A 239,094-nucleotide genomic window follows, 5' to 3' on the forward strand; every position below is an offset into this window, starting at 1 on the left:
AAGCTTTAAGGACTTCCTTTGCCAACCAAGGTCCGTCTAGTCAAGGCTATGGTTTTTCCCGTGGTCATGTATGGATGTGAGAGTTGGACTGTGAAGAAAGCTTATCACCGAAGAATTGATGCTTTTGAACTGTGGTGCTGGAAAAGACTCTTGAGAGTCCCTTGGACTGCAAGGAGATCCAACCAGTCCATTCTAAAGATCAATCCTGGGTGTTCATTGGAAGGACTGATGCTAAAACTGAAACTCCAATACTTTGGCCACCTCATGGGAAGAGCTGACTCACTGGAAAAGACTCTGATGCTGGGAGGGATTGGGGGCAGGAGGAGACGGGGACGACAGAGAATGAGATGGCTGGATGGCATCACCGACTCGATGGACATGAGTTTGAGTGAACTCCGGGAGTTGGTGATGGACAGGGAGGCCTGGCGTGCTGTGATTCACAGGGTCGCAAAGAGTCGGACACAACTGAGCGACTGAACTGAACTGAACTGAACTGGTGATACAGTGGATAAGGCAGGTAGATACCTGCCAATGCAGGAGTTCAATCCCTAGTTCGGGAAGATTCTGTATGCCGAGGAGCAACTAAGCCCATGCACCGCAACTACTGAGCCAGTGTGCCTAGAGCCTGTGCTCAGCAACAAGAGAAGCCACCTCACTGAGAAGCCTTCACTCCTCAACAAAGAGTAGCCTTGGTTCGCCGCAACTAGAGAAAGCCCGCACAGCAACAAAGCACACTAAAAATAAATAAATGAATAATGAGAAAATGCTCTAAGTGATAATAGGTGAAGAAGAGACAGCCAGCTCCTATAAGACTCACCAGTATTACTGAATACTAAAGTAGCTTTAAAAATAAATGAAAAAGATGTTCATCAGAAGTGGGGTCAATCAACTTGGGAAATGGGAGAAGGAAGAGAAAAATACTGACAGTGTTCACTCATACATGCCCTGGAGCAGAGGAGGGGTCTTGGCTGTCTGTGAAGTAGCCCCACAGGCTGCCCCAGCCTGAGGCTGTCAAACATTTCAGATCGCAGTTCCCCAGCTCTGATCCTGGCTCTCCACCGTCCTTTGGCAGGTAGCCGGCTTCCCTGGAGAAGTGCGTGAAAGGAAGGAATGAGGCAGCCATGAAGCTCAGGACAAGAAGCCTCGATCAGGGCTGAGCTGGTCTCTCCTGACTCCTGATTGGAGAGAGAGAGAGGGTGAGTATCACATATGACTGTGAGGATGGATCCTGGAGCCAGACTTTCTGAATTCACATCTTGGCTCACTGCTTACTAACTTGAGCAAGTTCCCTCGACCTCTCTGTGCCTTAGTTTTGACACCTGTAAAATGTTCCCCATGGGATTTGTTGAAAGATCAGATGAGTCAATATGCCAAGTGCTTAGGACAGTTGGCATGTAATGAACACTCAGAAATGGTATTTGTGTTATTATCATTCCTGGTGGTTACAGCGGACACACCCCTGTCTCAAAATGTGGTGGGAAGGCAGGTAGGGTTTCACTGTCACCTGTGATGCTGGCTGATACTTCGTCATAGTGTGTGCATTAGCCAGCAATGCTTTCAGCTGCAGAAATTCCAGACACAACAGCTTAAACAAATAAAGCTTGGTTTTACCTCAGTTTACAAGAGGCCTGCAAGTTGACAGCTGCTGGGTCAGCAGCTCAGCCATGTCAAGGCCTGTCTCCATAAGGGCTTTGCCTCTTTTTCATGTGTTCTGCCTCAGTGTTACAACATGACTGCCACAACTCCTGGCCTCACATTCACCTGCAAGGCAGGAAGAAGGGAAATGGAGAGAAAATTAGAAATATCAGCCACCTATGGCTCTTTAATCAAGAAAACAAGTCTTCTCAGAATCCCCCAGCTGACTGTCAATTATATCTCATTTACCAGAACTGTACTGTTTGACCACACTTAGTTCAAGACAGGCTGGGAATTTAATTAGCTTTTCAGCCTCAATTAGTGCAGATCATAAGGGAAAGGAAGGTAAGAATGACCTTGCCGAGTCTGCCACTATTTTCTTTATCCCTTGAAAGGAAAATCCGTGACCATGTTCAGTGAATCAGGAGTGGGTGGTAAAGTTCACCAAACGTTTTCTCAGCAGAACCCTCTCCGGCTCTTGGGGTCCATCTAAATAGAAGCCCACCTGTTGTGAAACAAGAGGCAAATATCGAGCCATGGGGACCACCTGGGAGCCCACATTTTCTTGAGACTTAGCAAAGCTGAGAACCGTGCAGACCAGGATCCGAGGTTTCCAAAGAACCCCTTTCCAACTTCCAGACCCAGACACCCTTCTGCCAGAAATGGCCATCACTACCAGCCTCAGGCTGGTGAGGAAGCCAGAAGCCATCAGGTTGCTGAACCAAGCCCTTGGCAGCAAAGGCATCTCTGCTCATTTCCTCCTGGACTTGTTAACCTGTTTTCCTTCTTCCGGGCTCTCAGGAGCACTGGGCGGGCCAGCCGGAGAGTAGGCAGCTCCCATGTGTGACCGCCCTAGATTTCCTTCATGTCCTCTGGGCAGGCCAGGCTGATGCTATCTAGTTCCTGAGACCCTGCAGTGAACTTAGCCCTCAGATACAGCCTCTTGATAACAGCTTCACCTTTTCTATCTCTTTTAACAAATACCAATTCCTGGCCAAAGCCCAAACTTCTGGCTGAAGACCAACTGCTGGCTGACAGCTCCTTGCTCCTTACTAGAAGCAAACCTGGTCTGAGATGGCCTGGAGAGTGGGGTAGGGAGAAGCCGGCCAGGTGCCCAGGACTCCCTGCCTGCCCCAGGCAGCTCAGTGCCTTCTCTGGGCCTGGTTCCCCACAGCAAAAGGGGTGCATTAGATGCTTCCTGGGTCGCTGCTCTCTTCATGCCTTCTGCAGGCTCCCCTGGCTCGCCCATCATGGCACCTGGACTCTGCTCCCATGCTAGCCACAGACTCTGTGACCAGCCACGGGCCCCCTTCAGCAAGAGGGTCCTTGCATGGTCCCAGGCCTCAGCGGAAAAGTGCCTTGTTATTTCTGAGTCTGTGAAAAGTGCACTCTGAACACATTTGCATCAATGGAGGACACAATATCTCTCCCAGGAGGCCAGAAAAGAAGGAAAATCCAATTTGTCAAGACATCCAGCCCTCGGGTTCTGCTCTCACTACCTGCTTTCTTGGCCCCTGAGAGGCAGCAAATCCTCCTGGGCCCAGATGAAGAGGAAGGGAAGCAGATGCTGCTTCAGACAGCAGTTTTCCTCAGTTCAGTGGCAGGTTTATACTTTCACATATATGATTGTGCACCCCCTGCCCCCCGCATCACTCAGAGCAACACTGTGACTCTCCGGGGCACTCTCCCCGCTGCCACCGCTGGTGCCACCTGGGTCCCTCTCCCAGAAGGACACAGGGTCACTGCCCACCTCCTGCTCCTGCTCCACAGCCTGTGGGGTGCTGTTCCCAGTCACTCCATTTGTCTGAGGGAGAAACTGGGGCTTGGGAAGTCCAGCCCCACAGCGGGTGCCTGACTGGGGCTGTTCTTGCAGCTTGGCACACTCAGAATCCCCGCTGCACCCTCAGCTCAGACCCACGCCCCCTGAGTCTCCGTCCACCCCTCACTGCCACCTTGGAGCTCACTTAAAACGTCTTGGGTCAGTCTCTCCTCCCCTCTGTGAAGCTTATCAGCCCGTTTCTTTTTTCCCCCCAGCTTCTCACAAACCACATGAGACAAGGCCGTAGGTGCAACATGAGATTAAAGGCTGAGCCTCACCCAGGTCAGGAAATTCCGAAGGCAGTCGCCCAGTTCGTCCCCAGCCCCGCTGACACCCCCAGGGTCACTCGTCTGCCAGTGAGGTGGGGGCCGGTGGGCAGGCACAAGCTGCAGGGGCACCCGGGTCCTCGGAACTTCCCGAGGACCAGACGCCCTGACTCCCCACCAGCTCCGAGGGCTATTGCCCTCTCCCTGTCTTGGGCCTGGTTCCCTTGATGCTGTGTCCCGAGTGTGTCCCTCTCCAGCTGGACTGTTCCCACCAGGTCCAAATATACTGTTATTTCCCTGTCCTTGAGACAGGCCTCTGCTGGACTCGTTCTGCACTGACCGTCCCAGTTGCTGAGTCAGTGCTCTGCCTCAGCTCTCGGCAGCCCAGCACTCTGGTCCCGTGCTGTCCCCAGCTGGACTAGACTCCCTGCCTCACTCTCACCCCTCGGGCCCCTCCTCACTCCCCCCGCACTCAGGCCTGTCCTGTGGCCCTGAACACCGTACACACCGCCTGACCCAGCTGCCTGCTCAGCCCTCCGCCTCAAGCTCAGACAGGCGTCTCGGGCCCCAACCGCCAGGTTTCCCCAAATCTGCCCCTATGCCCGCCCTTAGATGCAGGAACTCTTCCCTCACACCCTACATCTATTATTATGATCACCTTTCAAGTAAACTGGGGACCTGACACCTCTGGCCATCTCCCTGCTACCCCCCCACCTTCCCTTAAACCTATCGCCCACCTGGACCCTGTTGAAATGTGCATTTGCTCAAAGTCTTAAAAGCCCCCTTTCCCCAAGTTCAGGGTGAAAAAAAATGCTAGCGTGACATCCTGCCATCCCTCTCTTTCCTGCCCCTCTCGCTCTATTCCAGCCACCCGTGTAACTGCCATCCAGAATCCAGCTCTGCCCCTGGAATCCCGAGGCTCAGTCTCCCCTTCTTCAAGTCTTCTCAAATAATTCCTTCCCTCCTATCCTATTTTAAATTGCATCCCCTCCCCTGGCACTCTCTGTTCCCCTTTATGTGAGTTAGCTACTGCTGTGTAACAAGTTAGCCCAAAACGTAGAGGCTTAAAGACAGTATTTGCATGTTTATCTTACAGTTTCCATGGGTCAGGAATATGGGTGTGGCCTTGCTATTCCTCTGGGTCTCTCATAACTTCAAGCAAGCTAGGCTGGGGTCCTTTCAGGGCTGTTTCTGCATAAGGCTGTCTTATGAGACTGTGGGCAGCAATTGTCTCCTCCCAGACTGCCCTCAGTCCCTGGCACATGGGCCCTCCTATTGCTGCTGCTGCTGTTGCTAAGTCACTTTAGTCATGTCTGACTCTGTGCAACCCCATAGATGGCAGCCCACCAGGCTCCCCCATCCCTGGGATTCTCCTGGCAAGAACACTGGAGTGGGTTGCCATTTCCTTCACAATGCATGAAAGTGAAAAGTGAAAGTGAAGTCACTCAGTCGTGTCTGACTCTGTGTGACCCCATGGACGGAGGAGCCTGGTAGGCTGCAGTCCATGGGGTTTTCCAGGCAAGAGCACTGGAGTGGGGTGCCATCGCCTTCTCCATGGGTCCTCCTAGTGCTGCTGAAAACATCAAGGTGAGCAAGGGGAAAGGGAGGGTGTGCCAGTGAGACAGACTCACAGATGTTTCTTTTGTTTTTTAATTAAGTAATCTGACTGTGCCAAATCTTTAGTTGCAGCATGTGGGATCTAGTTCCCCAATCAGAGATCGAACCTGAGCCCCTTGCATTGGGAGTGCAGAGTCTTGGCCACTGGACCACCAGGGAAGTCCCCTCACAGGCATTTGTAACCTAGTCTTGGAAGTGCCAGCCCATCACTCTGCCTTTCCTAGTCATTAAAAGCAAGTCCCAGGTCCAGTCCAAATTTGGAGGGAGGGAACTGCACAAGAGTGTGAGAACCTAGAGGTGTGAACACCTGAAGCCACTTGTGAACCTGGCAACCACACAGTTTCTGCCGGTTTGGCTTTCTCATAGTCTTCCTTCCCATCTGACGTACTCTTCTGTTCATCATCTGTCTCCTCGAGTGCCCTGCAAGCTCTTTGAGGGCCAGGCTGTTCTGTGTTGTTGAAGGCTGTGTCCACACCGTTGCAGCGTGTAGCCAGCACTGAATAGATCCTTACTGGGCTGGTGCTTCAGGAAGTTCCTGACAACGCAGAATAATAACAGCCCTCCACCCTCAGTGACTGTCCTTTAGTTTTCCCCAAAGTCAGCCAGTGACAGACACAAGGCTGACTTCTGTAAGAGTGAAAGAGGCTGGGGTGTGGGACACCAGTGCTGGAGCGTGCCGGTTACTATGGCCACGGCCAAGGAATGACAGTCCCTGTGCCCTCCCTGAGACTCAGCCTCGCCCTTGTGAAATGACACTCAGTCCCAGAGCCTGATCTCAGTTCCAAGCGCTCTTTAAAGGAGTGAGGCTAATTCATTCTTTGACATATGGATTTTCAAATATTTTAAAAATTCAAAAATCATAGTTTGGTAAAAAATACTCTTGGGTGACAATTTAGCATTATCTACCAAAGCTTTAAATGCACACACTCCTTGATCCAGCAAGTGCAGAGCCTGGAATTATTGATTTTTCACTATATTCACAGATAAATGCAAAGACAGGTGTACAAAGATGTGCAATGCAACTTTGTTTATTGTAGCGAAGGAATAAGAATGCTAAATGTCCTCAAGTGAGGGGCCAGCTAATGAAACCTGGGTGTGTCCACCTGTGGAATAGCACACAGCTGGTGGGAAGACCCGGAAAGCCACATGTCCTGATGTGGATGCAACATCATCTCATTTACTGAGTTAATCAACAGCTATTTCTTGAGCATCTACTATGTTCCAAGTATTATTCTAGGTGCCAGGGACACAAAAGAGCAAACTCCCTGTTCTTGGAAGCTTACATTCATGTAAACCCACACATGCATGTGCAAAGCACACCAACAAATAGAACCATGCAAACATAACAGGATTCTAAAGAAAGCCCAGTGGAGCAGGGAGAGCATGGGAGACTGCTTCTTAGAGCATGGCCACTGAGGAACATCTGAGCCGACATCCGGGCAAAATGAAGGAGAGGTCAAGAGCAAGTATCTCCCAGATATAAGGGACAGCCAGTGCAGAGCCCCCAGTACCAACAGGCTTGCTGTATTTAAAGAAGAGCAGTCCCAGGGCGGGCGGGGCGCTTCCCAAGTGGCTCAGTGGTAAAGACTCCATTTGCCAACGCAGGAGACACGGGAGACAAGGGCTCCATTGCTGAGAGGGGAAGATCCCCTGGAGGAGGAAATGGCAACCAACTCAAGAGTTCTGGCCTGGAGAATCCCCATGGACAAAGGAGCCTGGTGGGCTGAAGTCCATGGGGTCGCAAAGAGTTGGACATGACTGAGCGATTGAGCACACACCTACAGCAGGCTGGAGAAGCCCAAGTGGAGTGAGGAGGAGGAGAGGGAGGGGAGCGGGAGGCAGAGGGAGGCGGAGGTCAGGCAGGTGGGCCAGCGGAGGTGGGTGGGTGAGCGTCAGATAGGTGACGCCCACCCATCTGAGCGGGCTGTGGACCACTTACCCTTCAGGCTGCAGGCTCAGGGGCAGGTGAGCCGGTGCAGCTGCTGAGACTCCGCCCCTGGCAGGGTTGGGACCTCAGCTGCCTGCTCCATGCGATGGGCTGAGTTTTCCCCCAGCGTCCCTCTGGGACTGTGAGAAGGGAATGAGGACAATGGCTGGAGCCCGAGAAGGAGGCCACTGCGACAGCCTGGAGAGGACGCAGCTTGGACCAACGCAGGTGGACGAGATTCTGAGTATGTTCTGGAGACCCAGCGGAACATGCTGTTGGGTCAGATTCAACGTATGAAAGAGACAAGGGATCACTTGTAACTCTTCGGTCTTTGTCCTGAGAAACTGAGTGAATATGGCCCCTTTTACTAAGACGGGAATAAATGAAGGACAAGCAAGATCTGGGGGTGGGAAAAGTGAAAATTAAGAGTTTGTTTTGGGGATTCCCTGGTAGTCTCGTGGTTAAGACACCATCCTTTCAATGTGAGGTCACTGGTTCAATCCCAGTTTGGGGAACTAAGATCCTGCAAACCACATCACACACACACACACACAGAGTTTGTTTTTGATGCATTAAACCTGGACCCCCTCTGGGGGTCGTGCAGAGGGTCCATGGAGGGCAGGTGTCTTTGGACTTCAGTGGGGAGGAGAGGCTGAGAGTAGGTGGGGGACGGAGGGGAGTGTTGGGGGTGGGGTGGACTGGGTCTCAAGCTGGGTCTGGATGAGGTCACTGAGGAGTCAGTGTGGGCTGAACTGATGGCCCAGGTTGGGGATCCTTTGTGAACACATCCATGTTTCGTAATGGAGACGAGGAAGGCACACGGATGAAGAAGAGGAGGCGGTGTGTCTGGGAAGCCAAGTGAGGAGAGGTCCAGGGGTGGGACGCGCAGGCAGGGGGATGAACAGTCCAGTGCTGCCAGGAGCTGAGGGCACGTGGACAGCAGAGCGTCACTTCTGGCCCATTGGGTGGAGGTCCTTCAGCTTTCAGGCTTAGACAAAGCCAGAGTCAGAGCAGGGCGGGGACCACAGGGGTTGCAGGGGGCTGCAGGGACCACAAGGGCCAGGAGGGGAGGAGGTTACAAAGATAACACCTGTCAAGAGAGCCGAGGGAATTCCCTGGCAGTCCAGTGGTTAGAACATGCTTCCACTGCAGGAGATACAGGTTCGATCCCTGGTTGGGGAACAAAGATCCCGCGAGCCATGAGGCCCCTCCTCCCCTCCCAAAAAAGAGCCAAGGAATAAGGGACAGGCACAAGGTCTTGGAGTTGGGTTTGAAGATGAGGAGCATTCCAGCATGTTCTGGAGGGAATGATCCAGGAAGCCTGAGAAGTGGTTCAAGCTGCAGCAAGACGCTGCACAAGGTTCGGGAGCTGTGACTGAGTGCAAGGTGCGGATGGACTGGCAAAGGCTGAGCTGGTCCCTCCAAGAGAGCCGGAGGCCCAGGGAGGCGGGCGTGAGGGCTGGGGAGGCCCAGAAGACAGGGAGCGAGCGACCAGGGTGGCTGAGACTGTTGTTGGGGGAGAGGGCCCTGAACACAGGCAGCTCCCTCACCTCCTCCAGCCAGGAGGAGGGCTCAGGAGAGGCAGACAGCTGGGCCACCCGAGGTCGAGCTTCGCCGGGTGAATAGGAGCACTGGGGGGCAGTGCTGGGGGGAAGAGGAGAGACGTACGTGGGTTGTCCTTGTCACCCTCAGTTCCTGGAGCCCGTGCCCATACCCTGTCCTGTTGCACCCCCACCCTGGGGCAGGCACCAGTTTGAACCCTTTCTGCACTGACAACGGGACTTTGCAGCTGAGGAAGGGCTCAGTAAATGGACATATCTCTGGGAGGGGCCATGGGTATTAGTGTCAGGGAGAGAAATGTGGGGGTCAGACCAGGAGTGGAAGAGGCTCCAAGGAGTCCTCTCCTCACTTTCCGAGGACGCAAGTGCTCCCTTTCCTTCCATTGACCTTGGAGATGGCTTCAGTCCCTTCTGAGTCTCAGATCCAATAGTTCCAGCCAGAATATGGACATTTGGAGGGAACTCCAACCAGGGGTAGGAACGAGCAGCCCTGCCCAGCATCACAGCCACAGCCCACTCCACCCCATCTCAGAGACCCTGAGGCCCATGTCTTCCTTGACCTATTCAGAGAATGAGCAGGAGGCCACAGGACCCCGTGTGTGCCCAGCACTGTGCTAGGCCTCACGGGGAGAGAAGGGGAAGGAGGAGAGGGTGTGCCCCTGGCATCCAGCACTCCCGGGCGGAGCCCTTTGACGCCTGTCGCTGCCAGGTGGGTGTCACCTGTGCACAGGTGCACAGGCCTCAGGTGAGTCTCACCTGTGCACAGGTGAGGGAAGAGGCCTCAGGTAAGTGTCACCTGTGCACAGGTGCACAGGCCTCAGGGGACGATGCACACTCACCCACACCAGGCAGTGGAAGACGGGAGCTTGCCCTGGGTCCTGGGTGCAGACAGCTGTCTTAGCAGCCTGGCCAGTGCCTCCCTTGTGTTGGGGTCCAGGGGAGCCCAGCTCAGGGTCGTTCTGTCCCTCACACAGGTGTCACAAGTGCAGAGTGCAAGCTTGAGCCTGCAGCCCCCACCCCACGATATCTTGGCTGGGAGGAACTGACCACCCAGGGTCCCCCTCAGGTAGGTGGGAGGAGGTAGCCATGGCTCGGGTCACCCGTCCCTCCCATGTGCCCTTGATCCAAGCATCTGCCCTGGCAGCATCACCTCATGCTGGCAATGTTGTTCCTAATGGAATCACAGCTTGCCAGAGGAAGCAACAAGATTCATAAAACGCCCCAGGCATGACAAATCTTCCCTTGGAATGGGTCATTTGCTGAAGGAGATGCCACTGATGACTCATTCCATAGATCAGAGAGTCCTGGCATCACAGACAGCCAAAGATGAGGAGTCTTGAGAGAGGATTATTGCTGGTCTTTGTGCCAATGTGCCCATGGGGCCAAAGGGGACACAGGTGTGGCCTGTTCAGTGTGAGCTCAGACTCACTTCAAGAGCAGTAGGGAGGCATTTTTGGACTGTTTCCCTAACTCCTGATGGTGAACCACGTTGGGAACCTGCCCCCTTGACCCAGACTCCCCAGTGTGACCGCTGGACCAGGATGTGGCAGGCTGCGAATGACCACAGCAATATTTCTGTTCTACATGCTCTTCCAGAATCCTGCCCCCACCACCCCCATCCAGAGATGGATTCTGTTTCCCCTCTCCTAGAAATTGCGCTGGACTTCATGACTGCTATGATGAATAGAATGTGGCAGAGGGATGCAGGGGCCTTTGGAGGCGAGGATACAGAAGGCGATGCGACTGTGACCGCCATATTGTAAGGAAGCCCAGCTGCTACAGGGCTGTATGTCTGTGTCCTGGTGGACAGTTCCAGTAAAGGCAGAGGGTCTGGGCTGGCAACCATCACCACACACGGTCACGTGAGGAAGCCCGTGTGATTCTACACTACACAAGTCATGTGATTCCAGTCCTGGCTGTGGGCCACCCTAAGCTAAGTGGAGTGCAGCAGAGACAAGGCATGCCTCCTGAGGCCTGCCCATGTTGCAGACTCATGAGCAAAAGAAATAACGGTGTTGTTTTAAGACAGTTTGGGGATGGTTTGTTATTGAATGTAATAGATGGTGAGAACACTGCCCTCGGTGATCTCTTGGCCTTCCCCGAATTCCTCTGACCCAGGGACGCAGCACACACTCTGTGGATGACCAACTGAGAACAGGGGTGGGCACAGGGTTCCTTGTCCTGGGGGAGCTCCAGTTGGTTTGGGTCAGTGAGAGCTACTCCAGAGGGTCTGCCATATGTGGGAGGGGAAGTGTCTCATGCCTGGAAGTGGTTTCTATTTTTTTTTTTTAAGATTTTTTGATATGGACCATTTAAAAAGTCTTTATTGAATTTGTTACAACATTGAAAGTGGAAATGCTAGTCACTCAGTTGTGTCCGACTCTTTGCAACCCCAGGGACTGTAGCCCTCCAGGCTCCTCTGTCCATAGAATTCTCCAGGCAAGAATACTGGGGTGGGTTGCCATTTCCTTCTCCAGGGGATCTTCCTAACCCAGGGATCAAACCCAGGTCTCCTGCATTGCAGGCAGATCCTTTACTGTCTGGAGCCACCAGGAAAGTTCATATTTACAACATTGCTTATGTTTTATTTATTTATCTTGCTTCAAGGCATGTGGGAATCTTAACTCCCTGACCAGGGATCAAACCCACACTCCCTACACTGGAAGGTGAAGTTGTAACCGCTGGACCACCAGGGAAGTCCCTGGGGGTTTCTATTTAATGGGACATGTTTTCTTGGTAGCAAAATGTTAGGTATTAGTTTTCAGAATAAGATATTTGGTCATTTTCCCAAAGGTTGTGAGGTCTGTGAATCCCTCCTGTGATCTTACAGCAAGCTGAGCTCCGACCTGCAGAGAAATTGCTTTTTTTAAGCCTCCACTGAAACCCAGTAGTGACAGGGCTGCTGTGAGAGCAAAAATGCACTGAGCAGGGTGAGTCAACGGGGTATCAACAATTCACTGAAATCCCCTGGAATAAGTTTCACCGAGTAGGGGGTCTGTGATTTTGTTGAGAATTCATATTGTGTGATTATGCCTACAGCAGTAATTCCCACAAAGTCCTTTTCATTAGAACAACACTGACCTGTTATTATGTGAAAGGACAAGCAAGCACTCAGTAGTCCATCGTTTCCATCTCTTTGGCTGGATGGAGGTGCCCTGTATGGGTCACCATGGGGTTCCTGATCAAGGTCATTGCCATCAGTGGGGACAGAAAACATCACTAAGGCAGCAGGAGATGTGGGCTGTAGCGTCCTCATCCACTCCACACCTCAGTGGCCCACCCACATATCCAGCAATTCTCTGCCATCTGTCCCAGCAACCTGGATACCCACCTCCCAGGAGGGCCTCGGCCCCTAGAATGCACTGAGCAGACTTCCTCATCAGCACCCTCTCCTGAGTCTCTGACTGTTGATAAATACACCTCAATTTGTGGATTCATAATAAAAACTAAAAGCATACAAATAATTGGAAACTGGAGAAGGAAATGGCAACCCACTCCAGTATGACTGCCTGGAAAATCCCATGGACAGAAGAACCTGCAGGCTACCGTCCATGGGGTCACAAAGAGTCAGACATGACTTAGTGACCAAACAACAGCAAAATCTGAAACACCAACAGCACCCCCCCAAAAAAAACAATAAAACCAACATTAACAGTGCTCGTCTATGGGGTCACACAGAGTCGGACACGACTGAAGTGACAGCAGCAGCAGCAGCAGCAGCAGCAAGTTCGTTACCAGGACCTTCTTTCCAGTCTGCACCAGTTTCCGCTGACTGCGTGGCTTGAACAGCAGACATGTTATTATCTCACAGTTCTGGAGGCTGGAAGTCTGAAATCAGGGCTGGTCCCTTTGAGGGCTGTGATGGGAGGATCTTTTGGCAGCCTCTCTCCTCAGCTTGTATCTTTTCACCTCACCTTCCCTCTGGGCCCGACTCTGGCCAAATTCCCTCTTTTTATAAGGACACCAGTGATATTGGATTGGGGCCCACCCCAGTAACCTCATTTTAACCTGATTACTTCTGTAAAGACCCTGTTTCTGAATCAGGTCGCTTTCTGAGTTACAGAGAGTTCAGACTCCAATATATGTATCTTGGGGGATACCATTCAACTCCTGATACAGTGAAAATAATATTTGAGTTTATGTTTCTCCCTTTAGTAGGATTGAGGATGACTGCACGGTAGCCTGGACCAGCATCATGGGTGATTTGGCAGGCAGAGGGCAGAGGGCACTGCCCTGGGGCCAGGAGGCCGGCTTTACCCTGTGACCTTGGCCAGTCTTGGGAACCTCAGTGTTTCCGTGATGAGGCTTAGACCGAGTGGTCCCTTTGGGCCTTTCTGTCCCGGAGATTGCTCAGGGTCACCTGTCCATGGCTTTAGGTTCCATGAGGCATGGAGGCCTGTGCTGGGCCCACTCAGTGTGGGTGTGAACAGAAGTGTGGGGGCCCCCGGGGCACTCAGCCAGGCTGCTCAGGGTGGGCACACAAAGGTGACACCAGTAGGCCTCCCCTGGAAAGGCCAGGTTCTTGTGGCATCAAGAACAAGGAACCCGAGTTTCCCTTTCTCCCAGACTTTCCTCACTGCCAGCCCTACAGGAGTTTCCCTTGGGGGCTATATGATCAGAGAAGCAGATGACACTCCTGAAGGGCAATGACGAGGGCTTAACGCTAGAGCAGAGGGCTGGGCAGGGCATGACCAGAGGCTGGTGCCCCTTCCGCCGACAGCTGCCGAACTCCAGAGTAGAGCGTGTGGCTGAGGGACCGTGGGAGGCTTGGCAGGGAGGGGCTGAGGAGTAAACGCTTTGTCTTCCCTGCTTTGGCCTCTTCCTGGGCCTCCACATCGAGAGCCAGATGACAGGCTATTCCTCTGCCCACCCCTCCACCCGCAGGAGCAGCCTGGCTGGCCCCAACACTGGCTGGTCCAACCCACTGCCCAGCCCCCACCAAGTGTGGCTGGTGCACACTGAGGCACAGCTGAGCAGTCACAGCCCTCACCGTGGAGGGATGGGGTAACTCCCAGCTCACCTTCACAGCAGGGAAGAGAGCCCTGCAGCTGTGGCCTGTCTGCTTCCAGGCACGAGCCCCAGCCTGAAGCTCCCTGCAGAGAAGCGCCCCAGGAATGCCCAACAAGAGCTTAGATCCAACAGCAGATCCTAAGTCTGCGACAGTGGGAGTAAATAGTTGCTTAGGCAAGTTTCACCCTAAACCAAGACTTGGGGACAGTAATTCTTGCAGAGCAAAGATGGCTGTGTGATTGCTTACTGTCAGGAGGTTCACCCAGGCTTCCAGGGTTGGGGTACGGGTCCCACTGCTCTGTTCTTGAGCAGCACCTGGCTCAGCCTGTCCTACCCTCCTCTCCCTAGACCACCTCCTGTATGCCTGGAGGAGTTGGGCACAGGGGTAAGGACCAGTGTGATTATGCCATAGCCCAGGCTTCCAGAAACACGTGGGCCACCAACCTGGAGCTCACCAGGGAGGCAGAGAAAGGGGAAGAAGGGGCGGGCTGCTCAGATGGGCTGTTGCTCCCAGCAGCCTGCAGGGATGCCCTGTGCCCCCTCAGTTCCCCTCCCCAGCCCTGCGGGCAGGCACGGCCAGGTGGCCCCATTTCTCATCCCTATCGATTATGCCTGCAGAGCCCTGCAGCACAGAATGTAAATCATCGTCCCTGGGGTATTTAACCCAGTGAGGGTTAGCTGGAGGTGGCATCCCTTATAAGTCCTGCATCTGATGTTTTTATATTAATTCCTATAGCAGCCAGATTAATTTTTATTCCACTGACTATTATCTCTTCTTCATTGACTAGGAGACATTTCTGAGCAGTGCATATCTTGTGGAGTATCAGTCATTTAGTGGGGTGCTTCCTCTGGCTGCAAGTTTTTCATTAATGTAGAAGGAATGAAAATTCCTTTGCTTCAAAGACGCAGTCTTTGGAAATAACAATGCACAGGCTAACCAGAGTCACTGATGCCAGCACCACCACTGCCATGTATGTGCACTGTCTGGAGGGGTCTGTGAGCCCCTGACTAAGGGTGCAGAGTCCCCTGGCCTCCTGTCTTTCCTCAGCATCCCCAGCCCTGCTTGGCCATGCACAGGACCTGAATCAGTCTCTGTCAAGTGACCATGGCTTGGCAGAGACTGGGTCCCTGAGAGCCAAGCACGTGGTCATCAGGATGATTGCAATAATAACAGTCTTGCTCTGAGGACCCAGTTGAAGACACCGGTGTTGGAGGAAGAAAGCTGTCTGCAAATGCAGGTGGGTCCCTGCAGAGGACTGGAGCAGGTGTGTTCTGGGTGATGGCGACAGCCCACTTGCTCTGCAAATGAGAGAATCATGCTTGCTGGAGACTCTCTGAAGCTCCACCTTGTGCAAGAGTTGGAAGGCAGTAGAATCCAGCCCAGCCAAAGAGATGACCACCCTTTACCTGCATAAGTGTGCTGGATCGCCCAGTGGACTCCACTGGGTCTGAGTCTCCCATGAGGTACCCAGATGAAAAAACGGGTGTTAGGAGAGACAGCTGTCTGCAAACACAGGTGGGTCCCTGCAGAGGAGCGGAGAAGGTGTGTTCTGGGTGGGCTCCCAGCAAAGAGGGGGCCATGGGCATAAACCGGGGGCAGATGGAGCCGTGGACAGGGAGGAGACACAGAGGAGGGAAGGCTCGCTGGGAACAGGGCGTGCTGGCCGCAGAGTGAAGCAGGCACCTTCCATTTTGAGGTCCTCACCTGTGTCTCTTCCAACGCATGCTCTGGGGCAGCTGATCCCCACCGAGCGGGTCAGGTACCAGCAGCATCAGCAGCCCCTGGGATCTAGTCCCAAGGACAGCCTTTCACTCCACTCCCAGAGTTAGAACCTGGGGGCGGGCTCACAGTGTGTTTGACCAGCCTCGCACTAGAATTTGGAAACGGGGAGCTCAGTGAAGTGAGGGCAAGAAGCCCAGAGAAGGGACAGCTGGGTTTGCACCTCAGCGATCTGCCTGGAAAAATGGGGCACTGCCCCACCCAGGCGGGTGTTGTGACTCTGAATGAGTCAGAAGCTCCAGTCCAGGGCTGCCCCCACGTAGGTTCTCCACAGCCATGAGCCATTCCCACTCGTGCCCACTCAAGGCCTGCCTCCTCTTCTAGGAGAGATGATTCGGGCCTCAAAGCTTTGCCCCCCAGGGAAACCTCACTCAGCTTTTCTTCTAGGGGTTAGACATGCATAATTCAACCTTTAGGATTTTGAAATTGCTGATAAATTACAGATATAAATGGGTAACCAGGCAAAGCCCCTCTGCAGCCTGGGTATCCACCTGGGAAATAAAACAGAGGTTGTTCCCTCCTGCCGCCTGCCACAGGCAAGGTCACAGGAGCCCCCAAAGACGACACATAGTTTATGGGCTGCTTTCATTTGTGGGCAGCTGCTTCCAAGAGAACCGTGAAGAAAACAAAAAAAAGGTTGTGAATGGTGTTAGAGAATCAGCCGTATCCAAGCGTCTGGATCCTGTAAGGAAACAATTCTGAGGCAGGAGCGAAGCTTTAGAAGATCTTATGTGCTTCATCCAAACTCTTCCATCCCTGAGGTGGACTCCTGATGAGGGTCTGGGCAAGTCCCAGGAGCAGAGGAGGTAAGCTTGGGGGCCTGAGGCGGGGGTGAGGGGAGAGAGCGGTCACCCAGGTCCCTGCTCAGTCCTGGCCTCTCTGCATCATTCTCCCTGTTCACTCACTGCCTGACACAGCCCTGGATGAAATGACCAGGACAGGGAGTGATCTGGTCATTTAAATAAATACATCTTTGTGGACCAGCCATCAGGTTCCTGTGGGTGGGAGGGGGGACTGGGGAGGGGAAGGAGAGTTGCTGTGAGTTAGGAGGATTCTTCTAAGCTTCTGAATCGGCTTTCTGTGAGACCCCAGGGGTCCAGGGCAAGGAGAGAGTCTGAGACAGGCCTCTGAGGGCCAGGGCTAGGGGCTGGGAGATGGAGGGGCGGAGTGGCAGGGCAGAATTATCCACAGACGTGGAAAAACCGAGGTTGGGTTTCTCAGTTACAGCGGTTTCATAGTTACAGGAGTAGTTGAAAATGTGGTTCCAGGTGTCCTCAGAAGTCACCTATGGGAAACAAAGGGCCCTCCCTGAAATCAGTGTGGAGTCTTGGTGTATTGATTGATTAGAACCTTTCTCCTGCCCCTGGGAGATGTCCTGTGTGGAGAACAGCACAGACACAGCGGTCCCTTCTCTCCCATCCCCCACCACCGCAGTGCTCATCGCACAGCTGTACTAGGAGGTGGCCTGCTGTGCCCACGAATCTCACATGGGCTTCCTTTCAGTTCCATTCATGTGCTTTCTGTGAGCCAGGTCGTGGGCCTCCCTGTGTGCCCCAGTCCATTCACACCCACGTGTGGTGGGAAGACAAGCCCGAGTTCTGCCTGGCTCAGCCAGGGGGCCTCCCCGTGTGGCCCAGAGTCACAGCACAGACCATCTGCGGTGAGTTCTTCCATGCTGGCCTCGTCCAAGGACGGGTTGCAATTCGCGGAGGTTGCAACTGCGTCCACCCCCTCACAATGCAGCCCCTGTCTTGGGGGGCAGGGCAAGGGCTGAGCAGCACACACAGGGTAGTAGAAGCAGCCCCACCAGTGGCTGCTTGGTGTCCGGGCTGGAGCTGGGCAGAGGGCAGCCGCAGGGCTCCCGGGAGGTCCTGGGGCAGAGCCCAGGATGGGCAGGTGGGGGCCTGTCTCTAAGCCGGAAGGGAGAAGCTTCCAGACATGATTGCATCTGACCTTCTCCTCATGTCTCCTCTCTCTGGCATAGGGCCTGCAGTGAGCTCAGCTCCTTCATACTCCTGGGCTTCAGCGTGGGGGAACTTTGTAAAGTTTCCAACCCACAGAAAATTGCCAACCTCTGGAGGCTTGAGGGGGACCCACGACCTCCACATAGAGCCCTTCTCATCCCTGTGGACCTCTGTGGGAGGGAGGAATTGGGGGTGGGGTGGGAGAGTTGCTCTGAGTGAAGAGGGTGCTTCTAAGCTTCTAAATCAGCTTCCCAAGAGACCCCCCAACCCCCCCACCCTGCTGGCCTGGAGCACCGAGGTCTTCAGAACCTTCCAGAACATTCCTCAGTTGAGCAATCCCGGCTCAGAGCCAATCCCCAGGGAACCTGGAGAAAGAGAAGCTCCCCTTGCTGAGGATCCCTGTATCCTTCTGTTTAAAGGGCCAGAGGAAGGAGAAGGATTCTGAGCTTTTAAGAGAAGGTCTCTCAACAAAACACTTTCTGATGCTTGTCTGACACTAAAAACCTATTAAAGTCATAAACTTCTCCTGCAGAACACGTCTCAAAAATGTATTTATCTAAAGGGCATCTGTGTTTGGTCTCAAACTCAAACGCTCCAAATGTCAGGCCCCGAATGATTTATTTGGGGCATCTTGTTCCCTCCCTGTGAATTGTCTTCCGGCTCCAGCCCTGCTCCTGTCGCCCCTTCCGCTGATGTTTACAGACTCAACAGGCTTCTGTTCACACCAAGGAGGCAGCCCAGGGGAGAAGGGGCGCAGAGGGGTGTGAGTGTGCTCCGGTGAGAACTGCCGCTGCCACGGCAGACGGCCCTGCCCCACCTCCTGCCTCCTGAGTGCACCTTGTGCCTCTGCCTAGGCTGTCTTCTTAGCTTCCAGGGCCAATCCTCACAGCAGGTCATCCGACTAGCACCCTGAGTTGTCACCACGTCCCCACGGAGAGGGCCGGGAGATAAATCCAGCACAGTTAAACCAGGAAGCAGGACTTCCCTGGTTGTGCAGTGGTTGAGCATCCCCATGCTCCCGATGCAGAGGACATGGGTTTGATCCCTGGTTGGGGAACTAAGATTGCACATGCTGCAGGGAGTGGCCAAAACAACAAAAACAAAAAATCCCAGGAAGCACACTGCGTGCGTGTGTGTGTGTGTGTGTGCTCAGTTGCTTCAGTCATGTCCAACTCTTTGCAACCCCATGGACTGTAGCCCTCCAGTCTGCTCTGTCTGTGAGATTCTCCAGGCAAGAATACTGGGGTGGGTTGCCATATCCTCCTCCAAAGATCTTCCCAACCCAGGGATCAAACCCACGTCTCCTGTGACTGCTGCAATGCAGGCAGATTCTTTACCACTGAGCCACCAGGGAAACCCAGGAAGCATACTGGGTTCCCTTCAAATTGTTTAGATGGAGCATCTGAGTATCAGCTGGGGAGAGGGGTATCTTGGAGCCCAGACTTCTGAGTGACAATTAAGAGTTGAACAACAGAGGGGGCCAGGAGCAGGCAGGAAGGGCTTTCTAGACAGAGGGAATAGCCAGTGGAGGTCAGTGACCAGAGAACACGTGGGGAGTCTGAGGCCATTGGGGGCGGGGTGGCTTGGGAGCAGAGGGATGAGGGCCCTGGAGAAGTGCTAGATGCTGAGCTCCCAGCCCCAGCGAGCAGGCCCTTGGGTCTCAGGCTGCTGCACAGAGTCCCCTGACGGCCCTTCATCACCGCATATTAATATGCACGAGCTCATCAGCCCCTTTCCAAAGAGGCCCCTGAGAACAGGGCCCTCCAGCGCCCACTCTGCCTACAGGAGGCAGGGGTTTCAGGAGACGTGGTCGGGCTTGGTGCTGGGTCTGGAGGGGAACAGAAGATTCCCCAGGATGAAAGAGAGTGTGCCCAGGGGGAACACCAGCAAGACTGCTGCTGGTGGGGGTGGGGGTGGGGGGCTCTGGAACTTTCAATCCACCAGGAAACAGAGTGGAAGCTGCTGGATCAGAGCGCCCACTGGGATTCAGCAGGCTCTGGTTTCTCTGCTCTCCCCACAGCGGGGGAGGTTTGGGCTAGGAGCCTGCCCAGCCCCCCAGGAGCCCCAGGGAGAGGCTGGAAAGGTGTTTCTTAGAGCATCAGTGCCCAATAAGTACACTAGCCATGTATGACTACTTAATTTTACATTATTACAAATTCAGTTCCTGAGTCGCACCATCCACATCTCAAGTGTTCCACAGCCACACTTGGCTAGTGGCCATCACATTGGGTGGAACAGAGGAGGAAGTTACCACCATCACAGAACATTCTCTGGACAGCACTGGGGATGAAGGCCAGGCTGGCCAGCTTCTCAGCAAACAGGGGTGCTGAGGGGTGCCCACCCAGGCTGGGTAAGGGGTCTACAGCAGGGCTGGGAGCTGCCCCCCGCCATGCACCTAGGTTCAGATAGCCATCTTTAGGAAGGTGTTGGAGAGGAAGCAATGCGGGCACCCTAGATCTACCCGAGACAGCGCCCCCCCCACCACGTGGGGCTGCTGCCATCGCTGAACAAGGTCTTTAGGAGCACTTTCTGGATTGGGGTGGGGAAACCGGAGGTCAGTCAGTGCCCTGCTGCTCGTGGGCCTGTCTGTAAGCACAGGGGGCTGGAGAAGCCACACAGGTTGTGCCCTCCCACAGGCAGGTGGCCGGCCCCCCTACCCCGCTTCCAGGGACAGCGGCACACCCCCACACACTGCCACAGCACCCGCAGGCCTGAGATGGATGTAGAAGCACACACCGTGCCTGGAGCTGCACCCACCCCATCCTGGGCAAGGAGGCCTCGGAAGCCACTTACAGGACATTAAGTTTATGGACTTCCTATTTGTCAGCACACCAAGAACACGGCAGGCTTTTTCCGCTCCGAAAGACTGCCTGGGTCAGAGCACTCACTCTGCCAATCCTGCAGGCTGTAACCCTCCCAGAGACCAGAGCTGCACCTTCTAGAGGGTGAGGTGAGCCTGCCGAGGAGGTGCTTCGCAGGGAAACAAAGACCCCTTATCCCTGCTGGGGCAGCAGAGGAAAGCCCAAGGCCCACCCTGTCACCTCCCCACTCCCTGTGGGCAGCACCCACAGCTTTGTCTTCTTTGACCAAAGTCAACTCCCTGGGACATCTGCCCTGACAGACACCCTCCCCGTGTCCCTCCCCATTTGGGGTCATTTATGAATGCCCTGTGTGTCTGTGTCTTACCTGTTGGCAATTGTCCTTGAGAAGTACCCCAAAGGTAGGGTCTTGGCTTAGCTCACTGTAGTTTGAAAAGGGTGCTGGGAAAACAGTCAGTGCCTGGCAAATATTTATTAAATAGATGAACTTTTCAGGAAGAGTAAATGGTAAATGTGCAGATCGGGTGATATACAGACTCAGATATGAATTTTTGAGCAAAAACAAGGCTCAACTTCATGCTTGTTGATCATTTTAGGTTACACGACGAGGGAGGGACATCCAAGGCTCCTCCCTGTGGACCCTGGCTAAGCAACCCTGCCACAAGGCAGACCTCCCTGGCTTTGTGATTCTGCCCTCCCGAAGCACATGCTACCTGTCACCAGCTTTGTTTTGTTTTTCCACTGTGGGCCACAGACCAAATCGAGAAGCATCATCCATCTTACCTGAAGGTTTTGCCATTTCAGTTTGGAAACTGGAGAAATCATAAATAGGTTTTGCGATGGTAAAGGTAAGCTTAATTTTTCATTCACCTCTAGCTAATAACTGATGGGGAGGTTCGCCTTCGCTTCTAGAAGCAAAAGGGAAAAGAAAAGGCTTCCCAGTGACAGGATAATTTGTCAGAAAGTTATGAGTGAGCACAAGCAGGGCTGTATAGGAAGTGTGTATTGAATGATATGACATACTGGCTTCTAATTGCTGCTGCCTTTCTGATCAATAATACATGTTTTCAAAAAGCCTTCTGTTTGCATTTACACAATGGACTGTAACTACTGCAAAGGATCCATTAAGACCTATTTTAAAAAGTGCATTCGTAAAAACTTGTCTAAATCTGCATTACGAGGCAGATTATGAAACTGCCCTGGGAGATGTTTCTTTCTAAAGAGCATTCAGGCCATATCTGTCGGATTGGCCAGTTTGAGCTCCCTGTTACTGCTATGGCTTGCTTGTAAGCTAGGACAGGCCTTCTCCTTGGTGTCCTTGAGGCAAGAGGCGGGCACTGCCAGGCCTGAGGCCCCATCAGGTTCCAGCGGTCTCCGGCCAGTGGTACCCTTGGGCTGGGGACTTGATGTGAGCAAAGCCCCCAAAGCCCGGGTGAGGTATGAGCATAAATCAACCCACCACTCCCGAATGTGTAATTACACGCTCAGATAAGTGCTGCGGTGGCAAAGAGGACTCTGGGGTTCTAGGGCTCTCTCTCCGTCCACTGAGAAAGCTGTAGGTCCTGTGGGGAGGACTAGAGACAGGCATTGGCTCCTGCAGGCTAGTATCTTTGGCTGCCATCCCCATACAGGTGTGACTTGTTACCTGGACAGGTGGGAAGCCAGAGCTGAGGGCAGCGGACAGCTCGTTTTAGGGGACACCTTTGTTCTGTGCTACCTGAGCAAGATCCACTGACCACTCTGGCCTCGGCCTCAGCTTCCACAGCTGATGGGAATCAGTGATAATAAGGACAGCTCCTGCCCATTGCTGTGGATTCACCCATCCTCAGGCACCTTATTGGAGGGAACTCTGCTTTCCTGAGGCCCGGAGATGTTGCAAACATGCTGAGGTCACACAGACCAGAGAGAGATGGCTGGGATACAACTCAGAGCCCACCTGCAACCTTCACACCAGGTCACCCCAGCCTACCACCCAGACAGCACCTTGGACTTTAGAGGACCCCTGGAAGAAGAACAAAAAATTTTAAAAAAAGCTCGTTTTCTAGAAAGCCAGAAACAGTGCTGACTCTGTCAAAGCTTCATTCAGGTTCAGCCTCACAGCACTGCCAGGTAGTTACTGTATTATTACTTCTATGTTCTAGCACATGATGAAGACCCTGAGGCCCCAGTGATGCAGCTAGCCTGGTTCTTGTGCTGCGGGGAGGAATGGAGAAGAGATTCTTCCAGAGAAGGGGGAGGGAAGCAGGTGAGGGGGGAAAAGGAAGAACAGAGGAAAGAAGGGAAAAGAGCAAGGTGGGGCCAGAAATTCAGAGGAGAAAAACAACTCCATTGGGGTGGCCCATGGAAGGGTGACTGGGGCAAAGAGTTGACGTCAGGCCTTCTGGTGGAGATGGGCCTTGTCTGGATCTCATGGGGGTCTCACGGATATGCAGGACCCAAAACGCTTCACCTCTGCCCTCTCCTGGATGATTATCTGGTCAGGTTTCTGGGCATACACATGGGGGAGACTGTGCATCCGTGTCCCTGTACATGACACAGGTATATGCTCATGCAGACACGTGTACATACACAGGTGGGGACAGAACTACACATAAGAGGCTCCCCCGACTTTTTTCTAAGAAGAAGGCAATACCCCCACCATAGCGTCAGATGTCCTCTCAAGACCCCTAGGGTGGTGGTGGAGAGGGAGTGGAAGGGACCAGGCAGGAGTACAGTGTCCAATGGGCCCTTGAGGTGGTCACCCAGAGCACGACTGGACATCCGGCCTGACCGGTGTCAGCCAAGGCTTGGCCGGGGTAGTTCCAAAAGGGTGGGGCCAGTTGGAAGCATGAGCCAGGCCAGCCCTCTTCCTTTTGCATCCTCCTGCCACAGAAGCCTGTGTGTAACAAAGAAGTCTCTCTTGGGATCTCCCTTCCTCACTCAGGTCCCTTTGCTGTGCACAGGCCTGAGCGCTCAGCCTGGGTGGTTATTATTAGCACCAGAGGCAGGGCGGGTCCACACCCAGGGGAGTCCCCGACGGCCAACTCCAGCCCCAGAGGTCCAAGGGCCTGAGGCCCTGGGAGGGTGAGGTAGGCAACACGAGGTCCGGTGGCCGCAGGGTGGCTCCCCTGAGCTGGCAGCACTGTGCCCTGGCCTTTTGCCAACAGATCGGCTTGGACATCTCGGCTGGCAGAGCCCCCAGCCAGCCTGTCTTGGCAGCTCCTCCTCCTGGCGGCGAGTGACTTCACTTTGACTTCATATCTGCAGTGATGTGCATAGCTCTTACTCAGCCCTGAGCTCAACCAGGCAGGAGGGCGCGGCTCTGTGCACAGCAGGAAGAAAAGACCCTGAAATAGGGGCACCTCAGGCCTAGAGACCTGGGATCCTCCCAACCGCAAGGTCCCATGTGCTTCCCATTCCTCTGTGCCTCGGTGAGGGCCAGACCTCAAAAGGCGGCTGGGAGGCGGGAGGAGAACAGTGGACTTTTCCTACAGGAGCCTAGCACTCACCTCCCACCTCACGCCGGGACCTCCCACGTTAGGGATCCAGAGTCTTCCCTCTTTAGTATCAGATGTGTTTATGGGCATCATTTCTTGGGGCAAAAATTAAATTCTTTTGGGCTCCAGTTATTCCTTGCTACTTGCTCTGCTACCCAGTCAGTCCCACATCCTAAGAATTCTAATGCGTGGTGGGGGAGAAAGCATCCCGTTAAAGCCAGCTCCCCGTCTCCTTGAAAGGTGTGCCCAGTCTGATTCTGCTTTTCATTGGCTGGACCAGTCCTAAAGAGGGGTTCACAAACTAACGCGAGGACACCCCCGGAGGGGCTTCGGAAGCCACGCGCCAGGCGCACCCCTGGAGCGCGTCCCTCGCGGGGGCTCTTCCCCTCCTCCCGCCTCCGGCCCCCAGAGAGGCCGCGCTCCCACCGCACCTCCCCCTCCGAGAAATGGCGGAGGATGCGCGCCGCGCCCGGAGCCTGGAGGCGGGGCGCCCGCCTCGTCTGCGCGTCCGCTCCGGCGCATCCCCAGCCAGTCCGCCCGGACCCCGCATCCCCGCCCGGTTCCCCTGCCCTCTCGGGGCGACAGGGACGTTAGCAGCGCAGAGATAGCGAGAGGGCGCAGAGGCTGAGGAAGAGCGACTGTGCGCGCGGGGCTGCGCGGCTCGGGGCTGCGGCTGCCAGGCCGGTGCCCGGGTCCCGCACCTCGCCGCTCCTCGAGCCCCGCCCGGCCGGCACCCCGCGTCCGGCTCTGGTCTCGTAGCCCTCGGCCCGGGGGAACCGCAGCAGGCATCGCCCGGGGTGCTCCCCGCGCCCCGCCCTCACCCCCGCACCCCGGCCGCGCCCGCCCCGCCCCCGGCCCGCCCCCCTCGCCGCCCGCCCCGCCCCTGCCCTGGGCTCCGGGGCCGCCGCGCGCTCCCCGCCTCAGTCCCGCGCCCCGAGCCCGGCGCACGGCTGCGCCCAGTGCCCGGAGCCCGCGCCCCGACGCTCGGCGGCCGCAGCGCTCGCCGCGTCCTCCGCTCCGGGACGGGCATGGGGCGGCCCGGCTGAGCGCCGCACCCCGCCGCTGAGCCCCCCAGCCCGAGGAAGCGCCCCACTCGCCGCGGCCGCAGCGCGCACCGGCGATGGCGAAGGCGACGGCCCGCGCCGTGGGGCTGCGGTTGCTGCTGCTGCTGCTGCCGCTGCTCGGCGAAGGTGAGTTCTGTCGGGGACTGGCGCCCGCGGCGGCCGGGGCGAAGTTGGCGCCGCGCGGTGGAGTGGACGCGGTCGAAAACGCCCTTCTGTTTGCGGCGGGCAGCGGGCCACGCGGTTCCTGGGCGCCTGGGCTCCTCTGGGAGCGGGGTGGTGTGGCGGGCAGCGCGCCTCGGGCCCCGGGCTGGGCGGGTCTCGGGCCGGGCGGCCAGGGTCGGTGCCCAGGGCCCGAGTCGCAGCCGCGCTTGCCTGCCTGGTAGCGCCTCGCGCCGCAGCGGCGTCTCGGGGCGAACCGAGTGGGTCTTGTCGGCGTTTCGGGGCAGGTGCGGGAGGACGGGTAAGGTAGCCCTAGAAAGCCCGCCACGAGCAGGAGTTGTGTTTCTGGAAACGATTGCTCCGTCTTGTTTTCCATTTCGCACTCCACGTCGGTGCGTTTCTCCTCCAGCTCTGACATCCTCTCTCAGGTGAGAGCGGAGAAGATTTGCTCTTTTAGAAACGGTTGCCTTTGCCTTGTGCATTCTTGCCACCCTACTCCTTAAAAAATCCCCCAAGCCTGTGGCATCCAGGGAGGCAGCCCTCGAGGGCCCGCTCGGGATGGCCCAGAGCCGCCGGCCCTGGCTCCAGTCCCACCAGCGTTTTAGAGTCCCCTGCTGCTGCCCCGCAGGGGCACCTGAAGGTGCGGCCTTTGGCACCATTTGACGGTGCGGGGCCAACCTGCACCAAGCGCTTTGATCATCCTGGAGTGGAGTAGGGCTGTGTGTCGTCAGCATCGGTGCTGGGAGGATTCGAAGTGGCTTTGCAAAGGCTACTCACTGCCTCCACCTCCAAAACTCTTGACAAGATGAATGAACCCCAAGGCTGTGGAATCTTTGCTCCTTACCAGCTGTGGCCACGAATTTTAGTTTCTCTCAAACTGTCCCCGATTTCTCTTTCTTAAATACTTATATGTATGCACCAGATTTCCCACTGAGAGTAGCCCCCGCCAACCTCCCCCACCTTTCCCTGCGGCCTTTGGGAATACAAAAGGTACTGGTTCCCTCCTTCTGACCCTTGGTCCTGCAGAGACCGTGGGTTCACAGGCCTGCCCAAGGTTTCATTTGTGACTGGATCCTAAGCTCAAGAAGCAGATACTTAAACTAGGATGGGCGCCCAGCCCATCACAGAAAAGGCAGGGGAGAAATCTTCTTCATGCCCTGGGGAAGCATGGGAGTCTGGTGTCAAGGTGCTGTGAGGGGGAAAGAGGCAGGAAAAGGCTGAAGACAGCAGAAGTAAACACAGACAAGGTGTTCAGAAGATCTCTTGTAACTCTGCTTTGCAACTTTGTAGTGATGGGCGGGTGATCAGGTGAGAGCCGGAAGCCAGGGTGGGCTGGGCGGCCTCAGAACCTTGCAGAGGACTTCCCATGCCTTTGCTATGCTTAGTCAGGATGTCCAGCTGAGGCTAGGAGGACTGGACTGGAAGCGGGGCAGCTGGCATGGACCTGTGACACTTGGTAGGAATGCAAGTGACTTTTTCACAGCCTGGACTCACGGAGTTTGGTGGTGGGAGAAAGGCGCTCCAATCCAGGGAAAGCAAGTCTCCTGCCCCACCCACTCTTCCAACGGGATGAGTAAGAAACCATGATTGGTGACACTGAGAGTGGAGAGGTGGCCCCGCGGTACCCAGGAGGAGACAGCGGGGCGTTTGGAGAGGCCTGCGGGCACTTTACTCAGAGTGGCAGCCCTGGAGCTCTCGGTGTGGTGCTCCTGGCTGCCACTAGTGAGCCGGGGCCGCTGCTCCGGGACTCGCCCAGGCTGGGAGTAGCCCGGCCTCGGGGCGCCCCCTTGTGGATGCAGCGCTTCAGTGGCCGTGCCTGTTCCCTGGGGGATGGGCTGGGTCTCTAGAGGATAAAAGCCTTCCCTGCTGGCCTAGACCTACCTCCCCAAGACCGGAAGCTCTCTTCTGTGCTGGACGGCTGGTGAGAGAGAGGGTAGGGAGGCAACCAGATGGAGTGGCAGCGGCCTGGACCCGAGTGTTGGGGAAGGAAAGCACTGCCTCAGGGCTGGCAGGGATGGGCTAGAGGGCTCGGGGTGCTCAGAGCAAGGTCATAGGACATCCCCAGACCCCTAGAGTCCCCCCTCCACGTGTACACACTCTCATTGTGTAAGAATGCGCACGCCTTCAGAAAAAGGTGCCATCCCAGACACTGACTCCGAGAGTAGGACAGGCTGCTCACCCACACTCTGGAATCTGTGTGAGGGCACACACACGCGCTCTTGAATCCATGCTCACACCCTCTCGTACTCACTCTTGGCGATCACTGAGACACCACTGCTCTTTCCCAAGGATACGTGATCATGAGGCCTGTGGACACACTCACGCCCATGCTCAGCCCCTCACACTACATCCTCATCTGGGAAACCCAGCCCCCCTCCCTGCCACTCCCACACACTGGACCCCCGCATGTATACACAGGGACACCTGCTCCTCCCTACTCACACTCAGGGGGCACAGCCCGTCCACCTGGGGCATCCTGGATCCAGAGCTAAAGAACTCCCATCTAGAAGTTGTTCTCAGAAGAGTGTGTGGCGTTTGGCTGCTCCAGTGCAGGTACAGGCGTCCCTGTGGCGTGGATGAAGAAACTGAGTCCCAGCTTCCAGGGCTCGTCCTGAATGCCTCAGGCTGACCGCTCACCCAGCAGCTTCTCCCTGACCCCCTGCTCTTCCTCACTAGGCCTCGCACCTCCCATCTTCCTGGCCTGGCATCTGGGGTCCCATTTTGCTCAGCACCTCTGCCCACAAGGAGAGACCTGCCCTCCAAACTGCAGGCCCTACCCTTCTGCAGTTGGACCTGGGTGTGCCACTTCTGCCCAGACCAGCGGGTGCCAGCACAGCCCCTCAGCCAGGAAGCCTGCTCTGCCGCCCTCTTTGTTTCTCTTTCCACCCCTTCCCTTTCTGGCCAGGGATGAGTGATGCTGTGCTTCACCAGGCTTACCTGGGTCCAGCCTCCTTTCTCCTCCACCACAGCCCCCTAAGCCCTTCTGGCCTCAGGAGCTGCCTGTCCTGACTGTCCTAGGCGCTAGCGGAGTCCAGCCTTCTGAGGGAGCAAGGGGCTGGGTCAGCTGGTAGGCTCCTAAGGGTGGGGTCTGCGAGCAGAGAGCAAATGGGAAAGTTTATTGAGACCATTGCAAAATTGCCTTTATTCTGCAGAATTGCATTAGGGACGGCTAAGTAAATCACTGTTTCCTTCGTGGTGTGAAGAAAATGGGATTCTTTCACCTAATGGGGTGCTAATGGCCTTTTAGCCAGGGGAGGAGAAAGCAAATTAAAAATTATGGTATCTGTTAAACTGGAGTATGGGGTGCCAAGGGGAAGCAGGGTGGGGGCAGGAAACTGCTGCCTTGCCTGAGGCCTTCTCTCCCTGTGACCTGAGAGAGGTGTCCTCTGCCCATTGGTCTTAACTGGATAAGGTGATGCCAGCAACAGCCACCCCATGGCCTGATGATCCTATGCTCGGCACCGCCTGTCTACTACTCACGGTATCCTCCCGAAACCTTGAGGGTTGTGGCCTTGTTTTCCCATTTCATAGGTAAGGAAACTGAGGCTCCACGGCCTGTGTGCCTGAGCCCATGAAGAGGACTTCATGACTCTGCGCCCCTGGTCCTCTGGTTTTCAGCAAGCCCCTCCTCTGGGCCAGTGGCGGTGGGGACCTGCAGCAGTGCTCAGGAGGGGTCCTGGGCGGGGGGGAGTGGCCCTGAGCCTGCTTACTCACTGGTCACCCCCTGGTGGGGAGCTCCGGGGGCCCGAGGGACAGCCTGGCCTGGGTCTGGGAGGGAAGTGTGCTGCCATGCTCCCCAACACCTGAGTCAGGAGCCCCCAGGACTCTGGCTGATTCTCAGGTGGGACTGCTACTGTAGCTGATGTCTGGGAGTCCTACCGATCCAGGAACCGCCTCCAGGAGGGGTCCTGTCATAACTGGCCCCAGGGGAGGGGGTGTGCTAGTGGTGTAGGCAGAGAGTGTGACACTTGCACCCACCTCTGCCTGGGGACCTAGGACCTGACAGAAGCCAAGATGCTGAGGAGTGGGGGCAGGGGCTGGGCTTCAGGTCACATGGGTACGACTGTGTCTCCTTACCTGCACTCCAGGACACGCTGGGAGAAGAAAGTGCTCACTGGGCACCCCAGGAAAGAGGCAGAGCTGGAGAAGTGCCCCCCACAACAGCATCGCTTCCTTCTATCCTGAAGAAGTGGCTAGTTTCCAGTGTGGAGACCCTGGGGGAGGACACTTCCTCCTGTGGGGGTTGTCTTCGGGCTCCTGTCCCCCCTCTCCTCCTCCACTTCATTTCTTTCTCTTCTTCCTCCTGGTTTCTGCAATTGTTTTTCTGAGAGAGTGTGACTTAATAGTAACAATAACACTACTGGTGAGCAGCCCACAAACACCCTCCGAGGGACCACCTGCTGCCCAGGGAGCTTCTCCAGGACTAGGGGTGCACCCGGGGAGAACGCAGAAGGTGACTCTGACCTCAGAGAAATGGGCAGTGAAGGAAGCGCCAGTGACTTATCTCAGATGTGTGTGTGTGATTTCAAATGGAAGTGCGTGGCGGAAGGCAGGCTGGGGGGCCGGGTGGGAGGGGCGATGGTGGGCTGCCAGGCAGGAAAGGGGCCCTCCTGGGCTTGGGCCCCAGGGTGTGATGGCATGGAGGTCATCCCCCTCCCTCCCTCTCACTTGCTTGCCCTGGGTCCTCAAGGGCTGAGTGCTGTGCTTTATGGGTGGACGCGCGTCAGCTCCGCTTCAGCTCCCGGAAGGCTGGGGGGTCGGTGTGAAGAGAGATCAGCTCAGGATGCCCCTCTGAGGGCCATGACCTGGGTGGTCTCAGGGGGGCCTGAAGGGGTGTGAAGACTCAGGCCTCCAGAGCCCACGTGGCTTTTCCTCCCTGCCCCAGAGTAGTGGGGTGGGAGCCCCAGCGCCCCCTCCCCAACCCCCGTGTTTCCATGCTCAAGGGAGGCTGTGGCTCCCAAGACAGAGCTCCACCACACCTCAGAGGACCTTAGAGTATTGTCCCCTTCGGACTGAAGCCCTGGGAGCCCCTGTGGACGGGGCCCACCTCCTGCCTGGCCTTGCCTCCCAATCCTCTCACCATCTGCCTTCCCTGAGCACTGGGCCAGACGAGACCTGGGCTTCCATCAAGCTCTGGCCTCACAGCTGGATAATTGTGGGAGCCCCTGGCGCCTGTCCCTGAGGCTGGAGGCTGTAAGTCAGTGGCCCTATGAGCTGTCCACTCTGAGACCCTGGGCAAGGTGGGGTGGGGCAAGAGAGAGCAGGGAGGTAGAACTGATGCCCCCTAGAAAGCGTGGTTGTGGGGGTGATGATGCCAGCAGGACCTTGGGGAAGGCAGTTCAGGCACCATCTGGGCCCTCAAGGAGAGCAGGTGGCCAGCCCTGAGCAAACACCTCTGTTTGCTTTTGCCTGGAGAGTGGCTCCACAAAGTACAGCAGCCAAGGCACTGCTGTAGAAAGGTCACCTGTGCACCTGGACAGCTGTGTGCCCACCTGTTGGTCCGGCCGCTGCAGGCTCTCCCTGACATCAGTGATACCTCCTGGGGCTGGGGGCCTCTGTGGCAGGCAGGGCCCAGTTCTGGGACCCGCTCAGGAGAGACACCCCTGCCCCTGCAGACCCAGGTCCTGGGGGCTCCAGCCCACCACCCCCAGATTCAGGTACTGTGACTTGACTTTATCCCCGTCTTAAGCCTTCGCTCTTCTGACCTGGGAGCTACTGTCTGGGCTCCACAGGGCCCCTGAGCTCCAGAGAAGCGCCCAAGGGGCAGGGTGGCCAGGAGAGGGAGGCAGAGCTCCGAGCTGTGCCCTGAGTACCAGCTCTGACTGCCCTGTGATTGGAGAAAGGATTCTGCTTCTGAAACAATCAGAACCTCCCTGGTAAGACAATGGACATAAGAACTGGTTCTAGTCCCACATTCCCGCCTATGGGATTGCCAGAAATTTCCAGTGGTTCTTAGTCTTAGCAAAGGGGGAAAAGACACCATGTAAGTTCCTAAGCTTTAATTAACAAAAAGAGGAAAAGAGAAAGTGTAAGTTCCTAAGCTTTAACTAACGGCCTGGAAAATGCTCGGGAAGATACGCGATCTATGTGCCAGACCCCGAGAGTGAGACAGGTGTGGGGGCAGGAGTGATCTGGGGGTGCACAGCGTGGTGCTAGGAGTCCGGGTGGAGGGAAGGAGTTTATGGAGTTTCTTCCTCGGGTTTTTCTGCCCCTGAAATAGTCAAAGACACAGATACAGTGAAACAGGGAAAGACCCAGAAGCTAGGGGACTGGTCCTGTGTGGGCTTTCTCCTTGCCGCCTCCCCCATCCTGCCCTTCCAGCATTGCCCGGGGTGCATCCTCTGCTGTCTCTTTTTTTCTTTCTGGGAAGGAGGAAGGATGGAATCAGGGCTCCATTCTGCCACCTCTTAACCCTGATGTGGGCACGAGGTTACCATGCACTCTGTGCTGTGAGCACATATGCTTTGCTCCTGGGTTGAGCCTCCCCTTCAGATTGGCACCTGCAGGGGATCCTTACAGGAGACCACATGTGTGATCCACAGATCTTTGAGGAGTCTCCCCTGGGACCCTCTTGACTCTGCTTCTGCAGCCTCCTATGCCCTGTACCTATGTGAGCGGGAAAGATTGTGAACTTGGGGGTGACAGAAACCCCCAGTCTCAACCCTGTTCGTTTGTCTCCTGCTCCTGCCCCCCCAACCTTGGCAGTCGCTCCACACCTGACTGTGTGCACGGGAGGGGCCCAGAGCCCTGAGGAGTCAGGCCTGTAGGGCCCCGGGCTCTTTGCATGTCCACAGGCTGGAATCCCATCACAGTGTCCTTCTCTCCGCAAGAGAAGCCGGTGTGCAGAGGAGAGCATGGTGGTTAGGTGGGATGCATTCTGGGGCACCTGTGCAGACTCCTGGGGCCCCCTCTGGACTCATGCCCCTGCCTCTTCCGGGGTGGGTCTCCTGCAGAGATAGGGGGAGGAATGGGGTGGTAAACAATTAAAATTCACATAACAAAATTAAAGGGAACAATTCAGTGGGATTTAGTACATTCACAGCATTGCATATTGATCACCCCAGTGTAGTTCCAGAACGTTATTGTCATCCCCCCAAAGGAAACCCCATACCCATTAGGCAGTGCACCTAGCCCCTGGTAACTCCCACTCCACCTATCTCTACGGACGTGTCTATTTTGGATGTTTAATATAAACTGACCTTTCGTTTGTATCAGGCTCCTTTTACTTGGTTGGAGGTACATCCACATTGTAGCATGCATTGGTATTTCACTCCTTTTTAAGTGTAATATTCCACTGCATGCATTGGGTTGGCCAAGAAGTTTGTTTGGGTTTATGAACTTTTGGGCCAGTGCAGCATGTATCACATTTATTTATTCATTCTTCTCGGTGGACATTTGGGTTGTTTACACCTTTTGGCTTCTGTGAACAATGCTGCTGTGAACATTTATGTGTGAGTGTCTGTCTGAATCCCTGCTTTCAGTTCTCTTACGTGTTTACTTTGGAGTAGAATTGCTGGATCACCCGATAATTTCAACTTTCTTTTTTGAGAAACTGCCAAGCTATTTTCTGATAACAGCTGAAACATTTTACAATTTTACCAGCTGTGTTTGAGGGTTCTAGTTTTACCACATCCTCACCAACACTTGTTACTTTCTGTTTATACTTTTAAATTGTATCCATCTTCTTGGCTACAGAGCAATGTCCTTACCTATGGTTTTGATTTGCTTTTTCTTAATTATTGGTGATGCCGAGAGTCTTTTCACTTGCTTCTTGGCCATTTGTATCTTTTTTGGAGAAGTAACTATTTTTCCCGTTTTAATTGGGTGGACCTTCTTTTGTTGTTGAGTTTACTTTGCTTTATCAAATTTCCTCCAGGTGTTGCTAAGAAGCTGTTTTTGGCCAGAGACATTTCAGTGTCTGAACCCAGGTCCCTTTTGAGGAGCACATGGGTTCATCCAGTGTCCTTGTGTGGGGTTGAGTCACTGGGACCCTAAGGATAGTCTCAGAAGACACAGACCCTAAAGCCACATTGAGCTCAGATGTTCCAGAAGCAATGGTGTCCCTTATATGTGAGATGCCAGTGGCCGAAGACCATCCTGCAGAAGATCTGGGGCTGGAGGTGGGGGGTTCTGGGGACCAGTGACCTACCCAGCCCACTTGACAAGGAAGGACTGAGCAGTAGGAGAACCCAGGGCCGTCCTGTCTTACTAAACCTCAATCCAGACTCCAAAAATAACCCGGCAGATCTGGGGTAAGTTGATTACTGTAATTGCAGCTGTGTGATGTCGTGCTGCCAGTCCCTTGAAGCTGTTTTCCTGGGACAGCAGAATGTATCACAGCAGTGTGCCCCACCCTCTCACCCAGAAGCTGCGTGAGCTGGGACCCTGCTAAAGGTGGGAAGGCCTGACCAGGGTTAGCAGGAAGCCTTTGTGGGCCCAGGGAGGTCTCATTCAGGAGTCAGGGAGGAGGCAGCTTCTTGCCAGGTTGTCCCTTGGATGCTTCTGGGACTTTGTATGCTTCCCTTTTTCTTCCTCTTCCCACACAGTATCTGGGAGATTTTTGCTCTTTATTCAGACTCCTGGTTATTTATTGCAGGTTGGCAAGTGCTTGATTTGGAAATGAAGGGTAAGGCTGGAAAGGAGGAAGCAGGTTGGAGACGTGGTCTTCCTAACCTTCCAGAGTCAGTCAGCATCCTCTCTCCCTGCCTCTGGGGCCTTCCTGGTTTTCCAGGAGGTCCTGGCTGGGGACCTCTGAGCTCTGAGCTCTGTAATAGAACTGGGAGTAAGGGAGAACTAGGGTGTAAAGACCCCCGTATGGGGCAGAAACATACCTCCTCCCAGCAGCCCGGCTCACGCTCATCCCACAGCTTGTCTGCTGGTGGTCAGCCCCTGCGTGATCGCTTCACAGCCTGAGGCTGGGACCGCAGCCTGTGACCCAGCAGACACGGACCAGGACCCCAGTGCATCTCTCTTGCCTGTCTCTCCACCTTCCTCTTTCCGGGGACCGTCCTACTTGAATCACTGCATCTGATTTGCCTCAGTGGCAGACCTGGGTCCAGTGCCCTCTCCTTGACCTTGTGATGAAGGTCAGAAGAGCACAGGGACTATACCCAGGTTAGATTGAGCTCCCCCAATGCAAGGGTCTGCCCTTGGCAGTTCCCCCTCCCGAGACTCTCAAGGGAGGTGCCAAGAGACCCCGAGACTCCAAGGCTTCCTCCTTGGGAAGCTATCCCTAGGACTCTGGACACTGGGCTGAATGAATTCAGTCAATCTCACTCCAAGGGTCAGAATGTTAGTCTGCTTTTATTTTTTCATCTGTTTTGTTCTTTGAATAAATGCTGCTGACGATAAGTTGTCTTTAATAAACCACATGTTCTTTGCAAAAAAAAAAGGAGGGAGGGAGAAAGGAGGAGAAGTGGCTCTGGCTCCCAGCAGTAGGTGCTTGGCCCCAGCAGCCTTCCAGGGAGGGTCCCTGTCCCTGTTCACAGCTGGGAACAGACGCAGAGAGGCTGAGCACTGCGCTGGCCGTGCAGCAAGGCAGAGAAGGAGCGTGGGCCTGGCTCTGCGCTTGTCTCTGTGCTTTCACGAGTCACGCTGAAACCTCCCCTTTGTATCTAGACTCACTTCTCAAGGTTAAATGTGTGTGTGTGTGTGTACGTGTGTGTGCACGCACACATGCTCAGTTGTATCCTACTCTTTGCAACCACGTGGACTCTAGCCCGCCAGGCTCCTCTGTCCATGGGATTCTCCAGGCAAGAATACTGGAGTGGGTTGCCATTTCCTCCTCCAGGGGATCTTCGCGAGCCAGGGATTGAACCCGTGTCTCCTGTGTCTCCTGCGTTGCCGGCAGATTCTTGACCTGATGAGCCTTCGGGGAAGCCCTTGCTGGTTAATGTTTAAACCTGGCCTGGGGGAGAACAGTGCCGGGGGGAGGGGCAGAAGCGGGCAGGACCATGGCTGTTCAGGGAGGTCCAGCGAGGTGACAGATTTGTTGAGGTCTGAGTCATAGTGCCCTGCTGGGTGTGAGGGGGACAGAGGCAAAGCCTGGGATGTCCTGACCTGTCGCCCCCCAGGTTGGGGCTGACACACCTGCCATTGGCTGGGGTCACAGTGCACAGGAACCGCAGAACCAAGGGAGCCTGGTGACCTGCACACAGTCATCCGCAGGCCACTTGGGTGGCCAGTCTTTTTCCAGCCAGGCCTTGCCCTGGGTAAAGAAATTAATTGTAACCTAATTGGCAGTTTCCTTTGCATAGAACCCGGAAGGAACTGCCAGTGAGGCTGGTGATTAACTCAGCGGCAGCTGGGAAATCACATTTGGGCAGGAGTGTCCATCATCTGAGTGAGGCTGTTGCAGCTGGTGCGGGCGGGTGGGGACGTGGGTGGTGGCTGTGGGCACTTGCTGGGTGCAGCCTGGCCCCCAGGCCTCTGGGAGCAGAAGGCTGGGGCCTGGGCACGAGAGAGGAGTTCGGGCTGCTGGCTCCATGCAGCTGGGCTGCAGACCTCGTGTGCACACCTCACTACCCCAGACTTCAGCCACACCCTGGCCCTTCCCTCCCATCAGCAGAGGACTACGTGGATGGCATGGCGGAGGAGGGGGTTGTCAGGAGACCTAGGCCTGGTTGCAGTTTCATTCTGAGAGCAAGAGGTGAATTCTCTTCCCCAGAGTTGGGAAACAGACGGGGAGAGTGAGGTCACCAGTGAGAGCTTGGGCAAGGTGGGCACGTCAGAGCTTTTCACGTGTGGAGGCAGGTGCCAGTACGCACAGGTCTGCGGTGCCTCTGACGCAGGGCCTGGTCCTCGGCTCTCTCCTCTCCACCTGCTCTTCCAGGCCACCAGCCACCCTGTCAAGGCAGAGCCCAGGCAGACAGGTGTGTGGGGAGACACAGTACCCCTGCATGGGGTCGCCTGCCCTGCCCACCGTGGACCACACGGTGAGGCTCAGTCTGATGGAGGGAAGGCCTGCAGAGCTGGGCTGTGTGTGAAACCCCTGACCAGACAGGCAGGCGGGAGCCTGGGCTCTGTGCTGGACAGAATCCTCAGGAGTATGGAGAGCCCCGGGCACCCAGGGTGTGCCAGGGTGGCTGCTCACTCCTTCTTGTGTGCCAGGCTATCCAGCTGGCCCTTGTTGGTTGCCCAGGCCAGACCCGGAAGGCCACTCAGCCCTGTGGCCACAGTGGCACACAGGCTGCCTACTGAGGGCTGCTGGTAGCTTTTGGGAAGAGGGAATTTAAGGCTGGAATTGAGGCTGCACTCATGGCAACTAGTGTCCTCGCTGGGCACCAGGTAAAGTAGCTAGCCCTGGCCTTTATTCCCCACCCACGTATGCATTTAGCTGTCTAGCTTTGGGTACAGCCGCACAGGCCAGAGTTTTCTCAATGATTTTGTAGACAGAAGCTTCAGTTCCCAGTATCAGGACTGGGACAAGCTGTCATATTCCCTGCAATGAAGTGCTGGCTTGTGACCACTCAGCTGAGCCCAGGACCCGTGAACAGAGGTGGCTGGCTCTCAAAGTGAGGTGTCCGTGAACCATCAAATTACTGAAGCCCACCCAGGCCTTTCCTTCTCACCTGCTCTGTGCTGGGCATCAGGCAAGGTTCTGGGAGCACAGCAGTGAGCAGGACAGGCCCAGGGCTGGCCTGGTGGGTCTTTGCAGTCCAGCTTTCTTCCCACATCTTATGTGGGTCGAACCTGGCAAAGCTGCTTCATTTGCAGCCTCTGGATGCTTGGCAGAGTAACGATGGTGGCGATGGTTGGAGGGTGAGTGATGGGGGCTGGTGATGGTGCAGGCATGGTCAGCGGTGGGGGTGAAGGTGTGCGGTGATGGCTGTGGGGAGGGTGGTGATGTGTCAGTGGTGGTTAGGGTGTGGGGATGATAATATAGTGGGGGCTGAGTTCAGGTGAAGTTAGTGATGGTGGTGGTGATGCTGTGTAGGTGGGGGGTGAAGGTGATGGTGGTTGTGGGGAGAGTGGTGATCACACTAGTGGTGATGGTATAGCTGGGAGTGGTGATTGGGGTTGGGTAGTGGTGGTGATGGTTTTATGGCCACACGCAGGAGGAACTGAGCATCCCATCAGCCCCACTTACGGCTACAGTGGGGCTGGCCTGCGGGGCCCTCTCTGCGCTCATAGGCACAGGCTCTCCTGATCTGTGCTCTTTTCCTAAAAAGCAGAAATTACATTACCATCCCTTGCAAAACCACCCTCCGCCTGGGACAAAACATGGAGGCTGTAGGGTGTGTAGCACATCCTACAGGGTGACGCTGCCTGTGAGTGCACACGTGTGTGTGTCCATGTGTGTGCTGTTCTGCCTGACGTCTCCCGGCTGGCAGTGTTCCTCAGTTACCGGTTCGTCATTTCCTGAGCGGTGGTCAGTGACTGCGTTCTTCGCTGTCCTCAGGGCTTGTTTGCTCAATGCCAGCTCTGGCCTCACCCAGGCAGGTCGTGCACTAGAGGGCGCTGCGTGCCCCACACGAGCCTCAGGAACATGTGGGAGGGAACGGGCATCCGCGAGGCTCCCTCGGGCTCATCCTGCCACTGACCACCCACCTGTGGCTCCCAGTGCCTCTCAGACCAAGCCAGGGGTTCTTGGCCAAGGTGATCTCACCTACCTCGCTGATCCCCTACCCTGTCTCCTATCCCAAATTCTCACTGTTCTCGAAATGTGCCCAGCCATTACCCACCCCCCACTCTCTCCATGAAACCATTTATGTATTAGTTTGTAGCTTCCTGGATTCAGTTGTTGTTTCACTCACTAGTTTGTTCTTTCAGACAGATTGTGACCTGATCTGACTGACCCTGGCTGCTCTGGGGCAAGGGGCCTATGGGGTCAAGAGTGGTCTCAAGGAGGGACTTCCCTGGTGGTCCAGTGACTAAGATTCTGTGCTTCCAAAGCAGGGGGCCTGGCTTCAGTCCTGGTCGGGGAACTTAAATCTTGCATGCCACAACTAAGATCCAGTACAGCCAAAAAAAAGAGAGGGCTCGGGGAGGCTGGGTGGTCCCCTGAGCTGAACTGAGAGGAGGAATAGGATGGAGCAAGTTGGTAGGGATGTCTCTGGTCCTCGGGAGGAGGTCAGGGCTGGTGAACGTGGCAGTCCTTGGCCCAGAGGCAGCCATTTGAGCTGTGGGACTGGCTGCCGTGTGCTTAAGGAGACTCTGGAGAGAACACCTAGAAGATAAGTTGAGACGGAGAAAACCCACGTGGGGGTGAGCAGGCAGGCTCATCAGAGCGAAATAGGAGAGCACCAAACACAGGAGGTCCTGTAGCAACCAGAGAGAAGAGAGAACCAAGAAGGGACCATTAGAACGAGTACAGAGCTCTCAGAAGCAGGACAGCGGAATCATGCTTTTGAAGGACAGAATAACTGTCCTGTAGAAGTCTCGGGGCTTCCCAAGATGGCTTCCCAGTTGGCGCAGTTGGTAAAGGATCTGCCTGCCAATGCAGGAGATGCAGGTTCGATCCCTGGGTTGGGAAGATCCCCTGGAGGAGGAAATGGCAACTCACTCCGGATATTCTTGCGTGGACAGAGGAGCCTGACAGGCTACAGTCCATGGGGTCACAGTAGAGTTGGACATGACTGAGCACTCATGCACACACAGAATTCTCTGCCCAGAAGAAGTGCCTTTCAAGAATGAGGTAAAAGTGTTTTAAAAAGAAGGGCAAGGAAAACACAGACCCAGATTCATGTTTGCTGTGAGTGGATGAGGTGGAAGTGGGGTGTGGGATGGGCAGCACTGTTGCTAAACATCCAGTTAAGTGGGCCGGGGTTCATGAGTGTCTGTTGCAGAATACTATTTTGACATAAATGTTCTGCGAAATATACTGTTTGTACGTATCAAATATTCAACTAGAGTAAAGAGAAAACGTGAGCAGGATATGAGAGGAGGGCCTTGGGGTGGACGAGGAGAGGGTATCAGTGCCAAAAGTTGTCTGGGCAGTGGGGCTGGGGGGACCCCCCACAGGGACAGCTGGCCCTCAGGGAGAGGGGCCGTCCCTGGGGAGGAGTCCATGAAGTCTGCTTCCTGTTCCCAGCGAAGATGATGGCATTAGGAAACCGTCTGTTAAGGAGATTGTGCTGGGCCATAATAAAGCTGTCATCTGCAGGATCTGGTGCTCGTCACAGGCAGGAGCAGGGTTGCCCGGTGAGTTGATTCTGCGGGCAGGTACTGCTTCGCACACAGATGCAGGCACTGTTGTCACCCCTCTCAGTTCTTAGATCAGACCATCTTACCATGTGTTTTTTTCTTGAGAGCCCAAATTCTGGCCTTGACATTGCAGTCCCAGGGCATCTGTTGTCCAGGGACTTGTGTGCAGTCAAGGGCATCCAGTTAGGAAGCACCTGCCTGGATCTGGGCTGGTATGGTCATACTGGCAGCACATCCTCTGTCGAGGGTAGCAAGGAGGTCGAAGGAGCCTCAGGGAAGCTGTGCATGGCCCCTCATGGCCAGGGCTGACCAGGGGGCACTCGTGAGGTGAGCCTGCAGCCAGGGCTGGGAAGGCTCGGTCCGTCTCACTAAATGAGCAAGAGGATGGGGGAGGTGGCAGGGGAGTCTGCAACAGTGTGAGAGAATGTGTAAGAGTGTAAGCAGACGTGTGTATCAGTCTGGGTCCAATCCAGAGACACCCACACCGCAACTGGACCAGAGGAGGTTAACGTGAGAGTTGATCGGCAGTGATGAGTGCAGGAGAGCTCTGTGAGCCACCCCGAGGCGGAGGGCGGGAGCTCGGGAAGGGGCTCCCTCCCCGGAGTGGGGTCACAGCTCACTGCAAGTTGAGAAGTTGGCTGGGTTGCAGGGGCCAGAACTGGTCTGCAGCCTCGGGGCCCGCGGGAGGTGACCCTCCGGTACACGGGGGAGCTGAGGCTGGTGCGCAGAGGCTGGCAGTCGGTGCATCTGGGGGCTACGGGAGGTGATCGCGGGCAAGGGCGTGGGCTACGCTGGCGCCAAACGCTGGCTGCATGCGTTTGGCATGGACTGAGGCAGAGCATGCAGGTGTCCCCACACCCTGTGCTGCGGAAGTGAGGGATGACACCCAGAAACCCTCCCCACCTGCATGGTCCTCCGCCGCACAGGAGGGCTCACAGCGTCTGTGTGGGTCTGAAGATGTGTACGAGTGTGACCGGTGTGGGTAGGAGTCCCCCTGTGAGTGTTCACACGGGGCTGAGCTTGTGGATGGTTGAATGAGTGGAAGTGAAGTGGAGACTTGGGCCTGCTCTCTGCATACAAATGTTGCTAATGACACATGCAGCCAGGTGTGGAACATTGCAGACCGCCTTTCCAGGACACTGAATGGCTGGTGACTGCGTGTGCTGAATGAGGCCATCCATGCCTGGTGGCTCTGCTTGTAAAGATGCTGGAGGAGGCCCTGCTGGGAGCAGGACAGCCCGCTGTCCCCACTGAGTGTTAGCTGCATACCTTCTCCGGCAGGGGTGGGGCAGGGTGGGAGCATACGGGGTCTTGGGCCCACGTGCCTGTCTCTCTTCCCACCTGCTGCATACCTGTGCGTACACACTCACGCACATACACACACAGGCCATGCAGGGGGCCTGGGGTCTCTGCAAATGCGAGCCGCAGCCTGGGCCTTTGGCAGGTATGTCATGAGCAGTGTGGGACCCCACCCCGCTCCTGTGAGAGCAAAGCCCAGCTCCTCACCCGCTGGTGTGATGCCAGGGCAACTTGAGGGGCCAGAACCCCAGGTGGTGCTGGCCACACCTGTCGAGGCAGAAATGTGAGACTAGGTGTTGGGGGGAAGACCCCATCACCCAGCGGCATTCAGCAGTGGAAGGCGTGGGTGGAACAGGTTTTGCAAGTCCTGCTGTGTCAACCTGCCCCAAGTTCCAGGGGAGACTCTCATCAGAGGTGGGTCAAGAAGTCCTTCCAGGCAAAACGATGGCAGCAGCAAGGGGTGGTCAGCCGGCAGGGCCTGGGGCTTCCCGGCGGGGCTGACGTCTGCCCTGGGCCTGAGTCCCATCGCCGCTTTGTTAGTCATCGTACCAAACCCCAAGATGCCCAACCTCCAGCTGTCTGACCACAGGATGGCTTCTCACCTCCCAGCCTCTGTGTTCTTACCTGTTTAGTGGGGCAGTGAAGAGGTTTGCCCAGTGATTGTAAATCAGAAGTGAGAACTTCATACGCGTGTACCTGTGCAAAGCTGAGGCCTATCTGCACCTGCCCCAGCTCCTCTCCCCAGCCTGCCCCTCTCTGTTCACAGGCGGAGAAAGCGAGGCCCAGAGGAGGCCAGAACTCCACAGAGGCTGCACAGCCCAGGAAACTGGATACCTCTGATGGCCCATTCGGGGCTCTCCTCCTTCACCCCCTGGGGTTGGCCCCATCATTTGTGGGGCCACGTGTAGCGTGCAGATTGTTCTAGAATTATGAATTATTTCAGGACAGTGACAGGAGAGCATTAAACCAAGCATGGGGACCTGTGGTCTCCCCAGGCTACACCCCCTGAGGCCAGCCCAGCACCCACACCCTCGTTCCCTGCCTTGGACCATGTGTTTTTCCAGCTAAAAGTGTTTGTGACAAGGAGGAGCATTAAGGCGGCCATGCCCTGAGCAGAGACCACCTGGGAAGCATTTTAAGTGCATTTAAGACTGTTTCTGCTCACAATCATCGCCCAACCCACAAATCCCTTTTGGCAGCAACAGACCAGGCCCCACAAGGATCCCGTAGGACCTGGCTCAGAGATGAGAGCAGGCAGTGCTCTCATCCTGCACGTGAGGTCTGTGTGCTGGGGACTGGACCAGCTCGGAGGTGGGGGCTCCCTGGAGCTCAGGCACCTCCCAGCCCCCCAACCATTGAAAGTACATGTGCTCAAGGGGCCCCAGGGGAGAAGCCCCATTCTGGATATGCTCCTTGCTACCTGGCAGGTGGAGTGAGCATCTCACCCCCCTTAGAAGACCCATCTGCAAGCCCGCCCCCCACGGGTGGCTCCCAGGGCCGCCGGCTCTTGCACAGCTGACCAAGGCCACAGGGATTACATCCTGAGAGAATGAGGAGGCAGAAGTCGAATACTCTGCTGATGTGGGTGCAGGCATCCCACAGCATCCTTGCCAGTACTCTGGGGACCAGAATGCAGATCTCACTTCTCCACGGAGAGCTCTGGCACACCAAGGAGAGCTGGTGGCCAGGCAGGCTGGCAGACACAGGCTGCCTTCGGCTGCGGGCCATCTGGGGGACCCACGCACACCCACCCTGGGCTTCCCCCTTCCCACCAGCCGAGTCTCCTGTGGCTCTGGGGTTGGGGCCCTGCAGGCAGCATCTCAGATCGCTAGCGCTTGGTGCTCACCTTTCTGCCAGGATCAGGGCGAGGCTGGCGGCACCGGCCCCAGCAGAGACCCCTTCCCACCCAGCATGGTGTCCCAAGCCTGGACTGCCACCAGGCCACCACCCTGTCAAGCCACTGGGAAATTGCTCATTCTCTTTGTGGCCAGAAAGTCAAGCTTCCCGAGAGATGGTGCGCCCTCAGGGACTGCTTTCTACTGCAGGCCAGCGTCCCTGACTTGCGGTCACCGCTCAGGGCTTGGAGTGGGGGTGGAGGGTGAGCACAGTAACCGTGGGTTCCAGACCGTGTGACCTGGGGCTGAGCAGGCCGGTGAGGTCTGTGCCACTGGAAAGACGGCCCCCCAAATCCCAATCCCTTGGCTGGCTGTGCGTGTGCCCTCGAGCATACAAACAACTTTCTTCCTGTCCTGCCCCAGTGTCTGCTTGCAAAGCAGTGGTCCCATCAGCAGCTCCATCTGGGGCTGCAAAGAAAATAGAGGGTCACCATGTGAACAGGGCCTGACCTCATGCTGTGTGGGTCCACCTGGCCGCGCTCACCCCTCTCTGCACCTTTGAGAGGCGGGGTGGGCGGATGCGGTGGGCCAGGCCCCCTGGAGAAGGTGGCAGTGGAGGGAAAAGCAAGTCGCTTCTCTTCCTGTCCACTGGGCCGAGAGCATCAGCTTACCTGCCCCTTCCCCAGCCCCCCATAGCCCACCCCAGAGCTCCCCCTAGACCCTCTGACTTGCAACCTTCATGGAGTGTTGGAGGGAAAGGAAGCCGGGCTGCTGCTTATGAATCAGGCACTTGTCTTGGGGCAGCAGGGCTGTGTCTGGTGTTCATCCCCACTTTGAGTCTGCCTTCCCAGACCCAGCCTTACTGGGGCGGGACAGGGGGCCGCCGTGGGCTGGGAGCCCTTCTGATTTCTGTGAGGAGGGCGGACCCAGGGTTATTACCCTGCCAGGAAGTGCAGTGGGGCTCCAGTGCAGTACAGGTGGGGAGCAGCAGCCAAGCCCCACTGGGGAGCCCCTCTGCGGCTGCCCCTTCCCTCCCGTTGGCTGAGGAAGCACCACAGGGGCACTCCTGCCTTTGTCACGAGAGCAGTGATGAGCAGTGCTGTAGGGTCCTCTGTGGGACCCCAAACTATGTGCTTCCCAGGAAGCGAGAGCCAGTGGAGTGCATCCTGGCTGTGCAGGAGGATCTGTCAGCTGCAGCTCATCACTCTGCCCAGCCTGCGTAAGGCCTGCTCCGAGCTGGAGCCATTAGCTGCCCTTTCACAGAAGCCGGGACAAGGCCAGTCTCGAGGCCATTTAGGGCTGACACAGTTCTCTGAGCTGCCAGCCATCCCTGCTAGGGTTGGCTACTAAATCCCAAAGAAATGAGCACCCTGAGTGCATCTGACAGGCAACCCGTGTCCTCGGGGCCAGCTGGGAGGCTGTGGGACAGGAGGGGGGCACCCAGCCATGTGTGGGCAGCTCCTGTCGTGGGCTCTACCAGTGAGACCCCCGGCAAGGGAAGTCGGGTCTCAGCGCTCCCTCCCCAGAGTTCCTCAGGGTGACTTCTTCCTGGGGCTCATGGAGCTGCCACCCCCTTGGATGGCAGGCGGCATGATGCTCTGGGTGGATCCCCTCCCGCGAGAGGTGGCGGGGCAGGAAGGTCACAGCACAGAGCCTGATTGGGCACAGGGCCAGCTCCTTGGAGTGCAGCTGCCCTTCCCAGTTCCTCACCTGCAGAGGCGCAGTGATTCTGGGTCCCACTCCAGGGAGAGCACTCCTAGGGAGCAGTTTTCCAAAGGTCTAATAGACCAGCGCCGTGCCTGCAGCCCCCTCCTGCCGCCTGTCTTTAGTGCCGGCTGTGCAGGGCCAGGCCTTTGACTGCTGGCCAGAGCATCTCTCCCCTCCATCCTCCTCCTTACTCCTTACCCTCCTTTGCCTTTTCCCGCCTTCCCTCTCTCTCCGTCTGTTTCTCTTCCTGTTCCCTCCCTCTCCTGCTGGCTCGTGGTCCAGGCCTGTCTGGCAGGGCAGCACCCACACTGGGTGGGCGGGACCCACTCAATGCACACTTTCCTGCAAGTTGGCATTCCCAGCCGGGCTGCCTTTGAAGTCATCCTTGGGAAACCTGGCACAGTGCTGGCGACCTTCCAGTTTTCTTACTGTTTCACCACTTTGGGATCCAAAAGGTCTTAACCTGTTCTCCTCACCTGACTCCACTTGGCACTTGATTGTTTCCCACACACAAGTGTGTCTTCAAGGATCCAGGCAGCCCCAGGGCGTCTTCCACTGTGCGGAGCGGACCAACCACTCACCCTGGTGGCTGCAAGAGAAGCAGAATGTAGGTGGAAACAAACTGGTTGAAAAGAGAAATCGCTTATACACAAGTACACTGTTTCTCACGTTTGCTTTGTGCGTTAGTATTTTTTGTGCTTTGTAAAGCATATTGGCAGGTTTTCAATGGTTTTTTTAAGCATCGCCTGCCCATTTATCCATCTTTTTAAAACTTCCTACTGTTTAAAAATAACTTTTTATGATGCAAAATGTTGAACATACACCAAATCAAGAGAGTAGTAGGCTGAGCACCCATGGGTTCACCCAGCGTGGCCATGGTCAGAATCCCTCTTCCTCATGGCATTTACAGCTCTACCCACAGCCCCTCAGTGATAAATTTAGGCCACATTTACATAGGTTGAAACGCAGAAATCTTGGCTGTATGTTGTTAACAAATGGATGTGCCTGTGTGACCCCCTCAGGATATGAAACCTGTATATTTCCCAAAATGTGCCTCCTGCTTTTCTAGTCTGTTGCCTGCCCCACCCCAACCGGTACCCAGTCTGATTTCTGTCACCTAAAATCAGTCTGGAACGGTGCCGTGTGATTCCTTTGTGCTGCTCCTTCCCCTTGGCAGGATGTCTGTGAGATGTGCCCAGGCTGTCGTGTGTTTCAATAGTTTGCGCCCCATCCTGACTGCATAGGGTTCCGTGGTGTGATGGACCGAGGTTTGTTATCTGATCACCTGCTGGAGCACATCTGGGTTCTTTCCAGTTCTTAGCTCTGTGAATAACCCCAGCATTTGTGAACAAGTCACTTGACAGGCATATGTTTTCATTTTTCTCAGATAAATGGAGTGGAATTTTTTGGTACTATGGTGGAAGCGTGTTTGACTTTAGATGAAGATTTTGTTACTTATAGGGGCTTCCCAGGTGGCACAAGTGGTAAAGAACCCACCTGCCAATGCAGGAGGTGTAAGCGACGCAGATTTGATCCCTGGGTCAGTAAGATCTCTTAGAGGAGGGTGTGGCAACCCACTCCAGTATTCTTGCCTGGAGAATTCCAAGGACAGAGGAGCCTGGAGGGCTATAGTGCATAGGGTTACAAAGAGTCAGACACCGAAGCGACTTAGCACGCACGCACATTGTTACTTATACAGTGCTCTAGTTCATCTTTGGGGACCCCTGCCTGCTCTGCTTGTCTGGCAGAGTCTTTTACACTTGAAAACTGGCTCCAGGTGATTTGCTCAGAAGCCTGGCTGAAAGCCGAGTGGTTTGCATGCTCATCTGTCTCAGGTAATTGAGGCTGATATTGCAACTGTTTATGCTTCCTCACTTCCTCCTTTTTCTGTTTTAAAGCAGTGTGTTTGTAGCTAGTGTTTAGCCATACAGATAACTGTGTGTTGATGTTCTTAGGACTGCAGAGGAGAAAGGCCTACTACTTAGATCAGAATTTTAAATTAGTGAAGTTTGCTTTTTTGGCCCACAGGGAAGCTATTACTAAAATGTGAAGTCAAGCCGCTGGGAAAGCTGATCTGCCTGGGAGGGCTGCTGGGCGCTGCCGTCACGGCCACCGTGGTTGTCCCTCCCTCCCTCACGTGTTTCCCTGCCTCCCACAGCCCCGCTGGGACTCTACTTCTCCAGGGACGCCTACTGGGAGAAGCTGTACGTGGACCAGCCGGCCGGCACACCCCTGCTCTATGTCCACGCCCTGCGGGACGTGCCGGAGGAGGCGCCCAGCTTCCGCCTGGGCCAGCACCTCTACGGCGCCTACCGCACGCGGCTGCACGAGAACGAGTGGGTCCGCATCCAGGAGGACACCGGGCTTCTCTACCTTAATCAGAGCCTGGACCACAGCTCCTGGGAGAAGCTCAACCTCCGCAGTAAGGGCGGCCCTGACCCCACCCCCACACCCCACCCCGCCCTCGCCTTGTCCTTCCCTAGCGCCCATCACACAGCTCCTAGACTCCTGCTGTGTGAGAGTGGAGGGAGTGAGGTGGGGCTGGCCTGCCTCTCTGACCAGCCCGTGAGGGAGCCAGGATGAGCTTGAGGACGACTGATGGGATTTTGGAGAACTTATGGGTAGTACTTGGGAGGCTCTTTCCATGCTGGCTCCAAATGTCTTTTCCATTTGGATTAACAGAGATGTGGGGTTGTAAGAGAAGAATTAAGAAAGGCTAGAAAAATCCCAAGATCTTGATTTAGCGGATGATCTGGAACTTGGTGGAGAAGCAACTGTTTGCACGGAAAGCCCACCTTACCATCAGCAGCAGGCTGCCCTTGGCACCTGGTGAGGACTGGGGCCTGGTGCCAGGTAGGAAAGTGGAGCAGGAGGAAGGCCTGGCCGGCTCCTCAGAGAGGGGTCCAAGCTGGAGTGAAGGCCACGTGTGACCCTGGTACTGGGAGGAGGGTGTTTGTGGAGCAGAGTTCTGCCTTGTGGCACCAAGTGGTGATCACAGCCCCACCTCCTGCTCCATAGACAGGGCCTCCCTGGACCCCCACGCCAGCCCTGAGCTCCTGTGAGTGCTGAGAGGCAGGCACTGTACTGTGAATGTACTGCCAGAGTGGAATTTGCCGAGGGTCTGAGTTTCATAGGGGTCGTGATCTGTTCATAACTAGAGAGCGGCCTCATGCACCTGCCAGCTCTAGTCAGGAGAGAAATCATGGTAACTGGAACAGAGAAAGTTTATGTGGAGAATTATTAACTGCAGCAAGGGACTGGAACAACAGAGGACACGCTAGGAAGAAGCAGAGAACTGATGAATATGGGAGGAGCAGATGTGAGAGGGGGACACTTCCCTAGGGCTGAGTAGAAGGCCCAGGAAGAGCCCCCGCCCCAGCTGAGATCCAGACGGGTTGGAGGGGGGTTGCTATGGTGCCTCCATGATGGAACTTGCCAGAAATCCGTCTCTAGGTGCTGGGGAAGTCTGTGTCTCTGCAGGGGAGGCATGGAATTCCCTGGTGGTCCAGAGGTTAGGACTCTGAGCTTTCATTGTTGAGGTCCTGGGTTCAGTCCCTGGTCGGGGAACTAAGATCCTACAAGCAGCAACACGGGCAAAAATAGAATAGAATAAGTGTTTTATTTTTATTTATTTTTAATTGAGGGATAATTCCAATATTGTTTTGGCTTCTGTCCTATTTCACAATGAATCAGCCATAGGTATACATATGTCCCCTCCCTCTTGAACCTCTCTCCCACCTCCCACCCAGTCCCACCCCTGTAGTGTTTTTAAAAGTGAGAAAGTGCCTGGGGCAGTGGGTGAGGGAGGGAAGGGAGGTCTCCTGGGGTGCCAAGAGCCCGCCTTGGGGAAGCACTCCATCTTAGACCCAGGGCTCAGGGCACCTCTCTGAGGAAGGGTATTTGAACTGAGACTTGGAATAACCAGAGAGGTGGGCCTGCGAGGTACCCCCAGGATGAGGGAGCAGAGCCACAGGGCCCTGAGGCTACCGGATCCCAAGTCCAGGGCCGTAGAGGGCAAGCAGGAGGTGGGGGCCAGGGCGGGGTGCCCAGCAGAGCCCTGCGGGCCGTGGTGAGGACTAGGCTTTGCACCAGCCCCGAGCTGCTGCCCTCTCCTCATTCAGGTCCCAGCTGGGCAGGTATGGCTGACGCCCCGCTGGGGCCTGACTTGTCTCTCTGCAGACGGCGGCTTCCCGCTGCTTACCGTCTACCTCCGGGTCTTCCTGTCACCCACGTCCCTTCGTGAGGGCGAGTGCCAGTGGCCGGGCTGTGCCCGAGTGTACTTCTCCGTCATCAATGCCTCCTTTCCAGCTTGCGGCGCCCTCAAACCCCGGGAACTCTGCTTCCCTGAGTCAGGCCTGTCCTTCCGCATCCGGGAGAACAGGCCCCCCGGCACCTTCCACCAGTTCCGCCTGCTACCCGTGCACTTCTTCTGCCCCAACGTCAGCGTGGCCTACAGGCTCCTGGGAGGTGAGTGCCAGCCGCATGGAGCCTTCCTCAGTGCCTGCCGAGTGCCAGGCACAGTGCTGCGGTTCCTCTGCATGAGCTGTCCAGGCTGACTCTGCACCACCCCATCATCCATTCTTTCAGAGGTCCGTGTGTATTTCATGTATGCAGGCCACAGGCCAGGCATGGTTCTAGGGACCGAGGATGAAACAGTGAACAATTCAGGCCCCGATCCCGCCTGTTGGACCTTCCACACCTGTGGCAGATGAAGACCACACAGGCGCTAAGGACGTTGGGTGGCCTCTGAAGGGACTAGGTGGGAGGTAAAGCTGAGAGGGCATAGAGTGGTGGAGACCACTGTCCCAAGTCAGGTGGCTGGAGCAAGGTAAAGGAGGGTGCCCAGCAAGCAGGGCGAGCTCCTTCGAAAGTGCCAAGGGGGAAGTGTAGCTGGAGGGGACGGCAGAAGCTGCTGAGGGCAGAAAAACTCAAGGGAGGGGGCAGGACTTCGTGGTGAGGGGACTAGGGAGCCACAGAAGGTATTTGCAGGGGTCGGGGGGGAGGGTGTCATTGACAGGATAAAACTTCCTTTTAAAAGGTTAGTCTGGCTGATGTGTTAGAAATGATTTGGGGTGAGTGGTTTGGAGAAAGCAGGAAAACAATTAAGAGGCAGGAGAAATCCTTGAGTGAGAGGATGAGGACTGGGGTTGAGGCTGGAAGCCTTTAGGCCACAAGAAGCAGGTAGGTTCTGGGCATGTTTTTGCAGGAAGACCCAGCAAGATTTCCTGGGGAGTTGAATGTGGGGTGTTGAGAGATTCACAAGGGGATCAAGCATGGTTCCAGGATTCCGCCTGAGCCACTGTAAGGACAGTGGACCTTGTCACAAGATAGTCCTAACATACAGTGGCCCTGAGGAGGCCACATGGATATGGGGTAGGGGAAGGGCACTGGATTCGAGTGGAGATGAGAGAAGGCAACTGAGCCACCGTGTGTGAGGTGCCATTAGACAGCTTAAAGGGGACTTAGAGGGGACGCTTACTATGCTGGACGGCTAGGAAATGAAGCCCGGATTCCCACCAGGTTGATGGCACCCACACATGGTCATAATGTTAGAGGAAACCTCAGTAGTGTAAGGAAAGTAGTCACTCACACTCCCAGCGTCCTTTCGTTTGTCCTGCAACAGGGATGGATGTCTTTGTACAAAATTGTCCCCAAAGCTTATGGTTTAGTGTGCTGCCTTTTTCACTGAAAAATAAAAGCTGTTTTTGTAACCATAAGTAATAGAGGGAAACATGTAATTCACATGTAATATGTGGCTTTGATGTGATTTTTCCACCACGTGGAGTTGACAGCCCTCCTGAGGTTGGCTATGGGGTGGTCACTGTTGACCTTCAAGCCTTCAGCTTTTCCCCCTTTCTGGGTCATTTCTGGAGGATGAATTCCAGGACAGGCTTGGGTTGAAGAGTATGTTGTTATTACTGGTCCTCCCTCACCAGGTTGCGATGAGTCATTGAAGTTACAGCAGTGTCTGGCGATGAACACACACAGCATCTCATCTTCTGGGGATTCCCTGTGGCTCAGCTGATAGAGAATCTGCCTGCAGTGCGGGAACCCTGGGTTCGATCCCTGGGTTGGAAAGACCCCCCCAGGAGAAGGGAACGGCTATCCACTCCAATATTCTGGCCTGGAGAATTCCATGGACTGTATAGTCCATGGGGTCGCAAAGAGTCAGACACGGCTGAGCAACTTTCACTTCACTTCATCTTCTGGCCAGGAAACTGAAGCACAAAGAGACAGAACCATCAGCCTCAGGCCACGCAGCCTGTAGGTGTATAGGGCAGGGATCCAAACCAGGCAGTCAGAAATACTTGTGTGTTAACAGGAAATCATACCAAATGTCCTCCATGTTGGTTTTCGAGTGGAATTGTGGCTTTTTTCTCATATTCTCTAAAATGAACATGTCTTGCTTCTATAGTAGAGAAAACTCCTAACAGTTTTTTGGAAAACCAGCAAACGCTAGGAGCTGGGTCTCCGGGCCTGCAGCCTGACTGGTGCCAGCCCTCGCCACAGAGGAGGCATGCAGGTTGTGTGAAGGGGCGTGCCCCTCCTAGGTGATCAGGTTGAGGACCTACCGGAGGCAGACCTCCTGGTCCCGGCTCTTCCCTATCAGCACCAGGGCAGGCTGCAGGCACAGCGAAGCTCAGAGCATCGTCTTCACTGCAAACTGTGCTTGGAGGCTGTGCTCCACTGTAGAGCTGCCGAGGGGCCGCGGCCCAGGGCCAGCATAAACCCCAGCTCTGTCTCCTCCTGCGCACTGCTCCCTGTGGGCCCCTGAGGAAGGCAGCTGGCCCTCCCCGCAGCTCGGGGTCACCCCGGGGTTGCTGGTCTCCTTGGTGCTCAGGTGAGAGTCTGCCTTTCCGCTGCGATCCGGACAGCCTGGAGGTGAGCACGCGCTGGGCCCTGGACCGCGAGCAGCGGGAGAAGTACGAGCTGGTGGCCGTGTGCACGGTCCGCGCGGGCGCGCGCGAGGAGGACGTGATGGTGCCCTTTCCCGTGACTGTGTACGACGAGGACGACTCCGCGCCCGCCTTCCTCGGGGGCGTCGACAGCGCCAGCGCCGTGGTGGAGTTCAAGCGGAAGGAGGTGCCTATGCGTTTGTCTGGTGCTTGTCCAGTGTCTGTCGTCCGTCTGTCGGGCATCTGGGTCCCTCCATTCGTCATTTGTCCCTTGGTCTGTTCAGCTGCCCATCTAGCCGTGCAGCCACGTGGCTGACCGTCAGTCTGGTTGTTCGTCTTTCATTCGTCCATCAGTCTGTCGGGGGTTTTGTTGGTTTCCAGGACGGCTGAGGAGGAGAGGGGACCAGCCCCAGTGGCGCCGAGCTGACCCCTGCCCTGGGAGGCGGGCGAGGGGAGGCCTCGGTCTGCTGGTGGGGTTGGGGGTAGGGGTGCCCAGCCTCTGACTCACAGCAGAGGGGCGCAGCTGTGCTACTGCACGGGCGGCGCGCGCTGCCCCAAGGAGACGCAGAGGACGTCTGCCAGGAGGGTGTTCCCTCCCTTGGGCTGTCAGCCCCTCAAGGAAGGGCCGGTGAGTGCAGAGAGGGTACTCCGGAGTGGAGGGAGACAGGCCGGTGGATCTGGCAGGGATGTCCCTGCGCCGCCCCGCCCATCGGGGCCCTGCCTTCTCTGGCCCGCGCGGGCGGAGCGTGACTGCCACCTGCTGGGCCCTGGACTGTCCTGCAGCCGGCAGGCTGGCGGGAGCAAGGGGAGGGTGGGGGTCGGATATGCGGTGGTTGCCTGCTTCTCTGGGCACCCGGGCAGCAGGTTTGATGGATGGATGGGCAGGAGGAAAGTACATGGCGTAGGGAAATGTCTCATGAGCCTGGCAGGGCAGCTCCATGGTGACACTGTGGAGCCTGGTCAGAAGTGAGAGCAGAGATGACCTGTGACTTTACTCAGAACCCCCCCTTATGACCCCATGCAGCCTGGGGTACAGAAGAAGCTTTAGGAGAGCATTCTGGTGGACACTGCTTAGGTCCCAGCTCTGTCGTCTGTCACTCCATAACACTGAGCTAACTCCTCCACTGTGCGGGGCCCAGCTTCCTCGAAGGAGAGCGGGAGTGCCTGCTCTGCACTGTGGGGACCTGAATGAGGTCTTCCACAGAGCACCAGGGTGTCTGTTCTAACCCATAATCGTGGGAAGTCTGGAGATGCCATCGCACCTGTTGCAGAGGTGAGGTGCAGTATCCCAGGAAGGGTGACAAGCAGGCTGACTGGGGGCCCCTTGTAGCTTGAACCCTGGTCACTGGAGCCAGCTCTGACTGCACACACTTGATCCACCTGTGGGGCACATGCCCTCCTATGGGCTCTGGCTTTCGGGGCCCTGACTGGCCCCATCTTCTTTGCAGGGCACTGTGGTAGCCACGTTACGTGTCTTCGATGCAGACGTGGTGCCAGCCTCCGGGGAGCTCCTGAGACGGTACACGAACACGCTGCTCTCTGGGGACGCCAAGGCCCTCCGGACCTTCCGAGTGGAGCACGCGCCCAATGAGACCTTGGCCCAGGCCAACGGCAGCTTTGTGCGGGCAACCGTGCACGACTACAGTAAGAGGGGACCAGTGGCAACCCACTCTCCTTGGGCAGGGCAGCACCCTGCACACATAGACACCTGTCCTGGCCCTTTCAACCCCAGGCGGCCACCCCTTCCAACCCTCTTCCCAGCCTTTGTCTCTGCTTGACGTACCTCGGCCACCTTGGTGGGTGTTTACAGGCTGTCCTTTCTCCCTGAACTGCCCCAAGGCCGAGGATGAGCCTGGCAGGACCCTGCCACACTACCCTGTGCTGACCGTGCCAGGGCTCACTGCATCACGTGTCTCCCTCTGGCCCCTGGCACCAGCTGTGCCACCTCCTAGGTGCCCAAGTGCCCAGGGATCCTTGACCTACCCCCCCACCAGCAACTCTCCACTAACAGGAGTTGATGTCCAGTAGCAGCTCTGTGCCCTCATATTGGAGGGCTCTGGGATGATTGTCTCCTGTCTGGCTTCTGAAATGTGCCCACCCTCAGGACTAAGCACCAGGTGCCCCAGGGCTCACCTGCAGGATGGAGTGTCATCAGTCACCAGCCCTCCGTGCCTCCCTTGCCTGCCCTCCTGCCTATGTTTTGTAGGATCACCTTTCAAATATGCCACTTGTGCTTGGATCCTTGTTTGGGGGCCTGCTTCTGGGGAACCCAGGATCACTGGTGCCTTTACCCCTTTCTGCCTGGCCTGATCCTATTTCCCGTCTTCTCCTTCCGCACCACGCCTCTGATGCCCTCTGTTCTGTGCAAGGGACAGCGTCGTCCTTACCCCTGCACACTCACTCCGTACGCTGCGTGCACCCAGAGATCCTCACCTCCTTTGTGCTCCGCTAAATGGGGGTCTGAGCCTCGGCACACGGCGACTGCTCGCGAGTGTGGAAGCTCCCGGGTGCTTGAGGCCTGTGGAATCTGAGGGTCCACAGGAGGCTGGCGCTGTTGCAAGAAGTTCTCAGGGGCCAGAACAGTCTTCCTGGGACCTTGATGGTGGTGGTGGTGGTGGTGGGTCTTTACGTGTGTGTGCCTGCCCCCGACATGCATTTTTCTCATACACATGCACACACACACACACACACACACACACACACACACACCCCCTCACTGAGGTTACCTCCCAGCTGAGGAGGGTCTTCTGGGCTCAGCTCAGCACAGTGACTCACATTTAAAATAGTTCAACCTTAGTGCCTCCTGCCAGGTCTGTTGTCTGGATACCGTGTGGGTATAAGTACGTGTTGTCACACGTATGCCCATGTGTCCATGGAATGCTTTGCAGGGGTGATGTGCAGCAGCGTGGGGCAGTGGTCTCCACCCTGGGCAGGGCCCCTGCCCATCATCACATTCCTCCACCCGCAGGGCTGGTTCTCAACCGGAGCCTCCCCATCTCGGAGAGCTGGGCTGTGCAGCTGGCCGTGCTGGTCAACGACTCAGACTTCCAGGGCCCGGGGGAGGGTGTCGTCCTCCTCCACTTCAATGTATCCGTGCTGCCCGTCAGCCTGCGCCTGCCCAGCGCCTACTCCTTCTCGGTGAGCAGGCGGGCACACCGCTTCGCCCAGGTGAGCCCCTGGCCTCTCGGCAACCTGGGGAGGGGGATGGAGGAGCAGGGACCCCCAGGATGGGGGTCACAGGGGGGACATGTGTGGACACCCCCTCCCTGAGCACACAGAGTGGCCCTGGGGAGCAGCAGGCACAGAGCCAGGGAGGCTGAGGCCATGGGAGAATGGAGCAGTCGTGGGAGGGGCTGGTGGGTTCTGTGGGCCCTTCTTTGCCCTCTCCCTTCTCAGCATTTTTACATTTTTTACTAATGAAAAAGCAATGCCAGGTGAATCTATGCCGACTTGGAAATACATTCCTGGTGAATGAAGTGGGAAAAGTACTTTGCAGAAGTATTGGTCTCAGGTGACTCCATATGTTCAAAACCAAGTTTTCATTGCCGGAAATTTCAAAGTGTGCAAGCGCAGGCATTAGTGGAGACCTCTGCAGGGAAAGACAGGGAGTGCTTCTACTTTCTGCTTTCTTGCAAGTCTGTTTTCTAGAGCTTCTTTTGCATTTGTCATCAGAAAATAGTGATTGGTAGTAGGAAAAAAAAGGGAAAGTAGTAAGAATTCATCAAAAGGATATAAGGGATAGACAGGAGTGATCTCTTTTCCTCATATCAGCCAGTGTTTAATATTTTGGAGCAGTTCTTTCTAGAATGTTTCTCTGCCACCCTTTTAAAGTTTACTTGCAGTTACAGCGAGCATATGACTTAACACACTGCATTCTCCAAATGGCACAGGTGTGGCCATGTCCCCTTTAGAATGTCCCATTTAGGATCATCTCCTAGGTGTGACAGTAGCTTTGCCAGTTTCTGTGGTTGGTTCCCATGCCCTCTCTGCTACTGGCAGCCACTCAGGACCCAGCATGAGAAGAGCCCACCCTTGGACACAGTCAGGCTCCCCACTTGAAACCCCCTGGCCAGGCCTTTCCTGGAGGCAGAGGGCAAGGGTGGTGAGAGGTGATGAAGCAGGAGGGGCCTGAGGGGTGTCCAGGGGGGCTGAGGCGGGCACAGGCATTGCCAGGGGTGTGTCAGCAGAGCCAGGCAGTGGGGAGGGTGATGAGGGCTGAGTGGGAGTGGAATCTCGGAGGGCGGGCCCTGCCAACCTCTGTGACGCCCCCCACCCCTGCCCACTAAGTCTTTCCCTGAGCCTGGACTCAGGAGGGTGCAGGGACCTGAGTCCCAGCCCGGCCTTACACACGCTCCTGTCTATCACCAGCCCCCCGCTTAGTATTCATGATTGAAGGTGGTGACCTCAGGCAATTCTGAGGATCACAGGAGAAAGTGGAAGTGAACCCACTCTGTACAAGGAAGTGCTTGGAGCCCAGGAGGTGGTTTTGTTGTGGTATCAGGAGTGGGCTTGGTGGAGCCTGGCTCTGCCCTGGGCTTGAGCAAGGCTGAGGAAGGGCCTGGCCTGTGGCTGCAGGCAGGGGGCCCTGTGCCCCCACTGCCGCCAGGCCCCCAGCCCTCTGCCTTGACTAGTCGGAGCTTCTGATCTCAAGCCTCAGCAGCCCTAACTCCAGCTTGGGTGGTGAGGGAGGGAAAAGGAGAGTTCCAGGCCCCAGTGACCACTGCGGCCATTAGGCATTCCTTGAAAAGTATCCCTTCTCTCCCAGGGGTTCCGGCCCAAGTCTTAGGAGGCTGTGGGTCCTGGGTGGGACAGTAACCCTACTGTGTGAATTGTGGCCCAGGCGCCGTGCTCTGACTGACCAGGCAGGTGACCCAGGAAGGACACTAAGGATGGACGCTAGTGGTCCCCAGAGCACGACGGGCCTGCCCAGAGGAGAGGGAGGTGTGTGGGAGGCATCCAGGCAGCCTTTGTGCCTGAATGAGGGAGCAAGTGAGGGGTGAGCCGGGCAAGCCATCTAGCACCTCCCTGGAGGGCGAGCCCCTGAACCAAAGCCCAGTACCCTATGTTCTTTCCATCTCCAGCTCCCAGGAACAGGGGTGAAGGGTGATGTCATGGCCTGGGCAGGGCCAGGTCAGGCAGGCAAATGGGCCTGCAGACTCCAGGGCCATGGAGGATGGGGAGATTGGGGGCTGCCATCTCTGGGCTGAGTGGGAAACTGTCCTGGGACTCAAGGTGGCACGGAGCCCCTCCAGCCACTCTCCCAGGTGGTCCAGCCACCTGGCTAAGGGTTCCCTGACCCCATGCCTAGATCGGGAAAGTCTGCGTGGAAAACTGCCAGGAGTTCAGCGGCATCCAAGTGCAGTATAGGCTGCAGCCCTCCAGCGCCAACTGCAGCGCCCTGGGGATGGCCACCGCGGCTGAGGACACCTCGGGGACCCTGTTCGTGAATGACACGGAGGCCCTGCAGCGGCCCGAGTGTGCCCAGCTCCAGTACACGGTGGTGGCCGCCGAGAAGCCAACCCGCCAGCAAGCCCAGGCCCTGCTGCTTGTTACCGTGGAAGGGATGTGTGAGTGCCCGGGCTGCAGGAAGGGTCCGGGTGGACGGGGCGTGGCACAGCCTCGGGCTGCTCCTGCAGAAGGGTGCAGTCCTATACCCTGTCACTGACCGGTGGGCTTCCTTGAGCCCCCTTCTCTGTAAGAGGAGAAACGAGCACACAGCTGCACTGGGAGGGTGACAGGGAGGAAGCGTGACGCAGTTCAGTCCAGCGTGGCCCCTGCTGCCCGTCGCTTCTGTCAGTAGGTCCTACCTGTGCACTCGCTTTAGGGCTGCCAGGTACAATATAGGCCTCAGGTGGAGTGAATTTCAGGTAAACAGCGAGCAATTTTTGTGGTGTGAGTACGTCTCATGCAGCCTTTGCAGTGTGTTAGAAGACAAACTCCCTTATGTCCCTGTGATAGTATAGTATAGGGCCATATTGACACAAAGCAGGTATTCACTGTTCTCTGAAGTTCAAGGTTAACTGGGTGTCCTGTGTGTCCCTGGCTGAGTCTGGCCACCTCCCATCCCCACCCCATACTCAGCCCCCTAGCTGCCCCCGCTGTGTGACTGTGATGTCCCCCTCCCCCAGCAGCCCCGCGCCCCCAGACTTTAGTGACTACCTCCCTTCTGGGCTCAACTCGGGGGGACAGCTCAGCCAGTGCTGCCTGCACCCATGGGTGCCCGTGGCAGGCTGGCCCCCTGTGACTGCTTTCTGCCACCCTTAGACGTGCCTGAGGAGCCTGGCTGCCCCCTGTCCTGCGCGGTCAGCAAGAGGCGGCCCGAATGTGAGGAGTGCGGCGGCCTGGGCTCTCTGACGGGCAGGTGCGAGTGGAGACAGGGAGACGGCAAAGGTAGGCCCCGGGCAGAGCCTGGCGGTGGGGAGCCTGGTAAGGGCTGAGTGGGAGTGGGGTCTGTGCGTGCGGGCCCTGCCAGCCTCCACGACACCTCGCACCCCTGCCCATCGAGTCTTCCCCTGTGCTTGGTCCCTGCTGTGGCTCCCGATGCCAGGAGAGGGTGGTCATGAGCGCAGGGAGCAGGGAACTTTCCAACTGTTGTCACCAATGGGACCACAGGCGCCTGAGGCTGAACTCGCTCTAGACTTGAGAAGGTTGGGGCCAAAGCTGAGATGCATGTGTTTTCTTTTTGCTGCTGCTGCTAAGTCACTTCAGTCGTATCCGACTCTGTGTGACCCCATAGACGGCAGCCCACCAGGCTCCCCCGTCCCTGGGATTCTCCATGCAAGAACACTGGAGTGGGTTGCCATTTCCTCCTCCAATGTGTGAAAGTGAAAAGTGAAAGTGAAGTCGCTCAGTCGTGTCTGATTCTGAATTTCTGTATTGGTGCTCAAACCAGATGGTAATTAACGTGTATATGTCCATTTCTCTACCCATATACACATAAAAACACATGCAGTTGTGAAAGCAAAAGTGTTAGTCGCTCACTCGTGTCTGATTCTTTGTGACCCCGTAGACGGTAGCCCGCCAGGCTCCTCTGTCCGTGGAATTCTCTGACAGGAATACTGGAGTGGTAGCTGTTTCCTTCTCCAGGGATCTTCCCAAGCCAGAGACTGAACCCAGGTCTCCAGCACTGCAGGCAGACTCTTTGCTATCTGAGCCTCTGTATTCACCCAATGCCTTCTTTTTTTTAACTTTTTATGAGATATTGGAGTATAGTTGATGAACAATGTTGTGTCCGTTTCCAGTGTACATAGTGATTCAGTTATACATATATGTGTGTATATTCTTTTTCAAATTTTTTTTCCATTGAGGTTTTTTTAGAATATTGAGCAGACTTCCAGGTGCTATACAGTAGGTTCTTGTTGGTTATTTTAAATATAGCGTGTGTACATGTGTATCCCAAACTCCCTGACTACCCCTTCTCCCCACTCTTCCCCCCATTTGCCAAATGCTTTGCTTTTAGACACATAGTTCACAGACCCTTTTTGAAGATCAATATTACTGTGCATCCAAGAAGTAGAGGAATTAAGGTAGGGCCACCTCATGCGATGAGTTGACTCACTGGAAAAGACTGATGCTCGGAAAGGTTGGGCGGGAGGAGAAGGGGACGACAGAGAATGAGATGGCTGGATGGCATCAGCGACTCTGTGGACATGAGTTTGAGTGAACTCCGGGAGTTGGTGATGGACAGGGAGGCCTGGCGTGCTGTGATTCATGGGGTCGCGGAGAGTTGGACATGACTGAGCGACTGAACTGAACTGAACACCGTTGACACGTCATTTATAGTTGGCTTTACTTCATGAAAACACAAACCTTAAAATAATTCAAAATATCCAAAACGGTCTTCAGAGAGGCTCTACCTGGGAGGTCCCAGCCCAGGGGATGTGGACCCAAATAGGAGGGATCTGAGCAGGCTTGGGTGTGGACAGCGACTGGCTGCCAGCTGGGCCCGCAAATCTGAGGGTCCCACCCACAGTGCGTCCAGGAGAGGGTCCCAGCCTCGTCTGGTCTCTCTGGCCTCTCTGATGTGAGCCTGGCACAGCTCTGGGACTGCCTGGCTCCTCCGGCCCTCACCATCCTGGCTGCTCTGAACCTCAGGGATGCCCTGCTGGTGCGGCTCTGTGTGTGGTTCTTCTCTGCTCAGATCTCAGTTTGCTCTTCCTTGCAGGGGATGGGGTGGGGTACAGGGTTGACCTGGAAGGCCCTGGGGTGCAACCCTCCTGGCTCTGCAGTCCGAACAGGGCAGCTGCTCCCTTGTGGTCATAACTGCCCGCTCTGTGTTGCAGGGATCACCAGGAACTTCTCCACCTGCTCCCCCAGCATCAGGACCTGCCCGGATGGCCACTGTGACGCCGTGGAGAGCAGAGACCCCAACATCTGCCCCCAGGACTGCCTCCGTAAGCAGCCCGATGAGCCTACACCGTGAACCTGAGCAAGCTGGAGCCTGGATTGGGGGGCGTGGGGGGGAGGTAACGATTCTCACCTGCACTTCAGCCAGACCAGCCGAGTTCCTGGGTTTTGAGTGCCGAGCCCTTTCCTAACATTTTGTTTGAATAAAGGCGCTCCTCCCCCAAAACTCGAGCTTGCTGGCTTGATCCACACTCTCCAGTGTTGCCCTGACCAACTCATGGGGCACGACTCCCTGCCCCCTGTTTTGCTGACTGCCAACTGCCCCTGCCACCCCTTTTCTGCTTCTGAAAAGTAATCAAGTGTGGACCTTGGCCAGGGCCCAGGGCAGCCTGCAGGTTCCTCCTCTCGCCCGGTGAGTCCAGGGAGCTGGTTTGGGGGCCCATCACGCTGCGACTGGGGCTTCCCAGATGGTGCTAGTGGTAAAGAAGCCCACCTGCCAGTGCAGGAGATGCGCAGGTTTGATCCCTGGATCGGGAAGATCCCCTGACGAAGGGCCTGGTGACCCACTCCAGTACTTCTGCCTGGAGAATCTCATGGACAGAGGAGCTCGGTGGGCTACAGTCCGTAGTGTTGCAAACAGTCGACATGACTGAAGCGACTTAGCACACACACGTGCATGCTGAGGCTCCTGCCCAGGGTGACCCAGACTTCTGAGCTCACTGTGCTCCCTGGGCCTGAGAGTGCTGACATCAGGTGGGGAGGGGCCTCTCATGATCCTGTCTGGTGGTCCTGGCTGGCCAGGTCCCCCTGGAGGCTGAGAGTGGGCTGCTGAGTGGGTGGTGTCTGTCCCCAGGGGGCGGCAGCATCATTGGTGGGCACGAGCCTGGGGAGCGCCGGGGGATTAAAGCTGGCTTCGGTATCTGCAACTGCTTTCCTGAGGAGAAGAAGTGCTTCTGCGAGCCAGAGGACAGCCAGGGTGCGTTGCAGGGGGTGGGGGGTGGGTGCGCACAGCTGGCCGGGGTCCCCACGCCTCCCTGAGCCTCCAGGAAGCGAGGGAGAAGATTGCAGGAAGGAAGAGAAACCTAGGAGACCTTCCTCCTTCCCTGGGGTCTTGGTTCCCCCATGTGTGCAGACAAGGAGCTCGCTTAGGACTGCTAAGACCGCCCTGTGGCCCGGAATTCCTTTTTATATTTTATTTTTTGCAAGGCTTGTGGGATCTCAGTTCCCTGACCAGGGATTGAATCTTGGCCACAGCAGTGAAAGCACCCTGTCCTAACCACTGGACCACCAAAGAACTCCCTGGCCTCAAGTTCTATAATAAAGATTGGACTGGAAAATTAGTTCTTCCACCAAATAACTCAGCATTTCCTCAGACTGTCCCTGTGTAGGGCCTTTCCTGGGCCTGTGGCATTGGCCAGCTGGGTCCCCCTCCCAGCAGCCTCCAGGTGCTTCTTCTAGAATGGGGGCCCCACTGAACACATGGGGAGCTTTTCTGGCATTTGGGTGGTCATTGCACGGCCCAGATCCTGGGCCACTTGTCTTTCCTATCCACTGTATATTGAACATAAAGAAAATACAGAAGACATTAGAGCACAGGAGAAGAGTGCTCCTCCCACCCCCAGGGCCCCTGAGCCTCTGGCTTTAGTGCAGTAGTCCAGTGTTGGGGGGGGGGCAGGTGCAGGTGTGCACAACCTCTGGTGTGTGACCTCAGGCAGGCTGCTTATAAAGACTCATTCCTTCTGGAAAAGGGTAATAACAGTCTCCTGTAGCAAAAACATACAGAACAGTACCTGCCACGGGTCAGGATGTTGGCAGGCAGCTCACAGCAGCCACTTCCTGGCTGTCACAGGTGTGGCTCTGTTGGGTATTGGGGTCCCCCTTCTGTGGTGTCCTCTCTCACGGCCCCTGCTCGCCCACAGACTCCCTGTGTGATGAGCTCTGCCGCACAGTGATCACGGCGGCCGTGCTCTTCTCCTTCATCGTATCTGTGCTGCTGTCCACCTTCTGCATCCACCGCTACCACAAGAACGCCCACAAGCCGCCCATTGCCTCGGCCGAGATGACCTTCCGCCGACCCGCCCAAGCCTTCCCGGTCAGCTACTCCTCGTCTGGCGCCCGCCGGCCCTCTCTGGACTCCATGGAGAACCAGGTCTCGGTGGACACCTTCAAGATCCCGGTGAGGTTCTCCATGTGGCAGCAGGGCCAGGGAGGCAGCCCTTCCAGGGAGCCCTTTGGGTAGCCCCTGGTCTTAGGCAGCTGGGGAAGGGGTGGGGGGACAGAGGGTGCAGGGCCCCTGGGGCTGTTGCATCCTTGCCCACCGGGAGGACCTTGTGAGCTTCCAGCCGTCCTCTACCTCCACTGAGCTGCCTTTTAAGGAGGGCAGAAGGCAGGGGTGGGGCGGAGAGCGTGAAGCAGGGTAGAGAAGGATGGGCGCTAATTTAAATGACAGATCTGGGCCGTTATGCTCCAAGGAGAGGGCAGCCCATGCTGTACCCGCCTGAAATCTCTCCTGCAGAGGCCTCAAGTGCTGAACTCTGCGGGGAGGCCCTGAGGAGGTGTGTGTTTTATTCTCACAGGGTAGAACCCCCTAGGGCTGGAGGCCGATGTTCTGCCTTCATTTCCACAGGTCACTCTGTTGGGGAGTCTGTTGGGTAGGAGCCCCGTGATGAGACACTGTCCCCATCCAGACGAGAGAGACTGGCGGCGGTGGGGGGGGGGGCCGGCTTGGCACGGTGGCAGCGGCTGGGCGGGGAGTCTGTCTGTGGCTTGGAGAGTGGGGGCGCTGAGAGGCCTCTCAGGCGCCTATGGGGGATCCTGGCCCCAGGACTCTCTGACTGGCCTGCCAAGGGGGGAGACTCAGCCCGAGCCACCCCTTCCAGGGCGTGGTCTGGGCCCGCGGTCAGTGTGGGAGCCTCAGACACCACCTCCTGCCCAACCTGTCTGCCCTCCAGTGTGCTTGCTGAGGAGACTGAAATGCTCCGGGGACTGGGGGCTGCTGAGTGATTGGAACCTCCCCACCTGCTGAGTGATTGGAACCGCCAAATTCAGGAGGGAGGCCCTGTGGCCACCACATCTGGGAGTGTCCCTTGTGGCCCAGGGACAAGCCATTTGATTCCGTTATATTCCTTATATATTCCCTGGCGGTTTGTGCTGAGATGCATAATGAGAGTGGTTCTTCTGTGGGAGGGGGCCACGGACCACTTTTGGCCTCCAGCCCAGAGTGCAGAGAAGCCAGAGCTGGGCCTGAGGCCCAGGGGGCCACACTGACCAGCTCTGAGGTCTTAGACACATTATTCGACCCTTTGGCCTTAGTTGTGTTTTACATAAAGTGGGGAGGACACTGTGGGTTTTTAGCACTTTTAAAGAGAAACAAATAAATGATATCCCCTCTTAGCCTAGTCTGTGTGTGCAGTCAGCCGTTATCCAGTGCAGTGTGGACACCAGGGCGGTGGTGACTGTGTTGTCACCTTTGAGCCTGACTGTGGGTTCTTGGTGGAGGAGGAAATGGCAACCCACTCCAGTATTCTTGACTGGAGAATCTCATGGACAGAGGAGCCTGGTGGGCTACAGCCCATGGGAGTCAGACGCGACTGACTCTTTTGCTACTTAAAGAACAAACAACATGGGTTCTTGGGGAAGCTGAGACACCAGGACGCCTGGGGAGCTGTCTGGAAGGCGCCCCTGGCCATGGTGCTGAGAGGAGGCTGCCTCTGCTCCCAGACGTAAGAACACAGGGCTCTGATCCCTGGGGGGCAGTGGGTCCCCAGTGGTGGTGTGTCTGTGGGCTAGGCGAGCCTGGCAGGCACATCATAAGCAGCCCCTGGAGCCACGCCCATACCCAGCCGCAGCGAGACTTGGGGACCTAGGCACCCGGTGCTAACAGGAGGGCAGGTTCCAGACAGGCTTCAGCATCCCAAGGGTTCAGGTCTTCAAGCCAGCCTTGGGGTCTGGGAAGGCCCCACCCCAGAGGGGTCTTCAGTGGGCATGGTGTGTTGGGAAGGCCGGTGTGTGCAAGTTCTGGGCAGTGGCTGGGTTGTGGGGGGAGCAGACTCTTCCACATGTTGGCAGGGAGGGGTGGGGGGTTCCTGAGGGGCACAGTGGTAACTTTCTAGTGGCTGCCACACCAAGAAGGTGTCCTTGACACCCCCACCTATAGCTGGGAGTCCAGGGCTGGTGGGCAACTGGGGCCACAGGTGCTGCTTGAGTTCTCTTGGAAGTCCTGGAGCCTGGGCCGCTGTCAGTGCCTGGTGTCCAAAGCAGAGGAGGCGCCTTGAGGCTTGGGCCTGACTCCCAGGGAAGAGGCTGTGCTCCCCTGTGAGCACCTGTGGGTGCTGAGTGAACCCTGAGTCTCACTGGAGATACCAGGCCCTGGGCCCAGGGTGGCCCAGGGCATCTGCAGCAGATGGAGGCCAGCGAGGGTCAGAGCATACAGAGTCCAGCCGGTCTGTGGCAACACCTGCCTTCCTGTGGGGATCGCATCTTGTCATGGCACCTCAGGACCTGACTGTGGGGTCTTGCCCTTGGACATGGTGACTGTCACGGTCATCTGCACACTGGAGCTTGTCCGTCGGCTCTTGCCTTCTTCCTCCCCTCTTACCTTCGCCATCTCCCTTCCCTCTCTTCTTCCTTCACACTCAATGTAGGAGGATCCCAAGTGGGAATTCCCACGGAAGAACTTGGTGCTTGGAAAAACTCTGGGAGAAGGCGAATTTGGAAAAGTGGTCAAGGCCACAGCCTTCCGGCTGAAAGGCAAAGCAGGGTACACGACTGTGGCTGTGAAGATGCTGAAAGGTACCTGACCGGGCAGTCCACAGAGGGGGCTCTGCCACTCACACCTGCGGGGGCCCCAGCGGGTGGATGAAGCCCTTGTGACAGCAGGACCCGCAGTCAGCCTCCTGCCTCCCGAAGAACCACTCCCCCACCTCTGCTCTTCTTGAGCGGCTGCAGTCTAGGGACCCCCACCATGGATGATGTGGGCTGGTGTGGTTCCTGGAGAAGCGGGGTAAGACATTCCTCCCTCGAAAGCTTCCAGAGCCGTACTGCTTCTGTATCAATGTTGGGTAAAGATGGGAGTTTAAATTAAAAGCACTTTAGTTCAAAACTGACAGCTCTCCCCACCTGTCTGCCCCATTCATTCCTTTTGCCAACGTCCACTGAGGTCCTAGTGAAGAGACCACCTGTAAGGACTGGCCCCTGCCCCCCAGGGCCCTGTCTTGCCCAGTGCCCCCTGGCCCTTAGCGGGCCAGCACTGCCTTAGTCTTGCCACAAGCTGGGTATTCTCACTGCTGCTTCTCGGCAGGGACTGGGTAGACGGTCCTCTGCCATGGCCCAGCTCTGGCTCAGCTGGACCAACTGAGGGCCCAGTGGCCATGTGGTGGGCACATTTTGGACTAATGAACACTGCTTTTCAGCAGTCAGGGAGCCATGTGGTGCCAGGTACTTCTGTGTACTTACCAAGGCCCTCAGACTAGGGTCGCCCCTTGCCTATGAGACCCTAGCCCCTAAGACAGCACAGTGAGACTGGCCCTGGGTCACCCACATGTGGTCCAAAGGGTTCCAATGCCCCATCTCCCAGCGGTGTTCTCATTTCCGGACAAGTCTGCAGCCAGAGGCGGTGGCACAGCTGGGCAGTGGGATGTAGGGCCATGACCCAGGAGGACGGTTTGGCCCGGAGACCTCCACAGCCAAGCTGCTGAGCACAGCTCTCTCTGCCCTTGGGACAGACGTGCTCAGCGTAGCAAGAGGACTGCCGTGAGGCCTCATGGCCTTCACCCTTCTCCAGGGCCTCACACCCCCATCGCCAAGTGCTTGGTCAGCAGGTGTTTGGGGACACCAGGGAGTCCCCTTACCTCCCCAGAAGGGTTAATGGAGGTGCCCTTGTGCAACACTGTCTCTGCGGGATGGTGATTGCAGGGACATTTGCGTGCATAGCCCAGCCCAGAAGGCTTTCCGTGGAAAGATGTGCTCTCACGAAAGTGCGCTCCTCCGGTTCTTACTCCCTGGAGGCACTTGAGGCCCCTGTTGACCCTCCCATGGGCTGAGAGTAGCCCCCAGCAGTGAAGTCCTGGCAGGCCTCAGTCTGAACCTGGGTAGGATGTCTGGGAAGGAGACGAGTCTGTGTAGACCTCTCGTGTGCGTCTGTGACCCAGCAAGGTGGTAGCAGGGGCTTTGCGACCCGCTTTGTTCCTGTGCGTTTCAGAGAATGCCTCCCCAAGTGAGCTGCGAGACCTGCTATCGGAGTTCAACCTCCTGAAGCAGGTCAACCACCCGCAAGTCATCAAGCTGTACGGGGCCTGCAGCCAGGACGGTAAGACTGGCCGGGGACTTGCAGCCGCTGGGCCCAGGCCAGGCGCTCCAGGTCACTCCCTTCTGCATTCTCCCTCTTCCCCATCCATTTCTTCTTGGGCCTCTGTCCTCTCTGTTCCCGGAAGCATGGTCTCTGAATCTGGCCCTTGCCTGGAACTTGTGTGTCAGTGGACCATGAAGGGTGCCACAGGAGTGTTCCCTGGGCCTTCCAGGGCTGCCACGAAGTCTCTGGCGACATCTTGGTTGTCAGCACCCTGCCCCAGGCGAGCCCCTAAGATAGGGAAGTCCAGAGATGATCAGTGTCTCCTACTGGGAACCTACTGGGAACTAGATACGCCATAACCTCCAGGTGATCTCAACCCCACCCCAGCCTGGGGTGGCAAAGGCAGCGGCAGCATCACCATTTTTCACATAAGAGCATCTTGCTCTATTGGTCTTCCAAAACTGCTTGGCCACCCTGGGGGCCTCCCACTTTGTGTGTGTGTGTGTGTGTGCGCGCGCGCGTGCGCGTGCATGTGTGTTTGGGGTGTGAGGGAGATGGGAGGCCGACAGGGAGAGAGCAGCAGGGACACCGGTCAGCACCAGTAGCACTCAGGGCCAGGCCTCGGGCTGCAGGACTGTGGCCCAAGAGCAGGCAGGGCAGGGAGAGAGGGTAGCCACGGGCAGCCCAGAACTTCTGCCTCCATCAGCCATCCCCAGACCATACTGTGGCAATACCAGGGGTACAGAAAGGCCTGACATCTGAGCAGCAGCGGTTATTTCCCAGGGCAGCTCCAAATGCAGTGACTGCTTGCCCTGGGCACCCAGGAAAGAGGTTGTGGTCAACCATCCAGGCAGCTGGCTTTGGAATCCAAAGCCCCTGCAAGATGGAGGAGCTTCCCAAGTGGCGGTAGTGATAAAGAACCTGTCTGCCAATGCAGGAGACGTTAAAGACTTGGGTTCAATCCCTGGGTCAGGAAGATCCCTTGGAGGGGGACATGCCAACCCACTCCACTATTCTTGCCTGGAAAATCCCATGGACAGAGGAGCCTGGCGGGCTCCAGTCCTTCGGGTCACCAAGAGTCAAACGTGACTGAAGCAACATAGCGCTGCAAGATGAAGAGCAGAGTGATATGAGAGTGAGCTGGGGCTTGAGTCCTCAGGCTGCCGGAAGTGATTGCCCCGTGCTGGCCCAACTTCCGCCTGCCCAGGGCCACCGAGGCAGCCAGCCCACGTACCTACCGCTCTGCCCCCAGGGCCGCTGCTCCTCATCGTGGAGTATGCCAAGTACGGCTCCCTGCGGGGCTTCCTCCGAGAGAGCCGCAAGGCGGGTCCCGGCTACGTGGGCAGCGGGGGCAGCCGCAACTCCAGTTACCTGGACAACCCGGAGGAGCGGGCCCTGACCATGGGCGACCTCATCTCCTTCGCCTGGCAGATCTCACGAGGGATGCAGTACCTGGCTGAGATGAAGGTGCGTGCCACCCCAGCCCTGTGCCCCCTCTGCCGGCGATGGGCCCGGGTTTCAGGGGTTCCTGCTGTTGTCTTCCCCGCAGCTCGTCCATCGGGACTTGGCAGCCAGAAACGTCCTGGTAGCCGAGGGCCGCAGGATGAAGATCTCAGATTTTGGTCTGTCCCGAGATGTTTACGAAGAGGATTCCTACGTGAAGAGGAGCAAGGTACCAGGTCCTGGGGTGTGTTGTCCTGAGGGCAGAGAGCAGTGATCAGGGTGCCCACAGGGTGGGGACAGATTTTGATCTGAAGAAGATAAAGCAGGTTGTTAGAGTGGAAACTTCCAGTCCTCATCCCCGAACTCTTCCCTAGTCCTTGGTCCCCAGAGACCCAGAGCAGGACTCAGTCCTTCTCTTCCTCACAGCCACACCGTTTGGGAGCTGCCCGCTGGGGAGCGGGTTTCCCACAGCTTCTCTGGCTTTTCGTCACTGTCACTTCTAAAGGTCGCCCACCACTGCAGAAATAATGGTCTTCTTGTCTGCAGTTGTTCCTCTCACTGCTGCAGAGTGAAGGTCACTGTTTTACTTTCTGTGTAACTTTAGTCCTTCACTTGGGGAAAAGAAATGAATTAAACCCAAGCTTGCTAGTCGTTCTTCACAGAAGGGAAGCTTTACAGCACGGATGCTTCTGGTCCAAGGGCCTAGGCAGCACTGACTATGTGAGTTTGGAAGGCGATCAGGAGGGTCCTGGAGACAAAGTCCAGAGTCGCAGTGTAGAGATTTGGGAAGCTTTTTCCAAGTCACTGAAACAGGTGGTTCGGGGCCCTTCTTGGGAAACCTGGTTGCCTGGTGTGGTCCCCTTCCCTGTGACACTGGTCCTGACTCTTGGTGCCGTAATCCTCTCAACCCCTCTCCAGTAGCCTCCCTGTGAGACTAGACAGGGCAGATCACAGGCCCCTCAAGACACAGCTAAGCTGGCATTCAGAACAGATGCTGCTCAAAAAGAAAACCCCAGAAAGCCACGACACGCACTTCAGCTCTGCTCTGAGGGGCGAGAGAACCCCAGGTGCTCCCGGGGCTGTGAGGATGACGTTTGATTTCTTGGGGGGTTTCCGTGGTGACAGCCTGTCTTAGAAGTGCTAAAGGGGAAGTGGAGAGGGTGCTCCCTACCCCATGGAGGGGGGTGGATGGAACTTCCTGTTGATGCACTGGTCCTTGGGAAGGCCCTGTGTCACCCAGCAAGGAAGCACAAGGTGCCCAAGCTCGGCCCCTGAGAGCACAGCCTGTGGGTGGCATTGTTAGAAACATACACCCTCGAAGCAGTCACACTTCATGTAGGGTATGAATCCTTTTTTTTTTTTTTTTAAGGAATTATAATAAATGCATTAAAATCCAAAGCAAATGCCTTTTTTTAAAAATTGATTTGTGCCTTGAGGCTGACCTGTTTGCTGTTGTTTAATCAATCAGTCACATCCAGCTCTTTGCAACCCATGGACTGTAGCCCAGCAGACTCGTTAATGCCTTTCTTTCACTCCCTCCTTAGGGTCGGATCCCGGTCAAGTGGATGGCCATTGAGTCCCTCTTCGATCATATCTATACCACTCAGAGTGATGTGTGAGTCTGGGTGTTGCCTTCCTGGGGTGGAGGTTACACGCACGCACCTGTCTGGGCAGCTCCACTGGGGAAGAGAGCTGGCCTGAGTGCCTGTCAGCTCATTCCAACCGCCCAGAGTGACCTCTCCAAACTGGGGGGCTGCAGGTGGGGGAGCCTTGTGTACTCACACAGCAAACAGCAAGGGCCCAGGCAGTCGTTCTGAGTGCCACGGTGGAATGCACGAGGGCGTGAGCCCTGGCCGCAGACCCTTTCGCCTCCCCCACCTCCCCTGCCCTCTCTTTGGGCATCTCAAAGAGATGTCCACAGTCCCCGCCGAACAGTTCCCTCTCTGTGGGTCTGAGTATGAGCTGGCTTCAAGCAGGTCCCCGGGGACTGGTCCCCACCCAAAGACAGGTTTAGGGCGGGGTGACCTTGAGAGGGTTTCTGGTACCCCAAACTGCTCCAAGACCAAAACTCAGTCTTCCAAGTCCAACTACATTCTCAATTGTTTTCAAAACCACAACAGACTTGTTTGCAAATGTTCTGCTGTAGATAGCCTTGCATATTTTGGATAAGGTAGGCTGTGAAAAGGCAGTTCTTAAACAGTTTTAACAACTGTGTTCTGATGACCAAGTTGACTGTAAAAAAACCAGAAATGCAGGGGAAAGCATAACGAAAAGACTCAAAGTCACTGGGACCCCACCATCCCTAAATAACTAGAGAAGGCAATGGCAAGCCACTCCAGTACTCTTGCCTAGAAAATCCCACGGATGGAGGAGCCTGGTAGGCTGTAGTCCGTGGGGTCGCTAAGGGTCGGACACGACTGAGCGACTTCACTTTCACTTTTCACTTTCACACATTGGAGAAGGAAATGGCAACCCACTCCAGTGTTCTTGCCTGGAGAATCCCAGGGACGGGGGAGCCTGGTGGGCCTCCGTCTATGGGGTCACACAGAGTCGGACACGACTGAAGTGACTTAGCAGCAGCAGCAGCAGCAGCAGCAGCAGCAGCAGCCCTCACAGGCCTTGCCTAGAGTTGTCCGTGGCATGCAGGTATATATTCTTTATTACTGTAAGCAGGCTTGTGTGATAATGCTGTTTTGTGATATGATTTTGTTTCCACTTCACAGTAAATTTTCCCTCACAGTTAGGTATTTTCCCGTTGCAGTGTTTTTTCCTTTTAACATCTTATGAAACTTTCCAAGCACACAGAAAAGGTGAAGGGGTTTTGCAGAGTGCCCCCGGTGCCCCATGGCCTTGGTTCCACATGCTTTTCACTGTACTCATTTGCATTCCCTGTGCTGTCTTTGATGCTGCAGAGCTTCACCTCAGGGGTCAGTCGCCTGCCCCTTTGGGGTGTGGGGGCTGAGCTTGGGCAGCAGCTTGTTGGGGGGTCGGGACGGGGCAGGCAGACACCTGGTCCCACCTCCATTCCACTTCCATCTGTCTCATCAGCCCAGGCTGAAACTGTGGGCACTTGGACCGCTGTCTATACGAGGAACTCGGGTCCTGTTGCTGCTCAGGGAGAGGATATCTGGAGCGCTGAGGGTGCCAGAGACCCAGTGCAGCCACTCATTGGCCCTCTGGTTCCGCAGGTGGTCCTTTGGTGTCCTCCTGTGGGAGATTGTGACCCTGGGGGGCAACCCCTACCCTGGGATTCCTCCAGAGCGGCTCTTCAACCTTCTGAAGACAGGCTACCGGATGGAGAGGCCGGACAACTGCAGCGAGGAGATGTGAGCATGCTTTCTCTGGTCCAGCCTCCCCAGACACTGATGCTGCGGGCTTCAGCAGGGTGGGGTCACGTGCACTCATCCTTTCCCGCTGCTGGGCAGCCCTGGGTGCCAGCCCCAGGAGAGCTGGGCAGCTAGAAGGGATGGGCTGAGACAAAGGCACAGGTGACAGAGAACCACCCTTGGGCACAATGGCAGATGCTGGGGACCCAGATGCCACTGGGGGCTGGGTGGGCCTCCTGGGGGGACTTAGAAGGCTGAGGGGGAGCAGGACCCCAGGAGAGGTGGTGTTAGGATGAGGGAGGGAACAGCTTCAGTCCAAGGCTGGAGACCTGTCCCAGGGTGCTTGGGGAGGGGCAGGTAATTCAGAATGGCCCCAGGGGTGCATACAGGGGAGCACCCAAGTGGAGACACCAAGGCAGACAAAGAGCAGGCAGGTGGCGCCTGGACTTCAGCTTGCAGGCGCCAGAATCTTGTCATCACATGGTGGTTCCATCAGATGATCCTTGGAGGACAGGTTGAGAACACATGCGAGGGGGTCGCCCATGGGCAGAAATGCACTGGTCCATTCATTCTACAAGGTCTGTCACGCACCTGCCACGTGCCTGGCTCGGGGCTGTGCGAGTGCAAGGGTGAGTAGGTGCCGCTTCCCTGGGCACCCTCACTGGCAGGCACAGGCCCAGCACTCACCCACAGGGTGGCCCCTGTAGCCCTGCCAGAGCCCCAGGGGAAGGAGGGAGGTGCAAGACAGCGTGTGCTTGGCAGGTGTTTGTGTTCATACCCAGTTCATCCTTCGTAAGAGTTTTAAGGACTGGCATTTCTGCGTTAGCTGCCATAGCTAGCATGGCTGGACCACAGCGCCAGACACTGGGAGCCCCTGCTGACCCACCATACCCTGAACCAACTCAGAGAAGGATGTCAGTGACACAGGAACAGCTTTGGGGTTTGGGAACAGAGCCTCTGGGGCCCAGGGCACACTGTACTGGGTGTGGTGGTTGTGACTGGGCAATCCTTGCTGGATTGTCACCACCTACCTGTTTGTCCTACCAGGTACAGTCTAATGCTGCAGTGCTGGAAGCAGGAACCAGACAAGAGACCAGTGTTTGCCGACATCAGCAAAGACCTGGATAAGATGATGGTTAAGAGCAGAGTGAGTACCCGGAGCCAATCCCTGGTGCCACCTCGCTCACCCCGGTTCGTGGAATTCCCAGTGCAAAGGCAGAGTGTGGCTGTGCAGAGTGAGATGGTCATGTCGTCTCTGGGCGGGGGCCAGGGGGGAGGCACGAACCTTTATCCTTCATCCAGGGCTCTTGGACTTGAAATTAGGAAGAGACCAGGATTTTTACCTTGACACTTAGGAAGAGCCCTCCCCAGACAGGGATGGGAAGAAGATATTCCAAAGCCGAACAAAATTATTTTCAATACTGGAACTTGAGGAAGTAGAGTTGGAATGAATGTGTCCTAAATTCAGATTCTATGAAGGGTCTGGCTAGGGGTGGGAAGTGAAGGGAGCGGGGGACACTTTGACAAAAAACAGCCCACCAGCTGCCTCTGAAGGACTTCTCACCATAGACACATGTGACCTGTAGGAATGTGAGTGCCAGCATGCCAGGGCTTTTGAATTTTTAGGGATGTTTAGATTTCCCAGTTTTTATAGCAATTTCCAAAAGCTCGGTGCGGGCCAAACAACATGTCCGTGTGCCTCCAGTTTACGACTCCAGGTGATGGAGGAAGTCAACACAGTTTCCACTAATATTGATTGGGCAATGGGCTGCCTCCCGTATTCTGTCTTAGATGCTGGGGATGCAAGTAAAGAAAATAGACACAGACCTTGCTTGCCCTCTGGTGGTTTCATCCTTACATTGACACAGTTACTGAAAGTTGTCATTTCTCCAAACATGGAAAGCAAGATGCATGGCCTGGGCCCCTTGGAATAAAACCCAACCTCAGTGTATCGTTTGGGCAAATCCTATGATTCACCCTAAACAGAGGTAATAGCCAATGCCTACAGACAGCTTTCCTAGCACAGTGCTGCGAACCAGCCAGCCAGAAACACTGGAAGCATTCTTGACACCTTTAACCAGGGCAGTGGAAGTAGGCTGTCCTCACAAATCATCCTGCTTGGGAGCTGAAGCCTCTAGCAGCGTCTTATGCAAAACCCACACCGATGACTCAGATTTCTTTGGTCCTGACTTGATGTTGGAGATGGCAGGAGTGCCTGGAGGGAAGCCGGGAAGTGTGGAGCAGATGGGAAATGTGTCTTGGCCTTCCCACATGAGTCACGAGGCTGCAATTCCAGAGCCTCAGGTTTTATAAACAGGCCCGTTCTCCAGTGCCAGGCCTGGTGCCCCCAGCGCTGCAGAGAGGGGACCAGAGCAATGAGGGAACACATTTCTGCCTCCAAGGAGGTGATTTTCTGTGATGAGGACCAGAGGCTTGGGGAACTTACGCTGGCAACCCTGGTCAGGGGCTCAGATCTTGCAAGAGGTTGATAGGTGTGGGTTGGGACTCGGCTGGGTCTTCTGCTCTCAGGCAGGGCGTGGGGGCGGTGGCGTGGCCAGCAGTGGCCCGCTCCAGGGGTGACCAGCTCTCTCTCCCTTCCAGGACTACTTGGACCTGGCCGCCTCCACCCCATCCGACTCCCTGCTGTATGACGATGGCCTGTCGGAGGAGGAGACACCCCTGGTGGACTGTAATAACGCTCCCCTCCCTCGCACCCTCCCCTCCACGTGGATTGAAAACAAACTCTATGGTAGAATTTCACATGCATTTACTAGATTCTAGCCACGTTGTTCCTGCTCTCTGCACTGTCCTTACTCTCTGTAATGCTTTTTAAGAGTGTTTCTGGTTTGAATGAAACCAAAGTCTGCTCTGAACCTTTTTGTTTGTAAATGTCTGACTTTGCATCTGTTTACATTCAGGCATTTTTTTTTTCTTTACAACTATGTTTTTTTTAAAGGATGTGAAAATATGTGTGATGACCACATTGCCCAGCAGCTTAAGACGATAGAGGAGAGGGCGGGGCAGAACTCTCAGGGGCTATTGAGAAATGATGACTCAGTCATTTCCGGAGTGGGGATTTAGTCAAGTACTGCTAATTTAACTACTGGGGTACATTTTCCTGACCTGGGGAGGCATTTAATCTAGAAAGGCGGAACCAGCACTACCCTGCCTGCACTGAGACCGCAGCCAGCACCCTCCCCAGGCTCTGTCTGGGTGAGTGGGGGTGGGGGGGCTTGGAGGCCCCCCGGTGCTGGGGACCACCATTGGCAGGGTGGGGGGACACACACAGACTACTGTTTTCACATCCTTTGTATCACACACTGTCATGACAGTTGTCACTTATGAAGTCAGTGCTAAAAGCTGGAGCAAAATGCTTTTTGAAAGAACGTAGTCTGTGGTGCTGTGGTCTTGCAATGGACAGTAAATACGGTTCTTGCCAAAACTCCTTCTTCTGTCTTCAATACTTGAAATTTTTTTCCTGTTTCCTAACTTCATCATGGAGTGTTTCGAAATCTTGGGAGTCTCAAGCCTTTTTCAGCCGAGGTTGTTCCTTTTGCATGCCTCCTGGGTCATTGATTCCTTGCTGGCTAGTGTTCCTTGCCATTTGTCCCGTCGATGCTGTGGGACTGGGCTGTGTGCACCCTTGATTTGGAAGATCCTCTCCTCCATAGTAGGCTGGGATGGAAGGCAAGTAGGCTTCTTTAGGTTAGAGCACTTTTTATAGAAGCTTCCTGCTGCAGTAAGCCAGGCAGTACAGCAAGGTGCTGATGCTTTACGCTGCCTTACAGAAAGAGTTAAACAGGTCACCAGAGATTGATCAGATTTGAGAGTCCGAAGCTTATAACAGTCAAAATTGGTAGTTTCTGGTAAGCTTCAGTTACCAAGAGAACATGTGATGTTCCCCCCTTCCCCCAAACATTCCCCATGTTTTGGAAACCTGGAGCACGAAACCCTGCAGGCAGTTGGCCCAGAAACCAGAAGTTTGGTTTGAACCTCAAAGGGAGTTTTGCCAAGGCCTTACTGTCTGCACATGAAGTTTGGGTTCTTCAGCGCAGAACAAATGATCTGTTTTCATTTTTAGGCATGTCAGACCCGAACTGGCCTGAAGAGAGTCCTGTACCACTCACGAGAGCCGCTGGCACCAACATTCGGTGTCCAAGATATGCAAATGATAGTGTATATGCTAACTGGATGGTTTCACCCTCAGCGGCACAATTAATGGACGCGTTTGATAGTTAACATTTCTTTGCGAAAAGTAATGGACTCGCGAGGGGAAGAAACATGCTGAGAACAGAAGGTCTGCCGGCCCCTACTTGCACATTTCCCACTGGCTGGCGGTCTTGCCACCCAGCAGACGTAGCGCGCTGGACGGCGTGGCTGTTCCTCCTTCTTCAGCCCTCGGCAGCACCCAGCTGGTGCCTCCGTGAGCACCACGCACTCCGCGCTCACACGTGTGGGTCCCTCACTCACTACCTGAACTGTTTGATTTTTTTTCTGGTTGCCTCCAAACAAGGCCACATGATTTAAACATGAAGCACACACACCAAAAAAGGCAGCCGGGGAAAAAAACCTGGCCCAGACGACCTGTCCTTGTTCAAAACAAGAGCCCGGCCAGGCCACATAGGGATGTCAAAGCCCGACCAGGGCTGGAGGGGAAGAGGGGACTTCTGGACAGGCCTCGCCGCAACCTTCAGTATCCTGTTTTGTTTCTTTTTAATCGTGTAACCTTTTCTTAGGAAGACATTTGATTCTTATTATGATTAAAATGATCCTTAGGTTTAGCACAATGGAGAGACGTGATGCCACATCTGGTATGTAGGTAGGTGGTGTGAGGGGAAGGGGCTTCTAGGACACACTTGTCCACCTGGCTGAGAGATCACACCCCTGTGATGAGAAGTGTATGGAGGAGGGGGCCTTGGAGTGGAGTGGACTCATATCCAAGGATTGCTGACCACAGAGACTTGGCTGCCGCAAACTCCCCAGCCTCCCCCACCACAGCCTTCAGTACCCACCCGTCCAGTGCCCCAAAGTGGCAGGGGCTCATCTCACACGTTTGTGGTTGGGACCTGTGCTAAGTCTCAGCTAGTTAGGTTAGAAGTAGTGTTGACAAATGACCAAGGACTGTGACACCTCTGATGACAATTCTGATGGGGGAACGACAGGGTTTTGGCTCTTATAGAGCTTGTGTGGAAAGGCACATGTGTCCACTCTTCCTGTGTTTATAACGTAACGCTGCTCTGGCAAGACATTTTTGTTCTTAGGTTCTGACCATGACTCATAAGCTGCTTGTCATTCTTCACTGCTGCTTTGTGGTCACAGACACAGCACTCCTCCCATCCTGCGGGGGTGGCTTTCGGGAAGTCCCGGTGGCTCTTCTTTCTGTCCCAACGCGGTCACTTTGCAGGAGAGGGTCGGTTACCAAAACACTGCCTGGTCTTCAAACTCAAAGCACTGTGAAAGAACTTAACGATGTCTCATGAAAATGCTAGCCATTTCACCAAAGTGGTAAAGTGGTAAAATTATGGCATTTTTGTGGCCAGGAAGGCTTGGATGAGTTATGTGGAGGAGCCGTGTGTGTGTGTGTGTGTGTGCGTGCACGCATGTGTGTGTGCACACACCCAGGGAGAGCACTGGAAAAACACTTCACTGCAGATGCGACATGGCTCTAGTTTGGGCCATTGTTCAGACACACTGTGATAAGTTCTTTTACAGATATCTAGTCAAGGTAGTAAACTTGTGGGTTTCAGATGTACTTAATGATAGTCTTGTTAAATGCAGAAGTAGGGAGAAACTTTCTCAAGTTATTAAAAATGCCTCTTCGGTGTGAGAGGCTGTAGCAGGTTTGTCCTCAGCAGGGGGAGAACTCCAAGTCTTAACTGGCTGACCCAGTGGTGGGGAGTTAACCCTTGACTCATAACCTAATTGTCTGTTCCTGAGTTATCCAGGTACTCATACTTGTTAGTCTGTCAGACAATTTTCATATGCATATACACAGACGTTACTAAGTATTTAAGTATTACTGAATATTAAGTAACAATCTGTTTTAAACTTTGTTAAATCTATTTATGAAAGGTTACTAAATCATACAGTGTCAATTTGCTTTTGTAGTCAAGGTGACTAAGAAAATCATTTCAGTTATGTAAATAAAATCATGTATCGTACAATGTGTAAACTTCTTTTCTCTTTTTAAGTTTCTGGTTGGAAACATTAGGTTTCTAATTTTAAAGTTTCCGTATAAGGAGTAAGATGTCACAAGGGCATCTACTGTGCTGACCACCGGGGAAGTTAGATTGATCGAAGGACTTTGGGGCCTCCTGGTGATGCTGTTGATCCTTGCCTGTATAATATGTACACGAACAGCCGCACTTATAGTAATTGTGAAAACTAAGCTCGTTCTGCCACTCAAAGGATTCCTTCCCTAAAACAGAGCAGCAGCCAATGTCGAGCTCAGGTATATGCTCTTCTCTAGTAATTTGCTGTTTGTTTCTTGAAGCTGGATTGGACACTTGTGAGAAAGACTGTAAAATGCCTTGTCATGACTGAAGGTCCGTTGGAGGAAAAACTGCCCTGAAGCACTATGAAATCTAAAATACTAAATGCTTCTGTTTATGACTTCCTGTTGGGCTATGCAGGAATGCTACAAGCTCCTCAGAAACCTGGCAAGGAGCAGGTGGTGGGTCAGGAGAGAAACACAAGTTATAAGCAACATGAGTCTGATTTGCAGTTACATTGTACATTGGACACTGAGGGCCTTGGGTGCACACGTGTTCACATAGTCAGCTGCGTGAGTCACCAGGGGCTGCCCCAGGCCCACAGTGCTCCAGCCCCTGGCCCTCAGCGCCTCCTTCAATCTGGACCTCAGGGATGGGAAACGAATATAATTTCTAGACTCGGTTGTTGGCCTCTGAATGTTTAGAAACCCGTGTTGAAAAAAGCTAATACTAAAACACGAAAGCTCCTTTTTCAAGAGGAGAAACCTTCCATTAGTAGTGTGTGAGTGTACGTGTGGTTTATTTTTCTGAAAAGGCACATTCTCCACCAAGCTCCACACAGGATTGCTTAGCCACAAGGTCAGCTTATTTGGCTAGAAATGTAGTTGAATATCGGAGGAGGGAATGGTTACCTGTTCCAGTATTCTTGCCTGGAAAATTCCATGGACAGAGGAGCCTGGTGGGCTACAGTCCATGGGGTCACGAAAGAGTCAGACACAACTGAGCAACTGAGCAGGTATTTGAATATAATGTCTGAGAACGCCTTGGACAAACACTTAACATAAAAGGGAAAGCAGAGTTTCCCCCACTAGAAACAGAGCATTTTTCCAGGCAGAGGAGTGAATATTGCCCTCTTCTCCTTTGAGCATGTTTGTATGTGGGGTATTTGGATGGTGGTATTTAGGGTGATTCTAGAAAGTGTGGAAGAAATCCTTACCTCTGTGTCCCTGGAAAGATGCAGTAAGAGTGGCTCTGAAGGGCATGTGCCGCAGTGGGGGCACACCTTCCCTTCCACATGAATTTGCACGTGGCGCTTACCCTCTGGTTGGGCCTATACATCCAGAAAGCACCATCCACTCAGGTTGCCTGCCCCACTCTGTCCCTTCTCCATGGCAACAACCTTGGCAGGCTCACTAGAACTTCCCTGGCAGTCGAGTAGTTAAGACTCCGTGCTTCCAGGGCAGGGGGTCATGAGTTCGATCCCTGGTCAGGGAACTAAGATCCCCCACATGCCACCCAGCACAGCCAAAGTTTTTGTTTTCTTTTTTTTAATAATTAAAAGTACTTTGTAGAGTTTCCCACGTCTTTAGGGAGCTGGGATTCACATGAATAATTCTTGGCTGAGATCAGGAGAAACCAGAACCTGTATGTAGAGGGTTTTTCAGTGTGGAGTATGGTGCTGTGCCTGCAGAAGAGGCTGGATGGGTGGCTGTGTTAACTAACAGCTGGGAGGATAAGCGTCACTCCTGGAATTTAAAGAGGAACATATGTGAATGCTTGAAAGAAATCCCGGTTAATCTGTGCAACTCAGGTTTCCATTGCTGTGTCGCATGGTGAGATATTTTTGCAGATGTTTCTGGAATGTGCTAAGTCACAGGACCTGGCGAATGGCAATCTCAGGGGAGCTGTGACAGGGAGGCCATCACACTGTGTCAGCTTCAGGGACATCAGTGTCACAGGAACTGGGCTAGGCATGTGGAGGGAGCCACGACCAGAGACCACGCCAATCAGTGTGACCATAGGACTTCTGTACCACCCCAGGAGAGACCACGATCTTGCCTCCTTTCAGATGACACTGCGCAGGTCAAGTTCAAAATTGGTGTGGGGAGGTGAGGTAAGTGCATTCTAAAACTAAGGGGGAAAAATCATTTTTCAAGAAAAAGAAATTTTGATACTTCAGACAGAGACTGTATTTATCACGCAGACCATCATTTTTTAATAAAAATGCAAAGTTCATTTTTTATGATCCTATTTTTATTGATGTCAGTTTTGTCAGTGGTACTCTTTCAGGCTGCACTTGGTTTTCACCTGTGGTCCAGTCCTTTTCTGTACTTTTCATTTTCCCTTAGAGGAAAGTCATTCCTGTGGGTTGGGAAGGGTCTAGCCCTAGGTGGCACAGTGGTGAAGAATCCGCCTGCCAATGCAGAAGGTACAAGAGACTGAGGTTCAATCCCTGGGTTGGGACGATCCCTTGGAGTAGGAAATTGCAGCCCCCTCCAGTATTCTTGCCTGGGAAATCCCATGGACAGAGGAGCCCGGCGGGCTACAGTCCGTGGAGGCGCAGAGAGTTGGACACGACTGAGCAACTGCACACACATAGCCTGGAAGAAAAGAACATAAGGCTGCCTCTTGCTACCGGAGGCAAGGGACTTTGAAGGACTTCAGGGAGCCCATATATGCCTTGTCACAGCCTCTGCCCTTAGGAGCTCCTCTCAACAAGAGCAAGTGACTTGCTCCATGTTTTGTACCTTTTTTTTCTGGGAGTTATAAAGAGCTTGAAAATTTTCCTTGAGACTCTCTGGCCACAGGACGTGAAAAGCCAAAGTTCTTGGATTTTTCAGAACTCCAGGGTAAAGGGGTTGGAGGACTTCATGAACATATTAAAAGACAGATAAGATTACAGGAAACAAATATATGCATGTATGTGTTTATTCAGTGTGGAGTCTTAGCCACTGAACCAACAGGGAAGTGCCCACATGAAACAATTTTTAATGTCAGGAATGACACAGAAGAGGGAAAGATTGCGATTTCTCAGGATAGTCATTGAAAGAAATTGAAAGAACTGTTGTGGCAAAAAATAGAATTGTTTTTTGTCTGTGCTGTTGTGGCTTGCAGGATCTTAGTTCCTCAACCAGGGATCGAACCCATGCCCCCTGCAACAGAAGCATGGAATCATAACCAGTGGACCACCATGAAGTTCCCAGGAAATTGTACTTTTTAAGAGAGTTGAATCATCTATATAGCTTTTTAGAAATGAATAAGACCACCCAAAAGAGAATGAGCAGGGTTTATTTATTCTGCACTTGCTATTGCAAAGGAAGAGGCCACCATCTTCCTGCTTTTGGCAGACTCAAAGGCAGGCAGAGGAGGAAGAAAGCTTTACAGGAAAAAAATAAATAGTGGGGGAGGCTTCAGGTATACTGTGATTGGAGGCTATTGGCATGAGGAGGCTGAAGGCACTAAAGTAACTAGAAACTGAGCATCTTAGGTGATTCACTTGGAGAATATATTTGGCTTTCTTTGGGCGGTTTCAAGTTGGAAATTGGGGCAAAATAAAACAGGGAATCTGGCAGTCATTGACCAAATCCTGACCATTTGGGGCTGGTTATTGCAGAGGTTACGGGTTGGAGTTCTTTGGTTATACATGGGCTGGCCGTTGTCTGTCTGCGTATTCAGTCTCTCAGTTCCTCTCTTTTGGTCATTTTTTTGCTTGAAAGTTGATGAATACAAGGAAGTTTATAAATCCAGGCCTTCACCGCTTAGAGGCTGATTGTTAAGTCATCTCCATGGTTAACTGTATTGTGAAGTGTTTTTTTTTAATGGATTATATTTATTTACTTTCAATGTGTATTTATTTGGCCATGTTGAGGGAGTATGTGGAATCTTAATTCCCAGACCAACGACCAATCCCATATCCCCTGCATTCTGGAAGCACGGAGTCTTAACCACTGGACCACCAGGGAAGTCCCTGTTGATTGTTGTTGTTGTTGTTTTTATAAGAGTCATTCTAACAAATGTGAAGTAATACGCCATGGTTGTTTGGACTTGATTTTCCCTTACCTTCCCACTGTATCATCAAGTTGATCATCTGATAAGAAAGTGGCTGTTCAGAAGCATTTGGGTCCCAGATAGACACAAAGAAGCTGCATCATGACCACTAGGCTAAAAACAAGAACAGTTAATAAACTCTGTAAGGTTTATTGAACCAAGAGTCCCAACCCAAGCCAAGCACAAATCCCATATAGACCATGAGGATCAAATTTATTAGAGAGTGAAGTAGATTTGCCTGAAGGCATTGTATTGTCTGTCCCAGCTTCCCTGTTTCAATCACACAAGTATGGTATTAGGAATGGCACAGATCATGACTAACCAACAAGAAATCTAGAGCAAGGCAACTGTCCATCACTGCTTGTGTCAACAAGATGGGACTGATCTATGTTCCATCTGGGGAAGAGGCGGTACTGCTAATGTCTTTTGCCAGAGTTAGTGATAAGTTTCCTACAAGCCTATATTCATGATTTCTGCTGATGGAACACTGCTTTAATTGTTCACATAAACAGTGAGAAATTCCCCCAGGTTGAGTGCTGCATTATCAAGGCTGGCTTTGTTTTGGGAACTCAGAATTTTCATTCTTGGTCATTTAGAGACTTTACAGTCAAGTCTTGGAATACTATTCCTAACTTGCATGAGATGTTGCGTGCATGCGTGCTATGTCACTTCAGTTGTGTCGTGACTCTGCAGCTCTATGGACTGTAGCCTAGCAGGCTCCCCTGTCTGTGGGATTCTCCAGGCAAGAAAACTGGAGTGGGTTGCCATACTCTCCTCTAGGGGATCTTCCCAATCTAGGGATTGAACCCGCATCTCTGGCGTCTCCTGCATTGCAGGTGGATTCTTTACTGCTGAGCCTCCAGGGAAACCCAAAGCAAACAGGACCAGGCATCCTGATTACAAAAGATGTAATATCTCATAGGGACAGTGGAGGTCTAGTAAAGAAGTTACTCGTAACAGAAGGCTGGAACCAGGGCTTACAGGAGTTGCACTACATGTTTGGATCGCTGTTGGTCTTTTACAGGTGGCAAATATTTGACTAATCACCCTGTGAAAGCCATTGAATTCAAATTTAGAATTACCTAAGGTCTGGCAATTACCTAGATTGTAATAACTGGGTTTTTTCCCATGATAAAGCAGGACACAAGGAAAGTCACAGGTGAACTTGCATCAGGTTGTTTTCCATGTTGCTGCAAATGGAGCTGCCATCAACTGTAATTCTTATTGTCTCCTTTGAAGAGATGATAGCTTCCTTGTGATTTTCATCACGGGGGTCTCGAGATGGAGGCTAGACTCAGCAGTCAGTTTAAGATCTAGGGCAGTGGCTGCTGCTGCTGCTGCTGCTAAGTCGCTTCAGTCGTGTCCAACTCTGTGCGACCCCATGGACTGCAGCCCACCAGGCTCCTCTGTCCATGCGATTTTCTAGGCAAGAGTACTGGAGTGGCTTGCCATTGCCTTCTCCGAGGGCAGTGGCTACTTCTTGGGATAATCTATCAATGGCGTTAGAACGAGTATGTTCTGACATAACCATTGTAATAAAGAAAAGACAGGAGAGGAAAAGGGTCATTATTGGTAAATGACAACCAGAGATCTACAGAAAACGAGAATAAGAATAAGCAAGCCAATAAAACACACACACAAGAATTAGACAGGGTTTTGATCTAACATCTTGGGGAGAACTATCCTATATCTTGCACACTATCCGAGGCCGTCCACTTGTTCTAAAGGTCTTGAGTCAGCTCCCTGCTTCTGAAGATCAGCCACTTTTGGGGGTCTCAGAACCCTCAGTTTGAGGTCTTCTATTGGAGTAGCCTTCCAATTATGTGGAATTCCAGATTACTTCTTAGTTGTGAAACGTGAACCCGAGGATTGATGCCCTAAAGTTTCACTGCTATAACATATTCCCTCCCAGATGAAGGCAGAAAAGGTATTGACTGTTATTATTCAGCCTTAAAAAGACATGAAATTCTGACACGTGCTGCAACACGGATGAAGCTTGAAAACGTTAAGTGAAGTAAGACGGACCACAATGAGACAGACACTAGATTTTTCCACTTACATGAAGCACTTACAGCAGTCAAATTCTTAGATACAGAAAGTCAAATGGTGGTTTCCAGTGGTGGGGGGAGGGAAAGTGGCAAGTTAGTGTTTAATTGGTAGAGTTTCAGTTTGGGGGTGATGAAAAAGTTCTAGAGATGGTGGTGATGGTTGCATCAGGGTGTGAATGTACTTAATGCCACTGAACTGTGCACACTCAAATGGATAAATGTGAATTTTCTGTTATGTGTATTTTACCACGCACATACAAAGAAAGCAATTGATTGTCTTGTTCTAGAAGCACACCAGAAAAGCTAAGCAAAGATTCACTACAGAAAGTATGGAATTTAAGTGAGCAGTAACAGGATGGTAATTGAGTTAAGAAGTGAGGAGTAACAATTTTATTGATGGTCCTGCGGTCTTAAACCTGTCCTTGTAGTGTGGGCATATTACAATGGCCAGGTATGAGCAGACCTTTGGATCTAAGACTTTCAGCTATCAGTTGGATCCCTTCCTATGCTATGCCTACAGTGGCAAGGGTTATTGGGGAAATTTAAGCAATGGTTTGGTAGGATCTATATGAACTTTAATAGGTTTTCTTCTGATTATTTTCCTGTAACAGTGGAACTGTGAGCCCATAGAGTGTCAGGTTCAGTTTCAATATTTATCTGGGGCATGCACCAAAAATAATGCAATATTAAATATACACCAGAGTACTGGGGACTATCTGTGAGATTCCAGAGGACTCCTCTACTCAAGCAGGTTGATTCTGTTCCCCGTTATTTTTTGGTGCATAATTTCAAATGCATTTCTCAAATGAAAAAACGCGTTCAAAGTCAGTGTTCCTCAGAGTGCCCACTGAAGGCCCAGAGCATCCTTGGTGAAGTTATATCATTTAGAGAGATAGATCCAAGAGTTGGTTGGTGTTGCAAAGAAAGAATGTAAGAAGCAGGAGGTTTCCTGGAGGAGGAGAGGAATTAGACTTAGGGAACACTATGAGAACTGGCAACATCAGGTGGGAATGTCATGCTTATGCACCTCGTGTCTCTCAGGACACATCAGTGAGATGGAAGAACCCCATCCAATTTTACTGGCAACTGCAATAAAGTTTGTCCTAGTGGATGAGCCCTAGACTCACAGTTCAAGGAGGCTCTGCCTGTGTTCTGCACCATGACTCTCCTTCTTCTGACAGACAACACTTTTAGACAGTACAACACAAAATAGAAACACGAAAGACAGCAAAAAGGATGCAAAAGAATGATCTGATTCTATCAAAGATGCCAGTCAAATGGGAATCAACAACAAAACCTGAGTGCCAAACTGCAACTAAATAGCCCAGGAATCTAACATAAAGAGAGCAGAGGTAAGACCCCAAATGAAGAACTGCAAAGTACAAGGAGGCCACATGTACCACATCTGCTTGAAGGCTGCAGTCTGAGGCAACCAGCAGGCTATGATGCAGACCATATCTTGGTGGGGCCACCAGGAAAATGATATAAATGAAGATTGCCCCAATGAAACAGGCAAAGGCTATTTATTCAGAGCTTGCCATAGAAAGGGGGTCAGACCCATCACTTACTTTGGCAGGGACTCAAAGGCAGGCTGGGTTTCCCAGATGGGAAATCTGCAGGCTCGTCCCCTGGGTCAGGAAGATCCCCTGGAGAAGAAAACAGCAACCCACTGTAGTATTCTTGCTGAGATAATCCCAGGGTTAGAGGAACTGGCAGGCTACAGTCCGTGGAATCGCAGAGTTGGACACAACTGAGCACGCACACACACACGCAGAAGCAGGCTAAGGAAAGCTTTATAGTTTAAAATAAAATGCTCAAATTAGAGATTGGTGGGAGATTTTAGGGTTCTTTAAACTACATCCTTCTGATATTAATCATACCACAGTTGCGCTTTTAGTATTTTTCCCAAAGGAACTACTTATTTTATAAGCCCTAGTATATCACCCATTATCTACCACAGAATTTGAATAATGCATTATCTTTTCTCTAAATTCAAATTACATACATTTAGTGTATGATTTGGCAGTTAATAAGCTTACAATTTAAATTCATCGATGGCAGAACCTCAATTTTATTTTTAAAACAATTCTAATGGAGGATTCAAGGAACAGTTTTAAAGAAATGACACACTGCTAAGATTTCATGCCACATCCTGTGCTGAGAGAGCCTCTACAGTTTCTTTTTGAGTTTCCGTTTTCCCTGTTGTAAAGTGAAGACCATCATCTATTCCATAGGGGTATCAAGAGACTCTCCCTAGAGCATGACCAGGCAACCAGACCAAAGTTTAGTTATGGCAGGCAGAAAATGTAATCAGGCATGTCATCTGCTCTAGAAGCTGGTCAAATGGTAGAGATTCTAGAAAAGAGAGGGGTCATTATGTGTTATTTTAACCAATTCAATATATATTTATTGACCACTATGTGCAAAGTCCTGGGAGACAAAGGACATGACCCTTATGTTCAGAAGCTTAGAGACCCATGGAGTTTATAATTAGATGAATTATTTACTCGTGAGTCAGGTTGAGGGGGAAAGGATGTCAGAACTGTAAATGTTTTCATTTGCTCAGAAATGATATGAGAGCAGAATAAGACCTTGAAGCTGGGTAGAGACTGGATATTCTGCAAGCCTGGCTTAGAAGTAGGCTTCCAGACTCTCTTACCCTTGGGATTTTCCATAGGACATATACAAGGAGAACATCCGGCTTAAAGACATCCCAACAACTATCATCCAGTAAAGACAGCGGTCATTAGGAAATCCCTCAGAACACCACCTAATGTGACCTTCCCTAGTGCAAAGAGTCTGCCTGCAATATGGGAGACCTGGGTTCGATCCCTGGGTTGGGAAGATCCTCTGGAGAACGGAATGGCAGCCCACTCCATTATTCTTACCTGGAAAACCCCATGGACAGAAGAACCTGGTGGGCCCCAATCCATGGGGTCGCAAAGAGTTGGACACAATTGAGCGACTAACACACAGAACACCACCACTCCTACAGGATGCACCCCCTAGTCACCCCAGACTTCTGCTCTAACTAATGTACTTCATGGTAGCTATGAGCTCTGCCTACCACATACCTACTGGGCACAGTGCCAAACACTTCAAAAACAAAATTTCGTTTAATCCTCACAACAATCTTAGGAAGTACATGCTGTGTTATTGTTCCCATAACATAGCTGAGAAAACTGAGGCTTGAAGAGGCTAAGTCCACTAAGCCTGCCAAGGTAACCAAATGGGGAAAGCAGAGCCCTGATAAGAGACAAGCCCTCTTAGCACAGTCATGTCCTGCCCAGACAAAGGCAGATGCCTGGTATCTCCTCTACTGCTCAGCTTGGGGCCTGACAGAGTGCCTTGGGGATGTCTCTGGAACAGCAATCGAGCAGAGGGAATGTCAGGGAGGGCTTTTTTCCCTCCGCACCCACTGAAGTCAACCAATGTCAGATCTCAAAGTCATTTTCCATAAAATCTACCCCAATCCCCTCCTTTCACATACAAGGAAATTAAGGGCCAAGGAAATGGAGTGACTGGCAGCCAGGGCTTCCTCGCTGGGGCTAAACACGCAGTCCAGCACTCCTGAGGATGCTCAGACACCTCTGGCGACCTGTCAGTCCTCAGCTCACTGCCCACGCAGGCACTTATCGCCTCCTCGGCCTCCCAAGTCAGGGCTCCCGGGCAGGATCAGCACTGCCATCCTCTGCTGAGTCCCTCCCTTTTGCAAAGCCAGCCGTCCGGTCCGAGCTGGCACTCCCGTCCTTGTAGACGTTTGCTAGGGCAAAAGCGGTTTCCTGCCTCCCGCACTCTCCTAGCCTCCGCAAATCGTTTTCTGATCTACACACACGCGGTCACGCACACAGGCATATGTGTAACAGGTCATGGATTATAATCAGTACTGGATGCTAATTATTGCGCTTTTTTTGCCAAGCGCTGGGCGCGGGTGGGGCGGGGCGGGGGCGGGGACGGGGCTGGCGGGGGCGGGGCCTGGGCAGGGGGCGGGGCGAGATCGCCTCACTGCGGCGGCCCCATTTCCTCACGCGCACCGGAAGTGGAGGTTGGCGGCGGGGCGGCGCGCCCGGAGGGTGGGAGGTGAGGAGGTGGCGGCCTCAGAGAGCCGGGCGCCGCCCAGGAGCGCCTGCGGCTGGGGAGCTGGCGGCAGGGCAGCGGCCGCCCTGAGCAGATGGGTGAACGCGGTGAGTACGCAGGCCTCCTGCTCACCCGCCAGCGGCTTCCAGAGCTCGGGTCTGGCCCTTGCGGGCGCTGGGGCGCGGGTCCCGGACTGTGGATCCCAGTCCTGGTCGCTCACCTCACGGACCAGCTCTCCGGGGGGTCCTGTCCGCGCGGGGTCGCCGCACGGGCGAGCCCTCCAGAGTCGGCTCCCGTGTCAAGAAAAGCCGCGGTTTTTCGGAGCGGTTTGAGTTGTCTTTTTATGAACAGTGCTGCCAGAGACCGTTGGTTTGAGTGTTTTATTTTTATCACTTTTTTAAAAAACCAATACACCACTGTCTCTGCTCCCCTCAGCGGGTAAACTTTGTAGTCAGCTGTTACCTCTTTATTGCGTTAAATTAGTATTCTCTGGCGGCAGCCTCGCTTTCTGCCAGACGCTAGGCGCCTTTCAAAGACGCACATTTGTGGAGCAATTAGTGGGGCCGAGGAGACCAAGGGACGGGAAACCTCTTGCATTTTCAGACTTCATCTTGAAAATTATACTATGCCAGAGCAACTTGTAGAGGAATAATTTGTAAACGCCATAGTGAGGCTTTTGTTGATGATGATGTTATTGGCAGAATGAAAATTTGATTGTAAATCTTAAGCTTTTATCCTTCAGCCTGCTTTTCAGATTTATTTGCGATGTCTGGATATTTAACTGTCGTTGGTGGTTCTCAGGAACTGGGCCTTCATTTTTGCTGGAATTAATGTTGTATTAAAATGGTACTTCAAATGTGGAAGTAGGACTCCCAAGTATTTTATGACTGAGAATGTTAACGTTGGTTTTGCATTATTATTCTGATACCGTTTGTTTTAAATTGTCTTATGATTTAAAGAACGTAAAAAGAATTTTGGATATCCAGTATTTGTGGCTCAGAGAATTTTGACATAAACACAGTTTTAGTCCATCAGTTTGGAAATTACATTTTTTCTTAACTTTTTGATTAAGGTATAAAATATATATGAAGTCATAAAGTGCATGAATCTTAGTTTTACAGCTCAGTGAACTTTTATGTATTTTTTAAGTTTTGCAACCGCCAGCCACGTCATATTATATACATATGGAACGTCTCCATCATTCCAGGAGTTTCCACCTGCTGCTTCTAAGTCAGTTATACCCCTGTGCCTGCCCTGCCATCAGCATTCAGATTTCTGTCATCTTTTAGTTTTGTTTAGTTGGGGGTTTATATTAATGGAATCATACAGTATACTCTGCATATTGCTTATGAGTTTCACCCATAATGTTTCATGTGTCAGTAGTTTGTTCTTTTTTATTGTGTGTAGAATACATTGCATGATTATATGGCTACTCTGTTGGTTGATCTTTTTGTTGCCAGTTTTACTATATTATGTACTTTGAAGACTGCTATGAACATTCTTACAAATGTCTTGGTGAACATCTGTGTCAGCTGTGGAATGGCTCAATCATAAAGTAGAGGAAAATTACTTTTTAACCATCCTGGAGTCTTCCTTTTTTAAAAAATGCATTTGTTATCTTAACTTCTGTAACGTTAAAGATTGGTAAAAAGCATAACCATTAATATTTTCAAGACTTAAGTGATTTATTACCATATTATTTACTCCTTGGATTGCACATCTATGACTGTCATTATTTAACTGTCTGTTAGTTAAGTCTGTTAGATAGAGCTGGTGCCGTTTTGTCCCTGAAACTTGTTGTATAACGCTTAGGTAAGAACTGTGTTACTTAAGTTAGTGGTTGTTAGGGGAAATGAAACACTAAAAGAAGGTGACTAAAAATGGATTGGAGAGTCATAGGAATGCAAGTCAAAACACTTAACGTTGTTGTTGTCATACTGCACAAAGTTCTGGGTATAAATGTAAAACTGAATTATAAGGTTGGTTACAATTGTGAATTTACTACCAGAGTACAGTGATTTCCACCTGTGCTGAGATAATGATAACATTTATAATGGAAACAGACCACAAAGATCAGTAAACATTTGTAGGAAATCAGTAGCACATAAAAGATACCCCTGACTGAACAAAACACAAAGGACTGGACCTGAAGCAATGGAGTTCATGTAAGAAAAAGAAAACTTTAATATAAATATTAATATGCCCAGATTTGGGAAGGTATGGCTTCCCCAGTGGTAAAGAATTGCCTGCAGTGCAGGATATGCAGTAGATACCTGGGTGGGGAAGATCCCGGGAGGAGGAAATGGCAACCCCCACTCCAGTAGTCTTGCTGGACAATCCCGTGGATAGAGGAGCCTGGTGGGCTACAGTCCATGGGGTTGCAAAGAGTCGGACATGACTGAGCAGCTGAGCACAGTCAGCACAGTCACATACTACTGAATATATACCAGCTGGCCTGAAAATACACAGTCAGTTCTTGAATATTAAAACATAGAGTGTTGGAAAAAGAACTTACCTGGTGGTGCATTGGTTAAGACTCCAGGCTTCCACTGCAGGCGGCAAGGCTTCCATCCCTGGATAGGGAGCTAAGATTGCACATGCCATGCGTTGTGGCTCCTCCCCCAGAAAAGCTCTCATTGAGCGTTCCCCCCTTCCATTGGACAAGTTTTGAATTCAGAATCTTATTTCTCACCAAACTCTCATTCAAAGTAGTGGCAAAATAAAATCATTTTTACCGAAACCCACTTGGAATGTCTCAGGATGTACTATATCAAATGAAAAATTAATCCAAGAAAAATGCATGTGGAATTCAAGAAACAGTAATGAAAGAAAACAGTGAAATGTATTTCTTTTCTCCAGGGCATTGCTAACTAGCTAAGAAGTTTAATGCAATGCAAAAGAAGAATTCATCAACCAGAGTATATAGTTTTTAAGTCTGTAATCTGGAGCACATATTTGACATGATTTTAAAGTTAATTGGGAAGGTGGGTAATAGATAAAGCATGTTGGAAGTTTTATCCCGAGTAAGGGAGAAGCTGTAGATAATTACTGACCAATTACTGTTGAAATGAATGCTTTATGGAAATTTGTCCCAACTGGAAAGTTCCATTTCCAGGGTTTTATCCTGAAGATGAATTCACATTTGGAAAGTTATGTGTGTGTATATATATATATATATGACTATTTCTGCCGAGATGTTAATGATGTCAGTGGATTTAGAAGAATACACAAAAACTAGAGAGGGGAACCTGGCCTCTGGGTTAGAAGGATAGGTGTCACCGTATGCCTTTGTATTGTGTTTAACCTTTTTATTGCGTGTATTTGTTTTGTGAAATTTTATAAATATAAAACATTTTTAAGAATGTAAAAATTTGTAAGGGTTTAGAGCATGGGTTGCCAAGTCTGGTTGACCACCAGACTTGATCCTACTTTCGTACGATCTGTGACCTAAGAGTGGCTTTTATATTTTTAAGTGTTGGGAAAAAAAGGAATAGTTTGTAACATGAAAATTATATGAAGTTAAAATTTCAGTATCCTTTAGAACACACCTCTGCCATTCATTTACTCATTTTCTATGGCTGCCTTTGTGCTGTGAGGCAGAGTTGACTGGTGGTGATATTTACTACTTGACCCTTTACCTAAAATGTTTGCTAACCCCGGATTTAGAGGCCAGAAATAGACTTCCATATATGTATGAATTTTGCCTTGATTAAAGTGGCATTTCAAATTAGTGTCAAGAGCATGGATTATTTAATAAATTGTAAGAATTAACTCAGTGGAGAAATAACTATAGAAGGAATAAAGGGATGGAGCAAAAGCAAAACCAATACCCAGTTGTGGATGTGACCAGTGATAGAAGCAAGGTCCGGTGCTATAAAGAGCAATATTGCATAGGAACCTGGAATGTTAGGTCCATGAATCAAGGCAAATCAAGGTCCTGTGGTCAAACAGGAGATGGCAAGAGTGAACGTCGACATTCTAGGAATCAGTGAATTAAAATGGACTGGAATGGGTGAATTTAACTTGGATGACCATTATATCTACTACTGTGGGCAGGGATCCCTTAGAAGAAATGGAGTAGCCATCATGGTCAACAAAAGAGTCCGAAATGCAGTACTTGGATGCAATCTTAAAAATGACAGGATGATTTCTGTTCGTTTCCAAGGCAAACCATTCAATATTACAGTAATCCAGGCCTATGCCCCAACCAGTAATGCTGAAGAAGCCGAAGTTAATCGGTTCTATGAAGACCTACAAGACCTTTTAGAACTAACACCCAAAAAAGATGTCCTTTTCATTATAGGGGACTGGAATGCAAAAGTAGGAAGTCAAGAAACACCTGGAGTAACAGGCAAATTTGGCCTTGGAGCACGGAATGAAGCAGGGCAAAGGCTAATAGAGTTTTGTCAAGAGAATGCACTGGTCATAGCAAACACCCTCTTCCAACAACACAAGAGAAGACTCTACACATGGACATCACCAGATGGTCAACACCGAAATCAGATTGATTATATTCTTTGCAACCAAAGATGGAGAAGCTGTATACAGTTAGCGAAAACAAGACCAGGAGCTGACTGTGGCTCAGATCATGAACTCCTTATTGCGAAGTTCAGACTTAAATTGAAAAAAGTAGGGAAAACCACTAGACCATTCAGATATGACCTCAATCAAATCCCTTATGATTATACAGTGGAAGTGAGAAATAGATTTAAGGGACTAGATCTGATTGATAGAGTGCCTGATGAACTCTGGGCGGAGGTTCGTGACATTGTACAGGAGACAGGGACCAAGACCATCCCCATGGAAAAGAAATGCAAAAGAGCGAAATGGCTGTCTGAGGAGGCCTTACAAATAGCTGTGCAAAGAAGAGAGGCGAAAAGCAAAGGAGAAAAGGAAAGATATAAGCATCTGAATGCAGAGTTCCAAAGAATAGCAAGGAGAGATAAGAAAGACTTCCTCAGTGATCAATGCAAAGAAATAGAGAAAAACAACAGAATAGGAAAAACAAGAGACCTCTTCAAGAAAATTAGAGATTCCAAGGGAACATTTCATGCAAAGATGGGCTCGATAAAAGACAGAAATGGTATGGACCTAACAGAAGCAGAAGATATTAAGAAGAGGTGGCAGGAATACACAGAAGAACTGTACAAAAAAGATCTTCACGACCAAGATAGTCACGATAATGTGATCACTGACCTAGAGCCAGACATCTTGGAATGTGAAGTCAAGTGGGCCTTAGAAAGCATCACTACTAACAAAGCTAGTGGAGGTGATGGGAATTCCAGTTGAGCTATTTCAAGTCTTGAAAGATGATGCTGTGAAAGTGCTGCACTCAATATGCCAGCAAATTTGGAAAACTCAGCAGTGGCCACAGGACTGGAAGAGGTCAGTCTTCATTCCAATCCCAAAGAAAGGCAATGCCAAAGAATGCTCAAACTACCGCACAGTTGCACTCATCTCACACACTAGTAAAGTCATGCTCAAAATTCTCCAAGCCAGGCTTCAGCAGTATGTAAACCGTGAACTCCCAGATGTTCAAGCAGGTTTTAGAAAAGGCAGAGGCACCAGAGATCAAATTGCCAACATCCGCTGGATCATGGAGAAAGCAAGAGAGTTTCAGAAAAACATCTATTTCTGCTTCATTGACTATGCCAAAGCCTTTGACTGTGTCGATCACAATAAACTGTGGAACATTCTGAAAGAGATGGGAATCCCAGACCACCTGACCTGCCTCTTGAGAAACCTGTATGCAGGTCAGGAAGCAACAGTTAGAACTGGACATGGAACAACAGACTGGTTCCAAATAGGAAAAGGTGTACGTCAAGGTTGTATATTGTCACCTTGCTTATTTAACTTATATGCAGAGTACATCATGAGGAACGCTGGGCTGGAAGAAGCACAAGCTGGAATCAAGATTGCTGGGAGAAATATCAATAACCTCAGATATGCAGATGACACTACCCTTATGGCAGAAAGTGAAGAGGAACTCAAAAGCCTCTTGATGAAAGTGAAAGAGGAGAGTGAAAAGGTTGGCTTGAAGCTCATAATTCAGAAAACAAAGATCTTGGCATCTGGTCCCATCACTTCATGGGAAATAGATGGAAAAACAGTGGAAACAGTGTCAGACTTTGTTTTTTTTTGGGCTCCAAAATCACTGCAGATGCTGATTGCAGCCATGAAATGAAAAGACGTTATGACCAACCTTGATAGTATATTAAAAAGCAGAGACATTACTTTGCCAACAAAGGTCCGTCTAGTCAAGGCAATGGTTTTTCCCGTGGTCATGTATGGATGTGAGAGTTGGACTGTGAAGAAGGCCGATTGCCGAAGAATCGATGCTTTTGAACTGTGGTGTTGGAGAAGACTCTTGAGAGTCCCTTATACTGCAAGGAGATCCAACCAGTCCATTCTAAAGGAGATCAATCCTGGATGTTCATTGGAGGGATTGATGCTAAAGCTGAAACTGCAATACTTTGGCCACCTCATGCGACAAGTTGACTCACTGGAAGAGACTCTGATGCTGGGAAAGGTTGGGGGCGGGAGGAGAAGGGGACGACGGAGAATGAGATGGCTGGATGGCATCACCGACTCTGTGGACATGAGTTTGAGTGTACTCCAGGAGTTGGTGATGGACAGGGAGGCCTGGCGTGCTGTGATTCATGGCGTCGCGGAGAGTCGGACACGACTGAGCGACTGAACTGAACTGAACTGAAGAATTGACTATTTGAGGAAATAAATTTTATACTAGAATTATTTCTGGTCGGGAAGCCAAAATTGAGAAGTCGTGCAGGAAAAGATTGATAGGTTTAACCATTAACAGCATCAACAAAGCAAAACTTTGTGTTCAGTTCAGTCGCTCAGTTGTGTCCGACTCTCCGCAACCCCATGAATCACAGCACGCCAGGCCTCCCTGTCCATCACCAACTCCCGGAGTTCACTCAAACTCATGTCCACAGAGTCGGTGATGCCATCCAGCCATCTCATTCTCTGTCATCCCCTTCTCCTCCCGCCCCCAACCTTTCCTAGCATCAGACTCTTTTCCAGTGAGTCAACTCGTCGCATGAGGTGGCCAAAGTATTGCAGTTTCAGCTTTAGCATCAGTCCTTCCAATGAATACCCAGGATTGATCTCCTTTAGAATGGACTGGTTGGATCTCCGTAATGGGAAATAATTCCAAACACTTATTGAACACTTAATGATTGTCACGTTTTGCTTAGTTAATTTGTACAATAACACTCTAAGGTAGATTCTATAACTATCCCCACCTAACACATGAGAAAACTGAAGTTTATAGAGATTCAGAAATTTGTATTGAGTTAGAAAGTGATAGAGCAGATGTGTGAACTCAGACCATCTGGCTCCCAAGACTATTATACAGACAAAACCTGAAAGAAGTATTTGTAGTTAGTGTCTAGTCAAAGCTATGGTTTTTCCAGTGGTCATGTATGGATGTGAGAGTTGGACTGTGAAGAAAGCTGATCGCCGAAGAACTGATGCTTTTGAACTGTGGTGCTGGAGAAGACTCTTGAGAGTCCCTTGGACTGCAAGGAGATCCAATCAGTCCATTCTGAAGGAGATCGATCCTGGGTGTTCATTGGAAGGACTGATGCTAAAGCTGAAACTGCAATACTTTGGCCACCTCATGCGACGACTTGACTCACTAGAAAAGACTCTGATGCTGGGAAGGATTGGGGGCGGGAGGAGAACGGGAAGACAGAGAATGAGATGGCTGGATGGCAACACCGACTCGATGGACATGAGTTTGAGTGTACTCCGAGAGTTGGTGATGGACAGGGAGGCCTGGCGTGCTGTGATTCATGGGGTCGCAAAGAGTCGGTCACAACTGAGCGACTGAACTGAACTGAACACCATTGTATAGATATTATCTATGTCAGCCGCATCTGGATCTGCTTCATCCCTTTTAGATAGACATTCTGTTGTTTTCTGGTAGACATTCTGCAGTTTACAAAACCTTTCCCCTATTGAAGGACTTTAAATTGCTTTTATTTAGCTGTTATATCCCTGGAGTTCAGATGGTAAAGAATCTGCCTGCAGTGTAGGAGACCTGGGTTTGATCCCTGAGTTGGGAAGATTCCCTGGAGAAGGGAATGACTACCCACTCCAGTATTCTTGCCTGAAGAATTCTATGGACAGAGAAGCCTGGTGGGCTACAGTCCATGGGATCACAAAGAATTGGACACGACTGAACGACTAACACTCACTGACACTCATAACACTAGCAGATACCTTATGCCTCGACTTTATATATTAGTATGAATATTTCTATAGTTTAGAATCTTAAACATGGAATTGCATATTGTTGAATTAAAGGGCATATGCATTTAAATCAAATTTGTCCTCCAAAAAATAAGAATGTGTGTGCATGTGTGTCCATATATGTGTGTATTTTTAGTTTATCTGTGTGTGTGTGTATATTTTTAGTTTATCTTTCATCATCCAGACAAACCATTTCTTTTTACAGACCAAGCCCAGAAAGGTTAAGTGTTACGCTCAAGATTACATAGCTATTAAGTAGCTATGATTTGACTCTTTTTTATTGTGCTGCAGGCTGCCTTTGGCACAATTTTCTGCTTTATCTATAATGATATTGATGTTACTGCCATTTATCTTGCTGAAATCCATGTACCATAAGTTTAGTTTTGGTAAACTTATGAAATCCGTAAGTTTAGTTTTCCCCAGAAACAGTCGTCAGAATTAATTCATCTGACCTTACTTGTTCTTGACACCCAGCACTGTGCCTCTCTTAGTCAGTTTGGACAATTATAATAAAGTCCTTGTAGACTGAGGGCTTCCCCCGTGGCTCAGAGGCAGAGAATCTGCCTGCAGTGGAGGAGATGCAGATTAGATCCTTGGGTCTAGATGATCCCCTGGAGGAGGAAATGGCACCCCATTCCATTATGCTTGCCGGGAAAATCCCATGGACAGAGGAGCCTGGTGGGCTACCGTTTGTGTGGTCACAGAGAGTCAGACGCAACTGAGCAAGTGACCATAGACTGAGTGACTTATAACAAGTCTATTTCTCAAGTCTGAGATCGGGACGCCAGCATGGTTGGGTTATGGTGAGGACCCTCTTTCAGGCTTTATCTTACTGTATCTTCACAAAGCAGAAAGAGGGCTACTTTGTCGTCTCATAGGGCTTCCCTGGCTGGCTCAGAAGGTAAGGAGTCTGCTTGCAGTGCAGGAGACCTGGGTTCAATACCTGGGTCGGGAAGATCCTCCTGAGAAGGAAGTGGCAACCCACTCCAGTATTCTTGCCTGGAAAATCCCATAGACAGAGGAGCCTGGCAGGCTACAGTCCATGGTGTCGCAAAGAGTCAGATACAACTGAGCGACTTCACTTTTGTTCTCTCATAAGGGCACCAGTCCTAATCAAGAGGGCTTCACCTTCATGAACTGATTAGCTGCCAAAGGCCCTGACTCCTAATACTTCCATATTGGGGTTTAGGATTTCGACATATGAATTTGCTGGGGGGTGGTGGGTACAGCTCATTCATTGCAGTGCCTGGACACACAATAGGTACTCAGAATATTTGTTGAATGCACACTGCCTTTTGTTTTTTTTTTTTTTTTGCTTTTAAGGAACTGGTTTATTTAACTGTATCAGTGCCATGGAAATTTATGGACATGGGAATTGTACAGAGGATTGCCTATACATTACTTCTTTACATCGAACCAGACAGGCTTCAAGAACTGACTGCTGAGTAATAAGACAGTCCATCTAAATTTACATTAAATAATTTATCTTAAGGCACCCAAAAGGCAGCCTTAGTGCACACTGAGTACATATGTGTCATTTGGCAAAACCAACTTTAACATATATCTTTAGAATTACAGAACTTTAGAAATACAGAAAGGGTCACAATTGGACACCACAAAATTATCCAGCATGTTTGTTATGAATTATTTCTCCTCCTTCAATTTCAATTTGCTCATACAGCCACTTTCGATCACAGCGGCATTCGGCACCACATTTGGTAGAACCGCAGGCAGGACAAGCATAGAAGCAGCCTAAGCAGTCTTCATCGAGGCAGTCACAGAGGTCCATTCCACTGAAAATCAGGAGACCCTGGCTATCGTAGACCTTACTCTTTGCCGGGATCACTTGCCTGTCTGAACCAGCTGTTGCATTTTTGGTAAGCCTTCTTTTTTCTCTTTTACCAGTTTCTGGAGCGAATTCAGTTTGCTTTCCTGGGTTTGCAAATTGTAACGACCTCAAAGCTTTAGCAGTTCTTCCATCTGAGTCAGGTTTTCTTTTCTGCCGGTCTTCAGAATCAACATCCACACTTCCATTGATTATCTGTGTACATTTTGGACAAAGCTTCCAACCAGGTACAAGTTGTCTTCCAAATTTTGCACTCAGAAAAGTGGCATCATCTAAATCAATTGCATGTAAATTTTTTTTGGCTAGTTTTTTGTGTATGTTAAATGGGTCACAACATGACTTCTGCAAATCCTCAAATCTATCAATGTAAATTTTTGCATGATGGAAGCAAATTGTATTGTTCCCAGAAAGTGTCATTCCAGTTCTCAGTTGAAGGAGAAGCATGTCATTTGATGACAATTCTTGCAAAGTCTTGAAACCTGTATGACGAGTATAATAGGTTTTATGGCACTCATTTGTGGTGCGAAGCTGGACTCCAACTGAACATGGATCCATCATGCTTGATTCTAGTCAATTTCCTCTTTCTGATTTTCGCCTAGAGATCACTCTCCAGCAGATCACCCTGAGGTAGTAAACACAAGTACTGGATATTTGCTCCTCATATGACGTGAACACTGACAGCTCAGGGAATGTGAACACTGACAGCTCAGGGAATACGCCTTTTTAAAAAACAGAGGTACTGAAAATTTCTCTTATATTTTAAGTCTTCATGTTGGGGCTTCCCTGGTGGCTCAGCTGGTAAAGAATCCTCCTGTAATGCAGGAGACCTGGGTTCCATCCCTGGGTTGGGAAGATCCCCTGAAGAAGGCAGACATAACTTTAGCTCGAGCTCTCCACCGACGGAGCGCGCACCCCACCTGCCGCCTCCGAGCGCGGCCTGAGCACAGGCGTTTCAGCTCTTCCGGGCGTTTACCACCGAGAGAACGGCCTGCACACTGCCTTTTGGTAATCAGTATTTCTAAATGTCTGCAAAACATTTATTCAGTAACATATTAAAGAATCCATGTATCATTGGAATATTCATCAGTTGCTCAAGAAATAAAAAGTTCTAATTCCCTCTCTCACATATGTTTGTACTTCATATTTAGTCTACTGACAGTCTTTGTTTTCCTAATAATTTTTGTGACTTTGTTTAAATGAACTCAAAATTATGTATTAAGTTTTTGAAAACTTAATAAGAAATTATTCTGCACAGAAAATTTAGGAAGATTATACAGACTAGAACTTTGAAAATATTCAGATTCAAATGAATTGCTTGTATTTTGCAGAAGACAGTAGGCTACTCTTATTGCAGAAGTTAGTTTGGCATCCTGCAGTGTAAGCATTCTGGAAGTGATGTTTGAAAAGTTTATTAGTAGTTCCATAAAATTATAGAATCAAATGTTTGGGTAGGAACTGGAAAGGTCATATTATGTAGGGATCAGTACTGTAGAATGAACTATCTTTAATACTCTCTTCTTGTCTCAAAATCACAAGGCAAATAGAAAAGATGAATGAGAGTTTCAGAGTAATCCAAGTTCTATTTTTGTAGGGATGGAGCTTGGGGTATTCTTAGTTTTGTTTTTTTAAATACAGATTTGTTGTTAATAAATCTTTGTACTTGTCCAAATGACCAAAATGGAGTTTACTTGCAAATGCCTCTTTGGCACTACTACTCGAACTAAATCGGATTTGGTTTTATTTTTTAAACAGCTTCCTTGAGGTATAATTGACTTATAATACCCTTCACATATTTAAAGTATAAAATTTGATGATTTGAACATGTCTACCTGAAATCATCAGCACACTCAAAATGATAGACATATCCATCACTACCAAAAGTTTCTTTGTGCCCTTTAATAATTTCTTCCTGGTTTCACCTTCCCCTACTCTCACCCCATTCCAGGCAACCACTGACTCCTGTGCTTTCTGTCACCACAAATTACCTTACATTGTCTTGAATTTATATACATGGAATCATAGTCTTTCATTGTACTCTTTTTATTGTTGGACTTCTAATTATTGAGATTCATCTATATTAAAGCTCAGTCACTCCCATCTCTCTGTGACCCTTTGAACTGTAGCCTGTCAGGCTTCTCTGTCCCTGAGATTTTTCAGGCAAGAATACTAGAGTGGGTTGCCACTTCCTCCTCCAGGGGACCTTCCTGACCCAGGGATCGATCTGTCTCTCCTGTTACAGGTGGCTTCTTTACTCACTGAGCCATTGAGGAAACCCATTGAAGTCTATATCAGTAGTTTATTCCTTTTTACTGCTAGCAGTGTTCCGCTGTATGGCTGTACTAGTTTGTTTATCCATTCACTTGTTAATGGACATTTGAGTTGTTTCTAGTTTTTGGCTGTTTCATGTACAGCTGTTTTGAACATTTGTGTACAAGTCTTTGTATGGGCATATACTTTCATTTCTCTTGGTTAAATATCTAGAAATGGAATGATAGGCTTATATTTAACTTGTTAAGAAACTGAAACCATCTTGGATTATCACCAGCAGTGTATGGAAGTTCCAACTCCTCCACTTGTCACTAACATCAGGCTTTTAAATTTTAGCCCATCTAAGATTAACCACTGTGGTGTTTTGAATTTGTATTTCCCTAATGGCTAACAGATGCTGTTTGCAGCCATGAAATTAAAAGACGCTTACTCCTTGGAAGGAAAGTTATGACCAACCTAGATAGCCTATTAAAAAGCAGAGACATTACTTTACTAACCAAGGTCCGTCTAGTCAAGGCTGTGGTTTTTCCTGTGGTCATGTATGGATGTGAGAGTTGGACTGTGAAGAAAGCTGATCGCTGAAGAATTGATGCTTTTGAATTGTGGTGCTGGAGAAGACTCTTGAGAGTCCCTTGGACTGCAAGGAGATCCAGCCAGTCCACCCAATCCTGGGTGTTCATTGGAAGGACTGATGCTAAAGCTGAAGCTCCAATACTTTGGCCACCTCATGCGACGAGTTGACTCACTGGAAAAGAGTCTGATGCTGGGAGGGGTTGGGGGCAGGAGGAGACGGGGACGACCGAGAATGAGATGGCTGGATGGCATCACCGACTTGGTGGACATGAGTTTGAGTGAACTCCGGGAGTTGGTGATGGACAGGGAGGCCTGGCATGCTGTGATTCATGGGGTCACAAAGAGTTGGACACGACTGAGCGACTGAACTGAACTGAATGGCTAACAGTGTTGAGTATTTTTTTCATGTTCTTATTTGAAGTGTTTCTTCACATCTTTTGCTGATTTTTTTATTGTGTTTGTTTTTTTATTATTGCATTTTGATACTTTTTAAAATATATTCTGAATATAAGTCTTTGATCATATATTTGCTTCACCCATATTTTTTCCTGGTCTGTGACTTGTTTTTCCATTCCCTTAATAGTGTTCTTCAAAGAGCACAAATTTTGAAGTTCAATTTATTAATTATGCTGTTAGTTACATATCAAAGAAATCTTTGCCTAATTCAAGGGCACAAAGATTTTCCCCTATGCTTCTAGTTTTATAATTTGCAGGTAGAACTATGATTCATTTTGTGATTTTTTTTTTAAGTTGAGGTGTAGTTAACTTAAAATATTATTTGAGTTTTCAGGTGTATGACATAGTGATTCAATATTTTTATAGGTTATTATTCTGCATTTAAAGTTATGATAAAATATCAGCTGTGTTCCCTGTGTTATACATACATCCTTGTATCTTATTTATACCTAGTAGTTCATGCCTCCAATCCCCTTCCCCTATCATGCCCCTTCCCCCTATGATTCACTTTGAACTATACACTAGTGCATATGAAGCAGTGTCTCATTGTGGTTTTCATGTTCCTATTGGATTATGATATTGAGCATCTTTTTATATTGCTTGTAGACTTAATCTTTAAAGAAATGTCTACTCATACCTTTTGGGTTACGTATCTTTTTTTTTTTTTGGCTGCATCAGACAGCATGCAGAATCTTAATTAGTTTCCTGACCAGAAATGGAGCCCATGCCCTCTGCATTGGAAGCACAGAGTCTTAACCACTGGACTGCCAGGGAATTCCCTGTTATTTATCTTTTTAATGTTGAGTAGTAAGAGTTCTTTATTCTAGATGCAAACCTCTATCAGATATATGATTTACGAATATTTTCTCCCATCCTTTTTACTTTCTTGATGATACCCTTTGCAGCACAAAAGTTTTTAATTTTAATGAAATCTACTTTATTTGACCTTTGATATTTTGATGTCATATCTAAGAAACCATTGCCCAATCTAAAGTCCCAAAGATTTACACTTATGTTTTGTTTGTAAGTGTATAGTTTTATAGTTTTAATTCTAAAACACTTAGATCTTTGATCCATTTTGGGTTAATTTTTGACTATAGGGTGAGGTAGAGATTCAGTTTTGTTCTTTTGCTTATGAGTATCTAGGTATTCTAGGACCATTTATTAAAAACACTGTTCTTTTTCCATTGAGTTACCTTGCCACCTTTGTTGAAAATCAGTTGACTTAATGTGAAGGTTTATTTCTGGACCCTCAATTCTGCACCATTGATCCATATGTCTAGTCTTATGCTAGTTCCATGCTCTCTTGATTACTATAGCTTTGAAGTAAGTTTTGAAATGGAAAAGTTGAGTTCTACAATTTTGTTCTTCTTTCTTAGTACTGTTTTGGCTATTCTGGGTTCCTTGAATTTCCATATGAGTTTTAGGATAAGCTTGTCAATTTCTGTAAAGCTGGGAATCTGAAGGAGATTGTGTTGAATCTGTAAACCAATTTGGAGAGTATTGCCATCTTAATAATATTGTCTTCCAGACAGTGAGCATTGCTGTCTTTCCATTTATTTAAATCTTTAGTTTCTTTTAACAGTGTTTTGTAGTTTTCAGAGTACAGAACTTGTAACTTTTTTTTTAATTAAGGTATAGTTGATTTACAGTGCTGTGCTAATTTTTGCTGTACTGCAAATGATTCAGTTATACATACATAGACATTCTTTTTTAATATTCTTTTCCGTTATAGTTTATCCCAGGAGATTGGATATAGTTTCTTTGCCATACAGTAAGACCTTGTTGTTTATCTATTCTAAATGTAATAGTTTGCATCTACTAACCCAAAACTCAGTCTTTCCCTCTCCCTCCCCCCAACCCCATGGCAACCACAAGTCTGTTTTCTATGTCTATGAGTCTGTTTCTTTTTTGCTGATAGGTTCATTTGTGCCATATTTTAGATTCCACATAAAAGTGATATGGTGTTTGTCTGTTTCTGACTTACTTCACTTAGCATGATAATCTCTAATTGCATCCATGTTGCTGCAGATGACTATTTCCTTCTTTTTTATGGCTGAGTAGTATTCCACTGTACATATGTACCACATATTCTTTATACATTCATCTGTTGATGGACATTTAGGTTATTTCCATGTATTGACTATTGTGAACAGTGCTGCTATGAACATAGGATCCATGTATCTTTTGGTATTATAGTGTTATCAAGTATATGCTCAGGAGTGGAATTTCTAGATCATATGGTAATTCTGTTGTTAGTTTTTTAAGAAACTTAGCACTGTTTTCCATAGTGGCTGTGCCAACTTACATACCCATCAACAGTATAGAAGGGTTCCCTTCTCTCCATGCCCTCTCCAGCGTTTCCTATTTGTCCATTTCTTAATTTTGGTTATTCTGACTGCTGTGAGGTGGTACCTGATAGGTTTGATTTGCATTTCTCTAATAATTAATGATATTGAGCATATTGTGCCTGCTGGCCATCTGTATATTTTCTTTGGAGAAATATCTATTAAGGTCTTCTGCCCGTTTTTTAATTGGCTTTTTTTGTTGTTGAATTGTATGGCCTCTTTGTATATTTTGGAGATCAAGCCCTTGTCGGTGACATCATTTGCACATATTTTCTCTCACTCTGTAGTTTGTCTTTTCATTTTTTTAAAATGGTTTCCTTTACTGTGCAAAAGCTTGTAAGTTTGATTAGGTCCCATTTGTTTATTTTTGTTTTTATTTCTATTGCCTTGGGAAGCTGACCTAAGAAAACATTGGTGTGATTTATGTCAGAGAATGTTTTGCCCATGCTCTGTTCTAGGAGTTTTATGGTGTTGTGTCTTATTTCTAACTCTTTGAGCCATTTTGAGCTTATTTTTGTGCATGGTGTGAGGGTATGTTCTAACTTCACTGATTTGCATGCAGGTGTTCAACTTTCTGTGCATCACTTGCTGAAGAGGTTATCCTTTTCCCATTTTATGTTTGTTGAAGATTAATTGACTTTAGGTGTGTGGGTTTATTTCTGGACTCTGTTTCTTTCCATTGATCCAAATGTCCTGTTTTTGTACCAATACCACACTATTTTCTTTACTGTAGCTTTGGTGTTCTCTGAAGTCTGAGAGAGAGAGAGTTATGCCTCTTGCTTTGTTTTTTCCCCCTCAGAATTGCTTTGTCAATTCTGTGTCTTTTATGATTCCATATAAATTTTTGGAGTGTGGGATTTCTTTCCATTTCTTTGAATCATCTTTAATTTTCCTTTATTAATGTTTTATAGTTCTCATCATATGTCTTTCACTTCCCTAGTCAGGTTTATTCCTAGGTTTGGGTTTTTTTGGTTGTTGTTTTGGTGTGATTTTAAAAGATGTTACATTCTCTTTATATTCTCTTTCTGATGTTTTATTGTTAGTGTAAATTTTTTAATGTTAATCTTGTATCCTGCCAATGTGCTGAATTCATTTACTAGATCTAGTAGTTTTTGTGTGGAGTCATTAGGATTTTCTCTACATAATATCATGTCATCTGCATAGAGTGACAGTTTTACCTCTTCCCCTTCCAATTTGGATACCTTTTATTTCTTTTATTTTGGTCTGATTGCTGTGGCTGGGACTTTTAACACTGTATTGAATAGAAATGGTTAGCATGGGCATCCTTGTCTTATTCCAGATTTTAGCAGACAAGTTTTCAACATTTCACCATTGAGTATTATTTTCACAGTGGATTTGTCATAAATGGCTTTTATTATTTAGAGATATATTCCCTTTGTACCCTCTGGTAAGAATTTTTATCATGGATGAATGTTGAATCTAGTCAGATGCATTTCCTGAATCTGTTAAGATGAGCATGTGGTTTTTGACTTTTTTTTTAATGTGGTATATTACATTGATTTACATACATTGAACCATCCTTGTGAACTTGGATTGAATCCCACGTGGTCATGGTGTATGATCTTTTTATATGTTGTTGGATTGGTTTGCTAATATTTTGTTGAGAATTTTTGCATCTATAGTCATCAAAGATATTGACCTGTGATTTTCTTTTTTGGTGGTTATCTTTGTTTGGTTTGGTATCAAGGTTGATGGCTTCATAAAATGTCTTCGGGATATTCCCTCCTTTTCAGTCTTTTGGAAGTGTTTGAGAAGGATCAGTATAAATTCTTTGTATATTTGGTAGAATTTGCCTGTGATGCCATCTGGTCCTGGACTTTTGTTTGTAGGGAGTTTTTTGTTTGTTTTGATTTTTTATTTTTAAAGATTATATTTCACTTTTAGTGACTGGTCTGTTCAAATTAGCTCTTTCTTCTTGCCTGTGATGCCATCTGGTCTTGGACTTTTGTTTGTAGGCAGTTTTTTGTTTGTTTTGATTTTTAAAGGTTGTATTTCATTTTTAATAATTGGTCTGTTCAGATTAGCTCTTCTGTCTCAGTTTTAATGGGCTGCTTCTAGAAAGTTGTCCATTTCTTGTAGGCTATCATTATTGACATATAATTGTTCATAGTATTCTCTTACATATTTTTTCATGTGTTTCTGTGGTATTGGTTGAGGTTCTCCTTTTTTGTTTTTTAGTTTATTTGGATTCTCTCTCTTCTTGGTGAGCCTGGCCAGAGGTTTGTCAGTTTTGTTTCAAACCAACTCTTGGTTTTAGTGATTTTTTTTCTATTGTTTTTTCATCTTTATTTTGTTTGTTTCCTTCCTGATGGTTCCTTCCGCTGACGTTAGTTTTTGTTTGTCCTTCTTTTTCTAAGTCTTTCAGTCAGTTCAGTTCAGTCGCTCAGTCGTGTCCGACTCTTTGCGACCCCATGAATCACAGCACTCCAGGCCTCCCTGTCCATCACCAATTCCCGGAGTTCACTCAAACTCATGTCCATTGAGTCGGTGATGCCATCCAGCCGTCTCATCCTCTGTCGTCCCCTTTTCCTGCTGCCTTCGATCTTTCCCATCATCAGGGTCTTTCCAATGAGTCAGTTCTTCGCATTGGGTGGCCATAGTATTGGAGTTTCAGCTTCAGTCCTTCCAAAGAATATTCAGGACTGAAGAGGTGGTAAGTTAGGTTGTTTAATTTTACTTGAGATTTTTCTTGCTTTTTTTTTTTTTTGAAGAAGGTCTGTGTCACTATGAACTGCCCTCTGAGAACTGCTTTTCCTGCATCCCATGCTTTATATTATTCCATGAAAGTGAAAGTTGCTCAGTCATATCCAACTTTTTGCGACCCCATGGACTATACAGTCCATGGAATTCTCCAGGCCAGAATACTGGAATGGGTAGTCTTTCCTTCTCCAGGGGATCTTCCCAACCCAGGGATCGAACCCAGGTCTCCCACATTCCAGACTGATTCTTTACCAGCTGTGCCACAAGGGAAGCCCAAGAATACTGGAGTGGGTATCCTATCCCTTCTTCAGTGGATCTTCATGACCCAGGAATTGAACCAGGGTCTCTTGCATTGCAGGTGGATTCTTTACCAACTGAGCTATGACAGAAGCCGATATTATTCCATAGATCTCTTAAATATTGCTTTCATTCTTTTTTTTTTTAACTTTATGCCTGCTGTTTTGATTGGGTAATTTCCATTATTCTACCTTCCAGATCACTTATTCTTTCTTCTGCCTTATTCGTTCTGCTACTCATTGCCTTTCACTCAGGTTTCATCTTGGCAAATCAATTTTCTAATTTTTCTTGACTCCTCCGTATAGTTTCTAGTTCCTTTTTACAATAATCTGCATTTCTGTTGCTACGCTTTCTTAATTCTTTACTTCGGTGTCTTCATTACCTCCTTTTGAACTTGGTGTCAGACCAGAGAGATCTGTTTCATTGCTTGTTCCTTCAGGGGAATTCTCTTGGACTATTGGTTTCTCTGCTTCTTCATCTTGCTTATATTTTTGTTACTCTGTGAGTTTAGGAGAAACAATTATCTACTATCACCTTGGAGAGCTATTTATAGTCAGGAGCATCCCTTTGTGGCCTGTGTGCCTTTAATACATCTTTGGTGTGAGGGCTGGTTTTGGGGGGTTTTTTTGGCATGCTAATAGGAAAACATTTTATAGCCTACATGTTTTAACAATTATACCAAATTGTGACACAAACACTGTACATGTGCCTTTAGCAGTAGACTTAAAAGTAAGCAGTGATAAATGTTATGAGTAGTTATACTCTGTAAAAACGTCACTAGATAATTTTCTTTCCATCCTGAACACTGGGGTAAAAAATATGTTTAGAAGAAATATAATAACTTTCCTAGTTTGTTGAGTGATTTTATCAGGAAATAGTGCTGGATTTTGTGAAATGTTTTTCTATCTATTGATACAATCTTATGGGGTTTGTCCTTTATTCTATTGATGTCGTGTATTGCATTAATTGAGTTTCAGACGGTAAACCCAGCTTGCATTTTTGGGATAAATTTCAGTTGGTCATGGTGCTGTGTGTTGATAAATTTAGTGTGCTTATATTTTGTTGAGGATTTTTGTGTCTTTATTCTTAAGGAATGTTATTTTCCATTGAAATCTTGGTCTGGTTTTGATATCAAGAGTAATACTGGCCTTGTAGAGTGAGTTAAGAAGTATCCTGTTTTTTGAAGGATTTTGTGAAGAATTTATATTAATTCCTATTAATGCTTGAATTCACTGGTACTACTCTCTGGTTCTGAATTTTTCTTGGTGGGTGGTTTTTTCATTGCTGGTTCGGTCTCATTATAGACCTGTTCATATTTGCTGTTTCTCCTGAGTCAGTTACAGTAGTTTGTCTAGGAATTTAGCCATTTCGTTCAGTTATATTTTAAAGCAATTTAAATAATAAATCTTGAGGCGTTCCCTGGCAGTTGAGTGGTTAGGATGCTGTGCTTTCACTGCTGTGGCCCAGGTTCAGTCCTGGTCGGGGGGCTAATAATCCCACAATGTGTGTGATGCAACCAAAAGAGAGAAAAAAAAAAAAGGAAGAAATCTTGTAATTATCCATGAAGTTAAACTTCTTGTTTCTTCATTGCTTTGTGTTGATCCACTTTCAACTGCTAACATTTTCTTTCTGCTTAATGGACATGAGTTTGGGTGAACTCCAGGAGTTGGTGATGGACAGGGAGGCCTGGCGTGCTGTGATTCATAGGGTCGCGGAGAGTCGGACACGACTAAGCGACTGAACTGAACTGAACTGAAAGGACTTTAGTGTAGGTCTGACGATGATGAATTATTTTTAACTTTCTAATGTCTAAAAAAAAGTTTTTTGCCTTCACTCTTGAGAGACACTTTTTTATTTTTCCTTTCAGTTTCATAAAGACATTGCTCCACTGTCTTTGTTTCTTGTGTGTATATGATGTGTCTTTCTCCTAGGGTTCACTTTAGGGTTTTCTGTGTATCAGTAGGATTTGAGCATTTCTATTATCATGAGCCTTTCTTTAGTTTTCTTTGTGGCTTTTGTATTTGGTATTCATTGAGCTTCTTGCATCTATATGTTGATAGTTTTCATCAAATTTGGAAAATTTTCAGCCTTATTGCTTTAAATATTTCCCCTAGCCCCCTCCCCCTTCTTTGGAGACTCTGTTGTTCGGTCACTAAGTCGTGTCTGACTCTTTGCCACCCCATGAACTGCAGCACACTAGGCTTCCCTTTCTTTCACTATCTCCCAGAGTTTTCTCAAACTCATGTCCATTGAGTCAGTGATGCCGTCCAACCATCTCATTCTCTGTTGCCCCCTTCTCCTCTTGCCCTCAGTCTTTCCCAGCACCAGGGTCTTTTGCTCTTCACGTCAGGTGGCCTGATTGTTGGAGCTTCAGCTTCAGCATCAGTCCTTCCAGTGAATATTCAGGGTTGATTTCCTTTAGGATTGACTGGTTTGATCTTGCCATCCAAGGGACTCTCAAGAGTCTTCTCCAGCACCATAGTTAAAAGCATCAATTCTTCAACACTCAGCCTTCTATACAGTTCAGCTCTCTAATTATATATATATATTAGGCTGCTTGAAGTGGTCACACCGGCTCTGTGAAACTTCAGTTCAGTCGCTCAGTCATGTCCAACTCTCTGCAACCGCATGAACCGCAGCACGCCAGGCCTCCCTGTCCATCACCAACTCCCAGAGTCTACCCAAACCCATGTCCATCGAATTGGTGATGCCATCCAACCATCTCATCCTCTTTTGTCCCCTTCTCCTCCTGCCCTTAATCTTTCCTAGCATCAGGGTCTTTTCAAATGAGTCAGCTGTTTGCATCAGGTGGCCAAACTACTGGAGTTTCAGCTTCAACATCAGTCCTTCCAATGAACACCCAGGACTGATCTCCTTTAGGATGGACTGGTTTGATCTCCTTGCAGTCCAGGGAACTCTCAAGAGTCTTCTCCAACACCACAGTTCAAAAGCATCAAAGCTTTTGAAAGTAAGCACTCAGCTTTCTTTATAGTCCAACTGTCACATCCATACATGACCACTGGAAAAACCATAGCCTTGACTAGACGGACCTTTGTTGACAAAGTAATGTCTCTGCTTTTTAATATGCTGTCTAGGTTGGTCATAACTTTCCTTCCAAGGAGTAAGCATCTTTTAATCATGCTGCAATCAGCATCTGCAGTGATTTTGGAGCTCAGAAAAATAAAATCAGCCATTATTTCCACTGTTTCCCCATCTGTTTGCCATGAAGTGATGGGACCAGATGCCATGATCTTAGTTTTCTGAATGTTGAGCTTCAAGCCAACTTTTTCGCTCTCCTCTTTCACTTTCATCAAGAGGCTCTTTAGTTCTTCTTCACTTTCTGCCATAAGGGTGGTGTCATCTGCATATCTGAGCTTATTGATATTTCTACCAGCAATCTTGATTCCAGCTTGTGCTTCTTCCAGCCCAGCGTTCCTCATTATGTACTCTGCACATAAGTTAAATAAGCAGGGTGACAATATACAGCCTTCACGTACTCCTTTTCCTATTTGGAACCAGTCTGTTGTTCCATGTCCAGTTCTAACTGTTGCTTCCTGACCTGCATCTAGGTTTCTCAAGAAGCAGGTCAGGTGGTCTGGAATTCTATCTCTTTCAGAATTTTCCACAGTTTATTGTGATCCACACAGTCAAAGGCTTTGGCATAGTCAATAAAGCAGAAATCGATGTTTACCAGGTGCTTTATTCATATTTTTCATTCTTTTTTCTTCTACATTTTGAACAATTTGTTATGTCTTCAATTCATTAATAGTTTGTTGTGAAATATTTAGCCTGCTGTTAATCCCGTTCAGTGTATTTTAAATCTCATACATTGATATTTTCATCTCCTTAGTTCAATTTGGGTCTCTCTCTTTTTTTTTAATGTCATTTGTCTCTCCCTGTGTTTTTTGAACATGAAGGTCTTTAAAATATAGTTGTAATAGCTTTTTTAATGTATTTCTGTGAATTCCAGCATCTGTGTCTTTCTAGGTCAATTTCAGTCATTTTTAAAATTATGGGTTGTGTTTTCTTTGTATGTCTGATCATTTTTGTTTGGATGTCAAAAAATTGAATTTTATTTTACTGAATGCTAGATATTTTTATATTTCTGTAAATATTTGTGAGACTTGTGCAATTACATGGAAACAATTTGATCCTTTCAGGTCTTGTTTTTAAGATTTTTTGGCAGGATCAGGTCCATGTTTAGTCTGGAGCTAGTTATTTCCCACTACTGAGGCAAGACCTTTTTGAGTCCTCTACCCAGTCATGAGTCTGAAGTTTCCCAGTCTGTCTGGTGGGAACATTCACTATTCCTGTCCTGGTTGAGTGGTGAGCTCTGTGTCTTCTCATTTTTATGTGCTTCTTTCCTTCGCTTCAGTTAGTTTCTTTGTATGCCTGCCCTTATCAGTGTTCTCCTGCACACCCAAAGGGTGTCCTCTTAAGATCTCTGGCCTTCTCTCCCTTGCAGCTTCTCCTCTGGCACTGTATCCTTTGAACCTAGTTGCCTTGGTCTCAGATTGTCAACTTCCCCTCATCAACTCAGGGAGCTAGCTGGGCTCTGCTTGGGAGAGGACTTCTGTGCTATGGTGTGGAAACCAAGGCAGTTAGCTCTGCAGGCACTTGTTTCTTGTTCTTCCAGAGATCAGTGTACTTTATTACCTAATGTTCAGTATTTTGAAAATCATTGTTTCGTATATTGGGTTTATTTTTTAATTGATTTTGTTTGTGTTGTTTCGAGTGTGAGAGTAAATCTGGTCCATATTACTTCATCTTGGCTGTAAGAGGAAATCTCTTTAGTCTGTTTTAAAGAGTAAGAATTGATGGCTCCTAGACTTTATTTTTTTTGGCTCCAAAATCACTGCAGATGCTGATTGCAGCCATGAAATTAAAAGACGCTTACTCCTTGGAAGGAAAGTTATGACCAACCTTGATAGCATATTAAAAAGCAGAGACATTACTTTGCCAACCAAGGTCCATCTAGTTAAGGCTATGGTTTTTCCTGTGGTCATGTATGGATGTGAGAGTTGGACTGTGAAGAAAGCTGATCACTGAAGAATTGATGCTTTTGAACTGTGGTGCTGGAGAAGACTCTTGAGAGTCCCTTGGACAGCAAGGAGATCCAACCAGTCCATTCTAAAGGAGATCAATCCAGGGTGTTCATTGGAAGGACTGATGCTAAAGCTGAAACTGCAATACTTTGGCCACCTCATGCGACGAGTTGACTCACTGGAAAAGACTCTGATGCTGGGAAAGGTTGGGGGCAGGAGGAGAAGGGGACGACCGAGAATGAGATGGCTGGATGGCATCACCAACTCTGTGGACATGAGTTTGAGTGAACTCCGGGAGTTGGTGATGGATAGGGAGGCCTGGCGTGCTGTGATTCATGGGGTCACGCAGAGTTGGACACGACTGAGTGACTGAACTGAACTGAACTGAAACTTTCTTTCTGGGGCTTTCCTGGTGGCTCAGTGGTGAAGAATGCACCTGCTAACACAGAAGACTTAGGAGATGTTGGTTCGATTCTTAGGTGGGGAAGATCCCTAGAGTAGGAAATGGCAATCAAGTCCAGTATTCTGCCTGGAAAACCCCATGGATACGGGAGCCTGGCAGGCTTAGTGACTGAACAACAACAACTATACGGATTTCTTTCTACTCTGAGCTCTTTGATTTTGTTTTACATCTGTGACAGTTCCATTTCCCATTTCCACAATATCCCACCCTCAAAATACCTGTCTGCTGTTGGTGCTTGGAATGTTGCTTGGGATTACCTTTGGGTTATGAATGAATCTTGTTTATCATACACACACACTGCTACAGTGATGGCAGTCAGGGTGTAACAGCATGAAAATGGGTGTGTTCTCTAATACTATTCTTAACGTATTTAGAACTGTCATAATCCAGTTTTTTAGGATGTTATTGAAGAATTTGTTTCAGGAACTAGGTAAATAAGACTTTAATTGGAATGCTTAAAGTAGAATGCTTGGTTAACAAGTACGGAGCTCTGCAACTAACATTTATATTCTAAAGTAATTACAACAACTTCTCTTTCATTTCAGTGGGTAATATTCAACATAAGATATTTAACTGTAAGATAGGCATGTAAGATCTCTCAGACCTATATTTTGCTTAAAGGAAGGAGAAAGATGACTTTGGCTTTAATGCGATCACTTAATAGTTATATTGCCATATTTATAACTATTTTTCATTTCTGGACCTGTTTTTCCTAGACAAAATGGAGTTAAAAACAGCACTGTTCTGAAAGGATGGCATGAGAAATGTATAAAAATACTTTATAAATCAGTATTTTTTCAAGATTTTGGATCAAAACTCACTTATAAAGATTTTGTGTGGCTAGCTCATGTATATGTGTATATGTGTATGGATTTACAATACAAAATTTGCTACTATACATAATGTATGCCAATATTTCCTGTTCTGTTTCATTGAAAAGTAAACCTTAGGTGCGTGTGGTTGCATTCACTTGGATTCAGCTCTTTGTAACCCCATGGATTGTAGTCCCCCGCAGGCTCCTCTGTCCATGGAATTTTCCAGACAAGAATATTGGAGTGGGTTGCCATTTCCTACTCCAGGGCATCTTCCCAATCCAGAGATCAAACCTGTGTCTCTTGGAGTCTCCTGCATTGGCAGGCCACTGGGAGGCCATTAATGGATGATGTCTCAGTTTCAAATACACTGTCTATATGAAGAGAGAAATTATGATGTAGCATATTAATGAAAGGTTGAAGAACTTAGATTATTTCATTCAAAATATCAAGTTTGAGTCTAGTACAGTTAAATATGTGTAACTTTATTAATAGTTTATTCAAGATTATATCTTCACATTTTTAGCTTTAGTCTTTCTTTCCTACTAGTTAGGCTAGTACTAACTTATAAATAATTTAGAGCGATGTCTTTTAAGTTTTAAACAATGAAATTTAAGTGGTTTCTTATGCAAAGAATTAGTTTTGAGACATGTTAAAAGTCCTGAAACTATTACTAGATTTGCATCTTTATTTTTTACTTAGTTTTCTTAATACTGATTTTTTTCCTTATTTTTCTATATCACTTAAAATAAGATTTAAAATCAGTAAAACAGATGCCATCATAGTAAAATTTACTTGTGAATTAAATTTTTAAGGATACCTGGTTATATTTCGGTTAACTAAAGTAATAAATGACTAAGGATAGTAAAGTCCATTGTTTGTGATCCACTAGCCCAAAGAAGTTTTAATCTGTCCTACGTTTTGTACAGAGATGTGCCATGGGGGGGAGGGGAATATCACAGCATTTTACACAGAAGGCCTCCAGACTTTCCAGATAAGTAAGGATCAATGAGGATCAATGTTCCCCGGTGACTTTCTTCCATAGGTTCTGCTGCAGTGGTAGAAACCAGTTCTGTTAAAAGCTAGCTGTACTATGACATATTCTTCTTGACAAACACTTCTTTAGTAGAGTAGTTCTCTCTGCAGTATAGGCCTTCCCTGCTTCCTGTCTCCTAGGTTTAATCTTCTCTATTTCTATAATTAAGTATCCTTAAAGTTTAGAAAGAAACATGGAAGAGCTCAGATAACTGGTTGTGGTATGAACAATAGCATGTAATTTTGTAAATTTATAATGGATTCTTTGGAGAAGGGAATGGCAACCCACTCCAGTATTCTTGCCTGGAGAATTCCATGGACAGAAGAACCTGGTGGGCTATAGTCCATAGGATCGCAGAGTCAGACACAACTGAGCGACTAACCCACCCACGCACATAATGGATTCTTTAATTTTTTTCCTGCAGATAAAAACATGTTCGTGTTTTTCTTTATATAGACTCCAAACCTTTCCAGACTTGTAGGAAATCTGTTGCTTTGTAATACAGTGGAAAGAATTATGTGATCTAATGCTCAAATAATCTACTGGAAGAAAGACTTTGGATATAAAAATGTTTCTTAATGTGTTTTCCAGATGTCTGTGGCCTTCTGAAATTGCTTCCCCATCCACTTAATTTTAAGTCTCTTAGATTCACTGAGTTGAGCTATAGAAATTAATTAAGTAGAATGCTTGAATTGAATAAACAGTAAGAAAATACCTCTCTCTAGAAAGCCATTATCAATATAACAAAAACAGTTTATAGAAGCTCAACTCCCAAATGGTGATATGTTATACTTGGGAAATGGTGAGTTAATTGAAATATTATGTTAGTACAGAGTTATTCGTGATGTAATTTGCAAATAGTTCAGTCAGTTCAGTTCAGTTCAGTCGCTCAGTCGTGTCCGACTTTCCGCAACCCCATGAATCACAGCATGCCAGGCCTCCCTGTCCATCACCAACTCCCGGAGTACACTCAAACTCATGTCCACAGAGTCGGTGATGCCATCCAGCCATCCCATTCTCCGTCGTCCCCTTCTCCCCCCGCCCCCAACCCTTCCCAGCATCAGAGTCCTTTCCAGTGAGTCAACTCGTCACATGAGGTGGCCAAAGTATAGGAGTTTCAGCTTTAGCATCAGTCCTTCTAATGAACACCCAGGATCGATCTCCCTTAGAATGGACTGGTTGAATCTCCTTGCGATACAAGGGACTCTCAAGAGTCTTCTCCAACACCACAGTTCAAAAGCATCGATTCTTCAGCGATCAGCTTTCTTCACAGTCCAACTCTCACATCCATACATGACCACAGGAAAAACCATAGCCTTGACTAGATGGACCTTTGTTGGCAAAGTAATGTCTCTGCTTTTTAATATATTATCAAGGTTGGTCATAACTTTCCTTCCAAGGAGTAAGCGTCTTTTAATTTCATGGCTGCAATGCAGTTAGGGACTGATATAATCTATGTAACACAAACTATGCTAAACATAATTTTAATGTTTCCTTGATTCATTCAAGGTATGGACGTGTAGATATTCTGGTTGAAAGTATTACATATAAGTGTTTCAGAAGGTATTTTTCTTAATTCTTTCCCCCAGCATTAACTGAATATTATATAGTATGTTAGTGGCTCTCATTGGTGCTCTGCCTATGATATCACATAGCTAAGTTTACTACAGCTGTCAACAGTTTTATATACTTAAGGAAACAAAATTCTGATTGATTCTGATGTGTTTCTTTCAGAAAAATCGGCACCCATGGATTTTATCTGACTGTTTAGATCAGGTTTTTTTACTCTGGATATCATGGTAACAGTATAGGAAATATGCATTATTTCTGATGTCTGCAAGTAGTCTTCACTGCTGAAGGAAGCAATTTTTTAAGCTACAGGCAAATTCATTTTGGTACCTTTTATGGAAATCTTGATTTTGTTTTTACTTTTTTATAACCTTTTGCAAAAGGTATTAACAAGCAAAGAGCTCATCTCATTAGGCAAGTCCACATTAATAAGAATGCCTAGAAGAGGGTTGATTCTTCAGACCCGGACCCACTGGCTACTGCTGGGTCTTGCTTTACTCTGCAGTTTGATATTATTTTTATACCTTCTGGAATGTGCCCCCCAGACTGATGGAAATGCATCTCTTCCTGGCATCATTGGGGAAAATTACGGTAAAGAGTATTATCAAGCCCTCCTACAGGAGCAAGAAGAGCATTATCAAACCAGAGCAACCAGTCTGAAACGCCAAATTGCCCAGCTGAAGCAGGAGCTGCAAGAAATGAGTGAGAAGATGCGATCTTTGCAAGACAAGAAGAGTGTGGGGGCCAACGGCGCAAGCCATCAAGGCCACAGAGAGCACGCTCCTGGTGACCTGTTAGAGCTTCTTCATTCGCAGATTGACAGAGCTGAAGTTAGCATAGGGGCCAAGCTACCCAGCGAGTATGGAGTCATTCCCTTTGAAAGCTTTACCTTAACGAAAGTGTTCCAGTTGGAAATGGGTCTCACTCGCCATCCTGAGGAAAAGCCAGTTAGAAAAGATAAGCGAGATGAATTGGTAGAAGTTATTGAAGCTGGCTTGGAGGTCATTAATAATCCTGATGAAGATGATGAACAGGAAGATGAGGATGGTCCCCTTGGAGAGAAACTGATATTTAATGAAAATGACTTCATAGAAGGTAATGTGAAAAATGTATTGGTCCGTTAACATTAGTATGACAAAATTCTGTTATTGTATGCTGATAATGTCAGAAAAAGTTATAATGTGATCGAAATAAAATAGAAAATAAGAACAAGGGAAATAGAAGAAATCTTGTGATTCATGGGGTCGCAGAGAGTCGGACACGACTGAGCGACTGAACTGAACTGAACTGAAGCTTGTATAGCAGAATACTCCCCAAGTTGAATGGCTCTTAGGGTTGTATGTGTATTTGCATGTGTATGTATTTGCATTCATCTGTGAACTGGTTTTGATGTTCCTTTTTTATATTTTTTAAAATGTATGAACTAAGGCTCAAAATTTGAAAACCATTTGCTAAAGGAAAGAAGAACCTAATTAAGATTAGTGGTTATTCTGTATTTTGAGTAGAGGAGAAACACAAGTCAGAGCATCAAGAAGGCATACATCATTTTAAAAAACATATTTGGCATTTGGAAAAATAAAGAAATAAACCCATTTTCTTAATACAGACTGCAGAAAGAGCATAGCATTTCTATATGTCAAGATGGGACACAGCTCAAAAGTTGAGGAGCCCTCGTATACATTTAAGAAATTTGTTGATATAATTATAGGTTGTATCAGGAATAATTATAGACCCCAACCCATCTCCATCTTCTACCCCATGCTAGATATTTAATTGTAGGCTTAAAGCTGTTTTGAATACAGATATTTCTTAAAGGTTCTCTTTGCTTGATTCTGTATGCCACATGTAGTTTTTTGGTTTTTTTTTTTTTTACCCCAATCTTCATGGGTATCACTTGCTATAATATAATACCTTCAGCCTTTGGAGGCCATCAGCAAGGACCTTGTGCTCTTCTGTGGCATTTCAGCTATCTTCTCCCTGTAGCCATCTCTTTTTACCCCATCACTTCCTGCGGTTTTTGATGAGTTGTTTCTTTCAAAACTCCTGTAGTTTTTCTGCAGGCTCAGCTTTTTCTCTTTTCACTCAATATGTTTATAGCTTATGGCAGAATTGAAAGCTGCAGAGGAAGTAACTAAGATATGTAAAATGTCTTCATGTCTTCTTAAAAAGAAAGGAACCTATGCCAGTTTTATATTCTGTAGCTTCTGCTTTTTTTTTTTTAATATAATTCTCCTGGGATTCTGTCACTTATAGGATTTTTCTCTGTTATGGAACATATTTTGTCCTTAGCTTTTCCTCCATAGTGCCACTTCCCTCAGAAAAATAATTACGGACAATGATTTAGTAGATCCTGTTCCTCTTCCAGACTTCAGCTTAGATGTCACTTCCTCTGCCCTGTGCCCCCTCTCAGCACTGATTTGTAGTTCTGTTAGACTATAAGCCTCAGGAGGAGTGGGACCAATCTCTTGTTCACCGTTTTATTTCCAGATATTGGCTGACTGACACATCTGTAGGTCTAATCTCTCTCCTGAGTGTCACACTTAAAAATCAGATTGCTTGATAGACTTCCAGGCTTTTCTCCCAAAGGCATCTCAAATCGCTGTGTTTAAGTTTTTACTGATTTTTCTTTGTCTGGCTTCGTTCTGTCTAGAGTCTGTGTGTTTGCATGTGTATATCACTATGTTACTATTTCCTTTTTCTGTCTCCATTGCCAGAGGGAACTGGGGCCATGCAGCCCTCTTTATACCATTAGTACATGGCACAGACACACTCAGTTCATTTTTTGTTAAGCTGAATCAAGCAACAGAAGTTTTGACTTTCAGGTCTAGAATTTAATATTGCTAGAAGTAATTTCTTTATTTTCATCATTTGGTTTCTGTGTTGATAGATTCTGCTATTAAAAAAAAGTCATGTAAAAAGGAATCATCATCATTTGGAGTAAATTTTATGGATTGAATAATAGAGCAGAATATTTTTTTAACCTTCTTTTAAAGTAGTAGTTTTTGCTGACTGTATCATGGGGATACAATTTTCACAAATGTATTAAAGCTCTGCAAGTCTGATTTCACACTTTTGATCGTTGAGTAAAGTCAGTAGTCATACTGAATTTGTGAACTTTGATATGGAGACATCTTTGTTCCTAATTCTTTCCTTTAGGTTATTATCGCACTGAGAAAGATAAGGGCACACAGTATGAACTGTTTTTTAAGAAAGCAGACCTTATGGAATATAGACACGTGACTCTCTTTCGCCCTTTTGGACCTCTCATGAAAGTGAAGAGTGAGATGATTGACATTACTAGATCAATTATTAATATCATCGTGCCACTTGCTGAAAGAACTGAAGCATTTGCACAGTTTATGCAGAACTTCAGGTAATTCCCAGAGCTTAGTGATTTGGCTAAGTGCTCCTAAAAAAAAAAAAATTTCATGCCATTTTATTTCGTTTACCTTCACTGAGTAGGGTTACTTAGAATTGCAGAATAATTTTATAGGCTTTGGGGAACTTTATGTTTTTAATATTCCCTTTATTCTTAAGGCATGTATAGTATATATTGTGTTATTGACAATTTGAACTGTGAAGTAAATTGAGGGTGACAACTATTAGGAACCAAATTTGATTACCTTTATAATTGTGTTTGAATTCATTTTAGGACAAGTTGAATTTTTAAAAATAACTTTATTGAGGCGTAACTTATATACAATAAAATTGACCTATTCCAAGCATACAGGTTTCATGACTTCTGACAAACTTATACATTCTGGTAACTGCCTTTCCAGTTAAGATATGGAACATTACTATCTCCCCAGAAAACTCCCCTGAGAACAATTTGAATTTCAGAATTAGAAGAAAAGACAAATGTTCAAGTAAAAATGGGAGAATGTTATTCCATCTTGGGAAGCAGATATTGTAATGGTTTTAAAAGCATTTTTAAAAATTATTAAATTTGGATATTTTTATATGCTGAAGTGTTAAAAATTAACAACTATATATTTGACTTTTGATTTAAGAAAAGTTTTGTTTTTTTTAATTTAATAATTGTCATGTTTTTAACACTTTAATATGGTAATCTTAATTCTTTGTAATCCCAATTTTTGTTCTCATTGGAGTTGTTGGATATAAAAACTAGTTAACACAATTCTGTTACAGAACATCTAGAAATCATGCTTCCAAATGAGTTTTGCCTTTTTGAAATTGCTCGCTTGAGATCTGATTTCCTAAAGCATTTTTTAATTGCCTTTTTGGAATTACCTTCAGATGCTACATTTTTCTCTACAGTTAATAATCTCAGTCGTGACAAATATTTATTCCTTGATGATAGGTATAATTTCTCTAATTAGGTAGTCTGAGGACAAAATAAGTTTTGAACTAAAACTTGAGTTATTTATTTGATTTTGAACTGATTGAACTTAATTCTTTGAGTAGCTTATAGTTTGCTTCCGAAAGCAATACCAAAGCAAAAGTTCCAAAGATGTTTCAAAATATGGCAGCTTCTTGGGCTGCTTACATTGGCTTTCCAAGTGTTGCATTCATTTTGACATAGATGCTGTTATACGTTTGCTGTGATGCCTTTAATAATTCAGCAATATTGCCAGTTTTATATTTCCTTAGCTTCATGTGATTTCATTCTAAATGAGTAATGCCTTATTTGTTTTCTTGTAAAGCTTCGTATGATTGCCTTCTGAATGAGTAGTGCCTTCTATATTTTCCTGAATGAACTTTATTTTTCAACCCTGTCAGGGATGTATGTATTCATCAGGACAAGAGAATTCATCTCACAGTGGTGTATTTTGGTAAAGAAGGACTTTCTAAAGTCAAGTCTATCCTAGAATCTGTCGCAAGGTTGGTGAGCCATGTCCACATTGAAGTCTTGTATGTATAATAGCAGAAGAGTGAGAATTTCAGATACTTAATGAATTAATAACTTTGAATAGTTGCTGTTGAAAGTTGGCTGAGATGTGAGTGGTGGTAGTAGTAAGTTCCTCATTTCACCCCTGAGTTTATTCATGCAGCTCTAATGACTCGTCTTCCCTTAACCACAGCATGGCATGATTAGGGTGCCCTTATTCTGTGGCCCACTCACCTTCTTTGTATTTGCCTCCACTCACTCTTCATCTCCTTCTTTTGAACTCTTTACTTTTTTCTAAATCTAATCCTTTCACTTTGATATCATCTCCTAAACTTGTCTCTTACTTGCCACCTTTCTTTCCTTCCATTTTCCTAAGTTCTTTCTCTCCCTGCAAATGATGCTTAGGTCTCCCCTATCCTTCAGAGACCCCTGCCTGACTGTGCAGTACCCAGTAACTACCGTTAGATTTCTGTCCTTTCACAGCTAAACCTCACAGAACAGTAGTTCTCTAACCAAGCAACTCATGTAGTACCTGGCACATAGTAGGTGCTCAGAGGTTTGAATGGATGAATTAGTCATTCCTTAATACTCCATTATTAATTCTGTAGCATCTCTTCCTTTTCATCTCTAAGTTACGGGCCCAGAGTTATGACCTAACTGCCAATTTTAGGCTTTTCTCTGTCATCCTCTTTGACTGCTTTCTTACACTTGATACCTAACCATATTTCCTTCTTGAAACTCTCCTCTGATGTTTGTAAAATGTATATATTTTGTAAATGTAGATATGTTGTGATGTAAGATACTAGGGTGATTTTCTTTTCTGACCACATCAACTCTGTATCCTTTACTTGCTTCTTTACCTTTCTGCTAGTTGTGGCCACTCCCTAAGAGTCCAGCTTTGGCCGGCCTTTCTTCTCGAGTCGTTCAACTAACATTCATTGAGTCCCACCGACTATGTTCCAGGTACACTGCTTGGGAGTCTGACTGGGGTGGTTGGGATAGGACTGGGCACAGAGGAGGGAGTGCGCTCCCTATCCCAAAGGGACTCACAGCATTGGGGTGTGCAAAACACTGTCTTCTCCTTCCCCAGCTCCTCCTCCTGATGGCCCTCTTTCAGTTCACACTAAGCTCATTCTCATAATCCCTGGGCTTGATGTCTGAGAGCAGCATCTTTCACACATTCTTTCCCTGTAATTAGTCAGTTTCTGCGCACTGCCCAGGGCCTCTGCTCTGTCCTTTCCTTGCTGTTGCCACCACCCTAACCCAGGTTCCTTTCCCTCCTTACCATTTTCAGATCACCTACTAAGTGCCAGTGACTGATGTTAGTATTACAGAAGTTGCATTAATCAAGACTCCTCTGTGGCAAATGATGGAAACTTATTAACTTATTTTGTATTTACTTGAGGAAAATGGGAGCGTTATTGAAGAATCTTGGATGACTTCCCAGATTAAAGGGATTATTAAAACCAAATTTAATGAAGAATACCAAAGCAGCTTTGGTGTCTCAGTGACTGGGGTCAGAGACTTGAATACCATCAGAATTCTCTTGTCTTCTTGTCTGTTTTTCTCTGCATGTTGACTTCATTCTCCTGTTTCAGATTGGCTCCTTCCACATGTGAGGTATATGGCTGTTGGCGGCTCTGGGCTCACATCTTCTCAGCTTTGCTGTCAGAGAGGAAAGAGCTTTCTCCCAGGTCCAGCTGAGAAAATCCCAGGGAAGGACTTTTGCCCAGTCTTGAGCCAGTTACTATGGCCAGGTGGGGTGGGGATATTTTGATTAGCCCAGCTTGAGTCTGGCTCCCTGCCCCTAGGAAGTCACTGTGGTTGGTATATTATGAGTTCCTCCACTTGATCCTGGGAGTGAGAGGTGGTGATTGACAGTTTCTTCAAAAGAAGAGAGAAATTTGCAACATGTGGGGTGGAGGGGCATGGGCACTCAGAGTCCACTCCATGCCTTGTTTGAGCCTTGGCATCCCTCTCTCCAGTCTCCATTCTATCCTGTTGTAAGAGTAATCTTTTTAAAATGTTCCTTTTTTGATCCAGCTATCCCCTAGTGCAGTAGTTCTCCAACATCAATCACCTGGAGTGACTTGTCGTGAGAGAGTCGCAGATGCTTGGCTCCTCCCCTAATATCCGATTCAGGGGTTTGGGGTCAGGCCTGAGAATTTGTGTTTCTAACACGTTCCCAGGCAGATCTGATGCAGTGGGTGCAGTCCCTTGGCTGTGGAAACCACTGCCCTTGTGGAAAAACCCTGACTCCTCCTTGACTTCAGAACACTAACCAAGTTCTTTAACCTCTCCTCCTCAATCTGACCCTTTTCTGGTCTTCTCATTGTTGCCATTTTTATCCCTGTGTTCCAGTCTGATTTGTCTGATTACTGTTCTTTAAAAAGCTTCCTACTTTCTTACCTCCTTGCCTTTGAGAATAATTAATTGGAATGACCTTTACATTCCCCACTGAATTCAGTATTTTAACCAAGACATAACTTAAATTCTTCTTCTAACATCTTTTCTAACTACTGCAGACACAAGCAGTCTTTTTTTCTCAAACTTCACTTCATTCATTCAGTCAGAAAATACTTATTGAACTCATACCCTGTGAGGAGCACTGTGTCCATAGTAATGAACAAAACAAAATCCCTGCTCTCATGGAGCTTACATTCTAGTGGGAGACACTCGAACAGACTCTGGTGATACTGAGGGAAACAACACTGGGCAGAGGGATGAAGATTGAAGCAAAGGGAGGTCAGGGCTACTTCACATCTGGTGTGAAGGGGATCCCTCTGATGAGGGCACATTAGAGTAAAGGTCTAAGAAACTCGAGAAAAGAATATTCTGTGTATGTATCATTCATGTGGATTGCATTATTTATTACCAGACATTATGATTGTTTTCCCATGTGTATATTTATTAACCTCCCCAGTGGGTTTTTAAGATCCTGAAAGGTAGTGGCCTCTCAACACATACTAACTTCACATCACTAGCATGTTGCCTCAGATGTGGGCATTTAGTGAATATCTGTCCCTGATGATACAGACATTTAAAGCTGATGATTTCCCTGTATGAATATAGACCCAACATAATAAATACCTGAAGTGTAAAGTATTTTTTGTAACTTGTGTTAACAGAGTCAACTTCAAGTTGGACTTACCATTTGTTGGATGTGTTTTCCTCATAGTGAGTCTAATTTTCACAATTACACCTTGGTCTCATTGAATGAAGAATTTAATCGTGGACGAGGACTAAACGTGGGTGCCCGAGCCTGGGACAAGGGAGAAGTCTTGATGTTTTTCTGTGATGTCGATATATATTTCTCAGCCGAATTCCTTAACAGCTGCCGATTAAATGCTGAGCCAGGTGTGTAAAATGTTGGTAGGTGTATTGAGTGTAAAAGTTTAGAACATTCGAGTGTCAGCACATTCCATATTTTGAATCAAGTTAAGATTTTTAAAGTTATATTTGGCATGATTTAATTGGAATATTAAGTAGGAAAGTAAAAATTTGCCCTTCTGAAGTTCATACCCCTAATTATTTTATGGTCAGATTCCAGTGTATACATTTGAATCCAAATAAACAAATGGAAAAAAATAAAGTCTTGAAATTGATTAAGGAGAAAGTAGAACTCATCAGAAAAAGCCAAGCAGTGTGATGTGTGTGAGTCAGAAGCACTCTTCCTCAGGCAGGTGGTGCCAACACGCATGTAGGCGTGCACTCACGAAGAAATCTAGGTACAGATAGATGGTGCGTGAGCACCTACTGTACATTTTGGGATGACTACTGTACTTTGTTTTATTTGTACATATTTCAAAAATGTTAACAGCAAATGACTTTTATATATCAGATATTATTGTAATGTGATAAGGAGGTTTTTCTATATTAAAAATTCTCATAGTGTATGTTTTTTATATAGAACTACTCAGATCATGCAGGTTGTCTTCTTGCGAATCATTTTGGTTAGGGATGGTTGTCAGGAACTCTTTGAGACTCAGGGGGATAAATGAGAGTTAGATTTACTTTTTTTGTGGCAGAGAGCATGAAGGCCAGAATGTGGTAGTTGAAGATGTATTTGCTTAATGTAAAAGAAATATTCTATCTGAAGTATTTTATATTCATTTAAAATTTTTTCTTTAATGTAAAAGAACAATTTGCCTTTGGGAAATTGAGCTCCCCTTCCCTACATGGGTTTTAATGAAGATGAATGAAGTCTGCTTGGGATCTTGTATTAAAAATACTGCCACATTATTTACAGGGTCCTTTGCAGTTTCTGACTTCCCTGGTGGCTCAGATGGTAAAACGTCTGCCTACAATGCAGGAGACCCGGGTTCAATCCCTGGGTCGGGAAGATCTCCTGGAGAAGGAAATGGCAACCCACTCCAGTATTCTTGCCTGGAGAATCCCATGGACAGAGAAGCCTGGTAGGCTACAGTCCATGGGGTCGCAAAGAGTCAGACATGACTGAGCGACTTCACTTTCACTTTCTTGCAGTTTCTGAATACTTTATATTACCATGTCTGATTGAAGCCAATCCCAGCAAGGTGTTCTCTGTTGAGGGGAGATGGGCTAGCTAGTTAGCCTTAATGGTCTCTTCAGTGCTAACTATTTGAAAGCTAATAACAAGGCCTTTTGAGGGGCCATTTGGGTACTTACAACTCAGTCTTCCCGAGTTTTCTAAATCTTGTTCAGATCTGTCTACAGTTCTATATTTTACTTATTCTCTGTATATCCATTGTACAGTGTCCTGGATTTACTGTTTCACAATTCAATTTGAAGAATGGATTTAATAGATGTTTTGGAGTTTCTTGGTGATTGGTTAACCTATCTGTTACTGCTCATTCAGTGAAATAATGATTAATAAATGGCTCACCTCATGAACACCTAAGAGGATACTTTTGAGCATCTCCTCAGAGTTAAAGGGAATAAACATGTCAAAAGGGAATAAAGCATCTTTTAGTCTTTTTCTCTGTTCTTTTGCAGGGTTATAGTTTCATAGCCTAAACTATTGATACATTGTAGAATCATTATCATGATCATCAACACGAGATTTTAGTAAACTGAACGTTGATAGAATGCAATTTTAATAAAATAAAATCATCATATGTAATAAAAACTTTAACAAAATTATAGTAGATATTGAAATAAAGATCAGTGCTTTATTTTATTCTTTTTGTGGTGTAAATGTATATTTTCATTTATAGGTAAGAAGGTGTTTTACCCTGTGGTGTTTAGTCTTTACAACCCTGCCATCGTTTATGCCAACCTGGATGTGCCCCCACCTGTGGAACAGCAGCTGGTAAGACTCTTACTGTCAGTTATGAAAAGCCTCAAAGATCCTTGCTAGGTTCCTTAATGTTTGTTTCACTAGTAGAAAAAGTTTCAATTAAAAACTATAGTTACTATAAACACATTTTCATAGTGTACCCTCCTTCATAACATGCTTTCATATTAATTATTTCAGAATTGTATCATTCTGGCAGGGATGTTGGGGATAGGAGAGAAAAGTTTAGGCTACAGAGAAAAATTCATGTTCCAGATTGTGAAAATTTTCTGGTCATTTCTACCAAATTACTTTTAGTGATACTAAAAATAAAATTTAATTTTAGAACCTTACTGGAAATTAAAACTACTAAATAAGAAGGAATAGTATACTATGGGAAATTACGTAGAAAGTCTTAGAATGGGAATGCCATATATCAGAACTTAACAGTTATTTACAAAGTTACACAAGTTTTGAAAAAAAAAGTTAAACTTCTATGGACTAATTCAGATTTACCGAAAAGTTGGAAAAATAGTATAGAGAGTTCCTGTACTTCACCCAGTTTCCCCTAATGTTAGCATTAGTTCAAATGGTTCATTTGTCAAAATTAAGAAATTAACATTGGTAAGTTACTTTTAACTCCACTGTAGATTTTATTAGGATTTCACCAGTTTTTCTACTACAGTCCTCTTTCTGTTCCAGGATCCGGTCCATAGTACATTGTATTTAGCCTAATCTTTTATTGTTATTAATAACATTAAGAACAAAAAGGAAGCAAATAAACTAAGAAGATAATTTAACAATGTTAAAAAAATGAAAAATAACTCCAGGAAAGAAGTAAAGATAAAAGCAGAAATTAATGAACCAAAAATAATAGGTTGCCACACATAGGAGCTTATTCTTTATGTGCAGGAAAAAAATAATCATAAAGTTAGGTGAATTCAGGGTATAAAAGAAAATACAACATAGGGAATTAGAATAAGAAAACATTACAAGAAATCAACCTCATATAGTAAGTTTTAAAAAATTCTAAATAGGAATTCCCTGGTGGTATGGTGGATAGGAAACTGCCTGCAGATTCAGAGAACACGGTTTGATCCCTGGCCCGGGAAGATTCTTCATGCCTCAGAGCAGCTGAAGCACACACCACAGCTATTGAGCAATCTGTGCTCTGCAACAAGAGAAGCCAGTGCACTGCAACAAACAGTAGCCCTCACTGACCTCAATAGAGAAAGGCCACACACAGCAATGAAGATGCAGCACAACCAAAAAAAAAAAACCCTAACTAAAAGGAAAAATTTGAAAGTTTATAAAATATTAACATGAACTAAACTCATGTTAGTATTTTATAAAAGCTCATCTTAGTATTCTATAAATAAAAGAGATGGAAGCTCTTAAGAGATTAAGAGCAACTAAAAATATAAGAACAGTTATCAAATAGTTAACCTCCAGATATATATATACACACACATATATATATTTCACTGTTGAGTTTTCCCAAACTTTCAAAGAACAGATAATAGTAGTACCGTATCATCTGCCTGCCAGGTTCATCTGTCCATGGGGATTCTCCAGGCAAAATTACTGGAGCAGGTTGCCATTTCCTTCTCCAGGATGAAACCCAGGTCTCCTGCATTGCAGGCAGATTCTTTACTGTCTGAGCCACCAGGGAAGCCCATCTTCATACCATCCCCTGGTAAAACATGTATACATAGCGTACATATACACAGATGTCTACTTTATCTGTAGGCCAGTATTAGGAATATAGATACAAATGGGGTCAAAATGACAAACTGAGCATCCACAGCTGCCTTATCTGACACTAAATCCTTTGTAGAAGTAAATTATTAAAAATGAAAACCCATATTAGTATAGGAGAATGAGAGAAGTGCCATTGGGAGATCTAAATTTTGAGAACTTTCTATAAGATGACAGTAGTTGTCATAGGATTGGTTACTGGAGGAGAGAACAGTTTGGAACATATTTAGGAGAACAGTGACAGTGAGGCTGCCTTGCATTCTCTGAGCTCATGGAAGACAGGCGTGGTGGAGTCTGTGCGCTTCTCTGGGAGGTGTGCTGAGCAGCAGGCATCACAGGCATTGACCCACAGGCTGAGGCAATATGTTTGGTCCCTGGAGCTAGAGAGGCAGGATAGAGCCCTAGGATACTGATTAGAGGGTGGACGGGGAGCCCCAGACTCCAGAGGTGAGCCGCTACTGGCACATTCTGTCCAAGACCATGTTTAGCCCCTTCTTCACTGTTACTGGAGATCAACCTTTGTAATCATAGCTAAATGGTTTTTGAACAGGATTTTTGAAACAAAAATGAGAAGCAGCTAACCACAACTAGCCAAACAGTTGAGGAAAACTAACACTGTGAAAGAAGACCAAATTTCAATAAATAGAAAAATTGACACATGATAATATGAATAGAAATAGAAAACAACTTTAACTTAAATATGTCTTTAAGGAAATTAAAGAAAATGTTAATTTCATAAAATTATTAGCATTTGTTACTGAAAATAGAACTTGGAAATTGCAAAAATACAGAACTCAGTAAATGGGCTGAGTAGCAGAATGATCACAGTTGAAATAGATTTGTAAACTAGCAGACAGGCCAACTGCACATATAAAGACCAAGAGGCAATGTGAGAGAAAAATCAAGATATGGGAAATCAGAAGCTCTAAGACTGCTGAATAATTGGAGTTCCGAAAGGGAGAGAAGAGAGAACAAAGCGAGGAGGAAATAGAAGAAAACATCAAAGAACTAGGGAAAGAGAAGTCTTCTGGCATTTGAGAACAGAAGGGACAATCCTAATAGTTTCCAGAGATGCTCAAAGTAGCAGAATCTAGCTTATCTACAAAGGAATAATAATCAGGTTGGCACTTGCAGCCTTTGTGATAATATTGATACTAGAAAATACTAAAGCAGTCCCTTGAACATTCTAAAGAAAAATAACTTCAATTATAGAATTCATATTTGACCTATTTGAAAGCAAAATAGACATTTTTGAACACTGAAGAACTCAGTTTAACTATTTTTCACAGGCCTTGTCTAATTCAGCAGAATGAAAAATGAGCATATTGAAAGAGGAAGACCTAAGAATAAGAGTGGTCAACAACAATAAGAACCCAGTAAAACTTCTTTAATTAGTTTCTTTAAATAGTTGATGAAACACATAATAAAAAAAGTTAAATAACAATTTAGGATTAAAAAGTCAAAAGGTATATACATGGTATAATGTGTGTATTACCTAACTCTGTCCCAAGGTACCCAGAAGCAGAGACATCCTTAGAGTAATAAGCATGCCCAACTCCCAGATCTTAGTGCTGAGATGGGTAATAGAGGAGCCCAGAACATCTTGTAGCTCTAGAAAGAAAAAGATGATGGTATATGTCAGAGGGATGTAAGACCCTGAAAGAGCTCCCAGTGGCAAAGCTGGAACAATTTGAACAACAAACTAGTACTGGATTGTAACACCAGCATAAAATAAATATCATGAGTTCATACTGATATGAATAACTTTGTGAGTGAATAAGGAGATAAATAATAATAATAAATGACAGATTGATAGGTTGATTAGATGGGGGGAAAAAGGGGACAGATCTTCCCACAGAATTTTAAAGAACTCTTGTAGGTACTCCCTTTTCCACAAGGTGGAGCTAGGTGACTCACTTCCAAAGAAGCAAGTAAGAAAAAAGAAAACTTTTTCTTCTTAACTTTTCAACAGAGAAAGCTGGCAGGCACATGTTAACCTAAGTAATGAAGGTTAACATCACTAGTGTTGTACCCCTCACATAAGATATAACAAGAAGGGCATGTCACCCCTGTGGTCTTTCTTCCAAAAACCTATAACCCCAGCCTAATCATGAGAAAAACTTCAGACAAACCCAAATTGAGGGACATCCTATTAAATACCTGACCATTACTCCTCAGAACTTTCAAGATCATCAAAAAGAAGACTGAGGGGCACTCACAGTTTCTCAGGAGACTAAGGAGACAACATCAAATGTACTGTAGTGTCCTGGACAGATCCTAGAACAGAAAAAAGAGCATTAAAGGAAAAACTGGTAGAATTCAAATAAAGCAAAAAACTGATGGAATCCAAACAAAATCTGGAGTGAGTTAGTAGTAATGTATCAATGTTGGTTTCTTAGTTTTGACAAATGTACCACAACAGTGTGAGATCATAACATTTAAGATCATGTAGCTAAAGCTACATGAGAAATATATGGAAACTCTTTATTATGTTGTAGTAGTAGTAGTAAAGTTGCTCAGTCGTGTCCGACTATTTGCGACCCCGTGAACGGTAGCCTACCAGGCTTCTCCGTCCATGGGATTCTCCAGGCAAGAATACTGGAGTGGAGTGGGTTACCACTTCCTTCTCCAGGGGATCTTCCCAACCCAGGGATCGAACCCGGGTCTCCCGCCTTGGAGACAGATGCTTTAACCTCTGAGCCACCAGGGAAGCCCTATTATGTTATAACTTTTCTGTAAACCTGAAATTATTTCAAAATTTAAAAATCTAAAAATTTTACTTGAAAAACAAACCAAAAGAAATGCAAAATGGACTCAACCTATAAGAATGAAGAGCTAATGTTCTTGTCTGGTTTGCGAGAATGTGGACAAAGAATGTTTTGAAGTAGGTTCATTCTAGATGTTGTATAGAAAAATAAGTTTAAGTGCTTCCACTTCAAATTCTAGTTTCACCACTTTATAACCATTGCAAGTTATTTAATCTGTTTAAGCTTCTTGCTCCTTAAAAAGCATAAGACAAAAGTTTGCTCTCTTTAATGTTTAAAGATACATTAGAACAGTCATATATATATATGAATTAACAAAAGCAGCTCCCGTCTTTTGATAGGGTGCTCATGGTTTATGACATAAATGGCATTATTTTGAGAGAGGGATAACTTAGGTGTGGCATTGGGTTTTTTTCTTTTTGCAGCTTGAGGCAGTTGTAAAATGACTTAATGTAGCTTTTTACAACTGTGTATTCTGTAGTATTTTTTCATTTGGTGAAATTTTAACTGTTAGTGTTTTTGGCATTGTGCTTTGTACCATTTATTAAATAAAAATTTAAAAAAAAACTTGAAAGAGAAGAACTATAAGGTAAAGGTAGCTTATACTGTACCAGATATTAGAAAATGAAACTTCTATAATTAAAGTTTGGTACTGGCACGTGAGTAGACAGAATTTTGCAATAGAATACAGACTCCAGAATTAAGCCTATGTATATATGGAAATTTAGAACGTGATAAAGGTGGCATCTCAAAATGACTGGGGCAAATATATGATCTGAGGACAACTAGGTAGCCATTTTTAAAAAGATCAAATTGGATCATACCTCAGATTATACAGAAGAAGAATCTCCAAATGGATCAGAAGTTCTAAGTATAAAAAATAAAATCATAAAAATGCTGGAAGAAATATATGGTGAATTCCCTTATAACCTAAATGTGGGAAAGGCTTTCTATATATGATTTGAAATCTAGATTCAGTAAAAAACTAATAAAGTCGACTATGTAAAAACTGAAAACTGTCACATCACAAAAAAGAATACCAAAAGTAAAATCAAATGACAAATCACTAACTTAGGGCAAAATACTTGCAACATTTATCACAGATAATGGGCAGTATCTCATATATAAATTATTTTTAGAAATCATGGAAAACAAAGACCAAAAATCCAGTATGCTGCTGCTGCTCCTGCTGCTGCTGCTGCTAAGTCACTTCAGTCGTGTCTGACTCTGTGTGACCCCATAGACGGAAGCCCACCAGGCTTCCCCATCCCTGGGATTCTCCAGGCAAGAACACTGGAGTGGGTTGCCATTTCCTTCTCCAGTGTGTGAAAGTGAAGTTGCTCAGTCGTGTCTGACCCTTAGCGACCCCACGGACTGCAGCCTACCAGGCTCCTCCATCTGTGGGATTTTCTAGGCAATAGTACTGGAGTGGCTTGCCATTGCCTTCTCCGAAAATCCAGTATAAAAATAAGCAAAATATGAACACACAATTCACCCAAATGTGAGATAAAGAAAAAGCTATAAAGATGAGCAGGCTCTTATCCTGATGATTTATAAGCAGAGTTAGAAGTCACCAACTTCTGTTTTAATTAAACAGTAAATACCAGCAAGCTGCAAGGGGTTTTTACTATACAAACACCTTTGAGTGATACTTAATTGAATACAACGTAATGAGTTATAAAACTGTGATATGGTCTAATAACGGAGTCGTGATTAATGAAAATTGAAGTCTTGAAAATAGCATCCACTTGTAAATAAATAAATAAAGATACATTAGAAAGAAAATAGGAAATACACCAAACATAAAAAAATAGGTAAAAGACATCTGACGGTAATTCATAGTAAGCAGTTTGAAATAGTCATTCTTCACAGGAATGAGTTAAAACAAAAGGTGATAATTTTTTCTCCTGTTAAAGCACCTGTTTTATAAACAGTCACATGAGTTAGGAAGGCTGGCAGGGTAGAGTCTCTTCTATCCCTGCAGTGGTGTGGGAATGCAGGTGCACTTTCTGGTTTGAGATTGTCAGGTAAGTTCATCCCTCTGATCCAGTAATTTCCACAGCAGGAGTCTCTCCTGAGGAAATAATCAGAGGTGTAGAGTAGCAGTATGCAGAACATTGACAACATTCAAATCAAGTAGAACTCTAATATGATAAGTTGAATTATAGAATATACTGTAGTGAATGTTATGTGTCAAGAGGAGATTGTTCATGAAATGGAAATAAATACAACTGTATAAATGTAGAAGTAAATGTAAGGTTAAAAAATGGAAGATGGTATATATATGTTAGATATTTTAATACTATAATATCTAGTATTTTTATGTACATTTTTCTTCGTGCAAGGTACTGTTCTGTTAATTCATTTAATCCTGTAACAACCTCTCAGGTAGGCACTATTATCACCCATATTTTATAAATGAAGAGAGAGCTAGGCATGAATGGGTGCCCCTCCCCCAGTGCACAGCTTGCCAAGGTGGGGCCAGGAGCCGGGCAATGTTGGCTCCATAGTCTCCACTCTGTTATATTAATTCATTAAATAGTGAGTGTCCATTCTGTGCCAGCCATTATTCACCACTGGAACCCCGAGATACATACAAATGTGGTTATTATTCATAAGAATCTTTAGTCTTGCAGGAAGAGACAGAAAATAAAATCAGTTAGCAAATAACCAGCCGATAATTAAAAGAGGCTGAGTTGTGAAGAATGATGAGATCATTTCTGTGCTGTTTGGTCAGAAAGGCCTCTCCAAGATGAAGGTGTTGGAGGGCCATCTGAATGACAGGAAGGAACCTGCTGCACAGTGACTGGGGAAGGCGGGTCCAGACAGAAAAATAGCTAGTGGCTTTCCTAAGATGACTGGAGCACAGTGGGTGAGGGAGCACAAAGGCCAGGTCATGGAGAGCATGTTTATGCCCCTGTGAGAGGTTTGAATTTATGCTAAGGGTGACGGACAGCCTTGGGAGCTTTGATTCTGTGGAGAATGAATTGTGCGTGGCTCCAGCTGCAAGTAGCTGGTTAGGCTTTTGCAGTAGATCGAGGAGGTTCTGTGGCTTGGGCAAGGGTGGTAATTGTGGAGAGAGGTTTAGGTATGATTTAGAAACAGTACTTGCTGTTGGATTAGAATGTGGGGAGTGAGTAAGAGGCAGGAGTGGCAAGAGGAGAGAACAGGACTTCTGGTTGAGCTTGGTAGGTGCGTGTTGCTTATTAGTGGCCTGAGGGGACATGTCAGGGTTGCCAGGGGATTCATGAACCTGTTGTTTGTGAGGGGCTGAGAGCTGGAGATGTAGCTTATGTGTGGATAGCTGCATCCCCCACTTGCTTAGGAGAAAAGTAAGAGTAAAAACAATCAGGGATTATGGATAATATGAGTTTCCTTCTACTTTCCTCCATGAAAATGTGCTGATTTAAAAATCAAGCCAATGCCTCTTTCCCTCAAGTCTGAAATTTGAAGAATTTTCATAATATTTATTAAATCAGAATTGGCATAGGGTAGAAATGTCAGAGTAGATGTTTTAATACTTTGCACCAGGATTTTATGTATTATATATTTTTTGACTGAAGAGATAAGAATATTAGAGCCTAATCTTGGTTTTGCCACAGAAGTTATACCTCTATAAGTTTGTTTATTCATTAAAATATTTATTGAAAGCCTATCCTGTGCCTTGCATTGTTCCAGGTGCTAGAGATACAGAAGTGATTAAAATTAGCAAAAGGTCCTGCCCTCAGGAGGTTTTACATTCTACTAGAAGCAGGAGAAGGAAATGGCAACCCACTCCAGTTCTTGCCTGGAGAATCCCAGGGACGGGGGAGCCTGGTGGGCTTCCGTCTATGGGGTCACACAGAGTCGGACACGACTGAAGTGACTTAGCAGCAGCAGAAGCAGGAGAAAAGAAGCCTTCCCCACCCCAAACCTCTCAAATGGAATAGGAAAGTTTGTGTTTCCTTTATTAGCTCCTACTTGAGCCAGATCCTCAGTACTGCCTGGGTCATTCTGTTTTTCCAGTTGGTTCTCTCATTCTGCACAGCAGCTTTTTCAGACTGTCCCCTGAAACTCTCAACTCCCCTAACTCTTCTCAAAAGTTACTCCCTCTGCAGATCTGTATATTCTTATATTCCTGCTATCTGTAAGAATTTTCACATTGCCGTATAGATCACTCAAATTCATTATGTCCAGAACATTGCTCCACATCATTCCTCCTGGGCTGACCCTTTGCTGGTGCTGCCACTCTTGGGGGAGATAACCGTTACGTACCTTTTGTCAGGACAGCAGTCTGTGGTCCAACCTCCTGCCTAGTTTTGTAGGGCCCAGGAGTATGGTTGAAAAATAATTCCAAAAGGATAATATTTCATGACATATGAAAATTTCATGAAATTCAAATTTCAGTGGCCTTAAATAAAGTGTTTTGGAACACAGCATGTTTCTTTAACTGTTGTTAATTGTTGGGGTCCTTTAATGGACCGGGACCTGGTGGTCCCGAGTCGACAATAAGAAAGTGAAAGGGAGAGCCGGAGGGAAGGAGGGAGAGAGAGAAAGAAAGAATGGGGACCCAGGCTCTGATGGAGCAAAGGTGCTTTAATGATTTTTCTGTGAGCATATATAGGCTTTGGTAACAAGAAGTTTCTTACAACAATGATAAAGATCAGAAAACCAAACGTACAGCAAACGTTACCAAGGGAACAAAAGATTAATAATGGTCACAAGGTCAGGAGACAATCCATATCTCAAGAAAGGGGATCGAGACTAAGCAGTTTTGTCATAAAGAGAATGTTTACTAAAGGAGATTCAAGCCTGTCTCACACAATGACCTCAGTTCCTGGGAGCAGCGTGCTGCTCCACTTGAAAAGAAACAAAGGACTTGTGAGAAACAGCACGTAGGAATCCTCCTGTTAAACACCCCCTGACAGTTAATGACTGCTTTCACTCTACACTGGCAATGTTGAGACAGATTCTGTGTTCTTCAGAGCCTAAAATATTTACTATCTAGTTTTTATCAAAGTTTCCTGAGACCTGCTCTACATTCATGGGCACTGACACATCTGACTCCAGTATTTAGATGCATCATTTTTCACCCACAGTGCTCTTTCCCACCTCAGGCCTTTGCACAAACTGTTGTCTTGCCTGAAACTCTCTCCCAGCATATCTTCTTTTACGTGATTAACTCTTGCTTCTCTCTCAGATCCCAGCTCTCACTTCATTTCCGGGAGGAAGCTGTCTCAGAATGCTACACTTTGGGTGAGGGATCAGTCTCTCTCCTTTCTGTCAGCCTCCTCACAGCCGTATCCTCACTTCCCTCCATATCTGAATAGACTCTATGGTCAGTCATGAGCCACAGCCTCTTCTCTGCTATACACTCACCTCCTTCATCCCTGACTCCTTCCAGTGTTTTCTCTTAGAACCCCAGCCTAGTTAAGGGCACCGCTGTCAACCAGGCCTCTGAGCAGCAGAAGGCAGAGAGTGAGAAACACACTCCTGCTGCACAGCACAACTTTAAACCCTTGACCACAGGCCTCTGGGTCTCAGGCTGCCTCCAATCCCTGCTCTTTGTCCTGCAGTCCAGCTGCACGGTCCTTCCGCCTCCCAGCAACCCTCGCCACTTCCCACTCCACGTATCCTGCTTCCTGTTTCACTTAGGAAGGAGAAGCAGTCAGGCGTTCACTTCCTTATTCTCCTGTCATGAGACCCATGGGCCTCACTGGCCCTGTCACATCCTCAGCCTCTCTCTCTCTAGTCCCAGTAGAGGAACTACCCACATCCTTTCCTAAGGCCAGCTCGTCCTTCTGTAGTGAACTTGATAGAGCTCATTCCTGATGTCTAAACAAGGACATCCCTCCAGCTTTCTTCACTCTCTCATGTCCTAACATTTTGGATCGCCATTAGCCTACAAAAATACTATAATACCATTTAGGTCTGAAAAATGTAATAGCTTTTTCTTGACCTGGGGCCACGTTCTTCTTGCCTTTGTTTTCTGAGCTCTTGCCACAGTTGTTTCTTTACTGTTGACTACTCCAGATGTGCTCCTACCTCGGAGCCATGGTACATGCTCCTGGAATGATCTCCAGATGTTTGCATAGTTCACTCCCTGATTTCACTAGGGTCTCTGCCCAAACTTACCTCCTCAGCCCTTTTGTGGCTGTTATATCTAATATAGGCTTTCTGTTTTGCTCTCTCTTTGAGCTACGGCATCTTTCTTCCTAACATGTGTCACCACCTGAGACCTATATTTATTTATTTGCTATTTTTCCATCAAAACGGAGGCTCTGTGGTAGCAGGGACTCTGTCACCTGTGTTCATGGCTGGGTCACCACTGAATTGTGAATTTTAAAAGGTGGTCTATCAAGCTTCAACTTTTACTTGATTCTACATGCCCAATATCATCAAAGCCCTGATTTTTTTCTTTCTCTGCTTGGACTTCAGTGGTGACTATTCCATTTTAAAGCTGGTTTCCCTCATGGTGGGAAAAAACTGCAGCAGTTCCAGACTTCATATTTACAGCCTATGTCAGAAGCTGACAAACTTACTCTGTAAAGAGCCACATAAGAAATATTTTAGGTTTTGCAGGCCATAAATCCCTGTTGCAACTATTCAGCTCTGTCATTGTACCATGAAAACACCCACAGACAATTCATAAACAAATGAGTGTGCCTGTGTTACAGTAAAATGATGTACAAAGCTAGTAGCTGGCCAGATGTAGCCTGGAGGCTGTAGTTTGCTTACTCCTGCCCTGCACTATCCAAAGGGAGCAAACATCTTTTCTAGTATCTCTCTCAGAAGAATGAGGGGGCTGTCTGTTTTCCAAAGTTCCCAACAAGCATCCTGTTTTAGCATGTTGGCCTGAACATTATCTAATGCCTGTTATTGAAGTAGTTCGTGAGTGAGTGGGATGAGACTGTTTCACTGGTGGAGAGTGCTCGCAGTCCAGTCTGATGCTGCTAGTGGAACAAGCGTCCCTGAAGCTTGTGGGCTGCACTGGGCCAGGTAATTACCTGAGCAAAACTGTACACAGTTAGGAATGGGGTAGGGGAATGGATGCTGGCCATGCATCAAATAAGGTCTGCTGTGTAGAGTATGTGCTTACGCCACTGGTAAAATAGAATGTAAGCCCCCTGAGATCGAGCATCACACTCTGATTACTAGTAACCTCAGCTCGAACCTCGTACAAGATTGAATCAGGTTAAGTTGAAGGCGGTTAAGAATCCTGTGCTCATGGGGATTACTATACTTTTTGTTGGTTTTTATAAGGACTTAATAATATAAAGCCATGTGATCCCATTATCAATCACATAAATGATTCCTTTTTTACAAAACAAATTATTTGGAAAGTATTATAATTTGTTTCATCGTTGATTGAAACTACTTCTGGTTTTTGAGGGATTAAATTGAGTTTTGTTCTTTAAACTTAAGGTTCACAAAAAGGATTCTGGCTTTTGGCGAGATTTTGGATTTGGAATGACTTGTCAATACCAATCAGATTTCCTGACCATTGGTAAGTATACCTTACATTTAAGAATAGGACTTTAGGTGTTTACTATAATATCTTAAGACATTTTTCTAAAAGGTCTCAGATTTTAATGTTTTCCTAATAAATTTTGAATATCTGAGATTAGCTGAAGAGTCTGGAAATATGAAAGACAAAATAAGTTTATTATTAGAGTCTTTGACTAGAAAAATGAGGTCATAAAGATAAAATACCCATGTTTGCGATTGTTTCTAGTAATGTAACGAAAGGTCTGTAGCTAACTTTGGTGTTGTAATCACAGATCATTACAGCTAGAAGTAATGTTGGATTATCTAGCTCAAGGGCTTTCATATTTTTTTATTTAGAAAGGAAACCACCTTTTATTTGTCTTTTGAACATAATGCAGAATTTCAGTATTTAAAACAAATGGGGGGAAAAAAATCTCTTGTCTCTAGTTCTGGTTGTAGTTGGAGTAAGGGACTTGGAATCACTGGCTTAGTCATCCACTCCCCTAAACCAAGTTGACCATGAAGAATCTGATCTAAGCTACCTGCCCCACCCCACCATCAGTCTTACCCAGCAAAAATAAAGCATCAGAGCATAGTTTAAGGAAGCAAGCTGAAACCTGATTTATTCGTTCCATGTTTCCTGATTCACTCAGGGGCTCCCTTTCCACTGCGTATTGTTGTTGTTCAGTTGCCAAGTCATGTCCGACTCCGCATCCCTGTGGACTACAGCATGCCAGGCTTCCCTCTTCCTCACCATCTCCCGGAGTTTGCCCAAGTTCATGTCTATTGCATTGGTGATGCCATCCAGCCAGCTCATCCTCTGGCACCCTCTTCGCCTCCTGCCTTCAATCTTTCCCAGCATCAGGGTCTTTTCCAATGGGTTGGCTGTTTGCATCCGGTGGCCAAAGTATTGGAGCTTCAGCTTCAGCATCAGTCCTTCCAGTGAGTGAGTATTCAGGGTTGATTTCCTTTAAGATTAACTAGTTTGATCTCCTTGCTGTCCAAGGGACTCTCAAGAGTCTTTTCCAGCACCACAGTTCGAAAGCATCAATTCTTTGGCGCTCTGCCTTCTTTATGGTTCAGCTCTCACAATCATATGTGACTACTGGAAAGACTGTATGGACCTTTGTTGGCAAAGTGATGTCTTTGCTTTTTAACATACTGTCTAGGTTTGTCATAGCTTTCCTGCCAAGAAGCAGTTGTCTTCTAATTTCATGGCTGCAGTAACCATCCACATTGATTTTAGAGCCCAAGAAGAAATCTGTCACTGCTTCCACGTTTTCCTTGTCTATTTGCCATGAAGTGATGGGGCCAGATGCTATGATCTTAGTTTTTTTAATATTTAGTTTTAAACTGGCTTTTTCACTGTCCTCCTTAACCCTCATCAAGAGGTACTTTAGTTCTGCTTCAGTTTCTGCCGTTAGAGTGGTATCATCTGCATATCTGAGGTTGTTGATGCTTCTTCCGGCAATCTTGGTTCCAGCTTGTGACTCATCCAGCCCAGCATTTCTCATAATGTGTTCTATGTAAAAGTTAAGTAAACAGGGTGACAATAAACAGCCTTGTCATACTCCTTTTGCAGTCCTGCACAATCAGTTGTTCCATACAGAATTCTAACTATTGCTTCTTGACTGGCATACAGGTTTTTCAGGAGACAGGTAAGATGATCTGGTATTCCTATCTCTTTAAAAAGTTTTCCACAGTTTGTTATGATCCACACAGTCAAAGGCTTTAGCATAGTCAGTGAAACAGAGGCATATGTTTTTCTGGAATTCCCTTGCTTTCTCTATGATCCAGCGGCTGTTGGCAATTTGATCTCTGGTTCCTCTGCCTTTTCTAAACCCAGCTTGGATATCTGGAAGTTCTCGTTCACATAATGCTGAAGCCTAGCCTGAAGGATTTTGAGCATGACCTTACTAGCATAGGAGATGAGTGCAATTGTCCAGTGGTCTGAACAATCTTTAGTACTGCCCTTCTTGGGAATTGGGATGAGGATTGACCTTTTCCAGTCCTGTGGCCACTGCTGGGTTTTCCAAATTTGCTGACACATTGAGTGCAGCACTTTGATAGCATCATTTAGGATTTTAAATAGCTCTGCTGGAATTCCATCACCTCCACTAGCTTTATTGACAGCAGTGCTTCCTAAGGCCCACTCGACTTCACACTCCAGAATGTCTGGCTCTGGGTGTATGGCCACACCATCATGGTTATTGATGTCATTAAGATCTTTTTTATACAATTATTATGTGTATTCTTTGTCTCTTTTTTTATCTCTTCTGCTTCTAAAGGTTTTTACTGTTTCTGTCCTTTATTGTACCCATCTTTGGATGAAATGTTCCTTTGATATTTTCAGTTTTCTTGACAAGCTCTCTGGTCTTTCCCCTTCTGTTGTTTTCCTCTATTTCTTTGCATTGTTCATTGAAGAAGGCTTTCTTGTCTCTCCTTGCTTTTCTCTGGAACTCTACGTTTAGTTGGGTGTACCTTTCCCTTTCTTCCTTGCTTTTCACTTCTTTCTTCAGCTATTTGTAAAGCCTCCTCAGACAACCACTTTGCCTTCTTGCTTTTCTTTTTCTTTGGGGTGATTTTGTTCACTGCCTCTTGTGCAATATTACGGAGGCAGTGTGCAATATCCGTAGTTCTTCAGGCACTCTGTTTACTAGATCTAATCCCTTGAATCTATTTGTCACCTCCACTATATATGCATAGGGGATTTGATTTAAGTTGTACCTGGTTGGCCTGGTGGTTTTCCCTGCTTTCTTAAGTTTAAGCCTGAATTTTGCTCTGAGAAGCTGATGTATTTTTAATAGAATACATAAATATATGTCCATTTTTACCTTCATTTTTATAGTCAGCCATTTGCTTTGGAAATTCCTCCACGTTGTCTTTTTATCTCTGTAACAAATGATGGAAAATCAGCAAATAGTGATAAAAAGACTATTAAGTGAAACTAATAAATTTTTCCCTTGATTTCTTGCTTAATAAAATAGTAAGGATCCATCATCGCCTCCTGACCTGTGTTATTTCTCACCGCTCCTTTCTCTCTGTCCCTTCATGTTCCTATCAGATGTATATTGGTGCAGTTAATGGTATTCACATATCTTTGAGACATGTTCATTTTTCTTCATCCATTTCCTCTTGTCTTTGTGTAACATAATCTCAACTGATCTGTCTTCAGGTTCTCTGATTCTTTTGTTAGTTCGGATCTACTTGTTGAGCTGCTCTAGTCAATTTTTCATTTGAGTTATGGTGCTTTTTAACTCCAGAATCTCTCTTATTAAAAATATATAATTTCTATCTCTTTATAAATGTTCTCTACTTGATGAGACATTGTCATCTTTCTGTTCTTTAAGCATGATTTCTCTTAATTCTTTGAACATATTTATAATGGTTGTTTCGAAATCTTTGCTAAAAACTGACATCTGGTCCCTCTCATAGGCAGTTTCTGTTGTCTGCTTCTCTTTTGTTATATAGGTCACAGTTTTGTTTCTTTCAATACCTTTCTTTTTTGAAAATGAGACATTTAAGTTATATATTGTGTTGATTCTAGACATTAATTTCCCCTGCCTCCAGGGCTTATATTTTGTTTTACCTTTACTTGTTTATTAACTGACTTGGCTTTACTATTTTAGTGAATTGTGGCTCCCCATCCTCCGTCTCATGTCACTTCTCATGTCACTCATCAGGGCATGTGTACAGTCATCCTGGGATGGCCTTGGATTGAGTGAATCTCTTTTTCACTGTCTCCTCCCATGCCTCTGTTTGTGTCGCACCTGGCTGTTGCTACTGCTAAGTCACTTCAGTCGTGTCCGACTCTGCGCGACCCCATGGACGGCAGCCCACCAGGCTCCGCCATCCTTGGGATTCTCCAGGCAAGAACACTGGAGTGAGTTGCCATTTTAGGCTGCATTAATTTGCTCACAGGACAGTGCTCTGGGACATAGATTGCTCCAGTCTGAACGGATTAAACTAAATCCTTTTGAAAGTGTTAGTCGCTCAGCTCAGTGTCTGACTCTCTGTGACCCATGGACTGTAGCTCACCAGTCTCCTCTGTCCATGGAATTCTCCAGGCAAGAAAACTGGAGTGGGTTGCCATTTTGTCCTCCAGGGGATCTTCCTGACCCAGGGATTGAACCTAGGTCTTCTTCATTGCAGGCAGATTCTTTACCATTTGAGCCATCAGAGAAGCTCTTAAACCCTTTTGTAGGGTAGTTTTGGAGGCAAGTTTTTGAGGTTTGTTTGGACCCCAGGATGGCTCTTAGCTGTTTCTCTTCCTTCCTTTCTGGTAAACTGGGTGGCCTGCATTTTAGCTTGCTCTAATGGGCTACCAGCCACCTCTTAATTTTTCATCACCAAATCTCCAATATTTACAGGAGCCCCTATAGGCCTAATTTCTGTACACTTTCTTTCAGATAAAGTCAATTCCTTTGGGAAGAGCTCTGGAGTATTTGTTCTTATGGACTGTCTCTTCCCCTAAAAAGCTCTGAGTCTCTGCTTGAGACCTGGGAGTGGAGATGGTGGCACAGAGACCTGGGAGTGGAGATGGTGGCACAGTTCTCTCAGAGGAACACCCCTGCCTTATGATCAGAACATTAGGTGGGAGCCAAAGGGCCCGTCTCCCTCTTTAGTTCAGTCTCTCTGTCATGTCCAAGTCTTTGCAACCCCATGGACTGCAGCATGCCAGGCCTCCCTGTCCATCACCAACTCCCTCTCCCTTGTGGAGAGCCTCTATCCTGTGAATATGGGCTGGGGGAGACAGGGAGCCCCGGCCCCTCAGCAGCACTTGTTTGCAATTTCGCCTCTTTCATTTGGAGCTAGTATTCCTTTCCCTGTTTCCTTCTGGCTGTCCCATTACACAAATGTTATACCTTTGGTAGTTGTCCCATAGTTCTTGGATATTCTGTTCTGTTTTTTTTCTTTTTTCCCCCACCTCCAGTCTTCTTTCTCTTTGCTTTTCAGTCTTGGAAGTTTCTATTCACATGTCCTCAAGTTTAGAGATCTTTCCTCAGCCAAGTCCAGTCTCCTAGTGAGCCCTGCAAAGGCATTTTTCGTTACTGCTTTTTATCTTTAACATTTCTTTTGATTCATTCTTAGACTCTATCTCTGCTTCATTGCCCATCAGTTCTTGCATATTGTCTTTTTCCATTACAGCCCTTAGTGTATTAACCATAGTTGTTTTAAATTCACAGTCCTGTAGTTCCAGCATCCCTGCCATATCTGAGTCTGGTTCTGATGCTCTTCCTCTTCAGTCTTTTTTGACCTTCAGTTTGCCTAACTTTTTTTTTCATAGCTGAACATAATGTATACTGGGTAAAGAGCACTGACGTAAATAGGCCTTCAGTGACGTGATGGTGAGGCGTGGGAGAAGACAAGTGTTCTATAGTCCTATGGTAAGGTCTCAGTCCTTTCTTTAGTGATCCTGTGAGTCTGGACCATGAATTTTTCAGTCATTTCTCAGACACTGCCCCCAGTCTTAGGTAGGACAGGATGGCTAGAGTGGACTAGTTGGCTATATCCTTTCCCCCAGATAGGTTAGGCTCTGGTAGGATAGTTTTTCCTGAGGGTAGACCTTGTTAAGAACAAAAAACACCCTGGCATATTTCAGAATGGTTGCTTTCCCCCTCCTGAAAGCACTGGGGATTTTTCTGCAGTCTTCGCTGTGAGAACCTGGAGACCTAGGGGTAAACTCACAAAGGCGTGTGGGCCCTCCTGGAGTTTCCAAAGCTGAGATTTCCCACTGAGCCTCTAGCAGGTCATCAGTTCAGACGTTCCTACCCCTGTACTGGTTCCCCTGGAGATTTCTTCTAGTCTGTTTCTTCTCTAACATTAATAGTTGTGAGTCTGTCTTACACACCTATCTATCTCTTCAGTTTAGGGAAGAGCAGTTTGCCCTGTGACTTTATTTCTCTGAGGGATCTGAGAAGAGTTAGAGTTTTCAGTTTATTCAACTTTTTATTTGTTAGAAGGATGGAGTGAAGGTCTGTCTGTACATGCTGGACAGAAACAAGAAGTCCTCTATTTATTTTCACTGTCTACACCATCTCTAATATTTGAGGAACTTATTCATATCTACAAGTAAGAAAAGCCAAGATATACCAAACATAGCATTTATGAAAGCTATGATTAGTTAAAATAATACTTTTCAGAGATCTCAGTATTCTTGTCATCCTGTAAGTATGAAATTAAGTGAATGGAATTATTTGATAAAAGACATCATTTGGAAACCTTGATTTTAATTAAAGAATTAATTTTTTCTCCATCTTTCAGAATCTTTTCTAGCTCTTCAAAAAACTCAAAATAGTTTGTATTCTCCATGTTTCTTTAAAGTCAGTTCAGCCTAAACCAACTTAAAAATAGTGTGAACTTGATCTCCTATGCTCTAGGTAAGGCTGTAAGTGACATTTAACGTTGCCAAGTCTACTTGATTCTCTTTAACTGAACAGCACATGACCATTTCTTCAGGATACTTTCCTCACTTGACTGCTGTGATGACATGGTTTCCAGAATTCTCTCCATCCTCTGGGGCTGCCTCAGCCTCTTTTGCTAACTTTCTCTGCCTGTTTGCCCTCTAGATATTGGGCATTTCTTAGCAATTAGACCTGGGCCCTGTTTTCCTTGTAAACTTTATTAGTAATTTCACCCACTAATGTGGCTTTCAATCATCTGTGTGTCCGTTCTCAATTTTATGTGTCCCACTTGGCCCATTTCTTCCGTTTTCCCCTCTGGAAAATTTTCTGTGACTCAAAAATTGGATCGCAAAGGATAGAAGGAAAACACCATAAAACATTAACGGTGGTGATATTATGGGTGATTTAGGTTTCCTTCTCCTTTATTTGACTTTCTAGAGGTTTTCTATAAAACTGAAGTTGCAAAAGTATTCTCAAATATTTTGATACTCAACAACAGACCCCTGACCTTCCAGCTGTCAGCTGATAACTATATTTCTAAGCCAAGATGTCAGTCCTCTACTTCAGGTGTCTTTAGATTATACATGTCATCTCATTTGAAGCAGAATGTTTAAATCTTTATCAGGTTTGACTGTGCTCTGCCAGGCAGCTATTTAATAATATGAGTTTTGATTCTACAGGTGGATTTGACATGGAAGTAAAAGGTTGGGGTGGAGAAGATGTTCATCTGTATCGAAAATACTTACATAGTGACCTGATTGTGATTCGGACTCCAGTTCCTGGTCTTTTCCACCTCTGGCATGAGAAGCGCTGTGCTGACGAGTTGACCCCTGAGCAGTACCGCATGTGCATCCAGTCCAAAGCCATGAACGAGGCTTCTCACTCGCACCTGGGAATGCTGGTCTTCAGGGAGGAGATAGAGACACATCTTCACAAACAGGCATACAGGACAAATAGCGAAGCTATTGGTTAATGTAATCGTTGACACATTAGTCTGAACCACAAACCAGCACTATTTGTTTAGCCTTAATTCCAATTCCAGATGCAGTGCCTCTTTCAGGAAGACATGCTTTTGTGTTCTTGCTGATGTTACTTCAGCAGTTTAACTTGGTGTGAGAAAAGCAGCGTTGCAATACAAAGTCTCTTTTTCTGAGCATACCTCACTATGGATCATTGACAAATCAAAATCTGGTATTTGTTCTAAGGGTAGTCTTGAGTTAATTTCTATCTGGCTTCATGTGCTGATGTGTATCCTGATTGCATCTGGGCTGAGGGGTGGAATGTGTTGTGCTCAAGGTAGGTTGGAACATCCTGTTCCTTTAGAGAGGATGGAGTGTTATGGATGAAGTGTGTCAACAAGGGTTCTTCACCTGCTGACCACTGAGTCAACCTGCTTGGTTTTAAATGAAGATCTTTGGTCATTTGCTTAAAGAATCCTATTTTACTGAAGCGGAGGATAACTAAACGACATATCTAAAATTCCCAACTAATGAAGAGCAGGCAGAGATAAAAATTCCTCAGCTTTGTGTTGCCTAGCCCCCTGAATGTCTATTTTTAAACAAATGTGTAATAGTAGAAAATACTAAGGATAGAATCTATGACTTGATTAAAAATATAATGTGTTACTAATTTATCATCATGTTTAGGATTAGGAGTCAGAGTTGCTATAGGCTGTTCTGAACAAACAAACAAATATGGAAACACCTTAAATGTAACAGTAAGTTATGCTGGAGTACAGGACACTAGGGGTGTCTGGGAACATCAGTTTACGTGAGCCAGGGCTCTAGCAGGGCCTTCTTGTGGTTCAGAATAGATGAATATAGCATAGTGTTGTCTGTTTTTTGCTTTGTGTTGTCTCATTTAGCATGGATCCATATGTTTGTATTATCCTTTTTGTCTTATATGTTGATTATGCTACATCTGTATTTACATTATTATACTTTGAATTGAGGTGAAGTTTCACTGAGAGGAGAAAAACCAAACAATTTAGTGAGGTATGCCATAAGATCATACTGATTCAAGGAAAGGAGCAGAGCAGAACATTGTCTAAATGGAAATATAGAGTATTTTAGGGAAATATATAATTGGAGATAGAATAATGTTTTAATTGAGGTATAAATTATATTAATGAGACAAGATGAGTAAGCAGTTATATTCAGATAGGACTGTACTGTGCTGTTTATCACACATGGATCTTTTGCCATAGGGTCAATCTCTATAGCCACAAATTGGAGATGTGGTGAAAGGCATGCATAGATTTTTGAACCTTTGGCTTTTAAAAGGGACCTATGCGGAATGCTTTCTATTGTATATAAACCCCTGAGAATTCATGGAAGACACATCATTATTCTTCTTGCTCCGTATATCATGTCATCTGAAATATTATAGGTCCCAAACTTCTTGGTGCTATATGAATTCAATTTTACAATAACTCTTACTGAACATTCTTTTAAGTATTAAGTTGGGATAGCATTTAGGCTTGGTTTTTTAAGATGTGTACAGTGTTCTCTGCAAAATTGTTCAGGTCATTGTCTCCTTTTATATGTAGTTATTTATTGTAAAGACCAGTGAATTAAGATATTTAAAGTGAGAGAACCTAATTATTTACAGAAGTGAGTTGTAGCTTGTTTTTTGACAGAACCAAATGAATTTTTTCTTTTTTTTAAGAAAACAAGCTAAGCAATGGAAACATTACTATGTTTTTGATAGTAAGAGGTACCAATAAAGTATTTTATTACCAAAAGTTAAATGAAAATGTGATAAGCTAATTTCTTTCTGTTGAAAAGTATCAAATACATAAAATTGCATGACATATAATTGTGTACTTTAAAGAATAGTGATGCCAACACCAGTGTAGCAGCTATTCAGATTAGAATCTCAAACTTTGTTGGTGAAAGGTCTCTATGTGCACTTTCTTAATCACATACCCTCACTCTGTCCGTATTAGTCACTATCCTGATGATTTTTGTGATAATTTTTCACTTATTTTTCTTCACTGTTTTCCCAACTATGTATGTATATCTACACAATGGACTATTTTGCCTGTTTTGAATTAATATGTGTATTATTTCATCATATATTCTCTAACTGTGGTTTTTTTTTTGGTTCACTCATGTTAATCTCAAAATTAATTCATTTTAATTACTGATTAGTATTCCACTAAATGAATATACTGCAGTATTCTTTCTGCTCTTTACAGGTATTTGGATCACTCAGTTTTTTTGTTTGTTTCCTAATTTGCTTTTGCTATCATAAGCAATGTTGCCATGAATACTGCTGTGCGTGTCTCTTACCAGCATTTGAGAACTTCTCTAGGAGTAATGATGCTCAGTCACCAGTTGTGTGTATATTCAACTTAATTCCCAAAGTGGACCACTTCCAGCACTGTAAGAGATTGACTTTGCATCCCTGGCAATACTTAATTATGTCAGATTTTTAATTCTTGCTAATCTAGTGGGCTTTAGGCATGAATTGTAGTTATAATTTTCATTTCCAGTCTTTTGCCCATTATTATAAATTCATAGGAATTCTTCACATATTCTGAGTACCAATTCTTACTGGTTAAATGTTTGCAAATATCTTCTATGGGATGTGGCTTGTCTTTCCCATTCTTGATGGTACTTTTTGATGAATAAAAATTAACTTTAATGTGTTTAGTTACTCTTTTTTCCTTTATGTATTCTTTTTATCATTAATTTTTGACATAATAATGGAGAAACGTATCTTAAAGCTGCTGTTCTGTATTATCTTCTGAATACCTCATACATAGCTTTGTTCTTAATGATTGTCATGGTTACTTGTAACCTTTGTACTTTCATAAAAGTTTTAGAATAAGCTTGTTAAGTTTCATGAAAACTTTTGTGAATTTTTTTTAGAATCTCATTGAATCTATAAGATCACTTTGGGGAAAAGGTACATTTTATCATACAGAGCCCTCCAGTCCTTGAACATGATATCATGTATTTTGGTCTTTATTATCTTCAGTTAAGTTTTGTACTTTTTGACACAGTGGATTTACATGTATTTTTTAAAGCTTTTTTTCCTAGTTTGCATTTTTGATGCCACTGTAAATATCTTTTGTTTTTCTTTTTTCTTTTTATTTTTTGCTGGTATTTAGAAATCAAACTGATTTGTGTTAATTTTTGTGTTCAGTAACCTGAACACAATTTTTTTTTTTCCACACCAGCACTTGGGATCTTAGTTTCCTGATCTAAGGGATCTAACCCATGCCTCCTGCATTGAAAGAGTACAGTTGTAACCACTAGACTACCAGTGAAGTCCCAAACAATTCTAATATTGTATTTCTAGTTGGCATTTTTTCTGTTACACAATTATATATCTATGAGTAATAGAGAAGTTTTGTTTATTTTCAATTTCTATATATTTTTCTTGTTTTAAACTGTGCTTGTTAGGATTTGTTTTGCAGTGTTGATTGGAAGTGGTAATAGTGGACTTCCTGCCCATATTTCTGATTTCAAGGGAGATGTTCACAGTTTCATCAGTAAGTATGGTATTTTTTTGTAATAAATACCCTTTATTAAGTTAATAAAGTTACCTTCTATTACCACTTGGCAAGTTTTTATCATGCTTGAAAGCATTTGTTAAATATTTTTACTATATCTTTTGAGATGATTATATGATTTTTCCCATCTTCAATATGTTAAATTGACGAATTAATTTTCTGAAGTACCCTTGCATTCCTGGGGTAAACACCAATCTGTCCTGATATATGATCCTTACACATTGCTGGATTCGGTTTGCATGCATATGCAAACATTTATTTGCATATCTCTATATATTTGTGTATGGGTGTTGTATATATAAGTACTTTTTTCAGGTGTTTTTTATCTGTGTTCATGAATAAGATTGCCTATATATTGTACATCCTTTCTCATTCTTGGACTTTTCTGTAAAGGTTTTGCTCGCTTATAAACTAAGTTACAGGTGTTCCTTTGTACTGTGTTTCTAGAAAAGTTTTGTATGACTGTAATTATTTCTTCCTTAGAATATTTGACAAAACTTCCTGAAAGCTGCCTGGGCCTGAACCTTTCTACACAGGAAAATCTCTGATCATGAGCTCAATTTATTTAATGACTGTAGAACTGTTCACATTTTCTGTTTCTTCTAGAGTCAGTTTTGATTGAGTTATTTTAGGTAAGGTGCTGTTTGTTAGGAATTTATACGTATAAACTTGAAATTTTAGATGAAACACACAAAGCTGTTTGCCATTTCCTCTTGTTATCTGTGTAATATGTATGGGATCAATCATGATAACCTCCTTTTATTCTTGATGTTGTTTATTTGTGCTTTTCTTTTTTCTTAAATAGTCTTACCAAGTGTTGTCAAATTTGTCTCAGTCCTTCCAAATAATTGAACCCCTACCAGCCACATATGAGAGATCTCATTGGTTCATATCGTCCCCACCAGTATTTTCAACGTATTAAATTCAGACTCCTTAATTTTTGTTGAATGTGTACAGTTTTTTAATTTTGATTTTAGCTTTTCATTAGGAAAGTGATGTTGAGTATCTTTTCAGATGCATATTGGCCATTTGAATATTTTCTCTGTGAAATGCCTATTCCATTTTTCTGCCCTTTTTTCTTTCATGGACTTTTTTTTTTTTAATTGATGTATAGGAGTTACTTCTGTACTGTGGATATGAGTCTTTTGTCAGATTTTATATATTGTAAATATCTTCTGCCAGTCAGGGGACTGGTCTTCATTCTCTTAATATTACCTGTTAATAAGCAGAAGTTGTTAGTAATAAAGTCCAGTTTATCCGCTTTCTTTTATGGCTAGTGATTTTGGTGTCCAATTTTAAAATCCTTTGCCTACTCTAAAGATTAAATGTTCATGTTTTCTTTTAAGTGCTTTATTGATTGCATTTTATATTTAGATCTGTGATTCATATGGAAATTTTCATGTTGTAGAGTCAAGATTCATCCTTTAGAATTTCTTTTGGCGAAGGCATTATGCCAGACTCTATTTTAGTTTATAAATATCTTTATCTCATTTAAGAAATATTTTTGAAGGGTTTAGAAGTCTAGGTTGAGAAATTTTTTAGCACTGTCAACTGTAATAATATATTAAGCTATTTGACCAGGAAAAGCGAATTTACTCAGGAATAGCCAGAGGAATTGCAGTTCAGAATAAGTGAACTACAGTGGGCCATAGGCAGATCAGAAAAGGAAACTTGCTTCTATATGGTAAAACGGGGAATTGGGAGGAACTGTATTAACCGAAACGTTCATTGGAGGAAGCTGGGAGTTCATTCTAGTTGGTGGGCTTCTGTACTCTCTGAAGAAAAAGAGAAGCTTTCTCTCTTCCTGGTTGGTGATAAAGCAGGCAACACCTTCCTGTGATGGAAATGTTTGCTGCCTTTCTTGCTGTTTGGAGTAATTGATGATGCATAGCTGGGTATGAGAACTACCCCTCCTGGCCTGTTGCAACTCTAGCTGGGGTTCTTTAATTCCACAGCACACTGATGGATGTTAGGATTCCACTGTCTTCTGCCTTGTTATTTCTATTGTGAAATAAGCTATCAGTTTAACAGTTGATATGCCATTAAAGGTAATCAACCTTTTTTCCTCTGGCTGTCTTTAAAATCTCTTCTTTATCTCTATTCTGAATCACTGTGATATGTCTGTATGCAGACTTTTTTTTTCCCCCTTCTGATCCTGCTTGAGAATCTTTGGGCTAATTGGGTTGTCTTTTGTTAGTTCTGAAAGATTCTCAGCTGTTACATTTTCATTGTTGTCTCTGCCTCATTCTTTTTCCTTTTGTAACTCTAATAACATATGTTAAGTCTGTTTCATATTTTCCAACCTTTGCCTTTCTGTGTTACATTCCAGTTATTCAGAATTTTGTCCAAGTAGATTTGGACAAAAATAGAGCATCTATATAAGTAGGTAATTTATACAGAATTTATCCAAATAGAGCATCTGGAAATGAAAATTTTTAAAATCTAGTAGGTGGATTTAATGGTATATTATACACAGCTAAGGAGAGACTTTTCCAACTAGAATATAGATTAGAACTTTTGCTTCTACTAGGTAGCTTAGGGACAATACCAGTTCAGGGCCATGTTAAACTAAATTCTGAGCTTGAAGTTTTTTTGACCAGTGTGAGTTGTGCTGTAAAACTTTGTGAAACTCATTGATTTGTGGTTGTCAATTATCAGGGGTAAATTCTCTGCATTCATTCCCATGGAGTGCTGAGGTTCAAAACAGGCAGTCTTCCTTAGCTTCTTGGTGGGATTGGAGTAGGAGTGTTTTATTTCAAGTTCACTGTTATGCTGAGGGGTGGCTCTTTGGTATGTCAGCTTTATGGGCTAAGATCTCCTACTGACCCTTCTTGAGCAGGCTCTGGACTTTCTTCTCTGACCCCCTTGTGGACTGAAAATTAAAGCTGTGAGTTTCTGCCTTTACTTGGATGTTAAAGTTTTGCATAGTTTTATCAGTCAATTTCAGTAGGTGAGCATTTAAGCACTCATCTCACATGCTAGCAAAGTAATGCTCAAAATTTTCCAAGCCAGGCTTCAACAGTACGTGAACCATGAATTTCTAGATGTTCAAGCTGGAGTTAGAAAAGGCAGAGGAACCGGAGATCAAATTGCTAACATCATTGAAAAAGCAAGAGAGTTCCAGAAAAACATTTACTTCTGCTTTATTGAATACGCCAAAGCCTTTGACTGTGTGGATCACAGCAAACTGGAAAATTCAAGAGATGGGAATACCAGACCACCTAACCTGCCTCCTGAGAAGTCTGTATGCAGGTCAAGAAGCAACAGTTAAAACTGGACATGGAACAGACTGGTTCCAGATCAGGAAAGGAGTACATCAAGGCTGTATATTGTCACCCTGCTTATTTAACTTATATGCAGAGTACATCATGAGGAACGCTGGGCTGGATGAAGCACAAGCTGGAATCAAGATTGCTGGGAGAAATATCAATAACCTCAGATATGCAGATGACACTACCCTTATGGCAGAGAGTGAAGAAGAACTGAAGAGCCGCTTGAGGTGTAAGAGGAGAATGAAAAAGCTGGCTTAAAACTCAACATTCAGAAAACTAAGATTATGGCATCTGGTCCCATCACTTCATGGCAAATAGATGGGGAAATAGTGGAAACAGTGACAGATTTTTTTCTTGGATTCCAAAATCACTGCAGATGGTGACTACAGCCATGAAATTCAAAGATGCTTACTACTTGGAAGAAAAGTTATGACCAACCTAGACATCATATTAAAAAGCAGAGAGACATTACTTTACCAACAAAGGTCTGTCTAGTCAAAGCTATGGTTTTTCCAGTAGTCATGTATGGATATGAGAGTTAGACTATAAAGAAAGCTGAGTGCAGAATTGATGCTTTTGAACTGTGGTGTTGGAGAAGACTCTTGAGAGTCCCTTGGACAGCCAGGAGATCCAACCAGTCCATCCTAAAGGAAATCAGTCCTGAATATTCTGTGGAAGGACTGATGCTGAAGCTGAAACTCCCAATATTTTGGCCACCTGATGCGAAGAACTGACTCATTTGAAAAGACCCTAATGCTCGGTTGGAGGAGAAGGGGACAACAGAGGATGAGATAGTTGGATGGCATCACTGACTCAATGGACATGAGTTTGAGTAAACTCTGGGAGTTGGTGATGGACAAGGAGGCCTGGCGTGCTGCAGTCTATGTAGTTAGAAAGAGTCAGACACAACTGAGCAACTGAACTGAAGCATTTTAAGTCTTTCATGCTGTCAGAAATGGGCAGGTGCTTAACTCTCTTATATTCTTTTTTCTCCCATTTAAAAAAATTTTTTAATGGAGGATTTGTTGTTTTCAGTCACTAAGTCGTGTCCCACTCTTTGCTACTGTGGGAAACAAGCTCCTCTGTCCATGGGATTTCCTAGGCAAGGATACAGGAGTGGGTTGCCAATTCCTTCTCCAGGGGATTTTCCTAGACCAGGGATTGAACCTGCGTCTCCTGCATTGGCAGGCAGATTCTTTACCACTGAGTCACCAGGGAAGCCCTAATTGGATAATTGCTTTATAATGTTGTGTCATTGTTTTTGCTGTACAACAAAATGAATCAGCGCTATGTATACATGTATCCCTCCTCCTTTAGCCTCCCTCCTGCCCACCCCACCCCTCCCCTCTCGGCCGTCACAGAGCACGGAGCTCTCTCCCTGTGCTGTGCAGTAGCTCCCTGCTGGCCATCTGTTAAACATGAGGCAGTGTGTACATCAGTGCCACTCTGTCCAGTCAGCCCACCCTCTACTCTCCCTGCTGTGTCCACGGCTCTCTTCTCTGTGTTGGACTTGCTGATTGACCCGTCAGTACCATTTTTCTAGATTTCATACATTTGTGTTAATATACAATATTTCTTTTTCGGGCTTACTTCACTCTATATGACAAACTCTAGGTTCATCCACATAACTAACTACAAATGACCCAATGTTACAACATTGGGTCATTTGTAGTTATGTGGATGAACCTAGAGTTTGTCATATTCCATTGGGCTTCCTTGGTGGCTCAGACGGTAAAGCGTCTGCCTGTAATGCGGGAGACCCGGGTTCGATCCCTGGGTCGGGAAGATCCCCTGGAGAAAGAAATGGCACCCCACTCCAGTACTCTTGCCAGGAAAATCCCATGGACAGAGGAGCCTGGTAGGCGACAGTCCATGGGGTCGCAAAGAGTCGGACACGACTGAGCAACTTCACTTTCACTTCTTTCACAATATTCCATTGTATATATGTACCACAACTTCTTTATGCATCTGTTGATGGATATTTTCTTTTATTCTTGACAACATGGTTCCCTTAACACTGTTGTGAAGATGCATGCCTGAGCCTCCCATTGTTGCTCCTGCTGGGTGGGGAACACCGCCTTGAGAGACACTGCCTGGAGGGCACCACCCCCCACGTGAAGGACAGCGCCACAGCTCGCCCAGCCAGCTCACCTCCCACTCCCAGCTCAAGCTCCCAGATGCAGACCATGTGAGGTGCCACTCCTTCTTCAGGTGAGGTATGCAGTAACTTCCAAACTAACTATACCAAGAAAGTAAGGATGCTGTTGAGTTGAAAGACCTAAAAAGTGTTTTCATTGACCCAAAACTCACTTAGGAATCCTCACAGGGGTCCTCAGTTGCTCCACAGACACCCGAGCCCCTATCTCATGCTGTCCATTCCACAAGGCACTTAGAGGGGCAGCAGGTGACGAGGCCCCCCAGGCCTTGCCTCTCTCCAGTATGGTGGCCACTAGCTATTTAAATGTAAATAAGTCAGAGTTCTGTTCCTCTTGCACTGGCCACATTTCCGTGCCGGTCCCTCGGCACACCTGGTGACCACTATACTGGTGGATGATGACAAAGCACAGCATCCCGCTCAGTACAGAAAGGTTTCTGTGGGCAGTGCTCTTTAATGGGCTGGCTCTGAGGAGTAGCGTCAGTTCTGCAGAGCTGACCTCGTCCAGCCTGGGCACCTGACAGGTTGACCGTGAGAGAGTCCAGACAAAGGCAGCATCTCACTTCTTTTCTTTCACTTCCACAAGCTCTTGTGTGCCCCTCCCTCAACAACTCTCTCTCCTTTAGCGCTCCTGAATGTGACCAACTGAAACAAGAACTGCGATGGAGAAGCACATCAGCCAGCACACCCCAACATTGCCAGCCCCCCGCCAGACACCCACAGAGCCCATGGACACGAATGGGTCTTATCAGCTCTGCAGCAAAGGAAGCTTGACAGCCGTTGAAGGTAGGCCCTGAATTTACATGACCACATAATTCAAGGCTGCTAGTGATATCCTTCTGGATGTGTCTTTGAGGAAAGCAGGATAGAACCTGCCTCTTGTACAATTTTTTCTTGTTTTGCATTATTTGAAAAGCCCTTTGTCAGAATGTGGAGGTGAGAGTTCCTGTTCCATCTCTGAAAGGCCATGGTAGCCCTGGCATCTCATCCTCCCTTCTGGCCAGGCATCCCAGTGCCTCCTGCCAGCATCAGAGCCACCATCCTCACAGCCGCGCGCAGAGAACAGGCAGACGAGGGGAGCAACATGTTTTTTATTGATGCAAGTACATCCAGTCACACCAGTAGCTGACATCCTGCATTATGGTACAGCTTTATACTCAGAGTTCATCTCGAAATACCAAAACGTCAGAGTTAGGGTATGTGTCAAATTGGAAAAACAAAATAGCAAATGTAGACTCTGTGGCAGGTCGGTACTAGACTGATGACCCAGTGAAGTGCACGTTGATATGGAAGCTCCTTAACACGTGGACAAAAAAGGTTCTAACACTGTATTCCAAATATAGATTCTCAGGTTTTACACCTTTATCTCAAATACATAAAGCAATATGTACTATCAGTATACAGCATGTACTGTCTAGAACATCTGAAAAGTGCAAAAACACTGTGATAATACAGTGTGAATATCCTTGCTGCACCCAGGGCTGAGGGCGACATCAGCAGCAGATCACAAAGCCACCTTCCCCTGAGGCGGCAGCGTCACATCTCCAGGCTCTCCCAGGAGTTCTGGGAATTGGCAACTAACAGATACATCCTCACCCAGGCCTCCCAGCTGGGGGCTGTGGCAAACGCCAGCCATGTGGGGAGAGAGGGTGAGTGGTCCCAGGTCTGCTTGGGTGGAATGAAAGCCTGCCAAGAGGGAGACAGTCAGTGTGGACTGCCCACTTCTGGCCTTGGAGGAAGCAGGGCTGTCGTGGGCCCATGGCCAGGTAGTCAGAAGATGGAGTGCACGCCTCGGGTCTTGGTGTGGAAAACAGCTCCAGATGCTGGGTGGTTGTATGTGCATGGGCTCCAGCAGACACAGGCCTGGCTAACTTTGGGTTTCAGTTCCGCTAGGGGAGCCCCCCACCCAGAGGGAAGGAGGGTACTGATTTGTAAGTTGCTTCTTTTCACTTTATACTTGGACTTCAAGGTGGCTTTCAGTGTCCCCATCCTTCACTGTACTTTGTTTTCACTTCATTACGGCTAAGCGTGTCAAAGTGATAGCCTGGAAAACTGACAATTCCATGATTCCCCTCCTTAAGTTATTTGAGATTTTCTCTTTTCCTAAAATGTAGTTGAGTAATTTGCCAGACATATTCCAACAGAAAATATGCTGCCAGGTATCCCCCTTCCCTCCCCACTGACCCCCATAAATCCCTGATAAAGGAAAATGAAAATGTAAACTTTGGAAAGCCCGTGTTCAAGGTGCACTTCTAGAAATAAGCAAATGAGACCCCCCCAGCCACCTGAGCCCTTCCTGCCGGACCCTCGCAGGCCTGGGCACTGAGGGCAGCACTTTCCCGGTGCCTCCAGCGGCCCGGCTGCAGGCGAGACTGGCCTCCAGTACCCTCTAAGGCACTAACCCCGACATCAGAGACACTGGCTGGAAAGGAGGCAGGGCTCACGTTGGTTTTGGTTGGGTTTTTTTAAATATTTTTTTTAAGATGTTAATAATCAAAAGTAGAAAATAAAAATCTACATTTCATTAGAGTAAGATGTTATCATGGACACCATCTCCCATGATACTCTCCCCCCCCCAAAAGCAGGGCCCTGCCCTGTTATTTTAAAGGAAACAAAAGAGCTTTGTTAAGTGCCAAAGGTTGATGCATGAAATAATTTTTTTTTCTTCATAAAAGTTATGTACAAAATGGACCCCAGCCAGTGAGGCCTCCTCATCTCAACCCATATCAATCAAGATTAAAACTCAGTACATAAGTGTGCTTCATCCAGCGTCTGCAGGCCGCATCCGTGCCTTCAGGCTCTGTTAAGGAGAGTGCTCCTAAAGGCGGGCAGGGAATGAGGAAATGGTCAGCAGCCGCGGGCCTCCCCCACACCGGCAGAGGGCAGGCCTGTGCAACTGGGGGAGGTCTGGCTGCCAGGAACCGGCTACAGACGGAGGATCTGGGAAGGTCAAACCCCAAGTCCTCAGTGATGCTCCCCCTCCTCCTTGCCCTTCCTTGTGGACTCGGGCTTGGGGGTTGGTCGTGGGGGCACGAGACTGCTCCTGGAGTTCTCCTACCTGAGGGTCTTCCAGCTGTCCTTTTCCATGTGGTTTTCTGGACCTTCACTTTCAAAGGAGGCGATGAAGAGAGCTGAGAGACGAGAAGACCCTCAGAAGCCATGTCCACACATGGTCAGTCTGCCCCCGACACACATACCCTTCTCAAACCCTCCCTCTCAGGGTGGAGTGAGGCCCAGGAAGGAACTCCCAGACCAAGCAGGCAGTGACGTCTGGCCTGGGATGGTCCCCAGGGGTCTGCTGTGTGGGGCTGCCGGCTGCCTAGGGACCCTGAGACTTCCCTGGTTCTGCCACGCTGACCCAGCCCCATCCTGCTCTCAGGAGCCCGATCTCTTTTTGTCCTTCATCTCCCATCGGCTTGCAGCGCACCCTCATGCACTCACCCCTGAGAGCTGAGCTTCCCCAGCGTGGCATGGGAATACTAACCCCATGCCAGAGTGACTTGTAAGTGTGTGTCTAGGCGGGCCCTCACCTTCTTCGCTGTAGATGGGAGCCGTCAGCAGGTAACTCTGAATCTTCTTGTCCTTCTCGAAGGGACACTCCACCTGTGTCCATGTCATGAACTCATGGATCTGCCTGGAGATCTCCCAAAATTTCTGAAGGGTCAGAAGATTTTTCACCTTAAGCTGGAAAACCTTGGTTCGGGAAGGGGACGTAGGCTCTGCTTTCAGTCTGCTGCTCACCTCCTTGGTCCCAGTGAGACAGCACAGTAGCCCTACAGAGCCAACTCGGACCCCAGAAGGCCCCCCCCCACAACACAGCACCACCAACCAGAACACGCCCTGACCTCACTCTCGGGGGCCTCGTGTCTCCCAGCTCTGTACCCAGATCACCCACCCGGAGCTAGGGCCACCGCACACCTGGAGGTCACTTGACAGCCATGACCCTCCCTGGGCAGGGACAGGGCATGGGGCTGAGCTAACCTTGAAGTTAATGTGTCCGTTGGGCAGGTGGTTGGTGTGGATTTTGTGCAGGAAGTAGATGTCCTTGACGAAAAGGTTGAACACGGGGATGACGATCTTCTCCCGGCTGCTGTTGGCCGTCTGGGACCTCTGCGTGGCCCCTTGCAGGGCTGTCCGGTAGTTGCAGAAATTGCTGGAGGGGTCCATGTGGTGCTGTGGGCAGACAGGAGTGTGTGGTGGGCACTGCACCGCCACAGCCCTCAGCCCTCAGCCCTGCTCAGGACACCCTCTGCAGGAACCAGCTCTGGGCAGCCTGTCGTTTCCAGCAGTGAGTGCAGCGGGGGAAGCTCAGAGGGCACCTGGCTGTGCACCAGGCCAGGCCTTTGGGTTAGGATCCAAGCATCACAGGAAGAGCTGGAGAGGAGTCCCAGTAGCTCTCTCACACCTCTTTCCCTCCTGAGTATGCGTCTTAACCTCTTTCAGAACCTTCCTGTGCCCTTTCGCAGAGACTGACAGCCCCAAACCTGACCAACTCCACAGACACACTCTCCAAAACTGGATTCTGTGATCAGGTACACCTGGTAAAGGCTGCGCACTCACTGGCCAGCCCCTGGGCCACCCAGACAACCCAGGACTTCAGGGAACTTGCCCAGCCTGGGGCTGTCGGCCTGCCTTTGCCAAACCCCTACTCATCTCTCCCCGAATTCTGCTTTAGGCAGTGCCGGTTCTGACAGAAGTGCCGAGGGTGCGTGGGCTTCCCGCCTCCCGGGGCAGCACGGCCAGGCCTGCTGACCCACCCGACACTCAGGACAGCACGTCCTCACAGGGGCCGGAGCTCGATGGGAGCCCCCGCCTGGGGCCGACACCTACCTCTAAGACATCAAACTTGGCTGTCTTGACCTTGGACCACGTTTTCTTCAGCCTCGCCACAGGACTAAGGTTCATACCAGCTGCAGGGGTGACAGGCAGGGTGAGGGCGGGGGGAGGGGACCCCGCAGCACCGGAGGGGGACCCGGGCCGCACACTCACAGATGATGGCCATCATGGAGTTGAAGTTGCCGATGTTGAAGCACTCTCGGGCCACGTCGATGAAGAACTCCAGCATGCGGGTCCGGTGCTTCTTCTTCACCACCTGCGGGCGGCCAGGCCACTCAGCTTGGGCCCCTTGGGGGTCGTCCCCTCCAGCCCCAGCCCCCGAAGGGCAGCCCGATGGGGAGCTGCCTGTGGCCACAGAGCTGTGGGACCGGGGTGAGGGGACATGCCCAGGCTGCAGAGGCAGCAGATGAGGCCGTGGTGGTTTGATGCTGGGCCACAGGGCGGGCAGAGGGGACCATGCTGGGCACAACGGGGTGCTCCCACAGTGGGTCTCTGTTGTAATTTAAGGCATCACTTTGGGGCAGGGGCGTGGTACTTCCAAGGCCCTGGCAATAAAAGTTTCCTGTCTGCACTTAGAAAGTTTCATCCTCTGCGGGGAAGGGGAGGCAGAGCCTCGGGGGGCACCGTGGGGTCAGGAGGAGACTGCGCCCCACCGAGGCCACCGTGCGGCACTCACCCGGCACACCTCAGTGGCCACGAGCATGCTGAGGCAGTTGAACCAGTTGTCGTAGGCCTCCAGGCTATAGGTCTTGGTCACGTCCCCTCGGCACTGCGGGGACATGGCAGGTCATACGGAGCCCAAGGACCCTGCCCAGTGGGTGCTGCTCCACCACCACCCCCAGAACCAAGGAGCCGGGAGAGGAGACTGAAAGCGGGGAGGAGAGTGGGGCTGCTGGACGGACCCCCAGGGGATCCCCCCAAGCCCTGCAGGGATCAGCTTGGAGGCCTCTGGGACCACCACCCCCGCCCAGCACACATCACCCTGCGTGGCCATCATCCACCCCCGGAGCAGGCGCTAGGAAACCAGGTCCACGTGCGTCAGTTGTGAGCTCCCCTCCAGAGCTCCCGCAGCCCTCACCCTGTGCTTGTCCCGGGAGTCCATGTGGCTGACGATCTGCAGCAGGTCCTCAGGGTGGATGCTGCTGACTCTCTCCTGGGGAGACGGCACGGGGGGGTGACCATCTGCCCTCCTCAGGCCAGCCCCACCCTCAGGGCACAGTGTGTGTCCAGAGCAGCAGTCAGGACCTCCCAGCAGGGGCGGGCATCACAGCCATGGCCCTTCCTCGATCAGAGCACCCAGTGGGCAAGCCCCCCAGAAGTACCCCAGGGGTCTGGAAGGACCCCCGGGAGCACGGGGACAGGACTGTGTGCAGAAGCCTCAGGGCCACGGCTGCCACATGCAGGGTACCAGCCCAGCCCAGGGCAGGACTAGGGGACCAGAGCCAGTGGGAGATCTCTGCCCCTGGAAGCCCCTGCCATGAACACGGGACTGCCATGATCTGGGGAACCTGCTGCTCAAGTGGACACATGCCTGCCAGAGGCAGTGGTCAAAGCTGCCATGCGGGCTTCCCCCAGCACCCCAGTCTGACCAGCAGGGGAGACCCTGTGGCACCCTGTGGGGGGTGGTAAGGGGATGAGCATCTGAATGCCCCCAGCCCCGCCCTGGAAGGGTGTCCACCACACTAACCAGCTCGATATGTGTTAGCTGCTGGGCCAGCACCAGGGGGTCACAGCACACGCCCAGGATGTCCTTCTGAGCAGCTGGAGGCTTGGCCTTGAGGACGGGCCCTTTGTCCATGGCCGGTGAGCGGAGCTTCTCCCGCAGCTCCTGAAGCTGGCTCCGGGCAGCCAGGGACAGCAGCAGGCTCTGCGTCATCTGGGAGATGGCCTTCTTCACGGTGCCGTTCTCCTGAGGGGCAGGGGCGGAGAAGGCGCTGTTGTGGGCTGGAGGGACCCAGCTCATCTCCGGGGACCCTCTTACTAGGCACCCACCCACAGGGCAGGAGGAGGGGGCCTAGGACCATTCCCACTCTAGCCGCAGGGTGTTCCATGTGCAGAGGATGCCAAGGGCAGGCCTGTGTGTTGCCGGCCAGCTGAGCTGCCCTCGTGGGGGTGAGAGGTGAATGGGGCCACCTGGCAGCCCTCTTCAGGAGAGTGACTGCCAAGGGGACCATGTACAGAGCTCCCCCAGACAAGGCACCCTGCCAGGGTCTGAGAGGGACCTTACCTCATCACACTGGGTGACCCGATGGGTGATGGCCTTCAACTCAGCCATGGCCTTCTCGTCCTGGAAGTCAAAGGGGAAGGCCTCCGTCCACTCCTTCAGCAGCTGCACGATCTTGGCTGAGAAGGACTTCAGCTTGGCCTGGGTCAGGGCAGGTAAAGTGAGGTCTATGGCTCCCCCGACCCATCCCCACAGGACCTGCGTCGCCTGCCCCGACAGTGGGCTGAGCGCTCCCGGGTAGGGACAGACCCCGCTGCCTTCGTCCACCTGTGGTTCTGTCTTTCCCTGCTTCACTTTCCATTCCCCTGATGCCAGCTCTCTTCTTCACTTAAATTCATTTTCAAAAGACCACCATGACAGAAAACTAGTTTCATTTGCTGTAATTAGAATATACCCATAAAAAACACGATGAAGGGCCTCCCTGATGGCTCAGTGGTAAAGAACTGGCCTACCAGTGGAGAAGGCACAGGTTTGATCCCTGATCCAAGAAGCTCCCACACGCCACGGAGCAGCTAGGCCCATGCACCACAACTCCTGGGCCTGTTCTCCAGAGCCCGGGAGCCACAACCATTGAGCCCACACACCCTAGAGCCCGTGCTCCTCAACAGGAGAAGCCACAGCAATGAGAAGCCTGCACACTACATAGAGTAGTCCTCACTCACCGTAACTAGAAAAACACCCTCACAGCAATGAAGATCCAGCATAGCCAAAATAAAAAATAATTTAAAAAAAATGAAAGCCAAGCAAAATCATGAATGTTAAGCACGAAACTGCCTTCTCTCAGTGAAAAGCAGGTTGGCAAGTGCCAGGAAGGACTGCAGATACCCGAGGCGTCCTGTCCCCAGGTCCACACATATACACAGCTCAAGAAGGGGGTACAGGACGCTCAGTGCTCAGCCCCGCTCAGGTTCACCAAAGCCTTCCTGGGCCCACCTTGGCTCCTGCCTGCCCCTGACCAGCTCCCTGTGCCTACCTGGACCATCCTGGCCTAGCCTGCCCTCGGGCCCGGCCCCCTCATGAGCCCACTGCCCACCCCCACGCCTGCCTCATTCAGCCCACTGATTCCACCCTCGCCCCCTGCCCATGCCCTGGTGGTGGCTCCCCATGCCCTTCAGAGCCTCCCCCCCACCCCTGGCCCCAGCCACTCGCAGCAGAGTCACGGCACCTCAGGAGGCCCTGCTGACAACCCCCAGGTGCCCGCTGCACCCACACTCAGCAGAAAACAAGAGGTCTGCGTTCCCTCCTCAGGGGCCCCGCCCTGCACATCACCCCAGACAAGGCTGGCGGGCTCGCTCCAGGCTCCTCTCAGGCCTCTACTAACCCCTCGCTGACCCTCAGCCTGATTCCATCCCCACTCACCCTGTTCCGGCTGTTTTCCACCCAAACCCTCAGGAGCCTTTCCTGGTCCCCAGGCTGCGGTCGGTGCCCGTCCCCCTTCCACCCAGCAACCCCGAGACAGACCCCCGAGGGGAGACTTGGAAGAGCTCCTCACGGGCCTTCGCTGCAAACCTCCAGTGGTGGGAGGCCCAGCCAGGTGGAGGGACAGGTCATTGGGAACAGGCCCTGCGGCTTTTTGCCAGTCTGCCTGCCACCCCTGCTTCCGTACCAGACCCTGGGCTTCTGAAATCCACACCCCAGCCCCTGCCCCAGGGCCTCGGAGATAAGCTGTGATTTCTTAACCATTCTGACTACCCAAAGCCTGACTCAGTCAGAAGACATGACAGTGACAGACAACCCTATCTGAGTCACAGCAAACTCCAGCCTGAGGATGCTGCCCTCTACCCTCCTTAGAGGGGGCAGTGACCCAGAGGGTGACTCAGCCTTCTCCACCAGCTGGAGCCAGAACTCTCCCTCTGGGGGTCCTGGCATGGAGCAGGAGAGCCATCCACTGTGGGCCTCCACCGGGAGGGGTGTGGCCACTCGCCAGCGGCAGTCCCTCCAGCACCCTGGGAGTGTGTGCCACGTGCGCCCCTGCAGACCCCTAGGGAGCCCAGCTCCAGCGATGCCAGGAGGCCAGACAAGCAGACCTGCCCCCAACAGGAAGGGCCCCTGGCCAGCTCAGCCAGGTCCCATCCTGAGCCAGCTTCTTGCCCAAGCGCAAGCGAGATGGGCACAGTCAGGAGCTTGCTTTACCTTCTCGGACCCAGCCTCCAGCTGCTGCCTCTGCTCCACGCAGAGCTGCCCCACGCGGGCCAGCAGGTCATGAGGGGGGATGAAGACCCGGGAGCTCAGGAGAAACGTGAAGATGTACGTCCTCTGAAGACAGAGATGGAGTGACGAGTGAGTCAGGCCTGGTGTGGTCCCCAGGGAGGCACGGCCAACCCTGCCACCTGGCCCAGCCAAGCCCCCAGGCCCAGCATCACCTGCATAGCTCAGCTCACCTTGAATGCCCTTCCTCCTCACTGCTCCCCAGTCCTGCCCACCAGGCACGGCACAGACGAAACCCCACCTGGCAGCGGCTCTCCGCCTCCTCCCCTGACAAGCTCGGTTCCCAGTGCTCTTACTCTGCTGGGAGGCTCCCCCTACCCACTGCCCGACCCCATGCTGGGAACTAAACCCGAATGTGCACGTTGGGGGGACCCTCAGGCCTGGGTGGGCCTGCTGCCCAGGCCACAGTGCTCCCTGTGCCAGGCGCCAAGCTTGCTCTGTGCCAGATGCTCAGTGGCCACTGAGGCAGGGCCTGGGTGGTGGGGGGTCTGTGGGGGTCTTATCAGTGGAGCAGGGCAGGCTCTCCTTGGCCCCAGGATCCCACATCAGAAACTGTTGCAAGCCCCGGTCACCAGTCAGCTGTGGGCCTCGCCCCCACCTGCCACACCAGAGCCCCCAGTCCCATGTCCACGTGTCCTTGTCACCGGGCTGTGGTGCAGGCTGAGGGGTGCACACGGTATGAGAGGTGGCAGGACCCAGGGCTCTCAGGAGCTTTTGTCTGATGTGGACTCTGCCAGGCCCCCGCCTGCAGACAGGGCAGACTTGGGGGTGGGGAGGTTGCTTGGGGCTTTCCCAGGGCCTCTAGTCAGACAGTAATCCACCCCCACCTGGTTGCTGCAAGCTGAGGGACCCAGGAGCCTCCACCCCAACTCTAGGCCCAAAGAAGCAGGTCTCCCTTGCTCCAGCCTAACGCCAGCCGGGCCATGTGTGCTCGGTGTGCAGCTCCTGGGACCGAGCTCCACCCTCAGGCCCTCACGGGCCCCACACAGCCTTCAGAGGCTACCGGGAGAGGTGGGTTTCCCTGGAGTAGCCCTGCCCCCACCACCTCCACTCCCGACCACTCCAAACTGCCCACTTCCTGTCCCTAGGCTGTGCAGCACGCAGACACTGGGGTCCCAGCTGGTCAGTGTGAGACCCTCAAGGACACCTTCGAAGCAGAAGGCTTTGAATGTGAAGAAAGGCACCCGGTGGCCACATCTGGGAGCTCTTAGCCGAGGGCAGAGGAGAGCCCAGAGCAGGAGCTGGCGTCTCCGAGGGGTCTGCAGGGCAGGGGCGTGAGGAAAAGGCAGGGAGCCCAGATGCTCACCAGAGGGACCCCATTCTGCCACCACCCGCCCTTTGCTCTCCCCTGGGGCCCAGGCTGGGACCCCGGGGCACAGTGTTTTGGGGACAACATAGGAGGAGCTGGCTGCAGAGGCTCCTCTGGGACAGGCTGAGAGGGGAGCCTCCCTCTGCGTGGACACAGCACCACTGTGGCACAGACCAGCACGGGTCTTGGAGGTCCCTGCCTGCCCCTGGGGGCTGCAGCCCCGCGCCGGGCTTCTTCAGGGCCTGGGGTCCCCTCTTCCCGGCTCTGCCACCCGGAACCTCGGCTGCCATGCCTGCACCCCCAAGAGCAGCCCCAGCCAGCCCCGAGAGGATGGATGGGGCGGATGGATGGACAGACAGAGGTGTGGGTAGAACCCCGGGAGGGAGAGAGGCGGCCTGACAGGTGAGGGTGGGCCAGCAAGCCGTGAAGCCCAGCTGGAGGGCGGAGGGGCGGCTGCTCCCACCCTCCCCCACAGCCCCCAGGACGGAGGGGCGCTGGGAGAGGGAGCCAGGAGCAAGCCCGCTCCACCATGAGTGGTCACCACCGGCAGCAGAAGGGAAGCCACACGTGACAGGGGACACTCTCACGCTTCCAAGAACGTGCCAACGTCATCCGGAGTGACGGGGAGGGCTGGGGCCGCCCTGCCCGCATGCAGGTGCCCCGGGGTGGAAGGCATTCTGAAGCATGGCGGCTCGGGAACAAGGTCAGCTTCCCAGCTCAGAGACAGGCCCCATGCTGGGTGGACCCTCCCCGGAACCCTGCACCGGCCTGCCCCAGCCTCCTCCTCCTGGCCTGGGGCAGCAGGGGCAGAGCTGGGCGGGGCGGGAGAGCAGCGGGGAGGGCAGGGCTCCGGCCGCTCTGGCCCGGCCTCCCTCCCCGGCTGTCCCATCGGTCACCAGGCACTCACGTCAGGGTAATAGTCCACTGTGGGGACCAGGTGCTCCATCAGGGCCTCCAGGGACCCCGAGATGAGACGTCCATCTTGGAAGATGAGGTCCCCAGAGCCGCCGGCCCCACCGCCTCGCTCCCCCATGCCGGGCTGCCCCTGTCCACTACAGCTGGGCCCGAGGATGCTGGAGAAGACCACGGACGTCTGGGGCATAGTTTCCTGGGAGGAAGGAATGGGGCGGTCAGACATCAAAGGCTCCTCCGCCCAGCCCTCCTCCCCTGCCGGCCACTGGCAGGGCCTGAGCCCCAGCAGGGCCAGGAGGGGGTCATCAGATGTCAGCGCAGGCAGAGGACAGGCTCCTCAGTGGCCCTGAAGTCAGCGATCAAGGTGTCTGATAAACATTTCCTCAGCATCTGCTCCGAGCATACCAGGCCTCATTCCAGCGACCTGGACACAGAGCACTCTGCCTCCTGGGGTTCCGTCCCAGCAGAAAAGACAAACCATGGGGAAGAAATAAAAACAGCACCAGGGGAACACCAAATGTGTAGGGGTGGCCACAGCAGCCATAGGGAGGCAGCCCTGAGGCAGACTGAGCGTGAGCTGTGCGGCTCCCGGCATCAAAGAGGGATGTTCCAGGTACAAGGCACAGCCGGTGCCAAGGTCCTGAGGCCAGGGCAGGGGAGGGGATCATCAGGAGAGTAGTCTGGGGAGTGACCAGCCTGACCGTACACACTGGTGGCCCAGGGTGCAGCCAGTGAGTGACCTAGGAGGCATGGGCGCGCTGGGCACAGGAGTGACCTGACTCAAGGGGAGGGTCACTGTGGCCGCCGTGTGGAGATCAGCAAGGGAGAGATCTGAAAACCAACTGGTCTGGGCTTTGCCATAACAGAACCCTGGAAGAGATGGCTCAGGTCAGGTGACAGAGGAGTGGGGCAGGGTCGGCTCTGGACGCTGGGGTGGATGGTCTCTGACCTGAGCTACTGACCGGCATGGGGGGGCTCTGAGAGTGGGGTCTGGGGAAAGACCTGGACCTTGCTTTGGACTCGCAGGATCTGGATGCCTGTTAGACGCAGGTGTTGGGCAGCAGTCTGGGGTTCAGTGTGATGGGTTGAGAGTCCCCCCTCCCATGGCAGCCAGGCTCTGCTGGAGGCTCTCCTGCAGCCTGGGGCGGTCTGAGCCCTCTGTGCCTCAGTTCCTCTCTGCCCAGGCAGCTGGTTCCGCGGTGTCAGCGGGAACATGCCTGCCAGCCTGAGGCTCAGGAGCCAGCGCCCATGGGCACATTTTCCTTCCTACTCCCTGGACGGGTGGAGAGGGCCTACCCCACCGCTGGGCTAGTCCCCCTGGGCAGGACAGGGAGACTGAAGTAGGGGTGGAGGAGCTGGCCCTTCCTGCCTCTGCGGGGACCGTAGCCAGGTCTCCCCATCTCGGGTCACCAGCAGGCAGGGGCTACCACCCCACGCCTGGCTCCCCAGGCGACCACGCTGACCTCGCCAAGCCCCAGGAAGCAGAAAGAGGCTAGGGCCAACCTGCCGGGGATGACGCCTTCAACTGGACCTGGTCTGCTCTCTCATTGGGACCAGGGCCAGCCCTGGAGCCCTTCCGGCCTCAGTTTCCCCGCCGTGCAGAGCAAAGAGCAGCCACAATTACTTTACTGCCACAAGAGGCCCCTCCAAGGGCTTTACCAGCAGAGTCCGCTCCCGCCCCACAGCACATTGGCTGAGCCTCACACCAGGGTGAAAGGGACCCCAGGTCAAACAACACTGGCTTCCCTCCCAAACGCCTGGAGGTCACCTTAGAATTCTCAGAACATCCTTTGAGATGAGGGCAAGTGCTCAAGGGAAGTCCCCGGGGCCAAGGCCAGGACTGCAATGTCTGTCCCTCCAGGCTCCGTGCCGCTCTTGCTCCACGGGTTCAGACTCACAGAACACTCCCCGCAACCCATGTCAAAATGAACGTTCCCAGGCCCCAGTGGATCAGAAATTTGGGTTGGGTCTTCTTTGCCGCTCAAGTCAAAGAATCAGTGACTCAGACAAACTCTTCATCTTTCAGATAATGAATCAGAGGCTCCACAAGAAGGAACTCAATTGAGGAAACCGTAGGATTTCCAAGTCCAGCCTAGGCGCCACCACCTCTAGGAAGCTCCCCTGGCTTAATCCCTGGACTGCTGACCCACAATCCCTGGACTGCTGACCCACAAGGCAAGAAGTGCCTGATCACCTGCCTTAACGTCTTCCAGTCTGGCTGGAGCCCGGCCCGTAGCCACACTCAGGAATCATTTGGGCGGGAGAAACAGTGGACGCCCTGGTGGCTGCTCTGCTGCTGTCACTAGCTCCGGAGGGGACCTGGACCCCAGAGCTTCAGCTGAGGGGCCATCACTGTGGGGTGACTTTCCCACGATCACACAGTTCTGGGTTCAAAAGGTGACCTGAGACGGTAACCATGGTCAGCTGGACATCCTGACACCAAGCTTCTCGGTCATAAGAGATGGCGTTTTAGGAGCCCCTGGGCCCTCACCTGTGGAGGGAGTAGGCGGCTCTGGTCAGGAGGTGCAATGGAGGGAGCACGCTGACATCCCCCATCCCCACCCGATCCCCCACAGGGCCAGGCCACCTGCAGGGACACCCGCCCCGGGGCTGGAGATCAGGAGCCAGTGGGAAGCCAGCCTGGGGACCCAGCCCCCCAGCTTTGCCACCCATGAGGGGATGGACGAGTCCAGCAGGAGGCCACGGGGCGAGTTCTACTCTGGGCACCAGCCCACCACCCCCTGGGAGCCTCAGCACTCAGTCTCCCTTGACAGGTGAGGGGCAGACGCTCAGGGTGGAGTCACCTACCCAGGAGTGGGGCCCCCGTCCACGTGTCCTGGGCTCATCATGCTGCTCCCACCCCAAGGCTCCCCATGTATGTGAGGGTCTCTGTTCCCCCAGAGACCGTGTCCCAACACCTGCCTACGCACAGCCCAGGAGGTCATGGGAACGAGCGGCTGGGTGAGGCCCATCCCTCCAGCTTGGGGTGGTGACCCCACCACCGGACTTACCAGGTGCACAAGACCCCACATCAGTCATTAAGTGACATCGGCGGACGTGACAGTGACACGTACATAAATGCACAGAGGACATCCAGCCACCCCCGGCCATGCTCATCACAGAGATTACCGCACGGGAGCAGAGGCAGGAGGGGGGCTTGCTTTCCATTCCACACGTTTGTAATCTATCTGATAACGTTTCTAAATGGCACATCTATCTTGTCATCATTTAAATAACTTTTCTTTTTTAGTGCAAAGAAGCTGAGTTTTGAAATCAGCACTTTTTATAAAGGCAAAATAGGCTTCCCAGGTGGCGCTAGTTCTAAAGAACCTGCCTGCCAATGCGGGAGATGTAAGAGACTTGGGTTCCATCCCTGGGTGGGGAAGATCCCCTGGAGGAGGACATGGTGACCCACTCCAGTATTCTTGCCTGGAGAATCCCATGGACAGAGGAGCCTGGCGGGCTACAGTTCATGGGGTCGTAAAGTTCATGGATACGACTGAGCGACTTAGCATGCACGCATAAAGGCACGATAAACAGGAGCTGGGTCTGCAGACAGAAGCATGGCCACCATCCAGGAGGTCACCTGTGATGCGGGTTTGAGGTAGAGGCCCAAAACCTCTTGGGGGATTGGGAGAGCCCACAGGGGCTGTGCGGACCACCCCAGGCTGCCCCCTACTCTAGGACCCAGCCTGGGGCCAGAGCTCCCTGACCACAAGCCTCCTCCCGTCCTCTGCACACTGAGCCCTGTGGATCCTGAGGACCACCCCCCCCCCACCGAGCCCCTTCCTTACTAGCCCCTGCCCAGTCCTAGTAGAAGCCATCCCTGTCTGGTCATGAGCACCCTGGGGAGGGTCTCCAGGCTCACTGCCAAGTGGCAGGAGACAGGTTCCCTGAGTGGGTCTTCCAGGACAGGAGTTTAGATCACCCCTGGGTTTGAATCCCAGCTCTGCAACAGGCCAGGTTCTCGCTCCTAGACGAATATAACCAGCCTTGATTTTGTCAGCTGTCAAATGGGGATGATGGCAGGACCACCCCTGTTGAGACCTCTGCCTGGCATCTCTGCTGGCCAGCCCAGCCCGCTCTGTGGTCCCTTCTGCTCCTACATGTGAGGCCCTCCTCTCAGTTCCAGCAAGAGCCACACACCTGTGTGTCCATCACCCCTGACTGGACTTCTTCTCAGGCAGGAGCCACTCAGAGCAGAGCACCAGGAAATCTGGGCTCCTGTCTCAGGAGGGGACTCACAGCATGAGCAATTGCAATCAGCAGTACAGAGCTATGAGGAGGGGCTCCTGCTCCTGCTGGACTGAGCACGTGCCCCATATCGGTCACTCTGTCCGTCCCCTCCTGCCTGGATGGGTGAGGGTGCTCCGGGGCAGCCTTGGGAGCAGATGCCAGCAAGGAGTCCACACGCAGAGGCGGGGCTGAGCCCCAACGGCTGTGCGAAGGAGAGAGAGCTGAAACCTCTCCTCGTGCAAACCACAGATTTACATCCCCACAGGCTGCTTTGTAAACTCAGTGCCTGCGGAACATCTGAAGAGACGAGCAGTGCTCCCACGCCGGAGATGAGTCTACCTTTAGCACCTGTGGACTCGTGGGCTGCTCACCCAGGGGCTGGGCCAGGCCAGAGTCTGAGCTGTCCCCGCAAGCAGGTCTAAGTGCATGACACCGCAGCCTAGGGCCCTGGGGTGAGCTGATGAAAACAACGTCTGGGAGACACCAGGGCCAACTGCCGGCATGCACAGGGTTAAGGTGGGGCCGAGAGGAGCAGGGGCTTCCCTGGTGGCTCAGTGGTAAAGAACACGCCTGCCAATGCAGCAGACAGGAGAGACTCAAGTTTGATGCCTGGGTCGGGAAGGTGCCCTGGAGAAGGGCATGGAAACCCACTCCAGTATTCTTGCCTGGAGAATCCCGTGGACAGAGGAGCCTGGTGGGCTACAGACTATGGGGTCGCAAAGAGTCAGACATGACTGAAGCGACTAAGCAAGCGTGCACGCACGGGAAGAGCACCAGCCTCAGTGACTGTGAGAGCTCACGTCACTGGTGACAGGGGACACAACAGAGCATGCTCACGGGTGAACCGCTCCAGAGGACCAATACTCAGTGACTTCTCTCCCCGTGGGAGAGTTCCAACCCTCCCTACTTCACACAAAAGATCAGAAACACAGCTAAGAAACAGATCAACAACAGATCCAGGGGCTTCTACAGCAACAACTGGGGAGGAGACCCCGCCCCTCAGAGGGCAGTGATACCCACAGCAAGGGGAGGCCCTGTCCAACACCCCGGGCAGGGTCTGGTCACCACCACATCATCACATGTCTCATCAAGCGGGTAACGGCCAGCATACATGAGGAAAAGAGGTGGCAGACATCCAAACTAAAAAGAGCCCTCGCACCAAAAATATTAAACCCACAGAGGGATGATCCTTCCTAAAAACATTCCACCAAGACAGTCTGAGGGTCTGACACTGGGAAGACCCCCAGAGCACTGAGCCCTGATGGTCAGCAGGGCTTGAGTACAAGAGCTCCACGGAGCTGGGGGAAACAGACTCCACTCTTGGAGTCCACATACAAGGTCTTATGTATACCAAGACCAAAGCAGTACCTCCACAAGAACCTGGGCAAGACATACTTAGGGATCTTGGACACTCTCCTGGGGAGGCAGAGGTCAGCTGACCTGACTGCACAAACAGCCTGCAGGCTCCAGCACTGGAATGCCTCAAGCCAAACAAGCAGCAAGACAGGAACACAGCTCCACCTGCTGCCTGAGGTCATACTGAGCTCACAGCCACCTCAAAACACACCACTTGACACAGCCCTGCCCATCAGAGGGACAAGACCCAGCTCCAAGCGGGAAGGCACCAGTCTCCCACGAGGTAACCTGCACAAGCCCCAGTACCAACCCCACCCACCAGGGGGCAGACACTAGAAGCAAAAGCAACTACTGTCTTGTAGCCTGCAGAAAGGGGACCACAAACAGAAAGTAAGACAAAATGAGATGACAGAGAAATATGGTGCAGATGAAGAAGCAAGACAGAAAACCCCACGAGGACAGCTAAATGCACAGGAAATAGGCAAACTATCCGGAAAAGAGTTCGGAGAAATGACAGCAGAAATGATACAAACTCTCAAAAAAAAAGAACGGAAGCACAGACAGAAAATACATGAAATGTTGCACAAAGGGAAGATTTAAAGAACAACAACAAAACCAGACAAACAGCACAAGAACTGAAATGAAAAAATACGTAAAAAGGAGTCCATATATTCAGAATAACTGAAGCAGAAGAATGAATAAGTTAGCTGGAAGTCAGGAGTGGTAGAAATAACTTCCACGGAACATAATAAAGAAAAAGGAATGAAAAGGACTGAGGGCAGTCTCAGAGACCTCTGGGACAACATTAAGCACACCCTTTACATTAGATGGATCCCAGAAGACGACAAAGATAAAGGGCCTGAGAAAATATTTGAAGAGATTAAAAAAACTTCCCTAACATGGGAAAGGAAACAGTCACCTAAGTCCAGGAAGTGTAGAGTCCCATACAGGATAAAACCAGGGAAGAACATGCTGAAACACACAGTAATCAAACTGAAAAAAATTAAATACAAAGAAAAAATATTAAAAGCACAAAAGGAACATACAAGGGAATCCCCATAAGGTTATCAGCTGGTTTTTCAGCAGAAACTCTGCAGGCCAAAAGGGAGTAACACAATATATTTAAAGTGATGAAAGGGGAAAACCTACAACCAAGAATACTCTATACCCAGCAAGGCTGTCATTCAGATTCAACAGAAAAACCAAAAGCTTTACAGACAAGCAAAATCTAAGAGAATTCAGTGCCATCAAACAACTTTACAATAAATGCTAAAGGAACCTCTCTCGGCGGGAAACGCAAACCAAAAAACCTACAATAGATATACATACAATAAAGAAACAGCAACCCAAACACAACACTAAAAATAGTCACCAAATCACAGGAGAAGGGAACAAAAGAGGAAGGGAGGAAAAATAATGAATCAAAGACAATTAAGAAATCATACATAATAATTACCTTAAATATAAGTGGAATCATACATAGCAAGAATCATACATATCAATAATTACCTTAAATATAAATTGATTAAATGCTCCAACCAAAAGATACAGATTGGCTAAATGGATACAAACTCAAGACCACTATACATGCTCTCTACAAGAAACCCACTTCAGATCTAGGGACACATGCAGATAGAAAGTGAGGGAATGGAAAAAGATATTCCATGCAAAGTGAAATCAAAAGAATACTGGATAATGAGTGATGTTGAGCATGTTTTCATGTGTTTGTTAGCCATCTGTATGTCTTTGGAGAAATGTCTGTTTAGTTCTTTGGCCCATATTTTGATTGGGTCGTTTATTTTTCTGTGATTTAGCTGCAGGAGTTGCTTGTATATTTTTGAGATCAATTCTTTATCAGATTCTTCTTTTGCTATTCTTTTCTCCCATTCTGAAGACTGTCTTTTCACCTTGCTTATAGTTTCCTTTGTTGTGCAGAAGCTTTTAATTTTAATTAGGTCCCATTTGTTTATTTTTGCTTTTATTTCCAATATTCTGGGAGGTGGGTCATGGGGGATCCTGCTGTGGTTTATGTCAGAGAGTGTTTTGCCTACGTTCTCCTCTAGGAGTTTTATAGTTTCTGGTCTTACGTTTACCATTTCACGCCAGTCAGAATGGCTGCTATCTGAAAGTCTACAAGCAATAAATGCTGGAGGGGGTGTGGAGAAAAGGGAACCCTCTTACACTGTTGGTGGGAATGCAAACTAGTACAGCCACTATGGAGAACAGTGTGGAGATTCCTCAAAAAACTGGAAATAGAACTGCCATACAACCCAGCAATCCCATTTCTGGGCATACACACCAAGGAAACCAGAATTTAAAGAGACACGGGTACCCCAATGTTCATCGCAGCACTGTTTATAGTAGCCAGGACATGGAAGCAACCTAGATGTCCATCTGCAGGCGAATGGATAAGAAAGGCAAATGGATAAGAAAGCTGTGGTTCATATACACAATGGAATATTACTCAGCCATTAAAAAGAATACATCTGAATCAGTTCTAATGAGGTGGATGAAACTGGAGTCTATTATACAGAGTGAAGTAAGCCAGAAAGAAAAACACCAATACAGTATACTAATGCATATATATGGAATTTAGAAAGATGGTAATGTTAACCCTGTGTGCGAGACAGCAAAAGAGGCACAGATGTATAGAACAGTCTTTTGGACTCTGAGGGAGAGGACGAGGGTGGGATGGTTTGGGAGAATGGCACTGAAACATGTATATTATCATACGTGAATCGAATCACCAGTCCAGGCTCGATGCATGATACAGGATGCTCAGGGCTGGTGCACTGGGATGACCCAGAGGGAGGATATGAGGAGGGAGGTGGGAAGGAGGTTCAGGAAGGGGAACACATGTACACCCGGGCGGATTCATGTCAATGTACGGCAAAACCAATACAATATTGTAAAGTAATTAGCCTCCAAATAAAATTTTAAAAATAAAAAAAAAAGGATACTGGAGTAGCAATACTCAAATCAGACAAAGTAGACTTTAATTAAAAGACTATTAGGGGCTTCCCTGATGATTCAGTGGTAAAGAATCCACCTGCCGATGCAGGAGGTGTGGGTTTGATCCCTGCCCGGAAAGATCCCAAACGCCACAGAGCAATTAAGTCCGTGTGCCACAGCCACTCAGTCCGTGATCTGGAGCCCAGGAACCGCCACTGCTGAGCCCATGTGACACAGCGATCAAAGCCCGCATGCCCTAGAGGCCAAGCCCCACATAAAGAGAGGCCACTGCAATGAGAAGCCCCTGCACTGCATCTAGAGAGCAGCCCCCACTCGCCACAACCAGAGAAAAGCCTGCAGAGCAATGAAGACAGCACTGCCGAAAATAAATAAATAGACTATTACAAGAGACAAAGAAGGACACTAGATAATGATCAAGAGAACAATCAAAGAAAAAGATATAGCAATTATAAATATATATGTACCGAACATAGGAGCACTTCAATACATAAGTTATACGCTAACAGCCATAAAAGGAAATCAACAGTAACACAACAATAGTGGGGGGGCTTTAACATCCCACTTACACCAATGGACAGATCATCAAGACAAAATCAATAAGGAAAGAAGTCTTAAGTGACACATTAGACAAGATGGACTTGATTGAAATTTATAGGGCATTCCATCTGAAGGAAGCAGAATACACTTTCTCCTCAAGTGCACATGGAACATTCTCCAGGATAGATCACATCTTGGGCCACAAATCAAGCCTAGGTAAATTTAAGAAAACTGAAACTATATCGCATCTTCTCCAACCACAAAACCATGAGATTAGATATAAACTGCAGGAAAAAAAATAGTAAAAACACACAAACATGTTGAGGCTAAGCAACATGTTACTAAACAACTGATGGATCACTGAAAAAATCAAAGAGGAAATAAAAAACACAAAGAAACACATGACAACAAAAATATGATGATCCAAAGATGTATGCAGTTCTAAGAGGGAAGTTTACAGTGATATAATCTTACCTCACAAAATAAGAAAAATCTCAAATAAACCACCTAACCTTACACCTACAGCAACAAGAGAAAGAACAAACAAAACCCAAAGTTAGCAGAAGGAAAGACATCATAAAGATCAGAGCAGAAATAAATGAAATAGAGATGAAGAGAGCAATCGAAAAGATCGATGAAGTTAAAAGAAACTGGTTCTGGGAAAACATAAACAAAATTAATAAACCTTTAGCCAGATTCATCAAGAAAGAAAGGGAAAGGGCTGAAATCAATAAAATAAGATATGAAAAAAGAAAAGTTACAGTGGACACCATAGAAATACAAAGAGATCATAAGAGACAACTACAAACAACTATATGCCAATAAAAAGAAAAATCTAGAAGAAATGGACAAATTCTCAGAAAGGGACAACCATGAAAGACTGAATCTGGAATAAATGGAAATTATGTTCAGACCAATCACAAGTGCTACAACTGAAAGTGATTAAAACCTTTCCAACCAAAGTCCAGGACGAGATGGCTCCACACGTGAATTCTATCAAATATTTAGAGAAGCGTTAAAACCTATCTTTCTGAAACTCTTCCCCAAAATCACAGAGGATAAAACATTCCCAAGCTCACTCTATAAGGCCAACATCACCTTGATACCAAAAATAAAGATACCACAAAAAAAGAAAATTACAGGCCAATATCACTGATGAACATAGACACAAAAATCCTCAACAAAATACTAGCAAACCAAATCCAACAACACATTAAAAGGACCATACACCATGATCAAGTGGGATTTATCCCAGGGATGAAGGATTCTTCAATATATGCAAATCAATCAATGTGATAACACAATTAACAAACTGAAGAATAAAAACCATATGATCATCTCAATAGATGCAGAAAAAGCTTTTGACAAAATTCAACACCCATTTATGACAAAACCTCCAGAAACTGGGCACAGAGGGAACCTTCCTCAACATAAAAACGATCGTATACATCAAGCCACGGTCAACATCATTCTCAACTGTGAAAAACTGAAAGCATTTCCTGTAAGATCAGGAACAAGACAAGGATGTCCACTCTCAGCACTTTTATTCAACACAGTTTTTGAAGTTTAGTAATGGCAATGAGATAAAAAGAAAAAAGAAAAGGAAACCAATTGAAAAAGAAGTAAAACTGTCAATGTTTTCAGATGACATGATACTATACATAGAAAATCCTAAAGACATTACCAGAAAACAAAGACAAAACCAGAGTTCATCAATGAATTTGGTAAAGTTGCAGGATACAAAATTAACACACAGAACTATCTTGCATTCCTATGTAGCAACAATGAAAGATCAGAAAGAGAAATTAAGAAAACAATCCCATTTACCATTGCATCCAAAAGAACAAAATGTCGTGGAATAAACCTACCTAAGGGGCCAAAAGACCTGTACTCAGAAAACTGTAAGATGCTGATAAAAGAAGTCAAAGATGATACAAACAGATGGAGAATATCCATGTTCTTGGATTGGAAGAATCAATATTGTGAAAATGAGACTACTACCCAAAGCAATCCACAGATTCAATGCAATCCCTATCAAATTACCAATGGGATTTTTCACAGAATTAGAACAAAAACATTACAATTTGTAAGGAAACATAGTTCAGTCCAGTTGAAACACAAACGACCCCAAATAGCCAAAGCAATCTTGAAAAAGAAAACCAGAGCTGGAGGAATTAGGCTCCCTGACTTCAGACTATATTACAAAGCTACGTTAATCAAAACAGTATGGTACTGGAAACAGAAATATAAATCAGTGGAACAGGATAGACAGTCCAGAGATAAACCCATGTACGTATGGTCAACTAATTCATGACAAAGCAGACAAGAGTTAACAAAGAAGAAAAGACAGTCTCTTCAGTAAGTAGTGCTGGGAAAACTAGATGACTGCATGTAAAAGAATGAAATTAGAACACTCTCTAACATGAAACACAAACATAAAATAGATTAAAGACCTAAATATAAGACCAGATACTATAACTCTTTGAGAAAAACATAGGCAGGACACTCTCTCACATAAGTAGCAACAAAATCTTTTTTGATCCACCTCCTAGAGTAATGAAAATAAAAACAATCCACAGAATTGGAGACAATATCTGTGTACAAAGCTACCAACAAGGGATCAATCTCCAAAATACACAAACAGCTCATGCAGCTCAATAACAAAAAATAACTCAATCGGAAAGTGGCCAGAAGATCTAAATAGGCATTTCTCCAAAGAAGACATAGAGATGACCCAAAGCACAAGAAAAGATGCTCAACATCACTAGTTATCAGAGAAATGCAAATCAAAACCACAGTGAGGTGTCACCTCACACCAATCAGAATGGCCATCATCAAAAGTGCTGGAGAGGGGAACTGCTGGTGCGGGCTATGGAAGAACAGAGAGCTCCCCTGGCTGCCAGTTTCCCTACTGTGACCCCTGCTGGTAGAACCTGATAGTAAACCAGCTGTCCAGAATGGAAATTGGCAGAGCCTGGTTGCCAACTCAGTGGAAAGTTGGGTTTGGAGCTGGAAAACCAACAGACACAGGAGGAAAAAAAGAAGGAAGAAGAAAGAAAAAAGTGCTGGAGAGAATGTGGAGAAAAGGGAGCCCTCCCACACTGTTGATGGAAATGTAAATTGGTGCAACCATTATGTAGAACAGTAAGGAGGTTCCCTAAAAAACACCAGATGCAGATCTACTATCAGTTCAGTTCAGTTCAGTCGCTCAGTCGTGTCCGACTCTCCGCGACCCCATGAATCACAGCACGCCAGGCCTCCCTGTCCATCACCAACTCCCGGAGTACACTCAAACTCATGTCCACAGAGTCGGTGATGCCATCCAGCCATCTCATTCTCCGTCGTCCCCTTCTCCTCCCGCCCCCAACCTTTCCCAGCATCAGAGTCTTTTCCAGTGAGTCAACTCGTCGCATGAGGTGGCCAAAGTATTGCAGTTTCAGCTTTAGCATCAGTCCCTCCAATGAACATCCAGGATTGATCTCCTTTAGAATGGACTGGTTGGATCTCCTTGCAGTATAAGGGACTCTCAAGAGTCTTCTCCAACACCACAGTTCAAAAGCATCGATTCTTCGGCGATCAGCCTTCTTCACAGTCCAACTCTCACATCCATACATGACCACGGGAAAAACCATTGCCTTGACTAGCCAAAGATGGAGAAGCTGTATACAGTTAGCAAAAACAAGACCAGGAGCTGACTGTGGCTCAGATCATGAACTCCTTATTGCGAAGTTCAGACTTAAATTGAAGAAAGTAGGGAAAACCACTAGACCACTAGACCATTCAGATCTACTATATGATCCAGCAATCCCGCTCCTGGGCATCTACTCAGAGAAAACCGTAATTCAAAAAGACACGTATATCCCAATGTTCACTGCAGCACTATTTACAACAGGCAAGACATGAAAGCGACCTAAATGTCCATTGACAGAGGAACAGATAAAGAAGACGTGGTGTGTGTACACACAATGGAATATAACTCAGCCATAAAAACAAAGGAATTAATGCCATTTGCAGCCACATGGATGGACCTAGAGATTGTCATACTGAGTGAAGTCAGAGACAGACGAACACTGTATCATTTATATTAGTGGAATCTTTAAAAATGGTACAAATGGTAAAGAAGAAAATAACAGATGTAGAAAACAAACTTATGGTTACGGGGGGCGGGGTGAGGAAGGAAAGGGAGGGAGAAATTGGGAGGTTGGGATTGACATGTACATACTTGGAGTGGGTTGCCATGCCCTCCTCTAAGGGATCTTCCTGACACAGGGATCGAACCAGCCTCTTACATCTCCTGTATTGGCAAGCAGGTTCTTTATCACTAGTGCTTCCTGGGAAGCCCTATATACACACTACTATATGTAAAACAGATAACTAATAAGGATGTACTGTATAACACAGAGAACTCAACTCAATACTAAGTAATGATCTATGTGGGAAAAGAATCTTAAGAAAGAGTGGATATAGGTATATGCATAACTGATTCACTTTGCTGTACAACAGAAACATAACCATGGAATAACTATACTCCAATAAATTTTTTTTAAAAAATGAAATACCAGTAGCTAAAACTCTGAGTACTTTGTAATGTGCCACCAGGGACACTATTGTGAGAGTTGAATCATCTCATTAATCCTCACAATAACTCCAAGTGAGCAAACGCTACTCTCTGCATGCTGCCAGTGAGGACAAGGCACAGACAGGCCAAGTAACAGTCCCAGGTCACACAGCAGATAATCCGAGGAAGCAGATTCGGTGAGGGCTTCAGAGTTGCCATTGACAAGTCTCATCAGCCTTCAGCAGGTGATGATGATGAAGGCATGGAGATGTTGAAAGGCACAGAAAAGAGTTCAAGATGGGGGGGATCGCAGCAGGGCCAGGATGGCAGCAAAGGTGGTCAGGCAGGCCTGAGTCTGTGCCTGGATCAGCCATTTGTGGCTTTGTCAGGACCCTCAACCTCTTGGAGTCTTAATGACCTCATCTGTGAATGGGCACAGGGAACACTGTTTCAGAGGCATGCTAGGAGGACGGGGTGCACTCACCCGGGTAAAGCACTGCACGCTAGAGCACGGCACCACCTCCCACCTGAGGAGCAAACTGCCACACATGTACCTACTCCATGCCCCACACAGGCCATTCTAGACACACAGGCCCCTGGGGAGCCAGACCCGCAGGGATGCTCTGAAACAAATGCAAAGCTGGAGCCGCAGGGTCAGCACCACCAAGAACTTGGCGGCGGCAGCAGTGCGCCTTCCTGAGTCAGAACTCACTGTTCTCTGAAGTTTTAGATCCTCTCCTTTATAAAGCTTTGCTGCTCCTAGTGTGGGCTTTCCTGGTAACTCAGTGGTAAAGAATCCACCTGCCAATCAGGAGACTTGGGTTTGATCCCTGGTTCGGAAAGATCCCTCTGGATAAGGAAATGGCAACCCACTCCAGTATTCTTGCCTGGAGAATTACACGGGCAGAGCAGTCTGGTAGGCTATAGTCTATGGGGTCACAAGAGGCCAACACAACTTGGCAACTAAACAGTAGCAGCAGCTGCACCTGGTGTGGCCCAACCCACAGCGCCACCACCTGGCTGATCACTGAAATGCAGGGCTGAGTCCCAGCCCAAGCCTGCCAGGTCATGCCCACACTGTCCCTGGGTGTGCTTGTCCGTTTGAAAGTTTCAGCCTCCGGGTGATGAGAGCAGCTTCGCCGAGGTCAGTGCCTCTGGGCGTGGCTACATAGCAATCACCCGGAGAATTTAGAAAACCGCTTTGCCCAGCTTCCACCACAATTCTAACTGGGGGGGTACAATCTGGGCACTGGTGTTTTTCAAGGCTTTCCAGGTGAAAAGGGCAAAGCAAGAAGTACACAGAGCCTCTCTCCTGCCTCCACCGCACCTGCCTCCAGCCAGACCTGCTTCAAGGCTACAGGCTCAGACACTGGTGGAGCTCTCTGGAAGCCTCCAGAGGCCAGAACGAGGGAGACGGAAGACGGGGCTGGGGTTGGGGGGACAATGATGGAGTTCCCAGGGGCCTGCACCTCTGGCCCAAGTCAGCTGGTCTGGACAAGGCAGCAGCCCTTTGAGGGGGAGTGGGAGACGACTTGCACTGCCTCCTCTGACTCCTTACAGCGCTTCCTCTGTTCTGGCAGGAAGGCCAGCACCTTCTAATTATAGACGCAACAGACTCACAGTCAGGCAGGTGAAAGTGATTCACTAGTTCTTGGAAGCCAGGCCCTCAAGTTTCCCACCTCCCGCAGAGGCGCAGGTGGGCACAAGGGCAGGCCCAGGAGCAGGGGGAGCGGGCACTCCTGCCAGCTCAGGAGCCAAGTGGCACTGAGTGCAGAGGCAGCTGCCGTGCGTCAGCACTTGTCTGTCTCACACGTGGGTTTGCCCGGCTCTCTGGGGGCACTACGGAGGAAGAGGGTCCTCCCTGCAACTGGGCCCAGAGTCCCCGTGGCCAAGCCTCAGAGGGTGCCAGGTGCCCCTGCACGGGCAGAGCAGCACCATGGGTGCCGAGGGTGGGCTGGGAGCGGGCAGGGAGGTCCGGTCGGGCAAAGGCTGAGCCTGAGGGGCCCTCTGCTACCTGCCTGGGTGCGCTGCCACCATGTCCAGCGGGCTGGCTGTAGGTCAGGAGAGCCGGGTGGGCCAAGCAAGGAGGCACAAGGGCTTCCTGTGGCTGTACTATTGCCCTTTCCCTCTTTCCACCCGTCCTGGGCCGCCCCACTGCCTGACCGCAAGCTGTCCTGGCCCCCCAGGCTCCATTTCCTGCTGCCGCCCAGAGCCAGACACCAGCTACCCCTACACCACGGTCCAGCCCAGCCCCGGCCTCCTAGAAACTACATTCCTTTAACACTCCCTCCCTGCACCCTCACCTGTGAGCTTCGCACACACACCTGCTGAGCCCTCTCCTGCGGTTTCAGTCCTGGGAGCTGGTGAGAGAATCCAGGCTGGAGTCAGGAGACACGGTCTCCACACCACAGGGAAACCTCTGAGCCGCTCTGAACCTCAGTTTCCTCGGCTGTAAAATGGGCCGTGTAGGGTTTCTTGCGCCGCCTCCCTCGCTGGGTAGGGATGAAGGCTAGATGAGAAAACATGTCCCTGGGAGCGGTACCGGGGCCGTTGTGTGCCACTTGCAACTGTGCCTTGTTGCCTCGGTGGCACCCAAGTGGCCCAGCATCGCCCACCACCACTGCTGACCCACAGCCTCACAGCCATCAGCAGGGCAGAGCGGCGCCAGAGGGATGAGCAGCACCGGGGGCAGAGCTGCTCTTGTCACCTGGACGCTTCAACTTTCAAAGGGACAAGCACGTCCAGGAAGGTGCGGGCATGACCCGGCAGGCCTGGGCTGGGACTCCACGCCCTGCAGTTCAGTGACCAGCCAGGTGGTGGCACTGCGGCCTCCAGTGCGGGCCGAGGCTGGGCAGGGAGCTGGCGGGGAGACCTGTGGCTCCACCCCGGCCCGTGTGGGTGTGCGCATGCGCACAACCAGCCGTCCGCACAGAGCCAGGTGAAAACACCGGGCCGACTCAGACCACAAGCCTCCCAGAGCCTCCAAAGACTGCGTAAGGCTGACCATCAGAACTCAGCGCCGTTATCTGGCTGCTCGCCTTCCTCCCTCCTGTGTGCCGGGGCCAGCTGCCCAGTAAAGTGCTCTCACCTTAGCCTTGCCTCCATCTCTAGGAAGGCTGAGTTCAGAGAAGGGCAGCCGTTCTTATGGTTTCCACACACACCCCTGCCCCCAGCCCCCACATCTGAATGAGGCCCAGCGGCTCCTAAGTGCCCTGAGGGCCAGAGCTAGGGAGCCGACACCCCTCAACCTGGGTCCAGACCTCCCTGCAGGTGTTGGTTTGGGGCGAGTTACTCCATCTGTGTGAGCCCTGGCCGTGTTTGTCAGACAAGATACTGGCCCCGGTGTGGGTGTACAGGAGAGGGGAACCACAAGGAGCCTGTCTGCAGCCTAGAACAAGAGCTCACAAACCAGGGGCGTCATAGTTCAGAAAGTAAACGCCGTCCCCTGGGTACTGTTCAGCCAGGCCAGGGACTCTGCAACCACAGGATCCTTCCCACAGAGTATAAGCGGGAGCTCATCCCTGGGTCAGAAAGATCCCCTGGAGTAGAAAATGGCAACCCATTCCAGAATTCGTGCCTGAAGAAATCCCATGGACAGAGAGGACTGTGGCGGGCTACAGTCCAGGGGGTCACAAAGAATCGGATGCAAGCGCACACACAGCACACTGCATCCACACGACTCAGGTTGAAGGCCCTTTTTAGGGACTCAGCCAAAAAGCTTAGCATCTGAGTATGTGCAGCTGCCCTGCACACGCACACACACGCACACGTGCGCACCTTCTAAGAAACACACAGCACCAAAGCATCACGGACACAGAAACTGCTGGACTGAGGGCCTGGAGGTGAGGGAGGCTCAGTGGGGGACTGAGAGGAGAGCTTGGGCAGCCCCTGTGCTGAGAGATGCCGGCAAAAGCGGGAGAGAGGGGTTTGGGCCTCTTCCGCAGAAGATGATGAACAAAATCCCCTTTAGCAACGTCTTCAAGAGACTTTAGCTAGAGCTCTGGGGGCCACTCACTGCTGGGGGCCACTCACTGCTATATGCTTTCTAATGTGGCCCTAGTAGAGGGGAGTCCATGCCTCCCCATTAGGCAGCGAAACCAGGAGGAGGGTATCTGCTGCTGGCCACACGCATGTGAAAGCCAGACACCCACATGTGCGCGTGTGCACAGCTTCTGTGACCTGAGGCACAGCCCTTCCACTCACAGACTCCAGCTGTGCCCACGAGGGCCTTCAGAGACCCTGCACCTCTGGGAGCTGAAGCTGTGACAGAGGCCCAGGGCTCCTGGCCTTACTAAGATGGCCAGAGCCCACTCCATGCACCTGGATGAGCCCATGGCTACACCTTCACGCATCTTCACATCCTCCACTCACACCCTCGTCCAGGCCTGGGTAAAGGCCTTTCCCAAGTGCTTTTCCTGCTTCTTGTATGAGACCCCCAACAAGGCCTGGAGGAGGCCTAACCCTGCCCAGTGATCTCGTAAAAGACTTCCACAGCTGAAGCTATCACAAACGATTCACTTACACACACTTGGGTAAAGAATGTAAATGACACTGACTCTAGGCAAATATCCAATCACTGCAGCACCCATGTGCAGTGTCGTGCGTGCTCATGGCTGTCTGGGGCAACCTTGCACACCCTCCAGGACATGTTCCCACACCTGAGGTCTGCTCCTGCCTCACTTCTTGCCTCCCAGCCCTGGGAGGCCATGGTCCCTGCCCAGGAGCAGGGCTTGTGGGGCACTAGTCAGCCCCCTGGCTCAATGCCCTAAGCTCTGGGCAGGAAGGTAGGGTGGAAGGGCAGGGCAGGAAGGCGGGGTGGGAGGGCAGGGCAGGAAGGGACTTGGGGCAGGAGGTGGGGCAGAGACCTCAACCTTCAGGAGCCACTTGGGAGGGACCCCACCCGTGGGCTCTCAGGGGTCCTCCAGCCTCCTGGCTTCTGATGCCCAGTTTACCTGTTCCTAACACCAACTCTGCTCTCAGGATGCATCCCAGGAAAGGGACGGCACTGCCCAATGGGCATGCATGGCCCCCACCCCAGAGGGGTCTGCATGACAGAAGTTTCTCAGCCCCAGAGGGAGGAGTCAGAGGGTGGCTCCAGGAATAACTGTCCACCGGCTCTGCCCAGCTAAGAGGGAGGTCAACAGCCCAGGGAGGGGACAGACTCCTGTGCAGCTGCACAGAACAATGTCAGGCCTCCATTCAGCTCTGAAGGGGAGGAGCTGTCTAGGCCAGGTTCCCAGGGTACAGTCAGAATATAGGACTCCGTTCAATCCTGGAGTCTGCAGTTCTGGAAGTTTCTAAGAAATGGAGAAGCAGGGATAAGCTTTCTTTGACTAACCTATATATTTTAATTTACTTTTTTGTGTGTGTGGCCATGCCACATGTGGGATCTTAGTTCCCCAACCAGGGATTGAACACATGCCCCCTGCAATAGAAGTGTAGCATTTTAACCACTGGACCACCACAGAAGTCCTAACCTCTTGTACTTGAGATGTTTATCATTGGGAGTTGGGAGCCCAGCCAGGTGCTGGGTGTTACATCTCATCCAGTGCAATTCCCCCAACCCACAGGGGGCAGTGTGGAGATGCTCATTTCTTAGATGAGGGTGCCAAGTGCACAGGACTTGTACAAGGCTGCCCAGGCAGGCGGCGGTGAGTAGGTGTGCCCAGGCCTGCCTGCCCCACTTCCCTGCTCCATCTGGAGACTGCCATTCCAGCTCGTCATTGTGCCTGGCCAGGGCTTGACCCTCTGAGCATCAGATGAACACTGAGGCCCTTGCCCTGGGCACACGGATAAGCGCACCTTCCCACCACCTTCTGCATAAAATTTCAGGGACTGACGGGCTCCCGGAAGCTCATCCGTGGATGCCAAGTTAAGGATCCCAGCTTCCTGGAAAACGGGGACAAAAATGGCCCTGAAGGCCCATATTGCATGAGCCCCAGGGAGCTGCTGGGAGGTGGAGGAGGGGCGCCACAGCCCCCTGCCTCTGCCAGGCTTCGCAAGGGGTGCTTTTTTGGAGGCAGCACATGGGCTTCTATTTTTTAACCTACTCAACAAAATGGAGACTATTTTTAGCTCAGCAAGCTGCAGGGCATCACAATTAGCAACTGAAAATTACACTTCTTGCCAGTCTCCCCTCTGTTGACTGGAGGAAAGTGAGAGCAAGTGCTCCTGGGGGAAAACTGGGTGCCAGCCCTGGCCCCCACCCCGGAGGGTCACTCAACCAAGAGGGCAGCCTTTGGCAGAGATTTCAGAAAGAGTGCATATATGGGGCTGTCTCTGGTTTCATCCCAGTTCTAGAAAAACCCAGGTTTGGTGGGAGCAGGGCAGCAGCCCCATCAGCACTCAGAAGCCACAGTTAGGGAAAGATCCAGGCTTGGCCCAGGGACCTCTGCTGGGAACCTTGGGGCAGCTGGGGCTGGGCCTCCTACACCTGCAAAATGGAGCCCTTCGCCCTTCCAGGGCTCACTGTCTGGTTCTCTGATGTCATTCATGTGGAGGTGGTAAGAGGCGGGTGTCCCACAGAGCCCTCACTCCTTGACCAACTGACCATTCATTCACAAGTGTTACCAGGGACCCGCCCATACCTTGGAGACCTACCAATGAAGGAAACTAGGTCTCTGCTCCCACTGAGCCCCTTGGGCCAGGCTGTGACTGGGATGCACAGTGACTGCACAGGTAAGGATGCGATATTATGGGTTAAAGGAGATCAGTCCTCCAGAAGAGGAAGAAGAGGAGAAGGTCAGGAGAACAGCTGCCAGCCTGAATTCAGACACAAGTAGGCAGACAGCTCTCTCCTGGGGGCGGTTCTTCCCCTCCCCAAATCCTGGCTTTCAGATCTTCCTACCTTTGAGCTCAAATGTGTCTCTTAAGCTCCTGCAGCCCTAGTCTTGTCTGCCGGGACCACATACTAAAGAAGCTGAGGGTCTAGCTGCAAACATGGGCTGCGGGTCCAGCAGGCTGGGAGTGATACCTGGCCACCCCTGAGCTGGGAGCTAGCAACCTCCCCTATAAGCTGGCACCTCCCGCAGGGGCTTCACGGGTGGTACTGAGTGTGACCTGAGGCCACCACACTCGGGACAGGCTTAGTACCTATTGGTTTCGGTGGAGTCAGAACTGCAGGACACTGGTAGGCCCCAGGGACACTTGCTCTCTAAGGTCCCCACCACCTCTCTAGACACAGTTATGGGGGATGGCACTGCCCCTCTCCTGATCCCTCCCTGGGGCCCTCTCCCCTCTGGACATACACTCTGGATAGCCACTGGGCCCCTGATGTGGATAGGGAGAAAGTGGGGGGAAGCCACCTCTCCTTCCAGGCAAGCAGACCCACTTGCCTGGCCACACTGCCTTGTCCTGGCATGTGGGGCTCAGAACTGACTGGGGACTTCCCTGGTGTCCAGTGGTTAGGATTCAGTGCTCTAACTGCTGAGGGCACAGGTTCAGTCCCTGGTCAAGGAACTAAGATCCTATAAGCCTTGCAGCATGGCCAAACTTTTTTGAAAAAAATTTTAAATAAAAAAAGTGGCTCTACCTTTGAGTTGACTCACTGGAAAAGACTCTGATGCTGGGAGGGATTGGGGGCAGGAGGAAAAGGGGATGACAGAGAATGAGATGGCTGGATGGCATCACCGACTCGATGGACATGAGTTTGAGTGAACTCTGGGAGTTGGTGATGGACAGGGAGGCCTGGCGTGCTGTGATTTATGGGGTCCCAAAGAGTCGGACACGACTGAACAACTGAACTGAACCTTCGAGGTGGCTGCTCTACCTGGGGTGGAAAGTGGCAGGGGTGACATGCCTCTGTGGAGAGGCTTCATTAGTCCTCACCCCTGTACCCCCGTGGCCCTCCCAGCAGGGAAGCCCTCAGGAGGGCACGGCTGGCCCCATCCTTGCAGGCAGGGTGCTGTGCAGCTCTGTGCAGCTCCCATCCTCCCAGCCTGTGGACCTTGCGGGGAATGAGGGCGAGGGGTGGCGTTTTTCACAGAAACCAAGCTTCAAGAAATCATATTCATAAATGCCAGGGAGATGAGCCGTATTTACCTCCATGCACCCTCTGGGCCGGCCAGGGCAGTCCCTAGGCTGGCGGAGGGCTGTGGGCCGGACTCCAGCCAGGAGGTGGCTGCCATGGGAACGGAGCCACGCAGCACCTCGGCGCCTTCTCCACAAAGGCCCGGCCTCGGAGAGATGCCAACAATTAAAGCTTTGTTACAGACGCATGATTCATTTTTTTTTTCTCCTTCTGAATTCTTTCCTATTACCAAATCCTATTTGCATTGACTAAAGGAACCTTGCCATCTCCTCTTCACCCTCCTAAATACTGATTCTGCCGAGTCCGGGTTTCCTCCTCCTCCTCCTTTCCCTTTCCGCCCAGTCAGCTTCTTCTGGTGGCTGCTCGAGGGACAAAATGTCATTGTCCACCAATAACCATCCCATTATTGAGCCTTGAGAGGCCCAGGGAGAAGCAGGTAGGATTTCAGAGAATCCTTGCCCTTTTCCTGGAGGGCGGGCTGCTAGCATGCCAACCGCCCACTCAGGGACCCCAGGGCAGGAGGACAGTGCCCAGGGCCTCCCCATCCCCCGCACCCGGCCTCAGATTCCACAAGGGTCACGGTGCACTCCTGCATGTGGGCAGGTGACTCTCAGACTCCTGGAGGCTGAGCTGGGCACAGCCTCAGACAGAAGAGGGAGGAAGATGAGATAGTTTTGGGAGGCACTCCTGTCCTCAGAGCACCACCAAGGAGGGGATTGTGCAGCCCTTACCTCCACTGGACTCCCACCTCTGGGATCTCCTTCCTCTACTGGGCGTCCACTTAAGATTGGTGCTAAGTATATGAAGCAAAATCTGGGGCAAAAAAAAGTCTGCAAAACTCTGCTGCCTGTCAGGACCCCAGGTTCCAGAAGGGGGCATCTGACCCAAGCTCCCCCGGCACCCCACACAGGAAGGGCCCCAAGGAGCAGCAGGGGCATGGCTGTGGGCCAGCAGGACAACAGGGAACTGGGTCAGAGCTGAGGGTCCTTGAGAGGCAGGGAGGCTGGGCCCCGAGAGCTGGAGGGGCTGGAGAGACAAGCCACACTCAGGCCTGAATAGACAGTGGCCACTATTCCACTCTGCAGGCTGTCTGGGGGTGCAGGGGGGAAAAGAACGTACAGTTCTTTTATTTTTAAATGACATCTAATTAGGCTGAGCAACGATTTTCCTTTGTGTTTAAAAACAAATAAAAATCCATTTCCTTCGCCTGAATTGTCATCCTCCTGGCAGACACCCAGAGCGGCACCCCTGGGATCCTGCTGCTCTGCAGGGGCTGGAGGTTCGTGTGTGCCAGCCTCAGGGTGGAGGCAGCAGGCACCCAGCTCCCTACTGGGCCTGGACAGCACAGCCTGTCCAGTGGCCACGGCCTCTCAGAAACAGGAGCTGGACTCACGTCCTGACCCTCAAACACAAACATCTCCCGCTCCCTATGCACACGCTGTGTACACAAGCAGCTTTCCTGCCCCGTGCCCTTCGCCCCCTAGTGTCTGGAACTGGCCGGCCCCCAGGAGCGCCAGCAGCACAGCTGTCTCCATTCCTCCCTGGGGCACTGCAGTTTCCCACTCGCCGCTCTGTACACGTGGCTGGCACAGCAGCTGTCATCCCATTTTCCAGACAGGGAACACAGCCCCAAGGGTTGAAGACATCAGCCGCAGGCCCTACAGCCCCAAAGTGGTGAATCCCGGTGAGTGTGACCACCATGATCTGCCGTGAAACCCAGGATTCAGTGCAGGCTCCAGAGAAGGGAGGACAGGTACAAGGCAAAGGCAGGTGGAGGGAGACTGCCAGGGTCCCTGAGAGATGGACAAGGCCTGGCCCAGAGTCACCTGCTCGCAGAGTGCATGGAGGGGCCGGTGAGTGCAGCACTGTGGGGTGCCAGGGCAGGATCCGAGGGCCAGGTGTGCGTGCGCACCCGAGGGGCCCCGTGCTGGGTGGCCAGATCCAGGCCTGACCTGAAACAGCCGGCAGTGTCACTAAGTGACACTCACAGAAAGTTTCCACCTACTGGGCCATCCTGCACATCCCCACAGCGCCCCCCAAGGCATCACTGACCACTGCTGGGATGAGGAGCAGCCCAGGAGGCCAAGGACAGCCTGAGGTCACACGGTCTGGCCAAGCAGAGCCAGGAACAGCCCACTGCTTCAGCCTGCAGGCTGGTTCTTTCTGCCAAGGGTTGAAAGTGAAAGGCACACTGCCGAGAACACGCTTGGCCCGCTGTGCCCAGGAAATGGGCCCGGCGCCCAAGCACAGTGCATAGGGATCTTCGTGGACCAGAAACAGGCAGGACAACAACTAGAACTTTCTGCAATTCCTGACACACGACTCAGACCCAAAGAGACGAGTGGTAGAAAGGAATGAGAATACTGCAGGGCATTCTCTCAGGACGTGGGGATGGAAGCATAAAGAGAAAAGTATGTGAAATATCATGCCCTAAAAACAGCAAGGCATGTTCTTCTATCCGAGAGTACTCATCCACACTGCTCACACATCAAATGACCAATGAAACCCTGATGGAGTTCCCAAAGAGAAATGCACAGGCGACAGAATGATATGTCTGGATATTAATAAACAAACGATGAACCAAAAAAAAAATCACCCATTTAATAAAAAGCTTCCCTAAGTCATGTTTGTGTTCAAGTAGCAATCAAAACTCCAATTATAGATACAGAAAAATAACCCATTAGAAAAAATCCCATGAAATTCAATATGGCCAAAGCTGTACTCAGAGAAAAATTCATAGACTTCAATATATTTTAAATAAACGGGGGAGGGGAGGGGAATGAAAATAAACTAAGCACTTGATTCAAAAAGCTAAAAAGAGCTTCTAAACAAAACAGACATTCAGCAAAGCAAACTGGAGGAAGGAATTGCTGCTGCTAAGTCACTTCAGTCGTGTACGACTCTGTGCGACCCCATAGATGGCAGCCCACCAGGTTTCCCCGTCCCTGGGATTCTCCAGGCAAGAACACTGGAGTGGGTTGCCGTTTCCTTCTCCAGAGGAAGGAATTGCTAAATGAGAAATTCGTGGATTTAAGGAAAGGAAGACGGCAGGACTTGCTGTAAACTCAAGAGCTGGTTTTCTTTTGAAAGTGAAAATTTAAAAGAAAAACCTTTGGCAATTATCAACAAAAGGATGGAAGAAAGGAAGCAAGCTAGCAGAAAGGGAAAGAGGGAAGGTGGGAGGGAGGGAAAGAGTGAAGAGAGGAAGAAATGGAAACGGAGAAGGATGAAAAGAGAAGCTAATGTGGTGAGGATGTGCAGAAGAAACCTTAAAAGGACAGATGCTATAAATCTCTGCTAAAAGGCCCGAAAGCATTTCAAACTGGGATAGTACCTAGAAAATATAAATAACCAAAATAGGCTAAAAATATTTAGAACCCAAAAGGACCAATAACCATAGTACAAATTAAGTAACTGCACAGCCAACTAAAACCTCGGGGAAAAATAAAAGCAAGCCCCGGTTGAGCCAGTTTCCAAAATGAATTATTTCAAGCCTTGGAGAGTCAGATAATTTTACATGATATTTAAACTATTTCAACTACACAATTCATATTGAAAACCTTTCCTATTCATTTTATGAAGCTAACATAACCATGATTTATAAATGTGACAAATACCTACCCTAATAGAAAAGTACGAATAAATTCTCACCTATGAATATAGATGAAAAATACCCCAAGCAACACAACAGCAGAATGAACTCAGCAGCATTTCAGAGCACAATTGAGCCTGACCCTGTGGGATTTATTCCAGGAACAGGATGATTTAGCTCAGAAAAGCTAATAAGTCAACACATTAATAGGTCCACGGAGGAAAGGAATCTGATGATTTTGCCAGATATAGGAAAGCCTCGGATGAAAATCCATTCTTGGTGTACACTCTTGGCACTTAACGTGGGAATGAAGTGTACCTCATGATGAAGAATATCTGTTTGAAATTTAGGGCCAATTTCTGACTTCACAGCAAAACGTCAGAGGCCTCTTCATTAAAATGAAGATCAAGCCAAGGACAACTGATATTAATGAAAGCTGCTGTGTACCTTTTAGAAAACACAGTAAGATCAGAAAGTTTTTAAAAGATACATTAGGAATTAATTAAATCATTCTTGGGTTTTCCAGGGAGCCCAACTGAAAATCTGTTAAAACTAAGTTTAATTATCAATTACCTAACACACTTTTTTTTTTTTTTAAAGATCAATATCTTACCTATCAACCTCCTCGGGGAACATCCCAACTCAGTCCATGTGGAATGTGTGTTTTCACTCCAGTGGCGAAAGAGAAGAGGGTATGTGTGAGCCAGGAATCCGCATGTGTGGGCGTGTGTGCATGCCCTGGGGCTTCCCAGCTCTTCACTGGCCAGGGACACATTCCCTATGGGCCTGCTCTGCCACCCACCTCAGCCACCCGATTCACAGCCCCCTTTCCTGGCCACGCACCCCTGACACCGCATGTTGCCCTCTGGGCTAGGCACCCCTGGGCACTCACTTCCCTCTGCTAAGGATGCTGCACAGGCCCCTGGTGCGTGCAGGGGGTCCAGGGTCTGGGGTCGGCCAGCCCCAGGAGGAACGCCTGGTCTGCTCACGGTGCCGCCTTACACCCCTTGTGTCACCGGCACCGACCTTGTGAGGGTTAGAGGAGACCGGAGAGCGGGCTCCCAGGGCCTCTGACTCACACTCGCCACGGACGGGGGCGGCTCGTGCGGCAGCCACACTGACCTTTGGGAAATGCCGTGGGCTTGGCCCCAGCCAGGCAGGCAGTGAGGGTGGGGTGGTTCCACTGGAGGCCGAGACACAGGGCAGTGGGTTTGCCAGAGAAACCCCATGGCCCACTGACCGCCCTAAGGCCACGGGGCTGGAGCCCTTGGGGGCAGCAGGGCTCCAGGGGGGGAAGAAGTGGAGAACCCCAGTAGAGGCCATCATCCATCCACATGCCCCCACCTGACCCATCACCTAGGACTCTCCATTCTGTCTGCCTCCAGTCTCCGCTTGTCCTGGAACCCACAGGGCTCCAGCCAGCCCAGAACCTGGGACAGTGGACATCGTGGTCAAGGGGCCAGCTCTGACCCCCGCCTGAACTCAGCCAGCCGCAGCCCCTGTGGGCCTCAGCCTCCCCATGTGTAAAACAAGGAAGCAGAACTGGGCAGTCTCCGCGGGCCACTCCAGCCCTTGTGTCTGCTTCTTCCTTCCCTCACTTATTTAGTTGACAAACATCCCGGAGGTCCTCTGAGCTGTGCCTCACACTTGGGACTGGAGGAGCCCACAGAGCACGTGTCGGCCTGCAGAGGCAGCAGTACCACCACCCCGCAGTGTGAGAGAAGCCGGGTCAGACGTCCGTGCTGGGTGAGAGGGGCACAGGGGTGGGGGGGGTAACTCTGTCGGGAGACGTCAGGGAGGACTTGAGGTGGGTTTCCAAGGAGACTCCAAACCAGGGAGTTTCCAGTGGGTCAGGAGAAGGAGTAACAGGGAGACATAACAGGTCTCCTCACTGACACCAGAGCCCTGAGAGACCAGCCCTCTTCCGGTCACTCACTTGCAACTCCCCAGAGGGAGACTCCCAAGGAGTCCAAAGGTGTGGAAGGTGCAGGTGGCTTCCACAGGTACCTCAGCTCCATCTCTCTGGTCAAACCCTACCCATCCCAAAGCCGATACCCCAAGCGGCTGTCCTAGATGGCAGAGCCTGTGAAGACCCTGCACCGCTGTGGTCCCTGTCTTGGGGTTATGCAACTGTTCCCAGTGCTCCAGCACCTCAGAAGGCAGCCAGGTCGACACAGGATGCTGTGGCTCCCTCCACTCACCTTGCCTCCCCTGGTGGAGCTCACAGGAGGCTCCCCCAACCCCAGCGGCAGGCAGGCCCAGTAAGATGGGGGCGTGGCGCCTGGGTGGGCTGTCCTGAACCAGCAGGTGCAAGTGTAGGCAGCATGGCCGAGAGGCGGCAAGAGCCCGTAGGATGAAGCAAACTGGGGCTCCGCATCAGCACCCTCCCTGGACTCCATACTGCCCGTGAGTGACAGGTGACATTGCCCCAGGGGATGTCAAACTGTTCCCCTCCTCCCCGCCCCCACCTACCCGCCCGCATCCTTTCCCACCTCTCCTTCCTGGGGTTGCTGCCCCTTCTGCATCTGTACCCCACACTTCTACCATCAGCAGGGCCACTCGCTTTACCTTCAGAGTGTGCTCAAATCGGGCCTTCTCTCCTCCTCCACTCCCTCAGCTGAGCCCCTGAGCCACTGCGCTTTGGCCACGGCCAAACTACCCTCTCACCCTCACCAGCCCTGCTCCTGACACTGGCTTCCAGTCTGGTGCCTGAACGCGCAGGCAGCTTCCTCTTCCAAGCCTGGCCTGACATCCTGCCACGCACTCCTGCTCCCCCTACCACGATCTCCCTGCCTCTCGTCCGGCAGGTCCTCAGGTGAAGGCCTCCCCGGACTGCCCTACCCAAGGCAGCCCCACACTGGTGATCAATGTGCTGGGCACCAAACACGCTGGCCATGTCGCCAGGCTGAGCAGAACTGTCACGGCTGGTCCTGGTGAGATTGAGTGGGGCCACGTGACTCATCTGGCTCAAGAACAGTGAGTGGAAGTGGCGTGTGGCACTGTGAAGTGGGGCACTGAAATGTCAGCGCCAGGGCCTCACCCCCTCTGCCTGGGACCTGGCAGCCCAGGCCCTTGAGAGAGGAAGGCTTGGGGTGGGGCCCTGTCAACCCCTTACCGGACAAGCCAATAAGTGAAGATTACACTGTGTTGTTATCAGCCCCTGGCTTTGGGGGTTGTTCGGCTACTGCTGATAATCTAAATTATCCTGCCTGATGCACCCTTGATATTTTCTATTCGTTTACTTTTTCTCTTTTAATACTTATCACCATATAACATTCCACGTCTCATTTATTGATTGTGCTTTTCTTTCTCCCCCCCGTCTCTCTTGCTAGAAGCTGAGCCATGAGGACAGGAGCTGTGGTTTGTATCTGGTTCCCTGCTGAATCCACAGTGCCTGCACATAGCAGGGGCTCAATAAATGAGTAATGACTACGTGAAAGAATGAATGAGTCCTGCTTCTTGGGCACAGCCAGGCCTGATTAGCCCAGCTGCAGCCCCCTTCTCTGCCCCTGAGGTCCTGGGTCTACACTGATCAGCTCCACGCTGAGAGGGCTTAAAGAGCAGCACCTGAATCGCATCACCCGATCATCTCAAAGGAAGAACTCTAATAAGCAGCGATGGAAATGCAGCACTGCCTCATGCTCAGGATTAATTCCACGACAGGTTCCCAGCCTCCCTTCCTATAGAAAAGCAGCTGCCCCTCATCGTGGGGCCCACATCCCTCAAAGCCGCAGCCTGAGGCTCACTGCCCTTAACGCACAGGTGGCTGTGGGCGCACACAGCCGCAGTCCTGCTGCACTCCGTGCTTCTCCCGCTCTCACACACACATCCCATATATAAACATCCCGCGGTTTTCACATAATCTCACTCTCGCCCACACATCACGCATCACACATACACGCCTCCCATATGCCCATCTCGCCACTGTCCCCCTGTCTCCTCCAGGGCAAACAGGTGGTTCTGTGCCCCTCAAGTCGGGAAAAGGATGCACTGTGGTCTTGTCTCTTACACGCCTGCCTGCCAGTCCCAGGGCGGCCACCCTCCCGCCGGCCCCGCTGCTGGGCTGCTGTCACCTGCCTCCCCAGCACTATCCGCCCCACAGGGGTCCGTAGCAGCTGTGCAGGTGCCGCTCAGCCGTAGACTAACACTGGCCTCCGCAAGCAGGGCCAGGCAAGGCAGTGGCAGCCTGGGCTGCCCATCCGTTCTGAGCCCTGGGCGCAGCCCACCTGGCAGCAGGCGCCCGGGGGGACCCACAGAGGGAATGGTTCCCAAGGGCAAGCTTCTTCCAGGCCTGGCCGCAGATGTTCTCCGGGTGGCCGCACTCCTTGCCGGGAGGTCAGCCCTGCTTCCGCAGCTCGGCGGCGCAGGAATCCCTAGCCCCGCGGTCCTACTGCAATCAAGGGGTTGCCCGGCGAGCGCGCCCGCGTCCCCGCCTCCGCCACCCGCCTCCCCGCACCTGCCACGCGCCGCAGCCCTACCTGGGGCTCCAGAAACATCCTGACTACCTGCTCCCAGCGCTGTCCCCTGGCGCCCGGGGCGTCTCGGGTGCGGCCGCCTCTCTGCCCGCGCGCCCAGGCGGCTCCAAACCCCGGCCCCGCCCGCGGACTTCCCCACGCCCGCCTCCTCCCGCGGGGCGGGGCCGGGCCAGGGGCGGGGCCGGGCCAGGGGCGGGGCCGAGGGCGGCGGGTGCCCGGGGAGGGGCAGGGCCGGGAAGGTCAGGAGTCTGGGTGGGGCCGAGGTAGGGGGCCCAGAGGTAGCAGGGGACCTGGGTGGGGCCGAGCGGACCCCGTGGCAGGGGCGGGCGCCCGGCCGGGGTTCGAATGGGCGTGGCGCAGGGGCGTGGCTTAGGGGCGGGGCGAGGGCGGGGCTTGGGGGCGGGGCGCTGCTGGAGGGCCGTGGGGAAGGTGCAGGGGTCGGGGCGCGGGGACCGGCGCAGCGTGGGCCGGGCTCACAGGCCCGGCGCGGGGTTTGGGGGCGCCGGGAGTGCAGGGGGAGCGGGCCGTGGCGTCAGTACAGAGGCCACAGCAGGGTGTCGGAGCTGGGTGCTCCGGACTGGTTCTGCCACTAGGCGAAGGGGCGCAGTGCTGGTAGGCGCTTCGCGCGGGGTGGGAATGGTCGTGTTGGTGAGATCCAGCTCACGGAGAGCCCCCTGCTCCCCCGTATCCTCCCTCGAGCCTCTCTTCGCCCTTCCCAGCCTCCCCTCATCTTAGATGTCCACTGCAGAGCTACGGCAGGTGCTTGGCCAGAGCCTGGCTTGAATGCCTCCCCTTACGGGGTTCTCACTACACACAGCTCTGGCCTCGAGCGTCCCACGGAACTCTGTTCTGTTTCCTTGAGTGAACACAGGGGACACAGCAGCTGCTTTTGTGGGAGGACTAATCTAAGACACGGCGTGGGGCGGGCCTGGCACATGGCACAGCGAGGCGTCATTCCGCCCTCAGGAACCCCAGCGCTGAGAAAGAATCCTGTCAGGTGACCGATCTTCCCCTCCACCGGGTTCCTGCGTTGCCCTCAACCCAGGATCTGAGAATCTGAAAGGAAAAGGTGGACTGAGGGAAGACTGTCCTCTCTGGGAGGTCTAGAACCAGAGGGCCCAGAGGCTGAGTTGGGAATGGGAACAGGGCAGAATCTGGGAGAGCTCATGAGCAAGCCTGGGGCTGGGATGGGAAGAGGTGACCCTGTCGGTATTCAGGTAGGTCCCCTGGAAGCCTGCCTTTGACAGCCCCACACCTCACCCCCAGCAGCCTTGTGAGACAGCCATCTCTCCCCTCAGCTACTCCCTCTCCTTTGCCTGTTCTGTCACCAGTAGCAAGACTGGCCCTCAGGCTGAGTCCTGGAGGACAGCTATTTCTGTCCTGAGGCATGAGGGGCTGTGCTGAGTCCCTTCACCAGTCTCCTCCAAGAGGATACAGCAGTTTGGAAACCACCCCACTTTCTCTTCTAACACTGGAACCCAGACCTCACTGCTCCAGCACCTGCACTATTAGCTGCAGCCGTGTACAGCTCCAGGAGTAGGTAGTTAGGTAGAAGGGGGCAACATCAGCAGAAATGGCCAGGGCTGCAGATACGTCAGCCCTCCCCCCCCCACACACACAAGCTTTCACACTATCCTCCCCCTGCTGCTTCTGCATCTCCTTTCAGGCCAGTCAGAGGATGCAGAGCTCACAGTGGCCTCCACAGGTGGCTCATGGCACCAGGACCAGCCTGGGTCCTTGGTCCTAAGCCTGCCTGGCTACCCTGCCCCTTCAGAAAACTCCATAGTGCCAAGATGGGTGAGGGGTTTTGCCCTGAGGGAGTCTGCCAGGCACCCACCCCTGCAGTCTTCGGCTCTATCCCACGTCCCTGCAGGACAGGCCCTCAGGTGGCCACAGTAGAGTTCCAGAAAGTCCACGTGGGCAGTTAACACGCCTACTGCCACCTGCATCCAGAGCAAGACTTCCCCTCTGCCTCTCTAGGTGTTATGGTCCAGAGGAGGTGGCTGAGCCCATGTACAGCCCCACTGCACCTTTCTGTACATGCTCACTCACAGGTTTCACCAGCATCCCTTGATAATGTAAATGCTTTCCCAGGAAGAAGGAGCACCCGCTGCCCGTTGTCCCTGCGATGGGAATGTCCTCACATACATGGATGGTGCCTTCTCTCCTCTGCTCACAGGTGGGACCTGAGCATTCATGTGTGTACATGGACCACAGCCACATCCTTCCTGCTTCCCATGGAGGCAGGGAGATGGGCCTGCCAGGGTGTTCCCCCATCTGAAGCTGTGGGTGGGGCTGGGCTCAGGGAGCAAGATGCTGCAGGGAGAGCTTGTGGAGACCAATATGAGAACCCAGTAACCTTGCCAGAGCTGGCTTTAGAAAGTGGAAAAGGAACCAGGCGTGGTGCAGCCAGCAGACATGTGATGGGGGCTTCTGGGAATATGAGGCAGCCCAGATGATGTGGGCTGGCCATGAGGCCAGGAACAGGGCATCTATCCCATGACCACGAGAGGACACTCTGAGCAAAGAGCAACAAAGCCTGATTCCGGGATGACAGTGACCCTGGACATCCTCACAAGTACAGACACCTGGGACCAACGAGAAACTGGGACAGGAGGCGGGACTCAGCGCTACAGGCTCCTAATTAATGTCCCTGCTTCCACCCATCCTGCCTTGACACAGTAGCTTGATTCGCCCTGTTAAAACCTATGTCAGGTCCTGCCCCTCCACTGCCCAGAACCCTCAGTGAAATGAAAGCCAGGGTCTAGTGGCCATGTGGGTGCTCCAACTGGAAACCTCCCACCTTCCACACCCCAACCCCTGCTCACCCTCCCTCTGCGTGCAGCGCTCTTCCTCTTGAGTCTTTACTGATGTGTCACCTTCTTGGTGACATATTTACAGTGTTAACCTCCACTCCCACACTTCCTCTCCCCCTGAACTTTCCTTCTCATGGCCACTTCAGTCTGACATATTCTTTCTACTTCCTTATTTGTCAGTCTCCTCTAGGGAGAACTGAGCTCTGTGAGTGCAAGGCCTTTGTCTGTTCACTGCTGTGCCCCAGGGACTGGGACATGTTTGCATATGGGGGCACTTGACACCTCTCTAGAGTGAACACGTGTGTGTATGTATGCCTGTGAACGCATATGCAGAGCTAGACACAGGTGTATACATCCAGTTCAGGCCTCATGTCCAGAATACATAAAGAACTTACATAAATCAAAAAGGTCTGAAGACCCAGCTTTTTAAAAAATAGGCAAAAGACTTGAAGAAGGACATCCAAAAAGATGATAAACATAAGAAAAAGCACTCAATTTCATTAGTCATCAGGGGAAGGAAAATTCACACCACCGTGTGATACTGCTGTACGCCCACCAGGGTGGCTAAAATGGAAAGGCAGAAAATCCCAGGTGCTGACAAGGATGTGGCCCAAAAGAAACTCCCGTCGTTGGTGGTGAGAGCTGAACTGGTAAAGCCACAAGGGAAGACGGACCAATAGTGCCTAAGAAAGCCAAGTATACACAGGCTGAAGAACTCCTTGCTGGGTGTAGAACCACCAGAAATGCTTACAGACTCACACCCAAAGACCCACCCACCAGTGTTTAGAGCAGCACTGTCCACAGTGGTTCTACACTGGGAACCAGCCGGCTGCCCTCCACAGTGAGGAGGCAGAATCACTCTGGGAGCCCCACCGTCAACAAAAGTGGACACACCAGGATCAGTCTTAACCAGCATCACGTGGAGCAGAAGAAACCAGACACCAAAAAACATCCAATCAGGACCCAAGGGGTCTGCTGGGGCTGGGTACTGGTCACCCATGTACTCACCCCATGAAAAGTGTGAGCTGCAACATTTATGACTCACGCACTTTGCTATATGTACATTACACTTCAGAACAATTTATGTTTAGAAAAAAGTTGAGAAAGAGAGAAAAAAAAAAAGAAGAAACAAATGCCAGGCAGGGCAAAGCTGTCTGAGCCCCAAGACCCTGCCAAGTGTGCTGTGAGCCGCAGCTCAGAGAAGCAGAACTGGGGAAAGACACATTTAAAGGTGGTCTCTTCCTCCCTCTCTTCATTTTCTCCAAAACCAAAGGCCCCTCTGGGTAAAGACTTCCTTCCTTTAAAAAGGTACAGCCTGCAAGGTTTTAGTTTTGGAAGATGGAAGGGGGCCTCGTGTTGGAAGCAGGGACCCAGGTGCCCACACAGGGCGTGTGGACCAGCATCGTGACAAAGACCCTGTGGAGGCTAAGCCCGCAGAAGCTAGGGCTCCGGGAGTGGGGGGAGCGGGCGCCAGCAGGCTCAGGTGAAACTCTGATGGGACCTGAGGGACCAATAGCAGTGACAGCCACTGGTGAGGGAGCAGGTGACAGTCAGATTCTGCTTCCTGCACACATTCCCCTCCCCACACTGGCCAGCTGAGGCCACCCCCCACCCCACCAGCCACTTATCACCCAGGGCAGCCATGCAGGCAGAGCTTCGGCTCTGGCTCTGAGTGTCATGGATGAGGCAGGCGCTTCTCTGAGTTATCATTTCCTGGATATAAAGCAGGGTTCATGACCCCCAGGTCACAGGGCAGCCGGCAAAACATGAAGCCAGAGAATCAAGCACGTGGTAAGCCCTGGAAACTTCTCAGTTTCTAGTTCCGAGGACTTGAGCTGTCCAAGCGCTCTCTGCCTTCCCCGGGAGGCAGCCCGGGCCATCTGAACTCATAACCACCTCCAGAGAGGCCCTCTCCAGTTTCCTCCACGGCCTCGCTAGCAGTGTTTAACAGGAACCTGTGGGACGTGGTGTGCCCCGAGGGCCAGTCAGCAGTCTGAGCGGTCATGGGTCGCCCAAGCTCACACCCACGCTAACCCGTGAGCTTCGTGGCACGTGTGTTTGACACCCCTGGGCAGGACCCTGACTGCTGACCCTGTCCTCAGGGGACCAGACGAGGTAGGCAGGCCGATGTCCCCTGAGAACACACGCGGGTCTCTGCACTTCCCTAGCCCTGTCCCATGAATGCTCCCTTTTGGAGAATACTGTTGGAAACAAACAAACTGATGTGGTTTTAGGTGCCACTGGAGCACAAGGGGCTGCTGCTGCTGCTGCTGCTAAGTCACTTCAGTCGTGTCCGACTCTGTGCGACCCCATGGTCTGCAGCCCACCAGGTTCCCCTGTCCCTGGGATTCTCCAGGCAAGAACACTGGAGTGGGTTGCCATTTCCTTCTCCAGGAGCACGAGGGGCAGGGGAGGGCAAATGAGAGTAGACCATCTGATGCCCCCTCACAGCACACAGGTTACTGCTCTGCCAACAGAGGCAGCCCCCTGCAGGATCCCCCAAGAAGCCTTCCCATTGCCTGCGCGTGCCTTGACTGTGGCACTCCCCTTCGTCTTATGTGAAAATAGATTAAGGTAGAGCCGCCCATCCGCCAGGTTGTGTAACTTGCTTTGAGTGTGTAACTGGGCGTGTAACTAACCATGACTAACAGCACAGACCACCTGGGGTGGCGGCCGCTCCATGCACCAGGCCGTCATCACTCTCCTGTCAACAAGCTGGGAAAGGAGTAGGTGGAGAAGGGACCTCAGGCGGCCACAGGGTCGTGTGTTAACTGCAACCTGGCTCCCTCCCCGGGCCCAGGTGCGGGGGGACCAAGGGGCCAGGTGGGCTAGGTGGGGACAGTTCCCCAGGGGCCTAGCCAGACCCAGAGGGTCCTAAGGGTTGGGGAAGGGCCTGGGTGCCCCAGTGGGCAGGGCTGGGAGGATGCGGAGATCCTGGTGCATGGGGTTGGGCAGGGGGGCCTGCTCTCACAAAGGGTGCCAGGAGGTGCCAGACGTTAGAGAAGCAGCCCTTTGGAAGGGGAACTGGGTGCATCAGGAGAGCTGTCCCTCCATGCTCGGTGCCAGAAGCCTGGCTTCCACTTCCAGAGAAGGAGGGACGGCAGGTGGGAGGAGGTCCCATGAGGTCCCTCAGTGGAGGGAGGAAAGGCAGAGGGGGCCTGGGCATAAGCATATCTGGTCCTGTCCTCCAGTGAATGGGGACCAGTTCCTAGCAGCCCCTCCCTGGCCGTGCTCCCCTGAATCCTGCTACCCCTTCACACTGAGTGCCCACCAATCCTGGCTGGCAGTACTGGGCAGAGGTCACCAGGCAGAGGTGGAGCAACCAGCCCAGGGGGGCCTGCAGAGCCTCTGGGCCGGTGCCCTGGTGCCCAAGCTGGGTGGACCAGGAAGGGGTGGGGGCAAGCAAGTACCAGGAGGGCTGCCCGAGGCCACACTCTGGCCCTTCCACGGCCCCACCCACAGGCCTCAGAGAGGCCACACTCAGGCTCCTGCTTTTCAAGAAATAAGTTAGTTCCTCCCAACTGAGTCCTCCCTTCTGGCGACACTCCCTAGCTGGTTCAGCTTCTGGAGTGAGGCGGTTTTCTGGTCTATGTGTGGCACCAGCCACCAGCATTTACCTCCCAAGAGCAGAGGAAAAGAAAGAAACCCCTTTCCCTGAGGAACCCAGACCTGAGTCCCTGGCCCGTGACAGCGGTGGGAGCTGCAGAGGAAAGTGGCTACTAGCCCGGGGAGACAGACTCCCCCTGGACCAGAGTGGCAAGGCCCCGCCTGCCATGGCACCCCGAAAGTTTCCATTCCTCCGAGTCAAATATCTGGCAACCTGATGGGCAACCCTGATGTTAAACGGCCATTTCAGTACTGGTTATCATCAGAGAACAGTCCTCTGGCCAAGAGAACACAACCTCCCCATTTGGCGGCCTTGCGATGGGGAAGCTGACTCTGGAGGGGTCATTGGAGGTCAGGACTAAGGTGAGACTTCTGGGTCCTGCAGGGCCCCATGCTGAGAGGATGAAGATCCCGAGGCTGGGTACTCCAGAAGGCCGGTGACCTGAGGCTGGGCAGCCCTGTGGCCTGGGAGCCCCGCAGGCCACTCTGTCCAAGACAGTGGTCATTCTCTGGGAGGTGGTGGATGAGGAAGCGCACAGACCCTCAGCGAGCTGCCCCCGGACTCTGCAGTCATTAGCAGATGGCCCTGGGCCAGGTCACAACTTCTGTGAGCCTCAGTCCCCACCCCAAAAAGGGACTCACTCCCTGGGATGACCTAGGTCACGATGTCAACCAGGCACCCAAAAAGACCCTGACGAGAGGACACACAGGGGCGGCAAAGGCAGGAGGTGTAAAGGGAAAGACCCCGCCCCACGCAAAGCTTCCACCCTAGAGGAGCAAGGACTGCCTGGGGAGCAGGCCAGCCAGTGGGGCCAGGACAAGGTGTGAATGTCCCCATGGCACCCTGCGGGGTCTCCACCTCAGAGTTGGCGAGAGACAGAGGGCCTGCAAATGAAGAAGCAGGAGAGGCCCATCTACCAGGAGCAAGCTGCTTCATGGCAACCGGAAGCCCGAGTCTCAATTCTCACTTGTGCCATCTGCAAAAATACCCTGTAACGTAGCATAGGGTGCTAGCGCCAGTGTCAGAGTCCTTGGTGGGAAAGGCGAGAAGCGGATGGCAGGTGGGTTTCCACAAGGCCCCTCGCGGTACAACAGCCTCTCCTTGGCAGCCTGGTGGAAAGTCTAGCAGGGCCACAGACAGCACAGCAGGTCCACGCACACGTGTGATCTTGTACTTGTGCACAGGCTTGTGTGTGCCTCTGCGCACGAATCAATATTTGCATGTGTGTTCTTTGTGCATGTGTGTGCATGGGTATCATGAGTACACGTGTGCACACGTGTGTACGTGCATGTACCTGTGGCCTCCCTGTGCACGGGTATGTGCCTGTAACACAGACTGGCACATCCACTCTGAAAGGCTCACCAGGGCCCCTGCCCACCACTGGCCTCCTCTTCTATGTCTTCATGGAACACTTGCCAAGTTTTCTCAACTGCACATGAATGTCTCTGTCATCAGCATATTGAAATACATGTTCTTTTGCTAAAACCAGGATGGGATGCTACGGTGCTCCTCCTGAGGATGCCTGGTGGGAGGCAGGGCTGGCTCAGCAGTAGCCCACCAGAGGGTGCCAGCCCTCGAGCATCCTCACCACTCCTAGAGAAGGGAGACCTGTTCCTGCCAGCCAGGGTATAACCAAGGGAGAAAGGGTGCCCAGGGCAGGCAGGCAGCATGAAGGGTCAGAAGAGCCTATGGACCCTGCTGGGTGGGCATCAGGAAAGGCTGCATCAGGCAGCACAGCTGAATGGCAGCAACACCCTCCAGCCTCAGGACTGGGCCCTGTGCTCCCTCGCTCACCAAGAGTGTGATCTGCTGTATGTTTGCAGCAGCGCTCGTCGCTTCTCTCCTTCCATCCCACTAGCTTCTCCCTCCAGCTGTCAGACCAGAAGGCTCTGCTTGGTCCCAGGCAGGGACAATCTGTGGGAACCAGCCTGACAGGCGCCCTCCTCCCTGTACAGGCTGGCTTTTACTGTCTTGGGGACGTATCCACTTGATTCTCACCTCTGAGACTTATGTGATCACCCATCCTCCAAACTGTGGTTCTTCTCTCTCTGTCCCAGTGCCTTTTGGGCCCATCCGGTCACCTCCTCCTGGAAGCCTTCCTGATGCTCAGAGCATGCTCAAAGGCCTTGCCCTTGGATGGCACCTTATACCCTAGTCTTCCTCCCACCACCTCTTAAGGACAGCTAGTGGCTCCCTGGAGGGCCTCCCTGAGATCTGAGTTCCTGCCTGGTTTCCATCAGTCACATGTGCTGTGTGACACTAGTGATGTCTGCCTCGGGTGAGAGCGTGGAGAAACAGGCACCAGGGCCCTGGATCTGCACCATTCCTCTAGCTTCTCATTGGTGGGCTTCTCAACCACTGAGTGCCATTTTGCATTCCTGACTATTCACTTATTCATTTTTTTTTTTTAAAGTTAATGAACATTTACTATGTGCCAAGTTCTCAGAGACATAGTCCCTGCACTTGGGGTTTACCCTCAGGGTTATGGGAGGGGAGAATGGTAAACAAACGAACAAAATCCAGCTGGTGATGAGAAGGGGATGGCATAGAGCCTGGGGGTCCAAGGTCACCTCCCTGGGCATGGGGGTTGAGCCTGGAGCACAGGCTGCTATGCTGGGTGGGAATGTCCTGGTAAAGGTACCAGGAAGGATGTGCCAGGCAGAAGCACAGCAAGTGCACAGGCCCCCAAGAACGGAAGGAGCTCAGTGCACTCAAGGCAAAGAAAACTGATGCGGGGGCCTGCAGTGAGAGATGCGCGTGCGCACATGCATAAGCGCTCAGTCGTGTCCGACTCTGCAACCCCATTGACTGTAGGCTGCCAGGCTCCTCTGTCCATGGACTTTTCCAGGCAAGAATACTGGAGCAGGTTGCCATTCCCTTCTCCAGGGGATCTCCCCGACCCAGGGATCAAACCTGCATCTCCCGTGTGTCTGCACTGGCAGGTAGATTCTTTACCTGCTGTTCCACCAGGCACACTATGGCTGTCCTGGGAATTCTTCAGAAGCTCAGCCGAGTTCAGAGGGGGCAGGGAGGAAGGGAGACCCAAGCTACCTGTGAGGCTTTCCCCAACAGAAAGTAAGAAACAGAAGGTTCAGGGTTCGAAGCTCCCCCTCAAGACCCTGAGCAGTCCCAATGCAGCTAGGTACTAGCTTTAAGCTCTTGGGAGCTGACTCAGCAGCGACCTCTTAGGGATGCTCAGAGAAATATCAATAACCTCAGATACGCAGATGATACCATCCTAATGGCAGAAAGTGAAGAGGAACTAAAGAGCCTCTTGATGAAGGTGAAAGAGATGAGTGAAAAAGTTGGCTTAAAATTCAACATTCAAAAAACTAAGACCATGGCATTTGGTCCCATCGCTTCATGAAAATAGATGGGGACACAGTGGAAACAGTGACAGACTTTATTTTCTTGGGCTCCAAAATCACTGCAGACGGTGACTGCAGCCATGAAATTAAAAGACACTTGCTTCATGAAATTAAAAGATGCTCCATGGAAGAAAAGCTCTGACAAACCTAGAAAGCGTATTAAAAAGCAAAGACATCACTTTGCTGACAAAGGTCCATATAGTCAAAGCTATGGTTTTTCCAGTAGCCATATATGAATATAAGATTTCAACCATAAAGAAGGCTGAGTGCCAATGAACTGATGCTTTTGAATTGTGGTGCTGGAGAAGACTCTTGAGAGTCCTTTGGACTGCAAGGAGATCAAACCAGTCAATCCTGAAGGAAATCAACTCTGAATATTCATTGGGAGGACTGATGCTGAAGCTGAAGCTCCAATACTTTGGCCACCTGATGAGAAGAGCCGACTCACTGGAAAAGATCCTGATGCTGGGAAAGATTGAAGGAAGGAGGAGAAGGGGGCGACAGAGGATGAGATGGTTGGATGGCATCATCGACTCAATGGACATGAGTTTGAGCAAGCTCTGGAAGACAGCGAAGGACAAGGAAGCCCGGTGTGCTGCAGTCCATGGGGTCACAAAGAGTCGAACAACTGAGCGACTGAACGACAGCAGAGAAGGTGTGGTGGGGCTGGGTCAGTGACTGCTGCCCACAAGGTTATCTAGCTCCAGTTCTTGGAGAAGACTGACAGAGAACTCATACGTGAGATCCCCTGAGCACCTGTGTGTGCGCGCGCGTGCGTGTGTGTGTCGGGGTGGGTGGATGCTTTGGACCTGCTTGGGGTGGGGGTGGGGAATGAGGTCAGGGAGTCAGTACCAGCCTAGCGTGGTGGGGTGGGGGTGGGCATGGCCAGGATTTGGAGCTGCCAGCATATGGGGGAGGGACGTCTCCCATCTCACTGAGCTCCCCTTATCTTTGGCCAGCTCCCAAACTCCTTCCCAACCCCACTTGTGCTTCTGGAGCTCCTCCTGCCCCTCCCCAGGCCCTGGGGCTCTGGGTCTGCCCTCCCACTTCATCCTCTCCTTTGGATGGAGCCCCAGCCATCAGGTGGGCTGGTCCTTGGAGCCCCCTGGGGGGCTTGCCTCCTTCCCACCCCCTCTCCCCTTCAGCCTCTGTCCCCACTTCCTCTCGGCTCTGCACTTCTCCAGACCCAAACACAGCCTCCCTGACCCCTGACCCCTGTTAGCTGCCTTCAAATCTCTTAGCATCCATGTTTCTAAAAAAAAAAAAGCAGACTGCATCTGCCACTTCTTTTCCTCCTGGTTTGGCGCACACTCTCCAGCCCGGGCCTACCCCACCCTCAGCCTCTGGAACAGTCTACCCACCCCTTCCCTCACTGTGGCCACCTGACCCATCCTGGGGCGCCCAGCTGACCCAGGCCCGGGATTTCAACAGGATGTAACTGCTCACAGCCCAGCTTCAGGCTGATGCCAAGGCCAAGGAAGTCCTCAGGGGCTCCATGCCGGATGCTGGACTGGCCTGGGCTCCCCGCCTCCTGAGCTGCTCCTCGGTGGCGGCCCTCCCCACTGGCCGGCCCTGCGGGAGCCCCTGAAAACCCACTCACCTGCACGTCCCAGCCCAAAGCCATCAAGACACACGTCCCAGGACCACCACAAGCCTTACTCCTTGTGGAGGAGAGTGGAGACTTGGCCTGTGACTCGTGGGCACAGGCACCAGGGGACCCACTCCTCACACACCGTGCACAGCGACCTAGGCCGGGGGAGGCCCTGACCCAGTGGGGCAGTGGGGAGCTGAGCAGGTGGAAGTGTGAGGGGTGTGACGCAGGTACGTTTGAATTCCACCTTCGGGAAAAGGTTTTACCCAGAGCAGAACATATGGTCTCCTACGCTTGAGCTTCTCTATTTACTTGGCTGACTTCAATATTTTGGAGAGTTACATTATGCTTTGTGACAGTTTACTTATATATTGAGGGAAGTTTGGGTTCCTCTTCTGATTTCCTTGCTCACTGTCCAATCCTCATGACCACATACGGCCCTGCAGAGACCCTACGACCCTGAAAACACCCGGGCCATCGTGAGGGTCCCAGGCTCGCTCCTGTGGCAGGAAGAGGCTGTCTGTGACGGACAGGGAGGCATCTGAGCAGGGGAGGCTCACTGAGGGACCCCGAGGAGAGTCAGAGGAAAGGCTGGTTGAGCTGATGGGAGTGAGCAGGCGGGGGGCCTCTGGGAGTTCTGAGCGCCTCCCCAGGGAGGGGCCGCCGCTGCCTGCCCAGGAGCATCCTCGCAGCCACATCCTGTCTGGAGCCAGAGAGACCGGTGCTCCAGGCTGGTGGGAGGGGACCCATGTATACTTCTGGTCCACAGGCTGGTTGGAAGTACCCTGTGTGTGCTTCTGTGCACATGCCTGTCACTAGGCAGACATAAACGTTCCCAGGAGGGGTTTCTCACAGTTAGTTCCAGAATCATGGCATCTTGGAGGATCCCACCAACCCACCCTCTCCTCTAACCCCAGACAGCTGCAGCCCCCAGGCCAGCTCCCCCATCCTGGCCCTCACTGCCTGAGGCCTGTCCTGAGAACACCCAGCAAGGGCACAGAGCTGAGAGCAGACCGTGTGCCCTCTCCCCTCCAGGTCCCACCCCTGTGCTGGGGACACAGTAGGAGTTATGGGCACTGCCTACAGAGAAGTGTTCATTCTCCCAGCCAGCACCAGGGCCCCAGAGGCGAGGAAGAGACCAAAGCCTACCTGGGCAGGGTCTTCGCTTGCATTCACGTTTGTTTGCCTAGCTTGCTTGTTTATTTTACCTGTTTTAAAACTGAAAATGTAATACACGCTCATGAAAAAACACTCAATAATACAAAAGATTACACAAGGAAGAGTAAATGCCCTCCCACCCCAGGTCCCAGCCCCTCTCCAGAGACATCCACAATTAATTAATCTTGTGTGCAGCCACTCAGAATTTTCTGTGCTCATGAGATGATTTACATGTACATGTGGGGTTCTTTTTCTGAACTAAAAGGCATACACTTCACACACTAGTTTCAACTCACTGTTTTCTCTGGGCAACTCTTCATCTTCTGTATCAGCTTCAGGATATTCTGCCGGGTGGCTGGGCTGTCCCCTAGCATGAGGCACTCAGGTGTGGTGTGACACAGTGACCACAAACATACCTCAGTGACCATCCTGACAAAGCGATCAAAAGGTCAAAACTCACAGATAAATAAGTTCTGAGGATATAATTACAACATGATGACTAAAGTTAACAGTACTGTAGAGTATATTTAAAAGTAGCTAATAAAGTAAATCTTAAAGTTATCATCATAAACAATTTGTGGGACTTCCCTGATGGTCCAGTGGCTAAGATTTCATGCTGCCAATGCAGGGGGCCCAGGTTGGCTCCCTGGTCAGGAAGCTAGATCCCACATGCCACGACTAAGAGTTCACACCACAACTAGAAGACTTAGCATGCAGCCATGAAGACTGAAGGTCCGCACGCCACAACTAAGACCTGGCACAAAGAAAATTTAAAAAATTTTTAAAGAAACTAAATTTGTAACTGTGGCATGATGGACAGCAACTAAACTTGTGTGCTAATCATTTTGAAAAATATGCATATATGAAATCATCATGGTTTATACCTTAAACTTTTACAATATTATGTCAATTATATCTCCATAAAATAGGATAAAAAGAAATTAAGGAAACTATGTCAGAATAATTAAAGTATGGAAACAATGCTTCACCAAATAACGAATATCAACAAAGGGGTATAAATTATTTAAAAAAAAATAGAAATTCCAGTACGGAAAATTACAGTAACTGAAACGAAAATTTAACTTGGGGACTCAACGGCAGATTTGTACAGGCAGAAAAAAGAACCAATAAACCTGGAGAGGTCAACTAATGTCACCCAGTCTGAGGAACAGAAACTAAAGAGTGAAGGAAAATAAATACAGCCTCAGATACCATCACACATACCAACAGGTGAATAATGGAAGTCCCAGAAAGAAAAGAGAGAAAGGAGCAACAAGAATACGGGACCACACGCCGCACCCACTGAGCCGACGTGCAGCAACTACTGAAGCCCACGTGCCCAGAGCCCGCGCTCCGCAACAAGAGAAGGCACTGCAGTGGGAAACCCATGCACCACATTGAAGAGTAGCCCTCGCTCGCCAAAACTAGAGAAAGTTCATACAGCAACAAAGAGCCAGTGCAACCATAAGTAAATAAATAAAAAGCATATTAGAAGCATTGAAGGCTAAAATGTCCCAAACTTGATGAAAAACGGCAATCTACACAACCAAAAAGCTCAACAAACTCCAAGTAGATTCCCTATCAGAAACCAGAGAAGGGCAGGGCAAAAAGCAGTGGGATAACATATACAAAGTACTGAAAGAGAAAAGATATCAACCAACAAGTCTTTATGCAGCAAAACTGTCCTTCAAAAACAAAGAAGGAATTGCCCAGCAAATAAAAACAGAACCTGTCATTGGGAGGCTTACCCTGTAATAACTACTAAAGAAAGTCCTTCAGGCTGAAATTAAAAGACACTAACCAGGAACTCAAATACACATGAAAAAAATGAAAAGGATCAATAAAAGTAACTATATAGGTAAAAATAAAAGACAGCACAAATGTATTTTATGTTTGTAACTCTTTTTTCCTCCTATCTGAATTAAAAAACAACTGTATAAAGCAATAATTACAAGTATTGCTGAGGAGTACACAATGGATAAAAATGTAACTTTATGACAATAAGAGCATAAACAGAGGGGAGGTAACAGAACTACAGAGGAGCAAAGTTTTTGTACGCTACTGAAATCAAGATGATATTAATCAGAATTATAGTGTTATTAGTAAAGATGTTAATGTTAATCTGCCAAGCAACAAAGGAAATAACTCAAAAATACACAGTAAAAGAAATGACAAGGAAATTAAAACGGTACTACCAAAGATCTATTCCAAATGAAAGAAAGAAATAGTGAAGGAATAGAAGAACAAACATATGAAAAACAAATAGCAAACACTATCTTACCAGTAACTGCATGATATATATATGGATTAAACCAAACACTGCAATTAAAACCCAGAGACTGGCAAAATGAATTTAAAAACATTATCTAACCATGTTTCCTACAAGAGACACAATTTAGATTCCAAGACAAATAGGCTGAAAAAAAGGATGGAAAAGATATCTCATGTAAACAGTAACCAAAAAAGAGCTGGGATGGCTAGATCAGTCAAAATAGACTTTAATATCAGACAACACAGACTTTATTAGACACAGCAGACTTTAAGAAAAAATGTTACTAGAGACAAAGGACATGCTATGATAAGAGAGTCAATCCATCAAGAGGATATGACAATTATAAATGTATGCACCTAAGAATGGAAGTCCCGAATTTAAGAGCAAAAACTGATAGAATTAAGGAGTAAAACAGACAATTCAACAAAAAAAGTTTGAGACTTCAATATCCCACTTTCAATAATGGATAAAACAACTAGACAGTAGGTCATTTTATAAACAGAAGACTTGAACAACACAATAAACCAACTAGAACTAACAGACATGTATAGAACATTTAACAATAACAGCATACATATTCTCCTCTAGTGGACATGGAACATTCCCCAAGATACATATGTTAGGCCATAAAACACATTGTGGTAAATTTAAAAGAACTAAAATCATACAAAATGTGTTCTGTGACCATAAAGGAATAGCAGAAGTCAATAACAGAAATAAATCTGGGAAATTCACAAATATGTGTGGAAATTACACAAACCACTACTATATAACCACTGGAGAAAGAAATAAAAGGGGAAATTTTAAATGACTTGAGATAAATGGAAATGAAAACACAATATACCAAAACTTATGGAATGCGGGTAACAGTGCTTAGAATGATGGTTATAACTGCAAATATATGTCTATAAAGAAGAGATCTCAACTTTTATTCAGTATTGTACCAGAGGTTTTAACCAGGACTGTTAGGAAACAGTGAAAGACTTTATTTTGGGGGGGGCTCCAAAATCACTGCAGATGGTGACTGCAGCCATGAAATTAAAAGGCGCTTGCTCCTTGGAAGAAAAGCTATGACCAACCCAGACAGCATATTAAAAAGCTTATTTAAAAGGTCCATCTAGTCAAAGCTATGGTTTTTCCAGTAGTCATGTATGGAATGTGAGAGTTGGACTATAAAGAAAGCTGAGCACCGAAGAATTGATGCTTTTGAACTGTGCTGCTGGAGAAGACTCTTGAGAGTCCCTTGGACTGAAAGGAGATCAAACCAGTCCAACCTAAAGGAAATAAGTCCTGAATATGCTTTGGAAGGACTGATGCTGAAGCTGAAACTCCAATATTTTGGCCACCTCATGAGAAGAAGTGACTCATTTGAAAAAGACTCTGATGCTGGGAGGGATTGAAGACAGGAGGAGAAGGAGATGACAGAGGATGAGATGGTTGGATGGCATCACCAACTCGATGGACATGGAGTTTGAGTAAACTCTAGGAGCTGGTGATGGACAGGGAAGCCTGAAGTGCTGCAGTCCATGGGGTCGCAAAGAGCTGGACACAACTGAGCGACTGAACTGAACTGAATGGAACTGATTAGGAAAGATATAAGACATAAAAGACATCCATATTGGAAGAAAGAAGTAAGACAATCTTTTTTGTAGATGGCATGGTCTTTTGTATGAAAATTCCTTAAAAAATACACAAACACACACAAAAATGCACACAATTAGAACTAATAAATAAGTTCAGCAAGGCTGCAGGATATAAGATCAATATACAAAAATCAATTGTAATACTATATACTTGTAATGAACAACCTGAAAATAAAATTAAGAAAACAATTTCATTTTCAACAGCATCAAAAAGAACAAAATACTTGGCAATAAATTTAACAGAAGAAGTGCAAGAATTGCATACTGGAAACTACAAAACATAGTTGGAAGAGATTTAGTCTTAAACAAATGGAAAGACAGCCATGTTCCTGGGTTAGAAGGCAATATTATTAAGATGGCAATACTCCCCAAATTGATCTTCATATTTAATGAGATTACCCCAAAACTCTAGCTACTTTTCTTATTTTTTGCAGAAACTGACAAGTTATTCCTAAAATTCACAGGAAAATGCAAGGGACCTAGAACAAAGGATTGCAAAAGCAATTTTAAAAAGATGAATGAAGCTGGAAGGTTCATGCTCCCCCATTTTAAAACTTACTACAAAGCCTACAGTAATCAAGTCTGTATAATACTGGCATAAGATTAGTTATATATAGACCAAGGGAATAGGATTGAGAATTCAAAAATACACTCGTGCATTGATAGTCAATTGATTTTTCACCAAGGTAGCAAGGCATTTCACTAGGGAAAGAACAGTCTTTTCAACAAATGGTACTGAGATAATTAAAGAGCCACACTTGAAATAACCAGGTTGAACCCCTATCTCACTACCATGTGCAAAAATTAACTCAATCTAAATATCAGAGTGAAAACCATAAAACTCGAAGAAAAAGCATCTTTGTGACCCTGGATAAGGCAATGGGTTTTAGTTATGACAGCAAAAGCACAAGCAACCAAATGAAAAAGAGATGAATTGGATTTCATGACAATTAAAAACTTCTGTGCTTCAAAGAACACTATAAAGGCATTGAAAACACAACCTCCAGAATGGAAAAAAGAAAAAAAAATTTGTATATCATATGCAGAAGCCTCCCCTTAGCCATAATTTCACTTCAGAAACAGGCAAAGAGGGCACTTCCCTCACAGACCAATGGCTTCCAAGACTCAGCGCTCCCAATGCAGGGGGCCTTGGTTTGGCCCCTGGTCAGGGAACTAGATCCCACACTCAACTAAGAGGGCATGCTGCAACTAAAACCCCCACAGGCTACAGATAAGACCTGGCATAACCAACTACGTAATTAAATATTTTTTAATAAAAAATTAAAAAATAAAAATGGCAAAGAATCTGAATATTATTTATCTAAAGACAGTATGCAAACTATAAGCAAACACATAAAACTCAACATAATCAGAGGAATACAAATCAAAACCTAAATGAGATACCACTTTACACCTACTAGGATATAAAGAGATTCCTATAAGAAGTCTTAATGAAGCTGTTAAGGAACTGGAACTCTAGTCCTATACTGGTGACAACATAAAGTTGTGCAGTCATATCTAGAGAAAACCATAATTTGAAGACACACACACTCCATTGTTCACAGCAGCACTATTTACAACAGTCAAGATACGGAAGCCACCAAAATGTCTACCGACAGATGAATGCATAAAGAAGATCCGGTGTGTACATAATACAGAAAATTACTCAGCCACAAAAAAGAATGAAATCATGCTACCTGCAACAACATGGATAGACCTAAGTTGTTGCACACTTATTTCACACTAAGTGAAATAAGTCAGAAATAGAAAGACAAATATCCTACGTGGAATCTAATGCTTACATATGGAAACTAAAATGTCCAAAAAATGAACTTACTTACCAAACAGAAACAGACTGACAAACACAGGAAACAAATTTATGGTTACAAACCACAAAAAAAGGAAAGGGGGAGATAAATTAGGAGTTTGGAATAAACATACACACTACTATGTACTGGACCATAAAAAAGGCTGAGTGCTGAAGAATAGATGCTTTGGAATTGTCGTGCGGGGAAGACTCTTGAGAGTCCCTTGGATAGCAAGGAGATCAAGCCAGTCAATCCTAAAGGAAATCAACCCTGACTATTCATTGGAAGGACTGATGCTGAAGCTCCAATACTTTGGCCAGTTCAGTTCAGTTCAGTCGCTCAGTCGTGTCCAACTCTCTGCGACCCCATGAATCACAGCACGCCAGGCCTCCCTGTCCATCACCAACCTGATGTGAAAAGCTGACTCATTAGAAAAGACTCTGATGCTGGGGAAGATTGAGGGCAGGAGGAGAAGGGGGAGACAGAGGATGAGATGGTTGGATGACATCACCGATTCAGTGAACTTGGTTGGTTGGTTCGAGCCAACCCAGGGAGATAGTGATGGATAGGGAATCCTGGCATGCTGCAGTCCATGGGTTCTCAAAGAGTTGGACATGACTTAGCTTCTAAACAAGAACAATTAATATACATAAAATAAACAACAATGTCCTGCTTTACAGCACAGAAAACTATATTCAATATCCTGTAATAAATCATAATGGAGAAGAATATGAAAAAGAATACATATAGAACTGAATCACCTTGTTGTACACTAGAAACTAACGTAACACTGTAAATCAACTATACTTTGATTAAAAAATAAAAGTTACTGCCAAAAAATTTTTTTGCACTTTGGAAAATAGTCTGTCAGTTCCTTAAGATTTTAAACACAGGGTTACCAACGTTTACAGTTTTAGGTACATAGTCAAGAAATTTGAAAGTTTATGCTCATGTAAAAATTGCACACAAATGTTCATAGCAGCATTGTTCATTTTAGCCACAAAGTGGAAATACCTCAATATCCATCAACTTATGAAGGGACAAACAAAATGTGGGAAATCCATACAATAGGGTATTGCCATGCTCAGATGCTTCAGTCATGTCTGACTCTGCGGTACATGAACTATAGCCCACCAGGCTCCTCTGCCATGGAATTTTATAGGCAAGAATACTGGAGTGGACTGCTATGCCCTCCTCCAAGGGATTTTTCCAACCCAGGGATCGAGCCCACGTCTCCTCCATCTCCTGCACTGCAGGTGGATTCTTTAACTACTGAGCCACTGGAGAAGCCCGCAATGGAGTATTACACGGCAATAAGATGGAATGAAGTACATGCCACACCATGGGTGATCCTTGAGAACATTATGCCAAGTTAGACACCGAACATAAAAGGTTGCATACTGCATGATTCCTTTACATGAAATGTTCAGAATAGACAAATCCATAGTTATAAAAATGGGCTTCCCTGGGGGCTCAGACAGTAAAGAATCTGCCTGCAATGCGAGAGACCCAGCTTCGATCCTTGAGTCAGGAAGATCCCCTGGAGAAGGGAATGGCTACCCACTCCAGTATTCTAGCCTGGAGAATCCCATAGACAGAGGAGCCTGGCAGGCTCAAAGTCCATGGTGTCTCAAAGAGTCAGACACGACTGAGCAAGTTACACTTTCACTTTCACTCAGTTCAGTTCAGTCGCTCAGTCGTGTCCGACTCTCCGCGACCCCATGAATCACAGCACGCCAGGCCTCCCTGTCCATCACCAACTCCCAGAGTTCACTCAAACTCATGTCCACAGAGTCGGTGATGCCATCCAGCCATCTCATTCTCTGTCGTCCCCTTCTCCTCCCGCCCCCAACCTTTCCCAGCATCAGAGTCTTTTCCAGTGAGTCAACTCATCGCATGAGGTGGCCAAAGTATCGCAGTTTCAGCTTTAGCATCAGTCCTTCCAATGAATACCCAGGATTGATCTCCTTTAGAATGGACTGGTTGGATCTCCTTGCAGTACAACGGACTCTCAAGAGTCTTCTCCAACACCACAGTTCAAAAGCATCGATTCTTCGGCAATCAGCTTTCTTCACAGTCCAACTCTCACATCCATACATGACCACGGGAAAAACCATAGCCTTAACTAGACGGACCTTTATTGGCAAAGTAATGTCTCTGCTTTTTAATATACTATCAAGGTTGGTCATAACTTTCCTTCCAAGGAGTAAGCATCTTTTAATTTCATGGCTGCAATCAGCATCTGCAGAGTTTTTGGAGCCCCAAAAAATAAAGTCTGACACTGTTTCTACTGTTTCCCCATCTATTTCCCATGAAGTGATGGGACCAGGTGCCATGATCTTCATTTTCTGAATGTTGAGCTTCAAGCCAACCTTTTCACTCTCCTCTTTCATAGAGCTATAAAACAGATAGTGGTTGCCAGGGCTGGCAGGTAGAAGAGGATGTATATATTAATGGGTGTGCGGTTTCTTTCTGGGGTAATGAAAATGTACTGGAATTAGTGATGATGCTTCTATTAACCCCATGAATATACTAAGAGCCACTGAATTATTCACTTTGAAAAAAAGGGTGGATTTTATGTTATATGAATTCAGTATGCATGCATACTCAATCGTGTCCAACTCTGCGACCCCATGGACTGTAGCCCGCCAGGCACCTCTGTCCGTGGAATTTTCCAGGCAGGAATACTGGAGTGGACTGCCATGCCCTCCTCCAGAGGATTCTCCTAACTCAGGGATCAAATCCGCCTCCCTTGCATTTCTTGCATTGACAGGCAGATTCTTTACCACTATGCCACCTGGGAAGCCCCTTATATGAATTCTTTGTGCCAATTTTTTTGTAAAGAAAAAAAGAGATGGTCCAAGTTATAGGCTCAGGACAGCATCCGATTCCCTGACAATACATTCTAATAGTTGAGAATGGTCTCATTGCAGACTTAATTTGTATTTCTTTAATTATGAGTGAGACTGAGATTTTAAAAGGCTTTTTTCCCCCTGAAATTGCCTACTTTGGGGTTTTCCCCTTTATTCAACTGGCTTGTGGATCCATTCATTCAGTGACCATATACTGAGCATGTGACTTGCACTGTTCTAGACACGAGCAAAACAATCAACAGAGTCCAGGTGCCCTGGCAGAGGGAAGACATAAATACCAAACAAGTGAATAGACCCCAGCTGTCTGGAAGAGCCATGCAGAGAACCAGAGCAGGCAGGGCAGACCAGGAACGGATAGGGGAGGTGGGGGCTTTGCTGTTTAAAGCAGGCATTCAGGGGAGTTCCTTCTGATGAGGTGACTTAGCAAGCCCTGACTAAAGTAATCCCTGTGGGTCCGAGGGAACAGCCAGTGCAAAGGCCCTAGGGCAAGAGCATACATGGCCTGTTCAAAGGCTTCCTCAAGGCCAGTGTTGCTGAGGTAAAGCAAGGATGGAAAGAGGTGAGAAGAGGCCCTGCTAGGCTTTGTAGGCCTGGATAAGGGCTGTTTCCTAGGGTTGCTGTACAAACTACCAAAAAATGGGGGGCCTAAAACAATGAAAATGTATTCTCCCACAGTTTGGGTGCTGGAAGTCTAGAATCAAGGTGTTAGCAGAGCCATGTTCCCTCAGGTCCTAGGGAAAAGTCCATGCTACAGCTCTTTGCCTCTTTCTAGCTTTCGCTGGTTGCCAGTGACGCTCAGTACCCCTTGACATGTAGATGTTTTGCTTCAATGTCTGTCTTCATGGTCACGTGCTTCTATACTTACTCTCCTTATAAGGACACCATTCACTGGATTTAAGAACCAGGCTTCCCTGGTGGCTCAGATGGCAGAAAATCTGCCTGCAATGCAGGTGACCCAGGTTTGATCCCTGGTCAGGAAGATCCCTGGAGAAGGGAATGGCTACCCACTCCAGTGTTCTTGCCTGGAGAATTCCATGGACAGAGGAGCCTGGCAGGCTACAGTTTGTGGGGTCACAAAGAGTAGGACACGAGTGAGCAACAAAGCACATTTTCACATAAGGTCACATCGCTGTTTCCAAGTGGACGTAAATTTGGGGGGACATCATTGACCCCAATACAGGGCTCCTCTTCAGACCCTCGGCGTCTGCATCCATGTGTGGTGTTCCGTGCCTCTTTCATCCATCCAAACAGTCTCTTTACTTCCCACTGGAGGGCTGGAGTGGGGGTTGACACAATTGAATTTAAACCACTCTGGTTGATTTACAGAGCCAAAACCACAGAGGCAGAGGCGAAGCAGAAGCCCAGTTAGAAGCTCCTGCAAAAACCTATATGCTCTGGAGGATGTGCAGGGAGTCAGAAGTGGCAGGTTCTGGACTTTATTGCAGAGACAGGATTTGTTCATTGATCAGAAGTAGGTTTTGAGAGAAAGAGAAATCAAGGCTGCTGCAGCAGAGTCAGGCCCGAGGAAAGGCAACAAAATCTATGGATTTGTAAGAGTACTCCATGCAGCACTTCTGACTTTTAGTTCAAGAGGGAAGCTGAGCACGTGCACTTGCTTTATACCCCTCCAACCTCCACGAGATAAGAGAGAACAGAGGAACTGTTGTGAAAGGGTGGGTGGCTGGTGGACAAGACTGACTCATGCTTCTGGAAAACGGAAGGCACGAGGGGCGGGTAGACGGCAGAAACCACAGAGAAGCCTGAGCAGGAAACCCCACCTTTCAGGTGGGCACACAGACAAAGGCAGAGGGCTGCCTGGGGGCGGGGGAGTGTTGCCCCACCCTCCAGACACAGGACACGGACAGGTCATTACCGGTCTCAGAGGCAGCGCAGACCCCACACGGAGAACTGTCCTCTAAGGGGGCTTCCAGCATGGAACCGGGAGGCCAGTGCGAAGCCCTCCAAGTGCTGGCACACCCCACCTTACTGCACGTGTCTGCTCGGAAATGCCACAGGGGAAAAGATGCTGTGGGGCAGTCAGGCTCCAATACAACAGAGGGCGCACTCAGTGGACCCCCAGACCTCCTCCTTAAAATGGATAGACAGCCCCAAGTTCAGGAGGTGTGTTAACAATTGCACGTTAACATGTTCACAAGGAGGGTTAACAATTCACTCTCAGGAATCAGGGCTCAGTGAGCGCTCCTGCCCCAAGGGTCAGAGGCCAAGGGCTCTTGGGGTCAAGGGTTGTCAGGGCAGGAGACTAGGTCCTGAGACCTAGTCAAGGAGGCCTTGTCTGGGAGGATAGACAGCATAAAAGCAAAAGGCCAAACAGCCAAGGGAAGAATCAACCCCAGAGCAACAAAAGAAATCTTAAAAGAAACAATTGTGAAAGAGACTCAAGAAGCTGGATCCCTCTGGTGAGTAGGATGCCACATCAAGGACCAAGAAGAGCTGCCCAGACCCCTCCCTGGTCCCTGCCCCACAGCCAGCCCATCACCGACGCCAGCAGTGTGCCTGCTCTGCATTTCTCACGTCTGACCACGTCTGTCTGTCCATCCCAACTGGCACACCCTAGCCCAAGCAGCTGTCCTCTCCCCGCACTGACCTCCCAGCGGCTGTTTCACGACCGCGCCCCACACCCCACCCCCTCTCCATCTGCTAATCGCTCTGCAGATGGGATCACTCGTGTGGCTTCTGCACACCTCAACTTGAGAGTCGAGGGTTCAATCCCCGGGTCTGGAAGACCCCCTGGATAAGGAAACGCAACCCGCTCCAGTTCTTGCCTGGAGAATCCCATGGACGGAGGATTCCCATGGCGGGCTAAGGTCCATGGGGTGGCAGAGTCGGACTCAACTAAAGCAACTTAGCACACTCACGCTTCAACTTACAACACGTCATAGAAGTCAAAACCTGGTGACGTGGCTGACAAGGCCTAGCCTCACCCTGACCCCATACCCATTGCTGTCCCGTGGCTCTGCTCCTGCACCCCGGTAGGGCCCCACACAGCTGCTCCCTCTGCTTAGGGTGCTCTTGCGGCCTGGCCTCCCCCTGACCCCACCTCCCTGCCCGGGAGCAGCAGCCTTCTCCTCCCAGCACTTCCCAGATCTCAGGTGTGCTATTCCAGGGACCATCCTGTGACTGTCTCTCCTTCCAGACTCTCAGCCGCCTTCGCCACCTCCTTTCAAGCCGAGCTGATTCCCTTTGATCTATTTTGCATCAGCCTGGGTTTCTCTCATGTCACTGCTACAGAAAGTTTGAGAATGCCTGGCACACACCATATTTGCCTCCAGTTTGGAAGAGGCCCTCTGAGTAATGGGATTGGTGTGCTGCCTTTGCAGTCTGGCCTGAGTCCTGTCTTACTCAATGAGTGGAGGGTACGGGCGGGGCATGGAGACCCAGGATCCAAGAACACATTACAGACGTGGATGAAGCTCTGCCTTCTCTGCTATCAGACTCTCAGCACAGACTCAGTCTTCCTTCAGACGTTCACAGGACTCTGCGAAGGAACCTTCTTTAGAATGAGATACACGGCACGTTTCCACTCTCAGGACCAGGGCTCAGTGAGCACCACTACCCCAAGAGTCTGAGGCCAAGGGTCTTGGGGTGGAGATTTGTCGGGGCAAGAGACCAGGTCCTGAGATGGAGGGGAACTTGTCTGAGTCAGGGGGTGCTAACCAAAGCATTTGGCTCCAGGCTCTGATAGCTCCTTCATCAGAGAAAATGCTCCTGCAGAGATTCAATTCAGGTGTTTAAAGTTTCTCTTTAAAGCAGGATTATTCAATGTCTTCTTCAGGTAGAGCCCCCCGAGGGAGGGCACACAGGGCATGCAGCGGTGTCTGGTAGCCTGGTGAGGTCTCCAGCTCTGCGTCCCCCCTGAGGGAGTCGGCACAAGCCTTCCACCTCTCTGAGCCTCAGTTTCCTCTTCTAGAAAACACAGCGTGTGACGGACACCCAGGAGGGTGGGTGCAGCTCCCCTCCAAGCACAATACACCCATAGATGTGGCTAAGGTCTCAGGCCTATGAAGGGGGACCCTGGAGGTGGGGAGACCAGGACGGGTCTCTGGTGGGCACACACCAAGAGACTTCAACAATTCCTGGCTGGGGCGATACAGAGATCAGCCCCCCGTTCGGCAAGCATCTGTCACCAAACACAAGTTGTCCCAGCAGACAGAGGAGGGTCCAGTTTCTGCCTGTTGTTTGGCATAATTCACTCTCAAAAACTACACCCCCCCAGTCACCCCACAAGACTGACAAAAATAGACTTCTGGGCTCCACCCCTGGACCAATTAAACCAGAGTCTCTGGAGACGTGGCTCAGGAATTTATACTTCCATCAACTTGAGGGACTTCTACTGTGCAGTCAGGTCTGAGAACCCCTGGGTGTGGAAAGTGCATGCCGCAGGGGAAGGTGGGCTGGGTACCCCAGGTGAGGCCCTTAACCCCATCACCTTGTTTCCATCAGCCCCTCAACCAACCCCAAGGTCAGGCTAAAAAGCATCAAAGGCAGGGACTTCCCTGGTGGTCTAGTGGCTAAGACTCTGTGCTCCCAATGTAGGGGGCCCGGGTTTGTTCCCTGGTTGGGGAACTAGATCCTGCATGCCACAACAAAGATCAAAGATTCCACGTGCCACACCTAAGACCCGGTGCAGCCAAAATAAATAAATATGTTTTTTAAAAAAAGTCAAAAGCACACGAGAGGCATCACGGCTCAGCTATTTCCCACCTGCCACCTGGTCAAAGGCAGTTTCCCATAGGATGGAGAAAAGGGGGCCAATATGGGGCTGGGCAGTCCTCAAGGGACAAGGTTTGTTCACCCTGGAGTCGGGGGGGACTTGCGGGCAGAACCTGTCCCGGGCCAGGCAGTGGCTCCTACAGCTTGCTGATATCTAGAAGGATGGGTGTGAGCAGGGCCTCTGCCCCGAGGAGCAGACAGAGGCTGCGAGGCCTGGGCGTCACACAGCATAGCACACGCTACATTACAAACCCAGGCATGCCGGGGGCAGGGGGGTGCCCCATGGCTGCAGGTCCAGAAGGCACACCTCGCTCCTCTGATGGGTACCAGCCCATGAGGGAAACCTGGGATGCACCAGAAATCCAACAGGAAGGGGACCGGTGGCTCTGAGATTGGAGCCTGGTTCCACTTGCGCTGTGACCCCATTTCCCGCCGCAGTCCCGGGCGGATCCCCGGAGAGAAGTGTCCCCGTGGGCTCAGCAGCAGGTCCCCTCATCTGCCCGGGGTGGGCTTCAGCCACATGCTGCCTCCCAGGCCGCCCCCTCGCCATCCTGTGATTCGGGGCTTTATCAGGCGCGCCCCAGGAGGCGCAAATGCTGGAGCAGGAACACACCTACACGCGTATTGAAAAGAAAAGAAAAAACCACACAGATTGATTTTCTGTTCCTCAATCGCAGCAGAGCAGGAGGCGCCGGGGTGTGGGATGGACACAGGCAGCTGTGAAAATTGAGATGTCAGCCCCGAGCCCCCAGCCACGCCATCTCACCTCCAGACGTGGCCAGGGACACACGGCGCAATCCTGTTCGTCGTGCGAACCCTGAGCAGACTGTGAAACGAGCTAATTACAGTGGTGGCAGAGCCTCAGGCCTTTCGGGTTCGTCAGAAATCTGGGTTGTGGCCTCTGCCCTCACGGCTCAGCTGAAGGGCACCTGCGCTTCTGCTCCCGATCACGGCCCGCTCCTCCAGGCATGCACTCCCAGGTGGGCAGGGCGCTGGCCCAGTTCCACCTCCAGTGGATAACCTGACAGGCCTCCAGCCACTGTGAGTATCAGTTTCCTCTTGTTCTCCTTGGGTTCAGAGGAAGACAGATGACAATGCCATGCCCCTCGAGTCCCCAGGACAGACTGATGGCTGATAACACGGGAACAGGTGTCAAGGGAGAGGTCCCTGGGTGGGTGGTGGCATCATCCCTGAGGACACACAGGAGCGGCCTGCCGTCCTTGGCCAGGCCAGGACGTATGGTGTCAGAGTTCTGGATGAGGACAAGGGGGCCACTAGAAGGCTCCAGGACAAAGACTTGCCCGTGTCAGGCCCCCAGGAGAAAACGGAGCTTGGAGCCCCTGGTGGATCAATCAGGACATCCCTCCCATCCGGGTCTGGTGTCCCACCAAACACCCACGCTCTGCACATCAGGACACCTGCCTCCAGGTCAGAAGCGGTCAGCAGGTGGAGCAGACCTGACTCTCCCCAGGCCCCGCCTTGCCAAGGCAGAGGAATTTGATCCATGGTGGGAGTTCAATAACCAGCAGCCTCTTCTAGGAGGGAGGAAGGGAGAGGTACGGAAGCTCTGGCTGGAGGGCCACTAGGCAGAGACACTGGGCTAGACAGAACATCCGTCACGGATGGGGGTGGAGCGGGACAGACCATGCACAGGGATGGAGCGACAGATGGACAGGTGGCGAGAGAGAGGGAGGGAGGCCTTGGTTGGACCCCTGGCAGGGTTTCAGATCCAGGGTCAGGCACAGTGGCTTAACCCGGGTACACACTGAACCCAGATCCCACGTGGCTCACAGTGAGTGCCCACAGTGCTCTCCGCTCCCCTCTCCTGCCCCAAACTTCGGGATTCTTAGCAGCACCACAGGAGAGGCATGCTGGGCTCAGGCTACAGGACCGCCTGCCAGGAGTGGGGGGCTGGGCAAGTGCTATGCAGTGTGCTTGCTGGCCACGTCTAGCTGCACGGCCAGAGAGCTGCCCGCAGGAAGGGCTGGGCAGGATGGCGCACATGGGAACTCTGCCCTTCCTGCCCTGTGGCAGGCCGGGCGGGACTGGGGCTCTCCGGCTGCCAGCATCCTGAGAGCAGCCCTGGGGACCCTCCCCGCCCCCATCACAGGCTCCCTGCTCTGAGCAGAGGCTCCCCCTATGCCCCGACCCCACCAGAACTCCACAACGTGTAGCAGATCCTGCTCCCCCAAACTCCCCTCACAGAGCATCTGCTGCTCCCCTCCCACAGGACCACCTGAGTTCACAAGGAGCCGGATGATGGAGAGACCACCACCCCTCTCTGGTGTCCATCCCACAAACAGGGGGAGCTGCACACCCAGCCCTGGGACAGCCCACTGTGGGGAGTGGCTGCCCCACACACTCCCATGGTGTGCAGTGTGGCACAGTGGGGTGATGGGGCATGACACCCCCACACACCAGAGAGGCTGGGCAGCAGGGAAGCCCCACCAGGCTTGCCTGGGCTGTGATGGCCCAAGGCCCTCTGACTCCCTAGAGGAGGAGCTCCTAACAGTGGGCATGGGCCCCAGCTATGCCTAAATCCTGGGACTGTGAATGTGACAAAATGGACTTTGGGCAAAAAGACTCCATTGCAAAAGGGACTTTGTGTGTATGTGTGTGTGTGTGTCACTCAGTTGTGCCCAACCCTGCGACCCCATGGACTGTAGCCCGCCAGGCTCCTCTGTCCATGGGATTCTCCAGGCAAGAATACTGGAGAAGGTAGCCATTTACTTCTCCAGGGGATCTTCCAGCCCAGGGATTGAACTTGGGTCTCCCGCATTGCAGGCAGATTCTTTGCTGTCTGAGCCACCAGGGAAGTTTTCACATGTGATTAAATTAAGGCTTTTGAGATTATTATCCTGTGTCACCCAGGTGGGCTTGATCTAATCACAAGTCTGTAAAATTGGGAAACCCTCTAGGCTGTGGTCAGAGCAAGAGATGCGACAATAGAATAGAGTCAGAGAGATGAGCAGACCTTCCCTCCCTCGACCACAGCAGGCTCTGAGCCATATGACAGGCCTGGGGGTGAGGGGTCCCAGCTGACAGCCAGCAGAGAATGGGGACCACGGTCCCACAGCACATGGAACGAACACCTGGATGAGCAGGAAAAGACCCTCCCTCAGAGCCTGCAGAGAGGAAGGCCGGCCACCCTACTGAGACTGCTGGCCTTTGAACCACAGAACCGTATGATAAAAAAAAGTGAAAGTTGCGTTGGACTTTTTGCAACCCCATGGACTATACAGTCTATGGAATTCTCCAGGCCAGAATACTGGAGTGGGTAGTCTTTCCCTTCTCCAGGGGATCTTCCCAACCCAGGAATCGAACCCAGGTCTCCCGCATTGCAGGCGATTCTTTACCAGCTGAGCTATCAGGGCAGCCCATAAGATGGTAAGTGTGTGTTATTGATCATCTTGTGGCAGCCACCCCAAGCACATCCCTGGGGCTGTGGCAACCAGCCTTGCTTCAAAGCACCAGGGGTGGCCGCGGTGGCACCATGAAAGGGGCCTCACACACCAGCTGGGCTCCACGCACAAGCCCATCTGGATGTGGGCTCTTGAGCCGCCCACGACCTGCAGCTGCCACATAGCTGCGTGCATGGAGCTGATGGTCCGCCTGCCTGTCCCTAATGAGCTCAGGAGCGGGGCCCAGGGCCAGCACCATTGTCCCCACCCCGCAAGGCTGAGTGAGGGCTGAGTGGGACCTGCATGCCAGGCCCTGGCACTTATCGGCATTGGAACCCAGAGAAGGCTCATCCCTTCAGAAGTGCTTCCTTTGATCCTAGAGGCTGTCATGATCCCAACTGTCCAAGGAGGAAGCAAGCTGGACCAAAATACCCAAGGCAGGAAGACCAGGAGTTGGGATGCAAAGAGGGCAGGGGGTGCACAGGGGCGGGGGGCTGCTCTCAGGACCCTCTCAGGCCCCACCACTGCAAAGAGACCACCAAAATAACCATGAGGGGCCCCCGCAGGCTGACGGCCCCAGCAGAGCCTCTCTGCATCCGCCCTGGTGCCCAGTGAGGCCGCCCTTCCCCAGGCTGCTCCCACCGCAGGGCACTGGGGCTGTCCCAACCCCAAGCCACTCCTGCTGAGGGCAGGCCTCCACTAACGGGCACCTTTCCTGCAGGCTCCATGCGGTCTGTGGTCTGAGGCTCTTCCTGCCTGGCCCTTCCTGTCCTAATCTCTCCATCCAGGGCTCACCCAGGCGCTGCCAGCCTGCCCCCTCCAACCCCCACCCTCGGCTTCTCAGAGGACCTGGAGCTGACACCTTCACACCCAGTTTACCACTCTGAGACGCCAGGTTTCCTGGGCCCTGTGATGCAGGGGGTGGGGGATGGTGGGGCACCCCGCTCAGCAGTCACTCTGGGTGGCGCCCGCTTAGGGTGGTGTTCCCTGAGCACAGTGTCTGTTGCTAAACCAAGACTGGGGCCACAGCTGCAGCTCAAGGTCACTGTGGGATGAACTTCAAGGAGGGGCTCTCCCTGGAGTCCCCGACACTGTGGCTAAAGAGAGGGACCGTGAGGTAGCCTCAGCGTGGCACACGGGTGACATGAGTGACACCTGGATGTGTGTCCCCGGGGTGTCTGACCACACGGGCGCCCCCAGCCTGGCTGGTGGTGGTACCCGCGCCAGGCCCCTGCCCCCGGCAGCCCTGGCCATGGCGCACAGCAGGAAAGCTGGGGACTTTCCTTCCGGGCAGAGGCCACAGCATTCCCAGGCCTTTGGAGCGGAAACCGGGCGGCGCTGGGGTTTCCAGCACCCTCCCGGGAAGTCCCCTCGGCCACCGCCTGGTCACTGCCCGGCAGAGTCCAGCCCCACTCAGCCCAGGCCAAGCCCTCTGGTTGGCCGGGGTGGAAATGCCACATGGAGATGCAGGAAAACCCTCCCAATGTCACCAAACAGCCACAGCCCCTCCCTGGAGCCAACACGCAGGCACTCTCCCCACCCCCAGCCTTGGCTAACCGTGAGGTCCTCACACCCTTGCCAGCCACCTGCTCAGCGTCACTCCTTCCTGCCCCACCCACTGCCACCACCCTGGCCTCACTCTGGGTCTGGACCCTCCAGGGATTTCCTGGATAGTTACGCAGGCTGGTGGTATGGAGAGCTGACCTCGGTACCTTCAACCAGTTCTTCCAAAGGCCCTGGATAGTCTGTCACCATCATCTTCTTAGGTTGGCACCCCCTCAGGGCAGGGGCCACTCCTCATGCAGCCTCCTGTGTCCTGCAGCCTCACACAGCTTTGTCATTTATTCCTCACAGGAACTCCTATGAGGAGTGCTACTGGCCCATTTTATAGGAGTGCAGACTGAGGTCAGAGACGTGAAGCAGTTGTCCAAGGATACCAGGCACTGGTCAGGGTCAAAGTCTAGACCAAAGCCAAGACTTCACATCAGGGGTACCCTGGAGGCTGGTGCTGGAGGGAAGGGGAAACCAGCCTCGGGACTGCCAGGTGGCAGGTGTGTGGTCATTCCAGGGAGCCCCATCACCCTTGGCTCCTTAGAGAAGACAGGCCTGGAGGGAGAGCCTGGTGCCTTCAGGGGCCTGATTCCTAGCCCTCTGACAGCCCCCTTCAGAGGAAGCCTACCCAGTGTGGGGCTGGGCATCAGTGCGGTCTGGGCTCCTCTCTGACACCCTCCTTGCTCCTCTGGTTGCCAGGCAACACTAAAAGCTTCAGCATGCATGAGAATTCGGGAGGCCCTTCCAGCCTTCCCTCCCTCTCCCTTCCCTCACCCCCTGCTGCCTCTGTCAGACTGTTTACAGTAGAGGCTGTGCACTGTGTCCCCTGCCTGGGGGAAGCACATACAGGAGGAGGCCTCCAAGGTGACCCAGAGTAGACCTGACGGCAGGGAACTGGTGCTCGCTGACATCTGGGCCACGCTGAGCTGGGCCTGCCCTGCAGCCTCCCCCTCACTCGGCCGGTGGGCTGGGCTCACTCACTCTCCAAGCTGGACCCTGAGAGACTGAGCTGGGTGGAGCCCACATGGGCCTGGGGCGGGGAGTGCTGGGGGTCCCTACCAGGTGGGAGAGCTGGGGAGGGAGCAGGGCAGATACGGCCTGGCCCCCAGCGATGTGCATCCATCCAGCCCTGGGGCACAGTTTACAGGTCACCTCCCTCTACAGAGGAGGTGTCTGAAACCTGGGGAGGGTCTGGGGAGGCAGCCACTTGTGCCAGGATGGAAGTGGCAGAACTGCCTTCCAACACCCTGGCCGCTGTGTGCCTGTTAGGCTCTCCTGGAGGGGATCATGTAGGAGAGCAGCCCCCCTGGCTCTAGACATGCGGAGGAGGCCCAGGCCTGAGCAGGTGCTGGGGAGTCAGAGTCTGGGGGTGCAGACATCTGGGGGAGACACGAGGCAGGGACCAGAGCTCCAGCCCAGCAGCCCCCAGGAGAGACACTTTGGGGAGCCTCTGACCAGCGCCTCTGGCCATCTGGCATCTCTGGTACCTCCCACCATTCCTGCCCTGAGGAGAACCCCAAACCACCAGACCACCACAGGGCCCCCCTTGTCAACATGAGGCGACACCACCTGGCCTCACAGGAGACGCACAGTAGGGAGAATCGGCCCATCAGCCTGCCTGGGGGCTCAGGGAAACGGCTTCTGGGGGACTTGGGGGTGGGTCCAGCCAGCCCGTGTGCGCTGACCCTGGGAAGTGCTGGGGTAGCCCCAGCCTGGCTATCTGCCTCACAGATGGGGAAACTGAGTCGAGGGCACCACACTGCTTATCCTGGGCCCAGCCAGGCGGCAGGCCTTGGTTCTGGGCTAACTCTGGTGGCCCAGAGCGTGGCTCCCACTGCATTTGGGGAGCAGGAAGAGGGAAGGTGGGTCTGGTCACCTCATCCTGCCCAAGCAAGCAGCCAGAGAAATTGCCTGCGGTACCACTTCATGGGCCAGCTCTAGCAGGGTGCTGCAGGCAAAGTCAGAAGCCAGACCTGCCAGGGGCGGGGTTGTGGGGCCTCTGAGCCCAGCAGGGTGCCCACAGAGCCCAGTGTTACCCCGGCAGCATCCCTTTCTCCTCTGCGGTCAACAGCACAGCCTGGAGCCAGCCTGCACCTCCTGGCCAGTCCTTAACCTCTTGGTTTCCTCACGTGTAAGATGAGGGTGGGAACAGCCCTGTGTCTCAGGACTAGACGAGTTACAGTGCAGAAGATGCTCACAAAGCCCATACAGAGCATCCCCTTTGAGCAGCCATCGTAACCGTCGCATCCTCTGCCCACACTACCACACGAAGACCCCATGAGCGTATCCGGTCCTGACTCACTGAACCCCAGCCCCGCCCCTGTGCCCACAGCCCAGCTCTGCAACCTCTGTAGCAGGAGGGCAGGCTTGCCTCTGAGGTCCCCGGGCCTCCTCTCCACAGAAAAGGCTGCAGAGCTCACAGGTCTGGGCTCAGACTGTGGCATTCTGCTCCCAGACAGGAGGGGGAGGGGAGGGGGCAGGAGGCTTATCTGCAGGGAGGAAGGCGGAAGTCGGGAGGGGTGCAGTCCAGAGTAGGGTCACCAGTGGTAGGTGGCCTGCTGGGGCAGAGCTGCAGGGTGTGGGGCAGACAGCAAGGAACAGAGGCTGGTCTTAGGAAGGACATGGCCTGAGCCAGAGAAGACCCAGTTCAGGCCTCTGCCCAGGGCCTCCAGGCCTGACCAGGACTTTGGCTCCAGACCTGAGACCTGAGGTGGTCCACAGGCTGCTGGGATCAGGCCTGGGGAGTGGAACAGAGGGCTGGGTGAAGCTGAGGGCACAGAGCAAGGGTGAGGGAGGGAGGTGGGACAGCATCCGGGGCAAAATGGAAACCACTGGAGAGGGCGTGGTGCGTGACAGGGGGAGGCGTGAAGAGGAAAGTCTTGGTGGGCTGGAGCTCCACAACGGTGAGTGAACGAAGTAAGTGCGGTCTCCCAGCATCAGACGGACCCTCCGCCTTGGGGGACTCCTCCGGGCTATGAAGGGTCCTGTCCCCCACTCTCCCTGGGCTGAGTCTCTGCTCGCATCCGCCCAGGACCCCGGGGAGGATGAAAGCTTAGAGGCTCAGCCAGGCAGGCGAGACCCACCTCTGAGCTCTCAGGGAACACCTGTCCTGGGGACATTTCTTCCACTCACCACCCCCTGCACTTAGCAACGAAGGACCCCCTCTCGCCCCAGGCCTGGAGTGGGAAAGGGAGGGGTGCGGCCTGGGCCCCGTGGGTGCACAGAGGCTCCGGGTGCGCGGTCTCCCCAGTGACCTTTCTGGACCTTGTGGAGGGCTATTTACTCCTGACAAAGACCTCCCACCCGCCAGGTCTGAGGCAGCCTTGGCCCACAGCCCAGTGGAAGGCAGGCAGCCAGGCTGTGGTCCCTATGGCCAGCATGGAACCTGCCTTTCCCCATCCCACCCCTCCCCAAGGCAAATCCAGCACCACGTGCCCCGGGCTGCCAGGCCACTGGTCAGACTAGAGGAGCTGCTGGGGGCAGGTTCCCAGGGCCTTGGCCCATAGCTGCCTGCGCAGCCTCCCAGTCCAGGGGCCCCTCACGCAGGGTCTAGTGGGACCAGTCCTTTCTCCCCGGAGGCTATGGAGATTCTATATACTCTGTTTCCCTTCCGAAGCTTCAGAAACCAAATGAATACACGAAGGTCCCAGCAAAGTTCATGATAAACACATCAGTTTAACTTGTTATGTAATGACCAAATATCCCTCCCTGTATTTTGGGGCGAGGGGGCCCCCAGGCTACACATTTGCTCCTAAAGGCTGAGGCTTGTGTTTCATCTGATGAGAGGGCCTGGGGCTCTGGGGACAGCTAGACAGGAAATGAGTGTCCACTCTGATCCATACTGCTGTGTGACTTTTACTAGGTTTCTCAGCCTCTCTGAGCCTACTTTGTGTTTCTATAGAACTGAAGAAGGCTGCTATCCTAGGGCATCTGTGAGAATGGAGAGATCTCACCTGAAAACATCCCCTTCCCTCTTAACTCACCCCCTCTCTTACCCAAAGTCAAGGATCCTTGTCAAATGGTCAATTTAGAGAAGGTCTTTGCCAGGTGGGTACACCACGTGCATGATCAGTCATGTCCATCTCTTTGCGACCCCATGGATGGTAGCCTGCCAGGCTTTTCTGTCCATGGAATTTCCCAGGCAAGAATACTGGAGTGGGTTGCCGTTTCCTACTCCAGGGGATCTTCCCGACCCAGGGATTGAACCCATGTCTCCTGCACCTCCTGCACTGGCAGGTGAGTTCTTTACCGCTGAGCCACCTGGGAACACTCCTGCCAGATACAATTCCCGCTAACGCAGCGACTCGTTGACCCAGACGCTGTCTTGCCCCAGGCAGGGAGAGAGATGCCAAGGAGAAACACCAGGCCCCCGCATGTCCCAGAAGCTCTTTCAAGCTCCTGAATGCCGATTACGGGAAGTCGGATTCATCTGTGCTCTGAGTAACTGGATCCAAGTGACACCCGAGTGATTGTCTGAGCTGAGTGTGTGGGGATAACAGGCAGGGGTGGCCTGGGAAGGCGCTCTCCCACGTCCTGGCCCTGGGCCAGCCACTGACCTCTCCCAGAGGCTCTAAGGTAAGGGCACGAACCACAGCCCCTGAGGGGTCTCCAAGGGTGCGGTCGACCTGATCTGCCCCATGATTCTGCCTTGTGACTCTGTGACTGATGCCAAGAGTTGGCCAAAGGCCACCGGGCAGCTCTCCAGAGACCAAAGCAAATCAAATGAAAGGTCCCTGCGCTGAGACCTTCGGGCTCCCCAGTGCCGGAGGTAGTGTTCAGGTCCCAATTCAACTTGACCTCTTGGGCTGGCCCTGGTCAGTCCACACCTGGAAGCAGATGTGGCAGTCAGTGGGGCCCGGTTGGCGTAGGACGGCAGGCTGTGGTCTGGGAAGACTCCAGAACCAAGAGGAAGGGTCTTATTCTCACCCAGGCCTGAACCCCTGGGTTGGTCTGTCTGCTCTTGAGAAGGTATCAGAATCCCCTGGCGGGCAGCCCCTCCCCCAGAGTGTCTGATCAGGAGGTCGGGGGTGGGGCCTGAGAACCTACATTTCTAACACAGTCCAGGGGATACTGAGGCTGCTGGTCCTGGGATCCCACTCTGAGAACCGCTGATCTAAAACCACAGTTGAAGGACTTCCCTGATGGTCCAGTGGTTAAGAATCTGCCTGCCAGTGCAGGGGACCGAGGTTTGATCCCTGGTCTGGGAAGATCCCACGTGCTGCAGAGCAACTAAGCCTGTGTGCCACAACTATTGAGCCTGTGCTCCAGAGCCTGTGCTTCACAACTGCTCAGACTGTGAGCTGCAGATACTAAAGCCTGTGCGCCTGGAGCCCGTGCTCTGCAACCGGAGAAGCCACTGCAATGAGAAGCCCACACTCAGCAACAAAGACCCCGCACAGCCAAAAATAAATAAATAAATACATATTTTAAGTAAAATAAAATCATAGTTGGGAGAGGGTCTGGGAAGCAGAAGGAAGGAGGCCCTGTGCTCAGAGCCTGGCGCCCCTCCCCGTGAGAGGCAGCTTCAGGGTCAGCGGGAGTCCAGGCTGGGCTGGGCAGGGCTAGGATGCAGGTAGCTCAAGACGAAGGCCACAACTCATGGCAAGAACACCCCAGCCTGCCAGGAAAGGAGCCCTGGGCTTTAGGACCCTTGCCCAGCACTATCCCTCACACCAGACAGGTGGCCCTGGGAGCTTCTAGAAACCTGCTTTCCCCCATGGTGCGTGTTCCTGCCTCTGGGCCCTTGTCCATCACCCACCAATCCTTCTGCTTCACCTCCCAGGAGGCTCCTGACCCCCAGCTGAGCAAAGCCCTGTGACTGGTTACATACCTCTGGCTGCGCCGCCACCGTTGTAGAATCTGACGTGGAAAAGCCAGGGGGCCACAGGCGGGGCTGCCTCTGTGGCTCCAGCAATGCATTGGCGAGAAGACAGCTTCTGCCTGTTCATTCATTCGGCAGACGCTGGGGGCTGGGTGCTGGGGGGGAAGGGAGGAGGAAAGGGAGAGGGAAGGAGGCTGCCTAAACACTCGAGGCCCTTTGTACGTGCACCACACATCCCTGCTGTCTGGACAAGGAAATGGCAACCCACTCTGGTATTCTTGCCTAAGAAATCCCATGGACAGGGGAGCCTGGTGGGCTACAGTCTATGGGGTCACAAAGAGGCAGACACGACTTAGCAACTAAACAGCAACAACAGCAATCCCTGCTGTCACTGTCTACACTCCCAGCCAGGCAGGCCCTGGAGCAAGACCAGGCTGTGAAAGGCCTCCTGGCAAGAAAGTGGCAAGAGGACTCCTAGGTGTGGATTCTGCTACTGGTGGATTCTTCTGGCCAGTGAAACCAGAGACCCCTGCTCACTGCCCATGAGCCACACCAGCATCAGCCCATCCATACAGGACCTCAGCAGACCCCAGGCACCGCAGGACAGGGTCAGAGCTCAGATCCCCACAAGCCAGCACGGATGGAGCAGGACCCTGAGCTGGGATCTAGACCACAGGGACTCCCTGTGTTGGCCCCTCCCACAGGCCCCGCCCCCACAGACTCTGCCTTCCCATAAGACCCAGGTCTCTGCCTCCAGGGGCCCTTCTTCATCACAAGTCTGCACCTTCTTAAGCCCTTCACTGGGAAAACCCAGCTTCTGTATGTACCACGTGGGTGCCCCACCTCTCCTAGAGCTCCAGGGTCTCCTCCCAGCTCATGACCCTGCCATGTCATGAGGCTGCCACTGTCTGATGCTCTCTAATGTTCTCAACCATGCAAAGAAGCTGCTTTGGTTTCAATAGATGCTGGGTCTGTTAAGGCCTTCAGCTTCCCTCCCACCCTCTCTCCTAATGCACAGACAGCTCATATCCATGGATGGAGAGCTGAGACATCCCAGGCCGGTCTCCCTCCACAAATCCTCTTCACCAGCTTCTCAAATGTACACGCATTTCTGCTCCAACAAAATCTAGCGTTCAGGGAGAAAAAAGCCTCACCTGCTGTAAGACTGCCCCTCGACATATCAGGACTGATGAGAAAACCAGGTTGGGTCAACCACCCCCATGGGTGTGATGTCACACTAGGAAACAGTCACAGTTACAACCACAGTAAATACCAGCACAGTTAACAAGGCTAAGTCCTACCAGATAAAGGAATCCTACAGTAGATACGGGGCTTCCCTGGTGGCTCAGAGGTTAAAGCGTCTGCCTCCAATGCGGCAGACCCGGGTTCGATCCCTGGGTCAGAAAGATCCCCTGAAGAAGGAGATGGTAACCTACTCCAGTATTCTTGCCTGGAGAATCCCATGGTCAGAGAAGCCTGGTAGGCTACAGTCCACGGGGTCACAAAGAGTCGGACACGACTGAGTGACTGAACGGAACGGAACAGTAAATACAGGGCTGTATTTTCAAGACACAACTTGAAAAAAAAATGGTAAAGGCAACTTGAGAAAGAATGTGGTCAGGAGAGGCTGCTGAGTTTTAGAACAAGCACATATTGCAAAAATCAGAGGAACCATGTGTTGGTAAAGGGAAGAATTTAACACTTATCTTCCTTTTTTAAATGAAATTATTTCAGGGCACCCAAATAGCCCTGGTTGATGAAGGAATGTTTCTTACAGAATTCCACTAATGCATCCAGATGGAACAATTAGATAGATGCCATGTTGCAACCCTGGATGCCATGCTTGACTCAGACGGTGGTCATCAATGGCTCAAACAATCAGGACGGACAAAGAGATGCCAGGGCATGAGGGTCTAGCTCTCCCACATTCATGACCACTGCAACCAGACCTGACGTGATAGACTCCTGCCACAATGCCATGCAAAGGGCAACACCATGAAGCATTCTTGCCCAGATAACATGAAGCCCCCAAAAATGAAATGTTTGAGCTATATCCTAATTTAGAGGAAATGCTGGGACTGGAGGAACTAGTTAAATGACACCAAGAGGAAGCAAACAGACAAGTCTTGAAAATGGAACACTCTAGAGAACTCAAGAAGATTATGCAACAAGCCAACAGCTTTTAAAAAGAGTGGTAGGGGAAATAAGCTGCTTTAGATTAAAGAGGCTTTAAGGACAATACAAACCAAATGCCACATATGGATTTAATTTGGTTACCAATTTTACAAACCAACTGCAAAAAGGCATTTTCAAGACAATTAAGGAAAATGGCATGTGTTCTGGGTGTTAGATGATAGCAAGGAATTGCTGTTAATTTTGTTAAGTGTGCTAATAACCATGTGGTTTTGTTTGAAAATGGCCTTGTTTGTTTTAGAGATCCATACCAGAGTATATAGGGGCAAATTACTGAGGTTGGGGACCGATTTAAATACTTCAATCAAAAGGAAAAAGAAAAACATGAGACAAAAATAGACAGGAAGAAAGAAAAATTAATTTAAGTGAAGCAAGTGGGTAAAATCTTAACTACTGAATCTGGGTGATAAGAATATGAGGGTTCATGACTATTCTTTTTATCTTCTATGGCATTTGAAAATTTTCATAATAACAGTTAAATTTAAAACACGATATCAGTCCATGAATATACAGTCAGAGCAATGAAGCCAATGAGAAAGCCTAGAAATAACCCCAAACACATGGCAGCTCAATATATGATAAAGGTGATATTTCAAATCAGTGGGGAAAAAAAGTAATTATAAGTGGCGTTGGACAAATGGATGACCATCTGGAAAAAAATTAAGTTGGAGTCCAGCAGATGGATCAAACAGTCACACTTGAAAAAAAATGAAACCATAAATTTATGAGAACATACGAGAATTTCTTTATACTCTCACAGAAGAGAAGGTCTTTCTGTTCATTTGAATCCCACGAAAGTACTGGTAGGCAACCATTTTTGCCTACAGAAATAGTAATTTCACATAAGTTCATGTATGTTACAAAACCCCAATACCATTTTTTAAAATGATGGTTTTGGCTGCATACATTTTTAAAATTTTGCATGGCAAAAATCACAACAAAATGAAAATATAGATAAATTGGGGGAAAGATTTGTAACTCATACTCCAAAGTATCAGTTGCCTCAATATACAGAGAATCTCTGCAAATCAAAAATAAAAATGCCATCAACTCAACATAAATATTATGTTAATAATTCAAACACCAGTTCATCGAAAAGAGAATATAGGTGGATCTTAAACATACAAAAATATCCTCAATCTCATTCATAGTAAGCGAAATTCTATATAAAATTGCAACAAGATACCATTTCTCACATATCAGATTGGCCAGGATAAGAGGATGGACAAACAGACGCTCACATAAATTGCCAACAGGTATAACCAGCTATGGCCATGGAGGACATGTGGGCAAAATCTATCAAGATTATAAATGCACCTCCATCTCATCCTGCTATTTTATTTCTAGGGATTTATCCTACAAATACGCTCGCACTTGAGCAAAAGCAAACATATGTAAGGGTCCTCACTGCAGCACTGCTTAGAAAAGGAGAGTGGGTACAATCTGGATGTCCATTTTTCAGTCCCTGGATGAACGAGTTATCATGCGTGCTCAGTCACTTCAGTCGTGTCCGACTCTTTGCGACCCTATGGACCATAGTCCGCCAGGCTCCTCTGTCCACGAGATTCTCAAGGCAAGAATGCAGGAGTGGATTGCCATGCCCTCCTCCAGGGGATCTTCTCAACCCAGGGATAGAACCTGCATCTGCTTGTATTGCAGATGGGTTCTTTACCCTCTGAGCCACCTGGGAAGTCCTGAGTTATCATGCTTACCACCATTGTGGGAAGACCACATGTGTGCTGAAGGCAGCAAGGCCACTCTACACACACTGAGATGGGAGCTCCAAGGTGCTCCGGGGAGAGAAGCCAAGCCAGGCACAGGTCCATCACCACCACGTGCCTGATGGAGACTAATGCACTGCTGCTGCGTGGGGACCAGAAATACAAGGCAGATACTCAGGAAACAGATAAAAACAGGGCTTCAGCTGGGAGGAGCCAACAGGTGGCCGGCAATGGAAGAAGACATGCTCCACCTGGACACTTTCTTACTTTTTTTTGTTTTTGACCATGTGGCATGCAGGATCTTAGGTCCCTAACCAGAATAGAACTAGTCCCGCCAGCAGTGGAAGCGCTGAGCCCTCACCACTGCACCACTGGGGAATTCCCACCTTTTTTACTTTTTGAATGCTATTAAAATAAATACAATACTCGGGTTTGTACATTAAGGAGGGGAAAGGGAATCCTAAGGAAAGAACAGCTGGGGAGGGCCGCCCACATGACCACATGCCCCACGCCAGCCATGCCTCTCTCAGCTTCCCAGAGCACCTCAAACTCAATATGACCCCACTGATCTCAGCCTCTTCCCCCAGGCAGGCCCCCTGAGCAAGCCCCACCACCAGGCTCTCTCCTGGAGGAAGTGCAGCGCTGTCCGTGTAGGGCTGGAACATGGCTGTTGTGGCAGGTCAGCTGCCCTCTGCCAGACCCATCCATATGTTGACACAGCTGAGCCTTGGAGGTGGTATGAGATCCCAGTCAAAGCCACAATTCCCCTGGCTCACCCCAGGGTGACCGGTCATTAGTGGCGACAGTCACTGTCTGCCCAGACTGTATCCCCCCACTGACTTGGCATTCCCAGATGTACCAGTATGTGTCCATCTCGGGCTGGGGACTAGCTGCGCCCTCTGCAGGGGCGCTCTCCGTCCCCCTTCTGATGTCTATGTCAGAAGCTTTCTCTCTTTTCTTACTTTAATAAAACTCTGCTACACAAATGCTTGAGTGATCAAGTCTTGTCCCTGGCCCCAAAGCTAAATCTTCAGAGATCACAAATCCGACATTGTTCACTGTAAGCTATCATCTTGGGGGCTGGTCCAGGATCTTCAGGACAAGGTAAGAAGACTCAGAGCCCTAGCCTCTCTGCTTTCTCAGTATGCACGTTTTCTGCTTTACTTTACTAACTTCTATGGTGAGCTTGTGTGAATTAATGACACACCCTGTGCAAGCAAGTGACAAGCCCTGCTCTGCAGTTTCGTGGTGCCTCGTAATGACTAAAGGCAGCCCCCAAAAGGGGAGACTTATCGGGGTTTTAACTGACCTGCCAATGCCGAGAGACACTCAACATCCTTGCGAGGGGAGCGGCCAGAGATGAGCCAAGCGTGTGAATCAAACTTTCCTTTCTTGGTCACCTTTTACTGGTCTCTTTGACCATTTTGTAGGCTTCCCTGGTGGCTCAGAGGGTAAAGCGTCTGCCTGCAATGCGGGAGACCCGGGTTCAATCACTGGGTCAGGAAGATCCCCTGGAGAAGGAAATGGCAACCCATTCCAGTACTCTTGCCTGGAAAATTCCATGGAATTTTTCCCCAGTCCATGGGGTTGCAAAGAGCTGGACACAACTGAGCAACTTCACTTTGACCATTTCGTAATTGCGTGGGGAATTAGAACTAACATAATCTGTCAGATCATAGACTTTCAAGGGATTTGTGATCCATGCTGTTACTATGTACTTTTACTTAGACCTCCCCCACCAAGTATGAAGGGCTTCCCTCATAGCTCCGTCAGTAAAGAATCTGCCTGTAATGCAGGAGACCTGGGTTCTATTCCTGGGTTGGGAAGATCCCTGGGAGAAGAAAATGGCAACCCACTCCAGTATTCTTGCCTAGAGAATCCCCATGGACAGAGGAGCCTGGAAGGCTACAGTCCATGGGGTCGCAAGAGTCGGACACAACTTAGCAACCAAACCACCACCACCACCTGTAGGGAGCCCCCTCTCTCCCGATGTCAATACAGCTTCCTCCCCTCTCCTTCATGTGAGGCTGTCCTAGTCCCTCTGTTCTGATCGGAAGCCTCCGGATGTTCCTCTCCCTCCCCTTCCCGCTCATTGATTTCTGATTCCCTGGTCTGCCTTTCTCTAGCTGTTTTCAGACTGGGATAGCGTCTGCACTCCCTGAGCCTGGGCTGGGCCTGGCACACAGGTCCTCCGCACACACCCTCAGGGATGGGTGGATGACGGGGCATCCACCCAGGTACTTCCAGTTCTTCAATTGCTCTTCCAAAGGCCATCTCAGAAAGAGGTGAGGACAGGCAGTACCTCAGACTATGGGTCTCTTTTGGCCCGCAGTGTGGTGAGGAGTGCAGGCCTGGGCCTACACCCTGGACTGGCCACTTCTCGGCTGGGCAAGGTTCTCAACCTCTTGGAGACCTGTTGCTACAAGGGTGACCATTTTCATAGCCACCTGGGGCCCTCTTGTGTCTGACCACCCTCCACATCCACCTCCCCACAAGGGCACCTGGGCCCCATACTCCTCTGTGCCCGATCTCCACCTCTGTCGATTTGACCTGCCGATCCGCCCAGCACCAGCGTCCTGTGAAGCTCACTCTTCCTGCCTCACTCATCGCGGCCATGAGAGCACTGAGCACTGGGCAATGACAGCTTCCAGAGTCCAGGGCCCCTTCCCACCCTGGAGCAGGCCTCGGACAGACACGTTATCATTCTCCAGCGCCAGCCCTGATGACTCTCTCATTAGGCTGTGCTTATAGTTTTTAATCCTTGCAATAAAATGTCTGATGGAAACTGGGTTCGTCCTCACTGGGTTCCCACGAGGGCAGGTGGGCCCTGCTCTAGCTTTCCCTGCTGGCCAGGGGCACGGGGTGCCCCCTTGGGGCTGACAGACTCACAAGGCCATAACCACCCTCCTCCTACCGCCCAGGGCCTGGCCAACTGGGCAGTAGGCTCTTCCAGCCAAGGCACATGGCGGCAGCCTGGGGCCAGGACACGCGGGCCTCCAACATCAGAGCCGCAGAGGCTCAGGTTTGCAGCGGTCATCTATGGGAGGACATTTACAGCCCCTGGCGAAAGGTGAGCTCAGGGCTGCCGGGGGGTGTGCATAGGAGCACTGACAGAGGCCAGTCCTCCGCAGAGCCCCTTGGGGACCTGAGCTCTGAAAACTGTTTGAGTCAACCTGTTAACAAACGATGGGAAAACAGATGAATGATTTAGTTCAGTTCAACTCGGGGTCACCTGAGTAGGTGGGTGTGGGGGACTCCTGCATGGGTGAAGGCACTTCCAAACAAGGCACTTCCTCCTTATCAGGAGGCCTGAGGTGAAAGGAAAGGGCAGGTAAAAACACGGTCCTAAAAAGAATGAAGCAATGCCTTTGTAGCAACATGGATGGACTAGAGTCATACTGCGTGAAGTCAGACAGAGAAAGACAAATATCACATGATATTGCTTATATGTGGAACCTAAAAAACTGGTACAGATGAACCTACTTACAAATCAGAAATCAAGTCACAGATATAGAGAACAAACTCATGGTTACCAAAGGGGGAAAGAGGGATAAATTGGAAGATTGGGATTGACAGAAACAGCGACAGACTTTATTTTCTTGGGCTCCAAATTCACTGCAGATGGTGACTGCAGCCATGCAATTAAAAGACGCTTCCTCCTTGGAAGAAAAGCTATGACCAACCTAGACAGCATATTAAAAAGCAAAGACATTACTGTGCCAACAAAGGTCTGTCTAGTCAAAGCTATGGTTTTTCCAGTAGTCATGTATGGATATGAAAGTGAAAATGAAGTCGCTCAGTCGTGTCTGACTCTTTGCAACCCCGTAGACTGTAGCCCACCAGGCTCCTCCGTCCATGGGATTCTCTAGGCAAGAATACTGGAGTTGGTTGCCATTTCCTTCTCCAGGGGATCTTCCAGACCCAGGGATCGAACCCAGGTCTCCCGCATTGCAGGCAGAAGCTTTAACCTCTGAGCCACCAGGGCAGACCCCCTATGGATATGAGAGTTGGACCATAAAGAAAGCTGAGTGCTGAAGAGTTGATCTTTTGAACTGTGGTGTTGGAGAAGACTCTTGAGAGTCCCTTGGAATTCGAGGAGATCAAACCAATCAATCCTAAAGGAAATAAGTCCTGAATATTCATTGGAAGGACTGATGCTGAAGCTGAAACTCCAACACTCTGGCCACCTGATGTGAAGAATCGACTCACTGGAAAAGACCCTGATGCTGGGAAAGATTGAAGGCGGGAGGAGAAGGGGATGACAGAGGATGAGATGGTTGGATGGCATCACCGACTCTATGGACATGAGTTTGAGTAAGCTCCAGGAGTTGGTGATAGACAGGGAAGCCTGGCATACCGCAGTCCATGGGGTC

The 239,094-nt window shown here is 49.8% G+C and overlaps 3 protein-coding genes and 1 pseudogene across 11 annotated transcripts; 2 read left to right on the top strand and 2 right to left on the bottom strand.

Annotated features, from left to right (window-relative positions):
- The first annotated feature begins 24,826 nt into the window (after positions 1-24,826).
- RET (ret proto-oncogene) lies at positions 24,827-76,760 on the top strand. Its single transcript, XM_055425711.2, has 20 exons — positions 24,827-25,062; positions 46,240-46,503; positions 48,261-48,548; positions 50,923-51,164; positions 52,426-52,621; positions 53,946-54,145; positions 56,286-56,544; positions 57,242-57,367; positions 59,260-59,370; positions 60,177-60,299; positions 61,243-61,499; positions 63,967-64,114; positions 65,523-65,630; positions 66,865-67,079; positions 67,162-67,284; positions 68,600-68,670; positions 70,244-70,381; positions 71,429-71,528; positions 72,983-73,130; positions 74,463-76,760. Exons 1-20 carry the CDS (start codon positions 24,993-24,995, stop codon positions 74,618-74,620), a joined length of 3,345 nt encoding a protein of 1,114 aa, XP_055281686.2. The 5' UTR covers positions 24,827-24,992; the 3' UTR covers positions 74,621-76,760.
- Positions 76,761-86,722: 9,962 nt separating this feature from the next.
- CSGALNACT2 (chondroitin sulfate N-acetylgalactosaminyltransferase 2) lies at positions 86,723-158,797 on the top strand. Of its 9 annotated transcripts, none has more exons than XM_055425688.2 (11): positions 86,723-86,872; positions 114,642-115,571; positions 117,633-117,849; positions 119,217-119,318; positions 122,504-122,682; positions 124,521-124,615; positions 136,507-136,588; positions 143,654-147,474; positions 152,796-152,983; positions 153,549-153,708; positions 157,366-158,797. In XM_055425688.2, the coding sequence occupies exons 2-8, from the start codon at positions 114,812-114,814 to the stop codon at positions 143,944-143,946; spliced, it is 1,728 nt and encodes a 575-aa protein (XP_055281663.1). In that variant the 5' UTR covers positions 86,723-86,872; positions 114,642-114,811; the 3' UTR covers positions 143,947-147,474; positions 152,796-152,983; positions 153,549-153,708; positions 157,366-158,797. The 9 variants fall into 9 exon arrangements, with proteins under 9 accessions (XP_055281663.1, XP_055281666.1, XP_088698005.1 ...); XM_055425691.2 differs by having other exon boundaries at positions 157,598-158,796; XM_088841879.1 differs by having other exon boundaries at positions 152,796-152,978; positions 157,709-158,795.
- On the bottom strand, positions 96,664-97,506 carry LOC129555829 (ARL14 effector protein pseudogene; annotated as a pseudogene).
- RASGEF1A (RasGEF domain family member 1A) lies at positions 153,874-194,283 on the bottom strand. The gene is made up of 13 exons (XM_088841880.1): positions 194,171-194,283; positions 164,407-164,607; positions 162,116-162,238; positions 159,986-160,123; positions 159,446-159,667; positions 158,837-158,911; positions 158,435-158,527; positions 157,912-158,014; positions 157,753-157,832; positions 156,904-157,095; positions 156,453-156,576; positions 155,981-156,053; positions 153,874-155,740 (listed from the first exon to the last, which is right to left on the bottom strand). Exons 1-13 carry the CDS (start codon positions 194,186-194,188, stop codon positions 155,716-155,718), a joined length of 1,467 nt encoding a protein of 488 aa, XP_088698006.1. The 5' UTR covers positions 194,189-194,283; the 3' UTR covers positions 153,874-155,715.
- Positions 194,284-239,094: the final 44,811 nt, after the last annotated feature.

The sequence above is a fragment of the Moschus berezovskii genome, chromosome 12 (genome assembly GCF_049115385.1).
Source record: "Moschus berezovskii isolate FMDL1 chromosome 12, NW_MosBer_1.0, whole genome shotgun sequence".
Lineage (NCBI taxonomy): Eukaryota > Metazoa > Chordata > Mammalia > Artiodactyla > Moschidae > Moschus > Moschus berezovskii.

Bases quoted from the DNA above. Each gene is read 5' to 3' on its own strand.
- RET (XM_055425711.2), top strand. From the start codon at position 24,993: ATGGCGAAGGCGACGGCCCGCGCCGTGGGGCTGCGGTTGCTGCTGCTG. The intron at 51,165-52,425 runs GTGCCTATGCGT...TCTTCTTTGCAG, and splicing joins TGGAGTTCAAGCGGAAGGAG to GGCACTGTGGTAGCCACGTT. The intron at 54,146-56,285 runs GTGAGCCCCTGG...CCCCATGCCTAG, and splicing joins GGGCACACCGCTTCGCCCAG to ATCGGGAAAGTCTGCGTGGA.
- CSGALNACT2 (XM_055425685.2), top strand. From the start codon at position 114,812: ATGGAAATCTTGATTTTGTTTTTACTTTTTTATAACCTTTTGCAAAAG. The intron at 115,572-117,632 runs GTAATGTGAAAA...TCTTTCCTTTAG, and splicing joins TGAAAATGACTTCATAGAAG to GTTATTATCGCACTGAGAAA. The intron at 136,589-137,222 runs GTAAGTATACCT...TGATTCACTCAG, and splicing joins ATCAGATTTCCTGACCATTG to GGGCTCCCTTTCCACTGCGT.
- RASGEF1A (XM_088841880.1), bottom strand. The intron at 160,124-162,115 runs GTAAAGCAAGCT...GCCCTGACCCAG, and splicing joins TGGAGGCTGGGTCCGAGAAG to GCCAAGCTGAAGTCCTTCTC. The intron at 157,096-157,752 runs GTAGGTGTCGGC...GTCTGCCCACAG, and splicing joins CCAAGTTTGATGTCTTAGAG to CACCACATGGACCCCTCCAG.